At 27.8% G+C, this 288,358-nt stretch overlaps 28 protein-coding genes and 3 long non-coding RNA genes across 36 annotated transcripts in view; 14 read left to right on the top strand and 17 right to left on the bottom strand.

Moving 5' to 3' along the window:
• LOC113793310 (uncharacterized) overlaps positions 1-1,274 on the bottom strand; it is a 4,126-nt gene extending 2,852 nt beyond the window's left edge. Inside the window, exon 1 of the mRNA XM_027343325.2 lies at positions 1-1,274. This exon is cut by the window's left edge and continues 202 nt beyond it. Coding sequence (XP_027199126.2) covers positions 1-431 — 431 coding nt within the window. The 5' untranslated portion in view covers positions 432-1,274.
• An 8,486-nt stretch (positions 1,275-9,760) lies between these two features.
• LOC142646284 (uncharacterized) lies at positions 9,761-16,860 on the bottom strand. The gene is made up of 4 exons (XR_012847244.1): positions 15,526-16,860; positions 15,342-15,435; positions 14,430-15,276; positions 9,761-10,176 (listed from the first exon to the last, which is right to left on the bottom strand). It is a non-coding gene; the product is annotated as an uncharacterized LOC142646284 (long non-coding RNA).
• A 15,989-nt stretch (positions 16,861-32,849) lies between these two features.
• Positions 32,850-34,427, bottom strand: Fuca (alpha-L-fucosidase). The gene has a single exon (XM_027343274.2). It carries the CDS (start codon positions 34,313-34,315, stop codon positions 32,966-32,968), a length of 1,350 nt encoding a protein of 449 aa, XP_027199075.2. The 5' UTR covers positions 34,316-34,427; the 3' UTR covers positions 32,850-32,965.
• Positions 34,428-76,847: 42,420 nt separating this feature from the next.
• Positions 76,848-92,417, bottom strand: mirr (iroquois-class homeodomain protein mirror). Of its 2 annotated transcripts, none has more exons than XM_027343128.2 (5): positions 90,585-92,417; positions 86,345-87,103; positions 85,475-85,584; positions 80,379-80,653; positions 76,848-78,674 (listed from the first exon to the last, which is right to left on the bottom strand). In XM_027343128.2, the coding sequence occupies exons 1-5, from the start codon at positions 90,909-90,911 to the stop codon at positions 77,746-77,748; spliced, it is 2,400 nt and encodes a 799-aa protein (XP_027198929.2). In that variant the 5' UTR covers positions 90,912-92,417; the 3' UTR covers positions 76,848-77,745. The 2 variants fall into 2 exon arrangements, with proteins under 2 accessions (XP_027198929.2, XP_027198930.1); XM_027343129.2 differs by having other exon boundaries at positions 90,581-90,719.
• A 6,037-nt stretch (positions 92,418-98,454) lies between these two features.
• On the bottom strand, positions 98,455-101,089 carry Tat (Tyrosine aminotransferase). The gene is made up of 5 exons (XM_075820909.1): positions 100,472-101,089; positions 100,238-100,410; positions 99,141-99,644; positions 98,955-99,083; positions 98,455-98,895 (listed from the first exon to the last, which is right to left on the bottom strand). Exons 1-5 carry the CDS (start codon positions 100,734-100,736, stop codon positions 98,557-98,559), a joined length of 1,410 nt encoding a protein of 469 aa, XP_075677024.1. The 5' UTR covers positions 100,737-101,089; the 3' UTR covers positions 98,455-98,556.
• Positions 101,090-101,377: 288 nt separating this feature from the next.
• On the bottom strand, positions 101,378-102,921 carry LOC142645199 (DNA polymerase beta-like). The gene is made up of 2 exons (XM_075820923.1): positions 102,768-102,921; positions 101,378-102,675 (listed from the first exon to the last, which is right to left on the bottom strand). Exon 2 carries the CDS (start codon positions 102,656-102,658, stop codon positions 101,567-101,569), a length of 1,092 nt encoding a protein of 363 aa, XP_075677038.1. The 5' UTR covers positions 102,659-102,675; positions 102,768-102,921; the 3' UTR covers positions 101,378-101,566.
• A 92-nt stretch (positions 102,922-103,013) lies between these two features.
• On the top strand, positions 103,014-106,309 carry sowah (ankyrin repeat domain family member sosondowah). Of its 2 annotated transcripts, none has more exons than XM_027343133.2 (6): positions 103,014-103,158; positions 103,952-104,115; positions 104,176-104,237; positions 104,302-105,165; positions 105,253-105,775; positions 105,836-106,309. In XM_027343133.2, the coding sequence occupies exons 2-6, from the start codon at positions 103,995-103,997 to the stop codon at positions 106,195-106,197; spliced, it is 1,932 nt and encodes a 643-aa protein (XP_027198934.1). In that variant the 5' UTR covers positions 103,014-103,158; positions 103,952-103,994; the 3' UTR covers positions 106,198-106,309. The 2 variants fall into 2 exon arrangements, with proteins under 2 accessions (XP_027198934.1, XP_075677020.1); XM_075820905.1 differs by having other exon boundaries at positions 103,460-104,115.
• Positions 106,310-106,340: 31 nt separating this feature from the next.
• Positions 106,341-108,076, top strand: PIG-U (phosphatidylinositol glycan anchor biosynthesis class U). The gene is made up of 4 exons (XM_027343135.2): positions 106,341-106,570; positions 106,623-107,582; positions 107,636-107,778; positions 107,835-108,076. The coding sequence occupies exons 1-4, from the start codon at positions 106,429-106,431 to the stop codon at positions 107,958-107,960; spliced, it is 1,371 nt and encodes a 456-aa protein (XP_027198936.2). The 5' UTR covers positions 106,341-106,428; the 3' UTR covers positions 107,961-108,076.
• A 119-nt stretch (positions 108,077-108,195) lies between these two features.
• Positions 108,196-110,533, top strand: Prosbeta7 (proteasome subunit beta type-4). Its single transcript, XM_027343138.2, has one exon. The coding sequence runs from the start codon at positions 108,292-108,294 to the stop codon at positions 109,009-109,011; it is 720 nt and encodes a 239-aa protein (XP_027198939.2). The 5' UTR covers positions 108,196-108,291; the 3' UTR covers positions 109,012-110,533.
• Positions 110,534-111,506: 973 nt separating this feature from the next.
• Positions 111,507-115,219, top strand: LOC113793148 (ribosome biogenesis protein bop1-A). The gene is made up of 3 exons (XM_027343131.2): positions 111,507-111,812; positions 111,866-112,090; positions 112,148-115,219. Exons 1-3 carry the CDS (start codon positions 111,627-111,629, stop codon positions 114,053-114,055), a joined length of 2,319 nt encoding a protein of 772 aa, XP_027198932.2. The 5' UTR covers positions 111,507-111,626; the 3' UTR covers positions 114,056-115,219.
• Mcm7 (minichromosome maintenance 7) lies at positions 114,112-116,558 on the bottom strand. The gene is made up of 3 exons (XM_027343132.2): positions 115,277-116,558; positions 114,554-115,218; positions 114,112-114,488 (listed from the first exon to the last, which is right to left on the bottom strand). Exons 1-3 carry the CDS (start codon positions 116,439-116,441, stop codon positions 114,183-114,185), a joined length of 2,136 nt encoding a protein of 711 aa, XP_027198933.1. The 5' UTR covers positions 116,442-116,558; the 3' UTR covers positions 114,112-114,182.
• A 343-nt stretch (positions 116,559-116,901) lies between these two features.
• Positions 116,902-118,430, top strand: LOC113793153 (haloacid dehalogenase-like hydrolase domain-containing protein 2). The gene is made up of 3 exons (XM_027343137.2): positions 116,902-117,569; positions 117,630-118,170; positions 118,234-118,430. The coding sequence occupies exons 1-3, from the start codon at positions 117,475-117,477 to the stop codon at positions 118,402-118,404; spliced, it is 807 nt and encodes a 268-aa protein (XP_027198938.1). The 5' UTR covers positions 116,902-117,474; the 3' UTR covers positions 118,405-118,430.
• Positions 118,431-130,292: 11,862 nt separating this feature from the next.
• LOC113793254 (uncharacterized) lies at positions 130,293-144,624 on the top strand. 2 transcript variants are annotated; one of them, XM_027343249.2, is made up of 5 exons: positions 130,293-130,494; positions 139,935-140,833; positions 140,893-141,649; positions 141,714-142,904; positions 143,234-144,623. In XM_027343249.2, exons 1-4 carry the CDS (start codon positions 130,434-130,436, stop codon positions 142,490-142,492), a joined length of 2,496 nt encoding a protein of 831 aa, XP_027199050.2. In that variant the 5' UTR covers positions 130,293-130,433; the 3' UTR covers positions 142,493-142,904; positions 143,234-144,623. The 2 variants fall into 2 exon arrangements, with proteins under 2 accessions (XP_027199050.2, XP_027199051.2); XM_027343250.2 differs by lacking the exon at positions 130,293-130,494 and adding an exon at positions 139,736-139,778 and having other exon boundaries at positions 143,234-144,624.
• A 4,595-nt stretch (positions 144,625-149,219) lies between these two features.
• On the bottom strand, positions 149,220-169,376 carry LOC113793241 (uncharacterized). 2 transcript variants are annotated; one of them, XM_027343234.2, is made up of 5 exons: positions 168,830-169,376; positions 155,068-155,880; positions 150,078-150,112; positions 149,886-149,995; positions 149,220-149,802 (listed from the first exon to the last, which is right to left on the bottom strand). In XM_027343234.2, exons 2-5 carry the CDS (start codon positions 155,679-155,681, stop codon positions 149,671-149,673), a joined length of 891 nt encoding a protein of 296 aa, XP_027199035.2. In that variant the 5' UTR covers positions 155,682-155,880; positions 168,830-169,376; the 3' UTR covers positions 149,220-149,670. The 2 variants fall into 2 exon arrangements, with proteins under 2 accessions (XP_027199035.2, XP_027199036.2); XM_027343235.2 differs by lacking the exon at positions 168,830-169,376 and adding an exon at positions 157,652-157,820.
• Positions 169,377-174,364: 4,988 nt separating this feature from the next.
• On the bottom strand, positions 174,365-206,797 carry LOC113793185 (metabotropic glutamate receptor 3-like). The gene is made up of 10 exons (XM_027343171.2): positions 203,246-206,797; positions 195,716-195,867; positions 195,089-195,259; positions 193,959-194,103; positions 192,317-192,641; positions 191,762-191,982; positions 186,141-186,509; positions 185,462-186,004; positions 177,612-178,202; positions 174,365-175,076 (listed from the first exon to the last, which is right to left on the bottom strand). Exons 1-10 carry the CDS (start codon positions 205,014-205,016, stop codon positions 174,856-174,858), a joined length of 4,509 nt encoding a protein of 1,502 aa, XP_027198972.2. The 5' UTR covers positions 205,017-206,797; the 3' UTR covers positions 174,365-174,855.
• Positions 206,798-209,154: 2,357 nt separating this feature from the next.
• On the top strand, positions 209,155-214,518 carry LOC113793530 (sodium/hydrogen exchanger 1-like). The gene is given in 13 exon segments (XM_075824439.1): positions 209,155-209,305; positions 209,504-209,545; positions 211,081-211,162; positions 211,233-211,373; positions 212,249-212,272; positions 212,274-212,325; positions 212,445-212,654; positions 212,769-212,869; positions 213,000-213,076; positions 213,332-213,453; positions 213,581-213,681; positions 213,911-214,273; positions 214,336-214,518. Coding segments are annotated over 12 exon segments (1,476 nt in total). The 5' UTR covers positions 209,155-209,305; positions 209,504-209,525.
• A 402-nt stretch (positions 214,519-214,920) lies between these two features.
• Positions 214,921-218,064, top strand: LOC142646195 (uncharacterized). Of its 2 annotated transcripts, none has more exons than XM_075824438.1 (5): positions 214,921-214,983; positions 215,203-215,289; positions 216,741-216,940; positions 217,043-217,532; positions 217,594-218,064. In XM_075824438.1, the coding sequence occupies exons 2-4, from the start codon at positions 215,242-215,244 to the stop codon at positions 217,443-217,445; spliced, it is 651 nt and encodes a 216-aa protein (XP_075680553.1). In that variant the 5' UTR covers positions 214,921-214,983; positions 215,203-215,241; the 3' UTR covers positions 217,446-217,532; positions 217,594-218,064. The 2 variants fall into 2 exon arrangements, with proteins under 2 accessions (XP_075680553.1, XP_075680552.1); XM_075824437.1 differs by having other exon boundaries at positions 216,992-217,532.
• Positions 218,065-223,131: 5,067 nt separating this feature from the next.
• Mcr (macroglobulin complement-related) lies at positions 223,132-238,471 on the bottom strand. Its single transcript, XM_075819996.1, has 11 exons — positions 238,290-238,471; positions 230,746-231,196; positions 228,762-229,234; positions 228,308-228,424; positions 228,108-228,192; positions 227,865-228,027; positions 226,668-227,801; positions 226,440-226,602; positions 224,167-226,382; positions 224,003-224,108; positions 223,132-223,949 (listed from the first exon to the last, which is right to left on the bottom strand). The coding sequence occupies exons 2-11, from the start codon at positions 231,093-231,095 to the stop codon at positions 223,720-223,722; spliced, it is 5,037 nt and encodes a 1,678-aa protein (XP_075676111.1). The 5' UTR covers positions 231,096-231,196; positions 238,290-238,471; the 3' UTR covers positions 223,132-223,719.
• Positions 238,472-240,128: 1,657 nt separating this feature from the next.
• mRpL20 (mitochondrial ribosomal protein L20) lies at positions 240,129-240,949 on the bottom strand. Its single transcript, XM_027343542.2, has 4 exons — positions 240,754-240,949; positions 240,505-240,693; positions 240,389-240,454; positions 240,129-240,326 (listed from the first exon to the last, which is right to left on the bottom strand). Exons 1-4 carry the CDS (start codon positions 240,859-240,861, stop codon positions 240,210-240,212), a joined length of 480 nt encoding a protein of 159 aa, XP_027199343.2. The 5' UTR covers positions 240,862-240,949; the 3' UTR covers positions 240,129-240,209.
• A 60-nt stretch (positions 240,950-241,009) lies between these two features.
• Positions 241,010-241,739, bottom strand: Nedd8 (Nedd8 ubiquitin like modifier). Its single transcript, XM_027343544.2, has 4 exons — positions 241,602-241,739; positions 241,504-241,521; positions 241,331-241,443; positions 241,010-241,274 (listed from the first exon to the last, which is right to left on the bottom strand). The coding sequence occupies exons 1-4, from the start codon at positions 241,617-241,619 to the stop codon at positions 241,175-241,177; spliced, it is 249 nt and encodes an 82-aa protein (XP_027199345.1). The 5' UTR covers positions 241,620-241,739; the 3' UTR covers positions 241,010-241,174.
• Positions 241,740-241,832: 93 nt separating this feature from the next.
• On the bottom strand, positions 241,833-242,528 carry LOC113793496 (uncharacterized). The gene has a single exon (XM_027343543.2). The coding sequence runs from the start codon at positions 242,388-242,390 to the stop codon at positions 242,013-242,015; it is 378 nt and encodes a 125-aa protein (XP_027199344.1). The 5' UTR covers positions 242,391-242,528; the 3' UTR covers positions 241,833-242,012.
• A 116-nt stretch (positions 242,529-242,644) lies between these two features.
• Positions 242,645-244,577, bottom strand: LOC113793493 (sulfotransferase 1B1-like). The gene is made up of 2 exons (XM_027343538.2): positions 243,583-244,577; positions 242,645-243,522 (listed from the first exon to the last, which is right to left on the bottom strand). The coding sequence occupies exons 1-2, from the start codon at positions 244,348-244,350 to the stop codon at positions 242,878-242,880; spliced, it is 1,413 nt and encodes a 470-aa protein (XP_027199339.1). The 5' UTR covers positions 244,351-244,577; the 3' UTR covers positions 242,645-242,877.
• A 28-nt stretch (positions 244,578-244,605) lies between these two features.
• LOC113793492 (uncharacterized) lies at positions 244,606-246,604 on the top strand. The gene is made up of 2 exons (XM_027343537.2): positions 244,606-246,183; positions 246,259-246,604. The coding sequence occupies exons 1-2, from the start codon at positions 244,686-244,688 to the stop codon at positions 246,546-246,548; spliced, it is 1,788 nt and encodes a 595-aa protein (XP_027199338.1). The 5' UTR covers positions 244,606-244,685; the 3' UTR covers positions 246,549-246,604.
• Positions 246,605-249,996: 3,392 nt separating this feature from the next.
• Positions 249,997-259,344, bottom strand: LOC113793494 (uncharacterized). Its single transcript, XM_027343540.2, has 7 exons — positions 258,359-259,344; positions 256,653-256,956; positions 256,527-256,587; positions 256,318-256,453; positions 253,486-253,619; positions 253,113-253,386; positions 249,997-250,547 (listed from the first exon to the last, which is right to left on the bottom strand). The coding sequence occupies exons 1-7, from the start codon at positions 258,477-258,479 to the stop codon at positions 250,405-250,407; spliced, it is 1,173 nt and encodes a 390-aa protein (XP_027199341.2). The 5' UTR covers positions 258,480-259,344; the 3' UTR covers positions 249,997-250,404.
• LOC142645480 (uncharacterized) lies at positions 251,642-253,103 on the bottom strand. Its single transcript, XR_012846615.1, has 2 exons — positions 252,395-253,103; positions 251,642-252,319 (listed from the first exon to the last, which is right to left on the bottom strand). It is a non-coding gene; the product is annotated as an uncharacterized LOC142645480 (long non-coding RNA).
• Positions 259,345-261,044: 1,700 nt separating the features above from the next.
• LOC113793311 (uncharacterized) lies at positions 261,045-262,397 on the top strand. The gene is made up of 2 exons (XM_075821681.1): positions 261,045-262,073; positions 262,152-262,397. Exon 1 carries the CDS (start codon positions 261,144-261,146, stop codon positions 261,780-261,782), a length of 639 nt encoding a protein of 212 aa, XP_075677796.1. The 5' UTR covers positions 261,045-261,143; the 3' UTR covers positions 261,783-262,073; positions 262,152-262,397.
• A 48-nt stretch (positions 262,398-262,445) lies between these two features.
• On the bottom strand, positions 262,446-263,391 carry LOC142645471 (uncharacterized). The gene is made up of 3 exons (XR_012846609.1): positions 263,201-263,391; positions 262,876-262,970; positions 262,446-262,803 (listed from the first exon to the last, which is right to left on the bottom strand). It is a non-coding gene; the product is annotated as an uncharacterized LOC142645471 (long non-coding RNA).
• Positions 263,392-270,675: 7,284 nt separating this feature from the next.
• Positions 270,676-271,955, top strand: LOC113793469 (uncharacterized). Its single transcript, XM_027343513.2, has 2 exons — positions 270,676-271,622; positions 271,683-271,955. The coding sequence occupies exons 1-2, from the start codon at positions 271,175-271,177 to the stop codon at positions 271,898-271,900; spliced, it is 666 nt and encodes a 221-aa protein (XP_027199314.2). The 5' UTR covers positions 270,676-271,174; the 3' UTR covers positions 271,901-271,955.
• A 1,669-nt stretch (positions 271,956-273,624) lies between these two features.
• On the top strand, positions 273,625-275,224 carry LOC113793466 (uncharacterized). The gene has a single exon (XM_027343510.2). The coding sequence runs from the start codon at positions 273,865-273,867 to the stop codon at positions 274,588-274,590; it is 726 nt and encodes a 241-aa protein (XP_027199311.1). The 5' UTR covers positions 273,625-273,864; the 3' UTR covers positions 274,591-275,224.
• A 43-nt stretch (positions 275,225-275,267) lies between these two features.
• Aprt (adenine phosphoribosyltransferase) lies at positions 275,268-276,113 on the top strand. Its single transcript, XM_027343511.2, has 2 exons — positions 275,268-275,535; positions 275,603-276,113. Exons 1-2 carry the CDS (start codon positions 275,417-275,419, stop codon positions 276,054-276,056), a joined length of 573 nt encoding a protein of 190 aa, XP_027199312.1. The 5' UTR covers positions 275,268-275,416; the 3' UTR covers positions 276,057-276,113.
• Positions 276,114-276,185: 72 nt separating this feature from the next.
• On the top strand, positions 276,186-284,870 carry LOC113793465 (uncharacterized). The gene is made up of 7 exons (XM_027343507.2): positions 276,186-276,441; positions 277,001-277,194; positions 277,273-277,403; positions 277,470-277,556; positions 277,614-281,492; positions 281,546-283,478; positions 283,534-284,870. The coding sequence occupies exons 2-7, from the start codon at positions 277,072-277,074 to the stop codon at positions 284,479-284,481; spliced, it is 7,101 nt and encodes a 2,366-aa protein (XP_027199308.1). The 5' UTR covers positions 276,186-276,441; positions 277,001-277,071; the 3' UTR covers positions 284,482-284,870.
• Positions 284,871-288,358: the final 3,488 nt, after the last annotated feature.

Raw genomic sequence — 288,358 nt, 5'->3', positions numbered from 1 at the left:
TTCGATGATGATGCGGCTACGCTTGTCGATAATGTTGTTGATGATGATGATGATGATGATGATATTGGTTGCTGTGATCGTGATGATGATGATGGCGGTATTGATGGTGGGCTAGAATTATTTCGATTTGATACTAAAGTTGTTTCTGTCAATGAGTTTGAAACAGCCACCGATCGTTGTCCAGTACTATTTGATGATCCAGTATTCATGATGATAGATGATGTTGTCGTTGGCTCTAATTTCATTGATGATGATGAACTGGAACTTCTTACACTGCTATTACTACTATTACTATTACTACCATTCGTTGATGATGATGATGACAATTGATGTCCAACATTATTGATTGGTGTTCTGTTCAATTGATTTTGATCATCATTATTACCCACCAATAATGATGAAGCAAAACTTAATCCAAATGTCGTTGACATTTCTTCAACAATATGAATTTTAAACTAATGATTTTTGTGTTATAATAATTGTAAAACAAAAAAAAACAAGAATTCTTGATTGATTTTTAATTGAATGGAAATACCACATTACAATGATCAATGATTTTTATGTCCCAACAATTATGACAATGTTGAAACATGGAAATTGAACATTTTTTTCGTATTGAAAATTAATTGTAAACAATTGCCAAAATCGATGTTGAACATCTATGTTAAACAAGTTGTTCGACACAGACAATAAAATTGTCTTTGACGTTGTTGGTCTATCGTTTCGTTGATGGTGGTTTGTTGATACAGAATTTTTTTTAAAACAAGAATTACAAGTCTTGTTGTCGTTGTCGATGTTCTTGTATGTTGTCTTTATATGTTTTATATATTCGAGACTTTGTTCCTTGTTTATTGGACCAAGTAATAATAATAATAGGTAAATCGGGCTTCTTGTTTCAACACTTGTTCAATTTCTTGTTCTTTTTGTTGTTGAATGGATCATAAGCTTGTTGTCGTTGTCGATGTTTATGTCATTGGGCACAATGTTAAAGTATGTTATGTATGTATGTACATTTGTGTATGTCATCAATATCATATATGATTGTATCGGATGTTTGAATGAATCGAATACATGTATATCATACCATCAGTAACAACATCCGATAAATGATGCAACAAATTCGAATGTTACCATATAAAGAACATTGTAAAATCGTGAATGAATGAGGTATGAATTGAAGCAGCAATTTTTATGTACGACAAGATTCAAATGAAAAAAAAAAAAAAGAAAATAAAACCGATCGAATCAATAGAAAACCAAGAGGAGGATGGGCCCAAAAAAAACAAACAAACCATAACAACAAGAACGAAAACCAAAAGTGAGAGGTGCTAAAATATTTTGTATATATGTTTGAATAGAATCAGATAAAGATTATAAAAGACGTGGACATGTACAACATTGCCATGTATCATACACATACACTTGTAAAAGGTTCCAAAAAATGAGAAAGAAAATAGATGGTTAAAAGCAAAAAAAAACTGAATGATAACTACCCCAGAACCTGAGCGCTTTTTATCTGAACATTTGTAAAATATTCTATTCATTTTTTATCCTGGAAAACCAGTATAAAATTTCAACTCCATTTCTAATTTTTTTCATTTTTGCTTAGATAACGAAAAAAATATGAACCACAGAATCTTTATCCTGCGGTCATATTGACCAGGCTAAAAAAGTAAAAGAAAAAAAATTCTACAATCCTCCCCATTTAGATTCTATCATTGAAACTTGTATTCAAATTTGTACATTCCTACAAGCTATTATGTTTGTATATTTCTGTTATTCATTTAATATGTTTGATGATTGTTGTTTTTTTTGTCCAATCTTCTACGTTTACATGTTTATATATGTGTGTGTAAGTTTGGACAAACCCGAAATCCGCCCATTATGACCGGTACCAATGATGCTATATACCGAATAAACTATTTTCGGGTATTGCATTTTTTAACTTAATGTTTGTTGTTTTTCGTTTTAGATTGTTTGTTATGCGCTCGCTCGCTATCCTATTGAATTTGAATGAAAAACAATGTCTTTTAGTTTCGATTAAAAAAATGAACAAAAAAAGATTATTTGATTCGATTCGTGTTTTTTCTAATTGGAATTTTAATTTTTTTGCTGTTTGATTAAGTTGTCAATTTTTTTATTTTATCATCAACCTATTGAAAGCTTTATTAGAAGATATTCAATTCTTAGGATTTTTTTCACGAATGATTGAAAGAATCGTGTAAATATTAAAGGATTTTCTTTTTGCCGATCATGTTTTCAATCAAATTAACCTTTTTTTTATTTTGTTTTTATCTGATTGCTGAAATAATGATGATAATCATCATTATTATTTGGTTAAATTAGAAATCACTGTTATTAATGTTATTGGAACATGTTATAATATAATGATCAAAAATGATTTGTGATCATAGAATGTGAGGAAGGTAGGAAATTAGATAAATGCAACTAAAAAAAAATCTGATTATCAACACCATCTATAATCGAAAAAAGACAATGATGAATTAATTGTTTTTAACAAGTATGGATGGCGCTACTATGTTATCATTGTTGATTTGTCAGTAAGGAATATTTTGAAACAACTTTCTGATCCGATTGATAGATGGCACCTTTTGAATATTTTTCAAGGAATTGAAATAAGTTATTTACTACCGATAGATGACGGGAGTTGCACCGTTCGTGATTTTGAAAATTCACTTCGAATAGTTCGGTTTTTGTTAGAATTTGCTATGGATAAATAATAAATAAAGTTTACCGTTTATTGCATGATTTAATTGATTTATCTAAAGAATGCTTATTTGAAAAGATTGGAAATAAAAACACCGATTTATATAACAAAAGGAAACAGGTCCTTGAAGAACTGTATAACCAAGTCAATAACAAAGTTGACATTTCCAAGCCATTAATTTTGAACAAAAAACAATCGTTCACCGTCACCTTGCTGAGCTATGATCCCTGGTCCCGCAAGGTTTTACCACAAATCGAAATCATTCGTGTGTAATTATATTGTTGAAAATGTTTCTAACAATAATAATGATGATGAAACATTGTTCGACCAACGAAAATAGAAAAAAAAACTTTTATTCATTCGATGATGACAGTTTTGTTTTGTGTAACAAATTTTTTCTTGTGTCTACATACATTTCAAACACGTATTTTTACAAGATTTATGATTCATTATAACAACAACAACAAAAACACAACGTCAAAAAAAAAGATCAAATCCAAAGAAATCCCATTCGGGAAGCATTAGCGTACATTAGAAATTTGTTTATTCTTATGTTTATCGTATACGAAATGATAATCATTCTTGTTGGAAATGATTAGTTTATGCTAGAATGAAGCCTTCGTTTTTGATCAGATTCAGTGAACCTAAAAAACATCCATATATAAACATTGTCCTAATATTTGGCTTTTGGGTCGAACACATTTCATAAATCAATCCGAATCGCTTATTATTATGACTGCCGATTTAATTTAAATTGACTTTTTGACAAAAAAAATTATACGAATGTAAGGTTAGATTTTCTACTTTTTTTCTGGTTAAAATTCTATTCAATTTAATGTCATTTTTCCATGTTTGTTGGCATTTTCTTTTCTTTTTTTTTCTCTTACTTTCTTCGAGTATTATGCATGAATAAACTAGTTAAATCCAACGATCAAAATGAAAAAAATTTTAAATTTTTTTTTTTAAATTCTCATTTATTCATTCGTTATTCAAGCATACATTTTATTCGATTCCATGCATAAATTTTCTTTTTTATTTCAAATTTCTAGAATTTAGATAAAAATTTAGAGATTATTTGGCATCATCATTGAAATTTTCAAATTGAAAATTTAAATCTTTCCAATGTTTTATAAATGATTATTATTATTTGAAATCAAATAATTCTGTTATATATGTGTGTGTGTATGTGTTTGCATATCGAATAGTAATGATTTCTAATAATTCAAGTGAAAAATGATTTTGAAAATAATGATATTTGGGAGATTTTTTTTTGAAAATATCAGGAACAAACAAAGCGGATTTATAATGATTATGATGATTGTTGATAGTCGATATTAAAGAAAAAAGTGACGAAAAAAAAATCGAAAATTTTCATTTAGAGAGATTGTATTTTAGTTGAATCGATATGTAATGATAGAGTAGTACTTTGGTCAGTCGATCGGTCAATATCCGCTTTTGGATCAATGTCGGCATTTTTGTTTCTATCGTTTTTGTTGTCATCATCGTTATTATTGTTATTGCCAGGTCAATATAAAATGACGACAACAAAACATTGTGATTTACTTGTTTGTAATTGCGTTGTCTGATAATAATGATGACCATTTACGATATTTTTTTTGAAGATCCTGTATGATGTTGTATTCAAATATTGTATTAGCGGTCAAGCAGCATACACAGATACACATATATTTATTTGACACGAGATAGACACGAGTATGGCATCAATTTTCTTTTACAATAATCATACTATTTATCATGTGTTTGGGTCACCTAACACCGATTTGTAATTTTATTTTGATTATTTATTAAACTCGTAAAATTTTCTTGTATGGCACACGAGTTTTACATCAGTCTTCAATTATCAAATTTTGCATCTTTTGAATTTTCTTTTAAGCCTACAATTTTGTTTTTTTTTCTATTTCTTGAGCAGAAGAAAAAAATTTCCAACCGAGACAAAGTGAAAAGCAAGAAAAAATGATTTATTCTACTAGATGACAAATGATGTTACCAACAGGCTATCGGATTTATTAAATTTCATGTTTATTAGTTTTTTTTATGTATAATAACCATTTGTATGAATTTAACCATACATGACCATGGAATTTTAAATTTATTTTTTTCACTTTTCGTTATTCGGTGTGTTTATTTTCAATTATAACAAAAGTAAATGTGACCAAAACATTACATTGAAAAATAAGTGTTTGTTTGTTTGTTTGTATGTTTCTATATTAGCCATCATTATCCAAATGTTCCAGGATCTTATTATTATTTTTGAGATGTGTGTCCATTCATGCGTGTACTTGACTTTTATTGTGTATCTATGTGTTGAAAAAACATACATACATTTATTTTGTTTGTTATTGTTTGTCTTGGTTTGTTATTTGTATCAACAAAAAAAATCATAGAATATAAAGAAATGAAGAAAAAAAATGAATGAAAATAGTTTGTTTTCATTTTCATTCTTTTTCCCCTTATCTAGTTTTTTTGGTTTTTGGTAGCTCGGTATTGGTTATTTGTGGCCTGATTGTCATTTTTTTTGCTTGTTTTTGTTGTTGTTGTTGTTGTTCATTGTGGCCATTAATATTAATAGTTTTTGGTGACAATATTATTATCAACAATAACCAAGAAAAAAAAGTGTCACCAACAGCAACATGGTAACAACGGCAGGAACCAGTAGCCAGAACAAAAACGAAGAGAATATAAGATCAAAAACCAAAAATTCATTAATGACAATAATAATAATAATAATAGAAATCACAATGGTTATATTGGACCGCAACGGGATTGTCCAAAACCAGAAAATAATGTAAATATTGAAAATAAAAAATTGTTACCATCACAATCATCACCAATAATAATATTGTTCCATATTGTCACACGAGATATATTCATTCTGTTGTTGTCGTTGTTGTTGTTGTTGCAGTTGTAATCAACCAAATGGTGAAAAACTAAAAATCAAAAATCATTCAATCGAATAGAATTTTATTTCAATGGATAAAACTTTGAAAAAACACGAATAATTGTTTCATGTGTGTGTGTGTGTGTTTATGTTTTAAACGTATTTTGTTTTCCCAATCAAATCAAAGCTGTTTCAATAATGTTTAGGGTTCAATTGTTCTTTTGAATTTCTATATTTTATCATTTATTTTGATTTTATTTATTCAATTTCAGGATAAAAATTGTACACAATTGAGGGTGACATATTTTGGCATTTAAACAGATATATATCACACATATATCATTAGTGGCCGACTTATAAAATTAGAATCAATTTTAATCTCCAATTTTGTAATGATGGATCATATGGCATTTTGATTGATCTCAACACTTTACCAAAGCATATAATCAATCATGTCGATGATAGCCGAATATATCGGTTGTTTAAAAGCCACAAACATATATACAACTTGATTGGTTTTTGTTCCCGATCGTAATTAGAATGTATGAGTTTTACATTTCAACAACAACAAAAAAGTTTTTTCAATGAATGAAATCAAACATGGAAAGAAAACCAATCGTGATAACATAAATGATCAGTATGAAAATTAAACAAGCCGACTAGGTCGACCCATCGATGACAATTATCTATTCGGCACTTTGAATGTTTATTTTTGTTCTAATTGAATTAAATTTGTTTGCAACACACACAATAATAATGAAGGATTTAGTTGAAAATCATCGATCGGTCATCGTGATTAATGACCACCATCACACAGACACACATTTTTACACGATTCTGTCAATTTATTTCGAGCAATCGATTTCGTTGGTGTCGATTTCTGGATCACTCTTTCCATCCACCAATTTGTCCATCATGACACATTCGGCAAAATTGACAATAATGATAGACTAATGAATCAGAATCAACACCACACGTTATGGATAACAATTATACAATGTTCATCATGATTATGATTATTTCAATGTTTATTTAGCTATAATGTTCAATGACCTTTTATACAGTGAAAAAGTGCAAAAATATTCCAAAAATATCCCAATACAAATCGATTTTGAGACTATGAGTGTAGAGAAAATGTTTCATTAAGTCAAAAATCGAATACAAAAAAAAATAACTGTCAACAAAATCGAATTATATTCATATTTCATCATCATCAACAACAAAAACACAATTACCATTATTGATCTTGTCAAAAATAAATGATTTTAAATCGCAAACATTGCAACTTATTTTGGTGAACAATATTGAATTTTTTTTTACCATTCTATTAGTGATTTGTGTGAATAGGTCAATCAATTCATTCATTGAATGAAAAACGGTAATGAATACATATGAGAGAAAAAACATGAAACGAAATCTTGCAAATCCAAAGTCAAATACATTACGATCAAAAATATTCGAAATATCAATGGGTATTATATATTTTAGGCTACTTTAAATAAAGATTTGGCTTGTCACTATATTTATTGTTGTTGACAACGTTTTTAAATAGATTTTTTTATGAAAAAATTTGTGTAACAACATAACAACAAACAGAAAATTGGGTTGGAACTGAAAAAAATGACCAAATGGTTTTTCATTCATCTGTATGTAAATGTGAATGACAGTTGATAATAATTTTTTGGTATGACCATTCTTTTGATCAATTTTATGCTCGTCATTGGCCCGTTATGTATCTTTGTCACCATTTTTTTCCTTACTAAAATAAAGTTCAATGAAAATACCAACAATAAGGAATGACAGCTATTGGCACAACAACTTGAAGTGACAAAATGAAAAATTGTGAATATTCAGAAAAAAAAGTGACAAAGTAATCAGGTGACAAGGAGTGTGTATATATGTAAGAATGTTTTGCGCTTGTTTTTTCGTCTCTGGTGGTCTTTAGAAATTCGGAGCAACAAGCAAAAAAATGCATGTTACGAATTGAATTGATACCCGAATCAATAACTTTAACAAAACTATAGTGGACGTCACTTTTTTCAAAAAAAAATCTATTGAATATTATACCTTGAAATTTATTGTAATAAGAAGAGATTCCAACTATACCAATCCTAAATCCGCTATTGTACCTGTTTTGACATTTATGTTCAATAGAATCATCAAAAATTTTTCAAATTATTGGATTTTTTTTTGAGAAAAATTTTAAGGGTCAAAATTGATGGTCAAGATAGGATATTTATAAAGATTGGGATAAGGTTCAAGTGGTTGCTTTTAAATTTTTCACATATTTGATCAATTCATAATATGTTGAAATATTTTTCGAAAAAAAAACATTCTAAAAACATGATTAGATGATTGGCATATAAACATTGAACAGAACAAAACAAAACATCATCCAAATATTTTTTTTGACAAATTTCAAAAAACGAATGTCAAACTACGATTGATTTAACAATAACAATGATAATAATAATAATCTTGACAAATGATTGAACAAGAAAGTTGATTTTTCTTCATTTAGCTAAACACTATACCTGTACAGTAGCAAACATCCATTAGTGATAGACAATATTGAAGAAAAAATATTGAAAAAAAACAAACAAACAGAAATTCGAGGTCAAAAATAATTCCTATGTTTCATGGAAACAAAACAAAAAAATATCAACCTTTATACTATTAATCCTGTATATTATTAATTTCAATCATACAAACATCAACAACATGATTCAAATATACTGGATATCCAACAAAAAAAAAATCCAATCAAAATAATGATAAAATAGTCTATGGTATCATTAATGTTTTGAAGAAAAAAAAATGCAAACATAAAACTTTGATTTTAATGCGGCATCGATTGTGAATATATATGTGAAAAGATGAAGAAAATTTTAATGTCAATAATTTATTTTTTTTTTTCTTTTTGCTGCTGCTGTCTTTTGCCATTCGTTTGCACATATCGAAAAAAATTATCATTCCGAATTCATTCAAATGATTTGATGGTTATTATTATCGACTATCATTATTATTATTATCATTGTGAAGGAGAGAGAAAAAAATATTGATTCCAAAATGTCCACCTACTAAACGAACGAACCAATGTTTGTTTGTTTGTTCGTCAATTTCATTTCTGTTGTTGTTGTTGTTGTTTCGGATCTATTTGTTTTACATAATACATTTATTTTGATTTATTCTCCACAAATATTATTTCATTCACAATGGTCAATGTTTGTGTGTTCACCATTGAACTTGTTGCTTTATATTTATTTATTATTATTATTATTTTTAATGATTATTCTCTCTCATCCATCCATTACGATTTTTTTTCTTTCATGTTGAATGTATCCAAAATTATAAGTTTTGAAATCTTGAATTTTTTTTATATAGTGGCATTCAAACAAGAAAAAATATTGAAAAAAATGATCATAGAGACTATAGATTAGTGAAGATGATTATTTGTTGCTTCTTTCTGTTCTTTTTTTTTGTCCATTTGACAACATAGTTGTTGTTCAATGATTCTTTTTTCCTTTCGTTTGGCCGAACACACACACACATCAAAATGACATAGTCAACAATGACGACAAGTAATTCAAAATTGTAAGTGACCATTATTATTTTGATCATCACAAAATTTGGATCAGGTTCACAAAATAAACAAACAAACATACAGACAGACAAACAAAAATGATGATGATGATTGTAAATAATAATAATAATTACACAATAAACAAACAGATACAGACAGGTAGAAATGTGGGTGGATGGAATGTTTGTTCATCCAGAAATTCATACACATGTCTAGAACTACCAATAGGTTGTTGTTGTCATCGTTTATATGTCCAATAATTAATGTCGTTTTTATCTGGTCAGAAAATTTCTTTTCTTCATATCCAATATATATTGATACGCAAGATTTAACACTCCTTTTATACGGTAAGAATTTATTTTTCATCAATTCTTCATTGGTAGTCAAAGTGAGAGAGCGATAAAAGTTTTTTTTTGTGTAAAGATAATAACCTATTTGGCGTTCGACGGACAAAGATCAACCTGGACCAAAAAAATGAATACAACGAATAGAATCGAGCCAATAAAGCAAAAAAAAAGAAAAAGAAATTATAGATTTGGGCATCCAAAATTTTTTTCCACCTGTTTATTTTGAATGGAGACATGCAAATATAATATTTGTAACATATATCATATACAAATATTTATTCCTTGCTGCTGGTAATGGTTATTACAATTGTACATTAAAATCAACATAAAATAGTCATAATCATCATCACAGGATAATGAAATCTTTGCTAATGTAATCTGATGCTGTTAGAGATGGTCGTCTATCGTCCAAGTTTTCATTCGGTGTTTCATTGTCCGATCAATTGATGATGATGAAACAGGCCATACATAAAGCCATCCTAATTATTTGCCTGATGCCATGTTTCGGGAGCTACTACATCATTATCATCATTATATTGAATGAGAAAAATATCATCAACGCTGTTTTCATCTTTGTTGTCATCATCATCATCATCAGCAGCAGCAGCTAATGTCCATCCTAAAACGAATACAATCAAACAAATAGAAAAAACAGCAAAAAAAATTAGTCCATATATATTGTATGTTTGTAAATATTCTATAATAATGATGATCATATCCATAGACCAAACTAATGGACATGGACAGGTCGGGCATTCAATGTTGATGATGATGATCCATGTCCAATAAGTAAACAACAATTGTACAATCGCCAATAAGAAAATATTATCATCAAACATAATATATAGTGATGTTTAAAAATGATAATAATCACTTGCCATCATCATCAACATTTTTCAGTCCACCTTTTTTTCCTACTCTTATATTTTATTTTCATTCATATTGTTGGTTGTATTAACAGAGCAAATGTTTATTTGTGTTATTTTGTGTTGTTCATATGTGAATTCTAGCAAGGAGAACAAAGAAAATAAAATGAAATTGCTAATGATACAATGTCCAGTATCGAATAATAATAATAATAACAATATCAATGGAATGAGATAGAGATTGAGAAAAAAAAATACAAGTTGAATATGCTTGTCTGTTTGTTCAATATATTTTCATATGTATTCATCATTCTTTGACTTGTTCAAACTGATGATAATGATTTGAGAATATTAAAAAATGATTTCTTTTTTTTGTTTATTTCATCTGTATAGCATCAATAATTTACAATGAAAAAAGATGAAGTTTTGTTGGACAAACAAAAAATAAATGATAAAACTACAATGATGATTCATTTCTTGTTTGATCTATAAACATGAATAACAATAAACATTTTATCAGTGGGGGACAACATTGCTATTGGATCACAAATGTTCAATATACACACACACAGGAAATGTAGAAATTAGACAATCGATGTGGATGTTTGATTGTTCGTGGGAATATATTCAACATAATACAATCATTATTTTAATGTGAAAAAAATGCATTAAGCCCATCATTTGATCAGAAAAAAACTGGAAATTTCTTTTACTTTTCAATTCACAACAACGATGACATTTTATCAATGGTCACTTGTGTAGGAAAAAAATTCTTTTTTTCTTGACAAATTCACACAACAACCAGTGTCTTTTTTTTTGATGATGATAATGATTTTTTTCTTGCTATCTATCTATCCATTCATTATCATTATAATAGCTTTAACACACAATAACACATCATCGAAAAATAGCAAAATAAATGTACAATATTGAGTTTCGGAATCTGTTTTTATTGACTTCTCATATTTGGTTCATCAAATTATTGAGGGATTCAAAAACTCTTTAGAAAGAAACCGCTTTGAACAAACTGAAAGCATTTTAATGAAAAAGAGAAAAAAAATTCTCCAATTATCATTGATCAAAATATCAATCAAAACAACATTGCCAATGTTATCTTGCTATATTTTTCGCTAATTATTATTACTATTACCTTTTTTTTCTTTTTAAAAATGCCGAACAGCCAAACTAATGACCGATACAAGGATTCAAAGAAACAAATATTAACACTTATTTGATTTAGAAAATGTCACGATAATAAGATGAATCTTGAATTTTTTTTTGATACTTAGATAAAAGATAATCTTGATCATGACATTAAAGTTTATTAAACACTGAATAGTTATCAAGGTATCGGAAATATTTTATTAAAAACCATTTTATTTCAACAAGTAAATGTTTATTCTAAAAAATACGATAGATGGCGTATTGAAGACATTTGTAGATTTAAAAAAAAATTGTAATTTATCAATAACAACTCAAGCCGAGAATCCTTATTTCGATAAAGATGATAAAGTGACGGATTTGAAAGAAAAAGAAAAGATTTCATTGATATTTTTTTTCTTTGATTTCTATACATTTGGATATGATTGATTTGAAATGAATTGAATATCGAATTTTCTTTTCGATCACTGATCGGTTGTTACTGCTGTGTGTTCACTATGATGATATTTTTATAGAATAAATGAATCAATCGAAAGAAAAATAAATTGTCACCAGTTTTTTTTTCATCGTTGGTGTTTGGGGTGACAATTCATTTCATTTCATTTTTTATTTTGCAATGATGAAGAAAAAATGAATTTTTTTTCCATAATGCTTTTTGCATTCGATCTTTTCATCGCTTCCATTTTTACTATGCACTATTTGTGTGTATAAGTTCGATAATAATTTATTAGGTGATCAATCATATCAATTGAAAAAAGAAGAAGAAAAATGGAAAGAAAGAAGGAAACTTTTCATAAATTCAACATAATTGCGATTCATTTTTTTTGTTGTTGAAAGGGGGTAAGAATGGAGGGACTGTTGTTGGACTTGACTTAATTTTATTATTATTCCTGAGGAAATTATTTTGTTATAATAACAATATTTTTTTAAATAATTTTCTACTCATCTAATGATAACGATTTTTTTAATATTTACTCGATATAATAATATCACTGGTATCATATATCTGCCGCTGCTGTAACGATAGAAAATCAAAATAGACAATATGATTGATTAGTTTGTGTGTAAGTCAGTTGAAACGTTAAAAGAATAGCTAAATTTTTTTTAAAATAAAATGAATCGTATTCTTGTTGATGTAACAGAATTCTACATCTCGTAGCAACAAATTTTCATCATTCAAATATGGAGAAAATTATAATTCTTTTTTCTTATATGATATTGGTATTTTCTGCTCTGAAAAACAAAGAATTCATCAACCATAACCAGGATTTAGTGATGTAATATCATATAATCATGAAAAAGAAACGCTATTCTAAGATCAATTAGTCATATAAAGAATCATTACATTTTTTAATGAAATTGTCATGTGTTTATAATGATTGGAATACAGAATGAAAATAGTATCGTAAATTGATGATGAATCATTATTTATGGAAAATGGGCAAACTTAATTAAATGTCAATCATCGTTGCCATAATAAATAGAGGCTTAACTTTGCGAATAAAAAAAAATATTGACTGTTCCCGCTGAATGAATCGAATTTTATGATTTTGTCATTGTTGTTGTGTGTATGATACTTGGCTTTTTTTAAATTCTGATATACTTCATAAACATTGTTTATTTGACCCTTCAAGTTTCGCGATGAATAACCATTTAATTTGTAGCCTAAAATAGTTTGAAAATGGATGGATTTATCATTGCAAATATGATCATGAAACTGCTGCTACATAGACGACAAAAATATATTGTGTCTATATTCCGTCTCTATGTATTAAAAACCGTTGAATTATTTGGACCATATAAATATTTATTCATTCATCATAATCATATCAAACAATGATTTTTGTTGGATTTCTATTTCATTTATTTATTTATTCATTCGTGTTTGTATATTGTTATGACGAAAATTTATATATTGGCCATATTTATAACAAATGTTAGTAAACTTTTATATAAGTAACCATCCGATAGGCTGTCAACATGGTGGTGACAAAGTTTTAATTTATTGTCAACAATCATCATCTGATCCGCCAATCATTTGTTGTATTATCCTTCATTCATTCATCCATACAATTCATGGATTCATATTTATTTCATCATCATTTATAGATTTAAGTTACAGAAAAAATAATATCATTTCGATTATATTCAGATGAATAAATGAGAGTGTGATTGAAGCGTGAATTTTTCTTTTTTTTCTGATTTGTTTTTATGATTTAAAGTATAAAAATCCAATCTAATCATAAATGTTGGTGCGATATCAGATATTTATTTGTCATAGCTAATAACAAGAATATGATTAGTTTAGTTTTACGATTTTTTTTTTTTTTTTTGAAATCCGTTGTTGAATGATTATTGGATTGTTATGTTGACTTTAATAAAAAAAATCTAAGATATGTCATTGATGTTGACAATAGTGGCAATGAACAAATAAAATTTTCAAATAACCTTAGGCAATTCTTCATGTTCAATATAATAATTTTCTTATTATTTATATCTTATTTTTCTCTATAGATAAACATACCACTAGAGCATCATGTTTGATGTTTGTGTCCACCAACAACAATATTTTATATTCAAATAAATTAAACTTAATTGAATTGAGAACCAAACGAAAACAAAAACAGAATGAATCTTCTGAACTCGTGCCTACGTCAAAAACAGAATCACAAAAAAACAACCCAAATGATTGCCGAATTCATTGTGTGTGTGGTGGAAATCTGATCCAAAATGAATGAAATCATGAAAAAAAATTTATATATAATTTATTATGACTTTTTCACTTTGTGTTTTTACAATATGGAAAAACAAAATAATAATAATAAAAAATCAAGAATAATCATACAACACAAAAACATATATAGTCTGTTGATGATTGATGCTTCTGAATTGAAAATCCATTGGAACATCAAAAACATGCCATAGATGAATGTATGTGTGAAAAGAATGAAATGTGAGAAATTCAGCGGGATTTTTTTTTTTTTTTTTTGAATTTTAGATATGAAATGATTCAAGTTAGTGTTATGTAATTATATTGTACTGTACGAAGAATAATAATTATCAATGACAATATTATTCGACTAGTGTAGTCATTGCAAATCCACGAATCTAGTTTTTTTTATATTCGTGAATCGTTGGCTAAACACATACACACACACCACGTTCAAGCGACGTTTGTTGGATTTTTTCGATTCTACAGTTCTAAAAATGGCAGTTGCCCGACCAAACACGTGTCGATGAAATATTGAGACATCGATGACGCTTATATATTCTTTTCTTTTTTCGTTGTTTTTATCGATTGTATTTATAATATGGTGATGATTTGGTTAGCCATTTGAGACGTGAGCGTCGTGACGTAATAATCAGCTATTACAATGAAACTTGTTGTGTTTGTGTTTTATATTTATTTAGTAAAAGAAATTGATATCGGAGGCTTGATGATGATAATGATGATGGTTGTTATAATGTTGATCCAATTGACACTTTTTTTTTGTTAAATATCTTGATGTTGGAACGTCTGTCAATGACATTTTGCTAGCACTGTTACCATCTTTATAAATTTTTGTATTCGTGATAAAATTGAATTCGAGAACGATTGAGCACGTTATTACCATAAATTTTTTTAAATTTTTATTTTGTAAACATTGTTGTTGATTTTGCTAGGATGATAATCATTAATAAAAATAAAAATCCTACATTTATATATGATTTAATTGAAAAAAACAAATAGAAATTTCTTTTTTTTCTGAATACATACGATGTTCATTTATATTTATATTGGCTATATATGATCATACTACCATCCGATTCTTAAGTATCCTGATCCAAAATCAATTGACCAAATAACCATACTGATTTTTTAATGAAAAATAGAGGCAAATAAAATGACTACGGTTATTTTTTTTCCTCTATAATCAGATTTTACACTCGAACACACGTACCAAGTAATAGAGAGTTTGAATATTGTGGCGTTGATATTGTTGCAATCTATATATCCAGATCAGGGTATATACACACACCATACTTACCCACACTATCTCTTCACTAATATTCTATCTGTCACTTTTCATTATTTATACAATTTCAACGTTTCGTTAGTTTTAGTTTTTTTCTTCTCATTCAATTTCATCATTGATATAATAATGAGATTAATACTTTAGCTCATTCTCAAATAAGCTTTAGGTAAAATCTCTCCATTCATTCATTCATTTTTTTCTTCTCCTTCTTTTTTTCTTTCTTTTCACTATTTCTTCATCATCATCATTGTCAAAATATATACAATAGAATATGAACCGGGAATATAAGATCCTTTTTTCAAAAAAAACAAACTAAAAAGAATGCTCTGTATATTTAAAAACTAATGGTTTACAGTAGCAGTAGCAGCTGTCGACACATACACAATTGGATCACTTTGACTTTTTTCCACATACACACACACTTTTGTTGAGTGAATTATTATTGAGTGGAATAAAGTTTATTGAAAAGCTTTGGTTCCTTTATTTTATTTTTTGTTTCTTTTTGAAAAAAAAATGAAACGAGAACAAAAAAAAGGAAGATCCAAATTCATCAGTAGTAGTATCGGTAATAGCAGAAAATTTTCCAGTTTCCATATTGTCTAGAGGTCAAATATACATCATACTCGGAATGATGATGATGGGAAGATTATACAAACGATTTTTTTCACCGAAATACTAATCAAAATCAATATCATTATAAACATTCTGGCTGTAGTTGTTGTTATACGTATCCAATAATGGTTAGATGTGATTAGTTAGTTAGTTAGTTTTTTTTTGTTGCTGTCCCTTCTCTATTTTGTCGACGAGGTGTTGTATTGTGTGGATAGTAGTCAATTTATATTGGATATTTCTAATGTTGAATAATAATAAAAATAATAATAAATTGAAAATAATCCCATTTAAATAGCGAAATGGTAAGATTTAGAATAATTTGATCACATACAAACAAACACAAACGCATATACATTTTTTCTCAAATATTAAATCATTCATTTTGATTGTTGTTGTTGTTGAAAAATTTGGAAAAAACCTCTTTGAAATATATTTTAAATTTCCATTTCGAAGCTAAAAAGTTTGTACTATTCAAACCCATGATGATCATTATAAAATGAAATGATTTGATTTTTAAATTGAATTTTTTTTTAATTTTCTATTTTTTTTCTATTTATTGATGCTCGACCTGATCACACACAAAGTGACCAATCGTGACCAATATATTTTCTAAAATAAATTGAAAAAAAACTTTAAAAATCAATTTGACCGATTTTTTTTAAAAATTCAGTCGTTGATTAGATTTTACAATGGTTTTGTTTTTTTCAAAGATCTATTCTTATTACTCTAAAAGTATCGGCCAAGTTTTTTTTTCAAATCCATACATGATTATGATTGAAAGTTTTTTTTTCACTTTAAATGATGATGGTTTATAACGGAAAAAAATTTGAAAATTAAATAAAAAATTTCAATAATGAAAAATTTTCTGTTTGGGTCGATTCAATATTTGTAAGTGTTTTTCTTTACTCTGTTTGTTTAATTCACAATCTAAATATCATTTTGTTGTTGTTGATTGTTTAAACATCCTGTTTATGTATCCAATCTACCTATCAATATTGGTCAACAAATATTTATTTATTTTTTTTAATTCTGTTACATTTTATAATAAATTTTCTATTTATATTTGGCCAGAAAAGTATACAATTTTTTTCAAATCAGTTGAAAATGCGAGGAAATTTCTATCGGCCACTGGTCTTGAATTTTTTTTTATTTGTAAAATATTGCCAATTGTTACACACAAGTTATATATACCTAAAATAGTATGACCTGTCAGCTAATTGAGCTATATCAATTACCGGGTGTCGATCATGACCGTATGTGTGTGTGTGTGTTTATCTTCGTTTGTTTGGATATAACCGATCATATTCAAATAAAAATAAAACGGATAGCAAACAAAACAAAGCAACAAAAAAAATAGATCTCACCAAAGAATGAGCAAAACAAAAAAAAAATAGAAAATCAATCTCTGTATTTTTATTCCAACAACTGCAGTTTTTTTCAATTGTGTTTTTAAAATTTAGCTCGTATTATGATCAAATACAAAAGATTTGTTTGGAAAAAAAAAGAAAAAAGACCACCATACACATATTGCAAGGCAAACCAAATCCCCATTATATATTTGACTTAATGTGGTTATATCGTATTGTATAGAATGAATTTTTATTTTTATTTTTATTTCTTATTGACAGCTATTGGATCTACCAGGTCCATCAATTATGGAACACATCAATTGTATGCATGTGTGTGTGTGTGTGTGTGTGTGTCAAAGTCACTCTCTTGATCGTTCGATTTATGATGATGGTTTATGATCTTCAATGTAGGTAAAATAATAATAGAAAGTAATAAGTAGCTTTAACCTATAGGTATGAAATTTTTTTTTCCTCTAAATTATTTAATTGAATTGGATCAATCAATCTTATTTTATTTTTGTCTAAATCATAAATTTGTGTTTGAGAAGGTTTTTTTTCTCTAAAAAGAGAAGGAAAATTTTTTTTCCTATTCTTAATCTAACCACCTCTAGAGGTTAACCTTTATAACCATGGCATTGAAAATATTGAGGTGTAATGAAAAGAGGCGTTTTTTGCAATCATTTTTTTAAGCACTCTTAATGGTTTTAGATGGTACTATAAGAAGAAATTAATTTTGATAATCTAAATCAATTTCTACTATATAATAGGTACAAATAAAAAATTAGAACAATTCATTTTTTACAAATTCTGTATGCAATCTTCGCAATCTAATTAATTTCCAATAGTTTTTTTCTATCAATGATAAAAACGATTTCAAAATTTTCAAAATTGTTGGAAAAGTGGTTGAAAACTTCTGTCAATTTTTTTTCAATATTTTGACAGTATTATGATTGTATATGCACTTAACTAAAGCATTTTGGTTTGTTCCATATTTTTTGGATTTCATTTATTTTTCTGTTTCTGTTTCTTGTTTTGACAAATTTGTCATTTTAGGATTTGAATATTTCATACAATGTTTTCATTGACAACTAACATAACGAAAACAACAACAACAACAACAAGAATAATAACAACAACAACGATAATAAACACACCCACTTTTGAGAACACTTGAAACAAAACAAAAATTTTTGACAGTTAGAACAACCGATAACTATTGAACAATTTGAAAACCAACAAAATGAGCAAAACGAACTATTCGGGTGAATGATGATAATGATGATGATAGACAAGTAGTTTTTTTCACACTCTCTTCCTTTCTTGTCATCTGTCGATCATTTTTTGGTATTTGATATATGTTTTGTTTGTAGTTAAACAATTTTTTTTACGATTTGTTTCAGATATGGAAAGGAAAAATCTTTTCGAAATGATGAATTTGAAAGCCACCACCACCACTTGAATTAAATACAGAAGGAATATAAGCATACATAACAACAACAACAACAACAAAAATTTGACACTTGAAATTCAATTCATCATGGATCAAACACACATATATAACTATCATCGTTAACAACAACAAAAAAACAACTATCCCACAATCTGGCTAATCAAAGTTTGATTTTTTTTAAAAAGTGTGGAAAAAAATTTCCAAATCGTAATCCAATGTGCTGACCATTTACATTTACGGAAATTAGCAGCTAATTTTTTTAGGTTGGAAATAAAAAAAAATACAAAACAAAATTCAATCGAAATTTTTCAGTAAATGGTATTCGTCTTTTTGGCTAGGTACTCACAAATTGTAATGGAAAAAATTTAAATTTATATTTTTTGAATATTATTCACGATCATCATGAAAAAAAGTGAGAAAGAAAGTGAAAAATTCCATTACCAAGAATAACGATGTGGCTGCTTGGTGACAGTTTTTCTGGATAATAAATTGTCTTTTATTAGTGTTTATGTGTAGCAACGTTTTTGAATGTATTGTTTGATGAAACCAGCAAAAAAAAACGTGCAAAAGATGGAAATTCGGATATTTCTCGAATCACAATTTTCACCATTGCCAAACACAAACCTCCTACTTTCATTCGTCTGTTCGTGAATCAGATATTTGATGTTCATACATCTGTTTCATAATGATGATGGATAAAAAAAAGACAAGGAGCTAGATTTGAACGATACCCTTAACATTAAAGACGAATGACCAATTTTTTTTCCTTTTTTGTACGGTCATTTTTCATCATCATCATCATCATCAAAAAAGGCAAAAAGACATCAGCGAGATCAAGATAGTGATCAAAATTTTTCATAGCAAAGGAAATATTTATGGACAATAGATGTGTGCATATGGAACCAATGTGTGTTTGCCAACTGGAACTCTTTTTTTTTCTTTTGGTTTCTTGGATTTTTGCTTTTTTTCATTCTGTGAGTGTGTGTAGCCACGAATTGAATTGTATCGTATTGAATTCGATTAAATAAAAGAATGATGATGATGATGATGATGAGAAAAAACCATTCCCTCATTTTATTTCTTTCTTTATTTTGATTTTTTCTTTTCTTCATTCATTTTTTCTTTTTATGGCAAATTTTTTTTCATCAAAATCTGTGAGAAATATATAATAGATATATTGTATTGGGCCACAATCTTTTAGATGTCATTATTTTATTATTATTATATTACGATTATACTATAGTAGCCACTAAATGTTGGCCAACACACGTTGACATTTTTGTTTTGTTTTGTTTGTTGAAATTTCTTTTTTTTTGCATAAACATTGAAGAGAGTTTGTTTGTATGCATTTGATTGTGTGTTTATATATTGATATAATAAATATTGAATCTGAAAGGTGATAGATCGTTTTCAATTTCCTAGTCACTCCATTTTTTCAAAAATTGAATAGAAACCTATTTCCTACCTATCAAATATTTGTGGATGGCTATGAAAAAAATTCAAGCTCAATTTTTTCCATCTTCAGTCACAATAGAGTTTTTTTTATTTTGTAGTGACAGAGTACCAAAGACCAAGAGTCAATCCGTGGATCATTCATTCATTCATTCAAATGAACGTTTATTGAATTAAATTGAATGAATGAAAAAAAAATCATAATAAAAACTTAAATAATGAAATGGTTAATGCTAATAAATGTCTTTTAGTTTCTTTCTTTCTCCCTCTAAATATCTGTGTGTGTCCATATAATCAATGAATATATCAATTCAATAAAGTTCATCTAATATAAAAATGTAATGGTATTTTTTCTGCAATATTTGGAATTAATCAAATAAGAAAAAAATCAGTAGCAAAAAGTAAAAAAAAGATTCATTTCTTCTTTAGTGATTCCATTTTATTATTATCTTGGTCATTTTTTTAAAATAAAATATTTGCATAAATAAATTTGTTTTTTTGGATTTGTTACATGAAAAATATGGAAAAGGAAACTAACGTAAAAAAATTGATTGTATGTGATTAGCGTTATTGATTCATTCTGAATATATAGTTCAATTTTTTTTCAATATTCATACCTGAATAATGTTACAAGGTGTTCAAACAAATCTCAATGTCATTTTGTTTTGTCTGGTGTGTGTGTGGCTAATAATGAACGGCGTTCTTTTTCATAACCTTCATTATTATAATCGAAACAAAAGCTCTACTTACCTGTCTACCAATTTCTTTTTTCTCTTTCGCATTCATTTCATTTATTTTGGTTCATATGAAAATGAAAAGACAATAACCCAAACCAAACCAATGTATAGGTTAAGAGAATATAGGTTTGTATGAAATTATTTTATATTATTACATGTATTACCTATGTTTTAATTTGTAAAAAAACGAGTTAATGTATTACAGTTCATTCATCTATGTATCTCATAGATTCAACTTATGCTCAATGGTTACTAATCAATAAAATGATAATGATTTACAAAACAATGTGTTGATGATGTTCATAATAACATGAATCATGAGAAAGTTTTATAAAGTTTTATATTCGAAACTTTTCAAACATAAATTGAATAATGCCGAGGTCAAAAAAATAGTACTTGACATAATTCAATCACTGATATTATAACTACACATTGTGATTCAATTACACATGAAATTTTGAGGCATAAAAAAACAATAGCCTGAGCATCGAAAACTTTTTTTTTCATTTTCGTTCATAATTCGTGAGCTGAAATCTCAATTCTGATTCTTTTTTTTGTGAGCATAAAAACACCAACACCGTTGAATTTTGAATAATTTTTGTCTTTTTTCTCCATTTACTTCTCTGAACAATCCTAAAAAAAGGAAAAAAATGTGGTTTATATTTATTGGTTTTATAGTTTACATTGTTCTTGAAAATTCATTGGAACTGAAGTTCAACATAACAAAAAAAAGACATTATAATTCTGATTTGAGATTAATGTCGAGCCCAGAAAAAAAATTGAAAAAAATTTCATCTAGTAAATTTTTCGTTTCGCATCGTTTCTTTCAATTCAAATCCATGAAAGCATGATGTATTTCGATTTTAGAATACCGAATAAATGATTAAATCGATTCAGACATTAAATAATCGGAATTTTTTGGAAGGAATGAAAATTCTTGGTCAAGGGATTATTTTCATATTGTTCGATCAATCTGAATCAATGCAAATTATTTTCATAAACATTCATGCATGCATTTTTCAAACATAATATTCAATTCGATTATTGGATAAAACTATAGCAATGAACAAAAAAAAACTTATCACAATCACCCCAAAAAAATAGAAAATTATAATAAAATTTAATTCTGATTCCATTCACACAAAGATATTTACATTTATACTATTATTATAATGGAACATTATTTTTATTTTATATTTTTGTATAGTTTTTCGAAGATCTAATTGATGACATTGGAAATCGACTTTGATTGTCATCATTATTTTGCCAGTATGTGTGTATGTTTATGATATTGCTTTGGATGAAATTACAAACAATAACCATGGTATTAACTGGTGCATTGGTGAAGAAAATTAATTCAACGTTTTTTTTTCGGGTGAATTTTTTCCTTCTTTTTCTCTCTTCATCATGATGATGATTTGGTGAATCTCCCAATCTCTAACCACACTTGCACCAACATTAAATTTCAGGCCAGTTATTATTGTATACCACCAACTGCTATAATGATATCATTGCACACAAAAAAATTCATCTTTGATAACCAGCATCAAAGATCGAATTATAAATTGCATTTTCATATTTTCATAGTTTTTCAAATGGTAGTCCAAATTTATATTTGAATTTGTATGTTTTTATTTCTTTTTCTTTTCATTATTGTTATCTAGTTTTATTTTTCGGAGCAAAAAAAGAAAAAATTCTTATTTTGTATTGATTATGAATATAGACAATCATCTTCATCATCAGGCTATCAAGTCTGAGTTATCTTTTCTTTCGTTTTTTTTGGCTTTCTGGCGAAAAGAAGAATTGTCATTTTTTCCAAACGCTAATTAGCAACGTCCATTGGTATTTTTTTAAAAGGAAAGAAAGAAAAAAATTGTCGCCAAAAAGACTAATTTAGAATTATCGTACATTTGTTTGTCAATTTTTTTTATAATGATGATGATATTTGTGGCCACTAGAATTCATCAATATCATGTTCCCTATTACCCGAATACATACTGAAAAAAATATTACAACATACAAACAAGATATCTTATCAAATAATCAATGATAAACGACAACAACAATTTTTAAATTGAAGTATTTTTTATCAAAATTTTAAATCAAAAAAAAGATGCTCAACAACATTGCTTGGTATTTTCAATAATACAACAAGATGATAAAGTGCCGACCATGACATTAGACGACAACGATGATGATGATGATGATGATGATTAGGATGCGGCAGTCCATCTGACCATTTGCAATCATCACTTTACTTATTATGATTATATTTTCCATTTGTTTGTTTCCATCATCATCTTTCATCATTGATGAAAGTTTTATTATCGGAATTATTTTATCATGTTTGTTCAATATTTTTCAAAAATACTAAACAAAATGGTGTGAATTCTATATTTATATCATTCTATCTATCATATGTAGTTTCGGTTTCTTTTTAACTTTACTTTGAAAGTTTTTTTTCCAACCTGAAATGAATACTTTTTTTTTCTTGTCACTTGTCCATGTAATATTTTGTCGGCATGAAACATTTGCAATCCTATTGCCTAAAGCTTGCATAAACACACACACACTTGAAAAAATGACCAATTTATCAATGATAATGACAAACAATAAAGTATTATTATTGATAAACAATGAATCGCTTCTGTATATTTGTTTTTTTTTGTTTTCATTATTTTTCATTTATCATATAATCGATAATAATCGATGAAACCTTCAATAATTTATTTGCCAATCGTTTTTATTATTTTTATTTATTTATTTTTTTAGTGGTTAGATTTTATTTACAATAATTTGAAATTTTTTTCAAATATTAATGCACATTTGTCGTTACATTCATTTTGTGTACACTACAATATAATGTTATGTGTTGAGATGTGTTCATCATGTTCATTCAAAAACCGGGCAAAACAAAAATAAACACACCAAAAAAAAAAATTGAATAGAATATGAAAAAACCATTTTATATTAGATGATTATTCTTGTGTGTTTGTAAACAGTAGCTATCATTCTCATTTTAAAAAGCTAGGATCATTAGCATCTCATTTAAATAAACATGCATGTCCAAAATGTTCTTTTATATACGATGATGATGCTCGTTTTGTCATTGATTTTTTTTCTTTCCATTTCTCTGTATGTTCATTTCATACCAATTCCACAGGATAAATAAATATCCGCCGTTAGTTTTCCAAATGATCTCCAAAACTATGAACACTGATGTTTGATTATCATCATCTTGTATGCCTTTTCTCAATGTTCAAATGCAAATGAGCTATATATTACTAAAAGTAAATGAAATTGATGCAAGTCCTTACAATTGCCAATGGATCAAATGGAAATAAGTATGTGTGCAAGTGTCGTTTTGTTTGCCAAACGTGATGCATCTATGATAACTCTGATGATGATGATGATGAATGATTGGAAGCTAAAAAAAATCTAATTTTTTCTACTTTACAACGGAAACGGAAATGAAAGAGTAATGTAATGTTTGTATATGTTGTTGAAAAGGATATTTAAAATACACATTCCTACATTTATAATGCATAGATGTGTATGTTGACATTGAAAAAAAAATCCCTCATCTTCAGATGTATATTACAATTCCAATGAATTGTAATATTGATGATGATGATGACGACAATGGAGTGCTTAAAATGGCTTTGGAACCTTTTTTTTAGTTCCATTTTCTTGTTCAAATTCAAATATGCAAATATGATCAGAAAAGCTAAAATAAAATAAAACTAAAAAAAATAATAGTTTCTGAAACATTAATTTGATTTGATCATGATGATCATGAGTACTATTTATTTATTATTTTTATTGTAACATTGATGATGAAAATAAAATCCAATGTTTGTATAACGATTTGATGAAAAAAAAACAATAACAACAACAAAAACAAATTCGAATAGTTTGCAAAACAAACCATTGATTCTAATACAACGCCCATTCATTCAAATGATTCGTTTTGTGTCTGTATCATTTAAAAATCGATCGCAATATCATCGTACACATGATTGAATTTTAAGATTATAGGCTATTTCGATCATATTTTGATTTGATTTTGAAAGGAAAAAAACAAAACAAATGTCACTTATTATCCATCATTTAAATAATTGTATGTTAGGTCAATTTATTAGAATTCTTTGATTTTATGCTGCCATTATGGATTGTTTTATGTTGTGTAATGATATTAGATTTTATAATTTGTGTAGTTTTGTGCTGTCAGTGTTTATTGTCGAGATTCAAAATGGAAATGCACATAAAATTCTGATTTTGAAAAAAAGACAAAAGATGTCGCTTTTCAACCATTATAATAAATTGTTGTTTCATTTATTCAATAATTCGAATCAATTTTTTTTCGAATGTCAAAGACATCGATGATGTGAAAGAAAAAAAAATGATAAAGTTGGATCTAACAAATCTTGTTAGTGATCTTGAAAGTCATCAAGTGAGAACATTATCGCCTGATGTAGCTAAAAAAATCTTTGAAGTTATTATAAGAGTCTATGTTTGAATTTTTTTATTTTATTTTGCCATTTAAAAATGGAATTGAAAGTGCTATGAAACTAACATGAGATGATTTTTATATCATTTTCCATTATCATATGGCGCGACATATTGGACATTATCGACTACGATCAAACTTTCATATACACTGAAACAAATATCAGGTATCGGAAAAAATTTTTAGTTTCCATCAACAAAATGGTGACAAATATAACCGCGGTCGACAATGACGAAGACACTATGTTTGTTGATAACAACATCTAGTTCAATTAACTTTTTTTTTGGAAATCGGCCAGCAGATTTACCCTCAGAGACCACACACCGATTATTGATAATCATGCATCGGTCAATAAGTCTGGTAACCAACATGAGTGACAACACATTTAGAAATGATATCAAAAAAGATTTTCAATAAAAAAATAATAAACAATTATCCATTTTGTTATTATCATAGAATTTTGTTCCAATTATCAAAAAAAACTAATCTTCAGATTTTAATTTGATAAGTTATTTTCATGAAATTGAAAAAAATTACATTTTAGTTGTTTGAAAAATAATTTGGATTACGTACGATTAATTGATTGACATGAAATCTTTAACATATGTCACGTATTCAAAACAATTCGTGATTATTTTTGTTCCTTGATCTGCATAAATTGAAATTTGAAACAATTACAATCGATCAATCAATTACAATCCTATCAAATCAAACAAATCCTGGCATGATGTCTGCGGAATAAAGTTAAAAAAAATATCAATATAGTATGAAAATCAATCTATTCATTCACTGTATTTATTCATTCAATATCGATAATCATAGACTATGTATGCTAATTATTTGTATTTATCATTATTTGTTTTTCATAAATATAAAAAAAAGACAAAACTTTTTACTATTTCAACTACAACAACGATCTCCAATGGTGTTCACATATCATGTCAGATCAAGATTTGATGACTAGACACCATCTGAATCATCATCATCATCATCATTATCATTGTAATATTCTATTGTCATAATGATATTGTCTCTAAACACATGGGTCATTATTCATAATCAAATGGCTCTAATCGATGGTTATTATTCACACATACATTTGTTCAAAATGAGAATAATGATTTCAAAGCAGAAAAAGAAAAATAGTAAATTCCAAGTGATTCAAATTTGGAATAGAAAATATTTGATATCCATGGTGTTTTTTTTCACTATATACCACTTGTTGTGATTGTAAGCATCATTTATTTTCAATTTCATTTGCAAATATTTATGATCGGTTGTTTTATTCAACAAGACTGACAAATGTAATGAATTATTGGATCATATACTCACATACACAAATACATCAACAACAACAAAAAAACATCATGAATAAGAATTTAACAGAACAGAAAATCCAATAAGTAAAACAAGCATGCAAGAAGGAAAAAAATTCATCTAATGATCTACTGTTTATAATGATACATCATGATGATCATGGCACATCAGTTCGATTTGTTCATATCGATACACATATCATTTTCAAATGGTTCCTGTCGATTTCGATAGCTCAGCAGGTGAATGTATGCATGTATATGTTGACTGTAATAGATATGATATCGATGACATTGATAATAAAAGGAAACCATTCAGCCAGTTTGACTGTGCACCTTTGATGAAGTAAATCGATGGTTTTTTTCTTCGTATAGATTTTTTTGTCGTTTATACTTTGTTTGACGATTATTTTTGTCTCTTTCGATAGATTGATAGATGGTCATATCAACAATGACAACGACGACAAAATTGTTTTACCTCATTTCAACGTCATATCATCCGTATAAAAAAAAGAGAGAAATAGATAAATTGTATCAATTTTTCTTCGATTACGGTGGTGATAACAAGAACAAGTAACAAGAAGCAGTAAAGACAAAAAAAACGATAAAAACTGACGACAAAAAAAACAGATCAATATCGATTAGATTGACTGTCCGACAAACGAACAGTTTGCCATAGGTAAATTACATTAAGAAGGTGTGTGTTGAGCTATTTTTTCATTTTTAAAAATTTATTTTGAAGACGATTAAAGAAACAAAAACGATAAAAGAGTTGTTTTCGGGCAATTACATGAAAAACAATAATCTAAAATCTAAGATTTATATCATGGTATTGTGTAATGATTACAATTGTAATTAGTACGAACAAGTTTTTTTTCAGATTTTTGTTTGAGAATTAAGGTAAAATGATGATGATGATGATGATAGTGATGGTTGAGCTGTTGTGTGTATGTTAGAACAGGGATAATAATCCTAATTATAAAACATAAAATTAAATTTTTTTTGCTATTAAATTTCTCTCTATATTGATTCTATCATCAGCTAGATTGATGAATCATTCGCAATAAAATCCCAATAAAAATAAATTCACCACAAGATTTTTTTTTCTCCACACAATTGTCGTTGTTAATGTTTCTATCTGAATGTTTGTACGCCGGTTGTTAATTGAACAATCAGACATTAAACATTTAACTTTTATGGTGGCAATATATTTTAAAATGAAAAAATAATCTATTCTTGTTGTTTGATTGATAAAATTTATCCATTATTTTCTTTCAGATTGTTGCAAGAATTTCTATCATAACTAAGAAAACGTATTGAATGTTTTAACATAACATTTTTGTAATGATTCCAGCATCATTTATCATGAATAAAAATTTTTCTATTTTTTCCATCCTCAAATCAATATAATGGTGTGTGTGGAATTGATCAAGATAAAATCCACAAAAAAAAACATTTGAATGGTAGCAATAATTAATAACTCCATAGTTTGATCACCTGAATGTAAACCAAGTTGAATAAAATCATCAATCTAATTTATCACTCTTCGTTCAGGTAAATGTTTGATTTAGTAATATTTTTTTTTCATCATTCAATTCTTATTCATCTGAGATTTACCTATCGTTCATCATGTTCAGGATATATAAATAGCTATATGATTTTTTTTTCTTGGTTACATATTCTGCTTGTTTAGGTAAACGAACAAATATCCTACAATGTTGATAATGGTAAATGATAGCAAATTTACAAACGTAACACGAAAAATGATGTGAATTTTTGTTTTAAAATTCTATTTTCTATGTGTTACTGATCATCTTTATTTTTTTGATTGTGAAGATGATAGTGATATAAGATTTAAATAACAACTACACTCGACACGAGGCTAATGACCAAAATATTTACATTTTAGACATTTTGGGCCGCTTGCTGTGCCATAAATGATTTCACAAAAAAAACCCAACTTGTTATAAAGATCTGGCCAATATTAGTACAGCTGACCGGATTGAAATGAATCAAATGATGCCCAAAATATAAGGTGTAACATTCATTATTAGAAATTTCGATTTCAGATGAACAAAAACAACAACAACGACAGAAAAAAACATCAAAATAATCACCATAATTATTAACAGAGATATGCAATGTTCAATGACCATATGAATAGAAATTCATATTTCAATTTATCACTTTAAAATGTCATTTACAATTATTATTGAAAATTTCACTTTTCAAACAAATCTTTTTTTCAATCAATCATTCGCAAATCCATGAATTGTGAATTGAATCAAACACAATTCTATGATAAATTTTCAAAGATCGCCAGAAACACAAAAAACAAAAATTTTCATTTTCATCAAAAAATCAAAAACTCTTTTTCATTTATACATCTCATTTGCTTCTGTGTATGTGTGAGCCAAAAAAAATTAATTTGTTTCAATTAATCCTCTTTTCCTCACGAGGTTCTTTTTTTTGATTTGTTTTATTTTTGTTGTTGTCTCATTTATCATTGAACACATGATCCATCACAACATTTGATTTGTATTTGAAATCAGAAATTTTATTTTTCGTTTTTTTTTATTTTGTCAAATCTAAAACATGTATCTGCTAAATAGGAAACTACACGAAAAAAAACTAGTAGTAAATATATAAATTGAAATTAATTAATTTGTGTTTTAGAATAAATACATAGATGTGGATGTGAATGTTTTTTCTTTCTCTCATGTCATAACATTTACGATTCCAAAATGAGATAAGAAAAAAAACTCCACTGTGTAATGACATTCACACTTTTTTTCCAAAAGATTCTTAAATAAACTTTTTAAAAAAATTTTACCGTAGATGAATGACAAGAAAAAAAACAAGATTTATAACCAAACAAACGAAAATTAAAAAATTGTCACACATAGACCTACACACGACAACAAAAACTATAGTTCAACTTGATTCGAAATTCTGTCCAATGAGAATCAAAGTTACATAAACAAAATTGAAAAAAATAACATTTTGAAACATCACATTTGTACGTCTAATGTTGTTGATGATGATAATGATTAAGAATAAAAGCACAATTTATATAGAAAATATTCATTCACGAATGAAAACTATTAACGATAAGGAAATGAAAATCAATAAATTGCAATGACACATGTGTTTATGGATTCTATTATCATAAATGATAACATCGTATATTTTTTGTTATATCTGTCCTGTGATATATTGTCATTGTTTGATGTTATTAACGTTGTATAACTGACAAACACACACACACACATGAGCATAAACAAAATAAAAATAAAATATTCTCAACAACATCGAAAACATTGATGATCTATATATTACAATATTGGTCAATTTCAATCAGATTGTCACTGATCTCATCTCATCAATGAATCATTCACTATGGGTGTGTGTGTATGTCTGTGTATTGAAATAAATTATACAGACTGGCTTATTGACTGATATGGTTTTATAGAAGGATGATTGACCGATAAGAGAATCACTATGAACCAAATGTTAATGTTGTGTGTTTGTTTGGGACAAAAAACAACAACAACAACAACCACGTCAAACATTGAATTCTATATGCGAATGACAATGAGAATGATAATGATGATGATGATCATCATCATTAGATTGGTCCAGAACTTGAAACAACAACTATCATCATAATGAAACACCCCAGACATTGTCGACAACGAAATACGACAAAAAAATATTGTTCACTTAATTAATATGACCAAACAAAACAAAAAAAACAGTAAATGTGATAACACAAGATCAATGTGTCTATGTTTTTTTTTCTATTTGTCATTATTATCATCATCTTTGTAGATTTTTATGACCAGAAAAAAAAACAAAATTATTGCCTAGTTTTGATCAGTTGTAGGTCCAGTTGTGTTTGTTGTTGGCTGTACGCTAAGAAGCCATATTGATTTTGATCATCTATACTTCTAGATCAAATGTCCAAAAAGGTTTTTCTTATCTAATTGAACAAATCTATGTCCCTATTAACATTCAAAAAAAACATGGTCCTGTTATTTATCGCCTGTTTGATAATTTCAATTCGAGACAGACAAGCTAAATAATTTGAAAGACTATTTTTACTACTTCTCAAATAAAATAAAGATCTCACTAAAACAAATCAATTCGAATCTCAAATGTTTTTTTGCTGTTTGTGCGTTATAAGATGTATATTGTTGTAGTTGTTGTCGTTACTGTTGGTATCTGATTCGATTGATTAGGATCCAACAATCCACCATTTTCATCATCACTAGATAATAATAACTGTATAGATCAAATTCCATTGATAAATGAAAAAAACAAATTAGCGGTTTTATAATTTGTAGTGTCCAGATATCATTGAAATTTGGTCTGAAATTTGTGACTTTAGGGAATTACTGGCCACCAACTACTCCAAATAGCCGGTTTTTCTAGAATTGAATTCTTCTAAAAATTAAGTGCTAATTTGCATCATATTTATCTTAATATCATATTGGTTTTGGTCATCATCTCAACGGTATCATTATTGAAAGAATTTATATATATAAATAAAAATAGCTATACTAATCATGATCAACTATGTAATCAAGATTATTATTTTGATAGTAAGAAAGAAAAAGAGATAAAAAACCATCGCTATAATAGCATCCAAATATTATTATTATTATTATGGTTATTATATGGTGTGAAATGGAACCTAAATGTAATAATGAAGTGTAGATTAAATAGCTTCAGTTAACAATAATAACAACAGAATTTTTTCACTTAAATTATACATTGAATTGTATAATGATCCTGACAACCAGATCACCACCGATGAAGACAAATTTAATTTAATTGTCTCATATTGCATCACCACTGAATACATTTATGTGTATGTGTGTAAATGATAACTGCATTTTAGATGGTTAGAAATGAGTCAATATAAATATAATATAAGCAATATCACCAAGAGAATAATAAGTGAATGGAATGAAAAAGATGTTCAAACGAATTTAATCTAATCTTTTTTAATTCAATAATAAAAATGATGACACATTATACGTATAAAGAAATATACACGCGTACATTCCGGTTGATTGTTGCTAATAAATGCTCATTATTATTACCATTCTGAAACCATAATATTCCATATACAGACATTTCACTTATTTTGGGTCATCATCATCATCATATATTAGTGCAATCAAGAGCTTTTTTACTTTCATGCTCGATAATACCAAGTAATGATCATAATCATCATCATCATAATCATAACAATAAATTCAGGAGATTCACCATAATATCCACATAGGATTCCATAGTAAGTGAAAGTGGTTACCATACACAAACACAAATATTTAAGTACTTGAAATGACTTTGGGGTTGTCATCATGTTGATCAGTGGTTTTCAACTTTTTTGCTTTTTTTTGTTTGATAAAAAAATTGGTCCCATGATATGTTCAAGACTTAAAATCAATCCTGCTGACTTGTAGTTGAAAATCACTGATTTATATAACAAACTGACTGAGCGTTTCATCTTTTTTTGCATCTTCATTCTAAATGTTGTTACCATTTACGTTCATTTCATTACAGAATTATTATGCAGAGGATTTTTTTGCTTTTTCTTTAGAATCTGTACTGTTTTCATTTTAAATGATAATCGACTCAACACAGAAAAGGGGTTTACATTCTGATAGATAGATGAATGACCGAATGTATACAACATAAAGAAAACAATTTGCAAAAACTAATGATGATTTACAGGGAACAAATGGAAAAATTGCTAAGATTTGAATTATAATTGAAATGTGATGATTCTATAGATCAATCAATACGTCAAATATATTAGGTTTCAAATCAATTATTGAAAACTTTATCATTATTAGGAACATACGGAAAATAATTAGAATAAATTTCAAATATAAAATGTGTCTGTTTTTGGAACTTAAACATCATTGTTATTATTGTTTATAATGAATTTTAAATGTAAATGCGTAACGAGCTTTATCATTAGGATTCAGATCAGGAAATTTAATCATTGTTCCATCTTGAATAGCTGGCAATATTTGCACCAGTTTATTAGCACCCAATAATTGAATAGACTTGATGTTATTATAATATACATCGCCAAGAACGATGGTGTCGTTTGTTGGATACCCAAGTGTAATAGCATAAATAGTATGATAATCGCGTTGTGTATACCAAACATTCGATGATATGCTATCATTTTGTCTAATCCATGGCTTTGTTTCATAGATTGCCTCACCATTTATATGAAGCCACGATCCCAGTTGTTCAAGTCGTTCTTCGAAAATTGGCACCAATTTCCCATATTTAGTCGGTCCAACATTGATGAGAATATTTCCACCACAACTTACAGTTTTGACCAATGTATAAATTAACTCTTCGATTGTTAGATAATCTTCTAATTTTGCTTCCCGTCTAAATCCCCATGATTCTTTGTCCAAAGTCATTGCATTTTCCCATTTTCTGGTTTGCAACACTCCAGGATTATATCGATCCTGGCATGTGAAATAACCACCATGTTTACATGTGGTATCCTTTCCCCAACGATCATTGACCACAATTCGATCTTTGACAGGACTGTCATTGTAAAGCCAGGCAAGAAAATCCGTACTGTTCCAATATGTATCCGGTGCTTCCCAATCACCATCGGACCATAATACATCTGGACGATAAGCATTCACTAATTCTTCCATTTCAGGTCTAATTTTTGATTTTACAAAATCGTCTGTACGAAAATTATTTTTTTTATCACGTAAATACAAAGGGTTATACCATTCGTAAAGTGAATGATAAAGACCAAAACGTATGCCAACTTTTCTCACGGCTTCAGCCAATTCACCAACCAAATCTTTATTTGGACCAACATCTTTAGCATTCCAATTAAATGAATAGTTTGATGGCCAAAGTGTATATCCTTCATGATGTTTACTGGTCAATACAACATAACGTGCACCGGATTTATTGAATATACTTGCCCATTCTGTTGGATCAAATAATTCGGTTGTAAAATCTTTGGCAAAATCAGCATAGGTAAAATCTGGTCGATAATTTTTATTCATAAATTCATCATACGATTTACCATGTGATGCCCATGAATGCCAAAACCATTCACTACCAAATGAAGGTACAGAAAATACTCCCCAATGAATAAAGATACCAACTTTAGCATTATCGTACCATTCTGGTAACGGACGTTTGTCGATTGATTTCCAATCAGCTACATAATGAGCAGCTGAAACGATTGATAAACAATAAATTAGCAGAATTTTAAATTTTCCAATCATTTTGCCAAATAATTGCTACAATAACAATGATGACAGTTTTGTTCAAAATACTGCTCAATGATAAGACGATAAAACGATAGAAATCATATCACTTGGAAATGATGATAAAAACCACTTGACTCTATTATACACTCAATACGTTTGGTTAAAGTTCGATTAATAATACCACCAGTATATCTGGATCAAGTACCAAATAAACAAAATATGCCAAAAGTAAAAATTAATAATGATAAAACTAAATAATAATAATGTAATTTAAAAAAAAATTTAGATCAAAATTTTGAATATCTCAAAAATGAATAAAGAATTGATGAATGAATGAATAGTAAAAACAAAACAAAAACTACAATGTATGAAACAAAAAACAAAAATGAAATTAAACAAAGGTTTCAATTGTTTAAATGCATAGATAGCTAGTTATCCGAAACAACACCACAATGATAAAAACAATGACAAAAAAACACCCAACAACAAGTTGTTTGCATCCTTTTTTTCGTATCCTTGTTTGTATCTATGTATAATTAAGATATCGTACAAAGCATCCAACAACAATAATGAAACAAAAAACAAAAAATGACAAAATAATAAAATACTGTTCGTGCATCGTTATTCAACAAAAAAAAACACAACAACAACGAGACAACATAGATAACTTTTTCAAATTGTTCATTGCATGTTGGATTCCAAAAACGAAATCAGTTTAATGATTTTTATTTAATTTCATTTTTTTATCATCACCATGATCATCATATTCGTTGTACGCAGATAATAACTGCATGTTTTTGTTTTTTTAGAAGTTTGTATTTTATTCGAAACAAAAACAAGAGAAAAAAAATTTGAAAAGATTATGTTGATGACAATGATGATTATCTATGGTCATCATACAATTCTTTTTTCTTTTGATTGTTATTTTGTATAAGATTTTCAACAAAACTAGCCACAAAAAAACAGCATTTAGATTGGATTCATCACTACAGTTTAATAGACAATGATATTATTCAACAATTTTCTTTTTTGTTTTGTATGTTTGTTCATCCTGTCTAAATTAATTAGCTGGCATATTCAATGCATGCACACAGATAAACATGAACAAAATGTAGAAGAATGTTTGTATTCATAAAATGAGTGAAATGATCATAGGAAAAAATTGTATACTCATATCAGTAACAAATGATGAATCAAACTAGCCAGAACATATCATTGATGAAAACAAGACAAACACACACAAAAAAACAAATTCCAGGTAGTATTCATATTTGAAACGTGTGTTCTCCATACTTGACTGATTAAATATATGAATAAATGTATGCATGTTTGTAACAAGCTATGGGTTATGAAATCTTATCAACTTTTTAATCTGAATTAGAAACAAAAAAATGATGAAATGCATACAAATAAATACAAGTAGATACCGATAAATGAACAAAACAAACAAACAAAAAATAACAACCGGACCAACCAATACTTATTATTATTGTTAATTTCAAGAATTGTTTATTCAGATCATGACATCATTGTTCATGTGATTCATTGGTTGTTGTTGTTGTTGTTGTTGAATGGAAAGAACAAAAAAAAATCTAAAATTAGCTCATAATAGTGATCCATGGTTGTTATCAGAAATCGGTGGTGAGGAAAGTTGAGATGAGTGAAAAACAGAAACAAATATGAAGAAAATCCTACCTATGTTCAATTTTGTTGATTATTATTGTTGTATCTTATAATAAACAACAATAACAATGATGTTGATGATAATAATGACAAATAATAATGATAATAATGATAAACAGAAACAAAACATACATTGAATAAAACAATGTTGTTTTAATATCCAATATTAACATGTTTTTTTTCTTTTTATATTTGTCATTCTCATTCATATTGTGTCATATTATGTAATTGCGAACCTAGGAAACACCAGAAATTTTATTATTATTTTTTCTGTCCGTTAAAATCTCTTACATTTTATCTATCTACATAGATGATTGAATCGTAACTAACTTATACATCTGTATAAGCCATAGTCACAGTAAATTTGCAACACATTAACTACTAACTGATAAGACAGAAATTAAAATCGAGGACGAGAAAAAAATTATTTTTTTTTTTCAAATTATGTTTCTCTTGTTTAATTTTTGTTTTGTTTTTTGAAATTGATTTTTTTTACGTTTGACGTTTTGTTCAGTATCAGTGTTTGTTGATTGACGATGTGGATTGTTATTCCTTTATCTTTATCTCTTTTGAATATTATTATCATCATTTAATACAAGCAGATCAAATGATTCTTACTAAATTGCATGACAAAAACATTAAGAAGATGAAGAAAAAAAATAAAAGATAAAAAATGTTCACATTCTCAAGTAAAGACATTGTAGCCAAAATTTTTTTTAAATATCATTAGTTGTCATTTTTTTATGTTGTTGTTACCATTTAGTATATGTGAGTGTTTGTATTAGTTATTTTTAATTACAGGTAACATTTTAATTTATATGTGACCATTAACAACAAAAAAAACAATAATAATAATAATAATAATAATAATGCTTGGCCTTTGTCCCAGGATTTTTGTTGTTGTTGTTATCATATCCTGATATAAGTTTGATCTTGCTTTTTCATTCACAAACAGACAGTTATAAATCTTGTCTTGCTTGTTTTGTTTTGTTTTAGAAATAAATGTTATCATTGCTGTTTGACATTGATGATCACAAATCCTAATGTTTCAAACATAATCATGATAATTCTTTTTCGTTTATGTGTAGGCAAATTAGCCATCAAATTAGCTTATTCGATTCAAATGTTTATTTTCTTGTTTTAACATTGCAAAACTGAAAATAAGATTTTTTTTTCAATATCAAAAAACAAAAAATCGTCATTTTCGTTGTCACAACCATCGTTGGTGTAATCTTATCTCATAAATAATAAACATATTTTTTCCGATTCATGTATTCATCACATTTATACCTTGTTTGTTTTTTGTTTTAAAATATCTCTAGAATCTATTTTTTCCATGATTAACATACATCTGTATCTATTGGAAATTGTCATCAAAATGATAATTGATGGATATACGCGAATGGAATGATCATATGTTCCTAGGGACCATTTTTTTACCTGAAAATTGGATGGATGAATGATGATGATGATGATTTTACCGTGTAATGTCTAGACATTGTGTTCATCCTGACCTAGCTAGTATCGTTCGTCTTCTTCTTCCTGATCGTTATCAAAAACAAAAAACAAAAACAATTCATTTGTCGATCATGTTGGACAAATGTTCCTCATCAACATCATCATCATCATCAGCGTTGCCAACAAGCAAACATTTGAAGAAAAAAATGAAAAAGATAATATCGTTCGGCAATCAAACGACAAAAAAAAACAATTGACAATTGAAGTTCATTCACTTGTATATATAAAGATATCCGTGGAAAGAACTGAGTTCATATATCAAAAAAATGTGATCAGTAATAATGATAATCTTGTAGCTTTTTCTCGCTGTTATTGTTATTGTTGTTGATTTGGTTCAAGATTTATGTTTGTGTAGATTTATTTTCAGATTCCTACATCCAGATTATTTTGCACTCTTATAATTGATATTTTTTTTTGTCGACGTACATTTCATGATTATCACAATTTTTAGGTAGATAGGTGAGAGAAAAGTTATTGTTGACATTTTTTTAAAATAACTTATTGTTAATGATAATTTGGTTGTCGTCGTATGCAGTTGTAGAGTGGACAAACGAAAAAAAAACAAGAAAATGTTACATGATGTATACAACGACAAAAACATGACTACGATTTGTACATTTGTTTCTTTCTTTTTTTTTGAATTTATATTTGGTTGACTGGTTAGTTAGTTAATTGTCGACTGGCCAATTAAATTTAATTTGGGAAACTTTGGACCAAAGTTTAAATTGTTTTGAAGCATATTCAAGTTCGTGATAATCATAATCCATCAATCCAGTCAAGGTATGAAAATTCTCTACCATTGTCCGTTTTTTTTCGTTCAATGAAAATTTATGTTCAATTACATAAACCATTGAATCGTGTTCACATAGTGTATGAACAAATATTCTTTTTTTTCAGTTTTTTTCATATTCAACATCGTTTTCATACTCATTATAATTGAATTTCATCATAAATCTTGTCGATGATGGTTATTATGAAAATGATAATGATAATAAATAATAATGATGTTGATGTTGGTCTTCCTAACCAATTATCAATGTATTTGTTTGTCTCATGAATTTTAATTTTCCAAAATATCAAATGTATGTATGTGTGTAATACATGGCTGTTAAAAACAATTTGTTCATTGTTTCATTCACTTTTTTATTTGGCCACTATGATTGAAATGTTATGTGTTAAACAGTCGAGAAAATCTTTGATGATGATAATGATGATTATTATAAAACACTAAACATTTAATTTATACTAGCCATTTTTTCGAAAATGTTATAATAAACAAATGTATCTGTTTATTATATGAGGAAAACAAATTGTCAAAATTAATTCATTTTGTGATGAATCATTATAATTATTATTTTCATTTTCATTTTCTTTTTTGGAAAATAGCTTCATTGTAAAAGAATAATCAGTGGATGTATTGTTAATCCATGAATGGCAATTTTTGTCACAATTTTAATTTACCTTTATCGACGAACTGACCATGATGTTTTTTCCCTCATTTAAAGTGTTCAAAAATAAATTGGCGCCATAATCAACAAAAAAAATTGATCGTAAATAAGTGATGGACATTTTCCTATCAATGATCATGTTATACTGTTCTATGTTTTGTCGATTCTGTCACTGTTATTTTTGCTTCAAGCACGAAACTGATATCTCAACGGAAACTCAATAAAAATTATTATTACTGGTTTATTATTGTCTGTTTTGTCTGTCATTTAATAATATTTTATTTGTTTGTTTTGTTAAAAAATAAATTGTGGGAAAGTATAAAAATAAAATGAAAATAAATTTTAAAAAAATCATATGCATCCGCAATAAATTTCAATAATTTTTTTCTACTAATACTGTCCCGGCATACAAAACAAAGAAACAATAAGGACCCAAGAAATCAATCGGATGGCCTAAGTGGTCGTGTCATGAAGTTTAAAATAAACAGAGTAATTTGAGATGATGTTGAAATGATGAGATTTACATACATCATATACAAAATCACAGACATACACACAAACAAATATAAACTTACATCATCGAATTCAGAATTTGGCCAGATTTTGTTGCTAAATGAATAAACAGTTGTATTGATTTGAATGAAACAACAACGATATAAATATTTTTATTATTATTATTATTACCATTTTAAAATATGCCGCTTGTCATCATCATCATTGTGATGATCAATTTGGTTCATCGTTCGTTCGGTTGCAGATCATCGTCTCGCTTTGACACTTTTTGTTTGTTTTCATATTGAAAATGGATTTAATTACTTAAGATTTATTAACACATCGTCGTCATCAACGTCGTCGTCTGGTCTTGTTGATGCGAACAACGAATAAATGAATGAATGGTTGGATGATGAGACAGCAAATATGGCCATAGACTTCACTGATGTTCCATCCATAATATTGAATTCTAAGTCTGGCGCCAATAAGACTAGCCACCAAGACCACCACCTCCTACATTGTCCTTTTTCGGACACATGCATCACCAGATATATATAAAAATATACTTACCAATGTACATTCTATATATATTTTAAACAAATCGTAAAAAATTTCATTTTCAATTCATATGTCTGTGTGACAGTTGTTAAAATCATTAACAAGGCAACCAGATATGAATGAATAAAGATGATGACGATGATTGAAGATTAAGCTCATCAATTTAACCTTATTCTATGGTCATATTTATATAAACAGAATATAGTATGTGTATGTTTATATTTGACCCTCATTGTAGCCATTGACCAGAAAAATATCATCATTGTGTTTGCTAATCAAGCAAGCTGTTATTGTGCTGATCCATATATCGATAATGTTAGATACATCTTTTACGATATAATATTTTTCCACTCAAGCCCGTTATTGGACCTAGTCTATTCTAATTATAGATCAAAGGCGAAATAATTTAATTTCATTCAGCCATATATTTGGAAAATTTATTTTTTTATGTGTTTATGATTCTGTTTTTATTTAATGTTTCTGTTTATGTGTGATTGTTGATGATGATGATGGTTATGATATTTTCCAATATCACTATGAAGTAATAATTGATCCAAAATGAAAATGAAAAAAAGGCAAACTTTATATAACACAGATACATATGCAAGTTAACGATAAACAATTGATGAGATTGTGAGATTTGAATGAATGCGCGTGTCAGATTTTTTTTATTATTACGATTATCAAAATCAGTGTCAAATACATAATAGGAACCCTTATTGTGTGTGTGATCCAACTGTTCCATCGTATTCAATGTTCGATATTTTTTGACCTGGTCTTTTAGCTGAGCTTTATTTCAAATGAATCACTGCTTTTGATACGTACGTTTAAACAACATTGAAATAAACGAATTCAATAACTGAAATATCGACCGACCAACCAACCGGCCTGTACGATAACAATTCAAGCAAATGTTTTGACAGTAAAACGCACACACACACACACACTTTGGATGAATAATATGACAGTTTCAGATAAAAGTGTTAGTAATATTCGAGGTCAGTTTTTTTCCCATTTCCTTTCTGTTTTGTTTGTTCGATATACAGTTTGGAATGGTTAACCACTTTGGCCTTTTTTACAATACCATTCAATCCAATAATAATAAAAATAATGTGTAATATAATATAAATTATGAGCTAATTTGCCATCGGATCAATCTCTATAATAATATATAATGGATAGAATAAAAATCAAGAAAGATTTTGGAAAATATCATTGACATTATGGGAAAAAAATACAGTTTTTATTCATATGTGTTTAACAACATGATATGACATAAAATATTGATCCATAATAAAAGTGGCTAGTTTGATAGAATCTCTATGACGAATCGATTTTCTCGCCTCACATAATTTGTAAAGTGTTATGGCATAACATTCGATTGGATCATTATAATTGGATACACAATGATGGATACTTCAAATGTTTGACAGTTTTTTTGTATTGTTGAACAATATTATGAATGGGAATAAGACACATTTTATAATATTTATCAGTTTATATCCAAATAATATTTGGCTTGTTCTATTCTTTATCATTTTCAACATTATAATCATACAACAACAACAACAACAAAAAATGTGAATAAACAAAAAAAAGTGAACAAATTGTTTATTTTAAAATGGAAACGTAGGTGTTAACATCATCATCATCAAACAAAAACAAAATCTAATTCAAAATACTTGAAAATCTACTGTTTTTTTCTTAGTTTTTGGAAATACATACATACATACGATTGTCCTTATTTTGGATAATAACAATCATCATTCACATCGAGGTAATACACATCAACACTGACAACAACAACAACAACAATCATCTCATCACATCTATCCGTTAGAATAAAAATAAATGAATCTTGAAACAATGATCATCAAAGGATCGTCCATCGACCGAAATACTCAAGTATATCAGCTAAAGTCTAAACTATGATGATAATGATGATAAAGCAAGATTGTATTTGAAACAAATGTATTTATTATGTCCTGTTCAATTCTTTTGTTTGCCCAGCGATGATGAACACTGTTGTTTTTGTTGTTGTTGTTGTTGTTATCGTTTCTTTGATAATGATGTTTATGCTAAATAAATAGAAAAAACGCATAAACAAACCAATCCATCTATTCCATTCATTCATTTTTAGGAATACATTATAAATTCAATTGTAATGGCAAACATTAACTACTTTTCATTACACATTTATGTATAAAATGAAAAACTAAACTTTTCAATACCTTGTCAGGAGAAAAACAAAAATTGTTACATATAAGTGGAACAAACCTGGAAGAAAGAAAGATAAAATTATAAGTAATGTTTTTTGTTTGTTTGTATACATTTTGTATAAATGTACTTGGTTGTTATTGCAAATAATTTTCAACTAAAATGACAAACAAACAAAATTCATGATGTAAGTATGTTTTTATGAAATTTAAAATAAAATTCTGGTTCACCAGAAAATTAAAAAAAAAGTTGTTTCAAATATTTTTTTCAATAATGTTTTCCGTGTGTCAATGTTTAGGTACTGATAAGACAATAAGTATATAGAATAAATACATTACATAACAAACAAACAAACATACACACAAACATCAAACAATCAAAACATGTACAAGTTTTTTTTTGGTGGACATTTTCTTTTTTGTTGTTGTTATTTTGTCAATTTGAAAAAAAAGATTGGAAAATGAAATTTTCAAATAACAAACATTCATTGAAAAATAATGATAATAATTGTATAAGTTGTCGAGCCCTCGAAACAAGAACAACATCAACACTAACATCGAAATCCGATTAAAAAAATTTTCCTTTTGTTGTTATTGTTTTTACTTATTGTGGATGCTACTGTGTTGTCATTAAATATTATATCATGAACATATTTGCTTGTTGTTTCTATATCCTATGAACAAAACAACAAAAAAGATGTTGGAAAAAATTATGAAATGAAAAATTTTCAGCCACTTATTTCATTTCGATATTATCATTAGAAAAAACAAAGCGTGATTTTTCTTGTGAAGATTATAAATGTTGCTACAAGATAATAATACAAACATTTTTTTTTGAATAAAATCCACATAGATAAAATTCCAAATGAAGGACAACAATCTTTCCAACATTAATAATGATATTGTAAAATTTTAGATAAAATTATTTAAAAGTTTTTTTTTCGAAATAAAAAAACCACTAATCAAGATGGATTATCTTAAATGAAATGATTTATTATTATTATCATTATTATTTCACTTTTCATGACAAAAAAAATTCTCCAGAGTGATACATTACACAAATAAAACAGTGATGGTAACCACAAATGAATTCCTGTCAATCAAACATTCCATTATTCAATGATGATTTTTCATTGATTCTATAGTTGAAATTTTTTTTTCGGGAAAAACTTTTACTTTGATCCAATAATTAAATGTTTTTCTCTGTTTGAAATCAACTTTCATTTTTTTACTAATAATGAAAAAGTATAAACTTTTTCCATTTACTTGTCTTTTTGATAATTTACAATGTATCAAAATGAGACAGAAATACTATACTCAAAATGTACAACGAACATAGAAATTTTTTTTCTGGGTATAAAATCAATGATCAACTTGAAGAATAAAAATGAAAATGAAAAAAAAATTTAAGTGACAAATCGTGTTATAAAACACACACACATACACACGCGCATCCAAAATACGATACCTTGTGGATGTTAATGTTTTGAAATAGAAGTAGAAATTCTTATTGCTCTCTGCTGTTTTTTTTCATCATCAAAATTGTATATTATACACTGATTTTGACAGATTCTCTAGTGCAAAGAATATTTATTTTTTTCCTCTTTGGTCGCGTTCATTATCATTCGATGAGCGAAATGATTTGACGGACGGATATTGTGTGATTGCGGTTTGATGTATACATTGTAAATACATGAATATAATTGATTCCGTTGTGTGTGTGTGTGTTGAAAATAATAATATAAAAATCAATCAAATAACTGACTCGATGAATGGCTGACTGGTCAAGATGTTTAGAATTTCACATTTTGATTCATCATCATCATCTATTGAAAAACATGAATCAAAATGTACGAACCATGTTAGTATAGAACTTCCAATTTTTTGTAAACAGTATTTTTTTATATTTCTCTTGTTATTTTGTGATCGACAGGATATCAATGTTTTTTTTCATCAAAAACTTATATACACGAACCACTCTGTTCATGTGACATGACAAGTATATACCGAATAATCTTAGAATAGATCTTTTTTGTTCATACGACATGAATATATTCATACATTTTATTTCTTATATGATATTCTATGTATGTTTGTTTGATGGATAAATTGTTTTTCAATGTAATTTATATCAAACATCGAAACACACAATTATTCAGACAAACTAACAAGGCGTGAGAGTGATAGTTGCATACATATCTTTTTCATATAATAAAACCGACAATCAGCAATCACATAGTTGACAATTCGGTAGCAATGATCATGGAAAAAATCAAATGTGTATATGTGTGTGTGTGTGGATAATGAAAAAAAAGGTTGAAGCATGCACGCACCAAAACGGAAATGGCTCATCATGGAGTGTTGAATTGATGGATTCCTGAATTTTTTTTTAGTTTCATGATGGAATGACGAGTAGTCGCGTGTTCGCTTTTGGTGGTCGTTGTTTTTATTATTATTGTTGAAACAGTAAACCTATCCCCTCAACCAAAATGAAAACCGATCAATGTTGAGAAATGACTAAGCGATCCCAATATCTATGATTCTATTGTATCCGATGTTTTCATAGTTATCGTTATCTGTGTGTTTGTGTGTGTTTCAAAGCAAAAGCACGTGTCGGTTGTATATCGTATCAATTGTTTTGATGGGCAATGGATGAATCAACCATTGACATCTAAACAATCATTTTTTTATTTCAGTATACTTGTTTGAATTTTTTTTTCATTCATTTCATTTTTTTGACTATGGTGGTGATATAATGGCCGTGGTTCATCCCATATCATCATTATCATCATCTGTATATGAGCAGCCCATATTGTCATCACAAACAAACACGACAGCACACGTTTTTTGTACACGTGTTCAAATTTCCCCATTTTTTTCTCAAACATCAGTTTCTTCAGTTTTTTTTAATTAGTTCAATTTCAATCGTACCGAAAAATGATCATTATTATTATTATTATTCTTTTTTTTTGCTGTTCATCACAATAGATTTGATGGGTGATGATAAATTTATGGTTTATGGAAAATATTATTTTTTTTATATCGCTTCTCATTTCATCAAATAACACGTGTAATCGTTTTATCAAATTGAAAGGCGTGAATGTATTTATTTATCTGCGAGCTTTAGTTATGATGATGATAGGACACACGACAACCAAGACCATCATCATCACCACCACCACAACGAAACAGATTATCATATCGATTTTATCATTATCAACAACAACAACAATCGGATGGACCAAAAGATCATGATAATGGTCGTGTCATTGTCATGTCATAATTTTTTCTATCTGTTATCTGTCTGCGTTGTGTGTTTGACAAGTAAACATAACCGATGAGATCGGATCAAAATTCTTTTAATGCATAACGCGTGTAAATAAAATCAAAAAGTCACAAATGTTTGTATGAAAACCCTGTTTTTTCATCATCTTCTTTCTATAGAACCAGATTTCCTGTAATTATTCTGAAATGAATTTTTTTTTGTTCATATGCGAATTTTATTAACGATGGAGAGAAATTTTAGTTGAAAACAAACTCGAAAATGATCAGAATCAATTATTTTGTTATCAAATATTTTAATTATTATTATTGTCATAGGAAAAAAAACTGGAATTAAACTTTGATATTTAGCGACATTAGCCAAGCCAATGAATTCTTCGTTGACTGTTTTTTACTTTTGATTCAATAAAATGGATGGCTACATATAAAGTAATGTGTGACATGTTTTTTATTAACGTTATCCTTATCCAAATCAGATCTAAAGATATATACACCTTATTCATTCTAAATGGACTGCATATTCGGAAGAATTCATTATCATTACCATTGATCATCATCATCATTTTCTAAAATAAATGTACACACTTGAAAAAAAAATCAATAAGAATGGATTGAATATATCTCTCATTAGTCGGTATATTCATATGAAAATGTCGGCATCTCTTATTTGTTCAACAAAAAAAAATTGAAATTGTCTTCTAATTTAATTCGATTTGATCGGTCATCGTTTGTCGGCACATCTTTGAATGTCGTCCAGAAAAAAAATTAAAAATCAAAACAAACACTTTTTGCATGAGAAGTAAAAGTGAGAGAGAGAGAGAGTATCTAATTTTCATCTTCTCCATAAACAAACAAATTATTCGATCTAATGAGATGAATCAAAAATTGAATTGATAGTCACACCATATCAGTTCTATAATTTTGTCTATCAAAACACTTGTGAAATAAAAGCCGCAATCTTTTTAATTTACTTATTTTTCATCATTTCCATTTTAACTAACTAACTAGCAGAATCATCTATTTTAAAATGATGATTATTATGATGACTATATTCACAATGCATCTTTCGATATAATCATAATTGTCATGAATGAAAATAAAAATGAAACAAATTACTTGATAGCTTAGTTTTTTCTTATAGAAAAATTAACTACCAAAGTAACCTTTATTGAATATTGAAGTTTTGTTGATCCCTTAAAAAACAGAAACAAGAGATTGATGGAAATGGTTCAATAATTTGCCAGCAATTTTTCATTTTGTTTACCAAACCGTTCTACAACGGATGTATAGTGCTTTAAATATATTCAACCATAGTTTTATGGCTAAGCTTATGTTAATCTTAATTTTATTTTGGTTTTTTCTCGTAAAAAGGCCATTTTTCATTTAAATTTCACTCAGTTACTGCTGTTGCTTACTTTAAATCTCTGGTGTGTGCGTATGTGTTCTGAAACTCTAACACACAGTTCACAAGTCAATCACTTTGACCAAAAGAAAAAAGTGTCAAAATAAAATTCTCATTGAATGTACAAGTAATCTATTAAAGCAAAATAACTATTTACGACTCATTAAAGTATCGCACACAAAAATACACTCACAATGATTAATAACTAAACAAACACTTGAAAAGGATATATTCTGAAAAATAACACCAGCAGCAGTAGCAGCTAATAGACCTAAATATTCTACACTATTCATTGTTGCAAAAAAATTGGTTAGTTTCAATGAAAATCCTATCGTCGATGTCCATCGATATATCAATGTCAACACACTACACTTCATACACACAGAATCAACAAAACCGACCAATGTATTGAGAGCTTTTGCTGACAACAATTCTATATATAAACTATAGAAATCAAACCAATATTGATTCTTTTTTTGAAATTAATTCCAGATAAATATTTTCGTACAAATACCACCAGAAACTAATACTAACAACTACATTTCATTACATTCGAGAATTTAATCAAAATAGATTAAAATATAAATTATTGACAACATTATTAAGTCATTTGATGATGATGATAATGGTCGTCGTACATTTCGTTTATTTAATTTTATAGATTGGTATCAAATATAATTGATAAAATAACTTTTTACCAAAATAAACAAATTGCTAAAATCAAAGTTTGTTCCATTGCTTGTTAAATGTAATCTATAGGAAATATTACTTTACTTTGATTTACAGTGAAAAAATAAGGATTTATCATTCCATTGTTCAAAGAATATTCTATTGATATTGGTATTGTTGATCACTAACCAGTGAAGCATATTGTCAAATATACAAAACTTGTATAACACAACAACAACAACAACAAATACGCTTATCTCTATCAGTCCAATACGTGTGTGTGTATGTTCTCCAAAAATATAATACTTTTTTCTTGCAATTTAATTCATTCTTCCGAATAAAATCTTTTCATCGAAACAACAACAAAAAACGACGAACAAATGTAAACGAATTGTATTATGATCTGTACAAGTTTTGATAAAAATTACCATAAGGATATATTCGGTTTTTTTTGGTTAGGAATGATCATTTAAATACTGATAGAAAATGAAGAATGAAAAAATTCTCCCAATATTCAATATTATATGATTGTATAAAAGGAGAAGCAGAAGAATTTGTTTAGTGTGAAAAAAATATATTTATATTATAAAAATATTGAAAACATTCCTCATTACATTTCATCGAGTATTCTCCGGAGTCAGAAAAATAGATATATCGAAGAATATCGATCTGGTTTTGGGTATTATAAATAAAATAACACTGTTGAGAGGGGTGTTGATAAATATTTATTAGCATTGGCACAACACTATTGATGAGTATGATGATGATTAGTGTCCATCACATTCAATAAATGGCCATAGATATTATTATTATTATTCGGTATAATAATATTGGTTATTATATATCTGGAAATCAAAAAATCTGCTACCATTCACCTAATAAGCCTAAACGACGACAAGTCTGACGTTTTTCATATTCTCATTCGATCTTTTTAACATTGAAAATCTCTTGGGCATTTTGAAAATTGTAGATTATGTTGAAAACTATATTTGGCAAATAGCAGCGGGTATTATTACCAATCATATCAAGTCAATACCGAAAAGTTAATAGCTTTGATCATCATCATCATCATAGATGCTTATATTTATCAGAATGAATGGGAGGATATACGAAAGCAAGTGAATAATAATAAATTTGTTTGTGCCAAAAAATTAATCAAACTCTTCTGTCATTCGTTTACTAAAGATGTAACAAACAAACGAAAAAATTGAATCCAAGTTACGCCAAATGATTTTTTCTGTTCTCATTCGACCAACAAAACAAGTATTCATTTGATTTACAAATGCCAAAAAAAATTTGTTAACTGCTAAGCAGTTCTACAACACAATAATACAAATGAATAGTATAAGTAAGAATTTCTTTCCATTTTGTTGTTGTCATATGTTTGATGATGTTTTTTTTTCGAAAACATCAACATGAAACAGATTTTTTCGCTATTTATTCTTGTTCACTTATTGTGTTTGGCATCATATTTTTTCCATCCAAAATTAAATTGAAATGCTAATCTTTGAGCTTGTAATCATCATACTATTGTATGAGATTTATCTATCTTTAAAAAATATATTTTGGACAACTAAAAGAAAAAAAAATACAAAGGATTTGGAACATGGTTGCAAAAAAAACTACAAACCATTGACAACAACTACAATAACAACCAGACAAGACAAGCCTGTCAACAACAAATCTCTGATTTTAGCTACAATGATCTTATGATACTTTTATGTGATTCATATTATCATTAACAGTATTAAGGTTTAAGTTAGTTTTTTCAATAGTTTTCATTGTGAAAACCCGAGAGAAATGTAAACAATAATAGTGATAGTGAGAATTTGTTTTTTGATCCAATTTTATTTCATTCATTTTTTGTCATACTACTCTTTTATTGTTAGATTTTGTTTTTTCATCATCAATGTTAATAATGAGTATATATCAAGCATATCTCAAAATTAAATGACATTTGTCAGGTCTACATCATATGGTCTGTTTCTCTTTTTTTTCTAAATGTCATCCATTTCATCTATTATTATGAAACTAAATAAAAAACCTAATATGGCCAACAATTTTCATTCAACCTAAAAGATCCCGTTATTTTCATTTTCTTTCATTAAAACGTTTATTTCATTTAAGAAATGTAATAAAACACAACACAAATGGCTTGGTGTAACCCGTAACAAAACAAAACAAAAAACATTTAGCAAACATTGTTCATTTAATAGAAGCTCATAAAGCAAAGTGTGATTTCATAGATATTTTAAAATGAAATACAAAAAAAAATTTCTGAAACTCTGTTTTAAACAGACAACAACTTATAACTCTAGATTAAAATGAATTGTTACTTAAAACGATGAAGCGATTAACGAGCGATTGTTTTTTTTGAAAAAATTTCCTTTGATTTTTATCTTGTGATCGAAATGAAAAAAAGAACTCGATCAAATGTCAAATCATTTACAATGGAAAACGTAAATTATTTGGCCCATATAAATCATCATTGATCAGAAATGCATGTGATTGAATCAACATTTGAACAGTACCAGAAACAAACAAGAAAAACATGCTTGTTCATATATATAATGGTAATAATAATCATCTTCAAACAACCAGATCATCAGATACAAAAACTAGCATGGTTCCCAAATGAGCTATTTTTTGACCACCAAAAAAAAACTAATGGATGTTTATAATGAACCTTATTAAATATAATTATTGTTACATTTACGAACAAAAATAATTTTCCATAACGACCAAATACAATTTGAAACATAAATTTATGGCTTGAAAATATTGAGAATTTTTTTCTCATTCTCTCTCTTTTTTGGACCAGGGTTTTTGTTTTTTTTTGTTTTGTTTGTCATTCGGGTGAGTCATTCATGTTATCCAAAAGAAAAAAAATGAGAAACCAGATCAAAAATTGTAAAACCAGCGTTTTGTTGTCGTTATTCTCATACGGTCATGTTGGCAATAACTTTCAACAACAACAACAACAAAAAATCGATTTATATAAATATTATGTTTTGAATCAGTCAAATTTTTTTTGGAAAAGTTTACATTCACAACCATCTATCCTGTTCATTTTTATGGAACAAAAATATATTTGCTAAAAGGAAAATTTTCTTCGTTCTCACAATAGACAACCGCAAAAAAATATATAAGGAAAAAATATGCTCCAATATAGACAAAATTTAGCACGAAAACCTAATTATACATCAATTAATAATTGATTAATTACTTTGAATTTTTTTCATATTACATTACTTTTGTGAATAATTTCGTTTGGTGTGTAATACTACATCTGGAAATCCATAAAATATGAAAAAATTATTTGAAATACTTTGTTACTTTAGTGATTCGATCGACTTGATCGATCAATTATTTTTTTTGAAGAAAAGTATAAAAATTAAAAAAAATTGTCAAAATCATATGTTTAAGTTAGAATCGACCGATTTATCATTAGCTCAACAAATATAATTCATATATACAACAACAACAACAACAACAAAAAAAAACATTACATTACATTTGCCTTGTCTGGTTTCAGAATTTTATATCGATTGGATACAATAACAAACATATAACATTTATAAGATTTTTCTTCTGGTTTAAAAAAATTAGCCCATATATTAGATAGACAATCAAGTATATTTAAAAAAGAAAATTCATCTTTCATTATGATCAATAATGGACACGATCATTATTACGACAAAGACGACAATGGTAAAAGGGAAAAAATACATAAATTTATAAATAGTAGACGATGAAAATAAAAAAAAATCAACGATCATCATCTTCATTACCATAATAATATTGTCATTCTTTCCCATACATTTTTGATTACCACATTCTATTCACTAAATTATCTGAATTTCATATCATCAATTATTCTTTATAATAATGATGATTATGTATTGAAATATACTATAACATTTTTGTTTCCTGTTTTTGTTATTTATGTGAATAGATGATTTTTGACACTTTAAACCAATATTTCTTTTGCCTATCGACTTTTAGATGTTTAAATAATAATACAATCTGATTTTGGTATCTATCTACATAAACGTATTTCTATCGATCAAAGATTTAAGATGCAATTTAATTAATGATTGTGAATAGTAATCGATCGTTTTTGATCAAGTAAACATTGAATTAAATTCGAAAAAAAGACAAACAAGAATCAAAAACTTGAACAAAAAAAAGTTCGTGAAATGAGAAAGATTCAAAAGTATAAAAGTAGTATATCATTTACAACTTTTGTTTGTGTTACCATGTTAGTGTATTACATGAAATACAACCATTCTGATCGTCATCATCATCATTAAAATAGTGTGGATAAAGACAATTTTTCTTTTAAATTGATAGTTGATACCGATGTGTCTCACCATCATAATGGTATAAATGAAACTGCTAAAATGACAGACGTATAGAATTAGAGAGAAAAAAATTTAAATAAATTGAATTCAAAATCTAAAATAAAAGAAAATTTCGAAGCAAACACACGTGACAAAGCATTTTTTCAAATGCAAAAAATAAACTTATTGCGGTTATCAGTGTCAAGAATCATCAATTTTTTCTGACAATGTTTGTATTACCCGGCCAAAAATAATCGTTGACTATTCGGATGTATTAATAATGAATTTTTTCCTTTTCTTTTTTTTAAATATTTGAGTTTGACAAAGTGAAATGAAAACTTTTTCCTTGAACTTGCCTGCATTGATGATAACGGTTTTTTTCGTTACCATCATCATCATCATCATTTACCAGAAAAATGAATTAGTTTTCATAATGATGAAGAATGATGATCTCGTCATAATTTTTTCCCGAATGATGAATAATATATTTGATATATCGTATTTTTATGTTTGTGTGTGTTTATCCAATATGACGGCGATTTTTAGCTAGTTTGTCAAGAGTCAATAATCAATGATTTTTCATAATAAACATCATCATCATCATTATGTGTGCGTGTGACTTTCGTAGCAAAGAGAAATTTTTCTTTTTTTAGTTAAATCCGAGTAAAGAAAATTTGAGTTGAAAAATTATTTTCACTCATTTATTTTATGAATTTTTTTCTGCGTTCGCAAAAAGCAAATATTTACATGAAATGGATATTTTAAACATTCGTTCAGGTCGGTAATTTGAGAAACTTTACACTCAAACTCTATGCTAATCCTAAATACGATATAATATAGTATAGTCGAAGAGAATGGATGTGTTGTTGACAAGAAACTATACGAATGGATTTATTTGATCGATGGGTAAATATTACAGCAGCAGCAAAAGAGAAAATTTGCGGATACTATTTCAATTATCAATTACTGTATGTTGGAAATCATTTCAATTTTGAAGAGTACATTTATCATTTGGCAAAAAATTTGTTTTCTCAGTATTACTATAGAAGATAATAGTATACTGTCCGATTTCGGAATTATCGATTAATTTTTGATTGTTATTCCGGATAATTTGAATCAAAAAAAAAATGAAACTCAATATTATTTTCAAAGAAAACAAGTAAAAAATAATTTTGGTGAAGTATATTTTTCATTTTGCTCGATCGATAGCCTAGATATGAAAAAATTTGAATATGAATGGAAATTTTTTCCATCAATCTGAAAACAAACAAAAAAATTAATGACATAAACAAATCCATCTATTCGAATAGGTTTAAATCCTTACGATAATAGCCTAAAATATTGATGATGAACGATATACAATACAATCGATCAAAAATCGATTATAGCAGATACCAAACCTGAAAAATGATCAATAAAAATAATTCAATTCAATATTAATGTGAATGGAAAGAAAAACTTTTTGGTTAAATGAATCGTTTGTGTGTGTGATGAATCGAAATTGTTTCATTATCTTTTCTATAGAAAATTGTGTCTATTTATGGAGTGGTTTCATGATCGAATGATTATGATCAATTGGAAAAATATTGTTTTTTTTTGTTATTCTGGTTCGATTCGCAATTGTTCTACTAATGGATAACAACATTGTATCTATAAATTCGTTAATGATGATTGTAACATGTATATGAAGAAACTTCGTTGCAAGAAATTTTTTTTCATCATAATAGTCATACTATCAACCTTAGGTAATTTCCTCTAATGATTATTTTTCCTAATTTACTTTTTCGCAAATGTGCATGCATACAATTCATTTTCTGGTCACTAATCATCGTAACATTGTCATGACAATCATCATTCTGATGATGATGATGACATTTTAATAATAAAAAAAGGAAAATTCAACTAAAAAATTCATTCTTACCAAATGTTCAAGTTATGATGATGACGCTAACATTTTAGCCTAACAATATGTTTGCGGCCATAGTTTAGCACCAATCATAATAATAATCATCATCATTATCATCATCATGTTGTTTGGTTTCTATTATTGTTCACTAATGATATTATCCATTTAGTTTAAATCACTAATTATTTCCCCTCATCATCTTAATCGTGAGTGTTTCTTTGATTGTAACTGTTAACGCTACTTTTTTGTTTTTTGTTTTTGCAAAATATATTCATCAAATCGATCATTATGGAACCAGAAATATACAGAGCAAATATATAGACACGCGTACGGATAACTGTTGGATCTTTGATTGAATCATCGATCAATCAATCATTAAATTTACAATGGCTAATGTAGAGTAACCGAATACCGAATTCAATCTTTTTTATTAACATTAATAGAACAGGTGCTTTCAACAACAAAAAACGAATAGCTTGAAACAAACTAGCAAATAAAATCGATTCTATTGAAATTCAAAAGAAAAAGAAGAAAAAAATTGATTTTTTTTTACAAGTTGACACTGTTAAAACTCAAGATCTTGAACTAAAATTCTTGGTATGGTTATCGATAATACAATTTTTTTTTGGCGACAACTAGAATTTGGTTGTTGTAACTGGATCCATAAGTGCAGAATCTAGAAAACAAAAACTTTGATTCTATAGTCGAATATTTCTTGAGACTTTTTGTCTGAAAGTTGTATTCTCAATAATTAATCATTTGTTTTATTCCCGAAAAAAAGAAAGACAATGAAAAATAAGTTTTTTACCATTTCGAACGAAAAAAATAGATACAATGACAAAACGATTAATATTTTGCAACTTTTTTCCCCATTTTTCCACTAATTATAAAACAGTTTTTTTTGTGAAGAATATTCATAAATTTATTCTTACAACAGAAAACTTTTCGAATTTTTTTTCTTTGTTTGAAAAAATTTTCCACACAAATGAATATTATTGATCTAGCAAAAAGTTACTAAGAGAAAGAGAAAAAAACAAAATAACTACTAAATTGCAAAAAAAATTAATCATTAAAAACGCAGACAAACAAAAAAAAACAATAATGTCGAAATTGATAAAACCACCGCAAAAAAATAGCTTGTGTTTGCGCATTTAATTTTTCATTATTGTCCATTCTTATTGTTTTTGATTCGATAAATTTTATTTTTTTTGAACAATAAATGATAAACAATTTTAGATGTGCGTGTGTTTTTTGGGCGTGAATATGAATTTGGTAAATATCTGTAAAACCGATGGCGAAGCAAGTCAACTAAACAATAAAAAAAATCATAATCACCATCATTTTCTTCATGTTTCTTTTCATTCGATGTTCATCTTCAATGTTTATGTTCATGTCAAACGCACATCAATGAAGAAAAAAAACATCATATTAAAATGAAGCTAGACAAAAAGAAACAAGCAACATGTATATGCATAATAGAAGAGGAGGAGAAAGGCAGTAACAAAAGCAAAACAAAACAAAAAAAATATTCAGCAAAAAAAAAATTAATATTCGTATCACGACCGATTTGATGATGCTATAATATTGCTATAGTTTTGATCATTGCTTTTTTTTTGTTTTGGTAGAATTTTGGAAAAATTATTTTCTTTTGCCTATCATTTTTATTTCTTGACTTGCTTGTCATTGAATTTAAGATTTTAGTTGTTTTTTTTTGTTCTGTCAATAATGATGAACATCAAGTATGATGCGATGAGATCATTTTTCATTGATTTAAAATTTTTTTTTTTGAAATTCAATAAAAAAACAACAATAACAAAAATGCTTATAGAAATGGCCAATAATGATGAATGATGAGCATTATAAATGTCCCACATGAACTCGATCAACTTTACATTTGCACGAATCAAAAATGATTATTACCTATTGCAATGCGTGATTCAATTTAATCAACCTGATTATATGACAAATAACATGTTTTTTTCTAGCTGAAATCCAAAAGAAAATAAAAATAATAACATTCTTGTATTAACTTATCCTTACAACATTCTAAACATCTGGATAAGATTTTAATTAAATAATTACTCTATACTCAATCTAGTGTTTTTTTTTATTCTAATGATATGATCATTATCATCATCATCGTAATTTTCATTTTGGCAGAACTAAATATTATTATTATTCAGTTTAGTTTGTCGTGTCGAATCTAGACAACAAAGAGGTAATATGTTTGTTTTTTTTCATCATCATCAGATAAACATCGACATGACAACGACGATTTTACGCATGTAGTTGGTTTGTTGATGTGTTGTTTTTTGTTATTGCTTCCGATAATTTATGACCGGATATATTCGAATATATTCCATTGAATACAAAAAAAAACGCATTCGAATTCAAATGTTCAACAGCATTTTTTTTTGTCAAATATAATTATCATTCAAATTTCTGTTGTTCTATACTTGTTTGTTTGTTTCGAATGATTCGTTTTATTTTTTAGGGTTTTGGATTTTGATTTTTTTTTACTTTTGATGTTCATTTGATCGTTTGTCGTTATGGTCTAGTGGTTATCATCATATACCCATCATCATGATCATAATCTTTCTCCTTGTCTTTCTCTTTGGAACATCAAAAAAAAAATCCGTTTGTTTTTTTTTGCCTGTTGTTTTATTATTGCAAACATTTTTCGTTTTTTGTTTTTCTGCTGTCACTGTATTTTCATTATGTTGGATAGATAATGTAATGAATAAATAAAAAAATTTGTTTAGATACAAAAAGAACAAAAAAAAATTCTCATTTTCGCATGAAAATAGTGATAAGATAAAGTTGCAAAAAACAATAATACAAAAAAATTGGCTTGAAAAAAACGATATTTCATTGAAATTCATTGCAGATGATTTAACAGAGAAAAAGATGATCATTCATTCTAAATAGCCAAAAAAATAAAAATAAAAATGTTTGAAAACAAATTGGATCATCAGGATTTATTATTATTATTATTATTATTTGTTTACCTGTCGCATGAATGAATCAAAGATCTGAATGGCAAAACGCAAATGAAGATCTTCATCAAGATTGATGATTGTTGTTGTTGTTGTTGTTCATGTCATACTTGTTTGTTTGTTTGTTCATTTGTTAGTTCGTTCAATTTGGTTGTCTTAATCATCACTATTTTATTATTTATTTATTTATTCCTGCCATTTCATTCTGAAATACAAGCTAATAAATTATTTACAGATCCGAAAAAAAACCAAATAAAAATTTTCAAAAAAAATTCATCAACAGCAAGTATGTATTAAAAAAAACTATACATCTTAGACCCGGCCCATGGATTGTTCATAATATTGTTTATATGGAAAATTTATATTACCATACATTTCACTCAAAAAAAAGATGGATAAAAAATGGCTAAAATCGGTGTGGCCCAAATCAAGAAAAAAAACTGATGGCATATTTGTCAATCCAGATGACCGAATAAAGATCAATGATGTTTATTTTCGATATCTTAAAAGTGATAAATTATATCTAACATTTAATATGAATCACTATTTAAATCTTACCATTGAGGGAAAGCTAGAGAGAGAAAATTTAAAATGAAATTTATTTGAATTCAGTGTTGAAGTTTTTTTCAAACAAATATGAAACAATTTGTTCCCAGTATGATCAAAAAAAAGTTACTTTAGATTCATTTTTTTTCAAAAATTCTTTCACTCGATTTTATATCTTGGCGGTGAATAAATCCTACAAATATACACACACAAACAAGTTAGTCAAGAATCGATTTGTCAAAATCATTTTATCCATTCAGCTAAGGTATTTTTCTCTATTTCCATGTTTGTTTGTGTTGTGCATTTGTGAAAGCATGATAATTATCAATAACTTCATGATAGCTTCGTATGTTTTTTATTTTTGTTTGATTAAAAAAATCATTCCAGATGGTATTCGCTTTTATTTTTTTTTACATCTTCACCAGTTCAATTTAAAATCATTGATTTTTTTTCGATTAGAAATAAGAGAAAATCCATCTTCAATGTACAATATTATTCTTGTTATGATCATCATCATCATCATTATCAGACATAAAAAGAAAGAGAGGTGCAAAACGAAATACAAACAAAAAATTGTTATATGTCGCCATTATCATCATCATCATCATCATACCTTCAAGTTGAATCAGAAAAGAAAACTCAAATTATTATTATCATCATCATTATCAATATGTGTACAAATAAAAAACATACAGATACTAGTATTTTCGGTATACATTGAACGAAAAGAAAGATTTTCATTCATTTGATTTCATTCAGAGAAAAAATTTACTTCAACTATCTAACTGAAGAAAAGAAAAAAAAATTCAAGGTGTGGATTCATTCCACCAAATGAATGAATGAATAATAGTTTTATTCTTTCTGATTCCATTTATTTGTATATGTCTATGAAGACATGATGTTTAATCTTGTCTCTGTCAATGTTGTTGTTTTTTTTCTCCACTTTGGAATGTGATTTTACACTTAAATACAATAAATGAAGATTTGATCATAATTCGGCCGTTGATGATAAAAAAAAACCACACCGGCAACCTACACTTGTCGTCGACATTTACATTCAAATCAAACATCGTTATCGAAATAATAATAATTCAAGCGGACAATTCTGTGGTTTGGTTTCCTATTTGACAATTTTCATTGAATTATTTTCTTTTTGAAAACATAATCTTCAATACTGATATTCATGAAATGTCATTTTAAATTTGAAAAACAATAATGATATCGATAATGACAATATTAATAACAATGAAAATCAACTTGTTACATTGCAATCTGATATTGTTTTTAAGATAACGTGAGACAAGACAACAAAAGTGAAACTATTTGTTTCATTGTTTTTTTTTGTATTTTTATTTAAATTTCTGACATTTAAATGAATATCAATACATGTCGAATCGAATAAATTGAAATCAACATCATTCATGATCGATCTACTATATTCAAACAGAATGAAAGAATGAATAAAATTGTGGTAAAGATATTTTAATGAATGGGTCCAGATTTTTTTCGCATAAAAAACGAATGATGTTGATTTTTTTTCATTTCAAACTACGATATATTATACACCTTAAACTTAGGAGATTATGATTATATATGTACGAAGGTAAATTTTAAAACCAATACTGTTCACCCTCATCATCATCATCATGATGATTGTGTTGTCGATCAGTAAATTGTCTGTCTGGATCAAGAGCACCAATTGTAGAACGAATAAAAGAAACAATTTCTTTCGTTTTGCCATCATGATCACACACATATCATTATATCGGTTGTCACTTTCTTCTTGGTAGACCGACAATTTTATTTTTCTTGGCAAAAAAAAAAAAAAAGAAAAATAACGTAAAATAACAACAACAACAACAAAAATAAGAAACATTCATTTTCAAATCAATAATATAGTGACGATAAATTGGAATCACCCATGAAAAAATAAACATTTTACCTGTATTTTTATCCGGAACAAATATATTCAGTCAATAATAAATGCCATTCATAAATTTTTTTCTGTTCTTTACTCTTGTTCTGAAATAATTATTTTTTCTTCACATAATCTTACCAAATGAAAATGATTACCCCCCAAAAGAAGAATAGTGTTTGTTTTTATATTCATTTTCATGGTTTGCATACTTGGAAAAAAAATCTGTATAATTGATTAATATACTGTTTCTGTTTTTTTGTACAATGAATTTTAACTAAGATAATAATAATATTCAAATTGTCATTATGGTCAGAATGTCTTTATTATCAATTTTCAAACATCTCAGATTCTTGTCTAATAATGAACAACAAAGGTGAATAATTTATTATGGTTATCATCATTATTATCAAACAGAAAAAAAACAAACTATTTTTGATTGTCGTTTGAGAGGAAATATTTTTTATTTTATACCAACAATAATAATGACAATGTTTTTATTTATTTATTTTTTTTTGAACAATGACCAAAAGGACATTGACCACGAAGAAATTAAACAAATCACAATAATATAATGATCATATACAAACTTGAAACCAATTAAATTTTTTTGTTTGTTTGTTTGTTGGATACAAATTCTTTATAAATGAATGAAAAAAGAATTTTTTTTCAATAATTTAATTGCTACAAACAGAATGATCATGTAATATAGATTGTTGCTGTTTTTGTTGTTGTTGTTTAGATGATGTTTTTGATATCAATGTTAATTGCTAAAGATATTCGTTGTTTTGTAGGTGATCATAAAAAATCAACAACGACAACAACAACAACAAAAACAACCTTAAACAAAAAAAGTAATTGTCTCGTTTGGTATCATTTTATCAGTCGATCATTGATTCTTCTATTTTTTTGATTGTTGACCGAATTTTAAAAAAGCAAATATAAATTGAGCATCATAAAATTTGTAACAATTTTCTTTATATTTAGATGTCGATCACTTTCGAATAATTTGGATGATGGTAAAAATAAATACAAACAAATGAAAAGACAAAACAACAACCATTTCACATTAAAATTTTGATTTAAATTTGATTCCATCAACGGTAGGAAAATAAACGAACATCAACAACAAGGGAGAATAAATCAAATCAGCTATTAATAGTAGGAGAGCAGCTAACAAAATAAAAAAAATATCGCCAATGTTTAATTTGTTTAGGATGGTAAATGATAAAATGATATCAAATCATCTCGAATCATCATCAAATAACGTAAAAAAAGAATAATCAAACCAATCAATTCATTTATGATTCAGACTATTTTTTCCCTACCATTCAAATAAGGTGTCACGAACTTTACCTGATCATATAATATTCATTTCGTACAGCAAACAATAATCTGATCCGGTCATTCACTGAATGATTACATTAGATGTGTACAAAAAAAAAGAAGAAAAAATTGTGATTACCACTACTCTTCAATGTATTATCTTTGAAAAGTAATTCGAAACGGAAACCATAATGTTTGCAAACAAAATCCAATGTTTACCTAAGATTATCATTACTAATAAATACAATTTATGTGTGTGATAGTGGTTGGTTGGTCGATCGCCTTCATCATCATCATCATCGGTTTAAATCAATGACATTGCCCCACATCATCATCATTATTGACTGCATTCAAAACAGACACTGCATGAGATCAGAATGCGCAATGTGTGCTATCCACCCGAAAAAAAAAGTAAAAAAATTAAACACTAAACATAAAGCCTGTTAAAATGATGAATGAGCAACGATGAATGAAATTATTCCACAAAAAAAACGATACGATTGGCCTGATCATAATGATCAATGAAGATGATCATCATCATCCTCATCATAGTCATTTGAATTGAAATTGGAAAAAATTGAATTCCTTTTCGCCAATAAATTCAATTTTAAATAGACATCCATATCAGTGAAATGTATTTTTTGTGTGAATGTGATGAATTTTAAAATGAGTGGAAAAAAAACGATAATGTCAATTGGTTAACCAGTGACCAGATCATTGATGGTGGCAAACCGACCACGCATTTTTATTATTTTTATTTGGTCGGCATATATAAGGAATATAATAATTTCACTTGTTGACAATTATAGTATTTTTTTCTATTTATTTTAGATAGAATATAAAAAACATATGTTGTTAATTCGTTAAATTGTAGATTTATACCTTATTGGGATACGTAAATAATTCAACGATTTTTTTTTTTTGTTGACTGGCATAAAATTCATCAATTGATCAATCATCAATGAATGATGATTATGATTTTCTCAATTTTTTGTTTTTCAACATAATGGCCATAATGTTTTCATTTTCGTTTCAATTTTTTTCGAGTTTTTTTCCATCCCATCATTATTGAATTCATTAAATTTAGTGTAACTAATTCAAATTATAGTCTACCACCATCAATGTCTGCCAATTATTAATTTTAGAATATTTTTTTGACCATCTTCATTAACAAACAAATAGAAAAAAAAACGAAAAACCGGCATTTTGAAAATCATTAACGCCATTTTGACGTTGTACAAAAAAAACAATTATTAAACAAATCAATTCAATTTCCTCCTAATCATCATCAAGCCTGATGAGCCTGAAGTTTATCTGTTTGTGTTTAAGTCAGTTCATCATCATAGACAATTTTAAGTTATAAACGTTTATAATGCTCGCGAGCCACCGAACAACCGTACCAAATGAGCTGCTAACCGACAATCAATACAGAACCATCCATGACCGTCTAAAGAAGAAAAAAAATATAAATAATAAAAAAGACCAAAACCGAAACGAAATGAAATTGGGTGGCTGCTGTTTGTAGTTAAATGTTCATAAGGACCAAGTCACGCGTGCGATTCTCACGTTACCACACACACACTTTACCAGCATGGACACGGTCAAAGCAAAGAGAAGAAAAAGAAAAAACAATCATCAATTCTGAATATGATGTTGATGTCCTTGATGTGCTGTGGTAAATAGGCAAGGGCTGCCACCCGAAAAAAAAATATTTATTAATGAAAACAATTGAAAACAACAGTGTAGATTGGAAACATAAACAAAATTTGATATTCAAGCTTGAATCAATGGAATCACAACAACAACAACAACAAAAGAGAAAAAAGCGTGATTGCTCATTTCGTGGCTCGTTAGATTCGTAATTGATGTTCACATCACATTATTTGAATTCAGTATTCTCTCTAACCATTATTTTCAATACGATTCGGTCTTTTCACGCAATTCGTATGTTTTTTTTTGCAAATAAAAAAATTTCAGAATTTTCATGGTCAAATCCTTTTCGATGGGAACCCAAATTATTCAAATCAACAAGATAGATAGTGAGAATGTAAAATTTTTTGAAATCAACTTCAAATTCAAACTATTTTAATCATCATTTTCTTATCTTATTTACCCAACCGATCTCAAAGGTCTTCATTATCCATTCAAAAAAATATAATAATTTAAATGATTCTAGATGCAATATGACCATAACATCCTTTCTTTCAAATAGGATTTCACAAAGAAAACAAACACAATATTATTATACAATAAACTGACATGTTGAAAAAATGTGACTAAAAATGAATAAATAATAATAAAAAAATGAAATAAATTCTTTCAACAACAACATACAAAAACAACCTGCAACCAAAACTGAAAAAAACGAGACAATCCAAACCTTTGAAAAAACAATGGTTGACAAACATCTCACAACACAAGAAACGAAATGATAAAAGATTTTATCACTTGTTTTTTTCTGGTAGTTTACAGTTTTGTTCAATTTCATTTCACTAACACATTACATTATATGAAAAAAGTTATTTTTAAAAAGCTATTCATACATGGGTGTGTGGGTGGATGTGTATGTTTTGTATAGGAATAAAGCACCAGTAGCCCAAATAAAGATGGTTTTTTATCTATTTTTTTCTCGCTTTTATATTATAAAAAATGGAAAATCAAGAGATAGAAAATGATGATTTTATCGTTTATACTATTAATACTATACTTGTGTGTGTATATCTGTATATCTTAAGCAGTGATGTTTGCCAAATAATAAGTTTTATCTTTCTGTTTCTCATAAACAAAAAGATGTCAACATAAAATGTAAATGTAATCAACAAATTTCATTTACATAATAATAACAACTATATACACACACACACACATCACACAAACAACATTATATTAATGTGTTAATTCTAATCTTTCAGTTGATGAAGACAATGCAAAAAAAAACATAATGAACAATACCGAAAAAAAAATAAAACAACAGTAATTCACACAACAGGAACAAACGAAAAAAAACACTTCAATCTCGATTGTATATTGTTTCATATTTTTTGGTTTTTTTGAGTTGAATGATAATGATGATGATATCGGGAAAAAATCTCAAATATAGCTTTTCATCATTATCAACATTGATAATGATGATGATGAAGAATGAAAAAAATGACAACAACTGCAACAATATTTTTATTATATGCTAAAATAATATTAAAGAAATTTATATTGAATCAAAAAAAAAAAACAGAAAAAAATTCTGATTATTAATGCAAATAAAAGAATGAAAATCATTATCATATACGATTAGTTGCGAGCAATATTGATCAACAATATATATTGGCACAACGAGACATATTTTGAAAATCGTAAAAAAAAATCTTCAACAACAACAATACATAAAATATTGGCAACTATTTCTAATCGATATACACATCATCATCATCATCATCATTTTCAGAATCATATAGATATGAATTTGAAATTGTTTGTAAGTATAGCAAATATAATATAATATATTTGAACAAACAAACTATGTGTGTAACCAAGAAGAATCAAGAATAATAATAATCATCATCACTGTAATAATAATAAAAACTATTGAACAATAACAATATCAAATAATAACCGACTGATAGACAGGATCACACAGAATATTCTATACACAAACCAAACAAAAAAAATAAAGAATCCTTAATTTATGCCCATTTATTATCATATTAATAATATCTAATGGCACATTCACTTATACCACATTTTATGTGTTTAATATAAATAAATGCTTTATTTTGGCACCCACATCATTGCAATTTTTTTCATTTAAAACATACAGAAACATTAGATTCTGGAATATATAATATTTACATTCACTTATATTAGAAATGGATAACAAACTATGACTCCTTCGAGTATAAAGCAAGTGAAAATTCAGAAGAAGAAAAAGAATCCGTATGTTAGTGTCATTGGTGTATGTAACTTTATAGTAGATGTGTGTGTTAAACAACAATAACAACAATGAAATCGATGAATGGTAATGTATACCATTAGAGTGAGTTTCAATTCGGTTTTTTTTTCATTCAACATTTGAGTAAATTGAGCATTTTAGCTTGATCGCCATGGAATTGGGCAACCAAGAATGCGAATGGGAAAGCGATATCGAAACGAATTCTCATAGTTACTGGTTTTTCTTTCTTTTTTTACTCTCGTTGCTTACAGCTAAAGTATATATTTACCAAACAAATCAAGTATCATCGAAATTGAACCGACCTAAACCAAATATAAGGGGAAAAATATATTTGAAGTGTCGATAGTTCCATTTAATATACACTATCATTCCATTTATGTGTGTGTGTGTACTGAATATACATTCACACATCAAGCAAAAAATCAAACTGTTTGTTTTTTTTGGAACTTTTTGATTATTCTCGTTCTGGAACTTTGAATGAAGTGAAAAAAAAGTCAATGAAGAAATTCAATACAATCTTATTCTCATCAACAACATATACATTTATACGAAAGAAAAAGAGGGAAAAAAAGGAAACAATGTGTAACCAACATATTTATTTTTTTTCTATTGGACCTTGGGACCAAATACACACAAACATTTAATAAAAACAGTGTTTATTTTATTGGTTTGGGTTCAGGATCTGATCCCATAGAAAAAAAATGTTTACTTATTACACATATTAGTTGGAAAAAAAGTTTTATTTCCACAATATCAACATCATAACAATCATAGAATCAGATCATCATCAAAACCAATAATAATAATAATCGATATACGATTGATGATTGTAAATGTTTAATTACATCAGAAAAATAATCGAAAAAAACTTTGCTCAAATCATTTAGATTCGTATGAAATGAGTGAATAAATGAATATTTTATTTATGGAAACAAACATCCACATAAAATGAATGAAAAAAATCGGGCGTCTTCAAAATAATCGATCATTCGCATGGGCGCAATTCAATTTCTTTATTAATTTGAATTTTTCAATCCCTTCAAACAAACATGATCATATTGAATCTATTATATGAAAGCAAGAAGTTCTCATCAGAATAGCATTACAATTAATCGCATTAAATAAATGATTATCATTCATGATGATCATATTTATATAGATAATGTTAATCACAAAGGTCATCTCAATGATCAATTTCCGCCAATGTATTAACATCATAAAAAATATTTGTAATCGAAATCGGATTGGATGTTTTTCCTTAAATTCTTTAAAGTTATTTTCATATGCAACCGGAAATTCTATAAAACAAGTGATTGAATGATCGGAAGCTTGATTTTCGCTTATTTTATTTAAGGATATTTTTTGATGATGACGTTCAAAAAAAAACTGATGATGATGAATAAATGAATTGCATTTCAATTATGGTATTAACAGATTACAAAATTATTACTTTGGAAATGGCATTGAGAGGCATACATTTTGTTTTTAATGAAAAATGATTTGAATTGGAAAAACAACATTTTTGTTTTGTTTTGTAGACAGAATCTAACTATTTTTATCCTTTATGTTTGAATTGTGGATTTTTTTTCTCGGCTGAAAAAAACAACGAAATAATATTAATGAAAAGTAGGAAAGCTGATACGAGACGTGTGCATTAACACAGACAGTAAAAGAAAAGGAAAAAAAACTAATGCAAATGTTAATCTAAATGAGATTTGTTGTCATTATTTCAATGGGCTCAAAATTGAATCCATTTTACATTGATAGAATTTTCGCATCAATAGTTAATAGAATCTGGATCAAACATAAAAAAATGATAAAAGGGTTTTTTCCAATCATTCTTTTTTTTTCTTACGATTAATATAATTTTCTCGGTCTAGCTGCCGAAAATAGTGTTGTACAATCTGAGCTGATAATCGGATCTTATTCGTATTCAACATTTATCCAATAAATTTGGCTGCCTTTAGGTTTCAACAAAAGTTAATCAAATCATTTCTTTTATTAAATGAAAACAACAACAAAAAACAAAATAGGAATAGAAAATTACATTTTCACTGTCCGCGTGTTCGAAACCGAAATTGGTTACATAACATAAGCTAAAGAATTTTCTTCTCACATGAAATGAACTTTATTCTTCAATTTGTCATCATAACATTTTGATAAGTGTATGACATGGAGAAACTTTTTCAAAACTTTGCACATTTATGTATGAATTATACTCAGTATTTCATGTGAAAATTATCAATATTGAATGTTTCGTATGACGATGTTATTATTACAGTTTGAAAACCCTTTTTTTCAGATAGAAAAAAATGTCAACAAACTAAGTAAACTAAACTCAACAATGTGTCACCTTTTTTCTAGCTTTATTAAGAGAATATAAGAGCAAAGAATTTGTACGATTACATTACAATTCAATTTCAACTGCTTCAAAGTGACTTTTGTCTTCATATTATAAGTGTGTGAATGAATGGATCAATTTTTGGGAAAATCACAGCAACAAAAATGAAAAAAAAATAAATGAACAAACAAAGAATATATATAGAAAAGCTTATATAAATTCTCGACTTGTGCACTTGTATAATGATAATAATGTAACTAAAGGACTATGGATAATAATAATTGAAAAAATAACATCTATACACACACAAAAGGGTTTTTTCACAAAACAAAGAAAATGTCAAACTGTAACCATATTAACTATATATATTGTATTGTGAATTGTTCAATTGGATAATATTCTTGATGTTTATGCTATGCTTCACACATACGCAAACACACAAAATGAATGGCAGCTGAAACGTTTTATTATTATGATTTTGAAACACGTTTTTGTCATCCTCTCATATACATTTATTTAATATATGTGTGTGTGTTTAGAAATTGAATTTAGATTTGTAGTAATACCCTCAAATAAGCACACATTTTTTCTTGTGTATAAAGATGAAAATGGAAAAAAAGTTGAATCCGTCAGCAAATTTTTTCTTTCATTTCAGTCGGATTTGAATTCAACCATTGGTGATAGTAATATTTATGAGAGAGATTAATATTACAATTTGGCTGTCGCCAAATGGTCAATGAAGCAATAAATGGCAATCATCTAAAATAAGAATGGCAAACGAATGAATTTCATTTTCAATTTGATAGTAAAATGTAGTTTCTTTGCAAAAAAATCATTTCATTTTTTCTATTATTACAAATTCTGATGCATAATTCAAGAATATTCATATTCAAATACGTGATAATAAATGATTTTTGTAATATAAAAATTTAAATTGATGATAATTTTTTCTGAAATGAAAATTCAGGAATATTCTGCTAAATAAGCATTGGATTAAATAATTAGTGTTAAATTTTTGTAACTAAAAAATTTCGATAATGTTGATAATGATGTGATGATTAAAAACATTATGGATCGATTCACTAACAAAAAAAAAGTTTTACTTTCTTTTTAGTGTCAAATACTTTAATTCTTATCGATTTAAGTTTCAATTTGTCATGACAATGAAATCGTTAACCAGAAACGTTTTCTGACACACACACACTCACGCAAAAAAACATTCTGTAAAACAAGATTTTTTCTTCAAACAACAGATGTCTTGAGCCAAAAAAAATTGTCAATTTTTTATCGGCTCCTTTCCAATATTAAAAAACAAAAACAATACCGGATTGACGTAAATGAGTATCTCAACATATCGACAAAAACACTAAAAACAACAACTGTTATAAAATAAAATGAAATGAAATAAATCGAAAAATCGAAATGAAAAAACCAAAAAAGTGTACAGAAAATAAAAGATATTTGGTCACACAAACACAGACCAAATATTTGTATTAAATAAGATCATACATGTCAGGATACAAAAACTAAAATGAACAATCAAAACAATTTCAATAGATCGATCAATTTTATTATTTTAAAATTTAAAAATCTAAAGATATCTGTTTTATTTTTGTGTTGCCGGTCGTTTGTTTGTTTGTTTTTTTTCACTTGGACAATGTTGTTTTAGTAAAGGAAAAGAGAAAGAAAGAAAGTTATACAGAATAACGAATGTCGAAACAAACAAAACAAAACAAAAAACGATGCGGTCATCATCAATTTTATTGGGAAATCCGGTCAAACGTTAGAATAGCTGTGATATATAAAAACAAACATCAACAACAATTGCAATGGACATGAGTGAAAAAAATTGTGCTGACTTTTTCAAAATGAAAAAAAATTTTAAATGAGAAAATCATTCCCTAAAATGAAGGAACAAAAAAAAACGCGAAACAATCAACACACGATAATCGAAATCATTCGTTTGACATAAATAAAGTTGGAATTTTTTTCTATTTCACTCAAAATTAGATTTTGAAAGAATCGTTATAGAATGGAATAAAGTCATCATGATCATGATGACGATAAAATTGTTTACTGAAGCAAAAAAAAAGTGAATGAACCGAACGGTGATTTTAATTAAAAAATAATAATTTTAATAACTTGACCATCACAATTGTAAAAAAAACCATGAAAATTGTTGTAAATAAATCTAAATCAAAGCCAAATCAAATGAATTTTTTTTTCGGAGACGTTTGGAACGAAATTTTTTTTTTATTATGAACATAGTGGTTGAAAGGGTGAAATAAAAATCTTTCTTTTAGAATGATGAATCAAAGAAGATATAATAAATTTTTTGATTCTCATCATCATGGCAGAATCTGTAACTATAGTTCATATTTGATAGACACACACACACACACACGATGAATATGATGAATTTCAAAATGGTCATTTTGGATCACTTGGTAGAGCAGTAAAAGAAGTTTTTTTTAATTGAAAAATCGCCATAAATTTTCAATTATAACCGGTCTTCATTATCATCATCATAATCATTATGTGAAATATACATTAAAAAAAGTAATTACATAAGATGACGGTCGTTCGTGTATAATTTACGTTTTTGTTTGTTTTTTTTGTGTTTAAATATAATTCTCATAAAATTTCTAGTTCCCGTTTCAACTAGAAATTTATTATCCATCAAAATTCATTTTGGTTGGACATTTTGTCATAAACTACATTGATCTTTTATTAATGTTTGTGTGATGTCGTGATTGTCAATGAAAAAAAAAGTTAAACAAAATTAACGAGAAAAAAATTTAAAGTGAATGATAGAATTGTGACCTGACTTTTGTTTCTCCATTCACATTTTTTTTTCATTGATTCAAGATGGGGAGGAGGGTGGGAGAAAATGACTGGACTTTAATTTCAAATAATCTTCATCGCCATTGTCCATAAAAATCATCATCATCATCATCCTTTCATTCCACGTTTCAAAATACAATTCATTTCATTATATGACAATGAACATTGGAAATGACCTTTTTTTTTATTTCTTTTTAATGATGCTAAATATGACCAGAATATAGTTAGTATTAGAAAATCGGTGGGTTTTTTTTATTCGTTAATGTTTGTTCGTTGTTCCCTTCTAGACTTCAATCGGTTGGTCGATCTTGGTGGTCATTGTTGTTGTGGCCAAATAAAGTATCCAAATATTCGATTTGATTTTTTTTTTTGAAAACTTGTTATTGTAAAGAATAGAGAAAATGACAATAATAATCATGATGATCATCATTTAATTCAAGTTGTATTTCATTACTTTTTTCTTTTTGATTGCCAAGAATGAAAGAAAAAAAGGTTACAGATCAATAAATGAATGAATGAAATTAAAAAACGGACAACACAATCGATGAATCAACCCCAATCAATGTTGATTGTGTAATATATAGTATTCCTCGTCATAAGAAGGCTGTTTTTTTATCACCATAATTCTTTAAGTTGTTGATCTTAAGTATCATTTTATTTAGTTTCAAAAAAAACGTTTCATGTTTATCGACAAAAATACTAATGTAACCGAGAAAAAAGAACGGACAATATTGTTATTATCGAAATTGGCCACGCTATTTACGTCATTCTTTTATTATATAATGATTATGTTTGATCATCGACAATAAAATAAAACACTAGAAAAGGAAACAAAAACAACGGTACACTTTCGTGTTGCTTTGCTGTCTATTAATTTATTAATTTTACATTATTGTAATTAAAGATTTTCAATCAATTTATTGATATAAATTCGTTGGACAATATTGACCTCGTTGCATATATGAGAGCAAAATGTATTTTTCACTGCTTTTCTACTTTCATTGAACAAATCATATAATTATTGAATTATCAATTTTATAGTTTTTTTTCGTTAATTATGTTCACAGTTGGCAATACAAAAATCATATATTTTTCTCAAAAAAAAATCATTCACTCATCAAATATATGAAAATTAAAAATCAATGATGATAAAAATATAAAACAAACGAAGAAAAGAATTTGCTAAACGAACAAAACAAATTGAATAGATAGAAAAAAATCATTAATGATGATGAAAACGGTAGATGAAATAAAAATTCAAATAATAATGATAATAATGAAGAAAAGAGTCAACTGTGTCGATTAGAATGTTCACTTCATAGTGATCATAAAAATTAGACAAATAACAATCATCATCAAACATCAATGATGAATGAAAATTATCGATCCATTTTGTTGTTTGAATTTTAATAATCATTGCCAGATTCTTTATGAACATGTTTTCTTTTTATTTTCATTGTATTTGTTCAATCATCCTTTATCATTCAAAATATATTTACTAATTCTACTCGAGGCTATTAGTTTGTTTTTAGTATTGATCAAATGGCTACATAAACCATTTTCAATGATTCCAATCAATTTCAATTGTCAATAATGAATAAAAATTTATTCATTTCAAATGAATAAACACTAAATTTTTTTACACTTCATTCATTGTCATGAAATTTTGAAAAAAAAACAATAAAATATTGCTGCCATCATAATTATCATATTTTTGTCATTGTTAAATCAACAACCGACCAAATCATTGTGTTTTCATTGTGTCCGATAAATCATCAACAATGAAAAGAATTTCATTTTATTCGATTTAAAAAAAAGAACCTAAAACTAGAAAGAATTGAATGACAAAAATTTTTTGATTCATCAAATAGACATTTTTGCATAATCGTAGCAAAATCAGGGAAAAAATTGTTCAACGCCTCATCACAATCACCGATTGACAAAATAAAAAATTGATTGTCATTTTTCTTGAACAAAAAAAACAATGGTTACAATCAAAGTAATTAGCATCATGCACGCAATATTTCTATCCCCATCACAAGAAAATGAGAAAGATAGTTCTACAAACAAACCAACCAACCAACCAAACAATCATCAACATGCTTTTCGTCATTTATTTGAGGCTTTATTCATTCTGTTTTTTTTTCGCAATTTTTTTCACTTGTTTCATTTTCTTTTCAGTAAATTGTAACTAAAGATAAAAGTTGATTTTTTTCTGTCAAAACAAAAAAAAATTACAATTACAGTTGTCATTGCAGTAGGATTTTTCTCGTAATAATCATTTTTTTTTCTTCTTTCTTCATTTTTAATTGTATATTTGTCTAACATGTTGTTTGTGAACGTTGCCAACCAACAACAACAACAGCCATTTTGTGTTTGTGTGTATGTATGTTTTAGCCGGTTTAATGATTAATCAGTAGTTTTTTTGCTGAAAGTAAATTATTGACTAGTATTTTTTTTCGTTAGAACCATTGGTTTTATCTTTTTTTAGGTGTTTGAATGAGTTTGTGTGTCTTTGTCGTTGTATATTTACCATAATATACAACGATTATGTCTTTTGGGCTGAACTTTTAACTGGATTTAGCTTAAGTAATAATATTAAATTTTTATCATTGCGTGTTTTGCTTTTATCGTTTTAACCATCAAATTTTTCTTGTGGTGAATTAGGTCCCCATAACATTCGTTTATTTTATTGATTTTAATTAATTTTTTTCCTGTTCCAACTCTAAAATAACGAAGATTTGTCATTTTTTTCTCATACAAAAAAAGGAAAAAGATAAAAATAAAAATACAAAAAGGAACTAACAGAATCATTGTCATCATCGTGTCATTGAGTAATATATTTTCATGTTCGGGTAATCAAATTTTTGACTAACTTCAATCTTATGTCTAAAAGAAAATTTGTACAACCGTATTATTGAAAAATCAAAGGTTTCATACGTGACGTTAACAAAAAGAAAAATGAAAATCTTCTGAATTTATGGCTGATCAAATTCATCCATAATGATCGATCGGCCTAATATTTCATTTGTTTCATAAACGAATGAATCATACATAACATTAGAGATAAAAGAAAGTCATATTCGACGCCATTACCGCAAATGTATGTAATGTGTTTTTTTTAATTACCCACTTCATCTTTGAAAAAGTATGAAAAAAAAATCTGAATTTAGATTCACTATTCATCATTCAATGCCGTTGTGGATACTGATGTTATTGTTTATTCTTTAAACTTCTACATTAAGCTATTTAGACAAACTTTTATTACAGCAAGGAAAAAATTTGGCCACTTCGTGTTGATTAAAAGCCAGAAGCAGCAAACAACAATAACAACAAAATTCCTTTTTAGTTCCTTGATAACTTCAGAGGATATGCTTCTATGCAACAACAACAACAACAACAACAAAAAGCATAACAACCATATGTGTTTGTGTGAATTTGCCATTTTTTTATTATCATTTTTTGTGTGAATTATTCTGGAATTTAGAATGGAATAAAGATGGATTCGCTTCATAGAATATTGAATATTGTATAATGATGTATTATTATCATAATACAAGATCGTAAAAAAAACTATTATTTCTAGTACAAGAAACGTTTGTTTTAACCAATTTTGTTTATTCTTTAAATTGTGTTTGTGTTCATTACCACAATTTTGTTGTTGTTGTGCAAATATACGAACAGTAAAAGAAAAGAAAGAAAACGGAAATAAAATTTTGTTGTTATCATCTCCTAGGACAGAAAAAAACCCTTTATCACAATCACATTATTATTAAATTAAATTCAAAGCTGATAACAATAATAAGAATTTTTATCATTCAAAACAAAGTTTTCATGCCAATTGTTTTCAATGTCCATTGGTTTCGCATCACTGAATACAAATTAACATTAACAATAAAGATTTCAATTTCATTATCAGCAATACATTATCATGATTTACATAAAAATAGCAACAGTATTAAATAACGGAGATTAGCATAGCAAATTTTCAAAAAAAAATCTAAAATCAAATGCAATGATATTTAATTAAATATTTCCATATAGCAATATGATCTATCAATAAAAATTTATAATTATTTAGCCAGCCTGACTAATTCAATGCATTGACAAAAAACTAGATGGATGATGATGAGATGCATTCGTTTCAGATCATTTCTATCTGTTCATTTTATTCGGTTTTGGATAATTGTCGATAATAATCTAATCTTAATGCATGTTTGTTTGTGTATTTACTTTGATCCATGTCGAATTTGTCATCAAACTTATTGATAAATTTTGATTCAATGTCGCATGGATACACAGGTCAGATTAGTTTTTTTTTATATTCAATCACGATTAATTCGTGTGCATTTCATCCATTTCACTCCGTACATACATACAAAATGAATTTTAATTTGAAAGCTTTATTTGGATTCAATTTAATTTGTTAATTACTTCAAGTTAATCAGTCATTCATTCAACCAGTTAGTCAGTCAGTCAGTATGATGGTGTATTTAATGAATCAAATCTTTTTCCCTTCTTCATAAACTTGATTTGTTTGTCGATTGATGATGTTGAGCTTTGTTTTCGAACAAAATGTTCATTGAAAATTAACTTTCATACACTACTGTTCTTATAATATATGACGAAAACTAATCTTGTTAGCATCGATGTTTGATGATGACGATCCTGTTCAAATCATCAAGATCGCTTGCCATTACCACCACAGGATAGCTTCTTTTTTTCTATTCATTGAAAAAAATATCCTGTATACAAAAAAACTGGACATTGACTTGTATCGATCTTAGGATCTTGATCATCCGTGTATGTCTGAACTCGATGGTTAATTTTTGGCAAGTTGTTGTTTACTTTAGGCGATAAAAATTTTTCATACAAAATATTCAGAATAGAATGCAATGAAATCACTTCGATCATAGTAAAGGCGCTAGTTATGTAGTTACATCTGTCATTCGATTCACTTACTTGAATATCAAAAAATTACATCAATAACATAAACAAAATTTCTAATAAATTTTAATCTTTTATTCAATCAATCTGTGATGCGATGATTATTTACCATCATGAATATTTTTTTAAAAAATGGACAAGAGAACCAATTACTCGAGCATGATGCAAAAAAAGTTAAAACGATGATAATATGGCCACACACATAGGTTACCATAAATTTTCATTCATGATCTTGATGATAGTAACCTGGTTAGTTTTTTTCCCGAAGATTTTTTCTGATCCAATTTTATGCATTATCTTCACATACAGATGTATAGAGTTGAGATATAATGTCAACATTAACATGTCGATGTCGTTGATGGCGGCGACCACACAGATGATAGGTCACCAAGAAAAAAAACAAGATTTAAATTGCATCAAAATCTCATATATCACACATACGATATGTACTTTATTCTTGTTTGTACAAGTTTGATGTTTGTCAATTTTCATCAAAGGAAATCGATTCATCGATAGAAATTGTGTGTGAGTGCTTGAGTGTCTTTTTTTTGTATCAAATTTTATCGATATTACAGCATGTTATGGATCAACATGAACACATTCGGCAAATTGTTCATTGATATTCATTGTATCTTTTTCTATGATATAAATTATCAAATCTAACCATATTGCATAAATGAATGCGAAAAAAACTTCATTCATTTTGTAAACAATTATCAAAATATGTGTTTATTTTTTTCTTATTTCACAGATTCTATCGATTTGTGAAAAAAACAACTTATATTTTTCCGAATGACAATATAATGGATAAAAAATTATTATGGACTAAGTTATTGTTGATCATACAAATATTGTTTCATGACGGTTGTATATTTTAATTGATATGAATATACATTGAACAAATTTGTTTGACTATACATCTTCATCAACATATCATAGATTTAGAGAGAATCAATAAAAGGAAGAAAAAAAATTTTCGGCTTTCTCGGCTACCACAAAAGTCAAGTATGTGATTTTTTTTACGGGTAAAGGTGCGTCAAGTGGACGACATACAAAAATATTTATCGATATATATACAAAATGCATTTTCGAGAAAAAAAAATAATATTGTGTTTCCCATCTGATATGATTATCAATTTTTTGTGTAAATGTTTGTATTGAAAAAACCGACATTGATTATTAAAATTTTTTTTAGTAAAAAGACTTCCGAAACTTTGAAGATAGAATAAGAAAAATGAGGAGACAGATTTGTTTTATTTTTCCATCGATTTGGATTTAATTTTTGTCTTCTTTTGACTAGAAAACCGGCCATGCAAATATAACGACACAATACATACACACAGTTGGATTCCACCCAAAGGCAATCTAACATTTTAGGTAATCATTTTTGTTCTTTGTCATCATTTAATCATATAATTCTTACGTTTGGTTCAAAATCGATGGAAACGATTTGAAGTCGAAAAAAATTTCCCATTGTTTTTTTGTTTTTGTTTTGTCATGAATGTTTAGAAAATTTGATTACCGGCACGCATATTGATTGTTAACGTATCGACAATATATTTTTTTCCAACAATTTCAACAATAACAACAACAACAAAAAACAGACAACGATGTATAATTAGTCAAAATGAAATGGATTTTATCCTTTTTGTCAGACGATTTGGTTTGAAATTTTCTGGCCAAATAACAAATCAACAAACCACTATTGATCAATGGAACACCCATCCGAAAATCCATTGTTCTAATCGAGAAATATAAAAAAGTTTTTACTTTAGGCGATAGATTATTTTCATTTATTCATAAATGTTTTTTTCTTTCAAATCTTTCATCCTTGTTGGTTTTTTGCTGTGAGCCAAAATTCAACCAACGTTGACGTCTGACCTTTTGTGGTTGATAATTATCACAACATTGCCATTAATTATTATTCATTATCACAATTGTTGATAATATATTGGTGATAATATATGTTGTCATAAAAATCAAAAAACATCCTATGATAATTATTATCTAACATATTTTTTTCCAATTCTGTTTGACAATAATAATTCAACTAGAACAAAGAAATTTTTTATATTATGAGATTAAGCTTCTGGATTCGATTCTTGTTCAAATGAATGATTAAATTTGTCATTATTTGATAGAAAAATCATCAAAATTTATAACTCGAAATAAAAATGAGGAAAAAATTGATTTATTCATTTATATGAAGTAACAAGAACAATGAATTGGGGAGAAAAAAAGCTATATATTGAAGAATTTTTTCTTATTATCATTCAAATAGATAGATTAGATGTATTAGTTGTTACAGATAGATATATCAAGTAATAATAGTGATGATAAGTATTATTCATAAGATAGCTGAATTGAGTTGAATGAATGAATGAATGAATAAATGAGTATGAGTGTTTGTTTGGAAATTTTTTTTTGATTTTGACAAGAATTTTTTTTTTGAAAATAATAATAATAATAATAATAAGGAAGATAAATGGTCAATTTATACAACAGATATCAAAATAACAAACAGAGTGAAGTGAAAAAAAATTAACTAAATGAGATGTAGATATATAATATATTCACAACAGGATGAATTAGTATTTTGCTTGTGTTTGTTTGTGTGTTCAGGTATGTTTGTTGTTATGCAATCATAGATCGAAATGATTTATCAAATATTTCGATTTTTTTTTCATTTTGATACAAGTAACATTTTGTTTGCCCATTTTTTCGAAGGTTGAAGATCTGATTGAAGATTTGTATAGTGACAGTTGAAATGGATTGATGCAAATGAATGGAATTAGAGAGAAAGAGAGAGAAAAAAAAATAGCAAGAAGTTTTCATTCATCTACACTAAAACAATTAATCATCTGTAAATGTGTTTTTTTAATGTTTTTGTTGTTGTTGTTTATGATCATGATAAAATCATTTAGTCTTATTGAAAATATTAATTAAAAAGATTGAAGAATCGAAACGAAGTAAATAAATCAATAAAAATCGATTCATTCAGTTCATTTTTTAAATAATAATTTTCGTTTCTTTTGATAAATCAGATTATGAATGTAGCCCAAAATCATTATTTTGCTCCTGGATTGGATGATGCAGCTGCAGCAGCTGCAACTGCTGCTGCACTTCGTAATGCGACTAAATGGGATGGCAAATTATGAAGATTAAGTGGTCCGGCAGCAGTATTTGATGGTGAAGAATTTGGACCGGTTTGACCGGATGCGGCTGCTGCAGCGGCTGCCGCAGCAGCATTTGCTGCCATCAAATGACTCATCAAAGCTGGTGGACAAGAATATAAGGATCCTGGAAACGGTGACGATGCACCTGAACCAGAATGACCAAAAGCTGCTGGTGGATACCAACTTGGTGGTAAAGCTGCAGCCGCAGCAGCAGCGGCAACTGCTGCTGCAGCATTTGCACCATTACCTGCGGCTGTATTTGTACCAGGTTTCAGATATGGAGCAGTTAAATAATCGAGACGAGCTGCACGATTGGCAGCGATTGGTGAGATCGGGCCGATACTACCACCAGAAGCCGACGATTTTGCTCCCGGCGATAGTGATGATGATGATGATGAATTATGATGATTATTATTGTTGTTTGTATGATGATTTGATGATGAATGATGAAGATTATTGGGATTATTGGTAGTTGCCGTGTCTACAATTGACCAGATTCGAGGTTTAATATCACCACCACCAGTTCCACCATCACTAGCAGCTGCTGCTGCTGCAGCTGCAGCTGCAGCTAACTGATGATGTAAGGCGTGTAATCGACTATTTGGTCCTAGATGAGGATGAGAATGATGATGAAGATGGGGCGATATTCCTTTGTGCTGTCCTAGTAAAACATCAGAATCGGATAATGAACCAATGTCGGATAATGGCGAACATTCCCGTTTAGTATTATGATGGTTTGTTTGATGATGATGATGATGATTATTATTATTGTGTGGTTTTGATTCCGAATCATCTTCAATGTCGACAATATCACTATCATCTGTTAAAATCGAATGAGAAAAAAAATAATAAAAATGAATGAAACAAGATGAATTATTATAAATGAAAATGATAGTGTTTGTTGGATTAATTAATCACATACAACAAAAACAAAAAACAAAACAACTGAGCGACCTAAGAATTTTTTGTTTTTGTACACATTTCGAAAAAAAAGTCACAAGAGACCAAAAGAGAAAATAGTACAGAGAGACAATTTCTAAGAGATCGTGGTATGGATGCCATGACCATGTGATTGTGATGGAGACAAATGAATTTTCATACAAATTATACGTAAACAAAAAAAAATTATTTAGAAAGTTAGCTAATTTTATACGACAGACAGAATTCCAATTGGGAATATCAATACATTGTTGAATGAGATGGTCTAAATTGAAAAAAATGCCAAACAACAATACATATAAAATATACATTGAATCGCTAGAGCATTGAGTGAATAACAAAAAAACAAATGTATCATAAGAATTAATAGTTGACGAAAATGTCAATTCAATTCATTTTCGCCTATCATATACCATTCGATTCGATTCGTTCGTCAAGTTGTCATCGATCTCTTCAACATTCTATTCTATAGTTAGCTTGAAATTTTTTTCATCTTTTTTCATTAATCTAAAACAAGTATTAATCATCATCATCATCAACAACAACAACAACAAGATTTAAATCTAGAAGCAAAAAAAAATTGGATATTTATCCAACTATATACATCACATTCATTCATTTTCTATCACTCAATATTATTTTTTTTCGATAGAAAAAAATCAGATCACAAAAAAACTGATTCTGTATTAACACCAAACAAGGCGTTAATCTCAATGACTCACTAAATCATTATCCTTATATAAATTATAGACCAAAAGGAAAAGAAAAAATCCCAAACATTCATTACACGCATGAACAATTTCTGACCAATCTTCTTTCTAGTATTTTTTTTTGTTAGTGGTTATCAGGCTCATATGGTGACTTATTATCATTATCATCATCATTCAATCTGAAAAATAAGGTGATCATTTGATGTATACTATTCATTTGTTTGTTTGTTTTTGTTAGTGACTGAGTGTAAATGTGATGATATTTATACTTTATTCAAGATGCCATTATAATAATAATACGGCTAGGCCTACATAAGAATAAGTTTGACCACAAACTCCTCTCTTTTTCGAGTTTTTGTGTGTGTGTGTGTGTGGGCGTTCTGTGACATATGTTAAATGATAAATTTCTAATTTAAGGCCAAAATCTAGTTTATAATCTAATGAATATCTGATATATTTTTTTCAATTTTATGTTTATACGGAAAAAAAATTCTAAAGTCTGCTGTTAGTAACAAACAAAAAAGGTGCCAAATTCAACACCGTCATCGAATGATGATTATTATATATTGCTTGAGCAAAGTTATTAGTTTCCGTTTGTATTATAATTTGACGCGAACGAATTATCATCATTATAATATTGAACTAAAAATAATGTAACGTTTGTAAATTGTAAAGGTCAACACGTTGTCGGTATTTTTTAACCACTAATTTTATTACCACACATTTATTTTATTCAACGTAATGAAAGTTTTTTTTCAATACTATAATCGTTGTGTGTAATTCTCTCTCTCAAACCGGTAATGATCATAAAATTATTATCATTGTATGTGAAGTATTTACATGTGTGTGTGTATTCAAAATCTAAACACACTTACCATCTTTAACATCATCCGGATCATCATCATCATCATCATCACAACGGTTTCTTGGTGACCATGTCATTTTATTTTCTTTTTTTAGCCGTCGTCTTGCATTTGCAAACCATGTAGATACCTGTGTTAATGTCATTTTCGTTATAATAGCTAACATGATTTTTTCGCCTTTAGTTGGATAGGGATTTTTTCGATGTTCATTAAGCCATGCTTTCAATGTACTTGTCGTCTCTCTGGTTGCATTTTTTCGTCGTGCTCCATTGAGATCCATACCATATCTGGAATTGAAAGAGAAAAATAAAATGGATAAACAAGAAGAAAAAAAAACATTAAAAGATAAATAAACAAGCTAAGACATAATTAATAAAGATCGAAATTTGAGATTGACAACAAATTCTTTTTTTCCTATCCATATATAATATTAGCCAAATGTTAGCTAAACTTACGTCGAATAAGATTTATTTCATTTTAGGATTTTTTTTCCTTCAAACATTTGCTTTCTATTAAAGATATATGTGTATAAATCAATAACCGCACACATCGAACAAATTTTTTCAACAAAAAAAAAGCTAAATAAATATCTAGTCACACACCGAAAATATTATCAAGATGACAACAGAGAACAAAATTTTCATCATTCATTCGATTTATGTTATGATTGCAATCATCATTTTCATGATGATATAAATTATCAGAATTATTTTACTATATGGATATATGTTGTTGTTGTTGTTGTTGTTTTTTCTTGTCACCATACAAGATGGTGGTGGGAGGTCAATTGCTACACACACATCAAATTTTATTTGAGTAATCATTTTTCAATTCAAATTCAAGAATATGTTTTTGCTTTGTATGTATAAAAGTTTATGATTTTTGAAAAATTCTTCATTGGCCATGACATTGGCCGACAAATTGATATTTATTCATCTGAATAGTGAAAGATTTTTTTGATTATTATTGATCTTTAAATCTCAACGAAAACAGAAAAAAAAACGAAAAGTATGAATTCAAAATTTTGAAGAAAAAAAAAGAAAAAGAAAATAGAAAGTGAATGAACATCTTTTTTCCATCAAATTCCTATTCAAAAAACTTATGATTGGCTTTCTATTCAGTTTGTTTTTTCGTGGTGTTTGGGTAAAAGTGAAAATTTATTGCCTCAATTCACACCATTATCAACATCATCATACGCATACATTAGAGGAAAATCCGTCCTTTTCTTCATTTTATTTTCATCCATTCAAACATTCAAAATAGCATCTGAAAATATGCTTCTGGAAAGAAAAAAAAATTCGTTTGAAAAAAAACATTTGTTAGATTATTAAAATTTATTAGCCTGCTTATAAAGCTATGTGTTATCATAGAATTTAAAAATAAGAAAAAATTTCGTTGAGTCTATTCATAAATTGAGTGTGTTTGTGTAAATTTTATATGTAAATGGTCCGTGTAGGCTTCCATTTTTTTAGATATCCAATTTCGTTGTTATTAAAGTTGTTGGATTATTTTGTTGGTGTATCGATGTCATTGTCATTTATCGTCATACAATTCTTTCTATTTAGTTTCCAAAATGATGAAAATATTCGTTTTCAATTTTTATTTTAGAAGAATATAACGCCAAAACAACAACAACAATTTCCAATATATTGGGAAAAAATGCCGAAAATTTATTGCAATGATGATTATCGTGATAATGTCTCAATTGAACTCTCTCGTTCTCTCTCTCTCTCATTCACTTTAAAGCTCAATTATGTAATGTTTTTTTGCATTTATCGAATATATACAAGAGATTGTTGTTGTATATGAACTGTGTAAAAGAAAAAAATTCTAAATGATGATTTGTGTATGGTTGTTCAGTGATAGAAAAGAGGGAAATTATAGTTGAAACAGATTCAATGAACAACAACGGTACAGGATTCTACATGAAAGCTATCATAATATAAAAAAAATAAATTTAGAATCTTGAAACTAATATTTATTAAGGTGTTTGGTGAAAAGAGAGAGAGAGAAAAAAAATGCATAACACTTTAAAACACTTGTCGAATGATAAAATATGTTGATGTTGTTTAAAATTTGTTTTGTTTGTATGTTTCAAATTCAAAACATTATGAACAAACTAATGGAATTGGTCTAATAAATTATGATCACTTCGATTACAAAAAATATACGATAAAAAGAAATCACAAGAACGAATAAGTGATATCAATATCAATTGCTCCAATAGGACCTATTCATAACAATTATCGTAACATTTTCCTCTGTTGTTTGGAAAAAAATCAAAGTTTTTTAAATTCTTAGATTTCATTTTCATTTTCCATGTAGATAGTGAGATTTCAAATTAAAAAAATGATAATAGTTGCAACAGAACCAAATAACATAGATTGTTTCTATAATATGATTATCATCATACTACAAACAAATGTTAAAAACATTATCATTATGAAGACAAAAATATCTAAAATGTTCATTATGATTACTGTTTAATCAACTAAATGTAAATTAAATGATTTCATAATAATAATAACCATAAACAATAATCAAAGCAAGTTTAGACAAGTATTTGCTGAAAATATTTGTCTATCGATCATCTGATCAGTAAAGAGAATTTGTTTTCGATAAATATAAGAAAATCTGCATTATACGAATATTTTGTGTTATGAAAACTAGAAATTTTTTTTGTTGGTTATCGTGTTTTTATTATCATAGTTATCCGAATGACGAGAATGACAAAAAACGACCACACACACAAATTACTTTTTTTTCTCATCACAATAATCGTAATCTTATCTAAATATCGTGCAAAAAAATGAAGAATTTCCATCGACAAAAATTAGTTAGCAAAATAGAAAATAAAAGATTTTTTTTCGAAATTAAACTAAACTTTCATTTTGTTCAACAACATTGTTACAAAAAAAAAGAACTTTGCTAGTATGATAACGATGAATGCCATCTTTTCGTTTCAATAATTATGATGAGATATTTAAAGTGACAAGTGAAATAATCCATGACAGAAAACAAAATTCTTTACATACATATGTCTTTTTTGAGTTGTCCTATCAGTAATATCAAAACCAATTTAAGACAATAACAACGACAACAACAACAACCGGGACTAATTAACGCCGATATTCGACACTAACAATAGCTTGTATATGGCAAACTAACTTGTGTTGGATCGTGGTTCAGGTTCATGGACAATAATTTTCTTAGTTTAATCATCATTCATTTGATGTTGTTCATATGATGGTTCAATGATTTTCAGACTTGATGACATTAATCATTCGACATACAATAATGTTTGCTGTACAACAATGTTTTTTTTTGTTAAATCTTGAATTAAAATTTTGCTATATTGATTGGGGAATAATAATTCGTCGTTTAATTTTTCTGTCCTTTCCAATATTTAAATTGTAAATTTTTTCTTTCTTGCAAAAATTGAATGAAATGTCTAGCTATTTATCAATAATATTCATTAGATCACTTGATTATACTAATTATACAATGCCAACCTTATCGTTTTTTTCTTCTTTCACATTGTCGGATAATTGTTCCTTTTCAATTCAAGTAATCTTTAAGGGATATGAAATTTATTGGCCTCTCGTACCAGACTTTTGATGATAATTGTGTGGTGTTTAATTCAACAATAAGATCCATTCATTCTTAAATAGATAAATAGCTTGTTTATTATCTTGTTCAAAAGCCAATCATGGTAATAATAATCATTTGAATTTTGATGGTTAATATGTTGTCATTGTGTTTGTTTGTTTGTTTGTTTGTCACAATCGTCATAATATTTATTTACATAATAATAACCAATCATTTTTGTAAAAAAATAAAAATATTTTGATTACTATTCAACCTGATAATTATTGTTCAGAAAAAAATTATATTCACCATTTATGGGGATGAATGATGGATTAGTAGTCGTATTTTGTATTCAAGTGAATTAATCATTCGTGGATGATAATCACGACACACACACACACACACACATATACAGAGAAATTATTCTCAATTTTGTTTACCGACAAGAAAAATTCTCAAACATAATAATGACAATCATCATTATCCTCATCATTTACGGATTACAATAATTATAAAGCACCAAACAAGATTGTCATCATTATTTATGAGATTGATGAAATTTATATGCATCAATCAACCCCCTTCGTTTTTTCATACTAAAACATAACATGATTGGTACCACCCAATTTCATCATAATAATATTTATTTTGGAAATATATGGTGACGATGAACTTCTAAACTCATTTTTTTGAAAAATCTCAACCACACACACACACACGTTATACAAATAAACATCGAATTTCATACTCTTCTTTGGGAACACATACACAGACGCCCACACAAAGTTCAGCATAGGGGAAAAAATTGAAATGAAAAAAATCGCATGCACTCATCGTTGATGATCATCTTCAGTTCATATGGCACCACCAACCTCATCATCATCATCAACATCATCAACAAGAGTCAAGTATGTTTATGTGTGGATGGTGTTTATATGAATTGAAGTGACATTTGGGCTCAACGCTATTTGGTGGTTGTCATCATCATCATCATCATCATCAGGCTCTTCATCATCAATACAATTTCAAAACAAAAACAAAAAGTTTTGCATAAAAATTGAGTTTCGATTCTTGTGACTCTCTTTCTATCTTCAATGGTACTTTTCAATAGATTGAATAAGCGCACATCTGGCGCCTATTTTTTCGTTTTTTTCTATCATCATCATCATCTCATCATTTGGTTATCACATCGACTTATGCAAATGACATGTGTGTTTGTGCATACAGTGTAGGAATAATGTTCAAGTCTTTTTTGGCAGGTTTTTGGATGTTTGTTTTTTGTTTCGTTAGTATGCTTGCTTGCTTGTACAATGATATAAAAAACAGATATATAGCTCCCACATAAAGACTCATTTTGAATGATTATCATCATAATCGATAATTATTCCAAGAAAAAAAAAGAGATTTAAGTAAATGCAGTTGAAAAAAACATCTAGAGTAATGATGCTCATCATCATTCGGCGTTAATACGATATATTGATAATCTATCAACAAATAAACATAAACAAACGCGCACTTACCCGTTGGCAAATGGATATCCGGTCAAACCGGAATTATCATATGGATAATACATTGAATACGGTAGATTACGCCACATATCTAAATTTTCTTTTAAATCAAATCCAGCTGCCTGTTTTTTATAAATAAAATAGAATGAAAAAGGAAAATTAGATTTCAAAAATTTTAAAAAAAAATGAATTATGAAAAACAAAAAGAGTCATGTGATAATTGTGAATTTTAATCATCATCATTATAATCATTATGTCTTAATTGCAATCGAATGATTATTGATAATGAGATTATTATTATTATTATTATCGAAAAGATTATGTATGCAAGATAAACAGTGAAAACAACAACAACAGCTAACATCATTGATCATTATCTTAATGTCATTGCTATGAAACATTTCCTCGTCTTAAATATTGAAATATGATGGATTTTGATTTTGTTGTAAACAGAACAAAACAAACAAATAAAAAAATCTTACGAATAATGATTGTAAATAAGATAACACGTAATTTTCTGTTTTTTTTTCATTTCAAGTTCAGTTCATTAGCAAAAGCAACATCAACAAAGATAATCTTTATGTGAATAATTTTTTGAGCATAAAAACTATCATTTCAATATCAAAAATGTCCTTCCATTTTCAGATAGATTAGTAATTACTGGGTTTCAAAACAAAAAAAAATTGATACAGGCAAAACCAAAAAACAAACATGAAGAACACTTGCCCAGCTGCGTATACATTTGAATATGTTTATTCGTCAAGCTGATAATGTAACTTAATATATTCATCATGAATCAATTTTGAATTTCGAAGGAAAAATCTTATGTTTTTTCAAAAACTATTTTGTCTGCTTTTTTTAATAAACAAATTTTGTGCATACCGTTGGTGGTGGAAAAAACGATGCCGCTGATTGTAATTGTTCAGGTGAAAGAGGTAAAAATGAATCATTACCGGTCGAACCCGGTGGTGGTGGTGGTGCAACCGAACCAGGTGGTCCTGCTGATGGAATCGATGGTGTTGTAGTTGTCGGTGTATTACTATTGGTGGTATTCGTTGATGTTATTGTTCCGTTTGGTGTTATATCAGATCCTAAATTGATACCTCCACTACCAGGCGTTGATGATGATGAAGATGATGACGAGGATGATGATGATGATGAACTATATGCTGCTGCTGCAGCAGCAGCAGCAGCTGCGGCCGCTGCTGGATTATACATTAAACCTGCTGAAGCTGCTAAACGTTGATAATTTGAAAGATGTGCATCATATTGACATGAACAAATGGATTGGCCTGTAAATGGATCAGTGAGTATTGGACGACCAGTTTCACAACAAGCAGTTGTTGTCGTTGATGATGGGGCTGATGTGGAACCGGATGAAGTATGTGGTGGCATTATTGTTGTTGAAGATGATGAGGATGATGATTGCGGTGGTTGTGAATGTGTTGTCAATGTATTTATCGCTGTTGTCGTTGTCGCACTAACTACTAAATCCGGCTGATTTGGTGAACTAGTACATTTTTGACTTTGAACCATTGATAATGAGGATGATGATGATGATGAAGTTGATGATAAAGGAGCTGTAGCACTAATAGCTGATGCTGTTGAGGAAGTAGGTGTTGATGCACTAGGCATGTTGAGCTAATTAGTGAAAAAAATGTGAAAAAAAATTTTTATTAAAAAATCATGAAATCATCAAACAAGAATTACAAATTCAATTCGAAGTAAAATCTAAAATTATTAAATGAAAAATATTAATGCTACTGAAAACTTTTTTTCCACAATCTCTTTCATTTTGTATCAATTTGATGAAAATTCAAAATGAAAGCTTTCATCATCATCATCATCACCAAATTGAATCGAATCAAAGAACTATCAAGATGTTTATTGTAAAGACTGCGGTAGGTCAAAATTTATATGTGGTTGGTTGATTCATCATCGTCATTATCATTATCAAGAGAAGTTAACATGTGTAGGTGTCATCATACATAAACACAAGCATATTTATATTTTGAAAAATAACTTCGGAATTTTTCTTCGATTCATGAAGAAAAATGCCGGCATTTTGATGTATGCTTACCTTAGTCTTCGAAGGAAATGCAAAAAAAAACTTTCGATTGCTTCTGTGTTTGTGTGTGTGTGTGTTGCATGAATGAAAAAAAGCTAAGAAGATTAGAAGTTTGTTTTCTTGTTATGAACAAACAAGCAAAGACAAACACAGAAAAGATACATATGAATCATATATGATCAGTCAGCCATAGCAAAATTTATCTAGTTTGTTTCTGATTTTTAAATCAATGACAACGTAAAAAACAACAACAACGGCATCATATTGAAAAAAATCAAACATTATAATCGATCAGATTAACATTTGTCGGCAATATTCTGTCAAAAACTATTCTTCAGATATAAGCAAGCCTTGTTGATCATTGATTGAATTTGCTATGCTTTGACAAGCTTTAAATTTGTGTCTTTCAATTATCATTCACATTTGGTGTACGTATGTGCTTGTGGCCGAATAATTCGTCAACAATCAACAAACAATAAACCACCAACAACCTCAACAAACCAAAGAAAAAAAATCAAGAGGACATTACCCCTTTAGGCTATGTTTTTTCAAAAGTTTGACCAATCAACATTACATTACATATCAATTATCATCAACAAATAATAATTGAACAAATATGGTAGACAATTATATTATCGTTGAATAACACACCATAACCACTATGTTAGAAAAAAAAACCACAAACAAATGGTAATTACAATAAATGAGAAATAATTGAAACAATATCAAACAAACAGAGATTATTCATTATTATTATGAATCGTTCACATTCAACAACTAAACGATAGATAAATATTCCCTACCGAGAATCAGAATAGAAAAAAGGGATATTTTTTCAAACAACAATCGTAATTGCCGCTATTCTTAAAAAAATTTTTATTCTTTGTTTTTTTTCCAAAAAATGCAATTTCTATTCTAACCAAATTTAATGCCAGAAATGAAATAATGCTTACAAAGAAAAAAAAACACCGAACGACATGTAACATGCAACAATAACAACAACAACAACAACTAAAGAAAAAAATATTCAAATTCATTCCAACACAAATCATCTTCGTGTATGAGAAGAAAAAAAGAACACGAATTTGAAAATTAATCAGACAGCAGCAGAATAAATGGTGACAACAAAAATATCATCATCAAAAGGAAATTTATGACGACAATCATCATCATTTCATTTGACTTGTCTTCGAAAAAAAAATCACGAGTTGTTCAAGATTTTCTGTCTCAGATCATCATCATACGCATTACGTTTTTTCTAATTAGACAAATTTCTTTTCCTAGTACAAATGTGAACATAAATTCTTGTAAGCAAACATTTAAGTTTATGAATGCCAAAATTCTATTGAAAATTTTCACTTTTTTTTTCAATGTAACATGAAAGTATTTGTACCACTATAAATATTTTTATCATATTGAATAGATTTTTTACATATTTGTAGCATTCATATAAATAACCGTTTATTTACTTAAATATTACGATACAATTTTGCTGATAAATATGAATGTTCATATTATTTAAGAATGATAGACTTTGTTTGAACAAAATCATTCGAACAAATCTTATGTTGTCATACACTATTGATTTGGTGAATAGAAATATCTTTTCATAACAAAAAATACATAGTTGATAACAAATATTATCAATTATTTAGCTCTATGTTTACAATAATGGTCAAAAAGAGAAAAAATAAATTTCATACAAGTTTACATTCCAAAACACATATTGTATTTGGTTCCTGTTCATCAAAAAAATTGAACTTGTCAACAACAATATTTTGAATTTTTTTTAAGGAGAAAAAATTTTCCATCAATCATTCACATTCATCACACGTATAATGAATAAATCGATTGATTCAACATGTTCTACTTTAGTTATGCTAATCGAATTGAATAACATAGACACAAATACAACAATAATAATAATAATAAAACTTTTTCTTGGATCCCAATAATGAGATGGACAACACATTGGAAACGATTCAACATAGACATTTCGTATACGATCTATTTTAAATGATGATGATCTGAATTTATTTCTTATTTATTTAATGTTTGTTTTGTTGTCGAATAGCTTGTTGCCATGTTTATGCAAATGTATTCAAAAAAGATCTAGTTGTAAATTGTTTTATTGGTTGTTTGTTTGCTTGTTTTTTTTGTTGACCATTTTATTATTATTATTATTATTCTTGTTGTTTATCATCAATAAGTAGCCAAACCTGTGCTATTTGAAAAATCAACGTTCAACAACAACTAAAAGAAACATATCCCAATCAAGTCATCAAATAGTATTCATCATCATGCACACAAATGGTTTGTGTTCAGGTCATTGGCGATGATGATGATCTCGGGCTATTCCTATTGACTAGTTAACTTTATATGGTGCTATTTTGCAAAGAAAAACAAAAAAAAAAAAAAAAAGAAAAGAAAAGACAGCTATCAATTTAATGAAACGAGGGTATTATATTTGAGCAATAAAAACCAAAAAATAACATACATTAACAGATATGATAAAAAAAACAACACCATATGTGCGTATGTGTGGATCTAATGAATCATTCCGGATTTGAGAAACTTGTGGCCAAAAAAAATAGAAAATTTCTTTTTTTTCTGGTACATCCAAATACAAATTTATTACTTTATTACCGATTGGGCAATCGAAACATAACAAAAAAAAAAAACGATGAGTACATACAATAATAATGACAAGAGAAAATCAACAACAATCACAATTGCATCACATCATAATGTTGATGACGATGATGATGATAACATTTTTCAATTGGAATCCAATTAAAAACGCATCCAATTTGTTGCGCAGTTAAAACATATATCGATTCTTAACATCGAACAACAATAAAACAAGAAACAGCACAAAATTTGTTGTTTTTTTTCACCTGTTTTTCAATCAAATTAAGTTCGATACTAATTCTATTTATTCATGTACTTAATTTTTTTTCTGTTGTTCGTACAAAATTCAAGGCTTAATTTAAAATTTGTTTTGAAGGTAACAAAACAAAACAAAAAAATCGATAGAATTATTTGCTTACTTACCAATAAAGATGATTTTTTATTATTTTCACTTTTTGATTCTTTTGATCGATTTTTATGTATGTTTGATGATGATGATGATGATGATGATGAAGAGTGTGAATCACAACCAATAGGCAATTGTTGTTTTATGTTTTTATTTGATTTATTATTAACTAATGATGAAGCATATGATTCAGATGATGATGATGATGATGATGATGATGAGGATGAAGATCGACGTTTAGATGTTTTATTCAACGTGGCACTTTTTATGGATAACTTTGAATTAGAATGATGATGATGATGGTGATCAGAATGATTTTGTTTCGAATGCTCTGTACATGACATGACTTGATTCGATCATTGAATTTAAAATGTGATTTGTTGTTGTTGTTTTAGATCAAGACATACAGAATTTAATTTAATTATTTAAAAAAAATATGTATGTCAGTAATGATAATAATGATTTCAATTATGATGTGACAAATTAATGACTTTTCCAGCAAAAAAAATGATGTTGAAATGTAACAGTAATTAGAAATAGAAAAATAACAAGTAAGTTTTTTAATTAACCATAAATCAAACCGATGATAAGGTTACCAAAAAAAAAAATAGTTTGTTTTTTGTTTGTTACAAAACATACACACAAATAGACACATAGACGTAGATAGCGACACAGATATATTGGAAATATATGTAAAAATGATAATTGAAATTACATTAAACCAAAAGATAATGATGATATTGATGATTACTAATTGTTCATTAATAGATGATTGTTTTGTAAAGATAGAATAGGTATGCAACACCTGATAATGATAATGATGATTATGATGAAAAAAGGAAAAAAACAAAACAAAATTAACAACAGTAACAATGGATGAATCAAAGGTGAGATCAATTATATTTATATCGAAATCAAATTGATCAATAATTAAGATCAATTTGAAATTGACTTGACATACAAAAAACACAATGAAAAAAATAAATGATGGAGATAATCAAGACCGGATTAGCCGTGTACAGGATTGTTGATAATGTTGACAATGATGTTTGTTATCATTGATATGTTTGTTTTATACTGTCCGTTTTTAATTAATTAATTGATTGTAAAATTAATTAATAATTTGTGACAGTCGATCGATATTTGATTTGAATATAACATTAAAAGATGAAATAAAATTGGAATTCAATTGTTGATTGGATATTGTACTTTAAATCAAATTTGATATAGATTCAAATTGTTAAAAAAAAATTTCAATAATAAGATAGATTGGTAAATGGAACATCGGTAACTGTGTGACATTAAATGGATATGATGATGAGATTGATCAACAACGGAACATATAAAAGTTACAAGTCGACATGAATTCACACATGATGGCATTAAATAAAGATTGAAACAAATTTGTTCGGTAAGTCTTGTCATCTATTTATGAATGACTTACACAAATGATGATCATCTTCATACTGAATTTGAAACGAACAAAACTTATAATAATGATAATAATGAAAAAAAACTTGCAACTACAAGGGATTCGAATTGATGATGATGATGACGACACAAACATACAAACAACTACAACACTAAAACCATGGAACGAATTTGCTCTTGTCTTTCTTGTAAGTATTTGTCTGTGTGTGGTAGTTTAGTAGTTTTTAGGTTGTCGTGTTGTGTTATGCTTCTTGTTGTTGTTTTCGTGTTCAAAATTTTGGATGATGATGATGATAGGTGTGTTTTGTTACATGTAGTACGCACATGTTCCGCAGCTCTTTACTTATTTGTGTGGGTATTTTGTGTGTGTGGGTCTAACGGGAATACTTGCCTGTATGTGTGTGTAACATGATGTTCACAACATCAAAAATCCTCCTCTTTTGCTTTCTCTTCTTGTTACAAATATACATTGATAAAATACAAGTTAATACAAGAGCGCGAAATAAAAGAACGAAAAAGAGTGAGAGAGAGAGGAAAGAAAAAAAATGAAAAGAGCCAACGAAATGAAAGATATGGATTGAAATTGTGTAAAAGAAGGCTGGACTTGTTATTTCGTTGTCGGTTGTGTTGTTGTGGTGTTGTCGAACATAACTGCTACATCATGTACTTGTTGTTGTTGTTGTTGTTGTTGTTGTATTCTTTTTATTCCAGACAGAGCAAAATGAGCAGCAGCAATAACAGTAGTACCATTTTGTACCTACAACATAATCGACATATGCTCTCGTGGATACATATGTAGCACATATTATTGTTTCGTGTTATTATCGTTGTAGCCAAATGAAACTACTAACAACAAAACACATGCTGCTACAAATCTGCCGCTACATATTCTGGAATCGTTTTTTTTTCTCTTTTTGGAATTCACATATAAAAATTGAATGAGAGAGATAACCGTGTCATAATACAAACAACAACACAATGTTTGTTCGACAACTGGCATTAACACAACATGAACAAAACTTGTAGCAATCAGTCGTTACACACAATAATACAATATACATGACATGGTTAGTACAGTGTATCCCTCTCTTGTTGTTGTTGTTATCATTATCATCATCTTTCATACATGAAAAGCTCGTATATTAATTCCATTGGTGAATATCCATTTAGCTCCACCCTATTGTGGTCATGATCGACCAATCAAATATCATGATTATTACTAGCGACAACCTTGTTAGGCGTGTGTTGTGTTTCATTACTTGTATTACAAAGATGCGAATCGCATGTTTTTTTCATGCTTTTGCTATGACATGTTTGTAACTATCAACATCATCACATCATGTCATTTGATGTTATTTTGTCCGTATCACTCTTTCTATCCTTTTTTTTAAATCTGTTAAATTTAGTGTTCTGGTATATTACAAATTAACAGGCGTGTTGTATACCAATCTTGTCGTTGTTTTCGAAAATGCTGTTATCAAATATATTTTTTTTTGTTATTATTCAGAGTCTACATCGTTTTGAACATTTTTAGATGTTAGACCACGGACATTATTGTTCAACAATGTCTTACGTAAATAATAATCTTAAGAATAATGGAACCATAGTGAATTTCTAAGTCAAATCAATTCATTCATTCGATCGATCGATAAGTTCCAATTTTTTTTTCGTCGACGGCGCTATGATATTTAAATATATTTAAATGAAGTATTCTATATGCTGAAAATAGGAGAAAAAATAACAATTCAAGTATATTCCCAAATGTTATTTGCAAAAAACAGATGCAGATACATAAGATATTTTTTTTTCATTCGATTGAAGGGCGTTCATTTCATCTTTGACATTAATCGGTTGCAGGAAAAAAAACTTGTGTAATTTTTTGAAAATTATTCAATTGTTAAATATCAAGCTTTGTGCTGCCATCTATAGTCTATTACAGGTATAATTAATTTTGTTAAAATGAATCTGAACTTTTTTAGACAATGTCAATTTGGATTTCATTTCCGAACAAATGTATCAAAAGAAAAAACTGGCAACATATTGATCGTTTATTTACAGAAAAATTGTCAATAACAATTTACCACTACACCAGAAATTAAAATCAATATAATCGCACACCTGTGCATATTTCAAGTGTTTCAATGTTTGGATGAGATAGATTCCAATTTCTGTACGATGCAAGTGTCAATATAAAAAAAAACGAAAAATTGTCAAACACTCGTTACCTATGGTTCACTATTTTTTCACACAATGTTTTTTTTCATTTTTTTTCTTGGCACCATGGAAATGACGAAGAAAAATTTGTTCAAATCAGTTGGTGGTTGATGGTTGTTTTTGAGGCCTCACCCTGAATCTTTTCAAATAAATAAATAAGAAAAAAAGAATCATGAAAATGACAGCCGGAAAATTTTGACCACAACAACAACAACAACAACTTAATTAGGTGTTTTATCCAAGTGCCAACAAAAAAAAATGTTCAAATCACATTTTTTTAACCGCAAATTTAATTCATTTCAAATAAACTGTATGCGCCTACACTATCTACAGTGGGAAAAAATTTGCTTGTTCAAATATAATGACATTTTTCTAGATTTCCAAAGACTATGTGTCCATATGTGGGTGTAAATGATGATGATGATCTAAATCCTTAAATCCTTATTCAATGTTTAATTTGTACATCAAAGATAATAGCTGTTGATGATGGCCATCAAGATTTATAATTTGGGCAAAAAAAAATATCAATCAAAGTCCAAAATGATAGTGATGATATCTTTTTTTTTCGTTGTTGTTGTTGCACTTTTCAATTGATGACTTTTGAATTCAAAGAAATCAAACAAGTAATTCGATACATTTATTGATAAAAACAAAAAAAAAAATTCTGGATTTTTTTTTTACTTTGATCAAAATCAACAGTGGAACAAAAATTGAAACATTATACTCATAAAAATCATTTGTAAATGAAAAATCGATTAAATTTTTGATTAAATTTGTGTTGATGATAATTGAAAATCGAAAAGGGCAAAACAAAAAATTGTTTTCGATTTTTGTCAAATGGGCATTTATGATTAAACGGATCCAATTGCATTGATGATATGATTTTTTGTTTAACTTGTCATCATTGGATTCATGTCATGTCATCATTAAGTTGAAATATCTAGTCATAATATTAAAATTATCTGACTATTCAGAACATTTTTTTCTAATGAATATTTACTCTTTTAGAGGTTTATTGCTCAACACATTTTGTTTTGTTTTTTTTGGTCATTCATTTTCTTCTCCTATTCATATAAAGTTTTGAATTTCAAATTTGAACGACAAGTTGTTTTTCTCTCTCTCTAGTTTTCTTAGTTTGGCTATCATATACGAGGAGAAAAATTCTTGAGAACGAAAATTCATTTGAAATTTAAAACCAAACATTTTTCTGAAAAAATACATGAATGAAAATTAAGATAATAGGAGAAAAAAAAGTTGTTGAAAGTCAAGTCATTCTATCGATCAAATGTATCGATTTAATATCTGTATGTCAACGTGTACAATATAAACGAATTTACACTTTCAACTGCCGAACAAACAAACAAACAAACAAAAAATTTCTTGTCAATTCTTTGGAATTAACAACAAATTTTTTTCCCGGTTGTATCCAATTTCCATTTGGTTAATCTAAACGAAGTTCAAGTGTTTGAATTTGACGTTGTTGTTGTTGCATGCTTCTGATTTTGTTCCTGTAAATCAATTCCTCTGTACACATATCCAGGTATACTGCATACATCCTCTATTTATAGATGAATTAAAAAAAAGATTGGATATTCTTCACTCAAAAAAATTAGATATAATTTTCTTACATTAATCCCATGTTAATCTCAGATATTCAGTCCTTCTTTTCCTTTCCATTCAGGAAAAAAAAATCAATTTTCTATTTGTTTTTTTTTTGTCAAACAAAGTTATTGATTTTCAAATTGCCTGAATATTTCCAATCTAATATTTTTCCTTCTCAAAAATAAAATCAATGTATCAACAAAGCTAAAAGAATAATCGTACTCATGTAATCATAAAAATATTGATTTATCCTCAAATATAAATAAACTTCAAAAAATACAAGAAAAAACACTAAGAATGTATCAAATTACATACATTCGATTATCAATTCACTCAATGAATGAATGTTTAAGATTTTCGATAAAGATAAATTTTACAGTTATAAATTTCATTACTTTATCATATTGATGGCCATTAAACAAAATAAAAAAACATTATTTCAATTCATAATGATAACATAGACAATTATTACCTTAATATCACTTTTTATATCGAATTTTTGACACTTCATCAAAAAAAACTGTTAACAGTTTTCAAACAAAATAATCGATTTAACGTTGGAGAAATGAAAAAAAAACAAAATTATTTACATTTTTTCTGACACTTTTTTTTTGTGCAAAACCAAAGGTATACGATCGATTTCGGATAACATACAATTGACAAACAGAATTTGAAATCGTTATGAATGAATACTGTTTTCAACTTATCGACCGTCAGTTTTTTTTTCAAAGTGTCAACAGCAAGAAACAACACAATAACAAATACATAAAATTGTTTGCTTTGCCATTCCAGAAAAAAAGACAGTTTATTATAATTTAGTTATAATATAAAGTTGTTATTGTCTTTTTTTCTTCTTTTTTTTTATTTTTCTTGTTGTATATTTCAATCACAATAAAGTTAACAAGTCTAAATTGTCAATTCCGAGAATTTGATTTTGTTTCTTTTAATTTCAAATCATATTAAAGAATAGGTGGTTGTCTCAATGGTAACAACGACAACAACAACAACAAACTTCAATGAAAAATTAGTATAAAAAACAAAATAAAAAATCGATTTGAATACCATTAATTATATGATGATGATGGTAGTCTTTATATGTTTAATGATAAGAAAAATGTTTTGGAAATATCAAATGACTTGATCATGAGAATGAAATCGTTATAATTTTTTTTATGGGCATCAAATAATCAATTGAAATTTGCATTTTTGTGTCTCATTTTTTTTATCCGAGTATGACGAAAAAGTGAAAAAAAAGATTTTCGAATCATTCATCATTCGACGAATGGATTATCAACCATCAATCAATTATTTCACTTTAATTTTTTTTTTTTTGGTTTAGTTTGGTTTTATGTTTTGAATTCAGATAAATTATGGTTACAAACTAATATTTTGCATCGTTTGCTATCTTTAGATTGGTTCATAATATCAAAAAAAAAGTTGTAATTCAATATATCATATATTTGGTCATTAGATTAGTTTCAATCAATCGAATCAAATCTTAAAATAAAAATTAAACGATTGAACATCATTGAAGATAAAAGTCGAAAAAGGAAAAGATTAAAAACATAGAATTTTTATTTTGATGTAAATAAAATTAGATTTCAGATTCATTGCTTTTGATTCAAAAACAACATTAATGTCAGAACTGGAATACATTTTTTTACATTAAAATTGCACACTCTTTCTGAAAATTTTATCGAAGGATTTTGAATTCATTCAAAAAAATTTTTTGTGTCAAAATGGAAACCAATTTTCAATGACTGACAGACACTGACAAATGTAGTGACATTTATTTCTTTAAAACAAAAACAACAACAAAAATTAAAATCTTTGCCATGTCATCTAAATTGTGTTCAAATTACAAGTGTCATACAGTAAATTATGGAAAAAAAGAAATTCTCAAACTTTGTAAATTTTTCATTATCTTAAAAAAATGATAACTAAGAGAAAATCAGTTCGGATATGGGTTACGGTCATTGTCCGCTGAGAATTTTTTTTAGTTTCATGTTTACATTCATTAAGATTTGGTTGTTTTTCGTTGTTATTCTTGTCTTTTTTGGTTGTCGTTAATGTTTTGGCAATTAATTAATAATATTTAAAATCTAACCAGACTAACTAACTATCAACCAGTTTAGCAGTTTTTGTTAGTTGATTTTTTTTTGACCAGATTGCTATCTTTCTGTCTATAGAATCAAAATAATCATCAACATATAGAACGTAAAATGACGAATGAAAACATATGATCATGAATATATGACATATTTGCACATTCATTTAGCAGTTTGACATTAGATACTAATGAATGAAACAAAAGCAATCAGACAAAATGACGCCAATAGGATCCGTTTCGGTCGCCGGTTGTCATCATCAAAACGGTTAGTCAGGTCATTCATCACCATCATATCAAATGACTATTAGAATTATTGTCAAACCAATATGAATAGTAACAATATGACATATACAAGCCAACCACATCATTTGTAATTACATTTGAGAATTATAAGACAATTAAAATTTTCAAATTTTTTTTATTACAATGAACTATCGCCATCTATCGACTTAAGTTGCAAATAAAATATTCGTAAAACCTTGTTTTTACGAAAAACCAACACTATCATTTTCAAAAACAAAGAAAAAAAATTAAATCAGAATAAAATTTATTGTATATTACAACCAAAAACAATAATTGATTTGAAAAAATGAAAAAATAATCTTTAACAAAAAACGGAATGATTGAAAATTTCAATTCATTTGAATGTCTAAATCATTCGATTCATCTGTGATTTGATCATTAACAAAATATCTATTCGTAAATGATTCAATTCTATCCATAGCTTCATCCAACATTTCATAATCAATAGCCAATACAAGTCGCACATAACCGGGATATTCGAAACAAGCACCAGGTAAACAGAAAACTGATTCTTCAGAAACTAACGTTTCGACCAAATGTAAATCATGATGAAATGCTGGAAAATTTTTCATTTCGATATGAACCATAATATAGAATGCACCTGCGGGTTGAATTGGTTTCAGTCCTTTCATTGTTCGTAATCGATTGAATGCATGATCAGCATTACGCTGTTAGAGGATAGTAAAAAAAAATTAGGAATTTTTCTCAAATCAACAATCAAAATTACATGAACATTGGTGATAATTTCATCGAAAAATGATTTTGGCGTTTTAGTTAAAATTCGACCGATAGCACCTTGTATTAAAGAATTTGGACCGATTATTCTTTGTGATAAAGAATTAAGTCCCGTACGAATCTATGAGAAAAAAAAATTACAAAGCAAATTCTTTTTTTTGGAATTAAATCTACTCACATCTATTCCGAATCGATCTTTTTTATCATTGATTGCAATCCATCCTAAACGCCATCCTGGTATAAGAAATTTTTTTGTTGTTCCACTACAATGAAAAACCGGTACTTCATCGGTTAATGATGCTATAGCATGAAATTCATGGCCTGGAAATACTATGTTTTCATATATCTCATCGGCAATTATCGGAATGTGATGTCGTTCAGCTACATTCAATAGTTGTCGGATATGATTTTCCGGAAAAACTGAACCACACGGATTCGAAGGATTATTATAGATGATTGCTGCTGTATTTTCATCGATTTTTGATTCTAAGTCATCGATATCAATTTGCCAATTACGTTCTGGCAAAAGATTATAATATTTAATCTGTACACCAATCGTGGCTGATAATGTTTTATAAAGTGGAAAACCAGGTCTTGGTACCAACATATTACAACCAGGTGTAGCTAATATAGCCATAGCCATATCTAATGCATGTGAACAACCGGATGATAGAACAATATCCTGTAGAAAAAAATAACAGATTTGAAATTAAAATTCAATAAATTCATTATCAAAAAACATTCGATTGATTGGTATAGTAATGAAAAATTATATAAAATGATTTGATGCAATCATTCAAATTAAATCAGTATTGAAAAACGACACTCATTTAACGAATGATTAAATCTTATTAACATTTTGATTTTGAACAAGAAAAAAAAATGTTGAAATCCTTCATCATTGATTTATCAAAATCATTTTTTTGGTTGATTAAATGAAAACATTCATCTTGTTGACCTTCGATTTAGAGAAAAGCCGAACGAAATTCTTTTGCTCACTTGCTGTTATTAAACTTGGGGAAATTTATGCATATTTACGTTCGTTTCAATCACATGTACCTGTACCTATTGCTTGTTTTTTTCTTTTTCTTACTGATTGAATTTGATTATCATAATCATCATGAGATGACAATATGATATTTAAGAAAAAAATAAAAATAAAAATATATTGACCATAATTGTTTTTTAAAAAAAGAGAATAAGATAGAGATAACTTTGAAATCTATAGCTAAGCACGAAGCTTTTAAAACATTAATTGATAAGAGTTTTCCCGACCTTGGCTTCAACATTCATTCCATATGATGAACAATATTCAGCAACAGCTTTGCGAGCTTCTTCATTGCCAGATGCTGGTTGATATCCATTAAATTTCGAGGAATTGACCGTAGTTAACATTGCATCAAGTATCTCGTCACATGGTTTAAAATTTCCGAACAATGTTGGATCACCTATAAGTAATTTGGAAATGAAAATAAATTTCGAATAAGTGGAAAAAATGTTATTCATTACCAATTGATAGCGGAATAAATGGTTTTTCGCGATTAGGAGTCAAGTTCATTGTTTCTACAATCTTTCGTATTGGATTGATTGTAGCTAATGCTTTTGGTGAAGCACGAATCGACCATTCTCTTGATTCAGTAATCTTCAAAGATTCACTGATTGAATCATTATTGTATTCAGTCGATATTGGTGGCGAAGGCGATGACGAAAAACCATTTGTCATTGAAAATGGAATTGATGACGCCTTAGTTACTGTGGATTCCATTATGGTCATTATTTTTAATGAGACGATAAAAATGACACAAGTTTAAAAACAAGCAATGTATTAAGAGGAGACAATTGAAAATTCCGAAATCGTTGTTACTAATTGGCATTCAATTTTTTTATTTAGGTGAAAATTTTCACAATATTCGAAATTAACTTTTTTATGGATTCACTGACAAAAATTATTTTCAAAGTAAATTAGGAGTCGATTTAATTTGATCAGATTTCGATCACCAAGAATTGCCAAATAATTATGCAGCAATAGTTTAATACACAAGCTAATAATTTGTTTAAACATTCGATTTTTTTTAACGGATAGTAAAAGTGGTCTGACTTTTTGATTGGAGAAAATAAACCTTAATGATAAAAGATGGATTCGAAAACAAGATTCAGATTCTACATTTCAGTTAATTACATTATGATGTTCATTTGTATTGATGGATGCATTGAAAACAACATTTTTAAAAAATGATGATCAAAACTAAAAGAAGAAGATGACGACAACGAAGAAGGTGTCCATAATACAAAAAATAATATCAAAAAAATTTGTTTAAATTCGTATGACACATAGTTGCTATCATCAAGTATCATCCATCGTTGTCAAACCGGTCTGAATGAAGTTTCAAGAGAAATTGAAGAAATGATCAATGATTATCAGAGAAAATAAATTAATATTTTTATTTTGTACTTTTTTTCTAAAGACATAATATTCTTGTTAAAAACAATAACTGGATGCATTCTCCCCATTCATTTCAAAATAAAATAATAATAAAAATTGTTTGAGGTAATAATTATTTCGTAAGAAATTAAAAATTAGTAAATATAATAATACGAATCATTTCATTGTCGATCTTTTGGTTCAACATATAAATGTTCAATATAATCAAATAATTCTTCTTCACTTTTGATTTTGATAGGAAATCCAGGTACTAATGCTTGGCCAATACGACGAAGTGTACGCGATGATAAAATGAATCGATCAATGCAATGTAAATGTATCCGTTCCAGGAATTGGTCACTTCCAGTTAGATGAAATAGAGCACAAATGTATTGATCTTTTGGAACAAAATGCAAATTTATTAGCCGATAAGGTCTTGATTGTTCTAATTTTCCAATACCGACAAAATGACAACCATCTAAGTCTAGACGTTTCAGGAGGATTTGTTCAGCAAAAAGAGCTTTATGTATAATTTTCATGTTTTTTTTCAATTTATGTTCAGCATCAGAATCTGTTGATTTGGTTTTCAAATCAATAACCAATAAATCAATTTTATCACATTCTTCAATCCTTCTTCTGAATTCACCACAAATTTCAATCACTACATCTACGTTTGATAATTTATTCAATGTTTTCGAAATCAATTTTTCAAATTTTATAATTTCTTTACGCGATATCTTTAAACGTAGATCATCATAATGTTCCAAGCATATTTGTTGCGCTTCATTCAATTCAGCTATATTAATATTATTCCTTAGATCACCAATCGTTTTAATACCTTTGATTTTCAAACGCATAATATCAATTTTTGTCATTCCATAGATTTTATCAAATTTCTCTTCTATAAGGTCATCCGTAGTAGAACTGGCTTCTTCACTCTTAGAATGATTGGATGTAGTATTTTGAACTTCTTTTTTAGATTTGCTTTTCAATTTTGGCGATGTTGCTTGATCTATTTCTTTTGATGATGAATCTTGAACAATGTCATCACAACCATTCTGAAGAAAATCATTAATTTTGGCGGCAATCTTTGGTCCGATACCGGAAAGTTTTTGAGCTTCAGCACCAGATTTCACTCGTTTGCCATATGTTTCCAAAGCTTTTGCCGCTTTTCTATAGGCATGATATTTATAAATGATACCATTGACATCGCGTTCATGTTCACCTAATTTGATCAACATATCACAAATGTCTTTATTCGGATTGTCCGACATATTGTATTCGTTAACCTCTATGTTAAAAGAAAAAACAGAAAAGATTGATACTCATTGATGATAATGACAAATATATAGAATAAACCGAATTTATTTTGAAATAAATTACCGAATCAGAATTTGTTTTGATCATGTTAAATTTCAATCGTAAATATTCAACACATGTTGGAACATTTTATTATTCTGGTGCCATCTATTATTGAAAATCATGATCATGATAGACAAACGTAATCAGAGAAGAAATCCAGTTTGACAGGATTTTTTCATCCATAGAAAAACCCGCAGAAAAAAAGATTTTTTTCATTGATATTACATAATTTATCGATATCATAAGTGAATGAAAAATCTAAAGAATGTCTATGTCAAATGGCGAAATTTGAAGAATTTGTTACATATTTTTAGTTTAAATTATTCAACTATACACATGAACGAATTTTCCCTTTTCAATTTTTTTTTTGGTAGCCGATACAGACCAATTGGATAAATATTGAAACGCTCAGGTAAGTTTAAGGTTGTAGTGCTACATAGGTGTAAACGTTGCAACTAATAATTGAAATTGGCCAGGACCAGTTTGTATTAGGCTTTCTAAAAAAAAACGTTGCAAAAACCATTGAAAGAATGTGGCCATTTATATTGGCCGCGAAAGTATCTGTGCGTACACTCAGGTTATATGAATGAGCAACAAGTTCAGCAAGCTTGAGCCATAAGCTTGATGATTGTTTATGATTTTTGTCGTCATCACATCGTTTATTATCATAATTTTATAATCTCGATGCATTTGTTGTTGTTTTTATATTATAGAAAATCCGGAAACTAAACTTTGCTTTCAAATATCTGACAATAATAACAACAAGTTTTCATTATTGTTTTGTTAATTTTTTTCTGTATAAAATTTCATATAAACATCCACATCAGTATTGATACATTAGTACAAGTTTGGATAAGAAGCAACATGAAAAGAGAGTGATTGCAACTTGTTCACTTGTTACTCGCAAATCTGTCAAATTATTGTAGGTGTGAAAAATCTTGAAACATCCTATCCACGATACTGTTTTATTGTCGTTGCTAATTGTCATCATAATGATAATCACTATTAGAATCCACAGTATCATCATGGCTACTTACTGATCAATTGTTATTATCATCTTCTATTGACAATACAATCATTTAAGTTGGAAAAGAAAAATTCAATTAATGATTAGTCATTGCAGTCGTTTTGTTATTGTTGTTGTGCAACATCAAAATAAATCTCAAAAGATAGTGCTTATTCATCCACCTAATATTCTCCATTAGGATATCTTTCTTTCTTTTTTATTATTGACAACATCAGCCAAAAATGGACATCGAATTTTCATTGAACGATATACTAGGTTATTTTCAACAAAAAGGTGGTAAAGTAATCTATACTGATTTGGTTACACATTTCAAAGCTGCGTTGTCCAATCCGAATACATTAGGTATGCGATGATGAGAAAAAAATTTGACTGAATTTCATTAAAATTACAATTCTTTTACAGCAAATGCACGGGTTATATTTAAAAACTATGTAAATACATTAGCAACAGTGATTAATGAAGACGTATGTAATATATTTTCCCTCATATTATTTGTTATTAGTTAAACATTTTTTTCGAAACAAATAGGGGATGAAATATCTAATTTTACGCCCGAAATATATGAAAACTTTGTCACAAATAAATCTGACATCAAATTCAATTTCATCATCCTCATCATCTTCAGCATCATCATCATCAAGCTCTCCACCGACATCGCCATTACAGACAAAGGCTATCATATCATCAACGACCAATTATCGCTATTCGAACGAAAACGGTAATTGTAAAAATGGCAATGGCCTTAAACATTTAAACGATCTCAATCATGCAAATCCATATGTTGATGATATTTCAATAAGCTCATCCATTAATTCTAAACTTAATCGACCATCATCATTGCTTATAACGGACGATTTAAATGATTTAAATCTTTCAACATCAACGTACAACAACAACAACAGCAGCCAACAAAATGACGATAAAACAAATGTTATCAACAATCCGAAACATTTGTTGGCCAACAGTTGTGTCTCCAATGATGATTCGAAACCGAGACAGCTGCCATATTATTCAAATCACAATAGAACGACAAGATATATGATGAATAATGGTGCTAGCAATGCCAGTATCAAAAATGTCCTTCCAACAATCAACGAAATTAATATTAATTCAACTAAAACGTCGTCGTCTATTGTTAACAATAATTGCAATGAAAATGAAAATGATCCATTATTGTTAACTGCCACAATAGCTGATGATTCACCACCGCCAAGACCACCACCAAGAAAAAAGAACAGTTTCAGCCAATCATCATTATCGCCATCATCATCATTAACGAATGTCCTGGTTGCATCCGCTGCTGGTTCGACATCCGCCCCTAATAATGAGCCTTTTTTACGTAATAATGCCCACCATCATCACCACAATCATCGACAACAACAATCCAATGATGTATGTTTGAAATTTATACTTTTTTTTCATTTTCAACATGCAATAATTTCATTGTTACATTTTTTGTTCATTTTTAAAATTGTTCAGACTTTGATTGAAACATTTGAAACAGTGAATACGGTGAAAAAAGAAATCCAGGAATTATCTCGTACTCCCGGACGTGTTAAAGAACATGCACAAATATTAAATAAATTGGTTCAGGATACGAAATTGCCCATGCCTACGACAACTACTAATTCTATATCACAAGTGGTGAACAATAAAATTCGTTATAATCCTAGCTCACAGCAATCGGATACTGATTCCGGTTCTGTACATCTAACTGATCCGCTTAAGAAAAGATGGATCATAGCATCATCGAACTGTGATTATCAGGAACTTGTTTCATTACTCAAACAAGACCCTGAATTATGTCGTTACTGTGATTGTATAATGGGTTATAGTGCTTTGCATTGGGCAGCCAAATTCAATAAACCCGAAATAGTCAAATTGATGGCTGGTACTTTCAAAGCCGATCCGAATGTAAAATCATTCAGTGGTAGTACACCACTTCATATTGCAGCTCAATTCAAAAATGACAACATCATGAAAATGCTTATCTATCATTATGGTTGGTTTTATATTTTTTGATTGTTTTGAATATTCATGAATATATTTATTTTTTCATTAGATGCTAACCCAGATATTCGAGATAATTATGGCAAAAAAGCCCACCAATACTTGCCCAAAAAGACGAATGAATTCAATGTTCAATCATTGTCTAACAGACAATTATCCGATGCGAGCAATTCAATTGGAAATTCACCGGTGAATATTTGTAATACTGGTGGTTCGGCTGCTAGCACAACAGCATTATCAGCAACAGAAAATCTCAAAAATAATCTTCGAAATAAAATTTCTCATCAATCGATGCTTGTTCGGAATACATTACGAAATACAAAAGCATTCAAACGGCGGAAAAGCATGAATGAGAAATCTAAACAAAAACATCAACAAAAGCAGCAAAATGCCGTTGGCAACAAACATTCCTGAAATTTCGTTCCTGTTTAACTTATATACTAATTTTTGTTAAGAATTTTAAAATCGGTATTAAAAGTATTGTATTTTCATCAACTTAATTAAATCAATTTCAAAAAATTTAAAATCCGTATACATTGTATATGAGTGCTACTTTTGTTGTTGATGCATGCATGTGGCCGGCTCATTAAATACGTTAATCATTTCTTCGATGTTCATTGTATAATTCAATGATTTATTGATTTTATGATGGCATTCGGGAATTGGAAATTAATATTTGTCATTGCTTTGGGAGTATTTCTTCGTTTTTCATTTCGTTATAGTTCCTATTATGGCGAGATATCGAAACGCGTTGAAGTATCATCGCCAGTATCTGCTTGGATCAGAGGTACGATCAGTATTATGAAATTTTAATTTTTATTAAAATTATTTATTTTTAGTGGTTGAAGGTGTCAAACTGAAACAACTAAACATTCAACCATATGATGGAAATACATTTCATGAATCGCCAATATTTCTTAATTTTTATCAATTTATAGTCAATAATTTAAGTGAATTTCAAATTGTCATCTTTTTCATTCTAATCGACATGATGACAGCCTTCATTCTATCAAATGTATCAATCATGCAGTTAAATTCAATGAAAATAATCGAGAAGAATCGATTGAAGATATATTTGAAAGATAATGATGATAAGAAATCATGTGAAAAACTGTTCATCAACCCAGCTACTATTTATGATTGTGCTGAATGGATAATCTGGATATACGCCTTGTCACCTTATTCTATTCTTCCATGTGTCGCTCAGTCCACACAAGTGTTACAGAATTTTTTAATCTCATTAATCATGTTAACGGCTTCTAATGGACAAAGATTTTTGTCATTTTCACTTCTGGCCCTATCAGTTGTCAACACATTTTATTCACTTTTATTTTTGTCGCCTGTCATTTTAATTCTCGAAAATTCGGCGAAAAATACCGATGATTCCAAACCACAACAATTGACCATTCGATTGAAATCACTTGTTTATTCCCTGTTCATTTTTATGGCCATATTAATTTCATTTTTATTGCTTTGTTTATGGATCGAAAATGGATCTATTCAATTTATTCATTCTACTTATGTTTTTATGTGGACCGTATCAGATTTAACACCAAACATTGGTCTTTTCTGGTATTTTTTTGCCGAAATGTTTGATCATTTTCGAACGTTTTTCATTTGGGTTTTTCAAATCAATTATTTCCTTTATCTAATACCATTGACATTGAAATTGAATGAAAATCCATATTTTTTATTCATGATTACTTTGATAAATCATTCAATTTTCAAGCCATATCCTACCGTTTCAGATTTCGCTCTATACTTATGTATGCTGCCACAATGGAGTCATTTGTTTGAATGTAATATAATCTTTTGAAATTTTTAAGATTCTAACTTTTTGTTTCTTGAATAGATATGAAAAGCACATTAGTGGTTTCTGGTACAATAGCAACAACCAGCGTATTAGCTCCTATTCTCTGGTATCTATGGATCGTATTAGGTACTGCAAATTCAAATTTTTACTTTGGTATAACACTTGCCTTCAATATTGGACAGGTATGAAAAATGAATCTTGATTAAGATCGAAAATAATTATTTTGAAATTTTCTTAGATTTTTCTCCTCACCGATTTGATATTCGCTTACATTAAAAGGGAATTTTATTTCAACAATATTGAACTTTATAAAATTTATAAAAAGACCGGAAAATCTCTGCCTGTTGAATTAAGATATAATTGATCATTGTCATTCATCTCACAATCAAGGAGGACAGAAAATTGATTTTCTGTAAATAAATCTTTATTATAAAATCATCGAATAAAAATGAACGTTCGAATATTCGAATGATTTTTATATTTTTTTTCAATTTTTTATTGCCGCAAAGTTTTTAGAAGCTGATTATCAATGCCATCTATTGATAGAGAAATATTTTAGTGAAAACATTGTTTTTGAAAGGTTTGCTTTGTGAACGCTGGAAAAATTTGCTTGTCATGACTGCATTAAATGCAAACTAATTTGTTGATTTCATTTGATATTTTTGCTTTGAAACTGCAATTGATTTATCGAAAGAATGGCTACCAATTTCAAATTCCAATATAATGATTCGATTGAAACACAACGTAGTCAACAACCGATTTGCACTGGTACATCGGTTTTGGGACTTGTATTCGATAAAGGTGTTGTAATCGCGGCCGATCAATTGGCCAGTTATGGTTCATTAGCTCGATTTCGTAATGTTCAACGAGTGAATTGTGTTAATGATCGTACAATTCTTGGTTGCGGTGGTGATTATGCTGATTATCAACATATTGCTAAATTGATTGAACAAAAAGTGATTGATGAATCGTCTTATGAAGATGAGCAACAGATTGGACCTAAAGCTCTTCATAATTGGATTACAAGAGTTCAGTATAATAAACGTTCCAAAATGGATCCCTTATGGTGCAGCTGGGTGGTCGGTGGCATCGATGAGGATGGTAAACCATATCTTGGACTATCCGATCGGCTTGGCACATCATATTGTTCGCCACATATTGCTTCTGGTTTCGGAAACTATCTTGCAATACCGTTAATGCGTCAAGAATATGAAGCTAAAAATGGCAAATTCACTGAAGCTGAAGCTATCGAACTATTAAAGAAATGTTTGCATGTTCTCTTCTATCGGGATGCCCGATCGCTGAATAAATATCAATTGGCAATTGTCACTGCAGACCGTGGTTCTCGTATCGAAGGTCCCTTTAGTTTCACTGGTGAATGGGAATTTGCTAAAACAATTTCAGGATATGAATAATTTTTTAATCAATACTTTATTTTAAAAAATAAAAAAATAAAATGATAAATTCAAACAATTAATAATTAATAATCAATTCAATAAGCGAGATGGGAATGAACGTATTATTGTTTTTTCTTCGTCCTCATAATTATCCAACGGAGAAATATTATCGATACATTTAAAAGCAGTAGCTAGATCAAAGTTGATTGTCGAATTGTACCATGGATGATTTAGATAGCTTATGTCGATGTAACCAGTATTTGGACTGTAGAAACGATTTATGTTGACAAATAATTCGTTCACATGCCGATCAAGACATTCCATGTCTTCATTGTTTTTACATTCATCACCTTCCATACGAATTGATCGTTGACAGTTGATTATCAAATGATCCGAAGTAATGACCAAAGGTAGAATAATGATGATGATGATGGTAATACGAGCCATAATCTGGGATACAATAAAATATTTTACTTAGTTGTTAAAACCAATCAATCAAAAGACTTTTTGGATGTTATAAAAAAAATGTGCCTTTATTTTGATGATTTCAAAAAAAAATTTTTTAGACATCTCATGGGTTGAAAAATATAACGTCGTTGATATTTTAACATTATGACTCGATTCATTCGATTGAAGATGGGTAAATTGTTCTATATAAGTTGTTTTGAAATTTTCTGACTTGCATTTATCGCGATACCGCGGTTGTTTTTCCTTCAACTTGATTATCATCATGATTTCATCAAAATTTTTTTTAATTTTTCTTTTTTCTTGTAATTTGATGAATTTATCTTCAGCACTCGATGATGGTTTCGGTAATGCTACTGCCAACAAAGACGTTGACAACGATGGTGTATTCAACAAGAATGAATACCTTGATGCATTCTTTGAATCATTCAATTTGGGTAACAACTCTACTGTTGAAACAAAAGATATCAAACCGATTGTTCAAAGTTTAGTCCAAACTACCACTCCAAGCTATTACAATGAAGAACTATATACAACATATATCATCTTCAAGTCTGATGAACAGGAAGCTAATCCTTCTACTAATATAACTATGAAACAAAATGTAACTTCACCTCCATCAAATCATTCTCGAATAGATAAAATTCGATTACATGATTTTACGACCACAAAATTGCCAACCACAGAAAAATTGGTCACGACAACGGAAAGTATTCAATCCGATCATAAAATGGAAAATATTTTCAATCGATCGGGCACAATTGTTTCCACCAAATCCTTGCCACCGTTTTCAACTACTAGCACCACGATGATTACTACGACCCATTCAACTACATCATCGCCGAATCAAACAAGAACAACAACGGTAAAGCCTGATATGAATGGCGATAATTTTGCCCATACAAATTTTGGCAATATTTTTCTCATCGCCATAATTATTCTTGTTCAAATTGTATTTTTAAAATTTTAATTTAGTTAGCGAATATTTTTATTTATTGAATTTACATTATTGTTTATTGTGTGTGATAACAGGAATAAATAAATGTTTCATGAATTTTATAATTCAGTAATCAAATAGTCAAAGAATGTATGTTAATTTATTGATTTTCATTATTATTGCTTTTGGCAAGAACTCCATCGCTGATAATATGTCGTGTCTAGAGATGATTGAAAATAAATTTCAATTTGGCGAAGATTTTAGTGAAAACATTCAAAATCTTATTACAGAAAATTTAAATGATAATCTTTCTTGCCGTTCTTTTATTGAATATCTAAATCTAAAAATACTTGAATCAACTCATTCACGTTGGAAAGAATTGGATGGGCAAGATAGACGAAATATAGCATCACGTTTGTTGCCTTTACTTAAATATCAGATTTTGAATGAAACGAATGAACCCATAAAATCTATAATTAATGCTATCAGATTTGAAAATATTTTCGGGTCAACCGAAATGGATTGCGCACAACGATTCGTAAAAACATTTGGTCTATCACATTCATTATCAAAGAATTTTATTGATCATCTTAATCTATCGAATTATAAAGAATGTCAGAATTTAATCAAAATGACTAATAAATTTCTGTTCAATCTTTTACGTTTGATTAACAAGTCCGAATGGTTTGAGCTATCGAATGATAACAAAGAATGGATTCTTCAATCCATATATCCGATTGCATACGCTGGATTTCAAAGATCAGTAAGCCAGATTCCTTTATCATCGATGTTTGACAATATTCGAAATTTGACACTTTTCGATGATAATATATCACTTAATGGAACTGATAAATCGCTATCAAACAAAACAACCGAAAACTTAGAGATATCAAGCAAAAACTCATCAATGAATTATGTCTATTTTCTGTTTGTCATATCCGTCACTATAGGTTTATTCTACTTGATAAGATATATAGGTTTGATCCCACACTATGAAAGATATTAAATTAATTTACCGAAGTTAAAAAATTGTTGAATACTTTCTTTTTTTACTGTCAAATCCATAAGATAATAAAATTTTGAAAGTAATGATTTGCACATTGCGAGACGTATATTATGACCGGCACTTTATTCATCAATTCATGTGATCCACGTGCGGTCTCGATTTTCGCTTTTTTGAACCTCGAGTATTTTTCGCGATTTGATATTAATATTGTCCAACCAACATTGAATGATGAAAAAATCAACTAAACGTAAAATTCCCGAAGATGAAGTTGTCAAAACAAGTTCGGAAGAAGAAGAAGAAGACGACCACGATGAAGAATATGAAACCGATGAAGACGAAGAAGACGATAGCGATGATAATACTGACGATGATGAATCGTTATCAGGTGAAATTGAAGACGTAAAAAATAATGTAAGTCGTTTTTAACTATAGATTATGATCCTTATTTTTTATTTTAAATTTAGATAACCCTTCAGGATATTAGTGATGATGAGGGGGTTGAATTCTCCAGTTCTGATGAGAAAGAAGACATATTTACTAAAATATCGCCAGAAAATGATGAAGAAGCTGATCCTGCTTTGAAAAATAAGCATGATGTAAAAAGTATTCGAAACGATACCGAACCAATGTTTACCGGACAAAATAAGGCCGAAATTGATGAATATGAATACGATTCATCTGATGAAGAGGTTTTGAAATGAAATGATTGTTTGAATTCAATCAATTCTAACTAAATTTATTTATAGGATGTTCTCAATACTATCGGAAATATTCCGTACGAATGGTATAAAGATTATGTTCATATTGGCTATGATGTTGATGGACGTAAGATTATCAAACCTAAAAATGATGATAAAGTTCAGGAATTTTTGAATCAAATTGATGATCCGAATTATTGGCGTACCGTTAAAGATAATCTTACTGGACAAAAAGTAGTGCTCAGTGATCAGGATGTTAATCTTGTTAAACGAATTCGAAATGCTAAATGTCCCGATCCGACATATAACCCATATGAATCGTTTATAGATTTTTTCACGTATGAAAAACAGATTCATCCCGTTACAAATCGTCCAGAGCCAAAAGCAGCTTTTATTCCATCATTATCAGAAAAAAGATTGGTCAGCAAATTAGTATCAGCCATTAAAAAAGCTCGATTCAAACCAAAACCGATTATTAAGAAACCGAAACCATTCGAATTTAATTATGATCTTTGGGAAAAAGAAGGCAAAAACCCAAGATTAGATCGATATATCCCAGCACCTAAGCCAAAACCACCTGGTCACGAAGAATCTTACAATCCTCCCCCTGAATATTTATTCACTGAAGAAGAAGAAAAAGATTGGCTAGAACAAGATCCTGAAGATCGTAAAATTAATTTTATACCTCGCAATTATAATTCATTGCGTCAAGTACCAGCTTATCCTGATTTTATCAAAGAAAGATTTGAACGATCACTAGATCTTTATCTTTGTCCTCGTGTGCGAAAGAACCGTATTCGAGTTAATCCAGAAGATCTTATACCAGAATTGCCTAAGCCATCAGATTTGCAACCTTTTCCATCCATACAATCAATGGTATATAATGGACATGAGGCAAATATCGTTTGCATTACTGTCGAGCAATCAAGCCAATATATGGCTTCTGGTGATAAAGCTGGTGTCGTTAAAATATGGGAAATACTAACTGGTCGATGCTTCAAGACACTCGATTTTCCCGGACCTATCAGCAATATATCGTGGTTTCCGATTGCAAACAAATCGATTGTGACCATTGTCGTGGAAAATATTGTTTACATTATCAATATTGGTTTAGGTCAACGACAAATAGTACAACAAACCGATCAATATTTTGAAAATTTAAATCCAGAAACTAATGATGATGACGATGGGCCAATTGTTGAAGAAGAATCACAGACACCGAAAAAGAAAGAAAATCCAGTCTGCCATTGGAAACGCATTCACCCAGAAAATGATGCTGAAGATTGGCGTAAAGGCATACGTTTAATGATTGTACATGATTTCGAAATTAAACAATTGACATGGCATGCAGCAGGCGAATATTTTTCTACAATAATGCCTCAAGCTGCCAATAGGTCGATTGTAATTCATCATCTTTCTCGAATGAAATCACAGGTTCCATTCAAGAAAATAAAAGATATTATTCAATATGTGAAATTCCATCCCACCAAAGCATACTTTTTCGTCGCAACTAAACGAACTATTCGAATCTATGATCTGATCAAGCAACAAATGACAAAGAAATTATTAGCCAATTGTAATGAAATATCTAGCATGGCTATTCATCCTGGCGGTGATAATATTATCATTAGCAGTATGGATCCACGTGTTCAATGGTTCGATTTGGATCTTTCGGATAAACCATATAAAACAATGCGTTATCACAAAAAAGCTGTTCGATGTGTTGATTTCCATCGTAAATATCCATTGTTTGCATCATCTTCGGATGATGGAACAGTTGTAATATGTCATGGAATGGTTTATAATGATCTTTTACAGAACGCTCTAATTGTTCCTGTGAAAGTATTGAAAGCTCAAAATGTCAAAAAACACACAGAAATATTGCAATGTTTATTTCATCCAAATCGACCATGGTTATTTGCCATCTCATCCAATACAGTACGTTTATTCACATAATAGACCTTAATCCTTTGTGAGAATATATCATGAATAAAAAGAATTCAAAGTGTAAATTTTCAATAATTGAAATCCATTTATTTTTATCGAGTAAAAAATTAAAATACAAATTTTAAATCATTAAAGGTTAGACAAAAAGAATACGAGAACCGTCTTTGCTAACACTCCACATGTTGTTGTTTTCAAATTCTTCGATGGCTTCTTCGATATCATCATTAGTATATCCAAGAATCGTACAACGTTCAATGGCATCGGCCATATTTACTACACGATCTTCAGCCATATCATGAATGATTTGATAGATTTTAGTATTTTTCGATACAGTGGGTTTATCTTCCTGGTTAGGTTGTATTGAAGCTTTGGATGCGGCAATCAATCGCATAGCTTCACAAATATCGACGCGATCAACGGTATCAGCAAGTCGAATCCTTGCCTTTTTAATGGGAAAAAATTAGAAAGTATAAAATTAGTTGTATTGTTAAAAATTTAATAACAAACCAAAGCAGTCGATAGACGTAAAATGGCCAATAATGTTCGAGGCGAAGTAAAAGTCATATTCTGATTATTTCGGGCATCATTTCGCATATTAATGTATGCAGCAACAATATCTTCAGTTAGATGTGGAGGTATCACTGGATTATGACGACGAGCAATCTGAATAAATCGACGCATTACTTTGATTGATAATGGTTCAAATTGAAGTTTTGGCTCCGCACAATTTTGATGCACATAAGCAATATGCTGGGCCAATTTAAAATCATTATCTTTGTTCGGTTGATCAGTAATCAGCCATAAAAGATCGAAACGAGACAATAAAGCTGCTGGAAGTTGAATATTATGTTCAATTGATTTTTTAGTATTATAACGCCCATATACTGGATTGGCAGCAGCCAAAATAGATACTCTAGCATTCAAGGTGGTCATAATACCAGCTTTAGCAATCGAAATTGTTTGCTGTTCCATGACTTCGTGTATGGCTGTACGATCTCCTTCAAGCATTTTATCAAATTCATCAATACAACAAATGCCCTGGTCGGCTAATACTAAGGCACCACCTTCAAGGACAAATTCTCCCGTTATCGTATCCTTTATGACAGCTGCAGTCAAACCAACACCCGAGGAACCTCTCCCATTGGTATAAACACTTCGCGTGGCAACTCGATCTTGGTTATTCGAAGTAAAATTAAACGAATGATCAAATTTTAGTAAAAAAATACTCACCAATAAATCCAAGCAATTGAGATTTTGCGACACCAGGATCACCCATCAAACAAATGTTGATAGCTCCACGAATTTTCATACCTGCACTGTTCTGATCTACACCACCGACTAATAATAGAAGTAAAGCTTTTTTGAGATCCAAATGGCCATAAATTTCCGGAGCAATGCTGCTTGCCAATCGATTGATATTGATGTTTTCATTTTCAATCATTCGGATAAATTCTTCATCAGTCATATCGTATTCCTCTTCTTCCAATGTTTTATTCGTGACTGAAATACAATGCGTTTCGATGTATGTATCAGCTAGCAAACCAGCGACCATTTGTCGAAATCCAGTTCGATTAATTGGTAAGAATACGCCGGATATATTCACGTGATCACCAGGTGCACATTGTCGAGTCATTTCACCACGACAAATGCAGCTAATACTACGAGGTATATTACCGACAGGGACATCGCGGCTATGTTCTTGAACGCGTATTTCCTGAAATTTAACAAATTTCGAACCACGAGATTGAAGACTTAATCGGCCGGAGGTTTTATTGGATTTACATTCTTGGCTAGTGCAACGTTCCAAAGGCATGAATGATTGTGAACCGATTGGTTGATAAGTTTCCGAGCCACATGAATCGCAAGTATAGGTAGCAACTACCATCAATGGTTTCACTTCGGCACAACGAGTAACAACACCAGTTATTGAAACCAATTTACCGATATCTTTGCCTCGTACCTGGCGAACAGGAATCGGTTTCTGTGTTGTTGGTGGTTTGAAATAAAGCTCATATCGACGCATTAATTCTGGTGGATATTTAGTGGTAATGTTCTGTGCAGTTGAATCAGCTTGATTTTCTTCTTGACGATTACGCATCTCGGCTAGAATACGATGTTCAATAAATACATCCAATTTATCTTTGGAAACAGTTTCTCGCACACGGAAATCTGGCAAAACTTCATCAATAACTTGACAAAATAATTGTAAATATCGTTTCGTATTGCTAACGATAGCAGTACAAAAATCTGGATCAGCTTTTTCAACATCATCCAAATCGATAGACAAAATAATTTCTTCTCGATCAGCGATCTTGATTAATTTGTCTGTATAGTTGGGGCCAAGAATCACTTTACGAATAATTTCTTTATCTTTTTCATAATCTCTGATCAACATTTTTGAAAAAAAACTTATTAAAAGGTTATAAAAAAATGGAATTTAAAATTTAAAAGTACACGGTTGCGTGTGTCTGCTTTTTCTTTGTTTGAATGTATTGATATTTTTGGCGCCAACAACACTGCAATGAGCGCGTAGTAAGAAGTACCATTCATAAACAATTGTATTCCATTCGTATGTTGATACCTATTTTTAATTTTAACACATGAGTGCTCGCGTGGGGTATATTTCTACCCCAGATTATACAAAAAAATTTTCTAAGTTCGAAATCGCTTAATGTTAAATCAATGGTGGGGTGAAAAATACCCCACGCGAGCACTGGCGTTAGGATTTGATGCGCGAGCACTGATGTGTTAACAAGTGTGTGTTGCCGGCCTTCGGCCAGCAGCACACACACTTACTTCAGCCCGTAGATTCTGGCAGATGAGCGGCTACGCCGCCCATCGCCCAAATCTTGGCTGAAGTTTTGTTCTTTTAGGATTCGATCCAATTATTTATTGGTTTTCTATCCATTTGTTTCGGGTCTCACCGAAAATCGGTCCAAGAAAAATAGTGGAGAAAATCGCCAAAAACAGCCAAAAATATTGGCGCTTTAGTTAGTTCCTCCCGGAAAACCTAATTGCACAAACCTAACCTAACCTGCTTAAACCAAATTTAAATTATATTTGAATATTTCCATTTTTTGGCTATTTTTTCCTATTGAGATTTTTTGCAAGCCACAATTTTCTCTAAGGCCGCGGTCCCATAACAATGAGACCGGGGCCTAAGCGTTAACAATTGTTTCTATCCCGAGGCAATTCATGTTGCGCAAGCTGCTGCGCACATTGACTTTTTCTGCAGACCCTTTCTATCACATTTGTGTATTAAAAATTTCCTAACACATTTCTCTTGCCCTTCATTTTTTTGTGCACGACACTCTCGAGAAGCTTCGCTTCTCGTGTTTATTATATAGATTTTACCCTTGAATTTCTTTGAAAATAAATTATTCAAGTCCATAACAACCAGTTGTAAGTTAAACTGTGAGTGATCGGAAATGTTTTGCAAATTAAAAGCAGTTCTTATTGATCTAAGCGGCACGATTCATATTGAATCGAATGAAATTGTCGGATCAATTGATGCATTGATAAGGTTAAATTGAATTCAAATTTTTATTAATTGAGATGCTTTATTAATGTTTCGATTATGTAGATTACGTAGATCTGGTCTTCGTTATAAGTTTGTTACAAATACGACAAAAGAGAGCCAAAATTTTCTCTATGAACGCTTGAAATCCATTGGATTTGATATTGAAAAAAATGAAATATTCACATCATTAATCGCGGCTAGAGATTTTATACGGAATGAAAAACTTCGACCGCATTTATTGCTTGAAGATAGCGCCATGGAAGATTTTCAGGATGTAACTAAAGAATTAGTTGATAATAATAAGGGTGAAGCAGTAGTTGTTGGACTGGCACCATCAAAATTTAATTATGATACGTTAAACGATTCATTTGATAAATTATTAAACGGTGCCCGATTAGTGGCTATACATCAAGGTCGATATTATAGAACGACTAAAGGTTTAGCACTTGGTCCAGGTCCTTTTGTCAAAGCTTTAGCTTATGGTGCCGACATTAAACCTGAAGACATTAAAGTGGTGGGTAAACCTGATCGTAATTTTTTCCTTTCCGCTCTCCAATCGTTGAATGCAAATATTCAACCTGATGAAACTGTTATGATCGGTGATGTAAGTTTTTTAATCAAATTGATCGACTTACAAATTTTTTATTGATTATATTGAATCATGTAGGATGTTCGCGATGATATTGAAGGAGCCATGGCCTTAGGTATGAAAGGTATATTGGTTCGAACAGGAAAATATCGACCAGGTGATGAAAACAAAATCAATCAATCACCAACACTAATTGCTGCAACGTTTGCCGAAGCCATTGAAACTATTTTGAGTGATCTTTGTAATTAAAATCTGCTTTTTTGTTTGTTGAAAAATTTATTCATGTATTTCGCCATATATGATCTGCACCTTTTCTAGCTAAGTAGCCAAATGGGTGTGTGTGTGTGTGCTATTTCAAACTTTGATTCTCTCCTTGAATCGATCGATTTATCATCATAATTGTCGATGATGCGATACATTCATGTACAATATTCATCAATGTGAATTTGATGAATGATGATTGAATGCGGAACAAACAAATCCATAGATGATCATTTATATTTCGATTCGCATATCATAGACAAAATAAACAAACGATCCGGTTATTGCATAATAAATGGCATTCATCTTTCACAATGACTGACCATGTCAATCGATCAGTTATGATCGAAATAACATTTGAAAAACTATTAAGGGAAATAACTCCAATATTTTCGACTTTCGCTCATTCTTGTTACTAAAATTATCATTTTTTTCTGTTTAATTTGTGACTCGAACTGATTCAAATAAAATTCATTCTCAATGGATGCCTGAAAAATGTGATATATTCGGTAACGCCAATATTCAATTCAATATGATTTGTGATGCTGACCATTGTATATTCAACGATTTGTTTCAGGTGAAATTTTACTTTTTTGCCAAATCATAATAAAAAAACTCAAAAAATTCAGTTTCAACGGGAAAAATACCGAATTAAAAAATTCGAATACGATCTGAATGTCTAATAATAATCATCTGTACATTGATTGAAGTAACGATTTTAATGATTATTTGTGTTGTACGTAATGAATGAACGTTTTATGCATTCTAAACATCATTATGCAATAATGTAATGTTAACACTGATTCAATGTTAACATCACAACAGGATATAACAGAAACAAAAACAAAAATTAAGATGCATGAAAACAATTTGAACACATTTGGCTGATACATTAGGAAATAATAATAACATCACTGATGTTAAATAGATGCATCGAAGACACACAATCATGCTATATTGAGAATAGTATAGAAATTGATTCAACTGTTTGTATCGATCCAAATTTTTTCGAAGATATATGTGTGTATGTGTATGAATGTTTAATTCACATCCGATTATTTCTATTGCTAGATTTTGTTGTTGTGTAATCAAAATTGAATCATAATATAATTGCATTATATTGTACTATTATTATTATTATTATTATTGTGATGCTATTTCAAGTAAAGTCGAATTGTTGTTTTTGTTCTATTCGATTAAAATTACGATTCATCTCATCAACAATGGAAAAAATGGACATTAGATCGTTAATTTCGATCAATTACAGCCATTGGGCAAATTCAATTAGGAAACATTGTATACAAATAATAAATATTGAATGGGGAATGATTTGGATCGATTCTAAGATCTTATTGGTGGTATACAATACAAGCTAGGAAGTTGAAAAGGATCTAATTCATATAAGATGAAAAAATAATAATTTTTGATTAAATTGTATACCATCATTATCAAATGGATAAATGATCAAACAAAAAAACTAATCATAGTTATCAAAAGAAAAAATCGATCGAAATAACATTTTGAATATTATTTTTAGAATTCAATGATAAACAATTTTTACGTCATAAAAATAAAACAATGTATTCGAAATAACTATGCACGTGCTTACCATATTGAAAATTATTACGTGCAAATTTTATGATACAATGTTGATTCAATTTACGTAATTGTTCACCTTTACTATCTTTCATAGTTTCATTGATTATTATTATTATTCAAGCTTTTCATTTTATTTTGCTCATATATGTTTACAGTATGAAAAAAAATCCTTGTTGTCATGTTTGCTTATAAGAAAATAATAATACTAATAATAATTATTGTTATTATGATCAACTGTTGAATAAAATGTTTGTCGCCATTGTTTATATCATTGTAGATATTTATTTGAATAAATATATTAAAACACTATAGTTTCATATCGTTCTTAATGATGGTAAGAATCAATTTCTTATTTTGGACAAAAGTGAAAAAATAAATAAATAAATTCTGTCCCTGAGAATTAATTTCTGTATGTACGTCTAATAATTACAATTGAAAAAAAATCCTTTTTCTTAAAAAAAATTGAAATCACATTGAAACAAAATGAAAATTTTTAAAAACATTAATGATTGAGAAACCGATTTTTTTACGATTATCATCGAATTTGAATTAATTCAAAAAAAAAAATTTAGTTTCATCATTCACCGGAATCATATTTTTAAATTCGAATTTATTCGTATGAAAAAATCATTGAGGATGTGAATCGTCCAGAAAAGTTAATTTAAATCAGATTTTTTTCCCCATTCAAGGCCAATCAATCCAAAGCCAGAAATTCAATTTCGTGATCAAAAGATTCAAATAAAGAGAAAATACTGATTTCAATTTCCGAATTTCATAATAATAATCATCTAAATAAACATTAGTTTTAGATGATTAACTTTGTTTCTCACGAATTAGTATGGTGATGAAATTTTTGGAAGCATCACAAACAAAATAATAATAATTTAAATCATTGGAAATTGAAAAAAAATTCAACAAAAGATGAGATATCCAATTACATTTGAATAAAATATTGAATTGCATACGCATTTTGTTGTTGTTGTTGTTGTTTTGTTTTTGTGGATCCGATTACCGTGTTAGATGATTAAAATGAAATACAGTACATTACTGGATTATCGTATAATTATTTTTTTTGTTCTAAAATCCATCTTTCACCATCATATACATAATGCCAATGTCAAACATTAGATTAATTAATTTCACACAGACACACGATCACCAAAATAGAAAAAAATGAAAACATCCCACATATAATAATGATTTGGACGCCTATTTTCGGATGATACATTGAAAATTGTGATGATGATGACGCACACCAAAAAGTAACAATACAATTTGCATATAATATTTATGTTTCAAAATATGAATCTGTTTGTGTAGGTACGAAGCAAGTTGACCTTAGCCAATTTAAGTTATTTTAAATATTTTTTTCCTAACTACTTTTTTTCATTATAATCAAATGTATAATTTTTGTTTGAGAATAAAATTACTCATCTAAAATAACGAAAGTGTTTGATTTTAGCCTAATAGAACATTCGAAAAAGATAAATTCAAATGTGTATGTACAATACTCTCAATTACGAATACGAATATAATATGTATGAAAGAAAAAAAATCGATTTATCATTCAATTTTTTCTTCTTTTCCATTCAGTTGTGTGTGTGTTTCTTACATTCAACTAACAGGAAAAAAAGTTATGAACATTTTTGGTATCGTTATCTTGGTTCTTTTTTGTTTTTTTTTCTTGAAGAATTTTTCTCTAAGTTTTATAGAATGATTCCAACAGTGCTATCATCGTTAAATTCAATAGACAAAAATTATCTACTTTTCTTTCAAGAGTCATTGGCCGCCAAATATCAAATCTTGATCATACTGTGTGAAAATGGTCGAAGATCGTTTTTTTGTACAAACTTTAGAAAATGGAAATCTTTTCTTCTTAACCATCATTATTGTCGATGAATTGTCAATTGACAATGAATGAATGAATGAATTCGATGAAAAAACGATCAACTATTTCATTTGATCGGGTATTTGAGTTGTTCTTATCATATCATGATGATGATAAAAAAAATTGATGTTAATGTAGGAAACAAAAATATAATGAGATGCACGTGTGCTTCTTATGTCGGACGCAGATTTCACTATTGGATCGAATTTTCAAATGTAATAAATAAATATGAAAAAAATTGACGGACACAATGACGATGAACATTGAATTTTTTCTGTGAAAGTATGTGTGTTCCATGTTTGGTTGGCCGGTTTGAACAGACAAAACATTGATGAATGGATATTCAATGAATTGAATGTATTTGAACATTTTAGGCATTTTTCATTCTTAACTTTTTTTTTATGATTCTTATTGTTATAAACACTAACCATATATAAATGATATATCCATTGACAAATGAAATGTCCATTTTAAATAAATGATGATTCTGAAGATGATTTTCGTATTGTTGTATTAATGTTTTTTCTCAATTTATAGTTTCGTATACCGAATATCGATATTAAAAGAAATCCTAAAAATTTAATAGTAAAAACATTGGCATCTTGTTATAAAAATCGGTAGTCAATATCGATTATCAGAATAATATGATTTGAATCATGATCACAATAAATGATAATGATGATCATGACAACAGAACCAATTTCTTTTGAGGTTTTATAATTCACATTAGATTTGACAGGCTGAATGCTTTTTCCCCACACAACTTGTTCAAACAAACAATTGTAATGACGTGCGCGTGCCATCATCATTTTAATATAAAATTTAAACATGAACTTATCATCATCGACTAATTGGATTCAAAAAAAAAAATGATGTAACTATAAACCGGAGATTGTCAGACCCAGAATTGACATATACAAACTTCGAATATAGAATACAATCATATCATCATCGCTTCAGTGATTGCATTTTTCGAATCGGTTATTTGTTATCAAGATCGGGAAAAAATGACGACTATGGATGCAAATGGATCGATCGATCAGGATAAAAAGTGGATCGATATTTTGAATGATGGACAGTTAATTACTAATACTGAATTTTTTCTTCTGTATCCAAGGCACACACGCACACATTTGATGATAGACAGATGAAGAAAGAAAAATATCTGAAAACACACAAAATGCCGAATTTTGGAGTTTTGTTGACAATAATTATTCGTTCGAATTTGAAAAATATCTAAAGATTGTAATCACATGATGAAAAAAAAAGAATGGAACTAAAAGAATAGCTTGATCATATTAAAGCTAACTGAATCAATTTAAAACAAATATTGAATACTTTTAAATTATATATTCCAATACTAATATAAGAAAAAAAAATCTTTAGGTCTTTTTCATTGGATCAGATCACACCCATTCAAATTGAACAATTATCAGCTAGTTTTCAAGAATTTTTTATTTATTGCTGCAAGTTAATAATTTTTTATTATTGAAAATTGTGCAACATATTTATGTAATTTCAATCGCCCAATGATTTAATATTTGCTACGTATGAAAAAAAAACTGTAGCAAGCATTAGATTTATCAATTGATTATTGATAATAATAATAATAATAATGATATTGTCGTGATTGAATAAATTTCAATAATTCAAATCTTCAAGAATACAAATATATTTAGATGAAATCTTATTGGAATCAATATGTTAGTAATTGTATCAATTAGATAAAAATTTACTTTTACAATATCACGATCGATAGCAATGTGTGAATGACACAACATGTGAAATCAAACAATCATCAATTGACCTATCGAACAGAAAGAAAAACAAAACCAAATAAACAATTGAATTGTTTGTTTTTTGTTTGCCTGAATCAAGAAAAATTGTTTGTGATTTTTCACAAAGAAAATTTTTCATTCTTAAAAAAATCGCAAATTGTTTGTGGTATCAAGTGAAAAAAAAATGAAAAAACAAAACATTGTTTTATCACTTCCTTAACGAAATAAAAACAAAATTTATAAACAATGTTCATAAACAACAATAACAAAACATATCTTGGAAAAAATACGATTTATGTTTTAAAGAAAAATCGGCTAAAGTGATTTTTTTTCATCAAATAAAAAAAATGAAAACAAATTTTAAAATTTAAATCACGAGGCCAATCACAAATAGGTATAATAGTGTGAAAATGAATTTGTAAATGGAAAAAATTGATTTTCTTTTCTCATAGCATATTTGTTCTGGAGCACATAGTTTATTTGATTTTTGTTTTGTGAAGGTTTTCTGCATAGACAAAATTGAAGATTCATCCGCCAACTGTTTATGAATAAATAAATAGATTCAGTGGATTCCGAATCGAAACAGAAAAAAAACACCGATTTAACATTCATAATTATGAACACCCCGAATAAGATTGAACCCTGAGAATCAGATGTCTGGACTAAATTGGCTATTTGTTGTTGTTGTTGTTTTTTGGCTTCTTCGATATTGTTTGTTCATAGTCTTAGTTTTATCCACTGCAAGGACGATGTTTCTTTTCTTTTCCACATTTATTTAAATCTAATTTACTAATAATAATGGAGATAGTATTGTTGTTTGCCATTTGTTAATCGTTCTATGAATATAGTTTTGAAAAAAACAATCAAAACTTGTCTAAAATGATTATAAATGAATGAAACAAAAAACAAAACAAAAAAAACAGATTAAATTGAATTTGAAAATTCATAAATTTAGCAATTATGAACATCAAGCTGCCAGTAATGTACATCAAATAATCATGATGCATATTTCCATTTTAATTCATTCAAGTATATATTGAAAATGGATTCCGCAAATACTGGAAATAAAAATTTCAAAATAGTTTAATTTGTCAGAATAGAATGTTTTGATTGATTTTTTTTGGCCAATATTCATGTTTCAATATTATGATGGGAGTGAAATTAAAAATAAAAACTTCCGATAACTCTAAATAATTAATTCAATCCATTTTCATTAGCTGATTTGTCAGTGATCTAACCACCGCCTTTCGAATAATTTTTTTTTGCCAAATTCAGGGACACATTAACTTCAATCAATCATTGATATATCCAAAAAAAACAACACAAAATGAATATCATGATATCGAAAAATTTTGGATGGTGAAAACATAAAATCAATTATTGTGACTGAATCTATTGTTTAATTAAAATCATTATGCGATCTGGTTTCGTCATCATCAAACATTTAATCGAATTTGGTCAGCCAAAAAAAAAGTTTCAATTCAACAAATTGGTGAAAAAATTGAATTGTGAATATACACAAAAAAAACCTTGAATACACATTTTGATTGTATTCGAAAAGTTTTGTTCTTTTTTTTCTTATTTCAAGTGAATGAGATTTTACACATTCAAGAAAAAAAACGAGGATGGTTTCAATTGTGAAAAAGAAACAAATTGAATATGCACTAAATATTCGAATAATTTCAACAATTAATTGTCCTTCATTCTCGGTGGTCTTTTGTTGGTGGTCCATTTTTGTTCAGTGAAAAGCATTTATCGTTTTTGTTTTGTTTTGACAGATTGGATTGAAAAAAAAATTGGCAATCCAATAATAATTGATCGACAAATGAAAAACAACAAAAATCATTAATTATGGATATGTTAATTCAATTTTCATATTTGAAAATTATTATATTTCGATTTAACATCAAAGAAACCAAAAAAAAACATCATCATAATAAAATAGAATTGCATTAATGCAGAAAAACTACTAACAATTTAAACATAGGGTTTGAACATGTTGATTTGGAATAAAAAAGAAAAGAAATTCAATTGAATATCATCAAAAAGAATGTCTATTAAAATTTGAACTAAAATGGTTATGAAAATTATGATTTTTGAAATGAAAAAGAATCATTATTATTCTTATTATTATGATTAGATTATAATAATAACCGTCCAAATTTATTCATCGAAAAAATGTGTTTGTTTCTTTCTTTCTTTTCGACAACCACTTCTGAATTGAATTCAATAAGTGTTTAGTCATTTTTTTTGATGCAATTAGTGTGATACAATACATACTCTCGGATTATTAAAATTTTCACCCGGATTTATAGTGTTCAAATTATTGTATATGAATAATATTTTTGGAATGTTAATGCAAATAAAAAAGAAATAGACGATCGATCAATCAGTAACAAATCTACTAATGGAAGAAATATTTCACAAGGACAATAAACAGAAAAAAAATTTCTTCACATCCAGCTACAGGGTGTAGGATGTTGAATAGATGGATTTATGGACTTATATTCTCAAACTGAATATCTATTGTCCAGTGCGAATGGAAAAAAGTTTAGAATAGACAAAAAACTAGAACTTTTATTTTTAGGAAAAAAACATTGAATTGAATTTTTTTTCTTTGTTCACCACACTGTCCATATTTTCGATTTGTATGAAAAAGTAAGTGAATATAAAAAAAGACCAAGAACTTTTATTTGGATGAAAATATAAAAAAAGAAAATATGTACAGATTAGATCATGGATGTTGACTTTTTTTTAAATATGAACCGATTGTTGTGCAAATAAATAAGAATTAATAAATTGGAAAAAAATGGTGAGAAAATATAAGAGTATATGACAAAGAAAAAAAGAGAGAAAGAAAATCACCACTTTCCGGAAGGCTTGCCATCAATTTTCTTTTAAAAAAATGAATGCTTGACATTTTGACCATTTCTTTCAATTTATTTATTTATTTTTTACTAAGAAAAAACGATTCAATGAAAAAAATAAGCATTTTTTTTGATGGCAAATAAATGGACTGAGAGCGAAAAAAAATATTGATGCGACTAGGAAATTATTATTATTTCATTTTTCTTTTTTGTTCATCTTCAAATTAAGTTTCACCGATATAATTCTAAATTATGGTGACAAATTTTTTCCCATCATTATTATCATTAGGAAAAAAAATAATGATGTCATGATGAAAATTACATCACCTCATATGTGTTGATCGATGATCATGAGGATTTTTGTTTTGATACTATTCATTTGAATGGATGAATAGGAAAAAAAGGACAAATTAATTTGAATGAAAATCAATCATTAAAATATCTGAACAATATTCGAATCAAAGTGAGAACATGAAATATTTTCAACACGATAGCGTGAATATTAGATTTATATTTTATATTTCTGAAATCCTTTTGTAGTTTATTCACGTTTTTTATTATTAATAATGTTTGTTATTATTGATTGATGTTGTCGACAACATCAGCAAGGATAATCGAAGAAAAAAAATCAACAAACAACAACAACAACAAAAGTCACAAATCAATGAGAAAAATAAAACAGAAGAAAATCGATTAAAATTCTGATTAAATCAAATGAAATGATAATCGTTAATCGTAATTGATACAGAATAATTTCATTTTAATTAAAGATTCTCTAGATTAAAGGTTTATTTTTAAATTAGAAAAGAATAATCAAACAAAGTTAGAAAAAAATGATCATTAACCTTGAATAATAAATTTCGAGACATGAATTTGTTTTTTTTCGGAAGGGATACCGCCAATATTATTGACAATATGTATTTCAAAATCATTATTGTTTCTGACTTTTTGGATATCAAATGTTCCAGGATGGCCAAACCTTTTTATTTATTTCAGATATGAATTTTTGTTTATACTTTTCATTCAACCGAAACGAAAAATTCGTAGTTCCATTATTGAAAAATAACAATATTGAAAATGCACGAAAAGCAAAATCGATGAACCGCCTTTTTCAAGGTAACAAGGTCGTAGTCGCCATTACCATTATCGATGATTGTTCATCGATTCGTACATCAAACATGAATTTTTATATACGATGTGTCACAAAAAAAATTCAACAAAAAAAGTCAAATTCAATTAATCAAAAAAAATGCTTTCTTGATTGTCGAACATTGATAAAATGAAAATTCATTATGTCAATTTTGATGAATTTTTTTTCAATACAAAGGTCAATTGTCATGTTAATGACAAGTGAAAACATTTTATTTGTTTGTTTTTTTCTTCATTTATGAGAATATAATAACAATAATTATCTGAAGTTTTAACAAATTCAAAATTCGGATTCACTGACGTTAAAATGAGAAAATTGAATTTCCTTTCTTTTTTGAATCAATCATTTCGTCACTCTAGCATCATCATCATATCAGTAGGTCTTAGCACCTGCTGTTCATACTAAAAACCATTTCCATGTCAATTTTTGTTTTTGCATTTAAAATTCAGTCAGTTTTGTTTATTTTATTATGATTATTATTCATATAGTAATATGATTCTGGAACACCAAGCGAGTATGCTTGTTAACCCGCATCTCTTCTGTATTCATTCTTTTTTCTTTGTTTGTCAGCATTGAATATTTATTTTTCTTTCCAAATAATTGATTAATTGATTTGATTTCAATTTTTGTTTTGTTTCACAGAAAAAAAGGATCACACAATGGATTTTTTTTTATTTGGAGTAGAAATAAACATTTGCTTTGATTATAAATATTAATGTATGTGTGTGTTTTATTTATATATTTGGACAACAATAAATGATAATTTAGAAACAATGTCCAATGGACTAAACAATTTTTTTGTTTTATTTACAAGATGATATTGCGAAACTCTGTGTTCCTGGAACATGATTGATTGCCAAAGAAAAAAAATGATTCATAAGATAGATCTGAATTTCTATTGTTTGAATAGCTTTTATACAACAACAAAAATGTTATCAAAATCTAAATGAAATTAATTGGCTCAAATAGGCTGTTTTTTTTGGTGAAATGTTGGAATCTTTTGATAGTAACGAAATAAAAAATGAAAACCTTTGATTTTGATGATAATTAGTATATGATATGATGATGATGAGCATTGATTAAATGAAATAGAATAGAAAACTTTTACAGCCGACAAAGACAATAATAATAATATGATGATAATAATCGTGACCATGTGAAAATGTGAAATGGAATGAACAAAATACATTTCATTGTTACCATTAGTGGATTCAGTTTTCCACATCATCATGGATCATCTATTAAGAAATGACCACAAAGTGCCAGTCACAATATGAACAATAGATATTTGAAGTGGCTAAATTTGAAGTGATGATGATGATGATGATGATTTTCATCAACACATCACATTCATCTGGATGATGGCCAAACATGATGTTCAAATATAAAAAAGAGTTTGATTGTTCCAACATCATGACTCCTTTTTTTATTTGTTCATTTCCATTCATTAGGTTCAAGGTTTATACCGTGGAAGTTATTCTTCAAAAAAATTCTTATGTATAATTTAAACTTTGATAGCTGTAAAATTTAAAATCGATAACTTTCATGAAAATGAATTGTTTTCAAAATGTAAGATATTTATTCGTTGTATGGCATAAAGCATGTAATGAAAAAAACCGCCTTGTATTGTTTTTTTTTCAAAACAATTTCATATTCTCTTTTTTTGGTTTGAGATTGTTGTGAAGCCAAATTTAAGAGAGAGTGAGAGAAAGTCTCTCTCTTAAATTTCTGAATGTCTCTCTAAAAAAAACATCTATTCAACCATACAGGCCGTAGATAGATGATACAAGCTGCCATAGTTATTGTCATCGACATACAAACACACAGAAAGTTTGTCGATTTACCTGTTTATTTTCACTCATCATTACTAATCATCTTGGAGTGTTCCAGAAAAAAAATTCTCATTCATTCCTATTTTGTGTTTAGTGAAAAGAGAAGTGAACACTTTTGCTATTATCTATAATCATATCGGGTTATCTATCATTATCAATCGATATTTGTGTATGGATTATTTCTATCTCTCTCTCTCTCTCTCTTGTTCATCTTTTCTCTGTCAAACGAAAATACAAAAAAGAAAAATACAACCATCTTCTTAAAGATCATCAATTTTCTTCAGCTATTGATAAAGAAAAAAATCATAGGATCCATCATACCAAAATAACAAAATCAAAATATCCGGAGACTATCGGTCATTTTTTAAAACAGTGATCGTTCTGGTGAAACAAGTTTTTCTGTTGTTGTTAATGTTTGTTTAGCTAATTTTAGCTATATTCGTCTTTTTCTCTTTTGCTTTCAATTTTGTCTATAACCGGTACCACCAATCAATTATTGAATTGTTGCTGGCAGATTTCTTTTTTTCTTCTTTCTCATTTTGAAAATTTTTCTGTTGTTGTCGAACTACTTGGGATGAAATTAGTCTTTGTTGCTGTTGTTAATGAATCGATATTATCTTAAAACTAAAATCCACAACGTACAACAGAATATTCATGTGAATTTACTGATAATCAACAATTTGTCAACATTCTGTTGCTCTGTTCATAATAAACCAATTGTGTTCATATTAAATATTGATTGCATAATATCAATGCTTTCAATGAGTTTTTATAAAGTGTGTGCTAAAAAATCACATGAATGCATGTGCTATTGTTTTCATGTTAGATTCTTATGTGTTTAGTTGATCGATTTGTCATATTATTTCAAATACTGTACAATCAAATAAAATTTTATTCATCAAAATGTTTTCACAATCATCATTAATCTTTTCAACATTATTTGGATCATTATTATTGTTGCTTGGTAAGTAAAGCTAGAACCAAACAAAGAAAATCCGAACGAAATTGAATACAACCTAGTTCAAGTTTCTTGTTTGACAATGAAAACATTGTAATGTTATATAATCATGTATTTCAATATTGTTTGAATATCAACGAATTTCAAAGGTTAACCCTGTAATTATACAGTTATTTTAAGTGCAACATAATTTCTGTGAACATATATGATACAAGTTTGTTTACATGGCCATAACTTTCAAAAGAGAAATTGACATTTTGATATTGATATTTTTTATGGAGATCATTTTACTTATATAAGATTTTTTTCACATGTATAATTCATTTCAGATATAAATAGATATTGGATTCAGGCTTTTGATTCAGGTTGTTGATGATGATGATATTCAGATCATTGTATTGAAACTTCTAATTTTTTCATTGGTCTCTTTTATTCAATGTCAATAATTTTTAAAATAAAAAGTAACAATAAATTTTTTACATTCAGTGAAATTTAAAGAAAAAAAAACACGATCGCCAATATGAATCATAATTTATGAATGTTTTCAATTGTAATCATTATCATTATCATTAACATCATCATCATCATCGAATCAATATCCGATCATTATTTTATGCTAATAACAATAATGTACTATCTTTATTTGAAGGATTCTATAGAGAGGGATAGTGTGTGTGGTGGACCTTCGACTTTTTTTTTTCTTGCACTCCAATCACCTATCTTTCTATTGTTTTATTTTTTTCTCGCTACTTATTATTATTATTATTATTATGAACGTTGTTAATAAATTGATGATGATGATGAATTTCACACTGAAATAATATTCATCAAGATTCATTTATTCATTCAAGCTGAACACATGCATGCATGAAGAGTAAGAAGAAAAAGAAAGATTAATTATCATTACTGCTTGTTTTTTCCTTTTTGATGATGATGATGATGATCAGATTTATTGGTCGTTAGTATTCCATATAGATTAGCGAAATGATTTTTTGACGCGACAGAATAGAATATTTGTGAGTGTGTGCATTTTTGTCAATTTTTATTCGAGGACATGATTTTTTTTCTCTTTTTCTCATTGTCATTGTCAATCTAATCACGTAAAAGTTAAAAATTCTCGCATCATCGTAAAGATGCCAAAAAAAAATCATGAATTCTTGTCTTAAAATACCAACAAAAAAATAACAACAACAAACAAACTTCTGTGTTATTATATTTATAAATGATGAAATTATAATTGTTCATCATCATAATCATCATATATCGTATAATAAACATTTTCAATGACAATAATTATATTTTGTTTGCATGCAATGATATTTATACAAACCTGGAATATAATTCTTTTTGGTTGAATACAAAGCAAAACACAAAAAAAATGATTGTGAATTGAAACTCTATAGAAATTATAAAAACAGGATAAATTTTGATAAATAACGTGAAAATTATATTTTTTCGAATGTGAAAAAATTAAAAGGAAATCTGTTTGTTTGGAAAACAATGTAATGATTCATGATAGCACGGTAAAAAGCAATAATTTTCAATTTCAATGCAAGCAAAAAACACGATATAATCACGAATATTTTTTTTTGTCTATCATCACTATCGTTTTATTAAATATTAAGTATACTTGCACGTGCAAAATCTTCATCATTTATCGATGTATTGTTTTTCATTATAATGTTATTACTATAGGCCATTTTTTAGAATCTATGAATGGAAAAAAAATTGTCATTTATTAATCTATTTAATTAATCAATCATCGAAATTATTGAAAAAAAGAATAAAAGATCGTGGCAGGTGATTAACACCATGTAATTATCATCATCATCATTGTTCTGCCCTTTAGGTATAAAAAAAAATTTTGCATGCGACTTTAATTCACTATTAATGATTGATTGAATTTATCAAAGCAATCAATCAATCTATCAAGAGCTGTCAAACAAAAAAGAAAATATTTATTTGTGACATAATCTTAATGTAATGGCATTTGTTTAAATCACATTATTTCTATTCGAAATGAAATTTATTTCTTGCCATTCAAAACAAATATATGAAATTATCTTAAACTCAGTAATCACCGTCATTATTAAAATGAATTGAATTGAATAAATGTTGAATGAACAAAAGTGTCCAGGTGTAAATCATTTTGATCGTTGTACCGATGATGATGGAGATGTCAATAGTGAAAACAAACAATGAAAAAAAGGGCAAAAGATTGTTTTGATTCACAAATGGATCACGGAAAAAATAATGGCGTAGGCAGAATAAACACAAACATTCCTTTGTGTATTTAAGTTTATTGTTTGTGTTGATTTAGATTTTAAGATTTGTTTGTCGCGTGATTGTTTATATGAATCATTCGACCATCCATTCCGATTCAGAAACAATCATTTTCATTTCATTTAATACATCTTGTTTGAACTAAAAATAATCCACAAATCTTAATAGAGTGAATAAGAAAAACAAAATCTTTTCGATTTGGTTTGTAAGATAAAAATCTATCAAATCAAAAAGATTTGCGGTCGAATAAATTTTGATAACGATATCGAGATTTTTGGATATTTTGCAAAACAGGAAGCAATCCGATCATTCAAACAACGATGATGATGATGATGATGATGATGGTAAAATGAAAACTGAAAATCTAATCAAAATCGAATTCGATTTGTATCTATCGTTCCAATTATATATAAGCCAAGTGGAAAGAAAATTCATTTGTATCAATTCCATGAAACTGATAATGTCAAAATTAAACAGACAAAAATTTCACATTTCAATAATCTATGGATATTGTCGTTTAATTATTGATTTACATTCAACATCAAATTGGAATTTGTTGTCATATTAATTAAAAATTTTTTTTAACAATCTGATAAATCATGATTTTCAAAAAAATTCAATTAATAAATTGCAATTGGTGACAGTAATTATCATATAATTTGTATTCAATGTAGACGATCATCAAATCCAGTAAACAAATGTAAATTTTGAAATAACGAATAATGAAAAACAAATTGTACAAAGTAAATGCATGATATCATCTTAAGATTTTTTTTGTTTCAAGTTTCAACAAACAAACAACACGTGTCGACATTTATGACTATGATGATATCTGTTTCTTTTTCACAAATTGATTAATTATCAAATGCATACAGTCAAGGTAACAAAAAATCCAATTAATTCAACACTAATAATTTAGAAATAAATGATGAGCAATTTTTCATTCTGTTGTTTTCATGTCAACAAATTCATCAAATTCATCAAATGTATCAAATTGTTTCATTTTGTCAACGATTTGTTTTCAATATTTTGTCATTACAAGTGTCCTAAATGTAATTTATTTAATATTTTAGTTCAATTTCATTTCAATCATGACTGAATCATCACAATTTTTAATGAAAATAAAGATTAGTGCAAAGCGAAATATTCTTGTCCCAAATTCAAATATTTTACAAGAAAATTTCTCATTATTATGCAAATATATTTTTTTTCTATTGCGAAGCAAAAAGTTTAAATCCAATTAAAAAAAATAAATAAATAAGGAAGTCATCATTTGTGTGTGCATGTGCATGAAGAATATGTCACTCTCTTTTTTGTTTAGATTTATATTACAATTTAATAGTGACAACAAAATGGTGTTCCACTTGTTATTTTGTTCATGTCAAAGATTTTCTTTTTTCAAACAAAACAATATAATTATCTTTGATGAGATAGGAAGAGAAAAATTTTTATAGTGACCACATCTTGAATGACATTTATCCGAATTATCATAATCTGATAATAATCTTTATTGTGATGGACGCACATGCATAATCTAGATCAGTGCTTCTAAAATTGTTGATCGGTGAAATTTGACAGAAAAAGCTCAGGTTCTATGATAGGACCAACAAATATTCAACATGCTAATACTTGTTTTATAATTAATAATGATTCATGAAATTGATCGAATTCTTTGTTCGACCATCAATAAAGGAAACAAAAAAAAATGTTTAGTCAGTTAATGAAATTAAACAACAACAACACTGAAAGATTTGAATGAATATAAGACCTTAGTTTTGAAAATTGAATAAAAAAACTGATCAATAAAAATATATGAAGAGTAAATCCAAATCGAATTGAAAAAAATTTTGGATTAACCTTATTAACTTTCAACAATCATTATTATGTAAGTTTGCTTTCAAGATGGATCTCTCTGTGCTAAAAGAAATGAAAAAAAACGACAAAAACTCATCATTTCTTTCGTTTTGCATAACTTGACAACGATTGATGGAATGAAATATTGAAAAAAATAAATTGAAAATCCACGTGTGGTCAAAACAAAATTAAAAAAACATTCACTAGTTTTTGATTCGATTATATTGAAGATGCCATTCAAAAAAAATTTTTGATTCAAACTATTTGAAATTTGCATGTGGATGATAAAGTACTTTTCATCACTCACTCATAATCATTATCGAACAGACATAAATCAACCTGATTTACTATTAACATTAATCATTATCGAAAAAAAAATATCAATCAGTTTCTCAAAAATTGATATAATCAATTCAAATCATCTAGTATTTTAGTTGATCTATTAAAGAACAACATTTGAAATATGATTGATAGACGTTTTTTTCAGGAATGAATCCAAAATTTTGTCAAATTTTTGTTTTTTTCCATAATATTCGATTATGCTGACAAATTATGCAAAATTTTCTTTTTTTTACATTGATATAAAACATCTGACTGTTATTGTTAATCATAACAATAAGAAAAATGATTAATCAAATGCTACTAATAAATCATCAAATCAATGTGGTAAAGTCATTTCCTCAAGACAATCAACATTAAATATGAAAAAAATAATAATTTAAAAGCCATCATCAACATGTGGAATGTCCATGAATGATTACGAATGTTTACCTGCGTGACAATTAGCCCTGATTACAATGGTGGGGAGGAGATTCATGTTATATAACATTTCTAGTTATCATTTTTGTTTGTTGTGTTTCATCATCATTTAGTAGAAAAGATGATCTTGACAGACAAAAGAACTTTGTCTTTATGCTTGAATGCTTTGATCTTTTTTTGTTGATGTTGCAAGCAATAAAAAAAATCAAAATATAGAATAAAACAAGTTTATAAACAGAAAAAATGATGATTTTTGATTTAAAAATGAGAAAATTATGAAAAATTATAAATATTTTTGCAAAACTAAATCATTTAACACAGGTAGTTTTTTTCTCTCAGTTTGTAAATGCGTGTGTATAAATTAGGTCTCAATGATCGATCCAATAGGTCGATTAAATTTTACTAGATAAAATGCCAACAACAATAGTTGACAAACTTTTATGGAAATACTTTTTATCACAATTCCATACGATAATGTGTATGGTGCAGCACTTGAATCTAGTTCAAACACACGAGATATCACTTTGTTTTTAGTGTCATTCATTCGGAAATTTTCGTTGTTTTTTCTTCGCCATTGTATTATTGATTAATTGATTTTTTTTTTCTTTATTAAAGGTGGGAAAAATGATCAGTTTCGATTGATAAAAAAAATTGAAAATCAAAATGTTTTAGTTTTTTGATTGTTTGTTTGTGTTTTCCGATATAAGATCAGTAATCATGGAATTGGAAAAACAAAATGAAAGTTTTCTTTTTTCTTTTCATTGAATTTTAATGATGGATTTTGAATCTATCTTGTTTTGTCCAACTTTATATCAAAGAAAAAAATCAATTTTTTTCCCAAATGCACGAATTTGACTTGTTTTAGAAAACCAGACAAGAAAATTTTTCAACATTGATTGACAATGATCAATGTAGACAATGTTAAATTCGTTTGATCAGTAACATTAAGTTCATTCAATCGATGATCATTTTTTTTTCTTTCATTTATCATATTACATTAGAAAAGTTCGTTTCGATCATTTCATTCTATTTGAAATCCGACATAAGAAATCTCTTCGATAACCAACACATATGAACATCAGTGTCAGGAATTTCAAAAACAATTTTTTATATACGCTAACAAACATTTGAATGACTAAATGTAATAATGTTCATCATAAGAACAAAGCTTAGGGATTAAATCACTGTTTGTGATCTAGTGAAAACCGAAAAAAACCTATTAACTGGTATGGATCGACATTATAAAAAAAAATTCAACTATAGAACTGTACTGAACAAGATTCCGAAAAAAAAGAATCACAAAAATTGTTTGTGTTCATATGGGTAGGGATGTGAAAAAAAGAGAATTTTAAATTGGTTTTTGTATTTTTGAAAATCAAAAACAAAAACAAAAAAAAACGAAAACTGGAAATGATTGAATTGAGAAAAGGAATGAATTGGATTACAATGAAACAAATGGATTTTCATGCAGGGATTTTTTCAAATTCAAATTTTATACATTGTTCCTCCTAAAAACATTTATTCATTTATGCTGTGCATTACGAATGAATGAGACAATATTTTCAGGAACAGCTGTATCGTTTCATCGTATGTTGACAATGAAAATATTGTTCATCATCATTTTCCTTTTTTTCCACGATTTAGTTGATTTTTTTGTGTTGTTGCTGTTATAAGAATTCGAAGAATAAAAAGCAAAAAAATGAAAAACTTAACTAAAAATAGTTGCATAGATGATCATTTCACAATTTTCATTTTCATCATTAATTAAATTAATAATCAATCAACTTATGAATCGTTTATCGTTTTGTTCATTCATCGATCAAATTATTTTGAATGCATGACTTGCTGCTAATAATTGTTTCTTTTCTTTTCTTTTATTATGAATTGTGTTAGTGAGATCTATAGTTGATTTTCTAGTTTATAACATCGACATTGTCGAAACTTTCTAATTGATTTGAATTTTTGTCTGAAAAAAAAGAATAATAATATTTGCCAATAGACAATGTCTGTAGTTGTCATAGATATGATTATTATTTCCCAATTAAATCTGATTATTAACACTTTTTGTTCTCATTCTCATTTTATTTAATTATCATTATCAGCATCATCAAGTAATACAGCAGAAAAAACTTTCATAATTTATAAATGATTGCAAATTGAGCTGATTCTTATTAGTTGAGAAAATGAAATCTAATAATTTTAAACAGCCTTGAAAACTTTTGATTCTCGACAAAAGTTTATTGTATGATTGTAAGAGATTCTGATGAAAAAGATGAAAAAAATTGTCATTTTGACAATTGAAAATCTACCATTGTCAGATTTCCAATTAGGAAGGGTTTTCTTTCGAGTCGAATGTCAAATCATCAACACTTTTATTTCCATTCATATAAATTACACACAATGTTTCATTTATTTCAATTATTTTTATACGATTTTTGATTTCCATCATGAAAAAATTGGCTGTCATTTTGTGGCTGTTTCAATTCACAAAAAGAAAAATGATTCAAATATAGTCCAAGTGTCATCACATTAAAATAGAATGATATCTTTGGAATGTTTTTTCTCATAACCTCGATTGAAATCAATGATACAATACCTTGTAGAGAAAATCGTTAATATAAAATGTGACAAAGTGACAATTATAAAAAAAGAATTTAATGAAAAATAACCTCTTTATTTCAATCAAATTATTATTAATTAGATTTTCAAACTAATTTTTGTAGGCAGAAATCCGATTGTGGTCAATATTTTTTTTATTGATCACTAAAATGATTAGAACGTGGTTAATCAATTTCAACATTATAATCATTATGATCAAATGTAATAAATTAATTTATGATTTAAAAAATCGAATGATGATTTGAAGTTATAGGAAATCATTTGATTGAATAATAAATTATAGATATTAAAAACATCGACCAACATTGATACTCGAAATTCATATGGGAAAAAAGGTTTGATTACATAGGACAGACTAGAATCATCAATACTATCAATGATTATATAGATATTCACAATCTTTCCATCAAATATATTCATTTTTATGATTCAAATGTTTGATTGTCAATATTGTATTGATAAAATAGATTCAAATTAAAAAATGATTCAATTCTAAAATTTTGACTTAAAAAAATCCTAATCATTTATATAATTAATGAATTTGTTTAAGCAAAACAAAAAAAACAACACCAACAATAATCATATACAAATGTTGATCAATCATTTCGGTATACAAGATTTTTTAGTAACACAATAAACACAAAGTTTTATCTTTTATAACTTCCCAAACACATTAATCATTTGGGTAAAATTTGAACAAGAGAAAAAAACGTTAACCATGTTAACAAAATAATCAGTTATCATCGATTTCATGAGTAGTATGATAAAGTTGAACATAAATTTTCCAATATCACAATAATTGACGCTATCATAAATTGTTTGGATGTTCGATAATGAAAAAATTTTGACATAATAAACACAGATGTGTGTTCCACAAACCAAACTATAAATCGTTTTTTCCGGACACGATACATCTGGCCAAAAAAAGAGTTGAAAGGAATAAAAATTGATATTTATGATGCTGATGATTACAACAACAGGATAACAGAGTAAATTAACAACTAATTATTATATGTTGTTGTTTTTTTTTGCTTTCATCTTTTGGATATCATCATCAAAATTATCATGTTTTTTTCACCTTGTTGAAAATACGTATCATAGCGTATCATCCGTTTAAATGCACGCATATAATGATTTAAGGTGGAATAGATTTTGTAATCATTACAACATCGTTCAACACGCGGAAAAAGTCCATCATTTCCTTAACATCATGTAGCCAATGATGTAGATTTTTTTTTAATAAAAAAAATTAAAATAAATAAAAATTCAGAATTCATTAATAATTTGATTAGAAAATTATCTTCATCATTATTTTAGTAAGATTAATCAATTTTTGTCATACTAATCAAACCATTGTTTATATTTTCATTCATTTGAAAAAAATGGCTAAAATTGGCATACACCTATCTGTCTACATAATGAAAATTTCTCATGTATTTTTGTTTTGTTTTTGATGATATGATCAATTTGGGACAATGCATTTTTTTTGTCATGGTTCGTTCCAAAGAAAAAAATTGTAATCAGCTGACCAAGTTATTTTGTTTCTTTTGTTATCATGATGGATAATAGTGTTTATAAAATGAATAGAAAATATAAAGAAAAAGAACAAATTGACAATGACAAGTAGTGAAGAAACACGAAACAATAATGTGCCTTGAAACGAATGAATGAATGAATGGCCATTTTATTGGAGCAGACACAATGTTGAGGTAATATATTTTGGGATTGTTAGCACGAATGAATCAACATGGCTCATCAAGGATGTCGATCGATGTGTAATATAGTATTTTTTTTGTATTTTGACTTGAAATTCTCAAATATATAATATGGTTGTGTAATCAACACTTTTTTAGAATTTTCAGCATGATTTTTATTTATTCAAACATATTTATTCATTTTGTTGTTTTGTCTATTTATTTTCAAAAATATAGGTTTAATTGCCGATAGCCAACAACAACAATATTATGGATCACCACAATTACAGAGTAGTATTGAAGTTGCAACAGCAATGCCAACGGTTACTGTACGAGGATTTTTAAATTTTCGTACAACTGTTGATGGTACCGTGATTGTATTTACTCCATCACCAAATTCGAATACTCGTGAATCATCCGCAGCAACATTTACGACCACACAACCACCATCGATTAGATCAACACGTGTACCAATTGTCGAAGAGATTAAACCGACAAAACCTAGTGCTATTCCCACTTATCCTACCGGTTTGGTTACAGTACTTGGCGGTACTGTCGTCAATGAAGGTTCCACAACTGTTTACGAAACAAAAGTAATTGGTACCTATATTAGTGGTAAATATGCTCAAATCTTATCCAGTACCACAAAAGTTAAACCAAATGAAGATGTATCAAGCCCAACTGTACGACCAACTCAAACTTATAGCCATCACTCAAATGTTCGACCAACTCGAATGGCGCAACAACATCATCATAATTATCATGGATATCATAAACAACAACAACAACAATATTCAGGTCCTTCGCCAAGAGTTGATGAAGATCATCGAAATGAAGAAGAACATACAACTAATGCTATTACCGGAACGGCTAAAAAAATGCATCCACTTCGTGCTAAATCGATAAAATTGGTCGAAAGTTCCAAGGCTAGACATTTAAATGCTCGTCTTCAATTGAATCCATTGAAATCACGATGGGCAAAAATGAAAGACAATGCTGAAAATAATGGCAATAATAATAACAATGATGGCGAAGATAATTCGGAAAATCATAGCAACAATCCTAACACAAAAATACGACGATTAAAGATACTTGGATCGAAACGATTCACCTTGCCTGCAAGACAATCACCAAGAGTAAGTAAAAGTCAAAACTTGATCGATGAGAATCAATTACATTTTTCTTTTGTATCTAGGTTAAAATGAATCGATTCAAATCAAAATTACCGGCCACTCAAGCTGAAGAGATGCATCATTATCATAATTCGAAAGAACAGGAACTCAAGGATGAAGCAGCAGCAGCGGCAATATCCACCAATAATAATACTAATATCGAATCTGCAAAACAATCAATCGATGATGAAATTAAAGAAAAAATACTAGAAAATTTGTCATCAACCACGGATGTTTCTGCCAATGAAGATAATCATAATGAAAAAATAATAATCGATCCGTCAAAAGTTGTCAAAGAAGTTCAAACAATTACAAGTGAAGTGACACAACACGTTGAAGGTGATCATCTTCAAGTGAAAACTTTAACATTGACCACCACAATCGAACGAACTTTACATCCGACTGAATCGGAATTCGACACTCATCTAATCGCGCCAACATTAGATATTGTTGGCAATAATATTGAAGCTACATCCGTTCCTGAAACACCTGCCTTAGTCATTTCGCGTACTTATTCGGTAACCGAAAGAACAATGCGTACAACTGTTGTTCCAGTATTTGATGGAACATCAACACAAAGTCATACAGTTACCGAAAGTTTTTTCATTCGTAAATTAATCACTGCTTATCGAACATTGCCTCCCGGTGATATGATATTGATTGATAGTACCTCAACTTCGGCATTTAATCCACGGATGAACACTGAATTGATCAATGGTACCGATGTGGATGATTTATCAATGGCCGAACAACAAACTATTCAACCGACTTCAGTTGACTGTAAGTATATACAAATTATTATAATATTTCCAATGAATCATTAATTTTTTTATCCAATTTTCAGCAAACATTCTGCCCACTGAAATGCCTACGATTTTAGATGATAATATATTGAATGATGGTAATTTACAACAACAAATATCTGAATCATCAGATCAAATTGAACCAAGTTTATCGTTTGGTAATGTTGGACAAATGCCACAAATGATGGCATTTCCACAGCAACCAAATCAATTGGCCCAGCAATTTGATTTGAACAATCCTCTATTGTTAGCAGCTGTTCTTCAAAATCCACAATTAGCCGCACTTTATATCGGTTTACAACAACAACAACAAATGAAACAACCCACTCAATACAGTACAATCACAAAACCCACTAAAGTAATGCAAACGGAAACATTGTATAATACAAAATTGGTTAGCTATTATGATGGCCGACAAACACGATCAAGAACAATTTTGGAACCAACTGGAACAACCGAAAAACTTGTAAACACTTATACAACTGAAGTGATTCCGATCATCCCAAATAATAATCAATATGGAATGATGCAACAAGCACAATTTCAAAATATGTTTGCCACACAATTCGGCATGATGCCACAATTTCAAGTGACACCAACTTTACAAAGTTCAACCATATTGAAAACAATGACTACCGTCACTGAAACAACTATGACCAAATCAAAAGTCTACACATTAGTTTATAATGCATTCAGTACCAGATATCGTACGATAACAAGTACGAGTGTAATTCCAACAACTGTTACAACCGTATTGACTGAAACGATTCCACTCACGCCAAGTTCGAGTATCATTCCACAAATGAATTTCTTCGGTTAAATTTAATCGAATGAAATAAATTTTTTTAAATTATTGATAAAAAAGAGGAAAATTTCAAAAAAAACTTAAAACAAACAATTTTTCTCGATGTATTTGTTTCAGTATTGATTTTTTTAATCCTTTGTTTTTGTTGTAAATATTATCTGATTTAAATTTTACAAAAAAAAATTCATTGAAAAACTTCATTCATTTTCGATAATTCTGGGTCGATTATTGATTTATTAAAATACATAATTTTTTCATCTACTTTTTGCTCATCCACTCAATATATTATCACATCATTAACAGATTGGCATTCATTTTCTTTCTTTCTACAGCCTCCTTAAATATTCATCGCTAATTATACAGAAATTTTTTTCCAATTTTCTATGTAATGAAATTTTCATTTCCATTTTTTTCCACCAAAAAAAAGGTAATAATCATTATGGCAATGATCATCATAAAACACAAACATTTGGCATCCATATGAAATATTAGATTAATTTGAATATAAAATAATAATAAGTGAAAACAGAAAGATGAAAAATAAATAATTCTCCTTTTTTTAAAAAAAAAGAATTGTTTATTCTCAAGAAATCATGGAATATAATCTTTTTTTAATTCAAGAATCAAAATTCCATTAAGTCACGCACACACACATATATTTATGGACATTTCAAAGAATCATAATAGCATTACTATGATAAATTATATTAACAAAAAATTTTTTTCTTTTTTTCGTATTTGAAAAAAAATAAATAGGCATCCTTCATACGACATTTACTTATCATCATATTTGAAATTCAAGAATCAGAAAAAAAACATCAAGCTTTATTTTCACTGACACTACAAATGCCTTGAATAATTCCATTCTCATTGCGAAATATCAAACCAAGTGAGACAATCCAAAAGCTGTTTTTTTCCCGTGGTTCCACCACCATCATCATCATCATCATCATCACCACTCACACATTCGATCGATTATTCTACCAAAACACTATCTAAACATTGAGCTTTGATTTTTTTCATCGTCAATTTCATCGTTACTTTACAACAACTTTTAACATCCATCTGTTAAACGAAAAAAAATCTCGAGATAGTACTACTTGAAAATAAATTTGATTAAAAATCGTTTGGTTGTACCAATACATACCCTTCCATGGTGTTTGTTTTTACCAGCTTTAAGTTTTTTTTTGTTCGTTTGTTCCAAGATGATCAGATGATGAAGCTGAAAATAATCAATCAATGACTAAATCAATGCTGATGATGCCGACAACAGCGACTGTTATGTTAGAATCGTATCCAGATAGTTTTTTTTCATTTTTGGATCTAAAAATCTTCAAAAGTTTTTCTGTTTCACACTTTCTTTCGATATTTTTTTCGGGTTTGATAGTAGTCATCTGAAAATGAAAACTATGGAATCTTATTCAACAACATTGAAGTTTGAATTTCTTGCTTTTTGTTTTTCTTCTCATTTTGTTTCATATACATTACGATTCTTTTTTTTTATTTAACCAAAACAGAAAACCAATTCCTTTTATCAACATTTCATTCACATTTTTCCAAAAAAATAACATCCAAACACATCAAAATCTGTATGGTGTTGGTGATCATTTACGATTGTCTTCCTATTATTTTTTTCCTATTCTTGTTTGATTTCATCTAACGTTTGTCAAAAATGGATAATGGTAAACAAAAAAAAAAAAAAAAATAAGGACAACACACACAAACACATCAAATATTGCAAATGCTCAAATATATTACATTTTAAATCATATATGAAATTTCATTCTGGTTTTATCTTTTCAATGCCATTCAACACTTGAATTATAACACAACAAAAATACACATTATAAACAATTGAATTCATTCTGTATTATAAATGAAAAACATTATTATTATGTAGGTAAAAACTGTTACCTGAAAAAAACCAGAATAAAATACACTGTTTGGCATTCGATTATTTTGAATATTATTCTGTTATTGTTGTTGTTGTTTTTTTTTTTTGTTTTGTTTTTGACTCTTCTAAATGCCAAACACCTATATTTAATGTCAATAATACCTACACACAAACATTACTATATTTGACAATTTCAAAACACCATTCATTCATTCATTCAGGACAATTATTATTATTATCATTATTCTGTTATCAATTCTACATTATAATCAATGGGAAGTTTTTTCATTTTAAAAACGATAAAATAATAAAATTTAAATTGTGTATATAAAGATATTATTGATTAAGAATTTTATATATGTTGATATTATTTTTTTCGTATTTTATTTGAGAAACCATATGGCCAACATTTTTATTTTTGTTTGGTCCGGAAGCCAAAAGAATAATAACAACAACATAAAATACCGGAACATAATTTTGAAAATGAATGTTTCCGGCCTTTTTATCATATATGAAAGAATGTTTTTTTTTCAATATTGGTAACTAAAGCAAATTTGAAACAAAATTTCGAGCTAAACATAGCAAAAATGTTTTATGACTCATCATAATGATAATTATTTCAACAGTTTATGGGAAAGAAAGGGGAATGATGATAATTATTGAATTGTTTGTGTTTTTGTTCATCATCATCATCATCATTCTGGATCATGACGACAACGACAACAACAACAATGACAACAATCATCATCAGCATAATGTTCATAATAAGATTGATGCACAGCCATTTATTAAATGAAACTGTAAAAAAAAGAGTACATCATTTTGATGTTATGTAATCGTATATAAAAACTGAATCGCTGATTTAAATAAACAAAGCAATGTTTTGTTCCATGATGTTTATAATGATGATGACGATGATGATGATAAGGATGATTATAGCATTGTTTCATATCTTTTGGCCATGTATGAAGAATATTATTATTATCATCGTATTGGATAGGTTTTTCATGAAAATAGACTAGCTGAAAAAAGGCATATGATTGAAGCGAAAAGATTAAAAACATTCTATGGATGATGAGTTTTTTTTTATATTCATCTTTACCGTTATCATGATGAGAAAAAAATATTCATTAATTATATTTCGGTTGGACTAACTTTTAATGACTGACATTCTTTTGCCATAATATTTTTAAGAATATAATAATGGTAATGATAATGATGTGAATATTATTCGATTATTAGTTGCTTTCACGCAATATTAATTTCCAATAATGAAAAAAAAAATTATTCTATGGCCATAATCTTGCAATAATGATGGCGATGACATGCATACACATATGACTAGTGAATAAATAATGACGATAAAAAATTGATGACAAATTTTTTTGGCGTTCCAAAATTTTGTTTGAGTAATCGTGTTGTATTTTTTTTCTTTTCATTATATCATGCACATGTGTATTGATTCTATTTGAAGGTCAGCCAGCAACCTTTGACCGTTTATGATTGATCATTCTATCACTTATAATTGAGAAATTCATCGACTTTTGGTTAGCATTATAGATATAAAGAGCAATTTTTATTGTATGAGTGTTCTATTCATTGAATGAAAATCCATATCCTATCGAATAAAAGCGATCATAATTAAATTGAATCATCATTTTGGTCTATATTGAAATAATAATGTGATCAGTGTTCGAGGTCGATGAATCGAACCAAATGTTAATTTCAAGTGTATGTACATAATGATGATTTGAAAACGATGAAAAAAGTCTTTTTGATTAAATGATTTGATTGTAATCTTTTTTGATAGGCGAAAATATTTTCTTTTGCCAACGAATATTATTCTTGTTACAATTTACACAAACAACTTTTTGGCTGAGAGAGAGAAAAGAATCCATTCATCCTTTCATTTGAAATCAACATTTATTTTTGTGAAGATGCTTTTGATGTGCAATTTGATGATAAAAATCGACAACTACCATAAGTAATGTGTACTCAACATTTATCGAACGAAAAATAAAAATTTATGTAAACACAATATACAAACATTTTTTCAGATAAAACGTTTGTTTTTTTCTGTTGTATTTCATGAAGCAAATCATTATCCCGAACAACAACATGCTGAGTGATGATTCTGTTTTAGAATCAGACCATTGTTTCTTGATTTTTTAGATTCAAGTTTTTTTTTGTGTTTTCTATTTTATCAACAATTTCTTCGGTCTGTTTGGCTAATGAGACGTGCCATGTGTATGTATATGTATGCTCATTGAAGCATTCATCATTCAAATACATCAACAATGATCTAGCCAGAAGCTATTATGTTTTCCAATTCTTGATTGTTGTTGGCATTTATTTATATTATAGATGATTGGTTTGAAGAAGTACCGTGTTTTTTCTTTTGGTCTATCACCATATAATTCATCATCATCATCATAAACACTAAAGTTGTAACCGGAATTCATTTTTGTTTTTTGCCGAAAATACTGAATTTTGAATGGTCAATTTGAGAAATGATGAAAACCTTTTTCATCGAAAACAAAAACTTTGATAAATATTTCAATGGCAATCATTAACGGGTAATTTGTTATGAAGTATTATTAAAACATCAAACAAAATTGAGTACAGTTTGCACATTATTGATTCATCGACTAGTTGTTTAGGTTGTCTGAATAAAATTCTCTTTCAGTAAAATTCTAATGATCAATTTTTTCTTGGTTATGATGATGATGATAATGATGGGCTTTAATGTGCCTAATGCGTGAGTCAGTTAATTTATTTATTCATTCCTTGTTTGATGATATAAGAAAATCGAAAAAAATTCATAATATAAATGATAATGATAGGAACAACAAGAAGAAGACAAAAAATTGTGTGGTTTTTTTTCACTCAATAATGCGAGGTTTTATTGTGATGTTTCAAAACGAGAAGTTCATTACTGTTTCATATACGATATAAACCAAGAGTTTTAGCAACGTATAATAAAGACCTTAGATTGCTAAGGCTTGGTTATTTTTGAAAAAAATATATATTAAAGTTCCTGCTTTTTTCACTAAAGTTCTTAGTTTTTCAGGAAAAAAAATGAAAAATACATTTTCAGTTTCAATAAAAGCATTCATCTTGCGTTGATAATAATAATAATGGAATAATGTGGACTGCTTAGGAATTGGATACATTTTTTATTTTGTGTGGCTGATTTATGCACTTTATTCAGAGAGTTTAAAAAAAAAATTTACGATGAACAAAATATTCGAAGTATAAATTGATGCGGCCATTTGTTCATCTTCATTGTTTTTTCTCTTTATTGTTTTTGGCCTCATCATCATCATCATCATCATGATTGTTGATGGTAAAGGAACAAAATGTATGCACCGAACTAGGTTCGTGTTTTATGTTCATTATTTATTCGTTGAATTTTTTTTGTGGATAAAAGCCAAAAACAGTTAGTGTATAAATTGGTTAGAAAGTTCAAAATTTCACTATACGTACAACGGAAGAAGAATTCGTTTATGAATTTGTTCGTTCTTTTTTTTATTATATAACCGAATAAATGTGTATTTGACGTTGTGTATTTATAAATGTTGTTAAGGCACAAAAGCAAGCCAAAAATGAAAATAAAAAATAAAGACGTCCAACCGCGTGACCACGGTAAATTCTTGCAACTGATCATCCATATGGTGTGTGAAAATGACATCACACTATATCATTGCAACAACAACAAAAAAAAATTGAAAAAACCAATCATTTATCAAGTCGAAATTTATCACCCGAAAAAAAGGAAAGAATTTATTTCATAAAAGAATTTTCTATGTCGCACACCATCCTAACAGTGTTTCATAGAAAAAAACTTGAAAATTTTCAACAAAAAAAATGATATCTCGATCATCATTTAGATCATTAATCACATTTTTTTTTCAATAAAGTTGAGTGGATTTTTGGGGTTGTTGTTGCTTAAGGTAGATAAAAGAATTCCTTAAAATTCAGAATGTCAACATTTATTATTTGTTTTGGTCAAATTTTTTCTGATTGTTTAAGAAAATATAATTGAAATAAGTGTTACCAAAGTTTTAAATATTGAAACCGAATCAGTACAACCTATGCACAATTGAATAAACAAATTTTGAATAAATCTTTTCAGTTGATTCTAAGAATTGAAAAAAATATTTGAAACTCGAATAATCAAACCAAAATAAAAATGAAAAAAATGAATCTAAAAAATCAAAATTGGTCTTACACCGACGCACCTAACCAGAATAAAATGACAAATCCTACACGGAAGGATTTACAAACAAAAAAATGGAAAAGCTTCGAAAATCTAGGTTCATATTACCCGCCTAAACACATACCGTCAAGCCAACAAAACAAAAAAACAAAACAAAAATTTGCCCTTTTTTCCAACATACATCGTCATCAAACATAAGGCGCTTAATCTAGTCTATTTGTTTTTTCTAGAATATTTCCAAAAAATAAAATGACTATAGATGCTAAAAAAAAGTAACTTTATGACAAACATTGTGAAGAAAAAGCATTTCAAGAAGAAAAAAAAATCATAACAAAGCGTATTTTGCAAAGGAAGAAAATCCAAAATAATGATTATGAAGAATGGAATCATATGTTTGGTACGAAATAAGAAAAATGTCAACTTTATTTAGCTCTAAAAATATTTGCTTGTTCAAATGTCAAAATGATGTTACAATTGTAAAGCGATTTTTTCCCTCGAAAAAAATAAATAAAGACGATTTACTCTATCAAATGGAATTTGATTGATCTGATTGACATTAAGAATTGTGAACATGAAAGAAAATGACCAATTATCTTGAAATTGATTTAAAAATAAACAACAATAGTTGATTGAATTGAATAAAATGAAAATTTTATTTTTAAAGAAATAATAATTTTTTTCAATCATCATAATTTATTAACAAAACTTTTCTGTTTTTAAATCAAAATTATTTGATTGAAACAAACAATAATAATGTAATGAAAATTCATCGGGAATGAGGAATGATAATAAAAAAGGAAAAAGGAAATTATATCTCTGTATATATTGGATATATTTTTGTTTTTGTATTCATAAGATATTCATTATATGATTGACAATTGGTTTACAGATTTGATTCGCTGAATTGTTACAGTAGATTTTAGATTAATAATAGAATTTCTCGAAGTAAGGTTAGTAGAAATAATTTTCGAGAAATAGATACAATTTAACAATGAATATTGGATGTAATTATGACATGAATGCTTCAATGTATTTAGTAAGTGAATCCAGCAATAGAAAATGATGAGATAATGTTGATGTTCAAGCACCAATACAAAGACGAGTATCGGATAAAAGTTTAGCGATACGTTTTTTGGTTTGACTATAACGTTTCTTTTTACACGGCTTTTTCGGTTGTTTACGTGCTGATGCTTTGATGCAATTGAAGAAAATCTGTACAAAAATAATTAATAAAAAGAAAATTAATACAAAAATTGAGTTTCAATAATAAAATTTTGATTAAAATGATCACTTACATCTCGAAGTACACATTCAAATTGTGTTAAGTGTTGATTTTTCTGTGCATATAATCGTAGAAAACGTTCAAAATTGGCCACTTTACGGAAGCATTCTTTTGATGGACAATCTAAACAATTTAATAATAACATTGACATAATTGATTGACAATAATAATCAAATAATTGTGAAACGATTTAAAATTAACTTACATTCATCAATGGTTTGATTTATCCCTTGATTTTCCCTGGTACATCATATATAGAAAATAGAAAAATGGTGAAAAAAATTTGAGATTAATCATTTTTGAGCATTTTGTATGCAGTAAAACGGTTAAAAATGTATAATTATGGACAAAAAAAATTTCATTCCATTATTATTTCAATGAAATAATAATTCCACTTTGGTTTACTCATCCATAATAATAATAATAATAATGAAATAATGGAATCATCGTCACAATCATTATCATTTGGAACAATTTTTTTTCATATATTTTCCGGACCCAATTGTAATGAAAGGAAAGGAAGAAAAATAAACGATCCAAAATTGGTATCAAAAATTTTTCGTCAATAGAAGAATAGAAAAAAAAGAGGAAAAGGAAATTTTTCCATTTTCGATTCTTTTGTATTTAGAATCATTGTAAAAGCGTTAATAACAAAAAAAAATATAATGTGATAAAATCGAATATTTATTTCATATTTCTATTTTTTAAATATTTAGTTCATTGTGTGTATGTGTTTTTATGTGTATTTTTCTTTGTATTGTTATTCCACAAAATTCATTTGAATGAGAAATAACAAAAACAAAACAAAACAAAACGAAAAAACCAATGGAAATGTATTCGAAATGAAAAAACTATGTCGGTTGATTACACAACAATTCCATCATCAAATATCATATAAATTTATATCGGCAAAGTTATTGCTCATTTCAACCCTTTTTTTCTCATTATTACCATAGCTGAATGGTAAAAAAAGGATCTCGGTATCATTGATGAATCCCTGCTGTTCTCGAAGGCACCGTTGAAACTTTTATTTTTTTCTTTCAATTTTGATGAAAAAAAATTTCATCATAATCATCATATACAATTGCAATGATCATAGAATCTCTCTATGTCAATAGTCAACATAGACATGGAACTTTTTTTCCACTCATTTTACTATTTCGAATCGTTTATTTCTTTTTCATTTTCATATCATTCTCAATATGATTGTTTGTTCAATGTGAATTTGAACAGGAAAATGAAACTACTTTAAATACGAGCCAACCAAATGCAATTGAAGATGAACTGAAGCGAATGAATAAAATTAAAAGAATTCCAGGAAATAGTTTTTTTTGCTCTTTCAAAATAAAATAAAAACACACAACGAAATGGTAATTCATGCATTTGGATTCAAGAACCTTATGCTTAGAATTACATGAAGATAGCTGATTCGATGAACTTGAATAACATAACCAATGTGGCAAGAAAAAAAACGACATGAAATCAGCAAAAGTCAAAACGACTAATCACATGAGATTTGGACATTGGAGCAAACGAAAGCAACAAAAAAAACATCAACGACACTTTTTATTTCGAATAATTTGCAAACATTGCTAGTATTTATTCAGTATCATAGTGATCCAGAAACATAACATAACCAAATGTGAACGAAGAAAAAAAAAGATTTCATGGCAAGGATAAAATTCGATTAATTCGCAAGAATCGTTAAAGAAAAAAATCTCAGCAATATTTGTATTATCAGTGATGTATATACGTTAAAAATAAAAACCAGAAAATTTTCGAATCACTTTTATACTGTTATATTTATATAAATTGTATATGGTATCAAAATACGATAATAGTTATTATCTATTGTAAAAGTCTAACAAGAAAACAAAACTGATGACAACAAATAAACGAATTTGATAAGAGAATGAAAAAAAAATCTCAACAAAATAGAAAATAAAAAGAAAAAAGAATCAAAGAAATGAAGATTCATGTAATGAGCTAGGATCAAATCATCATCATTATCACCGTCGTATTAAAAAGTTATATATGTGTGTATGTTTGTGTGTGGGTAAATAAAATAACATTATCTTTATTGAATAGAAATGGAATTCAAATAATCATTTTCTTTTTCATTCATGTCCATGTCTATGTTTTGTTATTTTCATGAAATTTCATATTCTGTGGTAAAGTTTTTGTCACATTAGAGATAATCACATCGTTAAGATTTTTGTTGAATTCGATTCTAACCAAAAAAAAATTGGTCACTCGCCGTATTGACATTGACATTGATATGATTATAATCATCATTTAGCGAGGAAATATTTTGTCGGTATATCAGCTATCAGCAGATTGTCATCAAAAAAAAAATCGCAAAATCATGATTATTTGATATTCGATAAAATGTCACGTTCGATCGAATTTTTTGTTCCATCCATATGAACGTATGTCATCATCATCATAATCATCATGATTGTGGAAGAATCCATGTTGGTTGTGGGAAAAAAGTAGCAGAAAAAACTTTTTTTCTCCATATGAATATTGGCCATTGGCAAAATTGATGTGATGAGCGAATTTCATATTTGAATTGAGAAAAAATAAATGCAGTATTCGAAAATATTCTATCTAGAAATCTTTATCCTTGAAAACTGAAAACTGAATGAATGAATATTGATTTGAATTCGAACGTACGATAAATCCTAAAGCTATCGAAATCGAATTGAACATCAAGTCATAGCAATAGTTTCATTTTTGTAATGAGAATTGAAAATGAAATTCAAATAACAAAAAATGTTTCAATATTTTCGATTTTATTTAAACTTTTTTCTTTCATGATATATAAATATGGTTAATAAATAAATAATGAATCGAAAAAATTTTTATGGAAAAAGATGGAAAAAATCCGGTTCATTTTCTACCCAAAAAAAGAGAAAGCTATTTTTTCATCGATTCTCAATATACATTGAGAATTCATAATGAATCGATAAAAAAACAGTATTGTCTATTTATCGATATGATTACAATAGGAATCTGAAAACATTTTCAATACATTTTCATTCTTAATGATTGTTTGTTTAACTATAGTGCAAACTTATAATAATGGAGCTAAAATCACAAATACGAACACTGTTAAGGATAAAAAATGGAAATAAAAATCGTTGAATGATGAAGAATAATGGAGAAAAAATGGAAAAAACTACAACAACAACAACAATCTATGAAACCGGAAAACCAAAAAAAACCACATATAAAATTGCGAAGAAAAAATGTATGAAAAAATGCAGATTGTATTTGAAATGTAACATACAACACAGAATAAATCTTTTAGTTTTTCATCTCAGAAAAAAAATAAATATTATTTCTCGTTACGATGAGACCTATTTTGATTTTCTTTTCTTTTATTTTTATTTTGGTAAAGCCAAAATTCTTTGACAAACCACCGAATCATACCATATAATAATAATAATAATATAGAATGTATTGCATTAAAATGAAATTAAATCTCATCTGCAGACATCAACTGACAAAAAAAACGACCATATCTAAATCATTCTACCGCGACATTCTTTAATAATATTGGCATTCTATAATGGTAAAAAAATGGTTCCATTTGGATTGAAGTGAGGGAAAAAAAATGTCAACTACATTTTTTTCATTTGTTTCATTTCCTGATACAAATATCTTCATAGAACCTTGGATGTGTCATGTCAATCTTTGACATATAAAGGCCGTACATAAACCTGATGCTTTGCATCAAAGAAAATTGATTACGTTTGCTATTTTTTTCTCTTCTTTTCCTTATTCTTGTCTTTCATCATCGTCATTAGAGTTCATAAACTTTCATTATTAAAAACACACTTTGACACATTACCCACACACACACACGTGGCCAGAGGGTTTAGAAAATTTGACCGTTTGCCGAGAAAAAAACCGGACAATTGAACAGTGAAAGAGAAAAATGTAAACATAAAAAATAAAGATAAATAAACATTAGAAATAGCAATCTATTTTAATAAAATTTGAAAAAAAATTTAATTCACTACAATTGAATGTGTTCAGTTATGATCGAGAGAAGAAAATTTTACTTTTTTTTCATAAATAAAATAATCATCTCGTTCCCCGAAAAAACACATATATTCTTTAGGAATGTGAATGTGGTAAGAAAAAAAATTGAAAAATTAATTTGCCTCTGGTCGTCTGTGGTAGTGGCGTGGTTCGGTATCTCAATCGATCAAGATACATTATATAAACACATGAAATTCTATTTACGAATGAATGAATGTAATAAACATTGTCTGGAAAAAAATTTTCAATATTAAAAGAATTTAATTTTGAAAAAAAGGCTAACAGGAATTTATTTTTGGGCCAAAACACACAACAGGCAAACAATGATGATAAATATGTACGAGGAAAAGAAATTCCGGAAATACAAACAACAACAAAAAATAAATGTACAAAAAATTTTCATTTCAAAATGTATTTATAATCCAAACTATTGAAAAATTGAATGGAAAAAACATGACAATAAATTGTTCATAGAATAAAATTGATTTATTTTAGAGATGATGAAACCTACTTCCTCTTCATTGGTACATTTGAATCGATTATGTTTCGGAATTCATACAATTAAGTTTATGTTTTTCTTTCATTTTCATTCGTAAAATGTAGCTGCATTATTCATATTCTAACATTACATAGAAGAAAAAATGACATCAAGGATTCTTAATGATAATATCAGAAATCCAAAACAATCAAAAACTTAATGAGAATGGAGAGTTAAAAATAAATGAATTCGAAAGAAATAGAATCTCTTATCTGTACTATTTTCAAGTTTTTCATTTTCTAATGTTTATATTGTAAACCACCAACAAAACAGAGCAAAACAAAAAAGACAAAAACTCATCATCATTATATCACATTCTTTCATTGTCATTTTCATCACCAGATCTTTTATCAACATCGTGCCGCATCGTTTCATATCAAAAAAAATGAATTCTATTTATATTTTATTCAGGTAAATTGCATGGAATTTCGGAATTTCCGCAAGATACAAAAAAGTAAATCTTAGGGAAATATGTAATCATGGCTCTAAAAAAAGAATAATGTTGATGATCATCATCATTATCATGTTCTTTCAACTGTATTCGAAATTCATGAAAATATACAATTATGGCTTTATAATAAATATTAAAAAAAATAAAAACACTTACCGTCGCTTGTTATTTGAACTAATACTACTTTTAACATTATCATTATTATTGACGACAACATTTTCATTTTCAGGCAATATGAATAATTCTCGTTTTGATCGTCGATTTACGATTTTATTATCAACAACAATAACATCACGATTAAATTGATTATAATTTTGATCATCATGTTGAATATTCTGCCAACCGATTGTAACAGATTGATCATTTTTATCATGATTATAATAATTTGGTTGAATTTTGTTGATATTGAAATGCGAATTTTTATTTTCAGGAAAACAAAAGGCAACTTCGGATATGGAAAGATATGCAAAACATACAATCATAAAGATGTTCATGATGATTGATAAATGTCGTTTCTGATAATGATTATGATGATGATATTTGAATAAAAATGTCGTTGATAATGATGATGATGATGATGATATATTCTGGTCAGCTGTACGAAATTTTCTACAAGATCGTAATAATCGATATTTTTGTTGTTGAGTACCATTATCATCACCATTGTTTAGATGATGATTACATAGACATTTACTGCTTGAAACATTATTATATGAAAATTCTTTTTGACAAGACATTTTTTCAATAGTTGAGCAGTTCGTTGTTGCCATCGATTATGATCGTAGCCCAAGTGAATGATAATAATATCGATCGTTTTTAACAATATAGGCGTATGATTCACTTAAATCAATTCAATCGATTAACGAAACAGAATATACAAAAAGAAGAACAAAGAAAAAAAGAAAATACGATGTCAAGATGGAAGAAAAGAAAAGAATCTGGTTATATGATCGTAGTGTGTTTAAGCGTCTACAAAAGAATAATAAAATAAAACAAAATAGAACGTTAGTTTAGTGGAACATTTCTAAGTCAATTCTATAAATTGAATTGAAAATAATGATCATCATGTCATAGTTTGCCATAATAATAAAATATAAAAAACAAACAAACAATTGAAATGATTCACTACAAGGTTACAAAACAGAATTCTCATTTAACTACTAAATAAACCTGAACAACAACAACAATAATAATTGACTAGAATTTTTATGTAGCTTTTTTTCGACAAAAAAAAAGAGAAAAAAAATTCAAGTTTTGTATAGTGATTAAAAAAGAAAAGAAAATCATTTTAAATGTTTTTTTTAACGAAAATGATACAAACAAATTAGAAGAAACGAGCTAAGCAAATTCGTCTCTAATTTATGAGTATACGGAAAAAAATTCATTGCTACCCTGTATTTAGGTGGAATACAGGAAAGAAGCAACTGAAACCATAAAAAGCTGTCAGTTTGAAAAAAAATCTGAACTAAAGAAAAATGTCTGGTTGGATTTTGAATATAAGCTTTGTATTTTATGATAATAATAATTGTTATTATATATAAGCAAGACAAAAAAGTGTCGTAAAGAATTGATCATATATAGAATAAAGTTTCAAAACAAAGTAACGGAAACACACACACACACACTTACACAAGAATACTTGGAAGACAAGATGCATTTTTTGTTTGGAAAATACAATGTATAGATCATCAATTATTGTGTGAATGGTTAGCAAAGAATTCACATGAACATACGCGCGAACATCTATTTGACCTCAAGCAAAAAGAAAGAAAAAAATATATTATTTACCAAGAAATTCGAACCAGAATACTTTCTTTTTTTTGCACTCTATCTCTCTTTTCCACGAATACAACGAATGAAATAATCAAGTGAAAAAAATAGGGAAATTGTATTTTCACTTGAATCTGTACTTCAATCTAAGCTAGTTAAATATTGAGTTTCCGCATCTCATAATAATAATATTCTCAGCTGAATATTATATCAATTAAATAAATGGATTTGACTTGTATGGAAAGTAGCAATAAGTAGCCGTCTTGTTTTTTTTCTGTCTCAACAATCAACGTTTGGATTCAACAAAAACAAAATCGATTTTCATCATTAAAGGCAACAAAAATTATGGCCGGAAATGAAGTTGCATGGATAAAATATTAATAATGAATGTTTCACTGCTATTATTTTTCATTTTTTTTTGTTCAATAATTAATAATTTAAAAAAATAATTTCCATAAAGATTCAAATGAGTTCGTCGTCGTCGTATTAATTAACATGATCATTTTTTTTTGTTTGTTTGTTATGGATCTATCTTCTAATCGTTATATAGAATCAAAGATTAATGAATATAAACAACGCGCGTATTGCAAATAAACAAAACACATTGTGAAAAAAAAAGAAAACAATAGAAAAATCCATTTTGATTCGCATGTTAAATTAGGCATGTTGTTGACTTTTCCAGTGAACATCGAAAAAAAACGATATCTGTATTGTTGTGGATGCCATTATTTTATTAAATACGCTAACTTTGCAAACACCAGAGACGAAAATAAATAAACGAAAAACGGGAAATCAAGTTCCTGAATGAATGAAATGAGAATCGAAAAAAATTGAACATAAACTATAGTGATACCCTTAGTGAAAAAAATGGACAGAATCAAACCAAAAAAAAAGGAAAAAAACAAAGCAGCTGGTTCAGCAAAATAATACGAGGGAAAAAAAGTTCAATTTGAACCCGATTTTTAGTTACTTGGTTTCATTCTCATTGGATTTTCAGCACTAAAAAAACGTGTATCTTCAATATATGATGATGATGGAATATAAATGGGTCGGCGAAATGCTCACATTTTTTTCAAACATAGCAATGATATGAATCAAATATTGAAAATCAAATGGAAAACAATCTATAAAGAAATTTTGTCAAATAAAACCGATGATAAAAGACATCACATCAGTGTGAGCAAACAGATCAGTCAAAAAAAATCGTACAATTATTTAAGAATTATATTAATCGATAGTTGCAGTAACGAAACTATCGATTTCGAACGATCATTCAATATTAATTGATTCAATCAATTAATAGATTTAAGTTTTATTTTTTTGGGGATATTTTTCAAGCTAAACTTTTTGAGGATAATATTATCGATTTCCAAAAAAAAGACTAATGTCCTAAAAATAATCGTAATTGAAATATTGTAGTTTCGAATTTCAACCAGAAAAGAATTCAAAAATAGAAAACAAAATTCACATAAATACAATAATAGTTTTTGGTCATCGTTGTGTTGTAATTCAATCTTACAATAAATATACATTCTTTGTTGGTTACACACAAAAATAATAATAATTTGGTGTCAAAAGAATATTTCATTGAAAAGAAAAAAAAATTCTACAATCAAAATAAAGAAAAATTGTTCAAAATGTTTTGAAGCAATTCGAGATTTGGTCCAGAATTTTTTTATTTTTGTGTTGGTTTATGACAATTGAAAATTGATATTTTCTATTCACCAATATATTTTTGGATCCATAAACATAAACACATCTCATAACGATATGATCGAACGGCTACATTCAGCTACACACTTTATCTATAACCATAAAAATTCAATTCATCGATTTTTTTTTCACTACTACTGTTGACAATATTGTTCTAAGAAACTTTGCCGTTTTTTTTTGTTGTTATTGCTTGCTTCTCACCACTGGATCAATAGAAATGGGTCCCAATGGTTGAAAAATATGAAATTCATATTATTATGATATAAATGTGATATACGTAAGAAAATCAAATGTTTGTTGACAATATGACGTAAAAGGAAGTGATTAATATCAATGAACAAACGATATAATTTTTTTTTTTTGAAAGATAGAGAAGAAAATAAGTATTTTTGATTCGTATTAATACAACAACAACAACAAAATTGTGATGATTGTAACGATCATTTTTTTCTGGATCATAAGATAAAGGAAAGCTTTATTCAAATAGAAAATAATGTTTATAGAATCTTATATAACACGCATATATAAAATGTATAGTTGAATCAGATTCAAAACAAAAAAAAAGAAAAAAAAGTTTGATTAAGATAATGGTGGAAGCTTTTCGATCAGGCTTTTATTTCAATGAATGAAAATAACATTCAACATAGACATGTACATTATAAGACAATGACTTTCATCATCATCATCATGGAAAAGATAAGTGCATTGTACTGGACACTTTTTTTCTGAAAATAATCAGACTATCCCAAACTTTAATGGTTGAGTTTGTATATATGTGTGTTTGTGTATTTTATTTTATAGTTGAGATTCAATGTCCATCTAGGGAATCATTGTTTAAATTCAGTTGATTTAGCCATATCCACCCAAAAAAAATATATTTCGACAAAAATATTTAGAATGATATCCGTTAAGGAAACGATCATAAATTGACCGATTTGATCATCATCATCAAGTTTGAATTTTTATTTTTCAAGTGTTCTAAAAAAAGTATATGCACAAAAATAATAAACAAGAATAAAATTCATTGCACCCATCACGCAATCAATGGAAAATACGAATAACGATAATGATTATGATCTTTTTTTTTGCTTGCTTGATGACCAAATAGTTTTACATTTCATTTTTATTCATTTTCCATATATTTATCAGAAGTTAAATCGATGTGAATTAAATATAAATCATCATTGATCAAACAAGTAGCCAAATATTTTTGATCAAAATGAAAATCATTTAAATTCCATTCCATGTATGTTTGTTTAATAAACATGTAGATTAATGTGTTCAACTCAAAATCATTATAGACGACCTGAGTATATAAATATAAAAATATTTCATTTACAAATAGGAAAAAAAACACTAAAAGAATAAATAAAAATGATGATTATAGTTTGTGAAAATAGCTTTCATTGAAATGGATACTATTGGTATAGCAATGAAAAAATGGAATAAAAAAGTTTCAAGAATTTCTTTATTGAAAGAATAGACAAACTTTAACTATAACTACTATATCCTTTATTATCTATTGCATCAATGAACACATCTTCATATCTCATGGTTGTTTCTAATGAAAAGATTAATTGAAGCGAAAGATATCCACATCATATCAACAACAAAAAATACAATAACCTAGAATGGGTCATCATCAGCCATCATTATAGTTGCTAAAATGTCCATGATGGGTGATAGAGACAATACAATATCCATTGGCCATCAACATCTAACGATTTTGTCCAACGACAAAAAACAACAATAATAATGAAATAAAAAATTAGAAAGAAAAACGGAGTGGAAAATCATTGAATCGTATGTATCATCAAATCATATGTATTTGTATGTATGTGTCGGTGATGATTCAGTCAACACTAATTTTTTTTACAGTTCCACTTTTCAGTTCATGTTACAAATTCGGTTAGATTCGTAATGAATGATTAGTTCCAAGAGACCATCTGATAATACTAATAATAATGATGATGATGATAATGGCCATACACATTGAAAATTAGATATAATATTTGTGAAACTGTTTTGTTTTGAAGAAAAAAAAACAAGAAACAATCTTCGGCACCAAAACCAATTGGACACTATACTATTAGAACAATGACAACAGTTTCATAAGTAAATAAATTTTTATATCTCGTTATCGACTCGAACAAATGAGAATATTTAACCATTTTCTATTCAATAAACATTGTTGTTTTCGAAACAAATACAAATCGTTTTCGGATCATCATTATTTAGAATGATATTTACAGATCGGTTTTGAAAATTCCAGTGTTTTCAATTGATTTATTTTCGAATATCAATTGGCTAGATTCGTTTTTTTTCATTATTTGAATCAAGAATAAAAGATCATTTGTATTGTTGCAATCAACTCAATTAAGGTTCTAACATTGTATATTATATTCGACAACCATATGGTAGACAAAAGACTGATGATCATAATAAACTATTGAAAATTTAAAATTCTAAAGAAGAATAGATTTTCGGTAACACGTTGGATGATAATAATAAAAAATACAATGATGTCATCAGTAAATTGATGGCATAAAATTGGAAAAAAGAAACATACAAATTACACGATACTATCGATACAATCGAAATTATAATTCTAGAATCCGAACTCGTATACGAAAAAAAACATGAATTTGACCTGTCAAAACGTCATATGTCAACGGTTACAAAGATCGGAATCTATTGCGGGTATAGAAACGCCCAACTATTATGGTGTATTTGTTCGCTTGTCTTCGTGTAAGCAATATCAAAACCTTACACTAATTGACATCATCAAATTGTATAGTAACAGAATTGGTATATATTCTTTTATGGATGATCAAATCTTATTGACCAGATCATTGTGGACATCTTTGCCAAACATTGATTGTATGTGACAACCAAACGATAAAAAACACTTTTACTTCGCCATAGGAAAAAATAATGAATGTCAAAAATTGACAGTAAATGATTATGAATGTATATACAATGATAAACCTACGGATATTTCATTCATATTTATTCTTTTTTTATTTATTTTGTTGTTGTTGCTGTCCTAGTTATTAGATCAGTTTTTAAAGTTTACACAGTTTGTTCTTTCTTTTCTTTGTATTTTGTATTGGTCATTTTCAATCTAGTTTAACTATTTTATATGTTGTTGTTATTTAATCTTTTACCAAAGTCATTCAATCAAGTGTAGTATATTTGAATTCATAAAATGTTAGTGTTGAGCCTGTGTGATATTCTGTAGACGAATTTTAATCAATGGAAATAGGTCAACATGAATGTGTATATATATAGAATTGCCTATAGGGTGGCATTCTATCATCTTTAGACAATCAATCTTTCTCACATTCATTCTTGTTTTTTTTTCGGTATAAATGTATGTGTGCTTAATAAAATTATCACTAAAACAAACATTCGACGAATAAACAAAATAGTTGGACATAGAAACAAGTCGATTGCTAACGATAAATCATTTGTTTGATCCAAGCTATTCACTATTGTAAATATTAGCTTATAACTGTTGACGAACATTGAAGAATGATGATGGACTATTTGTCATAACGATTGAAGCCTTTTTTTCACTCATTCAATCTAAGGCCCAAGATTTGGTGCTCAGAATCATTCCTCGAATTCACATTAGCATAACAAAGCAATTCATTTGTTTATTCTTGGATATATTTTCGGTTATATAATAAATTTATTTGCATAACGGTAGACAATAATGTATCCGTATCGTATATTTTATTATTATAAAACAAGAGATTATTTTGACAACAATTATGTTGAGAAAAAAAAATTTCAAATTAGCTGCCATAAAAATCAAAAATAGACTAATGTCGGAAATGTTTCGGTCATACTGAATCCAATTGAAAAAAGATTTTAACAAAAATCTAAACCAATCTCATGCAAACAAAAATATTTCAACAGCAACAAAAAATAAACAATATGATTGTGAATCAATGATTTGAATAAATTGAAAACAACAAACTTTAAAGATTTAAGAAAAAGATCTAGTCTATCTATCAACATAAAATCTATAAAAACAGTTAGACAATTCGATGATTTGGATTCGACAAAAAAAAGAGAATGCAAGCAATGGTAAGCATACAGATTAGGTTAAAGGATTAATTTACATAAAAGCTAACTGTGCATACTATGTTTATTATGATTTTATCATTATTGTGAATGACAGAAGAAATTATTGTCAAACTGAACGGAGAAAAAAATGAAGCAAAAAAACTGATGTTCATGTTTGGATGCTCACTCAATAATATAAAAGTTAAAAGTGTCAAGTGTTTTTTTCTGAATATATATTCTGGGCAACAAAATCTGATCTAGATAGATGAGTCTAGTTTTATATATTTTTATATGTTTGAATTGTGGATTCTGTTTGTGCAAAGAAAACGACTACAGTATAAAAAATGATAATAAAAAATAAACATAGAAATAGAGACATTAAATTGTAAATGTTTTTGTCACTGATTTTCTGGAAACAACATATCCTATCAGGATAGACGAAAAAAAGATGAATGAAATGGAATTTTTGTTGGAGTGTGTTATATCGAATTATAGAAATTCATTCATTCTTTAACCATTATAAAATACAATGACATGAGATGAAGAACTATTGAAAAGAAAAAAAAATAGAGAGAGAATTTGCATTTGTACATTTGGAATGAAGAAGAAAAAAAAATCTAAATCTCTGTAAAAAAAATGTTAACAAGAATTAGAATTCAATATAAAAATAGAATCATAACATGAATGTATGGAAAAAACCGATACTTGAATATTATAAAAAAAGAAGTCAAGATTTGGATTATTTGATTGAATTGAATTGGCTGATTTTGTTGAACAAACAAACATAGCAAGGCAGAAAAATGAATCAAACTGTAGCGTATACCACATACGAAAGAAAATATTAGTTTGTAAGTCTAACTATTTTCCAATTCTGTTCCATAGCTTGGTTAATTTTAAAGTTACATTCGTTTTTGTATGTTTTTTTTCTCTTTCTTTTTTTGGATAACAAACAAAACACCAATCAGACTAATGTTTTTTCATGCTCATTTTTACTCGTTCGAAAAAAAATCATCCGAACAACATTAGTGAATCGAATACCAGGAACAGGACATGAAAGAAAAAAAATTAGCGAAACAAACAGAATTGAAACTCAATGAAGGGGATGCTAAGAAAGTGAGAATCTAAGAAGTAAGTTTTTGTTTCACGTCGGCAAATAAAATTGAAAAGTTTTTCTATACAATTTTCTTTACTTGTTTTCACAGACTAGAACATTCATTTATCAATTTGTTACGCAACACGTTCGTTACAGAATTTTTTTTTCATTGAAAAAAAAATTCGAATCTTTCAAAGTGAAAATAACAAAAAAAAACAAACCAATGAAAAAATTGAATTAATTTTTCTATATTTTTTCATTTTTTTGTCGCTTCTTTTTCTACCATCATCATCAATGAACATATTTTTTGTGAATCACGTAATAAAAGAATTTGATTTCCATCACGATATTTTATTAGTTGAAAACAGATCATAATATTTTTTTCTTAGTTTATTTATGGTAATGACAATTGTGTGTGTGTGTGTGCGTGAAAAAAACAAATGCTACCAAATCTAACCCCTTATTTAGTTGATCGATCAGGTTTGGTTATATAATTTGCTGGCAATAATATTATCTAGAATGTTATGGATTCAAAAATTTATTGAATCATACATAGAAAATATATTGAGAATGATAATAATGTATGCAAATTACATGAGTAATAATAGAAGAAAAGTGCTTGCCTTCCGTTTTTTTTAACGAAAATAAACTTCATCATCATTACTATTGGACATTAATATTATCGTACATTGGTGAGAAAACGAAAAGAAATAATTTCAAATTTGAAATTCATAAAATTAATTTTTCTTTTTTCATTATAACTACAAAATAAAGTTTACCAAGATGCCAGAAAAAAAACATACGGAAAATTTGGTGAAAATTAATTTTCAAAAGTAGTAATGAAAAAAAAGAATCTTATTTTCAAGAATAGATAATCAAGCGGTAAAAAGAGAAAATTATTTTTTTCTTTCTTTGTACTATTTCTATGGGTGAATTCTCTTGTTACTCGGAATTTTTTTTCAATCAATTGATATGCAGTATAGTTTACAATAGTCAAGTTATACATTCCGTTCTCTCATGGAAAATTAATTTGTTTGAATTTGATGTTTGCATTTGTTATGCTAGGGTTTTTTTGGCAACACAACAATACTGAAACAAAAAACAAATTATCCTTGTGGGTCAAGAGTGTCCAAAAGCTAAAACTAAATTAAAGCAGCTGGTTTATATGTGAACCAAAACAAAATGTTTAACTCTCTCTCTCTCTTTCACTTTCTCTTGAAACTCTAAACAATTTTTGCTCAAAATTCTTTTCTTTCCTTCTCGGTGAATAATTAGTGTTTCGTGTCAGAAGAAGAGAGAAAGGGAAAACTTCATGGTTTCATATAATATTGAGGCAATGTTTGATATGAATTTAATAAAGATTTATTCCTGACCAGTATACTGTTGTTATTAAATAGAGAAACTGGAGAGAGAAAGAAATGTCATCATTTGTCATTCCACACCATGTGTATAACTTTTTTTTTGTTTTACTTGTATCCTCGAACAAAATGAAACATTGAAATTACAACGTTGCTATGAAACATAGACAATGATAAATGGCCATAAATCGAATCTAGTTATGTTTTGATTGTGAAAATCAAAAAGTAATAATCAAAAAACAAACAAACAATTTTATTTTGTTCGTTTTTTCAAATCTTTCGATGATGGTGATGATGAAATGATTACCATTGTTGTCGTCGACTTATATTCCATCTAAAATCGATCAAGATGAATCGATTTACAAAAAAAAAAAAAGAAAGAAATTGTTTTAACGAATTGTAAAATTAAAATTCAATTCATCACCAGCATCTAATCAAATCTACGGGATAATGGTTGAATGGTTTTGATTTGTTTGCTCATTGTTTGCATGATAAAATTGTGAATCTAAACAAAGAAATCACAAACAAACATTGAACATCTATCTCTTTCATTCTCTTTCTATCTATTCACATTGGTTTATAATAAAAAGTGACCTTTTATACTCTTGAATTAATTATCGTGTTGGACAGTAATTTTTTCAATAAAAAAAACTATCAAACAATGAAAAATTTTAAATGACACAAAAATGAGAGAAACCGCCAACAACACAAGAGAAATGAAATTCCACATTGAAAAGAAGAAATTAAAAAAAATCACCCACAATGTCTGTTTTTGTTGTCTCTTTTCAAACATTTAATTAAATTTATTTTTTTACGATAATAACATGATCATGAAAACATCATACATCAAACAATTAACTTTGGCTTGAAATACAAAACAGTCAAAGTATATCGGATGCATCAAAAAAAATTTGGAAATGGAAATATTTTCTCATAAAATGATAATAAAATCCATATTTCCGGCAAAGTTTGAAAAATAGAAAAAAGTACAGTAAACAAAAATCTATAATAAATGTCTTGACAATCGCAGATGGTGGCCAAATGTCTGATTGATTATCATTATTTGTTATCATTATAAATAGGTATGATGAATAATCATAACAAAATCAAGTCCCTTCAATGATTAGCTGGAATTACCTTTGATCAAACATATTATGAGATTGATTAGGCAAATCATTTTTGGCAATATTGTAACAAAACAAAATCAATGATAATCAAACCAAAATAGAATTAACTTAATTTTTTCAAGAAAATTATAACAATTATGTTTATCATGACTGTTTTATATAATTTATATCAATCAATCAAAAAATATTGATAACATATGGAAAAAAACATTGAAACTAATTGCAACACGTATAAACAATGTTGGATGTTTTTGATTAAGATTGTGTTGTACAAATTTTAATGAACATAACTAATTATAGTAATAAAGAAATGATCTGTAAAATTGCTAATTAGAATAGTAGTAAAACAAACAAATAAAGATAAAACCCGAAAAAAGAGTGATAAACTTTGTGGATGAAAAAAATAGGCAGTTTCCGTGAGAAGCCGAAAATTCTCATCGATAAAATACAAAGAAACGAAGGGAGGGTGAGACGAGAACAAGGAGAGATTAATTTGAAACTTTAACGAACATTTCAATAAAGGAATTTTAGGGTGCGATACTTCTCAACAGAGAACAAATAAAAAAAGAACCATACAAACGATAATAAAAAGTAATAATAATAAATATGTGGGATCGAGAATGAATCTCATTTCGAGTTTTTTTTTTTTTTTTTTGGTTAATTAAAAACAACACAACATTATATAAAATAAATATCAATTTTTTTCATCATCATCTCATTGATATAATGATAATAATAATAGACCAGGCGTGAAAAAGAATAAATAACAAGCAAACTAAATATTATTATATTTGATTTGGATTGCTAATAATGTGTATAACATAAAATGTAAGTAATAATAATAAAGAGATAAAAATCCAGATATAGAACAGAACATTTTATCTGACCATATTTGACATTCTTGATGTGAATACATTTGATGATTATCATCACTTTGTTCGATTCGAAACATGTCTAATTCAATTTATATGAAATAATCAAAAGAGAAAAAGAAAATTGTACGTGTTGTTAATGTTTTCCATCAAAGTTTGTCGAAAATTTGGACGTGTCCAAATTATTATTCGTTCATACAAAATTCTATACGGATTCTACTTTTTGATGTTTGAATTACATTACAACAATCGAAATTTTGAGCTAGTCTGATTTACGAATGTGGATTGAGATATACCGACACATACACACACACACACACACCCAAGAAACATGTATTCGATTTGATTAGTATTTTTCATCAAAAAATATATATATCTGCCATTCATTTGAAGAATAATAACATTATAGAAAATAATAATCGATATGGTTGAGTTTATTCGACATTGATATTGAATTATATTATATTCTAGCGAATTGTACAATAATATTTTTGACCATTTTATTATACAGATGTCCTCCTCTTTCAAATGAACATATCTAATCTAATGCCATGATGATGATTATTATTTTGATGATGACTAGATGATCAAAAACATTTTCTTCCTCCTCAATGATTCAAAAATATATGAACGGAATTCTTTGCTTGGTAAACATTATCATCATCATCGTGATCCAGGATTCAGTATCGTCATCATCGTTAAATCCCTAGCGAACTTGCTAATGTAACGCATTCATGTACACACACACACATCGTTGTACGGTACACATGGAAACCATGAATGAAAACAATGAGAATTTCCAGCTAAAAATATTCCGTACGAAAGCTGATCTCACTATCAAGTAAAGGATCATAAAATGAAAAAAAAATGAAAAGTTCCAAAACAAAAGCTGAGCTCAAATGTACACATGGGGTGTCCAATAGAAAAAACAAAACAAAAATACTACAACAGCTAAAACAGTAACAGAAGCATTTATTTATTCATCTTTTTAAATGATGATGAGAATTTTGGCCAGATTTTTGTTTTCTTTTTGGAAACAGCCGGGTTCATTTCAAAACAAAAGCAGTTAGAAAAGAATTTATTGGAATGGTTCCAATATATATGCAATTATACGATAAGATAATCTTTTTGAATATTCCTTTTTCAAAAACACTACCACCACCATCATTTTTGAAAAAAAGATTGTAGATTATAACGAAATAAAACGCGTGTCTGGAAGCGAATTTATTTTCTTGTTCATTCACAACACCATATAACACAAAAATGATCGTTCTATTCTATCAAATCTGACAAAACAGATTTGTGAAACAATTTTTTTTTCTCCATTTTCAATCATTCTTATTCACTTCATTTTCGGCTTTTAGCTTATTAGGTTATATTTTATGAATTTTACAATACATTGCATAGCAGGATATTGAGGAACTTTTTTTTATTTTCTTTCCTACTGGAACTTGCCAATGATATATATGTAAATATATTGTTTGTAATATTTTGGTACCAAAGCACGCAATTTACATCATTATCAAATATGAATGTTTGTTAAATGCGAAGGGTTCGACATTCAAATTCTAGTCGATAAATTATGAATATTTTTTTTTCTTTTTCTTTTCTTTCTATCTTGCATTTAGTTTTCTTCTTTTTATGAATTCAAGTATCCCGGAGAATCAGAACACGAAACAAAAAATATGGAATCGATCGAATTCGACACATGTTCTAGATTTACAAACAAAACACACACAAGCACAAACTATGATAGTGTCTATGTGTTTATGAATAAGTGTTTCATGTAAGTTATCGGTTTTATCAAACTAAAAAAAAAGAATATTATAGTCAGGAATAAAAAATCAAATAAAATACCAAAAAGTCTACTAAAAAATAAGTGATTCGAATCTTATAAAAATTATCACATACCTTAATTGAAATGGATAGATTTTAAATAAAAACCGGAAATTAATGATGATATGATTTTAATCGAAATCGTTATTTGCTTTTTATTGAATTTAGTTAATATTGACAATTTTGTCAAAAAAAACAAATGTCAAATTTTTAATTTTCAACAAAAAAATGAATAACACTTATGAAACTAATGAATGACGAATGACTGTAATGGTCGAGAACCAAATCAAAAATGATAGAAAATTCTGTGAATATTGGATTTTGTGTTTGTAGCATTAAATTAGAACAACAATCCATGCCCATGTCTTATTCCATGTTTGCAGTCGTCGTCGTCGTCGTCGTCCGCACACACATTTTTTGTGTTGGGTAGAAACCAAAAGATTCAAATGGTATGTTTTTGTTGTAGCGGTAAAACAATATCATTGTTATATATAATCTATACAGCGAAGGGTATACCGTCAATTATTTATGACTCAACTTCCGATGGTGAATGTGGTACATGTTTTTTAGCTTTAAACAATTGATAATTTCTATTCGCTTATTTTTGGGTATTCATAATGAACAATCCAACAGGCGCTAGAAAAGAAAATCTTCATCTTTATCTGATTTATTAACAATCATAGAATCAAAGAATATCAATCTACTAAAAATGCTGTTTGATGAATTTCATCTTTAATTGGAAAAAATTCGGTTTTTAACAAAATTATTTAACTTTTGCCAAAATTGTAATATAACATTAAGTCCAGCCTATTATATCTAGCAAAACTTTATTGTTATTATCGTTACCACGAGTAACCAGAAAATGTTTTTTTCTTTTGACAATGATATGGCCCTTGAGCAATATAAAATACAAACATATATGATCATCATTTATTGCTTGGTAGGGGAGAGAGAGTAAGAAAGCGAGAGAAAAATGTAGATTTCCAAAGAATTGTCCTTGCATTTACACAACAATTATACACAGACATCATAGTCACTGTAAACAGTTTATGACTATCTGAATGAATGAATCAAAATAAATTTTCCATGGAAAATTAAGAATAGCGAATGAGGCCAAAATAACCTAAACTGAAAAGTAAAGAAGATTAATTTCATCTTATTTGTGGTGTGTTGTTTTTCCTGGAAAATCTCAATGTGGTCAAATGCTAACCGTTGCAGGTAAAGAAAATAAATATACAATTTACAATAAATGAACATCATTGTAGTGAATTTTTTTTCAGTCAAGTAAAAAAAATCAATTCCATTGATTTCTTGGATCTTTTTTTTCTTTCCTTTTCAAGCTTTCTTTTTTTTCACTGATTGATTAGTCAGATTTTAGTTTTTTTATATTTTGCAGATGTTTAACAATAGTGAAACATTCCGTTTCTTTGAAAAAAATGAAAAGTTTTAAAAGACTCAATGAAAAACTACCAAAATATTTATTTCGTTAAATTAAAATAAAAAATTGATTTATATTTTAATGATGTTTTTTCAATTCTTTTCAAAATGAAAATTTAGACAAAAAAATGACGATCGATATTCGCTTTCGGGGAAAAATTTCATATTCGCCAATGACAATCAATAATGAAAGAATATTTTAAAATATGAATTTTTTAAGTCTCAATTCGAGGCTCTTCTTTTTTCTCGCGGTTCTGAAGTTTGAATTTCTAATTAGCTAACATTGGCACACAACCGATGGGAGAAATTGAAAATATAACAATAAAGTAGTGTCACCTTTTGGTGAAATAATAAAACTCTCAAAATTATGTTTCAAATCTCAACACTAGATAACGCTACATTTACATTTCATTTTCAAAAATTATATTTTTCAGTTTGTCTTGTTTGAAATTAGGATATAAGAAAAAATCCAATACAAAAGAATCAAACATTTAAATAACAATGATCAACTCAAACAATTGTTAATCATAAATTTTACAATAGATTCGATGATTTATTCCATTATTTTTTCTTTACATTTTTACTTTTCAATTTATTCAATTCATTGTTATGACAATCCATCTTTTTTCACTAATATTGTTGTTTTTTATATATTCCTTAGGATCAGAATGTACCTTTTTTTCTTCTGGACGCTTTTATCATTCAAACAAAAAAGATGAATTCAACTATGTCAAACAAGCTGTGTTTCGACAAACATCAAATATATATTCTTGTAATGTTATTATTAAATCAACTTGACATGATTTATAGCTACTTTATTTACAAAAAAACACCATCACAATAGTTTCAACATTTCGACATCGAATTCATTAAAATAAAATTGCCATATACAAAACTTTTTGTTCACAAATTAATTTAAAAAAAAATCTATGGTAAAGATGTGAGAATCAAATAAAACTAGTGCTCATTTAAATATAATATGAAGTCTTTTTTTAAACAAAAATAGTTTATTAAAAAAATAGAATGATGACAATGATAATTAAAACTTGACATCAAACTATTCGAAACTATAGCCAAAAGGAAAAAATTTAATTCTAGTCTTTTCGTATATATTTTAAATGTCAACATCGATTCTTGTTTGACACTAAATAGTCAAATGAAAATTTATTTTCAATCCAGAATTCAATTGCTCAAACAAATTTGAAAACATTGTTTTTTCTTTAGTCACTCTTTTATTTTCATATCTGTCAAATTCAGAAATTTTTTGTTTGTTTGCTTAAGCAAATCAAGTGATCTAATTTTAATTGATTGAAATGAATCAAATTATCAAGCCAAAGGCAAATCAATGTTATGAAAGTGACAATAGGGAGTGGTCGTAGAAAAAAAAATGAACAAACAAATTTGTCACCAAATTTTTTTTGCGAAGATAATTGTAATTTTATTTTAAGCACGATTTAAGCTTGAACTATAGTATCGTATCAACTACGTGAATGGTAGATAAGTACAATGTTTTTGTATTTTATGATTTATCGTTGAATATAAAAACAATATCAGAATATTTTTCTTTTTTTGAAGAATAAAATTTCTATTATTTTCCATAATTTATTTCGTATTTACAATCTACGGATGTTCATGACGTTTTTGTATTGGCATTAATCTTTAAACATTGAAATTCAATCGATGGTTTTATAAAGGTATGAAAATCATTGAAACGAAATGAAATATAATGAGGAAAAATGTATGTCAACACGATTGATCAACTTATTCACAAGACCCTACACACTTACTCCTAAACTGCACACACTACACAAACATCAAATACGATCTTCATCTACACAATGTTAATACATTAGAACAATTTATACAGAACAAAAACACATACAATAATTTCAAACACTTATGCACACACATTTACAAACACCTAAAAATATTATTTTAATTTTTAATTTAATTTAATTTTAAATTGTAATTGCTACTTAATCTTTTCTTTATTTCAAACATTGTATATCTTTCAATATTGTACCTAGGCTATCTTTATATTGAATAATTGTAATTGATATTTCATTTTAATCTTTATTTTAGCGTAAATATCCATCGGATAAACGCTTTTAATAAAATTATTATTATTATTATTGATCAACTTATTACTATAGCATTTTTTTTGCCCATATAATCATGAATGGAATTTTCAATGTTCAGAATTCATGTTTGATACATTGACTATATTTGCCAGTAACATTCCTGGTTACATATTATTTCCAATTTTTTATTTTGAGTATTGCAGTAATATTTCATTTTAAGATATTCGGATCCATCTGGTTTGTATAGAATGCATAAATGTTGCATGTAATTCGGTTTTACACTCATATGATACATATGTCAAAATCAACTACATTAGATTGGATATGATATATATTTTTTCATTATTAATAACAAATAAATGTATTCAAGAATTGGGTTCATTTTGTTGTTGTTGTTGTTGTTCATGTTGTTTTCAATGTGTAACATATTGATGGAAAAAAATAACACCATTTAATTAACTGTTCACTTATATTATAATATCAAAAGAAAGAATTAGATGGATATAGCTTCATGTCGACCATAATAAAATGCACAAATCGATCTTATACATTAAATAAATGTAAGAATTTTTCTTAATCAACTAAAAAATAGAGAAATTCATCAAAATCAGATTCATATATAGTTTCTAAAAAAAATTCTTTCTCATTAATTTCTATATTGATTGCTTTTTTTGCTGTTCCCAAATTGTCATTAACGTTATTGGCTAAATCATTAAGAAAAAAAATTAATTATATCAAAATAATGATGTTTGATACAGGACAAAGGAACAGAATATGTATTTTTTTCGGTAGCTAAAAAATTTTAAACAAAACAATTTTTTTTTTGTTTCCAGTTGACTGAATCCGGATAATTATAATTTATGTTGGCAAACTATTTGTTTTGTTTTTATTGTCTTTATTTATTTTTTGGTTTTTTTTAATAATGATGGTCATTGCTTATTTTTGGGGATTTTATTTACCGACAATAATTTTTTTTTTTGGTTGGTTTCGATAAATAAAATTGATCGATCAACCGAAAGAAAATTGTGGAAAAAATTGGCCATTTTTCTGTAATTTTTTCTGATATCCACTAACTCCATAACTAATGAAAATTTGGATTTTTACCAGGTATATATCTTGTTCTGTTTGTTTGTCTTGCATGACTTATATTTGCATGAAATTAAAATCATTCAATTCGATACTTGCTTTGAATAGGTTATCAATATTGACGATCAATAATTTACATTTATAGTGATTATATTCATAATAAGATTTTTTGTAAAGCGCATTATTACATTTGATGACCGCTTGAATTCGTAAATAAATCTTCATTCATTATGAACATCACTGTAAATCATAATGATCATCAAAACTTTTTACAGTTAAATAATCATTCAAATCAGTAAATAGCCATTGATTTGAAGATTGGAATATAAGAATCTAGAAATGATGATCATTAAGATCACTTCAAAAAAAAATGATGCTGTCCCAAAAACAGCTTATTTAAATGGTTGCAGATGAGATTTTTGACAGAATTTTTTTCACTTCTACAATCTACAATAGAACGATTTTTAGGTTGGTCATTTTCTTTTCTTTTGAAATGTTTTTTTTACAGAATTATCACTTTTTGTTCTTCATTCCGGTTGATGGTCATTGTTGTCGATAATCCTTATTGAATACGATATTGTCATAACTCATTATTACAGTCATCTGCAGTTTACTACATCTTAACGCCAAACTGAAAAGCAAAATAAGAAGAAAAAAGATAAAAAAATTAATGACCAACAAAACTTTATGACAACAAATATTCTTGCTTATAAAATTGAACAACAATTGATGTTTGTATACAATGGTAGTGTTCAATTTTTTTTTGTATGCATATTGTCTACTGATCATTGGTCGGCAAATTGATTTACGGTGTTTGATTTTGATCAACATTATTTTCAATATCTCTCAAGTCCAGAACAAAATTCCAAAACATCAGAAACAAATGACAAAAATTCAATAAAATAAAAACGATGTATTTAATAGATTTTTTATAAAAAACAACAACATCAACAACAACAAGGAAATAATTAAATTCCAAATCATTTATTACCATAAATTCATAACTGCTATAGTTGAAAACAATTGTTCTTTTTATATATAAACAAAAATTATAATCATATTTTTATATACAACAACAACAAAATCATTATACATAGTGATGATAACATAAAAAACAGAGTTGTCATCATTCAATTTACATTTATTAATATTTAACATGAAAAAATGGATTAGGACCGGAAAAACAATTTTCGGAAACAAAAGTACAACAACAAAATAAACTCATATTTATTTTTGAGAATAGAAAACGATCGAATGATATCCAGATGTTGGAACAATAATGATTCACCTGAATTTCTTGATCCATAAAGGTAAGCGATGTGTCATTAGGGTTAGTATTATTTCAGGAGCATTAGATACTATCTCACTTATTTTAATATTGACATGACTACCGTGAATAAATGCCAGGGATTAAATAATTTAAACTTTTTTTTTACATCATACTTAAAACAGTTTGTGTACATTTATAAATGATTAACCGGAACTTTTATGGTTGTTTCAAAGGCAGATTGTGATAACGATGATAATGTTGATGAAAATATTTGCCGATTTGGTAAATGTGTTGTTATTTTTATTACTATTACAGCAATTATGATGATGAGGAATAATATCATCATTATTGGTCATAGTTGATGCTGTTGCATAGCGAACATCCGTCGAAATTTTTGCATGCTGACCATCAGAATTAGTAACAATCATAATTTCGGACGTTCCATATTCTGTAATGAAGAAAAAAAATACATGTTAATAAGAAATCGATAAGCAAAAAATTATAAAAAATGATTAAGCGTTCGAAAAAATATAGGTTGGAAAAAATTTTCTATGAGAATTTAGAATCTTTGTTTCTTTATGGTTAAAATTTTTTTAATCAAATTTTTAAAATAATGAGTCTTCATTTTTGTATACAAAACAATAACAAATGAATTTTCATTCACAAACATTTTGATTCAAAACATGTCCGAATTCGTAGATTATTCAAATCAAAACGTGATACAAAAAAAAACTATACTTTTCATAATATTATCATCGTTTTTCTTCATTTTGAAACATTTGATTTAGAAAAAATTTCGTGACGAATAAATCGATTTACAATTTTTATCAAAACAATAATAAACAAAGAATGAAAAATATTAAATTGTTTTTCTATTTTTTAGAATTCTTATTCCATAAATTCTTACAACAAATGCAAGGATTATAGTAGAAAAAACGCACATTAAATTTGTTTTTGGAAAAAAATAAATGATAATTGATAAATGAGAAGAACCAGAAAAAAACCTAAATTAAAATAAAAAAATGGGGGAAAAACTTTTTCTTGAATACACAAATATATGGCGAAATTTTATAAATCAAGTAATGTCTGCTATAATTTAAATGTTTTCATGAAAAAAAAACTATTCTATTCTCCAATGTATTATTAAGAATCATTTCAATGATTTTTATTTTATAAAGATCAATTAATTGACAGAAACCAAAATAGAATACTTACAAAATAAAATAAACTTTTGAAAAATCTTAATGAATTAAGGCAGTGAAGCAAACTGTCAAAGGGTCTTATTAATTAAATTGTATGAGCATAGGATTATTGTTCAATATTTATGATTTTAAAATTTGAAAGATTAATTGAAATTAAATCACAAAATTGAAATAAATTTTTTCATAAATTTAAAAAATAATTGTAAATAGTTGTTTCTGTTAAATACATTATTATATACTAGTCATTTATCGATTCTTATCTGAACAATTGACAAAAAGTTATTGAAATAAAAATATTTGCCTTAAGTCTTTTCAAGTAAATTGGCAATTATCATCTTCATATTTATCCAACTAAAACTAAGTTCCAAATTAGGATGAAAAATTTCTAATGAATGAGGAGAATGAGAGCAAATTCAAATGGAAGAAAACATATTGAAATGGTGGATAGCTAACAAAAATGTCCTTCGGGACATTCTAATCAATGGTTTTGTAGAAAAAAAACATAAAAATACACATAGAAAGCAGGATAGTCATTTTTTCTTATATGTATTATGGTTATTATTATCAAACCACAAAATTAAGATTACCAAAGCCATTTCGATTCAATATCATGAATGTTTTGATTGCATTGAATTTAATCATGATTTTGATTAGTATTTTTTTGAAGAATTTCAAAGTTCTAGCTAAATATTTTGATAAAAAAGATTATTCTACAATCGACATTAATCAACAGCATCGTCATCATCACCATAAACATTAATGATGAAAACAAAAACATTAAACGATAATCATAACAATAATAATAATGAAAACAGTGAAAAAGAAAATAGAAAAAAAACAGAATTTTAAGCAATCTAATTAAAAGTAATTGCTATGGTAAATGCATTCAGTTTGCATTTAAGTTATGATCATCATCATCACGGTGATGATATCGGCGGCCTCAATATATTAATATATAAATATAAATCTACAAACAGAAAAAAAAGCACAAATGTTATTCATACTCTAATAGGAACAGTACACACGTAAATATAAGTTTTTTTTTGTCTTTGGGTAATCATCCATTCATGTAATAAATGAACGTGCATACAAGAATTTTACTATAGATTCATGTTGTATATATGTGTATTTAAGAGTATTCTATGTGTTCAAAAGAATTTTGGAACAAGATGCGTTGCGTTATTTTTTTCTGTTAAATGTTTGCATTTATGCTTATTATATAAATTGCCGACATATTTTTGTTGTTTTATTATTTGTTCATCTATTTTTTTTTGCTAGTGATGTTGGTTTCATCATAGCCATAATCATGGCCATATATTTGTTGCTGATCGTTGTTTGTAATGTTATTATTATTATTATTATTATTATTATTGTTGATGGAAGCAAGATCTTAATATTCAGCAAAATTATATATGTGTTTGGGATATTCTCAAGGCTCAATCATTTCGGTATGCATTACTAGTAATTAGTTTTTTTTTGTATTCTTGTTCCATATTTTTTATTTTGATTAGAACATACATCAATTCTTGAACGAATACATAGACACAGCATATTGAATAGATTTGACTGAAGGTACATTTATAAACAAAAAGAAAAATTAAATAAATTTTCATGAATACAGCTCAATGATAGTTTAATTAGCATTTGATAAACTACATATACATATTATTAAGACAAGAATAACAGTTCTGAATATATTTTTACTAAAATAAACTTTTCGAAAATGTTCATGAAAAAAAGCTAACTAATATGATGAAATTGTACACAAAAACAAAACTTACCATCTGATTGTGTAGATGAATCAACTCGATTAACTGATTGTTGATGTTGTTTTTCGATACAACCGTTGTTAAAATCTTCATTTTGAATATTGAATGTTTTCATTTTGAGTACGGCATTCTGTCCACCCGAACCACCAACAATGGATGATGTCGATAATGGATCTGGTTGTACTGTTGGTTTAGCTGCCATTATCGTATTTGATGATGATGAGGACGGCGGTGCTGTTGGTGTTATGCTCACAGCTTTTTGATTAGATTGTTGTTGCTGTGTATTTTGAAGATGTAATGTTGTCGAATATTTATGTTGAGGCATTGTAACTGATTGGCGAATATTCTTTTCCGGATGTAAAAGAATAATGTATAATTTTGGTGAAAATAGGCACAATAATGTAACCGTTGCACTAAGTGATATTGAAACAGATAATGTTGTCAAATTGAGCGCTATATGATTACTTTGTGATGATGTAAAATATATTGGCACAAATGCAAGCCATATAATACAAGTTGTATACATAGTAAAACCGATGAATTTTGATTCATTGAATGCTTCTGGTATATTACGTGTTATCACAGCGTAAACAGTACAGACCACTATTTCATATCAATCAATGATAAAAAAAAGAAACAAAACAAGAAAATTGAATTTATTCTTAGATGTAAATAAAACATAACTTAAATAAAAGAAGTTCCCGATAATTTGTCATGAAATTTTTTATCATAACCACTCAAAAAAAGATTAATAAAAAGATAAATGCCCTGATTTATAATGTAAATAAAGAGATTCCTATGTTTCTATAAGAGAACAAAATATCAGTCTCCTATTTCGAACATCATCGAACTGATTTATGCCATACTTGTTAATTCTATGGAAAATAAACATTACAAATATGAAAATGATTTAAAAATTCCAGAAAAAACGAACGAAAAACCAAATATAATGATTATTATAAACAAGATGATTTGTATTTTTTTCAAAGAAAAAGATCTTAATGAAAATGAAGATATAGAGTGAAGCTTTTAATGCAACCAAAAATATAAGTATCACTCATCTTCATACACACAAACACACTTGCAAAGAAAAAAAGAAAGAGAATACAAATAATGTCTATCAAATGGAATATAAGTCCAGCAAATTAAAAAAGTTTGAATCATATACTTTTCAAGAGTAATATGAATCGAGTCATAAAATGAAATGATTAAGTTAACGATATTTTTAAACAGAATGACAACACATGGAATTAGGATGAACAACAAAAAAAATGAAAAATATAGTCCAAATTTTATATTATCCGTTGTGGTAAATCATTTTTTCTGAAAATAGAGCAAAGATAAAAAACTTTTTCAAGTTAAATGAATGACATTTTAAGAGAAATAGCAAGAAAAAGAAGAAATTTACAATCATATAAACGACATACAAACTTTTCACTTTGTATTATTAGTATCATCATAGATAATAGGTATACGATCAAAGATTTGTCGTTTGTTTTTATTTATTTTTTTTCTCGTATACTTTTTTTCTGCCGAAATGAAAGTGAGAGTTAAAAAAAAAGATTATACTGGTTTCGATAACAAAAACAAAAAACAATGAAAAATCTCTATCATTAATGATAACTTTCAAAGCAAAGAATAAAGGAACTTTATATAAATCAAAGGTTATATATATGAATTTAGTGGTTTTTAAATGAATGAAATATAAAAAACAAAAATATGTGGAAAAGGAAACGTGAAAAATTTGCCTGATAAGAACAAAATTGTCTAATGGATCTATTGAATATTAGTCGATTCAATAAATTTAAAAAAAAATTTAACTAAATGCATCATTATCATCAATTCTAATTAGAATGTAAGTGAAACATTGCATACACATACATAGAGTGAGAAACATTAAAAAAAATCATTTATTCTTTCATCGGTTACAATTATTATTACGCTATTATTGTATGAATTCTATAGCTAATTATATCTAATTCTTTGATATATTTCCGTTGTGAATTTTTTTTTCATTTTGACAATTAAGAATTAGACGAAAAGAATGGCAGTGAAAAAAATGCAAAATACGTCTTCTGTACATTTTCTCACGAAACAAAATTCTTTTTTCATCTCGTTTGAAATTTTGGCAAATTATTCTAGATACTTTAAAAGGCCTAATGATACAAGAACGATTCTTCATTCCGTTTTTAGCATATTCATTATTATTATTAAACATTCTAACTATATGGTTCTGCTAGGCAATGTCTGAATGATTGAATTTTCCCCTACATTCATACACATAGAAAGGTCATAGCAAACGAAAACACATTGCTTGCTTGTCATCATAATGTTTTGACATCATTTAATATATGCTGATTTGATAGGAATAATTTTTTTCGTTTATTATTAAAAAATTCCGAAAATAAAAACTTTTAAAGATGAAATGTTTCACTATCATTATTTAAAATTCATTTCTTAAGCATGAAAAAAATTGGAAAAAAATAAAATTTTTATCGTGATTGAAAAAAATGGAAATTTTTATGATCACATCAAATCAATGTAATGAGAATGTAAAATATCATTTCTAAATGAAAATGAGAATTTTTCTTTTTTTTTGATTACTTTTTCTCGACATTAACTGATTTATTTGGCCCATATAAGGTATCAGTGACGAAAATTTGGACAAAATTTTATTTGAAATTTTTCCCATATAAAAGCAATAGAAACATTGGTATAATTTAGGGTTTTTTCAGAATTCAATTTTATTAATAGGCAAATTTTCCGCTAGATAAAACATGGTCAAACATTTCATTTTTGTTTTTTGTAAATATTTTAGCATAGCATCTTTTTTGTTGGTGAGACCAAAAAATTAGAAAATGCCCATCAAGTAATCATATAAAAAATTAGGTAGCGTTTGTCGGAGCATGAAATGTAAAAAAAACAAAATGATCACGAAATGTTTTAGTCGAATATGATTTAGATGTTTTCAAAAAACGATTTCAAAATAAAAGCATTGTTATTTTAGAGCTCAAATAATCATAATAACATCATAATTAACATTCAAAAAAATATGTAATGATCATTATTACCAGATAATATATACAAAAATGTATGTTGAATCCACGAAACACAAGATTAGAATCATAAATGACAAATTAATCATACAAAATCACCTCTGAATATTTATGAATTAATGAATAATTTAGAATTTTTATGCATTTTGTTTCATCTGGTTTTTTTCATTCACTTGAGAAGTTTACTAAGGTATAATAATCAGAACATTGACAATATGATAAATGATAAAATCAAGCTCTTGTTCAATTACACCTAATCGACAAAGATTCGACATAGTGTATATAAAATTCTGGAATGGAAAATTTCTAAAAACAATAAACTAATAAATAAACCATTAACTAACTTGAAAACATTTTTCGATCAAAAACAGAATAAAAAATTGTTTCAAATTTATGTTTATGAATAAACTTGAAAAAATATCAGAATTTATTATTTTTCTAACAAAGTTTACTTATTATAAACTAAGTTTATATTCAACATTGTTATTCAAACCATGAAAATTATAATTATATACAAGTAAACATCATCATTCATGCTAAAGGATTAGAATTTTTTTTGTATTTAAAATTATACTAAATTCAAATAAGTACATTGAAGCTTGAAACGACTAATGGAATAACTTATTCCAATTCATCGCAAATGTAGTCTTACATGATGATAATGAATACGGATTTACAATCGTATTGTATTCACATCCTTTTAATATTAATGTTTAAAAAATAAATTGAAAAAAAAGAAAGTCTCTGTTAAAACGAAAATGATAAAGTAACATTAAAAAAATTGATATCTCAGCATCATTATCATCATATCTAATATCATTTTTATATTGATTCAGTACCGTATAATCCTTTCATAGTTGAACTTTTTATAATGAAAAAAGCTCATATTTGGGAAATCTGATGAACAGTTAAATCTCCTGAAAGAAAAACAATATTTGAATATTTGTGATATTAAAAAAAAATATTCAATGGCCTGAAATATTTCTATTGTTTTGTTCTATTTTCTATTTATTCATTAATACTAGATGCATATTTATCATCAAAAAACCTATTTTCTAAATGAACCCGAATTCGTATGATAAAAGCATTCATTGTTGTGATAAACAATGAAAATAATTCAACAATTTCAATGAATAAATTTCAATGATGTCTTTATTTTCAAACAAAAATAAAATCAACATGATTGACAAAGATAAAAATACAATTTTGAAATTCATACATATATGATTTGAATAGAATATTTTTTATTTTGATCTGTTATAGAATATGATGAATAATAAAATAGAAAAAAGTCGTTATATTGATTGCAACAAGTTACGAGTCACTTTTTCTGGTTAAACATTTTATTCTTCAACGTAATATATTTTGCTTTCATATTTTGTAATTTTAGAAATTCAAAACATAGCACGAATAGACAATGATTGATTGCGTCACATTTATTCTTGAAACTATGGGTAAAGATCAGTCATATTTTTTGAAAAAAATATGACTGATCTTTAGTCTAATAAAACTGGCTTCCTATGGCAGAATTTTTTCGAAACCAAAAACAGGAATGATGCATGTGTGCCGATTTGATTTCATCAATGATAAGAAAAAGTTGATTTTCTTAACACACGAAAAAATGTTCAATTTTTTTTGAATTCTTAAATATTTTGCATTTTACAATCCGTATTTTTTCTCATTCCAAAATCGGTCATTTATTTATTTTTATATATTTATGATGAAATAGAATAAAACTTTTATGATAATATATGAAATATACAAGTGAAAAAATGCAAATAAAAACGAGTTGGCAAAAGAAAAAAAATCAAAAATCCATTTTTCAATGACAAAAATTTTCGGAGAAAAAGAGAATAAAAAAAAGAAGAAATAACCAGAAGCTGAGATGCCCATTTAGTTAAAGCATTTTAAAATGGAGTTCAGGGAAAAAACCTTATTCCCATTGCAAAACAAAAAAAAACAAACGTAAGGAAATTTTGACATGATGATGAAAAATGTGAAAAGGAAAAGTCAACTTTTTTTTTGTTGTTTTGAATCTGCAATAGGAAAGAAAAGATGAAAGAGAATCGAAATTTAGAAACAACATGAAAGAATGAACAGTCAAAATTGTAAGCCACCGTTAACGTTTATTTTTTGTTCACATTAGGTTACTATTGTTTATTTGAAATAATTGTGTGATGGCCCAATGTGTGAAATAGTTAAAAAAAATCAAAATTAATGGAATGACAACAACAAAATTCGCAGACAGTTGATTTTGTTTCGACATTTTTTTTATTCATGAAATCGGAAACATAAAAAAATTTTGTATATCAAACAGGGAAATAGGCTTAAAAGTATCTAGATTCGATGTGAAAAATTCTGAAAAAATAAATAAATTGACTATAGTCTCAGTGTTAATCCAAAAAGAAAACTAAAATGTGGAATTCAACATAAAACAATTGCATTCAATGCATTTACCAGGTATTCAGAGTGTATTGAAAACTTATCGTAATATCTAATGGAAAGAATGAAACTGAATCTGCAATCTGTATCCAAAGGGTGATTTTGTAAGATGAAAAAATAGAACAAATAATCAAATGTTAGAGCTAAAATTCGAGTTGTTGAATTTTACCGCAAACAAAAACATCTTTATTGGCATCATTTTGAATGACTATACAAAATTTTACTGGATTCTTTTGTCAAGAATAGAAATTGATGATGTAGAGAAAACACAAACATACAATACATAGTGTGTACACATTCTTACGAATCGATACAAACTGTTCATTCATTTCATGTTTATTCAATTCAAATAAACATGATTTTTTTTAGATTATTTGCATAAAATGTTTAGTTTGTCAAACAAGAAATATAAAAAAAATCTTACAAAAAAAAATTAACTGTTTAAAATATCAACGGAATATAAAATGAAATGAAATAAGAATGTCTGATGTTTTGTGGTGACACAAATTATACACTAATAATAGTCTTTACCTGTTTCACAATGGATAATAATATATGTTGTTATAATATTTTTTGATTTCATTTTCTGTTGATTCATATATGACAACACGAAACTTTAATTTTTATTTTTACCTAATTTGATCATGATGAAATTTTGTAACAAACACACAAGGGAAAAGAACAAAAGATAATATGATATGATCATTATGTTATCAATGGCAAAAAGAATAATAATATTATCAAAAGCCTTTTTCCATTCAATATGTTTGTTCCATTTTTTTCTAGAGATTTTAAACATGACAAAATAGATGATATTGAGACAAGAGATTAGTTATGAAATCAATTTATTTTATTATTATTTTTTTTACATCATTATTTGACATGTTTTTTTTTATTAATATGAAGACCTACCAAATATCATACTCATAATATTTATCCAGATATTCGTTAGGTCATTAATATTATTATATTTCTTATTTCTTGATTTGATAATATTGAACAAATACAAATACTCATAAAAACTTTCTATAATCAACTTTTGTTTACTCAATAATTCTTTCTAATAATAATAGTATGATAGTTGAAGAAAAAAAAATAGTACAGATAAAATTAAGATGAGATCAAAAATGGAATCAAGTCACCAAAATAAATAATATGATGAAACGAAATATAAAAAGAGGAAAAAATAAGCAGAAAAAACTGATTGTTTCCGTTCTTAACGGCTATAAATACATGTTTGGTTATTATCAAAAATTAGAAATGGATTTGTTTTTCTTTACATCCGTATACATTATTATTCGTATATATGGTGTTGGAAGAATTACTATCTATTTTTCCATTATAGTTAGTGACTTTTCAATCATCATAATCATATATAGCAAAACAATATTTAGCCGATTTTAATCGAACCCTACGTGACTCAATTAGTATCTTCTTTATTATTATTATTATCATCGTCATCGTCGTCCAAACACCCTGAACACACATACACAAAACCAAAAAGAAAAGTAATTGAATAAAATAAAACAAAAAAAAGTTGCCATTACATCTTCATTGAATTAAAGTTCTTGGTAGAATTCGAAAAGAGAGAAAAAGAGAATAAGAAAAATGGTGAAAAGTTGATTATGTTTTTCTCTTCGATCACCAAACAAAACATATGTAATTGTTGTTTGTTTTTCTATGAGAGAAAAAAAATCATCATAAGGAATTTATATTTGAAATGTATGTCCTTGAATCATAATGCCAAATTTTTTATTTATTTATTCTATTGCTATTCTATCGCTATAGGTTTCTGTTTTCACGAAACTTGAAAGCATGAATGAATAATTCAAATGGAAAAAAAAGTTATAGTCGATCATCAATTTTTGAACTTTGTATTTTTTTCATGCATGGCTTAATGCAAAATATTATGACCGATAGTTAGATTTTTGTCATCTATTTTTATCATCATATTAATAGTATACATCCGGTAAATGTTGTGTGATGGCCGAAATAATTGAAACAAAACAAAAAAAAATATTAATAATAATAAATAAAAACACTCGCTAAAAATTAAAATCGTCATCATGGTATATCAAGGCAAAAAAAACGATAATTAAATCGGCAAAATCGTTATTTTTTTCCCAATGGGAACAGTCATCATACTTTTTTACGATTCAATCAACTGAATCATTCATTTCAAAAAAAATTAGTTTATTAAATAGAAATGTAAAGAAAAAAAATCATTTAGCCTGGTCATTTTTTTCAGACGAGAATGTTGTTATTCTGTTTTTATTATGTTTTTTTTATCAGTCTAGTTTTAATGCATTTGTCATGTTTCAGTTTTTCAATATATTCGTGGTGAAAAAAATGATCAATACGAACCGATTAGAAATATAGGATACATAAATGCAACAAAATATCCAGCATTAATGGACGCTTGACAGATAAGCTTATTGTCTTCACGCGTTGGATAAAAATGAATCACTTTTGGGGGTGTAAATGCAAACCAGATGGCAATGATAAAGCACTGAATCATGATGAGACCACCACAGATTAATAACTGTGATTTTGGACTTATAAATGAAGGGCGACGTGCTGAACGTTTTCCGGCTTTAAATATACGTGAAATACGATTCGTTTTGATTAATATGGCAGAATATACGACGGAAAAGCAAAGGCCAATACCAGCCTTTTGTACACCACAGATAAAAATGGTTGGTTTTTGCACCAAAAACAATGTCATACTATAGCACATAAGAATGCCGATTAAAAGCACATAACATAATTCACGACCAGAAGCACGGACCACAGGTGTATCATTATGACGAATAAAAATGATGATGACAAAAATTGTGAAAACAATACCGATGGATGCAAATATTAGCGCTCCAATAGACCAGGAACTATCTGGTCGCATATATTCCTCTGATAATGATTGAACGTTTTTTCCAATTGTTAGATGTCGTCCATCAAAATGTAGGTATGAAAAAAATAACAAATTCGATGTATGATTATCATAAAATAAGTGGAAAAATCAAAATTTAACAATAACCAAACTTACCGGGTATTTCAATACATTCGATTTGTTCGGAATCGGGAAGAAAACCTGATGGACAATCAATACATTGTGTTTCCGATACTAATATTTGATATTTTGTACAATTGATACAATGAAAACAGCATTTTTCTCCTTCAAGAAATGATTTTGCTTGACCTTTTTCGCATGGTTGACTACAAACTGATATTGGTGGATCAGGATCCAATAGACGAAATTGTACTTTACTTAAATTTATATTCAAATTTCCATAAACATATTCGCCCACTTGTATCCAATCGAATTTATTTTCTTCAACTTGTTTAAAATGAATTATACGATAACGTGAAGGGCCATCACCATTTTCAGCAAAATGAAATTCATGACCATTCATTCCTAAATAATAATATTATTTTTGAAATAATAAACGAGAAGAAAAAAATTGATGTTATTTATTTTCAAATTATTATTTGCAAATGTAAATTTTCATAATAAATCGAAAATATCATTTAAAAAATGAACAACTGCCATACGATCATTACACTATTATCATCATAATAAAATGATTTGTTCATGTCATCCATGAAATTCCGTGAAATTGCGTTGTTCCATCACAACGCTTTATATTTAACCGAAAAAAAATGAAATCGACCAAATCAAACGAACAACAGCAACAAAACAACAACAACAAACAGACATTAAAATAAATTTCATCTTGAAACAAAACAAAAAAGAATTGATTGAAAAGAAAAAAAATTATTATTATTATTATCGATCGATAAATAAATGATGTTCGATTTGAAATGGTAAAAACAACAACAAAAAAAAAAGAACCAAAACGTGAGATTTAATATTGTGATTTTTTTTTCATTTGACTTCATCCTTTTTTTTGTATACAAGGATCCAATTAAAAAAAATCATATAAAAAAACATTGAAAAATACTAACAATAAAAAAAATATATATATTAATGGCATGGAATATAAGCCTTAAAAATATATTTACAAATGTATTGTATACATACATTTACAATCGGGATGGTATGATAAGTGGTGGGTGGTTGTAGTGTGTTTGTGTGTGTTTTTTTTCTAATATTTTTCTTCATTTCTATATATAAACAAATATTTGATAACCGTGATTTAACAAATAAATAACCAGATAATGAATACTATACTGAAACAGATTCTGCATTTTGAATGAGAATAAGTGAAAATGCCATACAAGGCATTATAAAAATGGATGAACAAAAAAAAAAACAGAAAAAGAAAAAACCACTCACTTACACATCTAATCAAATAGAACGTGACTTGTGATCGTTGGAAAGAATGTTTTTTTTTCTCCTTCCGGATAGTTATTCTTACAACATTACACACACACATATACAAACACTTGATGGTTTTGACTATGATGATGATGATGATTGTTGAAAAAACGAATGGATTGAGAAAAAAATAAAATGTCCAGAAAGAGAGAGAAAATATGGTATACAAACAGAAATATAATCCAAAAAAAACCAAAGTAACCGAAAAAAATGGACAAAAATAAACAGATTTTGAATGAAAAAAAAATTCCATATTGTCAACAGATGACTCTGTAATTTTTGTTTGAGATAAAATGAATTCTCGAAAATAATTTTGCATTTTGCAATTTAAATGATTTCGAAACAACTAAGCCATTTTGAAAAATCTAAATTTTTTTAGTATACCCTTGACAACGAATAAATTTTTTTCGTTTTCAATCAAACTGATTCAAAAGAGATTGAAATTCCTACAAACAACAACAACAACAAAAAACAGCAACGAATTACCAATCAAAGTGCGAAAAAAAAATTCTGATAAAAATTCCGAAAATTGGAGAAAAACAAACCACAGAAATAAATACGACACTAAGTTTGAATATATTAGAATAACTGATGAAAAGAATTTATTGGATTTAAGATCAGCAAATAAAAGTTGACATGTTTTTTTTTCTTTTTTTCATTCAAAAGATCAAATTGATTCGATGAAAAATTTTCTTTATTTTTAATTTTCATGGTTTTTTTTCTCGACATTCAGTGGTCTTGTCATGTATACCATACCAGTCGACAAAATGAAAATTGATAATTGATTAGATCGATTAATGTGATGAAATTTTTTTTATATATCGAGCTTAAGTTAAAATCATTGAATAACATTATTCGGATCACTGGGTTTACTTTTTTTCTTTTTTCTTTTTTTTTTTTGTTGGTTTTATCATCACTTACGATGACGAAATACACATGGATTCTATTTTGTATTGTTTGTGAGTTTAATGAATGAATAAAAAAAAATCTCAAAAACAAAACCAACTTTTTGTAATTCTTTTTTCTTTTGCTCACAAAAACGACATATATGAACAGAATCGAAAATTGGAATTCGAATTCCCGATGAGACAAATGTCAACAAAGCACAAGCGAGTTTCCTAGCCTAGGCCCAACCTGTATAAAATAACTCACAAAAAAAAACATTCGATCAGTTCAATCCGGAAGAAAACCGATAGAAAATTACATTTTTTTCAAAGATCAAGATAGAAAAAACAACAAGAACAAAATTTTCGTTGATTAATGATCTTGTTGATTATTTTTTTTGTGGCGTTAAATCAATTTAACCACAACCAAATAGTAACACGCAACAACTTGAACCTTGAAAGAAAAATGGGAAAATATTTAAGCGGACCAGAAAATAAATTCAACGGATAAAGTTATTTTCACGCTTATATAAAAGTAGCAGATTGATGATGGAATATTGATTACTTCGTATATGCTGGCAACACCATAAACGAAAATGAAAGAAAAGAATCGTGAATCGTTTTATGTTTGGAAGCAACAACAAAAAATCAAGCATTTAATGATTCTACAAACGACAGACAAACAAAATGATTATTATGGTTTTCTCTATGCTTATAATGATGATGATGAAACATTTTGACAATGATAAAAACAAGTTTCATTTAATCAATAACAATAGCCTAAATATTAAAGAAATGGAAATGAATTGATCCAACAATATAAAAAATTGGCAAAATCTTTTCTTTAACAATGAAAATCATTTCATGGAAATGAAAAACCTAACAAACAAACAAACAAACAAAAAATGAAAACGAAAAAAACGTTTTGTCAATAATAATCCTGATTGCATTATATGTTTTTTTGTGAATGTTTGTGTTATATATAAATTCTGAATAAACGAATGAATGAATGGATGGATCAACATCATCAACATAATTTTGATATTCTTGATGAAAGTTGCGAGGAGAAAAAAAAACATTTTCCATCCAATCAGTTCTTTTTTTTCTTTCTTTCATCATAATCATCATGAACATCATCTTTATTTGAAAATTTAAAAAGAGAATCCATCAAAATGATATGTTAGCACAGCAAGAAAATGTCAACAAAAAAAAAGAAAGAGAAAATTTTCTTGTATGTTTGATTGTGCACGTCATTCACTTGAATTTTTAAACATTTCTTATATATTGAATGAATGAATAAAATAAATGAACAAAGGAATGATTGAATTAGAATGAGAGGGAGTGAAAAAAAAAGATTAAGGACTTCATTGATTGAAATGGCGAATGAATGATACAAAAGAAGTGTGAGCTGAACAATCTTTCTATATGTTTCGACAGTGAAATATTTATATTTTTTTTCTATTTCAACTCGAAAGAAAAAAAAACTCATCATCATTCAGTCCGATACAATCTAATTCTTCTAATGCTACAAAAGTATTGTCAAACAAAAAAAAATTCTTGATTACTTAGTGTCCGATAGTGTGGCAATATCATAAGTTTTATCACAATGAACAAGCAACATCAATATATTGTCGTTAAAAATTACAGAATTTCGACAAAAAAAATGTTCAAAAAAAAATTTCACAACCAGAAAAAAAATCGATGAAATGATTTAAAGAAAAATGAAGATAAAATCTCGATTAAAGTAACTGAAAAAAAGTTGTTAGTTGTTGGTTGAACAGCTCTTCACTTTCGTAAAAGAAACAATCAAACGAACGAACAAAAAAAAATTGAAAAAAACCCTCAGATCTAATACCCAAGATTAATATTTATTCATTCATTTATCTTCAGTGGTTGAATGAATGTTGTTCAACAAACTGATACGATGAAAATCGATCAAGTCTTAGTCTCAATCTGATCGTTGTGAAAAGAAAACAAATACATTACACAATCGAATCCAATTTAAAATATTTGGAATCGATAGCCATTGAGACTAGCCAACAAACATAATAACAACAGAAAACAACAAAATTCGTTAGAATGAATAAAGAATTCTTCGAACCAAAATTCTCATTTTTTTTGTTTTGGAAATCAAATACAAAAAAAAATTCCATTCAATAAATTCACTATCGGATTTCAATATCATCATTATCATATATACCCGATGGGTATTATTTTTCATCAATCCAAATGAAACGGATATATTTTTTTTTTTGAATGTTATCATAATAATAATATTGTTCGACAAATAAATAATCATAACTAGCAAGATAAATCATGATGATGATGAAAAAATCTTTTCGAATTCATTTTTTTCATATTTCCGTTTTTTGAAATATACAACAAATAAAACAAATAAAGGAAGTTTCCACTTTGAATTTGGTTTGATTTTATTTTTATTTTTGACTATCATTACATTTCAGTTACAAAAATAGAAAAAAATGTCGATTTTTTTTAGATTTAAATCAAATACAAATTTCTATGTGTATGTGATGAATTTTTTTTTCATTTGATGTCCTAAAATTTCACTATTTAGAGGAGATTTTAAATGAAATGGAAAATTGTATTGTCGAATTGTGAAAAAAATGTGCAAAAAAATAAAAATACTCAATTACATAACAATTGACAAGTCAACATTAAATTTTATCATCAAACGAGATCAATGTATGTCAACAACAAAACAAAACAAAAATGATAATAAAAGCGTCTTTGTTTCATATTTGTCAACGAGTTTTTTGTTTTGTTTTGTTTGCATATATCAGAATATATTAAAAATTCTTATTATTCAATATTCAAACAATAGAAAAGCAAAATATTTCCGTTGAAAACAAAGCTAAAAAAGAATTTAAGCCATTGAAAGTAAGTATTATTATTATATGTTTTTAGAGGCAATGAACATTTTTCCTAATCATAAGAATGGAATACTTTTGAAAGTGATGTTTATAGAATGACTATGATAGATGGTAAATAGCTTTAAAAAGAAAAAAATCTTAATGTTATTGTTAATGGTTTTATTTGTGAAGCCATTATGATAATAATACTTAATAATAACGACATGTATGATATGGTACAAATAAGAAATAAACATGTCGTGTTGAAATAAATCTCTCAAAGCGATTTAGAATCGATTTTCATCAAAACATCTAGATTTATTTTAATAAGAAAAAGTCGTTTAATTCAACAATCGTTATTATTTCATACTAGAAAATAATCATTTTTATGTCATTTACATGTTGACTAGAAAATTTTTCCAAGAAAAAAATCTCATTTTAATTTGCAAAATAAAGAAAATCGGCAGTTTTTTCATAGGTCTAATAATGATGAATTATATGTGAGAAAAAGTAAATCTAATAGAAAAAAATGTTCCTTCTCGAAATCTGAATAACAGAAATTCTATTCACTTACCTTTGAATTGAACAGTGCGTAAATGTTGTAATAATTGGCTACCATCAGCGGCCAACATTCGTGGACAAACACCATGAGTACCGGAACATAATTCACGTTGCATCGATTGTATAGCATAAGCGAATGCTAGTACAGCATCACTGACAAATTGTAATTGCATTTCAACATCATCATCGCTTTCATTTTCAGCTATCATTGTTCGTTCATAACCAGTACAATTTCTATTTCCATTGTTCCATTTTTTTTATTAAAATAATGTTATTGATGTGAACAAAATGAAATAGATGGAAAATTAAATGTATGTGTATGTTTTGATAATTTGATTACACTTATCATTATAAAAACAAAATAGAAAAATGCTAATTTTTGGCAAAACAAAGCAAAAAATTGTTTTGATAACAAAAAATAAACGGAGGAGGTGAAAACAAAATTATTTGGAAAAATAAACAAAAAATAAAATAATTTTGAAAAAAAACTAATTAAAAATGGAATTCAAAACATGCATAAAGCATTTGTGGTTCTATTGAAGTAAATAAAACAGAATAGACAACTTACTTTTTAAATTCCAAATTATATGGTGTATAATCACTATTGGGCCATTTACATTTGAACGTATGTTCCCAATATTCAATGAACCATGGATTTCGAATATTATTATGTGGTGTCAATGAGAAAAAATAATCATAAAAACCTGGTACAGGACTTGCCATTGGTTGTACCGAAATTGTTCCTTCAACTTGATGTTCATTACCATCGTATACTAGTTTTCTTGCACTCCAGCCATCCGAACCGATCCAATAAAATTGACCAGTAGCATTGTTACGTTTAACTGCTTGCATTAATAATGCTACCTCTTGATCAGATCCGAATACGATCACTCCTGATATGGTTGAATGGTTAAATGAATGAATAAATAAATAATAAATAAATGAACATAAAGAAATTAAATGCATTGCAATAATATATTATATGGTTAGCAAACCGATTCAAAGTATTAAGAAATACGTTTTAAAGAAAAGAATCGGTCCACCAAAAAAAATGACACATTACAACAGAAAATTAATCAAATTGATTTTATGGGCCATTTATCACTTATAATAAAAGCATTATTCAATATTAACACCATCGAAAATGGATGTTTCTTGTCTTGTATCGTACATTGTTTGCATTCATACATTAATCAACCAACCAAATCAGTGATGATAAAATGTTTTATTAATTGATCCAAAAATCCCTGATGTCTTAAAATCAAATTAGATTGATGAAAAAATTGACATCGTACATCATATTAATTGGACATATCAAATTACGAAGAATAACAGAACAAGAAAAAAAATTTCTTATATAATAAAAGATTCTTGGTCGATGTCATTGATTTCTAGTGAAATCAAAATATAAACAAGACAAGACCAAAAGAAATCTAATAACTAATAAAAAAATGTACAAATATTTGCACTTAGACTCTATTTTTTCATTTTACCATGGTATTCAAATAAAATGACTTGAAACTTTGAAAGTATTTTCGAAACTAAAATTTTATTATGATTATGGAAATAAAGAATTTGATAAGTTTATTTTTATCATCAAAAAAAAAATAAATAAAAAAAATAAAAAAGTTTCGCATTTCTCTTCTTTTTTTTGGCGATATGTTCAATGAACAGAAAAAATGCAACTAAAGTTGATTGAAACAAATGCGAATAAAATGCAGAATTTCCTTGGGCAACCAATTAGCAATTTTTCTCCTGTTTTTTGTTGTTGATAATATATTGCACAAATTTTTCTAGCAACTAAAAAACCATATATAATTCGTTCGATATTTGTAGCATCATCAATATTACAAGGGAAAAAACATCATCGACAAACAAATGAAAAAAAAACAAAAACGGGAAATTCAATTCAAATTCGAGTTTTCAATATTATTCCATACATTGTTCAAATTTGTGGAAATGAAAATTATTTTTAGAAATTAATTTTTTTCAAATTGAAAAAAAAATTTCAAATTACAGTCGCTTTTATTAATTCATATAATCACTATGTAGATAATAGGATCATGTGGTTTCAACGATTTTTTCTATGGAATGTATATGAACAAAAAATTAATAGGGAAAAAATCATAATGAAAACCGTTTTGATTATGATTTTCGATAAAAATAAGCTCAAATTTCCTGATAAACATTGAATAAGATAATTAGCTTACCTTTTGAATTTGGTTTAGTTGCCAATTTACGAACAATATTATCATAAGAACTATTTGCTGCAATGCCAGAATCTTTGGTCAAACGTTCTTTAATAGCAATACAAATATCAGTCTCTTCAAGAAGCTCTTCAAGATCATTAAATGCCTGTATTTGAAAAGAAATAATGATTAAAATGATTTTATAAAATAATTTCTATCATGAATCACAAAAACTAAAATTCATGTAACAAAAAAAAATTAAAAAAATAATTTCAATTTTGAAAACGAACAATTTCTGTTATCTGATGTAAAATAACAACTTTGTATGTTGACAACCATTTTTTCCCATTCATTTATTCAATTCTATTTACCTCAATATAATTAGGTTTTTTTTTGTTATCTGTAAATTGAAATTTTTTCATTCTTTTCTACTATACTTTTTTTGATGGAGAGAAAAAAAATAACGTTGATTATCATTTGATTAGTAGATTGTGATCATTTTGATGTTCAATGTTTTGTATGCTGAATAAGCAAAAATTCAATTCTACCATCACAATGAATTCGAAAAAAACATCCATTTGTTTTTTTTATAACTGTAACAGCAAAAATGAAAAAACATTCTTCCTTACGCACAGACAGAAATACAGAGAAAATAATGTTCATTATCGTGCCAATAGATTTGATAGCTAATGAAATTTTTACATTTAAAAAAGCGAACAAAACTATTTAATGGATCAATATGTGTGAAGTTGGTAATTTTAACAAAATAATAATAATCAGTTTTTGTCTTTATTGGTCAAAAACTAATTAATGAGATTTTTTTCAATTAAAATCGTATTACAAGGTTTAAATTTAAAAAAATAATAAAACAGCAGACAATTCTTTTACTAACAAAGCGAATGCATCATATTAAGAAAATTTTCTTTTTTTTTGTTTGTTTGTAATAGAGATTTTTTATTTATTTAATAAAAATAAAAAATTTTGGAAACGATTTAAAAAAAGTGACATTAATTTTTCTGAGAAAAAAAACGAATGCAAGATGTATTAAATACGACCAACATTAAAGGAAAATGGATGTTTATCATCAATTTATTAGATTTTGGGCCTTATTTACATCAATATCAACAAAGAATATAAAATAATAAACTTACCCTTATACCATAAATTGACTCTTCATAAATAATAGAAACATATGACCAGTTAAGCCTTTTGACTATCTCAACAATAACCATTGCTTGACTTTTATCGCTTGGTACTGTACGTAGAAAATATTCAAAACGTTGTTTATTGCTTAGTTCGGAGCTTGTCGAAAAAAAGCTCACCTAGATTTATGTTTCAAATAAAGAAAACAGTAAAAATGAGAAAGTGGAAAAAATTGAATGAAAAGAATAAAAAATAACATGGTTCGTTGAGTAAACAGAATATTTGGGTTTTATTTTATTAGTGTAGAGCAGTGATTCTCAACCAGTGTGCCGCGGCACTTTGGTGTGCCGCGAAATTCCGAAAATGCAACTGTTATATATTTAAAAATTCTAAAATTGTGCCGCGACAACAAAAGGTTGAGAATCACTGGTGTAGAGTTTTTTTTTGTTTTTTTAATGAAACGAAAAATCTCGGCTCGTTTATAAAAGAAAAATCGCGCCGTAAAAAAAAGAAAAAGAAAACAGAATTAAGTGGATTGAGTATACTTAAAATTTGTTTGTTGCATTTTTTTGCACATGAATGATTCAAAGAATTTTCATTATTATAAAAAAAAATAAAGTTAGCCATTCACTTACTTGTGGGATACGAAACAATCGTAGTAGATTGGCAACTTGAATCGATGTTGCACTTGATGCAGCTCCCAATACACCCCAAATTCGTTTCTGTTTCTGTAAACGTGTTGAACCATCTGAACAGCTATAGCTATCATCCAGATTGGTGATGGAACCTTTCAATATGAATGCATGTGTCATAGGAAGTGTCATATAATGAAAGTGATGATGCAAAAAAAGAGAGAAAAAGATAACAATCAGGAAATTAGAACAATGAAAGTAAAAAGTTTATTTTTCGGTTGTCGTTTTGATCATCTATGAATTTGAATGATATGCTTAGTTTATATTTGTTGTTATGATTTTTGATGATTGAACAAACACTCAAAGTTTCTTTCTTTCTTTTTATTTCCTATAAATGATTTTCTTTCCTTCTTTCTTTTGATTTGATTGATACGGTAATATACGAATAAACGATTGTTTCATAACATCTCATTATAATCATCATCATCATCATTTGTGATAGTAGATGAAAAAGGAGAAAGACAATCTTTACTTTTTTCATTATCTCATTACAATTATTTGAATCAAAAAAGTTTTTATTCTTCTTTTGACTACAGGAACATAATCATGTCAAAACGTGAGTTCCTGTATAATTACAAAAATATTTAAGAAGATGCCCCATAGGCAATAATAAGAACTTTTTTTTAATGAAAAATAAAAGGAAAATGAATTATCTGCCATAGTGTAATCACGAAAAAGCATTAGTTGAAGAATATCTTTGAAATAACCATATAAACACACACACAAACATTGCTATTAAATAATAATCATTTCAGCTAACTTCTTTGTCATCATTTTATTTAATCCGTATTGAAAAATTGTTTTCAAAATCATCAATTTGCAATAATGATTTGCAAAATAATGAGCTGTGAAAATAACCACCATGCCATATTAGAAGAATAATAATGTTTGATTTTTATCAATAGATTAGGAAAAAAACAGATGCTTTTTGTTGAACAAAATATACATCCCCTGACTTGATATGCTCAAATTCTTATAATGAATTTGAAAATCTGATTTTTATTGACAAGTGAATAAAAAAACTTTTATCAATTTGTTTGATTCATTATTTGTTTATTTTTATCAAAATGCTAAGCATTCTGATTAATGATGGATTGATGGAATAACTTGGAAAGTCATTCAGTCATTCTTCTTCTTAAAATAAGAAAAAAAAACAGTGAAATCGATTAAAAATGAATAGTGCTTACAACCTGAAACAATTTATCAAATAATTAATCTAATGTCAATTTAGAAATCATTAAAAGTAGCGGAATGTTTTTAACAAAAAAAAAATTTGTTTTCATCATGCTTTTTATTTCTTGAATCCAAAACAACAAAAATGTAAAAAATGTAGACAAAAAAAAGCATCAATAAGTAATCGATTTTTTGATTAAAAATCGCTTTTCATCAATCACACATAAATGAAATATAAAAAAAAACTTTACTTTTTGTAACTTTTTATCGTTTTTAGATACAAAATGTAACAATATTTCTCATTGAATACTATCTATGAAAAAATCAAAGATTTTAACATAGAAATGATCCATGACAACCTCTATATCATAAAAGATAGAAAGTATCCACAAATACGAAGAATTTGGCAATGAAATAATCATATGAATTGGACGTTGCTTTTTTCACAAGAAATAAAAGCACTTAAACAAAATACTAAAAACATGGAAATTGATATGATGAAAAAAAGTTGAAAAACAAATTCGCACTTCAATGGACACAATAAGAATCATGTTTTTTTTTGGAGAAATAAAAAAGAATAAATGAAAAAGTCGAAACAACAAAAAAAATTGATGTATAGAATGAAAAAAACAAAATATCAATTTTTTCTTTTTATTCGTTAGCCATATCGCAGCAATTGAAAGAAATTTATTCCATTGATTTTGTTTTTTTTTCTACACTTTCAAATTGAATTAGATTTTTTTTTGCTTTCATCCTTTGGCCCAACAACAAACATCATCAAATTTGATGATGATGATTATTTGTAATTCAAAAGTTAAAAGTTGAAACAAACAAAACAAAAAATTTGTCTTAGAATTGAGCTATAAAATATAATCTAAAAATCTTCATTCACAACTATTATTATATACTTTAACAAGATGATTAAATCGATGCAATTTAAACAATTCTATCGAAATGTTTTATGTAACATTCAAAAGTGTTCAACGTAAATGTGATTGTGGATAGCCTTTTGAAATGAATGAAATTTTTTTTCTCTTTTGATACTAAAACTATTGTCATTGACAGTCATTAATTGTTTGAATGAAAGTTCAGTGAATTTTTACTAAGATTTTATTACACTTTCATATAAATCGTTTTTTTTTCTTTCTTGGCATTTAATGGAATCAAATTAAATTAAGTCCGAATTTCTTTTTATTCAAACATTTAATGATAATGATTATGATGATGATGTTTATCGAATAATGTTCCATCAACATTAACATTAAATCGAAATGACTTAGGATTTCGATTACATTCACATTAAAACAGATATAATGCTTGTCTATTATTATTCTTATTAACAATAATAATCACTAAATATCAATACAATCGACCTTTTGATTTTGATTACAAAATCAATTGAATTCATCATATTGAAAACAAAAATGGTAGCCATTCTTTATCATCATCAAAAAAGAAAATTATGATAATGTAAATACAATAAAACCTTATTATCACCCCATAATACAATATTGATAATCATAAATTTTATTGTTTACTTCGGTTCCATGACAAAATAAATAAACAAAAATGATGATAATAATTCTATTTATTAATTTTTATGATATCTGAATTAGTTTATTGTGTTAGAAGAATTTTTTTTTGATGAATATCATTTGTTGAATTTTTCGTATGATTCGTTCAAGAAATGTAGAATCATATTTTTATTTTATTATCATTTTAATTATTTATTTTATCAAATTCATACTGATATTAATAATAATCATATAATTTGAAAGGCATGAATTTGTTGACATCTGGAAATAATTAATTTGTTGTTTACTGCTTTTTGATGAAAGCAATGAAAAGAATTATCAATCATTTGTTGTTAATGATTCTTGGATGTTTATTTTATTATTATTATTTTTTTTTGTTCTAATGTAAAAACCAAAATGTAAAAATAACAAAAAACTCTCATAGTCAAGGAATGCTTTGATTATACATTGACGAATGCATTCTTCATCAATGTGTGTGCGTGCGTGTAAATGAAACAACAACGTTTTTATTGACTTAACACACACACACACACACACAAAAAAGAATTTAATTAAATCAAACAACAACAACAACAAAAAAGTCACTACATAAGAAATGCCAGCAACAACAAAAAAAACATTCCATCAAGAATGAATCCAAAATGATAAGATTAAAATGAATGAAAGAAGGAAAAAAAACATGAGTATACACAATGAGTGATTAAAGATCATTATGGCTAACTAAATGACGATCTTTTCAGATTCTTTTTTTTTTTTTGTTCATACGCTATATTCTGGTGTAATTGAATGGATGAATTGAACAAAGAAAGGGAGGAGAATGAAAATGAAATGAATTTCTTTGAGTAGGAATTAAATCATTGGTTTTTTCACAACAACACCATCGACCAATATTGTAATCAGCGGTTTTTTTTCATTATTGTAATTATCGATCAATGTTACATTGTTATTGTTGGTAGTCTATTTTTTTTGACAATGTTATTTCAGAAAAAAATAATTCCTATCACATCGATAATTTTACTTATATTTTATTTTGGGCAAAAATTTGTTTGATCATCATGTTTGTGAATGTATGCTAGTTTTGCTGTTGGTAGTGATAATTTGATTAAATAATTAAAAAGTCAATGAAATGAAATGAAATAAAATCGAAAAAATTTCAAATAAATTTAACGAGAAAAGAATACAACACTGGGACAAAAGATGATGACGATTGAATTCATTCAATATAAGCTATGAAATTATTCATGCAAGTTATTCATAGAATCGGTTTTTTCTAAAGTTATTTTTCTCATTTTAATGCGTATAATTTTGAAAAATTGGAAAAAAATTTTGTCAAACAATTCAATGCAGCAAACATTAACATAAGAAAAAATTCCGTTTGAAAAAATGATATTATCGATCAGGGAATTCAAATGTATTTTTGAAATGAATTTCAATAGGTTTGTTTCGTTGTGCAGCAAAAAAAAAAAAATAATAATAATTATTCAAAAAATGACGTAATTATTTTGGATTTTTTTTTTTGTTATCACTAAATTCTTCCAAACAACGTAGGTTTGTTTATAAAATGAAAGAAGGCAAAAAAACAGGCAAATTCCTTTATAGTCGTCAAGATGCAATCATTTTTTTCGTAATAAAGAAATAAAAATGTGAAAATGTGTTATATAATATCGTAATTGTAGTAGTAGCTTGATAATGAAACGATAGTATTATGGTAGTTTAGAAGGTGTTGTAGCAGCAGCAACAAAATAACCGCCAACCGTAATAAGTTATCTTATAATTTATGATGATATGTCGTTATTATAATTAAAATATAAGATAAGATATTACGATTAGCAGTTATCAGTATAATTGTGAACAATAATCAAATATTTGTTTCTTTACATTTGCTTGTTTTCCCGTTCTTCATATTGTTGAATAATGATTATTATTTGCAACATGCAATCATTACATAATGAGTTGAACTACATTCAAAAGAAAAATATTTTTCAAATTCATGCAAAATTTATTTTAAAATGAATTCTTGTGAACTTTGGTTTTAGTTGAATGAAACCTGGACAACCAACTACTACTGTTATTCATTTATCATGTGAATTTTTGTTAAACTTTAATTTTTATTTTCATTTTTTAAGTATTGGTAGAAAGAAAAAGAATAAAGCTTGATTCCCAAATGATTATTATTATTATTATCATTTTTTTTTTCTCCATTAAACATGGCCATTTTAATAAAAAGAGAGATAAAAGATAAAAAGTAAACAAGTGAATGATACAGAAAAAAATGATAGAAAGGAAAATTTAAAAATTGAAAAGCTTCCTGATCATCAAATTATTCGGATGATGATGATGATGATGATTCGACCATCAGATATATTAATATAGTAGTCAGATGAATGAAATGGAAACCAAACAATATTTTTCCTGATGGTTTGATTCAGGAAAAAGAAAGACGACTGGAATCCCAACGGATCAACTCAATATGTTGTTGTTGTTGATGTTTGTTCAAGAATGTATTTATTGTCAAATTTTGTCAGATAAAGAATTTTCGTTTTCAACTTTTTTTCGTTTGTTCACATACATACACGAATACTGACCTCACGTATAATCAGATAATATATCCTGATGATAATATTGGTGATAGTGGCATACAACTTATTTGAACAAAAATTTTATTGTTATTTTTTTAGTAAACATTATACAACAGATTCGATATCTGCTGATATAGATGAAGAGTTTTCAATTTTTTTTTATAAATATCAACTTTTATTTTTCATGAACCATTTTTTCAATGTTGTATGTTTGATATATCCAAAACAAATAACATTGAAATCATCAAGGTTAAAAAAGATGGATTTGATAAATGAATTCTAGAGAAAAAAAATGGACAAAACTTATGTGTTCATGTTTGTGATGGGTATTTTTGTTGTTGTTGTTGCTATCCTTGCTCTATTTTGGTATTGGATAAATGAAATTCTCTAATTATCTTTTTTAATATTGCCACATAGATGGACATGATGATTACCAGATCTGATAATTTTTTTGTTGCAAATTTTGGCCAGCATGAGTGTGCGGATTCATAACAAATTGAGATTTGTTTTCAAGTTTTTTGTTTCAAAATATATGTAGAGAGAGGTAAATAAACATTTAAAATTATGATCATCGACAATGTTTAACCAGAATAAAAAACAACATTACAGAAAAAAATGATCAATTACTCACAATTAATGTGGAAACACCATCTCTCATGGAATGAAAAAGAACACATCTTTTACATTTTGATTTCATATACATTAGTGTTAGTTTTTTTATGTAATTTTCTTTTTTTGTTGTTGATCAGAACCCGAATGATGTTAATGAATTTAGACTCCGGACATTCATCGTATGAATGGAATTGTATTTGCCGACTGATCAAATATTTATTGAATTGATATTTTTTTTCATTATTCATTCTTTATTCTCTCTCTCTTTTACACTTCATATCACTTTCTTTTTCGACCAATAAACGAAAGAAAAAAATTTTTCTTATTCATCTGTTATTATCGTTTGTTGACAGACATTAGTTGTAAGAAAATATCCATTATCACCATCATTAATGAATTATGTGTGTATTCGAATTAGATAAATCTGTATCAAGGCATTTTGTTTTGAAACAATATTTTATCATTCTATTTATTATCATTTAAATATGAAAATTTCATGATGACCAATGTTTCAAAATACACATAAAATTAATGAACTATTCTTACAGTAAAAAACCATAACTTTGAGATTCATTCAAAAGAACATTTTCATTGAAATATCAGAAAATGTTCCGCTAAAATGAACACCTTGATCATGTTCATTGGTATTTTATATTTGAATAAAAAAAATGATCATTTGTTTTCTTCATCAATGATGAAGAACCAAAAGTCCGTAAGGAAGAAAGAAAAAAAAATTTATTCGATTCACGTACTATAGAAATGAAAATGTTTATATGTGAGATGAACAAATCTAATTTTATTCAAAAAGCAACTATATAAATGAGGAAATTATATTGAAATATATGCAATTGTGTAATATGATTATTTATGATGCAAAGGTTTTTTATCAATTTTTTTTTGTTACAACAATGGCTTCATTTAATAAACCCATACGTACATTGTGTATGGATGAATAATTTTTGAGTTTTGTTTTTTTGGAATTTTGAAAATGTCAAAAAAAATCGAAACAATGAAAAACGACAAACGAACATGAAAAAAGTTTCAAATTTTACACATGATAACGAAAAGAAAAATTCATTCATTCGTTATATGTTTGTTTCAACAAAAAAGAAATATCGAAAACACAGTTCAAACACTCAATCTCAAAATGAGTTCGGAAAAAAATATTGCCTGATGTAAATGAAAATTCCATTTCCATTGAATAATTGATATTAGTTAATTCTAATGAATGAATGAGAATATTCGTTTATTTTGAACAAAATAATGAACTGATTTTAACAATTAATTAATCAACCTTTTTCATTTTTTTGTACTTAGAAACCACCATTCATTAGTACAAATGCAAATGAATGATTCATCAAATAAATGTAATAACTCTAATGATTTCTTTTTCATTTGGTTGGAAAACCCTTTTTTCATGATTATTTTTTTTTTCTTTTTATTTACAGTGACTCGAATTGAAGGTGATATTCTGTTTTTTTGTGTAAATATGGCTTCCACTAAAGAATGGAATTATAAATCTGTCTCGTAATGATGTAATGAGATTAAAATGAAAAAATGGTGATTATATTTACCTTTAATGAAATCGATCGATTGCTCAAGACCATAGGTGTCTTTATCACAATCATCAAGTATGTAGGCACCCAATGTAATACCAGGTAAAATATTTGGCTGTGAATTGACATAATCGATTGTATGTAACATAGCTTCTAATGCTTGTATACCACCTTGTGGCATGATTGGTCCACAAATTTTTTGATCTTCACGTTCATGTACCATCATTAGACCACCTAATGTAATATTACCATGTACTTCGGCGACTTTTTTCACTGGCCATGTTATGTTTGGATGATGATCCGATGATGCATAACGTAATGGACGTATATTTTTTTTCATTGTAAATGCATAATTATTATGATCATTCCATTGATCATGATCATCAATATAAAAATGAGATTTTGAGTTCCGGTTTAATAGATCAACTTCATTATTGTTAATAACATCAAACAGATGATTTTTGGTCCATGATGATGATGATGATAATGGTAGTGAAAATGAATGTTGAAATTCGATCTCTTCACTACTTAAACTATTACTGCTGCTGCCAATGCTCTCGTCGGATATATCATTGCTATCCATAGAAAATAGATCACTTTGTTTTTTCATTGAATCATCATTTTCATCAATTTGATATGATTTAAACGATGATAACTCTGAAGATGGCAATGTTTTAGGAAAATTTTGTTCAATTTCAACATCTGAACTATCAAATGAATTGTCACTAAAATGATCATGTGAATTTATGCTAACCAACACACTACTAAATGGAATTGGACTTGGTATTGGTTTATCATTATTAATTAGGCGAAAATTTTTTATTGTTTCTAGAAATTTTTCATCATCATTTGCAGTCATATTGGTGAATGTTTGTTGATGTTGAATTTTATGATGATTATGATGTGAATGAATACGATGATGATTATGAATTTGTGCATGTTTGATTTGATTTCGATTAATTTTATTTAATGAATGATGATCATCTTGATTGTCATTATTATTATTATTATTAACATTATCATCAATATTATTTGGTTGTTGTTGTTGTTGTTTCGAGAATTTGAAACGTTGTGGTTGATAATCATCATAAATGAATGTCGGACCAATGGTAATCGATTTATGAGATGATGAATGATGATGATGATTATTATTATTATCATTAATTTGTTCACTAACAAAATCATTATTTTCTTCAAAATTAACATCATCATAATTGAATGTTGTTATCGAAATGATTTCAGTCACGGCATCTGATGGTTTTTGATGATTAATTTTATCTACCAAAACTGATGATACACCATTGTTATATGCATGAAACAGAATTGTAGTCAACACTGTTGTAGTTTTTGTAGCCATTCTGGTTGATTTAAATGGCAATGATGGTGATGATAAACAAAACATTATAATCAAAAATGTAAACAAAATACGAAAATTTAAAATGGCAGCAAAATTTCGATAACAATAATAATGATCACTAATGATGGTAGTAGGCGGTTTAGTTGAAAATTTTTTTCTCATTCGAAAAACGTGACGATTCAATAATGTAATCATGTTATTTATCTTATTTTTTATTTCTTGACTATTGAATTTTGACCATATTCGATATATCTTCGGAAAATTATGTTGTTGTTGTTGTAGCCAATTACTTTTGAGATCGAATAAAAAATGCAAAAGTTTTCCACTCCAAGTTATCGACAATAGTTTGTGAAAAAGCAACAATAATAACAATGAAGCGAATAAAATGATCATTAAAATATTTAAATTGTAAATGATCACCATTATTATCATTATTCTGGTCAAGTATTTTATTTTGTGTTGGTTTGGAAAAATTTGCAAATTCAATCTTTTCTGAACAGTTTTTTTGTTTCAAATTTTGTTTCTCACATATTTTATAATGATTATTACAACGATGACCATTACTATAATAATACCTATTGGTTTTTATCATTAATTTTTTGTTTTTAAGATCATTATAAAAATATTTTTTATTTATTGATTTTTTTCTTCTTCGTTTTTTCCTTCTAAAACTAATATCATTAATAGTAATGGCTGAAGTAGTAGAATCCGTATCATATAAATTCCGATCATTATCATCATTGTTTGCACTCATTGTATTGGTTAAGATGACAAAACCATACATCGATGATGATGATGTTGGTAATTTATTCAAAATTGGCGATCGATTTTTAGATTTCATTTTTTGAGCAACAAAAAAAATTTGATGTTTTTTTTTGATTTCTAAAAAATCCCTCAATAATAATTTTGAATACGGATTATGAGCTAAATCTATAACTAACTGTGTATGTGTGTTTTGAAACGAACAAAGTGAAAATAAAATAAAATTTTATTATTACTTTGCTGACAATGATACATATAATGATTATGTGAAGAAAAGTGCCATCATTATTAGGATCATCATATATATTCATTCAAATTTATTTGTCGTTTCAAATTGATATAAGAAAAAGATTTTTTTTCTGGTTATCAATCGTTTTTTAATGATTGTCAAAATATCGATCATCATCATCATCATAAGGTTGCTGTTAAAACACTATAGTAGAACAATTGTGAAAATATTATTTTTTTTATTTGAAGAATGAAGAAAGGAAAAGAGGAAGAAACAAATATAATGATGACTTATAAACGATTCTGTTCCTCTTCAAAATCAATAAATGAAAAAAAATCGTTGTTTGAACAAAATATGAACAAAACAATGCTGAAATTGCACATATATAGATAATAAAAAATGAAAAATAAAACGACGATGATGTTCATTCGCAAACAAATGATAAAAAAATGAAAGCAAATAAAAAAAATGGTGATTCATTCTATTTGACAAATTCGATCAGTGACCATTGGAACCATCATCACCATGATATTGATGATCGATGATTTTTCATAATAATAATTCCTCGAATCATAATAATGTTTAATGTTCATCATGAACACAACAATTTTAATGATAATGATAATGATCGCATATATATTCACTGATAGGTGGTGATTCAAATTGATTTTGGATGAATGAAATTATTGAATATCAGGAAACGAAAAAAACACGTATTTAAATGTGTCAACAAACAAAAAATTGTACATTTATAAACGAACACACACGCAAACACAAAAGAATTTGATTAACTTTATTATTGCTTTGGAATGAAATTTCTCTTTTTTTTTTTTGTGTGTGTGAGTCTTTGTTGAATTTTTCTTTTGAAAGTTTTTGTTGTTGTTGTCATCGTACGTGAATCTAATTTTAAAAATTGATCACACACACATATACACCCACAGGAAAAGTTCCAAAACTGGATAAAGATTTGGATATTGGATTTCTGTATACAATAATTTATGTTTACAATGTCCGAAAAAAATAATAATAATTTTTCATATTGTGATCGATACATATTCTACTTTTTTTATGTTGAAAATAGGTTGCGGTTGAATTCTTTTTTTTCACCATGATACAAGCAAAAAGAGAAAAATTCTTCATTTGAATGAAGAAAAATTCCATTATGAACATTGTAGGACGACGTTCAACATTCGAATGAATGTGTAGAACTATTTTCATTTTATCATTGATGGAATTTCACACATATACGCACAAACCGAAACCAGACCAAATCTGTTTCAATTAGAGCAAACGCAGAACAAATGAAAAACGGCGCCAATTTTTTTTTTTGATAGAATTTAGTGTGATTCACATATCTAGAAATGCGCGCACATAAGTTGATTGAATCCTGTATGCACAAAAATCCTGTCGATTTTCAAGATAAAAATAATCAAATTTTTTGGAAACAATTGCCGACGTTTAGCATCAAATCATTTTTTTCAGTATTTAATTAATGGATAGTAGACAAAATTGCCGGGAGTATATTAAGTCCACAAAAAATACTGATTGAATATTCAATATAAAAATCAATATTATGGACATTATTGAACGGAAATAAAAACGATTATGAAAAATAATATCTAAAAACCAAAAATAAAAATTAAACGTTCAGGATTTAGAGTTGCTATTGTGATTGTGCCCGAAAAATTCAATAGTTTTCTATATTATAAAATGTATATGCTGCATATATTTCATGTCATTCATACAATTCACTTGAATCGACCATTTTAGGCAGACAATTATTATTATTATTATTATTATTAGTAGAAAATAAATTAGTATGCAAAAAAAACTTTCCTAATACTTTCCAGCTATTTATGGTTTTGTTTCCGTCAAAAATGATCAAAAATGTGAACGAAATATTTTTTCTGTTGAAAAATTATTCCTTCATAATAAATGAAATATTGAAAATAATACTGCCTAACCTGAATGAATTTCTTTCTGTAATATGATAAATGGTTTTTTAAATGAGGTGAATCATTAGCGTAGATATTATTTTACCAGAACTCTGTTTGATTATTTTTAAAAAATGATAATTTCTATGTCATTATTCTGTATTTGTTACAATTTTAAAGAAATTTGAATTAATTAATCCTATTGAGAAAAAAAAATGAAAAACAGTCATGCATTGCCGTCATTTATCAATTCCGAGAATTGAATCTACTTCAATTTCAATGCATAAATGTTTCCGTTATAGCTATTTTAAATTTATTCCAACAAAATTATGAAAAAAAATTTGAATTCAAATCTTCTTAAATTGTTTGCGCTTGGATGACAAAATACAGAAACTGATTCCAATCAACAGCCGAAAGGCAATGGACAGAAAAAAAGTTGGCTTCACTGCCATAATTCAAAACAAACAACTTTAGTAGCAATAAAAGAATTTTTTTTCATTAATAAAAAGATAATCAGATCAATATTACATTGAAAGAAAAAAGGAAATGTATTCTTGAAAAAAAGAATGAAAACCATGAATGAAAGTTCTAAATCGTGTCTAATCAATAAACTTTTCTGAATCGATTATATACAACATGTATCAGAATGAATAAATGAATAATCAACCAATATAATGCTTTCATAAACTAAATCCATATCGATATAATGGCTACACAAACGATATTTACAAAATGAATAGAAAGGAAATTGCACATAGCGATAAATAATCGTTTCATATAGCGAAAGCAAAAAAAAGAAACATCAAAACCGCTGATAAGAATATTGATGAATGAATGTGTTTCATCATAAATCAAATCAAATCATCTTTAAGAATAGAAAAAATATGACTGAAATATTAAATGAAAAAAAATGAGCAGCTAAACATATATAAAATATAATGACTCCTCATAATTATTTTCATGATAAAAAAAAGAGATTCAAACTAAATACATAAATGGTTTTTGTTTACTATTTTTGATTTTTTCACATTTTTTCAAAATATTTCATTTCAAATAATGTAACATTAATTTAGACAAAATGTCAAAATGTATAATAGATGAAAATCAATTACATAAATTATTTGGATCCTGGCCAGTAGAATATAACTATAATTGTATTATTTAATCTGAAATCGAATCTTTGTTTATTTTTCTTCGGTTCAAATATATATATTTTTTTCCATAAATCAATCGTCAGCAATAAACAAATAGTAATCATCATCAATGTTGAATAATATTTTATCGAAAATATATTGGAAGAATAGAAAGAAAAGTAAATAATACAAAGCAAAGAAAAAATCGGGTCACATTAGTATTTTCTATTTACATTCAATTACCTTATATTAGCATTCTTGATAAATAATTTCAATATGGACATTCTCATTGATTTATTTGATTATTTGTTTTATAATATTATTGAACTTATTACTTTTATGCTAAAGTGTATTTTTTTAGCTATAAATTCTGGTATATTTCTTGGAAAATTTTTCAGTGCATTTTCAGTTCAGTGTCTAAACACAGGATTCTTTCTTATGTGTTGTTTCAAATTATGTTTTAATTCTAGCTGCAAGTAAATCTTTATTATTACTTTATTAATAGAACAAAATGGGAAACAAACAACTATATGATGAATCAGCTATACATAACAATCATTTGTTTATCAGTTACATAATTTTGATAACATTGGCCTGTATAATTCAAATTACATTTCAAAAAATTAAAATCAATCGTTATATTCACTGGATTCCAGAACCTTGGTATGAATGAATGATTTTTTCTTACATTATTTTTCGATTTGTGTAACATGAAACTTTAGATAAAATAAAACTTTTTTGCTCAGTTTTCATATCTTTGAAAGCAATAATGATAATATCTCATAGAACTAGCAAATCAAACCTTATCATTGAAGTGGAAAATCTAACTTGAACTTATTTTTTTTACTTCTTAATTTGTAGTGTTTTTATCGTTGCAGGCTGTATGATGGAACAATTTTTAAGGTAAATTGAATAATTTTTCCAATGAAAAATACATTACAAAAAAAAGTAGCAAAGAAGTGCACATTATTATTGATGAATTTGATTTCAAATTGAATTATTTGTAAAATTTGATTCTTTTTTTCAATTAGTTTTTTCATTTGAATGAAGGAATGGATAGAAAAATAATAACTAAACCTCATGATTTTTATAACAAATAGAGTGAATTTTGGAATTGAAAATTTCATCATCATTCTATATTGATATTTTGGAATGTAAATGTTTTACTTTTATTTATGTTTTATATTTTTCAAATTAACTTTGATGAATCTAATAGAATTTTTGATGATGAATTTCTCTTCAATATCTATAACTAAGATTGAATTCCTCAGAAAAATGATCATTCTAATTTTATGTATTGTAATGTCAATTGAATTTAAAAGCAAAAAAAACGAGAAAAGCATTGATACCTTAAATAACTATGACAGTTTTTTTAAAAAGAAGAATGCTATCGATACAGTTCAATAATTGAAATTATTAATGGAATTTGAAGCCGATTCTTTTGAAGAGAATGACATGCCTGTCAAGGTGAATTTTTTTTTGACAACAATCAAATTTTTATGATCAAATGATTTTAAAAGATTTTAGATGTTGCTTATGTGTATAGGAAAAATTTTTAATGAATTCGAATTTTCATATATGATGTTTATCAGAAAAATTTTCCTGAATAATATTATGTATATGAGGCATACAATCATTTTATAGCATCAATAAAATCAATTTCATCTATCTTACCTCTTTCACCAGATGTTTTTCCTTGAATTTTTTTTTTCATTTCTTACATCCCATAGAACATAAATCTATTCTATTCTATTCTATCCCATTGAACATTTATCTATTACAATGATATATAAGATTTCATTTTTCCAATCATTTCTTTTTTTTTTGTTTGCTTGATACCTGCATATTTGAACAGTTCAACGAATTTTCAACATTGGAAGCCTATTTTTACTGCTGAATTATTCTTCAATGTATTATTACCACCGTATGTAAAATAAAATACATCAAACATCTTTATCAGGAATCAGTAAATGAAAAGAATTTGAGAATAATAGAAAAAAGAAAATAACACAATAAGAAATTGAAGGAAGTGTAGCATAACGAAGAATGAATGAATTCAAAACAACAACAAAAAAAATTGGAAAATGTGATTGATAATTTTTGAAAGTTTACAAATTTTATTCACATATTTTCTGGGAAAAAAATAAATTTCCTTTATATTACAGGCAAAAGTTGATAGAAAGAAAGAAGAAGAAAGGAGATAAATATCAATCAAAAAGATAGAAAAATCGTCAAATGATTTGGCAGAATTTTCTATATAGGATTCTATTAAAACAGTTAATACATCAACATATCATGATATTTTTGGGTAAAATATAATTAAATTTTCGTTCAATGTGCAAGAATAATTGCAAAATTTTATAATAAGCAACATAATTTTTATCATCATAGATAATGATTCAAAATTCAACAACAATTTTTTTTCATCATTAATCAAGAATCATTTTAGAATCTGCATTTTCACTAAAGCATCCACAATTCTATCGAAATTTATTGCCTATTTTACTGTATGCAATCATTGTAAGTATTTTTAATTATTTTTACATTCAAAAAAGAAAACAATTTTAATCCTGATATAATTCTTTAAAAGGGTACTTTGATCAATATCATATTGATTGGCATGTCATTATATGCTGTCATGAACATCAATAACGATTCAACATTATCGTCGATTTCTGTGTTAGAAATGATGATCTTCTCAACATCGATCAGTGCCATCGATCCTGTTTGCGTATGTTATCAGTGTAATTTTCAATAATAATTTTTAGTATGCAAAATGTAAATAAAATCGAAAACAAAAATTTTTCATCGATTGATGAATAATAGTAATTGCTAATTGATTCAAAACAATTCGTCAGTTATCTCATTATTCGATAACTAATACTATTTTCTTTCGTATGCACTTGTACACGAAAACAATAGCTTTATATTTTTAGAATTGAAAACTGAATTATATGCTTACGTTGTTATTATTCTTACTATTTTTTAGTATCTGTATTGAATAAAATAAAATTTACATTCAGGAAAAAAATTCGCATATTGCCAGAATTCAATTCAATTTTTTTGGCATTCGATACGAGTAAGCTATACTTAGTTCAATATTTAAACATTCTCTAAGAACAAAAAAAAAAAGATAGTGTTGATAAAAATATGTCAAAAACACCCACACACACAGGCTCAATTAATCATCATCATCATCATCATCATCATAAGAAGACAGAATGATTGCCCATCGAAACAAAAATGAGAAAAGGCTTCAAAGAAATTAAAAAAAACAAAAACTTTTTTATCATATCATCTTTAATTCTCTATTATGAATGTTGAATTTGATGTAAATAGATATAATTCAATAAAATTAAACGGCTAGATTTATAATTTCTCAACTTGAAATCACAAATAAGTGAATCATGATGTAAAAATTAATTGTTTTTATAATTTTTATCAATGTAATTAGAAAAATCTAGAATACTGATAGAAATTCAATATGATTATACGCATTGCAATTTATTATTAATCAAAATTAATAGGATATTGGTTTATGATTTTGTTCACGAATCTTTCCAGTATTAATTAGTCATATTTTTATTTATATTTTTTTTCTATTAGGTGTTGGCTTTGTTCAAAGATTTCCAAAGTGAAAAAATCGCTCTATTATTTGGTTTTTGGTGAATCATTACTTAATGGTATGTATTTTATAATCAACGTTCGTGTGTATGCGTAATTTTCAACAATAAAGTTTCAAATTCCTTTTTTCTTGCTAATCATTTTGCTAAATTTGTATGTTATTATCAATTATGATTAGATGCAGTCGTTATAGTCGTACATGGAATTCTAATTGAAACATTTCGTTCAACTACATCAAGATCATTTTCGACCATCACATTATTTTTAAATGGTTTTATTAAGTTTGTTGTTGTCAGTTTCGGTAGCCTTTTTATTGGTCTATTTCATGGAATTTTTTCGACAATATTAACAATTATTGCCAGTAAAAACAGAAATGGCCATTATCAAGGTTTGCAAAGACATTTTGTCATGATGCTCTTGACAACAACAACAAAAAAAGTTAACTTTCGAATAACCACTTGATATTTTTCGAAATTTTTTTGACCTTTCTCGCATACAACAGAAATTGAACCGATCTTGATGATCATATTGTCCTATGGTTCCTATATGATTGCCGAACTAATCGGATGGTCAGGTGTCTTAAGCATTATTGCATGTGGTCTGGTATATGAAGTTTTTCCGTTGACATTATATAAACTTTTTTCAATTGATTTTTTTTCTTTTTTTTTGTTTTCAAATGTTGACAATGTAATTTCATGTCATTCATATTCTGGGCGTTTGAAATGAAAAAAAGTTTCAAACAGAATTTGCTCTGGCTAATGTATCAATACGGTCTCGAATAACAGTAAAAAGTTCAATCGAAACTTTAAGGTAACATGAATAGATGAGAATTGTTATTTTTTGTCTATTATTTTTTCTTTGTAATATTTATTTACTGTGTGTGAAGCAACTCCGGCCAGAAGCAGTAATAAAGTTATTATTTTTCAATGGATGTATGGATTTATTCGAACAAAATGGAAAATAAATGTTGTCATTCATGCAGAATGAATATTAAACTAAAAGAAACCATCTCATTTCATCTTTTCTTTTCTTTTTTTCTGTTTATCTCATTTATTCATACACTAGTTCCATTTGTGATAAAATGATATTCATATTTCTTGGAATGATTTTCATCCGAAATGAACATAATTGGAATTTTATATTTATTTTATATACAATAATATTCTGCATCCTTTATAGATTTATTGGTAAATTATTTATATATTTATTGATTTCAAATGAATGTTTATTGCATTCATAATTATTCATTATGATTATCAATCAAAATAAAAAATAAATGATATTCTATTGATTCGTTTTCATCATACCCATCAGCAATCATTATATTGACTTTTTTCGTCAATCATTATTGGATTAGTCGGTGGTCAAAATTAATGGTTACTCGTTGGATAAAATTTGCCGAACAAATTCTTCTGGTGTGTATAGAAATATTCTTTTTAATTGCAATATATATGAAATACTACAAAATAAAAAATATAACTATTCAAACATGGTAAAATATTCATGTATCAAAGCAAATATATTATTGAAGTTTAGGATAAATCATTTCACATTGACTTTATGACCAATGATAAATTATCATCATTAGAACATAGAATACATTTTATAGCGCTATTTCAATATGTATCATTTAAAAAAATCTAGGTTCATGTTGGACTTCGTGGTGCGATTGCATTCGCTTTGATTTCTTTATCATACCAAAAACAACCAATGAATTATCATAATCAAAGTGAATCCGAGCCGATTTTTTTCTGGCAACACAATCGACATTTATTGGCATTCCAATTAATTGATAAATTGATTTTCATGAGAAAAAATCAACTTTGTAGAAATAATGAAAATATTTTATCTAGAATTTCAATAATTTGGAATAATTATTATCAAAAAATTAATAATGATAGTGATTGTAATGATTTTCAATCCAATACATCATCGATGAACATGTCAACGTATCAGCTATTTCAGACAACAACATTATTCATCATAATATTCACCGTATTCATTATGGTATGAAGAAAAAATGTATGAACGTTTCCTAAGTTATTTAAATAAATTGTAATAAAAAATAGGGTTCTACCACACAACCTTTATTAGCATATTTGAAAATTGTCATCGATAACAAACATAATCGACAGGCTAAATTATCAAAAAAACCATCTTGTTGTTGTCGATTTCAATGTCTACCAAGACAATCAAATGAAAAGTTGTTTGATAGACTTAACCCTCGGCTATCCATGTGGGGTCAAATTTGACCCCAACGACATTTAAAACTTCGCCATTCGAAAATCTATCGACAAAAATCAAAATTCTCTTGAATGATCGAAGCTCTATGTTTATTGAACATGATAGGCAATTTTCACCTTTTTCCGACTAAAAATAGTGGAGAAATCATCGATTTTCGGGATGAAGTCTAAATGTGCATAACGTAAGTGCTGTAGGATCCCTACCAGTCATCACTTACGTTATGCACGACCCAAAATTCAATAGGAAAATCAAAATTTGTTTGCCGCTTTGTATCATTAATGAAATGCATTTAAGACAAAATTTTTTGATGAAATTTTAAAATTGATAATATTTTCTAAGAGTTGAGCACAAAATTTTAGATTATTTTAACTTTCAAACATAATTTAAAAGCGATCAAAGTTGGGGTCAAAAATGACCCCACATGGATAACGACGCGAGAAATGCTGCGTGAATAGCGGAGGGTTAATAATCAGGTATGTTTATCTTGATGTTTTGCAAAAAAGGTTGTAAATAAAATTATTGTCAATTTTATGCAAACAAATGAAAAAAAAACTTTCGATACGAATATTTACACAAAATCAATTGTAAACAAAACAAAACAAATTGACAACGAATGAACAAACGAAAACAAAACTTTTTTTTCGTTAAATTGGTTGTTTAAAATAATCATATTCTGATGTTACAATTGAAAGCTATTTGATGATACAAGTAAGTCAATATTAAGCCTGATAATGACATCAACAACAATTCAAAGTGGCAAAATATCAAAAGGATTTCAAGTAAGTAGGCTTAATTCAGTTATGCATTTTCCAAATATTTTATTGGCATTATTTTCATCGATTTCTATCATCATAGAGTAATATTTGAAAAAAAAGGATTCATGTTTGTGTCGTTCACACTTTTATGAAAAAAGCGAATACAAAAATATTAATAGAAATTCTCTCTTCTGGAAAAAAATACATTTTATTAAATATATTTTCACTTTACAATAAAAATCAATAATAATAATTTTAGCAAAGAAATGGTACCTTATAAAGAAATTTATCGCAAATGAAAGACGACATGACTCAATCATCTTTTCTCTGTAAAGGTTTTTAGTACATCGTTTGGAATAATTTGAAAAAAGACCTGTTTTTTCTTCATAGCTTCTAGCCAGAATTACATTATAATTTATTTTCTTAGCTATTCAGTTTACCGAATTTCGAAATTATATTAAACATTATGTTCGTGAGTGAGTGTCGTAAGATATTACATAGCCTGGAAGAATTCTAATCCCATCAAACAAATATTTTTTTTTTCATCGTTTACGATTGCAAGTAAAAATTAATTTTCATATTTATCTATTTTTGTTATGTAACTTATTGCTCGTTGATATATAATGCTCAAAATAGCAAGCATTTTGTAAATTTTTTGATACATAACTTGTGATCATAAAAGGTGAAATAATCAAATGTTCATTACGATAAAAGAATCTAATAGTATTCATCTAAGTCGGAGAATTTCGCAAGAATTTTGCGATGATGGTTCCGGTTTCAAAAAAAAAGATTTTTTCCAAGAAAAGATCATTCCGTTGATTTTTGGTATACATCAATGACACGAAAAGAAATGGCAAAAAAATCAGGGTATTCATTGAAGAGAAGTTTTAATTTACACTTAGAATAAGCAGAATTATATATTAAATGAATGATGGATGTGATTATTTATAGTCAAAATGGTATTGTTATTACATAATGTTTGGTCATAAATTCTCTGATACTAGATAATAAAAACAAAAACAAAATATTTGGAATTGAAATTTTCTTATACATTCAACATTCTAATATCATGAATTATTCAATGTTCAAGCACATTTCAATCTAAATTTTAATGTGTAATTTATTAAAGATGAAACAAACAAAAAAAGAGTTGAAAATGTAGCATGATTCAGATGAAACTGTACATGTAACTTGTTAGACTAGGATTCTAATCTTTTATTTATGAACTTATCATATTTAAAGATAATTTCAGTTATTATTTTTATATATAAAGTTTTATTTAATTGTGTTGTCATTACAGCAAATATTCGAAATGAGACTAAAGAAAAAAAGTTATTTGGTCTGTGTGTGAATAAATAATGAAAAGAATTCTTTGAATTTATGGTCTAGATTTCTATGTACAAAACACGTACAAATTTCATGAAATGATAGAAAATTTAATAATTTGATTTTATTGTATGTTATGTAATTTATAGATTTCTAAATGGTTACAATCAGGATGTCAAAAAATCAAAATTGCTCGTCAACGACAAATCGATTTTTTTGATGATTATGATGATGATGATAATGATGCTGAAAAAATTTCTGATTATTCAGATGAATTCTGCAATGAATTTGATTTCCATCATCCATATACTATGATTATTATCAGTAATGGATATGTTCCATCTAGCAGGTAAGAAAATTTCCCATTTCAATTCATAATTTTATTTCATTTTCAATTTAGAATGATTAATTTATTCTCAAATTTTGAAATCATCAATTTTAATGATAATAGTAATGCTTTGTTGAAAACTGCATCAACAAAACATCTATCTACAAGATTCAAGACAATTTATAAAAAATTATTTTTTAAAAAGGAAAATGAACAAAACTTGTCAACTAGAGAAAATTTATGGTCGTTCAAAGCATTTTTTCTACAGAATGTATCACACTTTCGACAGATGATAGCAAATTTTGGAACAAAAATTGTTCAATTTTTTTTAATTATTAATGAAAAGATAAAAGAAATGGTCAATAATTGTAACTTAAGATCATCATCATCGATTGTTTATCCAGTGACAATCAACATTCGTTCGGAATCAAATGATGGAATTCAGTCTAATGGAAACGGAAATGTTGTTCGAAATGAACGAGAAAAAGTATCAATAATAGAAATTGATTCCATTCCAACATTATGACCATCTGGTCGATATTTAAGAAAAAAATTATTTGATAAAAAAAACCATAATTCACTCGATTCAGCAAGAAAAAAACAACAGCCAAAGGTAAAGAAATGAAAAGAATTGATGCTTCATAGGGTAATAATATTAATTTGATTTTATGTAGAACATGTTCATATTGACAAAACATATTAAATTGGAAGACGATAAAAGCAATTTTCTTTGACGTTCGAATTGAAAAATTAGCCTCATCTTTTTATTTTACGAATGATATACGCACACACACAAATAAGAACATTCAAACGGATGGAAAACATTGTGGTGAACAGATTTCATTGTACATTAATGATTTTCTAAGAATTCAGCCAAAAAATTCACCAAGAATATAAGCAATTTGAGAATCGATAGTAGTAATAGATATCGATTGAAATTAGTCACAAGAAAATATGACTGAGAAAAGCTACAAACCATACATGTATCACATAGTTTCATATACGAAAAAAAATCACCGGATAACCTTTATTTCTTTTCCTCGCTTACACAATAGTAGAAATTTTCGTCCCAAGTAACCAACGTCTAATGATTATTCTTATTGATTTTTGATGAAAATGGTAGTGACAGAATTTTAAATTCAAAAAATGTAGCTTAAAATCATCATAAAATGGATAGAGAAAATGGAATTTTTATCAGCAATAAATTTTTTATTTTTCTAAAACTGAAACACTTATATAATTTGATCTAAATGTACAAGAAATAAATCAATTTGAAAAGATGTTTTTTAAAAAAATGTTAGAAATGATTTTTTTTTGAAAAATGTATTGAAATTTAAATTTTGTTTTTCTTTTTCATAACATTGAAAACAATAACGAATTAAAAATCATCTTGGAATACTTATTTTCTTGAAAAGTGAAACAAAAATGATAATGACTTTCTCTAGTACATCATTTGTTCAACATAATGTTTGTATGTGATGAAATTTCGATTACAATTCAATATTGTGATGATGAAAAAAAAGTTCACATCATTTCGTTTCTCATGATTTCGAAAAGTTTGTTTTTGGCTTTTCAAATTTGATGCTAAATCTGGCCAACCAAATCAGTCCAGCCAATTCATACGAGATAAAAAGAAAAGCCATTGACATAATGGTTCTTTTCTTTTTCTTCTTTTTTTTCATCTTACATACATTTAAAGAATCCAAAAAATCAACATCATCAGCAACCGAATTCAGCGTAAAGCAATAAAAAAAAGTGACATGAATTGGCACAAAATAACACACACATATGTATAAAAGGAAACGTTTCCATTAATGTTCTAGTATAAAAAAAAGAAAAGAAAAAACGAAATCGACATACAAATCACCGTTATAAGAATTAGAACAAACATTGTCACACAATTTTTTTCAACTTCTTTATGGCTAAGAATTTCTATCTTTTTTTTGTGTAAGAAACGTGCATTTCTTATTATCATCAACCAAATCAGCTACACATATACTTGAACACGATTGGCCAAAATGGACGATGGATTTTTGTTGTTTCATACATTTTAATATATATCAAATATTCTCATATGTTTGTGACGTCATGCATTTATCAAATTGTCGAACATAACAAAAAAAAATAAAATAAAAAAAAATAAAATCCAGACACGACAATGAAAAAATACATCGATATACTTCATAAATAACTAGTCAAAATGTATGAAAAATTCATGTTAGTAAATAAGCAAAATGTTAACGTGAACAAAACCAAAGCATAAATATATAGCATTTGATGGTGAAATACGGACAAGGATGGAAGAATTTTATGCTGATAAAAAATGAAATGAAATATTTTTTGAGATGGTAAAAATCGAATTCGGTCATGTCAAACATCATATCATCAGCAAGGAAGTGATTACAATTTTTTTCGATTATTGATCGATGATGAAATGATTGAAAAAATACGATGCCCAAAATCGGAAGGTAATATTAGAAAAAAGAATTTTATCCAATATCTCATTTTTTCTGCATTATAGTATCATAAAAAACTTTTCGTGCGAATCAAGGAAGATGTTCGTTTAGATTTTCAAAAAAAAAGTTTCGCTAACATTGACATCTTCCTGATAGTTTATCCGTTTCAAACAAATTTAAGAAGGATCATATGACCTTTTTTCAATGCAATACGAATGAACCATTAGTTGAATTTATTTGAAACATATAATTTTTTTATATAAACTTTTATGTCTAATCAATAAGAGACATATTTAGGGATTTTTGCTAAATATAAAATAAAGCTAATATCTATTTCCAGTGGCCATTTCCTTATTTATTCACACCCATTTTTGTTTTCTTTATCCAACAAATTAAACGGTTGCAAACTTTTTTTTCATATCAAATATTGGTTCGATTGTCGACATTCAGAATGTTGGTTACAAATTTTAGGATTCCATTATACCTAATAATGTAACCAAAGTTGATGATGTGAAATCAATATTTCATTCATATAGAAATCGAATTCGTGTCGAAATAATGGCCACTATCTTTGGTACCAAAGAGATTAAATAAAAACCTCAGATGACAATGGATAATGGAACAATGGAGAAAAATGTTTAGAAAATAATCGATAAAAACAAATGGTTTATTGAACCGGAATAAATTCTAACATCAATATCGATAATATTTTCGTTAAAGTATTAGTACAAAAATATCCGATGGGAAATCAATGAAATTATTGTAAAATTATTACAAGAAACAAAAAGAAAAAAGAATGAAATCGATTGAATTTCGATTATTGGTTTTTCTCAAATTTCCTTCTATTTGACTTTTCTGATACTGATTATTTTTGAAAACTCATTGAAACAAATTCATTCAAACTTGTGTGTTTTTGTTGGTTTTAATTGTGTATTCACTATGTTCTCAAATGGTCATTCTGATAAATTAGCACAACCGTCTCAGCAACAACAATCCTAAAACAAAAACAAAAAATCATTAGATAAAATAGAATAAAAAAATGAAGGAAAAAGAAATAAAAATAATCAATGAACCATAATAATTAACGATGGCAATATTTTAGCAACGTTGTTACTATGGAATCCATTCTATTTTAATGGTTCAGTTTTTTTCTGGGTGTATTTTTTTATCCCCTTTAAACGAAACAAAAAAAAATCGACGAATTAACGTAACTGACCATCAAAAAAAAACGTATTATTTTTTTCAATAATGTGATTATATTAGTGTTACATAATTTAATGACTAAAATCATAATATCATAACAATAATTAGATTGTGCGTGTACGGGCTATAGCAATTCATCTTTTCACATTTATTACATTATTATTCTTTTCATTTCGTTTTTGTGTTCATTCTGTGAATCATTAATGTGAATATCACGATGGCCTAGTATGTTGTTCTATTTGTGGAAAAAATGGCATTTTATCAAATGTTACCGAATTATGGTAGGAATTCCTCATGACCAAAAAAAAAATTGAAAAATGAACCTATTCAATCATCATATTGGAAAATGCCGAAAAAAAGAACTAAACAAAATATATCCGGATTTTGAAATTCATGTAATAATTTGTTTCATTAAAAAAAATCGCCCTGAAACAATAATGATGGCCTCAATAATGATAGAAAAAGCACTATTAAAAAAATTCATTATAATCATTAAAAAACATGATGAACATTTTAACCAATTAGAATGGATGATGATGTTCGAAAAAAAAACAAAAAAACAAGAAAACTTTTTGATAGCAACATTAACCGTTTTTTTGTGATAAAGAGCAAAAGAATTTTTGAGATTTTTGAAAAAAAATTTTCCCAGATGTTGGAATTTTTTTCTGCTGACGATTTCAAAAGAAAAAACAATGACAAATGTCATTTTAAAGCAAAACAAAAATCATAAATCAAAAAAGCAGAAAATTCCTATAGTGTTACTAATGTTTTTTTTTAGTTTTTTTTCAAAATTTACTATCTTTCATTCACACGAAATAAATGTCGATCATTCGTAAGAATATATAATTGAAAATAAATTTTTCACGCATCATTTATTATATGCAAAATTTGAATTCGACTTAAAAATGTGATTTGGGTGAGATGATATTGATTTTGAAAATTACAATCTCTATGAAGCCGAATATTTTTCTGAATAAAGTAAAAGAAAAGACACGTACTCGATATACAAATAATGTTTTAGATAATCGAATATTATGGAATTTGATATCTTTTTTTCCATATCATCAAACTATTACTTCATTATTGGATGTTCTGCTGCATCAAATTAAATTTTCTCCTTTTTTTTCTTACGCTTTTTTCGATATGAGTTGTGAAAATTCTATTCCTGTTTAAGTGTTTGTATTCATTTATTTTTGTCATTATCATCTTCATTTTGAATTGGACTTGTTAATTTATTCCGTAATATTATTAATAAGTGTCTGATATGTTTAATCTCAATGTCAGAATCATCACCAACATTGACATTATTGAAAACGAATGAATATAAGTGGGTAATTTTTTCCTACTTCTTTACATTCAATTTTGTTCATTCTTTTTGTTGAAATTTTAATCTAGTTATTTATTTAAATGATATTTTCGAATGTATATGATACATGACCGAATTCTTTTGGGACTAAATTAATTGAATGGCTTTTTTTTATTCAATTCAATTCAAAGAAATTTTTTTTTCCTTCTATGAAAAGAATGTTTATGTTTGCCATTTCACCTTGTTCAACTATGACAATTTTTTTCTTGCTCAATCTTTCTTCATCTATATTTTCGTAAAAATAACAATAATAATAATAATAATGATGATGATGATGATGATGATAATAATGGAGAAAAAAAAGAAAAAATAGACTACCATAGATGTATTGTGAATGAAATGAATGAAGGACAAACAGCAAAAATTAAAATGCATTAAAATTCTGTTCAAAAACAATTTTCAATTTAGATGTCCTCATATAAAAAAAAAAGTTCATTACATGTATATTGTATTATTTAGCTCTATAGGAATTCTCTATGTATATTTCGTTTCTGTTTATTCATCGCTTTATTAAACATATATGTGAACATTGAACAAAAAAAATGTAGAAATAAAATGAAAATTCTACAATTCTTTTATTATTCCCGAAGAGACATTGAGCATCGAAGTACAATGAACACGATACACAAACAAGAAATGACATAATCTGAAGCAAATAGAACCTAGAGAAAGAAAGAAAAAAAAAGAATAAATGAATTCATTTTATATTAAATCACCATCATTATATTATCATTTTCATTTGTGTGAATGAAAAAAAAATATAAAAAATAAAGTTAATTAAATTAAGCATTTGTATGATCATTAAATGAACCATCACTTTGGATTGATATTCTTCATTTACATACGAAATACAGTCGTACAACATTGATTGTGAGATTTTCTAATTGACCTTTCAAATTGTGTTGTTATTAATCGAAAAGAATATTTTCTTTTTCTAAATTATTAAATTCAGTGAAGAAATTTGAAAATTAAATTAAACATATGCTTTCATACTGTAATTTGTTTATAATCGATTTGAATAAATTCAAAAAAGAATTGATTGGCTTTTATAAACGGAAACCTTAATTGACTATAACGGCCATCTTGTGGCTCAACACGAAAACGAAACGCAAAGTTACAGCCGCAGAATTTTGGAATAAACAAACAAAATTTTGTTGAATTTTTGGATCTCATTTTCTTTGAAAAAAGAATTGATAAAATTATTTATTTTTTTCAATTAGAATCAAAATGATTATAAATACATTTATATACAGACACAGAATAGACATTTTTTTTAGCTGAAATTTCATTACATAAATTTTTTTAAGCAGAATGTCCATTAATTTTACATGATAATTGAAAATTCAACCAGAAATTTGATAAGCGAGAGAAAAAAATACAAAAAAAAATGTACAAGGTAATTTCCGAAAAATGAAAAAACATGACAATGTGATGTCTATAATGATAAAATCCATGAAATGAGATATTGCATTTGACATAAATCGAAGTCTTCCGCTTGGTAACTAAAAAAAATTTCATTTTCATTATCATGAATAAAAATCAAATTACAAAAAAAAAAAATCAGATGAAAATGCTTTTTAGTTATAAAGCCGATTTGTGAAATTTTCTTCGGCAAAATGGTCAGTTAAATAAACAAATTGAATGAATGAATAAATATTATGATTGACTAATGTTTGACGTAATACACACGTACATAACATACATTCAACAATAGTAACAATGAGATACAGACAATTATAAGCAATAATTCAATTTATATAACGAAATTATTTTCATTATAATGGTGAAGTTTTACTTCGAATAATGACAATGTCTAATGATGATGAATAAAACATTGTGATTATTGCCATCATTATAGATATGAATAATATAATTTGATTCGGTAATGAACGATAGGGTGAAGAGCTAAATATCGGACAATATGGACATTGATAAGAACCACAGACATGACAGACACTCAAATAATATAGATTCTGTGTACTGAACATTGTTTCGTTGAAACGTTCTGTAAAGAAAAAAAATAATAAGAACATGTTCAGAATATTAATAATTATTTACCTGGAGCATAATAATCATATACACGAATCGGAATGTAACGTGTAAGATTTGCAACTGGATACCATCGTTGTACGGTGAATGAAACGCAGGTAAAACTTGTATCAAGCTAGAAAAAAATTAAATTAAAATGAGTCTGGCCAGAAAAATTTCTCCAGAATACTTACAGAATTAAAATAAAAGACAACTTTTCGTTCAAAATATCGGGCTTCTTTCAACTTGTTCTGAATATTAGCACGAACCATTCGATCCAGATCTTGCTGTTGTATAAAATAGCCGGTAGGTACGGTTACTTCTAAAACGGCCATTCCAGATGTTAGACTTTCTTGTGTAAGTATCCATCGTTGACAAGATTTGAATGTAATATGTGAACTATTACGGCCAGTGAATGTAGCTGATACATCTAGATCAAATGATCGTATCGGTGGTTGAATTTGGAATTGTGGCCAATCCACACAATATTCTACGTTCAATTGTACGATAGCTACACCAGATCCTTGAGCTTTGATTGTGACGGCACCGAATGCATTCGGTATGTCAATCGATTGCATTCTTGAAATATTATCTTCGCTTATATGAATCATTGACGAAAAATTATGAGATGTTGGAGCTTCGATAGTTATAGTTATATCGGTAACATCACGTAAACGATCTTTGTTTGAATAATCGATCAATGCTTGAAGTGCGACAATTGTGTCTTCGGTTGTGGACCATCCTGAATCATATAAACGTTGGAAATTGAGCCATTCAACAATCTCTTTCTGTATGAAAGCTTGCCGCTTGATATGGATTAATAATCCATAAGCAGTTGTAGCGACATTTGAGGAATCATATCGATTGGGAAGACGAGGTAGTATAAATGGTCGATTACTTTCGACCTGTGTACGAATAGGAGCTACAGGTTCTTTGCCCCAATAACGCATGCCGCTAACTTCACGCATTCGTAAGTAAAGATGATTAAACCCTTCAACAGCTTCGACTGATTCGACCAATGTTAAGGCATAGGTTACAACGGCAAGTTCATACGGATCTTCATAATCTTTTACCATGTGTAAAGCTCTTTCAAGAAATCGTTGTGCTGAAGTTCGTGCACTTGTAGCTTTTGAATCAACTTCACCACTTAAATCACGAACTTCGGCCAACGTGATTAAAACATGAGCTGTCAACGATATGCTTGAAGTCATATTGGTCCGACGATTTAACGGACTTTGCATTGGATATTCAACAAATGATCCATCAACTTGTTGTTGTTTTAACAACCAAACGATAGCATTCTGTATGACTTTTGGATCGATATAAAGAAAATTTTCCCATTCTTGAAACGTTGAAAGATGTAAAATCCGAGCAGAGAATGCAGTCATCCACACTGACGGTGTTTGATGCCATCTAAAAGCTCGAAATGAGCCATCGGAATTCTGGTAACTTAATTGACGTTGATAATCAATATTCAAATATCGAAAAACTTCTTTCTCAATGTCTGGCTTCCTTTGGCCGGTGTAACGAAGATAAAGCAATGTGTATACGTTAACAGCAAAGCTAAACATTGAAGGTTCTGATGCGTCGAATGGTTTTCGTAACATAGAGGTAGCATTCATAGGAATCGTTGGAAAAGAAGGACCAATGACATCACCTACAACGGTGACTTTTGCACGATTCGAACCAAAAACATAACGTCGTTCTTTTCGATAAGGGATAATTGGACTTTCCGTGACATTCGTTTCGAGATATTTAATCAAGTAGGCACCTTGTGATAAATCAAGAACGACTGATGTATGTATCATTTGTGGTATCCCATCAGGTTCAACATGAATTGTTTTAGTAACAATATCTTTGGCTACTTGAGTTTTGGCCATGACAGTAACATTGATATCTCCGATTCTTGTGGCGACAATAGGCATGTAAACAACTTTGGTTCGACTAGGATAAATCATGATCAAATGTTGGTGTTGTCCAAACGAAGTGCGTGGATTATATGATTGAACTCTACCAAGCGATTCGACGTGAACGAATTTGTAATCGGGAGATCGAGCTAGAATAACAACTACTTCAATTTCATAAGGAAGATAATTGAAAATGCTGATACGAATCCCAATTTGTTCTCCAAGTAAACAAGTCGAAGGCATTTCGACATTCATGTAAAATGGACGAACACTTGAATACTTTAGTTTGGAACGTTGAATACCAAATCCATGGGATTTGCTCATTCCGAAAGCTGATATGATCCAATTGACCGGAGCGTTTGGTACAGGAACTTTGAATATATGATAGCCAAGTGGACCAATAAAAACATCTTTCCATAACCAGCTATTGTCATATAATCGTTGTAAACGATTTGTTCTCGTCATACGGAAATGAGCAAAGTTATATTGATCGTTATCATGACCTTTTTTTAAAAAAATGATTACAATCACAGAATACTACAAAGATAAATCAAACGTACAGAGGCCTTCGTCACTACCATCACGACAATCAGAACGACCATCGCATTTTTTAGAAAAATGATAACATCCACCATCCATACAAGTGAGCAATCCACGAGTTCGATTACATGTTTCTGGTCGACGAACTAGATTGGCATCGGTAAAGACAACAAGACCGGCATGCTGTTATGAAAAACATTAGTAGAAAGTTAGTTTTTAAAATAATCAATCATTTACTCATGATATACCTCAAATGTTCGATTAGTATCGATACCAAGTGTGGGTGATGGAAAATAGAAAAATCGATCGAGAATTCCATAACGTGAATACCAGCTAAAGCTAAGAGATGCATTATTCAATGGTAAAATATCATCAAAGCTGATCATTTTTTGTTGAACGTGTGCATAACTAAGTTGATTGTCGGCATCGATACCAAAAAGATCTTTATCCAACGCCGATAGACCAATATATGAGCCAGGTTGTGCAAAAACCACCACCTCAATCGTATCACCAGTTTTGTCTTTTCGATTATTCAATACAACAGTAAAGTTGTTTCGAGAAATGCCATCAACAGGAAATGTCAATGAATCAGCAATAACTTCACCGCCGGGTGCAACATCATATACAACAATTGTAGCACTTGGAGCCATTTCCGATGAAACAGTAAAGGTAAATGTTTTTAGCATTGAGTTCATCTCTTCACGACCAGCAACTAGAATGATTCCTTTTGAAATGACTAAATAATTGAACAGGTTCACATAGTAATTTGTTCGAACATGAAAAATTATATATTGGCCCACACTAGGTTTTATTGTGCTTGTTGATATCTGAATTAATCGATTATTTGGAGCATAATTAGCATATACACGCAATTCAGATGATTTAACTGTTGAACCATAAACATCTTTGAAAAATGCTTGTAACGATAATGAATCGACATTATTAATGGCCGTCATATCATTGTTTAGAAGATTTCGCAAATTGACTTTTATTTCCCATAAACCGTATTCATTTTTTGACATAGGAACTTCTTCTTTGAAAGATCCTAGTATTCCGCCTCTTGAATGTACACGTGTATGAACTTCAATTCGATCAGTATAAAGATAATCGCGATGTATGGGAGAACCATCCGAATGCGATAATACGGCATATGTTTTAAAAGGCATTGGAGGTTTAAAAGTTTGTGGACTTGGTCCCAAAAATTTCAGACGAATTTTCGAATTAAATATATAGGCTTTTGCATAACCAGAATGAATAAGATTAAGGAAGCGTTCACCGACATAGGCAGTAACAGTAAGCATAGCGCCATCAACGGGTGCACCTTTTGATAACTGAGTGACAATTTCTGACATTGGCAAACGAAATTCATAATATCCATCAAACTATTAAAATTATTTGAAAAAAGTTTCAGTTATGAAAAAAATTATAAACAATAATAAGCATACATATCGCTCGGTTGTTTCAATAGCAGGTCGATCAAAATAATTTATATTGGCTCGATTATTATTATATGTAGTTGATGGAGACAATGAAGAAAAGGAAGTAGATGCTAATTGCAATGTATATACAATGGTCAAATTACCGATAACTGGTACACCGCTAGTAAAACTAAGTGAATAATAATAAAAAACAGTTTAATTATGCCGACATGATTGTGGTCAATGAACAATGATTCGAATAATACTTACTTGGCCATTACTGAACCACGGATGTAGGCGTCAGTATCCTGAAAGAAAGCAGACATGGAAACATTTACTTCGAAACGAGTTTGATCTGTCATCAATTAAAATCATGTAGGTAAAAAAAAACGCATCGAATCGATTAGAAAGAAGAATAGAAAAAGACCAATTGGTCATTTCATAATCACAATCAATATTAATGTACATACAGAATTCTTCGACAGCAAAATGTTTTGTTTCCACCTGTCCTTGAGCGACAACTTTAATCGTCCAATTTTTTCCATAGACCGGCTGTTGTGATAGTGGATATTCAAGACTGACAGCACCTGATTATATGAAAATGATTGGCCGTGATGATAATGATGATCGATTAGTAACATTGTTTTCAGATGAAAAATTAAAAAAAAATGTTGGAAAAAATTCAAAAGAAAACTGATTAAAAAGCAAACTCTGGTCTGATTAAAATGATTCTTTAGAAAACTAAAATTCGCCGCGAGCTGATCTGAGAAAAGAAAATTCAAAACAAAGTTCTGAATTTTATTTCCCAGTAGTATTTTTCTTTCAATTAATTAGTTGATGCTATGGATTGTTTGATCAGGAAAAAAGGTGTAAACTAAGCAAAATTTCCACTAAAATAAATTTATTCTAAACACGAATACATACCAAGATTTGTTTGCCTAGAAAGCCAACGTCGCATGATCGTGCCTCGAGGATCAAGCATATAAATATCGATTGCATCGGAAAATGATTTTAGATCCGTTGTTACGGGCATTGCACGGAATCGTACTGTCTGTCCTTGCATATAGACTGGTTTGTCTGTTGTTATAAATATGGTCATAAAACGTTGTTCAAATTGCAGTTTTGTTTCATTATGAAATACATTGCCACCAAAATATTCATTAACATTGCCTTCAATCCATAGTTTATATGTACCGGGTAAAGAATTTGTTGGCATACGTAATAGCAATGTTTCCGGTATACTTTCTTTACATAATTGCAAAGCTGATGATAATTCAATACCATTGCGTTTTAATGAAGCTCGTACATTGATTGTTGCAGTACTACGATAAATGGTCACTAATACTCGATATACTTGTCCAGGACGTACAATACGAGATGCTACAATAAAATAAGATCTAAAATGAAACGAAATAAAAAACAATTATTATTATTTTGATCAATCCTAAATATTATTTAAAATTCCAAACACACACACACCACACATCGTATAATATGGCCACGGTTTAAGGTTATTAATTTTTTTTTTTGACAAAAGAATTGAAATTTTTTTTTTTGTTATACCCAACAGAAAAGGTCGTACGGACCATTGCCCATATTGAATGAAATTTTTGTTTTTCGAACAATTCGATCAAGTCCATTGATTCTTTTTTCAAAACTGAAACTCATATGTATCGACAACATTAGGAATTGATTTCATTCGTTTTTTTTGTTGTTTAGATGAAAAAATTGTTGAATTTGAGATGGAAGAATTATTAGAATAATTTTGGTTTGAGATAATAATGAATGAAAAACTGAAATAGGATAATTCGGAAACAAAATCCAGTCATCATCACATTGGCATCCTCAACCAACAAAACCAAAAAAATAGATATAATTAATATTAATTTTGTTATTATTAGGATTCTTTTTTTTCAATTTTGAATGTTCGATTCTTTAAAACAAAATTATTCTCACTATCGTCATAAAAAAATTGTTACAATATCTATGTAGGCAAATCACGCACTCAGCTTTGCCCGCCAAAAAAAAATAATTGTTTCTGGATCACATGGCCCAGCTGTATTTGTTAAAAAGAATGAACATGAATTATGCACGCGACAATGGTTCAATGACATGGCTGAAAAAAAATTGTTTTTTCTTTGGATTATTTTAGTCTAGAATTGTGATTCTTTTAAATGTGTGGCAATGGCATTGAAATTCATTTCGAGACAATTTCGTTTTGTTTCCTTACAACAAACCTACACAATCGTGGTTATGGAGAGTGTTCAAGCAAATCGCTTTATTATTATGATTTCAATTCGTAATAAAAATAATGATAATAACAATAGTACTTTTCTATTTTCAGGATTGTCATATGGATGAATCATAGATGTTTTACCCACAAATGTCAAACAACATTGAAAATGGGCCAATTAAAGTGGAAAGAAAAGAACAAAAAATAGAGAAGGAATGAATGTTAGAATATATTACGTGAAACTTTGAACATCATCACTACATCGTGAATAGAAGCGAAAAAAGCATACAAATCACAGTGAAGCAATGAAATGGAAAGAAAATTTTTGACTGATTGACACATTCACCATAAGACAAAACACGTGCCTTTTTTCTGTAGTTTTATTAGCGTTTACTTTGATGATGACAAGAATGATTGAATAGAATCAACGTGAATGTTTTCAATAATGAGCAAAACAGGTCGATAGTTTCAATAACTACAGTTTCAAGCAAAAAACCTTTCAATTAGATGAGAAGAATTCAAACTTTTTTTTCACTACAATACATTTAGCATAACAAGAATTTTTAATAATAAAATAATTTGCTAGTAGGCATAAAACGAATCAATAAAATTGAAAAAAATTTCATTTTTTGGATTTAAAATTTTTTAATATTATAAAAAAAAGAAAAAACTTACGGTTCGGTTAAAATGAGATCACTGTTAATATCGTTGATGTTTGGATTGTTATTGGTCAGGATGTTTATATCCGAAGGGTATTGTGATGATGATACCGATGGTTGTTGTGAATTTGTTGTTTCGATAGGAGTATATTGTTGTGATCTAATTCCTTCAGTGAGGAAAAATAACAATATAAGTATGTGATGTAATTTTCGGTAGCATTGACCATGAATCGATGTTGAATATTTGTACATTTCCATGAAGGTGTTTGGTACCAAGAATGATTGTTGTTCTTGTTGTTGTCGTCGTCGTCTTCTTCGTCCTCGTTGATGACATTCAATCATTGAATCATCATCCATTATAATCATTATTATTATTATTATTATAGTTGCATTGCATTATATTTGAATAAAAATTTTCAATTTGATTTAATAAATTTTTCAACGAACGATAAAAGATGCGTAAAAATCTATAATTTAAAAAAATTGAATCATAAAATCATTACATGAATTTCAATAATTTTTCAAGTATTATGCAACAGTTTCATCATTTTTCATTCATCTATTCATCTCATTTTTTTTGGTTCAGAAAAGTAAGCCTGTGGTATGAATGATTGAATTAAATTGTGAAAAAAAAACTTCAATTTTCAAGTGGTGTATTTGAATAACAACAACAACAACAAAACCTCAAACAAAATATGAACCAACCAATGTGAATGATATTGAATAGAAAGTCTGATCGGTAAGGTGAGAATATCCGATTCAAAAAAAACGGAGAACAAAATGAACTGGTACCATCATCTTAACAATGACCAAAAAAAAATGAATGAATGAAAAACCAATCTTAACTATAGTGAATGGAACAAACAAATAAAAAAAGCCAGTACCGGGTGCTGTAAAAAAAATTGAATAGAGTAGTTGAGCTTTTGTCTGTATGAAAGTCAATAAGACCTTCGTTGCCTGAATGCATGCACACACAAAAACAAACTCACTGTCCAAAAAGACACACGAGCCCACATGGTCTTAAAACCAATCAACCAAACCAGCCAAATTCGGAAATGAAGCCAAAACAAAATGAAAATAAAAATTTGTACCAAATGGAACACCTGAACATACAAAAAAAAATGATCTCTATTGTTATCATTCAGCTTCTTTTTTATTCATTCATCACAATCATAGGTGTTTTCCCAGCAAAATTCTAACTGCACTAGTTTTCTAAAAACGATAAATTAATGTGGAAAAAATCAATGATTATTGTGAATAAGACCAACACTAAATGAATTTGTACGGATGTGTGGAGCGCTCGTGGTTTATACCATATTACCAACCAAAAGAGATTAGCCATCATTCAAACATCTTTTTGTACAGGCTATTCAAAATTCATAAACAATATGATTCATTCATTCATTCATTCATTTTTTTGGTGTCATCCTGATGATGGTGATGATTATTATGACCCTCATTCGATCCATAGTAATGTTGACAATCCAAAATGAAAAGATATTCATTCATTTGGACTTTGAATGCCAATCTAAAAATAATCTTTCATCATCAAACAAACCGTATAAAGTGTCCAACTTTGGTGTGAATGTTATGAAAAGGAAAAAAAATTTGGTCGTTTGTGATTTATCGTAAGCGTTAAATCTTTTTAACTAAAAGAAAAATAAAATTCTGGTGACATTTGAACGACAATCATTTGGGCACCATATTTAAAAACAGCTCAAAATTACAAACACAAAAAGATATAACAACCATATCCAATAATAGTTGTCTAGGATGTGACAATAATGTTCTCAGTTTGTCTCTATACTGATCTACCGCTCTATTTTTTCTAACAACTAAAACTCTTTCTGTATTTGATAGGGATGGATCAATTGTCGGTTGTGCATGATTCTAAACTTTGGCCCTTTTCGGATATCTATGTTGATTCTAAGTAAGAAAGATCATTTGTCGTCAACAAAATAAAAGAAATGAATGTGACATGACAAAAAAAAATCGGGGGTAAAATTATTCGCTTGAATTATTTAGCTTTGAACAAAAATAAAGTGTTGAATTGAAGATTCGAAGAAAAAACCAAAAACATAACAAAACAATACAACAAAGCTACCGGTTTTCCAAATTCCCAAATAACAAATATCATCAGCCTTATATGTTTGCGAATTGAAAACAATAAAACACAGCCGCATCAATTCTCCGATGAATCGATATGACATCATAAAAAACAAACACAAATTCATTAACAAGCAAACAAAAAACTGAAAAATAATTCGATAGTAAAAAGAAATTATTGGTGAGTCATTGGATCAATAGCCCAAAATATCGGCAAATAACAAACGAAACAAAAAATACTGAATATCAGAGTGTCGAGATTGATAATCGATAGAAATTTCACCAAAAAAAAAAAAAAAACGAAGAAGCGCCCAAAAAAAATTGGTCCTTATCATCCTAAATAGGAAAAATTATTATGCATGTGTTTTTAGTATGATGATGTCTGACATCCGTAATCGTATAATTTTTGAAGCAAATACATGAATTATATAAACTCAAATGTGCACCTGCCGTCTGTATAGGTCGGTGACCATTAATCATACTGAATATATCTAAAAAAATGTGTTTGTGTGTGTGTTGTTCGATGGTTCATGGTATCCAAACAAAACGAATATCAGGTATATCAAACATTGGAGAGAAACACTGGAAAAATTCTCCATATTCGGTAGATATTTTTTATGATACGAGGCTGTAAAACACAAACACATCAACATTAAATAGATTCGAATGTTAACTAATTAGACAATGCCAGAGATTTTCTTTTTTTCAATCTGTATGTTTGTTTGTAGAGAGATAGAAATACACAGTAAAAACCATTAAGAGAAATTATGATGTATTGCGATCATTTTAACAATCAAAAAATATTTTTTTCAACTTCAAAACAATTTCCTGTTCAATTTTCAGAATAAATTCAAAGTAAACCACACATAGTGAATTCTATGTTTTTATAATTTATGATCGTGATCAATAATAATGCTAATCATCATCATCATCATCACTGGTAAAATCATTGCTATAATTAGATATAATCATCTCAATTCTTTACCATTCATTTTAGAAAAAAAAATTAGTTCAATGCATTAGCTAAAAATATTGAGCTTTCGAGAAAATTATTTCTTCACTTTCATTTCAATATGGTTTTACAACAATAAAATTATTACAAATGTTATAGATTCGTGATCTTCGCAAATCTTTTATTGATGTTAGATTCAATCATTTTTTTTCCTGCTTATAGAATAGAGAGTTAGTCTCTGTAAAGTCATCAATGATGATGATGAACAAAATTTCATATTTCATCAACATTCGATTTCAATGTAAAATTATTTTCAAAATAATCAAAAAAACAGGCACCGATTTTCTTGGCCAACATTTTTGGATGAAGCTTGAAATGAAAACCTCTAACGAAGATATCGATAACAAGGAAGCCAAACAACAACAACAACAAAACTATGATGCTGATGAAATGATGTCAAACACCTGCTATTTTTTTTCTTATTCATAAAGCGAAGCATCAATAAAGTTTTTCGAAAGATTTTTTAACTTGATTGTTCAACAACGATAATGTTGATGATGTCTATTCGGTGTTGTTTGTTAATTTTAATGTTATTCAACTTTTTTTTCTGCAACAAGCTAACGAAAATGTGATATAAGAAAAACGGAAAAAAAACGGAAGCCTTAAAAATATCTTCGAAAACAAATCACGAATCTGAGACATCTGAATTCAACAGTAGCATCAATTCAAAGAGGTCAAAGAGTTTTTTATTTGAAGTATATTTTGTCAATGTCATATGATGAAACAAACAAACAAAATCTAATTAAAATGGAAGAAATTAAGGCGTAACTTCTCGGCAGATGATAATAATAATAATGATGATAGTCATAATAAATGATGATGGCAATGGCCATAAAAATTAATCAACTTGTTGTCATCATCAGTATAGTTTTTCCTTCAAATTCATAAAATCTAGCATTGGATTCATTACTAAATAACTTGAAAAAAAGTGTGAAAAAAGTTTATAGACCATCCCAAGTTAAAATTAAAATTAAAAAAAAAAACACTGTTTTATTCCAAATTCAAATTTGAAAAATAGATATTTACATAAAATTCATAAGGAAAAACTTGAAATGAACGATAGTGACATTCGATATGTTGTTTTTTTTCTGTATAAATTGATCATTATCTAATATGTCAATCAATGAATCAATCAATTCTCAAATTAATTAATTAATTGAAGAAGACAATGATTGCTACTGGATAGGGAAAAAAAAGTGATAGAATAAAAATTGACTTGTCAGTCGATATAAATTAATGATCATCATCATCATTATACAGCAATAAACTATTCATCAGAAACGTCAGAATGTCAAAAAAATAAATAAATAAACAAAAAACAAAACAAAAAATGATGGCAACAAGCGGCAAACCAAATTTAGATATTTTTATTTTTGAATTCATTCCGGCATTTCAAGTTGAAAAATTCAAGAAAAAAAATTCTTATTTTCACAAGTTGTAAACATCATCATCATCATCATAATCATCGTCAACTTCTGAATAAAGAATAGACAAATAAACATTGGTGATGAGCTAAAGCTGGCTATAGTTTCCTTTCATTGGATATTCGAGTAAAAATGAAAGAAATATTTTTCGATTATTGACAAGAGATGCGGGTGAAAAATGTGATTTTAGTTACTATTATTATGGATCATAATGGATCCTCATTTTTACATGATGTTCATCATCATTTAGAATCCCAAAAAAACATAAATAGAATCAGGATAAAATATAATAAATGATCCAATCATTAAATGCAGAATACATGCATCAAAGAAATGAATGGATGACTGAATAGTATCTTTCATATAAACATTTTTCTTTTATTCGTTGTAGTTGTTGTTGTTACATTGTTGTTAGGATTATGATCGAAACGTATACCCAACCAACCAACAACAAAAAAAAAGTAAGATAGAACACAGGAATCAATGTTGCGGTTCTGTGATAGTGAAACAAATATTTTCATTTTTATTTTTGCAGCTTGATGATTCATCAGGAATCAGTTTCTTTGGCTATAGAATATATATTTTTTTCTGTTATGAAGTGTTGTTGCGTGATGATAGAGGTGTTTGTTGAAAATATTGAAGCGCGCGCTCTTCACAAATATCAAATGCAAACAACACATTAATAACTGAAAAAAAAGATGGATTCTGACACATCTGTGGCCGACACATGTTTAACACTGTTCCATTTATTCTTGTAGATTTTGATACCCAAAAAAATAATATGTTTGTAAGAGAAAATATGTGCAGAAAATTTTTGTTACAAAAACAATCGAATGAAAGAAAAAAATTTCAAGCCAATCAAATTATTATTATGATTAATATATCAAGTATTAGTGGTAAATACTATCAATCGATTACAAATGTATCGAAAAGTGGATCAATCGAAACAATCGGATTATATAATAATAATAATCATCATCATCATGTGTACATATCATAAATTCTAAATCATTTTTGGTTACATTAAATGGTAACCAAAAATGAACAAGAAAAAGAAAAAAAAACGATGAAAACAATCCCATTTACAGCCGTTACATTTCCCGAAAGAATTTGTAGTGTGAGTCGGGATATTTTAACATAAATTCGAACAGAGATATTAGACACACCACACATAAACATTAAAATCATTGATGATCAGAAAAATAAATCATCAATGAAAAATAAAATCGAACAAGATTTGAACAACATTGATTTTGTTGTTATGGAAAATTTTGAAAATTAAATAATTTTGTAGTTGATGCTTCGTCATTCATTCATTGAATGACGAATCGATAAGTCAATGACTTTTATACATTCTTTTCTATGCAGGCCATAGAGTTCATTATGTTAATCAGAAAAGCCTTTTAGAAAACTAATCTTGATCAATTTATTATTATTATTATATGTAGAAGAAATAAAATTAAACAAATTGAAACTTGATGACCATGATAACATAATTATGTCAAAATCATCTGCTACTAAACTCTTTTGGTCACTGAATTCACAACAATAAAAATCTATTCAACAGAACATTTTGTATTCGATTAAAATCAAACAAAATCAGAAAAATTTGGTCCGAGTGACCGGACAAAAACAAGATTGAAAAAAAACACGTGACATGCACATGACCAGATTGTGATTAGAAATCAAATTTTTGAATCGCCGACAAAATTCATGATTTTCGAAAAAAAAGGTGTACAAAATATCGACGACTAGCCCAGCGATTCACAATTCTTATGATGCCATAGCCACACACGAAGCAAAATAAAGCAAATTGAATGTCATGCATAGCCAAATATTGGAATATAGCAAGATAATTAAACATGAAAAAGGATCGGCATCATTTTTAAAATGATATTTAAAAAAAACAAAATCTAAACAATTATCAATTGTCGGTTGTCAACAATTGTTTGGTGATCATTTTCATCGAGATATATAAGATCAAATTTTCTAAAAAACAAACATGTCATAAATACTTGAAATAAAATGAAGGAATTTTGAATTTATGCAAATGAATTATTGATCCATACAAACATAAACTGAATGTTTAGTAATGTTGTTTTTTTCAAGATGATTATATGACCATTATGATCTATTTTATTTTTTTTTGAAGTAGATCAAATGATCAAGATGACCTTTGGGGTAAAACCTCGTTTAGTGACTGTTTAGTTCCTATTCATTTTTTTGGCTCCTGTTACAGCTGTTGTCATTTTTTTTGGTTGTTGTCTGGACTACCACACATATAATATTCATCAAAAAGATTGTTATCAGGATAGCCACCAACAAACATCATTATTGTTTATCATTATATTATATTGCATCATCTATACACACCCAAATGAATAAGACAAATGACATTCAGTCATCCGTTCTATTCAATTGAATTCAAAAAAAATCAACAACCAATGAAACAACAAGTGAAGATTCAGATGAAACGACGTGGTTCACTTGCAACCTAACCTAACTAATATTATCATGTGTTAGTGGCCAGGGTGCATGACATGCAACGATCATTGCACTACAATTGATATAATCACGCTATTATCATATAGAATTTATCAAACTACTCATGGAAAATTCATTTGGTGGCCAAATTGTGGCAGTTTGTTCGACAATCAATGTACCTTCATAAGCAACTTTTTCTTTTGGGCAAACTAGTTTTTTTTTCGTTATATCAAAATATTTGGCGTGGTATATAGTGGAAAGAAGAAAAAAAAACAGAAAAGTCAGAAACAACAGGTAAATACACAACGAAATAAGCAACAACAACGACAATGAAAAAAAAATCCAATGGAATGTCTGCGTGTTCGAAACAAGTGGTTAATTCATGTGGTACTGTAATTATTAATGATGATGATGATAATAATGATGATTATTTTCATTGATTGAAAAAACACACCTGCCACACAATATTTTTGGCAACATCAGTGATATAACTAGACTAATATTTAGATCCAAAAAAAAAAGAAAAAAACATACCGTTTGTTTTGAGATGATTTTTTTGTTGTTGTTGATTTAAATTGATTTCAAATTGATCAAAATAAATCCGGATGAAAATTTAAAAATTTTTTCTATTGACATTCTATTTTGCTGATTTGTTTTATAATTTCGATTGTTTATGTGCTCTGTGAAGAGCAAACAAGTGATAACAAGATTCTTGGTCAAGTTAAAATATGATTGTATTAGATAAATGAATAAATAAATCAGAAAACATGTACAAACAAAATCAAATCCAAATCATCATTATTGATTGAACAAATTGAATGATGAGATAAATATTTGTTTTTCGCTTTCAAACGTTGTAATTCAAATTAGTAGTTTAGTTGAAAAAAAACAAAACTGAGATTGTTTTCAATTGTTTACCAAATGATAGATTTTTAAATGATCCAGAAACATGAAATACAATTTGAAAAAAAAATTATGATGAGAAACAAACACCGGTGTTGATGGAAACGGTAACCATAGAGATTAATGAACCAAAACAATATAAATAAAAAACTGTTAGCCAACAAACCGACCAACAAACAATAAATAAATAAATAAATATTCGAGCTTGTTGAATTCACACATTTACACATTTACAATCGGCATTTATATATGAACCGGGTCATATTGTTTATTTTATTTTTATCTAGTCGGTTAAAACAAGATATTCGATACGAATTATTCGAGGTCGATGTGTTCACTGATGTTATTCAATTTGAAAAAAAACAACATTCTGCCAATAATCACATATCATCACAATTTCAAAACAATCAGCGAAAAAAAGGATTATTCATCAATATGAGCTGAACAATTCTTATTCGTTGAAAGTTTTAATTCGTTGACAAGATAAAAATCATGACACAACAAATATTCAACATACACACACCTTATTGAAGAAGTAGCATCGTGAATCAATAGAGAGAAAAAGCCGCATCATCTCAATGGTTTAATTTATAACGAACAAAACAAACGACATCCACAGGTAGATACGAGTTTCACCAATAATGAAAGAATATTTTTAGCTAAGCTAAAAACTTTTAGATTGCACGCAACCTTACCAACACAAACACTACATCGAACAAGTTTTTTCTTAGCTTTTCGACCAGATTTCATAAAACCATCAATGACGAAATGTTTGTCGATAAAAATTCAATAAGGAGTGAATTTGTTCGAATAGCTTGAGCGGCCAGCTTTTCAAAATGCTGATCATCAATTCATTTGCTCTTTCATTTCGTTTTTTTTCAATTCAATTCAATTGTAATGAACTGCCGCGCGGCAATGCTATTGTGGCATTTTCATTCATTTTGTATGTGAACCGTTTGGAAGTGTAGTCATAGCATTTCAGAAAAAAGGAGGTCCTTCTCAACATGGATCTAGTGGTTAAAAGAGAATATAACGATGCCATATTACGAAACGAACAAACAAGACGAATACTCTTTAAAATTGGTGAATTTTCTCGTCATTAATGTTAGCTATCTTTTGAGTGGATTTAAGCGGATGCTCGCCAATATCGGAAAAAGATAATCTATGATTTCGAATTATTTGATTCTACGGATTGTTCTTTCAATCTCCAACTGGCTCCATTTTACATTCGAATTTCATAAATATCGAAAGGCAAATGTTAAATGCATTCATTTATTTAATTAAAATTATCCTATATGGATGGCTCATACAAGTAATTTCAAAATCAAAAATTATCTATCAACATAGAGATGATTGTTCAGAGTTCAATTTTTCGAATTTGTCAATTTTGACAAACGTTCGAATTTTGCAGAATATAATATTCCACAAGATAATAGCGACATCTGTTATTCATCAAACAAATCAGAGGAATTCAATTTAAAAAAATTTTATTTAATGTTTTTATCATGATTAACTACAAAAAATTATAATACAGAAAATGATTTTCAAATATTAAATATCTTCTTTGAGCATTCCACGTGTAATTACTGCATCGCATGGTTTAGAATGACAACTTACTTCTGTATTACCGTATTCGTAGAAAACTGTTTTGGTCAAATCGACCAATGACTAAAATGGCAGAAAAAAATAAAATGGATTATCTTAACAGTAACAAAAGTTAATTGCATTACCTTAAATGTACGTGGTTCATAAGTAGCCAATAATGAAAGAACTTCCGTATCCAATTCGACGTCGCACTATTGCAAAAAAAATTAGAATCGTTTGCATCATGCAATCAATTGCTTACTTTGTTTAATGTGGAGAAAAAATATTCGGCTTTGAAATCGTGTTCTTCCACAGCAGCCAACAATCGTTGTTTATATAGATCGGTCATATGTGTATTTCGACGTCTACGAAATTCTTGAAGATAAACCATTTTTTTGACCCATCGATTTACAGCAATACGCCAAATATTGCGCGTTCGGCCATAATAACTCTAAACAAATACGAGAAGAAAAATTTACTAAAATTAAACTTTCAATATAGCGAATCTTACACCGGTCAGACGGAAGATAGCTTGTCGTCGAAAAAAAACACTACGGTTTTCTGGTTTTCGATAATAAAAAGGCATATATTTACAGCAAATCTGTGTTAAATTCACCATTTTATCTTGTTTAGTCTGGAATCTTCAAATCGAAATTTTCAAAAAATAATAAACATGTGACTTAAATCACGTGATTTGTGATTCTATTTCAACACAGAAGAATCAACCATTCAAATTAGATCTTTTACAACAAAAAATAATAAAATAATTTTGGATTGAAATTAAATTTCATTTTTATTCATTTTTTACATTGAATAATGAATTATTAATTTTTAAAAGATGACAATAACAACACATTTTGGTGTGACATGGTTTAATGAGAACCTTTTCTTATTATAGCAAGATGATTGATGATTTTTCTAACATTGAATTATCATGATGCAAAAAATTGACAGCCACCACGAAGTGCAAGAACTAAATGCAATACAGAACCACCGGTTACTTTATAATCACTTGCAGTTCGATCATCATTCCTGAAATTTAAAAAAAATAAATAAAATTCAATTCAATTCTTCAATAACACACTGACATTTGTTTTCCACTGAAAATAAGCCGCTGTTGAGCCGGCGGTATTCCCTCTTTTTCTTCAACACGTTCTTTAATTCGTTCAACTTTATCCGTCGGTTCGATATCGATTTCGATCTTTACACAAAAAAATGAAAATATTAACATTTAAAAAAATATGTCAAAAATTTTAGTTACCTCTTTACCGGTCAAAGTCTACAAAAAAAAAGACAGAAAAAATGTTTAAATTTTAGTCAAATTTAAAATCATAATTTATCTATTAACAGAATAAATACCTTAACTTTGATAAGCATTTTTATCAATATAAATATAATTTAAACGAGAAAAAATTCGAAATAGAAATTGATTCTTTTTTCAATTATAAACAGAATAAAAACAACAAGAAAAAATTTCTGCTTTCTCACGTCTTTTGTTTGCTTTTAACCGATTAACGTGCTATTCATAAACATCAGTACGAGATTTTCTAATTTTTTTTTCGATTTTTTTTATTCAATTCAACAATAATATTAAATTAATAGCCAATAAATTAGCCAATTTTATTGAACAGAATGAGGAGATTATTATAACATCAAAATTTTGAAATAATTTAATTCCAAGTTAAAATCAGTTTATATTTTTGCTCGAACATGAAAATAGATAAAATTCCAAATAAAACACCGGTATGATTTGATTCCATTGATAATGTATTAAAGTAATTTATTATTTTTCGGTTTTGCTTTTAATTCACCAAGTTCACTTTCGATATCATCAATAGGTATTGTCGTTTTTGAACCACCTCCTCCACCACCGCCAATACCAAATACACTGACATTAATGTTGGGTTTTTCGCCGGGTTTCCGGTCATAATTAACTTTAACCATACCGCTTAAGACTTCAATATCCAACACCAATCCGCGTGGTTCACGTGCTAAATGCATACGAAAAAATGGCCATACATCCACATCGACACCTTTGTCGGTTTTTGTAACAAACGGCATTGCTTGACATGATCCTATCGTCATGAATAGGACGGCAGCGACCATTGTTGTGATGAGTAAAAAATTGTATTTATTTTGATGATTCATTTTAAAATATTTAGGTTTATTTTTTAAAAAAGTTTTCAATCGTTGAGAAAAGAATCAATAATTCAAATCAGTTAAACTTGTTGATTTTAAATGATCGACTCAAGTTCTTTTCTCCTGAATAATATTTTTTATTTGTTATGGGCATTTGATTTACTATTTTTATTGTATATTTTTGACAATAAACAACTAAAAAACGTCACAAGGATGCAATCCACATGATTAAATCATGAAATTTGAAAAAATAACGATAATAATTAATAAAAAACATAGGTTTATTCGAAAAAGATTCATCAAACCTGCTCATTAAATACTTTTAACATCAAGGTTCATCATAAATTTATGATTGCTACAACAAAAAGAAAATTTAATTTGATTTGTTGTTAAGCAATCATGCGAGAATTTTTCCAATTCAAAAATCAATTATATATCCAGCATAAATCATTTTGAAGTAATTATGCACGATAGATAATCATTTCATTTTCGATTTTTAAAGTTGATTATATGAACGACGCTTAAATGGATTCGAATTGTTACAACAATAGCAAAAAATTCTTGAAAACCAATTGGATTGTTCTTTATCATTTTGATTTGAATCTGTTGCATCATCGGTGTTTTCAATGATGATAACCTTATCTTTTTTACGTATAAATCGTGCTTCATCTTTTGTCAGAATAAGTTTTTTATAACATGTAGATTTTGGTTTTCTTGTCGGTGTCAATGTTAGCATAGCATCATTTATTCCTATTCCATTGAAAAGACGAGATTTGGGCTTATGATCTGGTTTATTGCATAAAATTCTGCTGAATTTGTCCACATTATTCAATGCTGTTTCAACATCATCTGTTAGATATAAACGTTGTGATTCGAATTTCATACGAATCATTTCATCCACACGACGACATTGATCGATATTAAGATAATTATCCCAGTCACCGAGAATATTGTAGAATTTATTTACCTTATGTGCATTTTGTCGATCCGAATCTTCTTGTTGTCGCTGTAAATTATCACCATTCATGGTATTTTGTGTATTTCGAATAAATTGTTTATCCACAATAAGCATTTCGATTTCTTGTTCATCCAGATTCAATTCGAGAAATTCAACAATTAATTTAACAATTTTCAAGGTTATCTAGAAACAAATCGGTTATTTTTTATGTTTAGCTTATCCAACAAAAAAACAAGTTCTTACTATTTTAAGCTCCTCGTAGCATATAAAAAGTACATTATTCTGATAAAGTTGTGATAATTGCCAATACGAAACAATATGATCAAAATAATTTCCGTATATAAGATTTCCATTCAGATAAAGGTCGATGAAATCATCCAATGAGATTTGTATACCTTTCAAACGATGATGATAATAATAGGCGACAATATGATCTTTGCTATTACGTCCCATATAGATAATTTTTGCCGTTGGTATTTGTAATTGTTGTGGCAATAGGTCATATGGTAAACTTGTCGAAATCAATCGTGGTGATCGTAAGCTATTTAGCCATCTAATATGGCCGTACAAATTCGATGCTTCCAAACGGGCCACAGTTATTTGTGGTGTCTGTTGATCATCATTATGATTTTGATTATCATCACTTTTTTTAGTTTCATTCGTTTCTTTTTGGTTTTGTTGAAGATTTTTCTTTTCGAAATGTTTTTGCAACAATGCTTGAACAATATCTTCGAGAAGATGAGTACCGTTAGCTGGATATGCAATAAGATATATATCATCATCACGGACATCAAAATCTTCAATATTTTCTAATACACGTTTATTTACAGCATTACCTGGAAATTTATAACCTTTATAAATGACCATGTTCGGAATCATTTGTTCATATAGACGTTGTTTTGTTTCGATATTATCATCATTATCACTTTCATTATTATTATTAGATTGAATTGATTCACGAAACGCCCATGATGCTCGTAATTTTTTGATCGAATTTTTAATGTTTTTCATTTTATTTTGAATGAATCAATGTCAATGTTATTGTGATTCATGATGAGTAAAGAAAAAAAACAAAAACATTTTCTACTACATTGTTGCCATAAATTTCGAGGATTTCCTTTCGGATGAAATGTTTTTGTCATTTAGTATATGCAACAATAGATGTTGATGATAATCCAGAAAAGGGAGGTCTTTTCATGATTGCTTAAATTTTAAAATTCTAAAATCACAGGAAACGGCAATAATTGAATTGTTGAAAAAATTCGATTCATTTAACAATAAATGTACGATAACTTTTCAAAAGACTATAAAATTTGTTATTTTTTTCATTTGTTTTGATGTGAATAATGACAGATTCTCAACGATCGCAGCAATTACTTTTTGCAAATTCAATAGTTTCATCGATTATCAATGTGTCGGTAGATTATTCCGAATCAATTGATAAGAAATTTCAAACAATTTTCACTCTAGTCAATTATAATTATTTGGTTAACGATTCAATCAATGATATTATTTTATTAGATGAAAAGCTATGGATCATTTATCAAGTTAAAAATTGTTTGATTGATAGACCAATCGGATGGATTGAAGGAGCAATTAAAATAGAACCATTGAACGATGATGATAATATTGAAAAGAATCGTTCGAATTCTTTGATTATATTACGACTAAATCCACAAAATGGACAACAAATGAGTGATTTTAGACGAATGAGAACAAATGCTAACAAAGTTTTTCAGTTTAGTGTGGATTCTTACCATCAAAATGAGAATGGACAAAAATTGATCATAAATAGTATGTTGAATCCAAACAAAAATTTTATTTTGGATACAGATGGAAAAATGTTTGTACATTTGAAGACATTTAAGATTATTGAAAATGATGATAATGCTCTAACCATAAATAAACCGGTAACAATCGAAATTCAAACAGGATGTATCGATTTATTTTTTTCTCCTGATGATTCATTTTATATTTGTCGGCCATTATCTGATCAAGAATTACGATTCAAGATAATTTCCACTAATTATCAGATAGATTATGTAAATAATAACAAAGAAGAGCCTTATGATCGTAACGAAAGTCATGTGTTGTCTATAGAAAAGAAGATAAGTTCGAAGCCTTGCATTTCTTTACCCGAAAGGATAAAACGAAAAAACCTCATTCAATTGGCCGAAATTAAACGAACGTTGTTATCATCATCATCACCATCATCATCATCATTTATGGCAAATTTACAATCTAAAACAACAAACAATGAATTTAACGATAATAAAGAAAATGAAGTTATAAAAAGTGAATCCAAGTCATTCGAAACGGTGAAAGATTTTTCAGTTTCGAATAATGAAACTGAAAAATCTTTAAACTGTGATGTTCAACAACAACCATCTGATCAAAAAATGGAGACAATGATCCAAACAAAAAAATCACCTGAAATTCGTCCCGAAGATAAAGAAGAACAGCAACCAAAAACTGAAATTTTGGATTCTACTAAACCTCAGTCACAAATAACAAAAGTTTTTTCTAATTTTGAAAAGACAAAAGTAAAATCTCTTGATGAAATTGGAAAAATTATGAAATTAGATTCAGTTTTGATTGTTAACAAAATCAATCTCAACAAATTGGCCGCTTCTCCTGTTGTAATTTCACCAGAACCATCCACTATTACAGATCAAAGTTTACGATCTTTATCAAAGTCCGCTACCGAACCAAGAAAAACATTAACATCAATAAAAGATAGAAAAATATTGCGAAAAGCAGCTTTGCATGACATTCAAAAAACTGTACGATATCTGGAATATGTGAATGCTTTTGTAGCAAATAATGAAGATAATTTCAAAGATGGTATGTTCTTTTTTATAACTTTTTTTATATTAGAAATTTGACCAACCTGATTTTGCTTTTTTTTTGTTTAAACAGAAGCAATCAAATGTAAATTCGATAGTTATCGAGATCGATTAGCTCGACAACTAATGCATACTATTGATCGCATTGATGAGTATGTTCGACCATTGATTGTGGGTGATGACGACAACAGCATCGAGAGTGAATCGACCACTTTCACTAAACAAAATGATCAGTATTTTTTCTACAATATCATCAAAAGAATGATGAAATTAATGGCATCTATGGAGCATAAAATGTTTCGAATAATTTCTAAAGAGATCATGGATTGTTTGGCGGAAATTAGCAACAAATATTTCAATTGAAATTCACATTCAACTGATGTATATTATCAAATAATAAATGTTACATTTTTATTTTTTTTCATAACCATGTTCAATCAACACACCACGTACAAGCACGCAGACCGATTCAAAAAAAAATCCTTCGACCTTTTTTTCAAAGGAATTTATCGAGTGGAATTTGATTTTTGAAAAATGTAATAAAATGAATAGAAATGAAATTACACGCATTGTGTAAGGCAATATAATTTGCAAAATATGAACCAAAAAAAACTATAAAAAAAAATTAAATGACTTTTTCCATAAATCTAATCACAATGAATGAATGTTAATGTAAATGAATTTGATCCAGGATTTGTTATGGTGAAAAAAAAGTAGAATAATATAAGAAAATATTGAATTCCAACAAAATACCTGGAATTCGCGATGAAATTCTTTGCTTTTTTAAAAATGAATAAAGATTCCAAATTGTAAATATCAAAATTTAATGATGATGACGACAATAATCTTATCATCTATTTTCAAAAAAATATGAAATCCATTTTGATTTGAATCTAATTAGTTTGGTTTTTACTTTAGATTTGTATTCCATAATAAATTTATTTTCATTTTTTTATAATCAAAGAGAAAGAATAAAAAAATTGAAATTTTTTCATATCTTCTACCACTATAGCACACTCGATTCATTATATGAAAAAAGAAAACAGATTCTTCCTTGAAGATTCCCAACCACAAAATCTAAATAGATAAATTAATCATTCGTCTTTCTTTCCCATCTCTCTATCTTTCTCTTACACCAAAAATTTCACTTCATCTTATTCATATGAATTGTATAAATCTATTGAATTTTTCATTTATTTCTTATGCTTCTAATTCATATTTTATATGGTCATATAACCTTTTCATTATCTAAGTATGCAAAAGAGATAAATGGAATGTAATGTTTATGTAAGTGTTTTTTTTTGTATACACTCTTTTGTTGTTGTTCTTGTTGTTGATCAAATTGAATGATGGTTTTTATAAAATAATGTTCAACTAGAATAAATGGAATGAAGAAAAAAAATTGTTGATTAAAAATGATTATTCTTTATTTTTTTCTTCTCCCAACCTCTTACAATATTCATTGAAACTTATTGTCGATGATGATAATGATGATGATGATGACGGTAGTGTTTGAAGAATAGAACAAGTGAACCATAATGTGTTTAAACATGCGGTATACATACGATTCATTCAACTAAAGTTTTTTTTGTCGACAAACGAAAAAAAAAGCAAATTTTGATTCAAAATTTGTTCCAGAATAAAACGACAACAACAACAATAATAATAATGTTGATGATGCGAATAATTATGATCATAGTTTTGCTATTCATTTCAATTATTATTACTTTTATACTCATCGGACATAGATATCCTTTGTAACTTATGATCTGTAACAAAAAAAAAAAAAAATTATTTGGCCATTGCTTAAGGACAATTTAGCCGATCATTTTACTTTATTGATAAGAAAATTGAAAAAAAACATCAACTATCAACCGGATCAGGTATCTTATTGAAGAAATGAATGGACCAAAATATCGTTACAAATAACAACAAAAAATGATGATCATGATGATGATAACGATAATGATGACAACTGTTTTTTACATTTATTTAGTATGACGATCAATTCTGTGCCTAAGGTCTCATTATTATCTTGACTTGTCAGACTTATGTTTACCTATTCATTTTCGAATCTGGTTGTTTGAAACTTTTTTTTTCAATTTGTTATTCTATTTTTTTTACTCAATGAAAAATAAAACTCAAACAATTAGGAAAAAAGGAGCAAAATATTATTTTTTTATTGTTAAAAATAAAATTGAATGAAATTTTACTTTTCAAGTTTAGAAAAATATTCTCAAGTACGTAATTCATCGAAACAAAAAAAAACATAACGTTGAAAGAAATGATGAAGAGCAAAGTCATCAAATTAATTTTCAAGATGATAAAATGAGAAAATGGTTCCAACAACTCAAATGTCGACCATAGACATGTCCTACAGATCTGTAGCAAAAAGATGAGAATTTCCGATGTGATGAATAAGTTTCTAGTCAAGATAATAATTGCATTTTAATGTATGATGCATGTTTGGAATTTGTTTTAATGCCAAAATTCACTTTACCAAATATGATATTTTATTTGTGTTTCACACATGTGTATTTCATTCAATAAAGATGCTAACAAATTTCGAATTGAACCACAAACCAGAATCATAAAATACCCAGAGGCTATTTATTTGCTCTATTTGATTTTTCTTTGGTCATCGATTCCTATTCGATTTTGGTGGACATCAGTAACATTTATTCATTTTTTTCTGGTTATATGAATTTTCATTTACCGAAAAAAATATATTATAAATATAAAAAGATAAGTCAATCAAATTATTGTGCAAACATTAACTTGTCAAGTATCTTCAGTGAGTTTATATAAGTGTTATGTAAAAAAAACTTTATTTCCTGAAACATTTAGAGTCTGTATCTAAAGCTTTTGCCATCATTTACGAATGATTATTACATTATTGGCCTGCATTTCCCTACCAGTTTTTGGTGGTAAATATTTGAATAATACAAAACCTAAATATTACAATTTGGATTGAGATTGTATTTTATCATAAGCAATGATGATTTGTTACCCAAGTAACGTCGTTTTTTTTCATTTTCGTCGATTAATATATATTAGCTGAATTTTAAGTCTTTCTCCTTCTCTTTCTTGCTTGACAATAATAAAAATGTTTTTCATATTGGATAATAATGCAAACACAGAGAGTATGACAATTTGTCAATTTAAAATTTTATTTTTGCTTCTTTCGACATTGTAAAAATCCCTTTTTTTCCGTCAAAGTTTTCATGTTTCACTGATTTTTTTTCATAAATAAAGTTTCTTAATTAAAAATGAAGTACATTTATGCGATGACGATGATTTTGGATCTGGGATTATCAATTAAAATTGGATCAACTTTATTTCATTTTCGTTAATGCTATTACAAAATCAAATACAAACAAATGTGTTACATATTTCATTGTATACAACAAAACACTTTTTTTTACCAAACATACTAAGATTTTCAATTGTAAATTGGATGTAATGAAAAATGATTCCATTTTCATAAAAAAATATAAATTGTATAAAAGAAAAAAATCAATGAAAGGATGTGGTTGAAAAAAAAGTAAAATGAAAATTTTTTTTATTACCCGAAGGGAACCATTCTTTTTTATTGTTGGCCAACGTTATCAACAACCTAAATTGAATTACTTTAGTTGAAAAAAATGGAGGAAAAAACGGATACACCAATGTTGAACATTGTAAACCTAGGATGAAAAAAAAATCCGGCGATTTCTGTCAAACATAAATTATTAATATTGAAATTATTATTATTATTTGTTCGACCATAATTCAATGAAATTGATATTTTTGAAAGTAAAAAAAAAATCTATTGTTTTTTTCAAAATTATTTATTTTACAATTTTTAATTATCAGTTATTGATATTATAACAAAAAAAGAAATTGATTAACAAAATGAAAAATAATAGCTAAAAATTATTCGAAATGATTGAAAAAAGAAGAGAATTCTTGTTTGGTAATTGTCTATTATACAACTCAAATCAATGTTTACACATCAACAAAAAAAACGATCATTAAAGAAAGAATTGCTGAATTTTTTTTTTACTTTGGTATGATTGAAGGTTTTTTTTGTATTCTACAATATTTTTTTTTTGTTTTGCTTCGTTCTGTCATATTAGTGATTGCTTGATTTTGTTCTACAAGATTTGTACAGTTTTTTTTGTGTAGATGTTTGAATAATTTGTGTTTGATTGATCGACAAGAAAAAAAATCATCATTATTATTGGAATAAATTTTGAAATTGCCAATGTATCAATGTTGTAAATAGAACATATATACATTTGACCATGTTCATTTCGGTTAGATGACCATAATGACCAATATGATGTATACGTCCAGTATTTAATACTTTTGATCGTGCCGCTATATATTTAAATGAATGGGCAAAAGAAAAAAATATATGAATTATCCATAACGTTTTTTTTGCTGTTCAAATATATACAATCAATAACAAATATTATTGGATTATATTCAAAAATGCAATCAACACCTGATTATGATTGAATCATCATAGAAAATGAAATGAAAATATTCTTAATTCTATCTAACATTTCACACTGCTATTCGTTATATTAAAAGATACTATGATTATTATGTTTTATTCATTATCATTGTGGTTGTTTCCATGTTGAAAACCGCACACACAATGATGTTTTTGGCCGGCAAGTTTTTTGTTTGTCATCATTATGAACATTAATATCCATCAATTCATCTACCCATCCATTCATTCATGTATTTATGTGTATTATAGAATTGTTTCAGAACAAATAATAATTTGTTCAATACATAAATCCATTAAATGACTAGACAAACTGAAACATGTATAAACTATGGCCAGTTATAACTTAGACCACACCAATATTGCATCAATTATTAATTATTATTACCATGTTCATATATATTTTTTTTTGTCTCTAATAATAAGTATTATTCTTAACCAAAGGCATTGAACATGGAGCATATGAACCGAAACAAAAGTCTCACTATATTGGAATTGTATGGATCAAATGACCAAATGAACAAATTCATTTAGATTTGTAAACAAAACAAAACAAAAAACAGGTGAAAATTCAAAGAATGTTCATGATTTTTCATATTTGAAGGTTCATATATTTTGATTGAATTGAACAGTTAACTTTTCTTCATATCGATGACATCTACTTTTTCATGATCATTATCAAAGATCACATATATATTGATAACATTTCAACATATGATATTAGCAATGATATAGATAAATGGAATCAAAATAATTATAATCATTCAATATTTATGATTAAAAATAGAACAACAATAACAATAAAAATAAAATTCTATGAAAAAATATAAAAGAATTGAGAATCATGAAAAACATGGTCAGAAGAAAATGGGAAATATTATTTTTTTTTGTTTCTTGTCAATAGCCATAATCATCATCATATCATAGCTATAAATATGAAGGGGGAGAAAAAGAGAGAGAGAGTTGAAAAATAAATGTATTATCATCATTATCAATATAATAAATTAAATTAAAATATCTATTCTATCCATTATGATGATATTATTATTACGATTATTTGATGATGATGATGACGAAAACGGCAGTCATCATCAGTAGGGTCCATCATCATGAATTCTGTATGTTGAAGGGGATGGAATTGATATTTATACTAAATAAAAATGTATGAATGAATGAACTGGCTGGCTGGCTGGCTTGCTCAACAATGATGATGATATGGTGGGTAACAATTATGTTCAACTTCATGAAAAGATATAATAATTTGATGGGCTCAATTTTTTTTTCTCTTTTTTTTTTCATTACTTTCGAATGGTCCATTGGGTTGGCCACCATTATCATCATCAATAGGCTTTTATGGTCTTGACTATATATTTGTGTTAGTGTGTGCGACATTTGTGATCTTAATATGTTCACGCCAACCATTCGTTTATAATTCATTTGGATCGTTATGGAATTTATATATCGAAATGGTCAAATTTCATTGTCACTAATTATTGCACGACCAATGAGTTGTATATCGGATATAAATTTATTTAGTGATGAACCACATAGAAAACTAGTAACAAAAAAAAATTCATTTGAAAATATCCAATGGTCGAATTTTTTTTAAAAGCAATGTCTATATGAATCTGGCTATCTATCGATAATTCAACAATGAGGATCATGAAAACTATGGATATTAAATTTTTATTATCGATTTTTATTCCCTTACCCATTCGTTTACCATTTTTCCTTCTCAATTTGAGCACATTAATGAATGAAAATTTCCTTTTTACAGATTTTGGTAGTTAAAGCGAAACAAATAAACAAACATTGGAAAAAAATTTTTGTTCACCCATCATGGAACCGATCAAGAGAATGCAACAAGAATATATGGCTCCAAGGCCTTCTTCATTCGGCCAGGAAAAAGAAAAAAAGAACGAGAGAAAGAGAAAAAGAAAAAAAAGTAAATCTGCAATCGTTTAGCAGACGATGATGAATAGAAATGCTTTTGGCTTAGTGATGAAACTCAATTGGATTGTCGTTCACAAGTCAATGACAAATACACACACACGCATTCAAAATTCAAAAAAAGATTCATTCTAACTGTTTGCCTGAAAAATTGAACAAAAAAAATGAAAAGAACATGGAACCAAAATCAATTTTCATTTCATCTCCTAAAGAAAAAGATTTGATGATTTTGAAAAGAGCATTTTGTTTGGCTTTACTTTTTATTTTTGTTCATTGGTCGTATGGATGGATGGATGAATGAATGAATGCATATGGATGGGTACACTTATGAAGCCATATAAAAAAAATACGATTCAATTCAAATTGAATTGTACAAATTTTATGCCAATATAACAAACAATAATGTATAAATATAGGGGGTTGAAAAAAATGATGGAAAGAATATTCTTTCCATCATCTGTCCTTGTAAATGTACAGACCTTGACTTTCACTTGCAGATGACGATGCTGATGATGATGATGATGATGCGAAATATTGTAACAATTCATGTCGATATTGATAATCTTTGACAATTTTGTTTGCTTCATTCTGTATATTATATAATGGTACAGATGCAATACATTTGAGCTTTAATTTTCCTTGATGAAAATGTTTATCATTTAATAAAAATCGTAATGATAAACCGGATGTTTTCAATGAATCCGAATGTAATTGTGTTGAATATTTTACTTCATAATCAATGCTATTTGTTATCTAAATGAATTTTCAAAGATTAGTTTAAAGAAACAAAAAATTTTAATAAGAATTTGCCAGCAACAAAAAAAGAGAAAATCAAACCATAATAATACATACTGGTTCACCATTGATTGTAAAATTGAGTATAATATCCAAATTTGAACGATCTGATGTACAATTGGCCTGTATTTCATCACCGACCGTATATTCATTTTGATCGGTCGTTATTTTTGGGCCACTAGTTGGTAAAACTGTTGTACATGTGTAGAAAACATAATCAGTTAGTTTGTTGAATTGGGAATTTTTTTTATTATCATTTTGAATTCCAATATATTTTTTTAACTTTCTGAATTCGATTAGAAATTGAAAATTTTTTTTCTTTTCTTTCATTTTTTTTCGATACTGATGATGATATAAAATGATCGAAATTCTTTAAAATTGAATCATGTAAGCGTAAACAACTGAAAATCGTCAAAAATGATCATCACAAAATTGACTTGGCTTTTTGTTTGTTTGTTTGTTTGTTTGGTTTTTTCATAGATTTGCTTTCGAAAGAAAAATATCAACTTTTGAATTTCATTCTTTGTTGTTGTTGTTTATTTCACTGGAAACAAAGTAGAAATTCCAATCATATGGATTCAATATGATATAAACTCTGTCATTTTGTTTGTTGTTAGTGTATTGTGCGAATGAAAAATCTTCATTTCATTTCAAAGCATTTTTCACAAATGATCCGTGTAAATCTTTTATACATTTGGCTATATTTATCTTCGATTTTATTCCTGATCAAATTTAATGTATAAAATGGATGTTCATGTATTTCACCTAAGAATTCATTTTGAAAGAGAAAACCATGAAAAATGTAACGAAACTACTCTTGGGACTCATTACATTATACTTCAAACACAGGCATTTGACCTTTTTTTCCTGTCGAAAAGTTATTTTATTCATTGAATAATTGACAAATTAGATTCTTGAAAATATAACAAAATGAATGAATGAATAATAATAATAATAAAAACATCAACAAGGTTACTACTGTCATTGTCCTATGAATGAATGAACTAATAATAAATTTCGTTATATATTCATACAAAGATAACCATAGTTGAAACCGGAAAAGTTAAACAAAAAAAAATTGAATTTGTATTTCATTTTTTTCCGAGAAAAAAATTGAATTGAATTTCGATGTTTTTATTTTTATCTTAACATTATTATTGTTTGACACATTCTTGTTGGTCATATTATTAAATTTTGTCATCATCATCATCATCTGTTCAACATGAACATAATAAATATAATAATCGACTTTTAATGTTTTTTCTTTTTTTATTTTTATTTTTATTTTTTTTTGTTTTGTTTGTTGCTTTCAATTTTATAATTTGATTAAACTTCAATTCACCATCTACCATACGAATTCAATCACTGGTTTTTTTTTGTTGAAATTCAATTCTATAGTTTTACTATTTTTTGTACTTTATTTTAGATCATAAGGAAAAATTCTATTCAATTCCTCAGCAGTAGTAACATCTTTGATTTGATTTTTCTTTCATTCATTTGGCAGATCAAAAATAAAAAATTGAATTGAACTTTTTTTTTGTTTTGATTCTAATTGTTGTTTGAATTATTTGATTGATTTTGTTTTGTTTAAAATGATTTAGCAAATCAATCAATTATTGAGTGGCCTTTTTGCCTAATAGGGGTTTCACACTAGCAGCAATGTGAATGAAATATTTCAAATGCAATATTTCACTACATTTCAGCCTTATGGACTGAAATATTTCAATGAAATATTTCACAGCAATATTGCTGTAGTGTGAAACCCCTATAAGTGAAATCCTTTCCTGTAAGATTGATTCATAAATTAATGTCAATGTAACACAGATGTTTACCTGTCATTGAATTTGGAATCTTTAAACTTTTTTTACTGGAAAAAAACAAACAAATAAAATTGAAGGAAATAAAATTCTTTTACTATCACAAGAATAATGAGAAATGATTCAACATTGGAAAAATTGCAAAAAAAAACAACAACAACAAAAAACTTTTTTGAACTTGGTCCATTAAAAAACAAAATAACTTTAATTTCCAGGCCAACAAACCGACCGATTGTACTAAACAGATAAAATAAGATCAAAGATTAAGTTAGAATAGTTTCGATTTTTGTTTTTGTTGAAAATTTTTTCAACAATCTTTGTCCGTACGTATGGCGTTATGATTAATCGGCGATTCGACCAGTTTTTTTTCTATTTCTAAATGTTGTTATGTGCAATGTCGATTAATCGAAATTAAAATCTAGATCTATACAATCGTTGTTGATATTTTGTTTGTATACCCCCCAAACGAATGAAAAAGAAGAGAAAAAAACAACACAACTGAAACATATGAGGTTAATTTTTATTTTCATTTTTTTCCATTGTTTCTTTTTTTTCAATCTTGGATCTGAAAAATATATCATCTAAATTATCCTTACACTTTAACTCTCCAGTTCTTTAATATTGTTCGTTGTTTTATTCCCTTCACTATTTCCCTTCAACTTAGATCGACTTTTTAGAATTTTTTTTCTATTTTCAAGTGTTTTGATGTTAACGTAAAAGACAAAGCACTAAAGTGAAAATAACAACAAAAACAACAACAGTGTACGAATAAATGTCATAATGTCCTTTTTCGATCAAAATTTCACTTGAAATTATTATTATTATTATTATTATTGGGACATTTTGTAATTTAAAATAAATGATAAAATGTCTATATAGATTTTTCTATTCATTGTATATGGTTTCGAGGTTTCTTTGGAAACAAAATTATAGCCATGTCACAAGTGTCATTTATTAGCCGCTCAGGAAAATACACACACAAAGAATGTTTTTTTGATGATGTGCTTTCCACTTTCCCTTTCTTGAATTTGATTTAGATTTTTTTTTTATATTTCGTCATCATAAAACTTACCATTGATTTCTAAACTTCCTTCTTTGGCCGCAGTAACAAAACTTGGTGCTTCGGCCGATATTTCACAACGATATTTACCCCTTGTACTAAGATTTACATTATGTAGGAACACTGATTTTTTACTTGATTTACGAATCTATTTTTTGAGGATAAAAAACCAAATGATTAAAAAAACCAAAAAATAGAATTTTGAAAATCAATTTAATTACATCAACATTGATGCCGGACATTTTTAGATATTGTGTTGGTGGATAATCACGTGGTACATATCTGATTATTGAGAAAATGAAATTGTCAAAAATTATAGAATAAAAATTGTTATAAATAATACGAACCTATAGAATTCGATACCATCTTTATACCATTTAAATGAATAAAGAACATTATCTTCCAAATCATAGTTACAGGTGAGTTCGGCTGATTCACCCACTACTAATGGTGATGGTATATCTAATAATGTAATTTTTAAACAATCACTTATTGGTATGGATGAAATGACTATTATAGTTATGATCAATAGATTATATTGATGAATTAATGTAAACATTGATGATAAAAATAGTAACGATGATGTTGGAAATAATTTTCGATTATGAAAATATTCATATGACCATGAATGCAAATTCATCGATTCGATTTCTGAATGAAATGAGATAATAAGAACACCAAAGTTAATTCGTAGAAAACTTAAATATTTTGTTTACGTTTTTTTTCTGAAATAAACTTTTTCCTATCACACAAACAAATGCCAGAACAATGTTGATTTTTTTTAATTCAATCCTTTATAAATATCCTGGAGACCGATCAAAAATACTCCAGCAACCAAATAGATTTGATGAAAATATCTAGATGCATTATCATATTGGTATTATAAATATTGTCGAAACAAAAAACAAAATTTTGCAATCAAATTATTAAAATGATAATAATCATGAGTCATTGAAACTTGATTGTAATCAACCAATGTTCTCATTTCTGATGCTCAACTACGACTATGATTTCATCACACATTCCTATCATTACAAAATTCTTGATATCAACAAATTTGACTGTAATTATACCTAAAATATCATTTGATGATGAAAAAAATTTCTCCCACTAATTTTTATTGTTGTGGTTGTTATTCGTCATTGTTTTTTTTTCTCATTCGATCTTATTATTTTTGTCAGAACATCATCAAAAATTACAACAAAAATAAAAATAAAAGACATTTCCTATCAATGAAAGAATCCGGACACCGAGAGCGTCAATGAATATGTGTAAAAGGAAGAAAAAATAAAAAACGGTACTTTCAATCATGATGTTGGAATAAAAAAAAAGGAAAAGCGAATTATTTTAGTTGACAGGCAATGATGAATCGGAATCGAATCATCTTACACATTTGTAAACACAAAAATATAGACATGAAAATGTTCATTGTGGTCTCACATTGCATGATGGAAATCAACATTTGATGTTTTGGATGATGGGATGTTTTCAGTTTTTTTAAACATGACAAATATACGCAAGGGAATTTTCGAAATAATTGGCCCATACAACGATGACCAATCACTCATTTATTTACTAACCAACACTTTTTTTTCTCGGTTCCGTCTATGACTACATTTCATGATGATGATGAATGAACATTGGTTGAATCGTAAAATACAAATAGAATATTTTCATTTTATTTTATTTGCCGTGACCAATTCTTATTCACTTAATGGATCGGACATGACATTATTGGGTGACAACTTGATGTTGTTGTTGTTGTTGTTTTTGTTTTCTTCTTTTTTTTCCTCAATCATTTTCAAATAATAATCGGTAATCATCATGTCAATAATCATAATGTGTACAAATAATATGATTCAAAACCAATAATGTTTGAGTATTTATTTATTTATTATTTTGAAGATTAAGAAAATGATCGGTAATTTCGTTTGTCTTTGCAAATCGATGTCGAGAAACAATGGTATTTCGAAAAAAAAGAATTCACTATCACTTTACATACTTTTAGATCAATGTAGATTTAAAAAATGAATAAATAAATATTTATACATACCACAAATCGGATAATAATTTAGTTTCCTAAATTCATCATCTTCTTGTTGATTATCCATTTCTTTTACATATTTATAATTCTGTGTTGTTGATAATTTTGAATAAAATTTTATATTTTTCATTTATGATGAAAAAATGATCAATATTTGATCGATAATAACTGCCCAATAGATTGAGATCATTCCAGAAATTAATTTGTCCATGGAAGTAATATACACACAGACATTTTAACAATAATAATGTTCTCAAAAAAACCAAGGTTAATTTTCTGTCAAATATGTGTAGATTTAAAATAAAAACTGATGATAGATGAGGATGATTGACAATAAATGGCATCGAATGCTTATCATTGTTGTATTAATGATTGGATCAATCCCACTTTCAATTCATACATGTTGTTTTTTCTTTTTTTTGATTAACAAATGCGCTCGTATTATATATTTTAAATTGAAATGTAAAAAATCATTAAAATTTTCCATCTCAACAAAATACATATTTTTTATTGTTGATATTAGCAACTATCATTTGGATGTAGCACCGATGTATATCGTTGGAATTATAAATCAATAAATAAATTGCACTATCTGATAACTAGTGTCAAAAATGTAAAAAAAAATAACAAAATTTAATTTTGTGTTGTTAGCCACACATACATAAACAAACAAAAACAAAAATTTTTTCAATAATCAATTTTTAATCAGTCAGAAATCAACAATTCACATACATTCAACACACAAGAACAAGTGGTCGTCAAGAATAGTGATAGATGATGATAATAGAAGAGATGAAAAAGAACATAGTGCATTTATAAGCAACAGAATAAGACCCAATTGGACCCGAAATCAGTACATGGTGTGTGTTTCTTTCAATGTGCGAGAATGAGAAATGAGAATCAGCGGGAGTGAATGAATGAAAAAAAGCTCCCGATAATTATGGGCTTTAATCAAGTATGTCTCTTTGTGTGTGTGTTCATAATATATATGAACAACGGAAAAAATAGAATCTTCTCAATGATTTTGAAAAAAACGACAAGGTCCAATAGAAGAATATCGTTGGTTCTGGTTTGCCGCCATATAATATGACGCCGCCGCCATTCGAATGAATCCAAAACAAATTCTTTTTCTTCTAATATAATGGGCTTATTCATTTGATCCAGAAAGGCGGAGCATATTTCAAACTATTACTTGATCATATTCTTTGATTCGGTTTCAAGAATTTTTCTTTTTTTTCCTACTGGTAAAGAAAAAAACAATGATAATGATGTTTTCTACCAACAAAAGAATTCAATTTTTTTTCGTTTGGTTCCTGTTTTGTTCTTTTCCATTTTGTTTATTCTCATTCATTCATCCATTTAAATACGATTTTTTTTCATTCAATATTATGTGAAGTATCATCATTCAAATTTTATGGTGGTAGCAGTAGCAATAAATTTTCTTTTCTTTTCTCCTTCATCGCAAAATAGACAATACCTATGATCTTTTTTTTGCGATAATGATTTGGTGGTTTGAGCAATTAGTCATCTTATTTTTGGTTTATCGGGATTGTTTTAGTGCAAATTGTTCTTTTTATTTCTTTTTGGTTTATAAATCTATTTGATTTACAAAATCAAAAGAGTAATATGTTTCATTGTCTATGATTGTGGATTTTTTTAGCTAATTTTTTGTTCTTTCGATTTGTGATGATAATCACTATGAATACATTAACATTTCATATCATCATATTTTATAATCTTTTTGTTGATTATATAAGAAAAATATGCATGTTTTCCAACTGAACACTGTAGGTTTAAAAGTATGATCAAAAGATGTGGATACCTGGAAAATGAAACCTATGACAAGTCACCATTAACAAATGAACAAAATCAATAAGTGTGTTTGTTTCCCAAATGAAATGAAACAACATCGGAAAGCAATTTAGTAAATCAAACATATCAAAAATGTATATGCATGTTTCATATGTGTATGTTTTTTTTTCGATTGATGTTGTCACTCCAGTTAGTTAGTCAATCAATATTGTATGAATGATCCGATCCAAAAAAAAACCTCAATACTATCATTAATCAAGATATATAGATGATGATAGTGGTAGTAATCATTTTTTTGGCTAGTTACACGAGATCTCGATTCATTCCATATGTTGATTGCCATCATCATCATTATCAAATTTGTATTTGCACATTTGTCAATCGTAAAAACTCATATCAGTCAATCGCATCACATTCTTTTATTGGATGCACTTTGTAGATTGGTTCGATGTTATAGAAGATGTTTTAGTTATTTTCGTTATTAAATAAAAAAAATGATCTAGGTATTAACAATCGTTTTTAATAAGTAAAAAAAGTGTGTATGAATTTTAAAAAAATATCCCAGTTGTCATCGATTAACGACAATCATAATAGCGAACAATGTTATCAAGCAACACTTGGTGAATTTCCCTTTCAAACGACTGGATGAATGAATAAACAGAAAAACAAAAACAAAAAACAAACGATAACGATAACGATAGTAGGAAAAATCATACGATTATGTTTAACAGATACATCGGTTCATGTATTTATGTAATTATGACGTCCAATGTAGTGAATAATGATGACTAATTTGTACCCAAAACGAAGTTATTGTATCCTGTATATTAAAAATATTTTCCCTTCTCTAACAATTTTCCTTCTTTTTTTGTTGAGTTTGCTATGGATATATAAGAACAAACTTGAATTTGCTCGCTCGATCACATCGATTGCTTGTTTGTTTGTTTGTTACTTTTTTTTGTATTAATCAAAGTGAATATCAATGGATCAATCAATGGATAAAAAATCTTCATCATCAATAAACTCTATTGATTATCCCGAATTACCGGCTAAAATGATTATCGAACCGTTACCACAATCAGCTAATCAATCGATTGAAGATTACCTTCGCTATTATGATTCCGTTTGTTCGGCTAATGTTTGGGATGATACAATGGCCGCAATATATCTACCACAATTTATAACTAACCAACGTTTACGATATTTTATTAATGAAATACCACCTGAACAACGTAAATCATATAGGTGGTTACGACAAACATTAATCGATGTTGGAAAATATTGTCCATCACATTCAAATACGGATAATAGCCTTTGTGATCGATATTGGTCAAAGATAAATGATCTTCGTTCACATGTACGAGAAGATTTTTGTCAATTTGGAAAAGAAATTCATGAATTAGCCGGTGAAACTTATCAACATTTAACCAAACAATATGTCACACCTACTGATCGTATGATTAAAAATGTTGTACCCGGTGTATCAAAAACTGTAGTCGATGTATTGAATCGAGTTACATCAGTTGTAGCTGCTACGGCCAATTCTAATGTTCCAACACCAAAACCACCACCACCACAAGAGCCACCTTCGTATGATGATATTTGTAGCCAAACACAATAAATATAGAATGTGATTCTTCTGAACGAACATTCTGTTTTTTCCCCAACATAAAAACAAAAACACAGATATTTTAAGTATCACATTTTCATTTTGTTTGCATGTGAATTCTTTTTCTTTATCATCTTTCAGGTTTAAATGAAAGTTAGTTCAACAGTCATTCACAATGTTTTGACTATTTTACCGAAAAAGAGCGAATGTTTCAATTTTCCAACCTAAGTCATTTATTTGATGTTATAATTACAATTATTAACGTCTTGTTAAAACATGTGAACACAACGATCCGAGAATATGGTAATTGTAGAGAACCAATGTCGCCCTTTATTGTTACATTTTTTTTCCTATTATTTATTTTTTTTTGTTGGTTACCAGCAAGCAGCCATCAATCTCTTTCACTAAAATTGGTTGATAATGGATTCAGAATTCAGGACACTCTATGTCTGTCTGTTACAGCATCTGTCTCATTTGTATAACAATCACTTTTTTTTGGTTTGTCGTTCCACTATTATTCCGTACATACCATAATTTGACAATGTTCGTTATTTTGCAAATGTGAGCTACACTACTAAACGAAAACCATATATGATATTAAACTTAAAAAACGATATTTAAACAATACTTTTTCCATCATGACCAGCGTTGCCTTTATTATCGCGGCCGTAACAATTATCATTTAAGCGTAATAATTAATAATTTTTACACTGAATTTAATTTCATTTAATTTTTTTTTCGTTGGTCTATCATTTTGAATCCAAACGAAATAAACAGAAAGTATGGATTGAATTATGTAATAATTCGTTAAACAAGATAATGATTGTCGCATTTTTTTTTGGAACAGACGATCGTTATTTAAAGCTTTGAATGTAAAGTTTTCGATCCGATTTTTTCTTCACATCCGTTTATAATTTGATTGTGAGGTCATTTGTCACCGAGTCTTTATTGAGATAATTTCACCATATCGAAACAAAATTTTAAATGGATCCAAATATCGGTTGACATTTTAACCGAAAACTTTTCGCTATACCTAAATACGATAAAAAAACATTCATTATTTTTAATTAAAAGTTTTCTGCTTAATGCATCCACACACACACACATTTGCATACAATACCACAGAATACGAGTTCGGTTGGTCCATTGATTTTTTTCTTCCTTCTGCATATATCGACCTCTTTACACGATGATGGTCTCCTGAAATACCAATGATGGATATGGATAAACATGAAAATCAATCATTGATTTAATAAAATTTCAGATTTCATTGAATAGATTAATCGGTTATGGATATCAACAATGTGATCAACAAAATGGACAAGAATTGAGAAAAAAAAATGAGAGCCCGAAACGGTCGCCACCGCCTTTTTTTCACAGTACATTAATCTTATTTTGTTGTTGTTGTTGTTGTTATTATTAATATTCACCTGGAAAATGTTTTCTTTTTGTTTTCAACATAATACCATGATACAAAATTAAATCCAGGTTTATGTTTTGATTAATTTTTTTGTTGTTGTTCAAGTGAAGCTGACCACAATGAATCGATTTCTATTCAATGATCGAATAATGGTTTTTTTTCTTGGCAATAATATTAATTGAATTTTATTTCTGCAAAGTCATCATCATTATCGTCATTGTATTGATTGATTCAAGGGGAAAAAAATCTTCCAGTTAAAACTTTGTTTCACTATTTGTATCTAAGGATCTAAATTTAAAATTTTATCATTTTTTGGGAAAATGCAAATAAATTAAAGATTTTTTAGTTCTCCTGATGAATCACCACCACCACCATTATGGAATCGAATTTTGACCATAATACTAAAAAATTGACATGTATGAACATTGTTTTTGTATGTGATACGAATAATAAGGGTTCTAAAATTGACATTATATTTTTTTTTGGATAGAGAATTTTGAAACAGCCGAAATGGAAAAATATGATTTTTGGTTCATATTGTATTATACAGTGAAAAAAAACATATTCGGTCGAATAGAAACAATTTGTTTTGTTTCATTTATTCAGTATTTTATTCTATGAAAGGGGATGGGAGTGTTTTGAAAATGTTAGTTTTATTATAACCAAGTATTAATGATAATCTAGATGTTGGCATTCATGTGTGTGTGTGTGAGTGTGGAGATTAATTAGATTCCAGAAATAATGATAATAATAATAAAAGGAAGAATCAAATAACAAACACAGTCAATCTTTATGTTCGCATTGTGAACATTATACAATTTGTTTTCAACAAAAACAAAAATTGTGGTTGTTTTGCGATTTTTTTTCTCATATATTAAAATTATGATTAAAGATGGAATAGATTCATTTTTGTTTTGTTCTAGTTTCAAAACTAAAGAATTGAAAAACCGATGAAAGTCGATTTGAATAAAGAAGGAAAAATTTCATTTCGAAACAATTACACACAACCAACATAATTGATGTGATCTAATTGAAAGAAAAATGTAGAATTTCCCAAAAAAAACGAAAAATCATTATCATCATCAGATTCTTGCCACAATGAATTTGAATTATATGGAAAAAATATGATATACAAAATGATCATGTTATGTAAAAATGAAAAACAAAAACAAAAAATTTAACCAATGTTATGGATTTTTTTTAATTCTTTTCAGTTTAGAACCAGAAAAAAATAATAAAAAACCCAACGACATTCATACATACATATGGCCCTTATCTCATTGTATTTGTTGTCGTCGACAAACCGACATATGAATTTAACATACATAAACAATACGGCGGCGGATAATAAGCGTCAATTTAGATAAGAACGAAAATAAAATGAAAATGATTCAATATCATCATCAGCTATAAATGCTGCCATTGTTATTGTGTTGATAATCATAATTCTATGATGGTGACAATTAATATTATATATATACTACTACTGTACAAGACGATTATAATTTGCATATAGCTTACAATAATATACCGTATTCATTTTGAACATTGACATGACAATAATCATAAACAATCATGACAAACCGTTTGTTTTTTCTTTGTTAAAGGAATACATAGACATTATCGGATCCATTCTTGTATTTTCTGGTCATACTGTAACGGAATATTCATTATTAGGGAATATATACAGCAACAACTAAGCAAATGAAAAAAATGGAGCTATTGTTTTTTTTGCAAAAATAATCCATGCTTTTAATTTTTCTAAACGATTTCTGAAATGAAAAAAAAATGAAATATGTCTGTGTGTTTGTTTAAACATAAATTCATTGGTCGATTGATGAGATTTTTTTTTATTCTATTCCAAAATGATTACGATAATTTAAATTTTGATTGAAAACAAAGCTTTTCAAACTGGTTGACTGGTTGGTTGTTCGGGTAATCATTCATTATTTATACAGTAACGGATTTCACTTTTTCCCTTCGTTTTTTTTCTTCATTGTGGCCATGATATAATTGTCACATATTGAAGTAATTATTTTCTGGACAACCATTTCAAGATGTTGTGCAAATTTAAACAATCTTTTGCCAAAAATCATCGATCTACATTGGTCGTTGACAATAATAAATTTTCGTAATTGTTTGTTACGAAAATCTTCAACCATGTTTGAATTGAGACGCTGTAATTTTTTTTTGTCTTTCTCTCTTTTTTTTTGATTACTGTCTATGCCATCCGATGTATTCATTGAATATTTCAGTCACGTTGACTTTCTCTCTTGAAAAGTCGTATGTGTAACAACAAAAAACAAAAATCGCTCAAAATGTCCATAATCCACCATCAAACGACCAATGAACATATGATGACAACCTCTTTTTTTCCTCGTTCCAAACAGTTATGTAACCATTTCACATTTTATTCCTATTTTTTTTACTCAGGAAAAAAACATTGTCCGGTTAAAGCTGGTCCCAAGAAACCCATAGTTTGACTGTAAAACAGTTGTTTTGGAGTGCAGCGAGCCCGAAAATAGGAAAATTTCGTTGAGTGAATTATGATGACCTGCAAAGTGGATATGTTTGTATCTGTGTATGTTCATGGATTTGAACAACGTAGGAAAAAAATGATGATCATTAACTATGGATGGCTGAAATGGAAATTTTTGTTATATTTCAGCAGAATCATTCAATTGAAACAAAGCAAAATACAAAATGACCAAACGTGTAATAATCATTTTAATTTCTTATCTGGTCAGATAGTTAGATCACTAATAATAAAAATAATAATGATAATGATTAGATAACGATGACGAATATTAATAACCAACCAGCTATTATGATACCTTTGATGAATATCAATATGTTTATCAATAGGGTTTTTTATTTTCTTTTTTAGATTTTAAAAATAAAATTCAACTTATATAATTTTATATAAAACGAAAAAAGTTTGTAAATAATTTTCAATGTTTCAAAAAATGATTATCAATCAAGGTGTTAATTAGATTGACACTAATCGATTATACCGTTATGCGTGTGTGTGTGTGTGTGTGTGTGTGTGTGTGTTCGCTATCTTAATTTCATTTTGATCATTATTATCCAGGTACTATCTCTTATGTTTTTTTATTTTCTCATTTATTCGTATTAATGTTAAAAATAATAATAAAAATTACATTTCATTTATTCTTTTTTTTTGTCTCTCTAAAAATACAAAAAACAAAAATGATAATGATGATGGCGATGAAATTCACTTTATGATTATATTCTATTCATTTTATTCTGAATTAGATGAACTTGTAGTATGTCAATGTACATGGTATATGGTGAAGAATCCATAATCATTGTGGTGGTTTTATTCCATTCGCGGCAAAAAAATATTATTATTATTATTATTTTAACAATTAATTCATGTGTCCGTCATGTTGTTGTCATTGATATCCGTGTTAGTTCATTGTACACTATCCATATTTCACTTTTCTTTTCTCGTTATTTTTTTCTCTCGTTGGAACAAGGTGAATATAATTAAAGTGATTAAAACACAACCACACACACACACACACAGAATTTAATGTGTTCAGTTATCGAAATAACACAGACAACTCCACTACCACCACAACTATTAACAACAGCAACAACAATGATAAATTCTCTATCTCATTTCTTCTGATTCATTATCATGAATCGTTGTTGTTGTTGAATTTTGTTAAAGCTAAATTAATGAACATGCCCAAAATGAAAATTACTCTTGAATATACCGAATCATTATCATCATCATCATCATCGTATACCTATTAGTCATAGTATCAAGCATTAATTATTATCACTTTGTCTTTGTATGTAAAAAAAAATTCTTTTATTCATTCTTTTCCTATTCTTCATTCATTCATTTATTGTGTTGTCACGTGAAAGAAAAAAAAGGTAAGGCAAGGAAAAAAACCCGATGACAATGGAATTTGTGAAGAAAAAAAAGAACAAAAAAAAATACTGAATGAACTTTTCATTTTTTTTCAACAAGCTTGATGATAGAGTTTTTTCTCGTATTAGTTGTGTGTGTGTGTGTTGAATAAATATATCCATAATGACATATGGCTGGAAAAAGATCAAGAATAATAAAAGTCGATTCTATAGAATACTTTATACGAATATTATCCATTATTATTTGATTTAAACAATTTTTATTATCTATCTATCTAGACTTTGAAATAAATAATTTACATTTCATCACTCGTCAACGATGATTCGTTATTTGAACAATACAATATGTGTGTGTGTGTGTATTTATCATCTTGTCTTGTGTTTTTATAATAGGAAAAAAAACAAACAATGTCCATTCAATGATCATCATTCAGTCTGGTCACACAAATTTATCCATACGAGATATAGGTGTTAACCAGATTACATAACCAAACTAACAACAAACCAGAATCATTTGTTTGTTGTTTTTTTTTTCGTAAATCTATTGTTTGTATTTTTGTTTTGTATACAAAATACATTCTTTTTTTTGGATCAAGAAAATCTCTATTTACAACATAATTGTTATTATTAATATGATCATTATGTTTAAATCATTTAGCTTTAATGGATTCTGGTTTTGGTTGGAATTTTTGTTTGGTTGCTTTCATATGATGAGGTGGGTGAGGTTCGAATTTGGATTGAATCTAGACAACAAACAAAAAAAGATGAAAACAAAACAAAATTGTTTATGCGATGTTTTTTGTTGACAAAGATAATATTTTCGATATTGTACCATAATTATGTCTTCATTTTCATTTAAAAGTAAAAGTATAAAAACATTAACAAACCTTTTAATTTCATCGTTTCTATCATTCAGAATTATTCAAAACTGTTGATGGCAAGTATTTTTTGGCTGTTTTCTAAATGTTGTTAGCCATAAGAATATGTAATTGTTTAAATGAAAGTTTTATTTCTATTCTATTTATGATATTGTTTTTTTTGTTTTTTCTGTTTGTCCGGTAGATTTTAATTAAATTTTCAAATGTTTATAGATAATGATAATGTGTTTGTGTGTGTGTAAATACTTGAAACATGACAATAAACACATTTTGTACAAAAGAATCCCATTAACACACAGTCACTATCCGATATTTTTACTTGAAAAAAAAATTCGGGTCGCCATTCTCATCGAGAAAAAAAATTTCCCATGTGAATTACTAAACATTTTTTTTCCTTTTCTACCGGATAAAAAGAAGAATGAATGAATTCAATTCCATATTCTTACCAAACAACAACAACAGCAGATAAAATAATCATCGATAGAATCTTGAACAAAAATTAATTCATATTTTAAAAATTGAGACCTTTTACTTTGACTGTTTGATAATTTGTAATAAATATCTATATTTTCAATGTAGATAATGAGTGAAAAAAAGGTCAATATTATGAATTATTCATATTGATACTGTGTTTACACTTTTTTTCTGTATAACTGTTGTTGTTTTTTTAATGGGATTCTAATTTTTCCGAATAAATTATAAGAAAATAGATAAGCAAAACAAAAGTATCGACAAAAATACATGATTGTAATCATGATCTATCAATGGATTATGTTCATACGGTTTTCATATTGAAAAATATACAAATGAACAAAACAGAATATAAAACTTTAGATGTCCGAATAAACGGAGTGAGAAAAGAAAAAATAACTTTTATCAAATATAAAGACAAAAGAAAACTTTTACGGTAAAATACATTCCTGGTTTTGTAATATTTTTGATCTTCATCCCATATGGTTTTTAATATTTATTTAAATTTTTTTTCTATTCTTTTTTTCATTCATAAGACAATCAGCTTATGTTTAGCTGCTAATATTAATGCGTAATATATACTTCGGATCATACATTGTCTGAATATATATGTTTTGTTCCATTTTCAATTTTATTATTTTATTTTATTTTGATTACTAAACAACAACGGTTCAATTCGAAATGATGATGTTATATATAATCCTTATGTATCTTTAGTGATTATTATGTATTCATGGATAATAATATTTTAGTCAAGTCCTGATGTATTACGTGAATACATTACATTAGATAGAGATTTGATCATAGGCTATTTATATTTTATATTTTTTTTTTATAGAAAAAAGTATTCAATTTTTTTTTGTTTGTTGGGAAAATCCCGGTCATCATCATTTAAATTGAAGTCTATTCTTTTACGCTTTATGAACAAATGTTTTTTTTTCATTCAAAGAATTGAAAATGAAATTTGTCATTGAATAAGATGGATAAGAAATGTTAAATTTTTTATTCTGTAATCATAGAAAACATTTTTTTTTCAAATGAAATTTATTTGTATTTTGGATAAATTTCTATTATTTATAAACAAACATTTCAAAACAAAAAAAAAATTATCAAATGGAATTGATATCGATGCTAATAATAATGGTCAGTTGTTGTTACAATCAGGCTTGCAACTTTTAATGGTAACTTTTATTCATGTTGAAAACAACAAAAAAAACAATAAAAACTAATTTAGGTAATAAAATGTAACAAAAAAAAAATTGTCACAAATGTTTTATTCTACTGCATTTATTTTCCACCATTATTATTATTATTATATGGTATTTATAGATTCCAAAAACGTTTATTTTCTTTGTAAATTTTGAATTGCAATTAATTTGTTGTAAACATAAGATCAAATCTTTTTCGACAAGTCAAGTGTAGTCTTTTTATTTCATTCATGAAATTGCTCTGTTGTAAACAACGAAAAAAAATGATGAACAAAAAACAAATTGGATTGTCTTTGCGATTCTTTGCTTTACGATCTGAAAATTATCAGAATGATGAAAAATAAACAAAGAAAAATAATTCTTTTACGATTTATTGTTTCAGTTTAATTCAAAATCTCTGTAAAAAATCATTTAACTAGATATTTTCATAGTAAAAAAAAGTGATAAGCTCAAACGAATGAATAGAACAGAAATGAACGAAGGAAATAATTTTGTTTGAGGAAAAACTCTAATTACCGATAAATGATGAAATTCAACAGGTTGATACTCCGAGATAATTTTTTTGTTTATTCATTTTATGATGAAAAAAGCCCTCGAAGGGTTTTTTTCATTTCTCAATTTTACTTCCCATAAAATTTAGTTTTTTTATTATAATATTACTACCGGTTTTCCAGTCATATTAGCAAATCAAAAACTGGAAACATTACATTTCTCCCTCTATTCACATTTAGGATCTAGCGACAAGATTTAGATGAAATTTAGAGCACATTAATAAGAGTATAGAGTGTGTGATTGAACATCATCATTATTCAACATTAAGATGTAATAGCAAGTAATATTTCAATTTTTCATTGATGGTCATCAATAGTTTCCTTCAGATATCGACTGTCATTGTTTTTTTGTTTTATTTTCTATTCGAATAAAATCCTAAAAGTAAATATTGTTCACAAAAAATTCATCAAACCGAAACGAACAAACAAATTTCTTGCTCTCTTACCTTCATGAAAATTAGTCTACCTTTTTTTTCTACATTTAGGTCGAACAATTTGACTTCAATAGTGATAATTAGACACATTTTTTTCTTATTATTTGTATTATTAACATCCAATCTGAACGTTTCCTTTTCAAAATTGTCAATTTTTTTCCACTTTTGTCAACATTGTTAGATAAATGAGCCATAGATTTAAATGTTAATGAGCAGTGAAAAAAGATCAACAAACACGTATGGTATTTATTCATTTCATATGAATCGAATATTCTCGTTCAACACATCGTTTTGATCGCACATCAAACACAAACAACACGCTTCGTCATCATTCTAAGTATTTATTAAGATTCTATACTACGGACTAAATATAGAAATGTTTTTTCATAAATTCATCAAATGATGAGTCGCATTTATTTTCCCTTTACAATGTGGAAGAAAAATTGAACATCATTCACACATTTTGCCAGATGTAATCATAACAAGAACAACAGAATTTCGTATAAACAATCTTCAGAAAACAAGTGATTCATTTAATAATGACGACAACGAATACTGAAATAATAAGCTTGCCCAACAACAATTCAATCGATATGGCTTCTTCTGAAACACAAGCAAAAACGGTGAACTACAATGAAATCATGAATTGCGGAAATAGTGATGATTATGATGAAGGATATTCATCGAAATATAATCTAGATTTGGTCGATTTCATATCAAATGATCATATGTCATCATTAAATCATCCATTACATCCACAAGCGATAGACAAAGACAAAACATCATCATCAACACATCAATCGATAAACTATTCATCACCGATGAATTCTTTCAATCCACAATATTCAATGTTAAGCTTATCAAAAAGTCAGATTAGACCAGAATTATATCAATTAGCATTTGATGTTCAAACTGATCATGATGGCCAGGATGATGATGATGATCAACAGCAGAGCAGTAGCGATTGGTCGACAGTCATCATTGATGGTAAGTAAAATTTATTCTTCATATAACAATTTCATTAAAGTAATAAACGAATTTTTGTAGAATCGCCCATTACAAGTTATCCACAACCAACAAAATTATCGAAATCACGGAATACGGAACCAAAAACCTTATTGGTAACACATGATCAAAAAATTGACCAAAATCGTACAGGAATATGGATGACAAAAGCAGCACAACTTAATCCAACCGCTTCATCATTCTTACGTGGTACAAATATGATTACATCACAGCCAGTTTGTTGCTGTTGTATTATGTGAAATGATGATAGCTCATCTGTGATTATATTAAAATTCATGTTTTCAACATTTATCATTTGAAATATTTGTTAAATTTTTTAATTGGGAAATCATTATTTAATTGAATTAGTTGATAAATTGATTTTAAAACAAAATTTCACTATAATGCCATCTATTGTTAAAGATTTAAAACTAAGAATAAATGGCGCGTTCCATTCATTCATAATTATTCGAAGAAAACAAAATTTTTATTCAGAAGCCATTGATGATGATGATGATACGGGATCAATCTGAGTGATGTCCTCAATTATCATACATTTGCCCATTGCATCAGGATAGATTGGTTTAGGCATCAAACATCGATAACCAGGACAGCATTGAAGTCCGGCAATTCCACCACAATTTTCTTGATTACATTTGAGACCCATTGCTAAAACTATGTATGAATAATTTTATCATTTAATGAATTTAAAACAAAATGAATCTTTGATGTTACCAATGAAAGTTGATAGGATTATAATGTTTAACACAAGTTTATTCATGATGATTAAATTAATACTGTTTTTACAAATACGAATAGTCTCTTTATATAGTTTTTGTTGTTGTTGTTTTCAGGATTGTTTTTTTTCGACCACATAGCCAGAATTTATTGCATGAAATTTATTCAATTCAATCAAGGACAAGTCACGTATCAAAACAAATTATTGGCTATATAATAATAATTAATATTTGGTTAAGATATCGAAAAAAATGAATTTATTGCAAGACAAAAAAAAATCAAAAAATTTAATAACAATTTGACAGTAACATAATTAATGATGTCGTCTGATTTCAAACGGAATTTTTTCAAGATTTGAATTGAAAGATTGATTTCGAAATTTTAATAATTCTAATCGGTCATAATATAAACGTCTATAATGATGATGATTTTTATTGTGATTCATAGTAGCCATCGTAGTTTGATCGTCCAGTTTATTCGAACATATTTGAACATAATTTAATAACTGATCTATTTGTGATCTTTTTTCCAATGTTTGGGCAATTAAATTTTTCAAATATGGAAAATGTTTTGATGATTGAGCATTATTATGGATAGAATTCAATATATGAGCAATTTCATTCATTTTCAAATTGATTTCATTTTGAATTTGTTTAATTTTATTCACGTTATTTTTTATATTCTCACGTATGACATCTGCATCCATTTTTTATAATTCAAATGTTTCATTGATATCTAACGACAAAAAAAAAGAATTAATGTAATCAATAAAAAAATGGACAAAACTGAATTGATAAATATTAAAAAGAAAATTAATAATAAAAATCAAGGCCAGAAATGAAATAAAATTTTTAGAAAAAAAACTCTTGCATGTCCTTTATGAACAGCATATCGAATCAGAGAATATTGGGAGAGAGAGAGAGAGAAAAAAAATAAATCAAACGAAACAGAGAAAGAGATGAATTCATTCGATTTATAAAATTTTGAGTGTAAACAACGATATTTTGTGTGGTTGGCTTGTCCATTTGAAGAAGCAAAAAAAAAGAAGAAGAAAAAGCTAAGAGCGCGTGCGTGTTATGTGTGTGGCAAATTTGGCACCGAATGAGAGAATGCTGTGTGTGTTTGTGTGTTCGTGTGTGGAAGCAAAGGCAAGTGTGCTCGATGTTAAAAATGCTGACAATTGATCTGAACTCTAAAATATTTTTTGTTGCTACTCAATGTAAAAAAATAAAAACAATCTTATAATCTTTATTGAAGTTATTCATCATTAATTCATATGATTGATTCATTTTCATTTGTTGATAATTTTTTTTTATCTTAATTATTTCATATTTGGTCGAATCAATTTGTGAATCAAGAATTAAGAAATTATAATCAAAATTATCGGAAACGAATAATCGTCCTCATCAAATGTATTGATTCGATAAAACAAAGACGAATAGTATTATTCTCTTATATATAACAAATATTAATAAGACGAAACAGAATGGGTGACAATCATTATAATAAGTATAGCAATGAATTTCAACATCCATCACATTATCAAGTAAAAGCAAATGTTACATCGAACAATGGTTCGAATCAACAATTTGGCTATGATGTTAATGCAGCCAATCATTATCATCATTCAATGGTTGGAGCAATCGGAACGCCCGGTTTCGAATCAAATACACATTTAAGTTCCTTGTCAAATTGTGTGAAACGTTTACAAACACAATTGAATCAATATTTGACAAAGATTATTGATGAAGGATCAGATGGACCCACTAATTATAATCTTGGTTCAGGTGAAGTACTGAACAGTCATCTGATGGAACAGTATTCATCATCTGGAATGGGTGGAGGAACAGGAACGACGACATCATCAGGGACAACATCACCGATTTCTGGTATAGTTACCGCACCACCTATGCCAATAAATCCATCCGGTCATAGTTCATATGGTCATCAGACGGTTCCGAATATAGCCGCTGATCAAGCTGCAGTCAATAATGGCTATAGCTATTATAGTAACTATCCCACAAATTATCCGGCTTATCCAACCGGACCAAATCCTTATCATCCTCATACACATCATCATCCAGCAATGACATCGGCTGTCGATTATTATAATCAACAATCACATCATCTTTTACAGCAACAACACCCACCACCATCCTCATCATATGCAAATTTTCAAGAACCAAAGAGCAAAAAACAAAAAAATAAATAAAAGTGAATAATCTACATCCTGTTGGTAGGGGATTGCATCTTATTCTTTTTGTTTGCTTCATGAATTTTGCATTCTGAACTTAAATAAGGATCGCTGTCCGGATGACCGACACACTGAATCTTTGAACAATTTTTTCCCTTAATTTTTCTACTGTATATTATTATGAACGATTATTATAAAAATCGTTGATCATCGATTACAATGTATTACTATCAATTATAATTACTATATTATTAACTCTGATATGGTTTTATTATGATTCAATTTGTCTGCTTCGATCTTAATATTTTTTTCCTTCGTTTTTTTTTGTATTATTCTTAATTTTGTCCCAACATGATATTTTTCATTTTATATGTTCAACACATGCACATACACACACCAAAAAAAATGGGAAAACTTTTCATAAAATTATTAATTAATTATTATGGATATAATTTAACTCATTATAATTCAGGCAGCAACAAAAACAATGATAAAAAAACCAGTAATACTGTTTAAAGTAAACAAAATTCGAAACAAAACAAAAAACAACAATATGCCACTCCTAGCCTAAATATTATATAATTAAATTATAAAATTTTCGAATGTCGAATGAAGACAAACTTGAATAAAAAAACAAGTAATCAAAAATGAACTTTTATTTATGGTTGTGGATTTTTTCGTTATATTTTCTTATCAATTTGAAATGATAGTCATCGACTTGGTGATGATGATTTGACGAATGATGCACTCTATCGAATGATCAATTTATGGGTTTTTAGTAGTGAGCTTAACTGTTGAGAGTATTTTGTGTATTATTAAATATTTCGACATTAACTTGACAATCATGGATGTCCAAAAACAGAATCAATCAAATGATGATGAAAATATTCAAAAACGTTTGGATCGAATTAAAATTAATGTGAAAAGTTATCCCGATTTTCCAAAATCGGGTATTATATTTCGGTAAGTAAATTGACAACAATATCAAAATAACAATCAATAAATTGAAAATTATTTATCGAATTTTCAGAGATATTTTCCCTTTATTTCAGGATCCCAATCTTATTGACGATGTATTATACATTCTTAAACATCATATTAAAAACAATGTCAAAAATTATGACACTATTATTGGACTTGAATCTCGTGGATTTCTTTTTGGTCCATTATTAGCCTATGAACTTCGGGTACCTTTTGTACCGATACGAAAAGCGGGAAAACTGCCAGGTAAAGTGGAATCGATAGCCTATAATTTGGAATATGGTTCGGATAAATTTGAAATACAGATTGATTCGGTGAAACCGAATTCAAATTGTATCATTATCGATGATTTACTTGCAACCGGTGGTTCAGCAAATTCGGCCGTCAAATTAATTAAAAAATGTGGTGCAAACGTTGTCAATGTTATTGTTTTGATTGAATTGATCGATCTAAAAGGTCGGCTACAATATCCAGAGCCAACATTTTCGTTGGTAAAATTTTGAATATTTTTTTGAATCTCAATTAAAATGAATTTTTCTAAAAATTTTTATTCGAACGAATTTTCGCCTGTTATTTCATTTATGAATGATAGAATTAAAATTCTTTTTTTAGTATGATCATAGCGACATTCTGCGGTGATGAGCGAAAATAAAATCGGCGAGCAGCTCCAAAACGCGGACAACTACGACGACGACGACGGTTTACCATTGCAATGTGGAATGAGATTCGATTGATGTCCAAAAAAATCCTTAGTTTTTTTACACTCAAACATATTCCACTACTGTTTCGTATGCTATGTGTTGAGATACATGGTTCTTTTCCAATATATCCAAAAATCTTGATGCGCTAGCTTCACGTAACAATCCAGTTCTTTTATTTATTCTTTTGGTAAGATTGTCGGTATTTCGCTTTGCTTACCACAAATTCACGTTCTTGTTTTTTCATCATGAAGTGATCATCGTGAATAAATATATTCAATGTAAAAAAAGAAAGAAAATTCTTGTCGCTTTTGTGTATTTTTGTTTGTGTGTCTGTTTTTTTTGTTTTTTTAATTTGTCGTATCGTTATTCAGGTTTTTCTTTGATTCTATTTGGGATGGTTAATAAAATACCACAGAATCAAGAGAAAAAACAATTATTGAACCTTTTATAGATCAATACATTGTGTAGTGCGTACATATTTCATAATAATTGAATAGAAATAAAATTTAAGTCAACCGTTTTTGTCCATCCAACAATAATCTGAGCATAGAATCAAAACAAGTGATTTCTCAGTGATTGTCATCGACGACGACAACACAACAATACAGCGTTGTCATAATCATTGGTTTCGCTTTATAAGTTCCAAGTTTTTATTTAATTGTGCTCCCAATTAAGAAAACATCAATTTGCCATTACATCGAATCAACATAACCATTTTTTCAATTTAAAATCTTTATCCTAAATAGTTTGGTTAAAACAAAACTATTATTTTTTTTTCTGCGAAACAAAACTCGAATCTCTATATCAATTGAATATCATGAACATTGAACAAAGCAGCGGCAGCAACATTGATTACGGCAACATCAATACCAATGATCCTGCATCAAAGATTCTTTTTCTGGACACATTTTCTTCGGCGAACCTTGATAATGATTTTGAAGTCAGTAGCAAATAATCATCATTTTTCCTGTGATGAATGTTTTCATTGGTTTTGTTTTTGTTTCTAAATCGCCAATAGGATATAAATAACAAAAAGGAACCGAACGTTGGTCTTGTACAATTCATTTGTCCTGTTATCATTCATGAGATAAGAATAATTCCTTTATCAACATTAGTTTCAGCCGAAAGTCTTCGCAGAGTTCATCTTGGGTATGGCCATTATGTTTTCGTTGATTAAAACCAAAATTTTCTTTTCTTTTTCCATTCATTTATCAGAGCAACTATACCCTCTTCATTTGATATACATTTTTATGTGAACGAGCTAACAGCAAAAGAATCTTCCACCTTTTTGGACATTGGATGGTGCGTTTTTGATTTTGATTCATTCTTTTATTACATTTTTTCACATTTTTTTTAAAGTTTTTCTTACAAGGAACATGAAAACCATATATTCAAACCGAATGTTTCTGTTGCTACGGATGGCCTATTTTTGCGTGGTCATTTTGAATCAGTCACATTAGTTGTTTTAGGTGAAGTGACTAATTTATCATCTTTAATAACTAAAGAATCAACCGCTTCTAGGATATCTAATGATATTAATATTGATAATGATGAAGATTCTAGAGCTAGCTATTTCGATGGTTGTATCGTCGATATCAAAGAGCCAGATGATACTCAAGATTATATAGAAACCGAAGTAGGCAAACTTATTGGCGATTCATTACCACCGAATAAAGATGATAGCGTTTCGTTGACCACATCAGCCAAATCTCAACATCCTGTACAGGATGTTCATTCATTGTCTCCTAGTCCTGAAAATGTAGCACGTATCCTATCGCCATCACCTTCGCGTCATCATTATGGTACCCACAATCGTGATCTTTCTGCTACACCACCGCAATCGTTGTCGTTTAAAAGTCATTCCAATTCATCACGAGAAAATCAATTGCGAATAACAATCGGAAAAAAATCTTTAAGCCACAAAGATTATGTTGACGATGAAGATGATGATGATGATGTGCACAGTGATGATCGAAAAAAATATCGTCCACCATCATCAAAATCATCTGCGAGTTCTATCTCACCAAGCAGTAATAGTTATTCCCTTAAAAGTCGCATCGCTTATTCATCATCATCGATAGCTAATAAAAATTCATATTCAAAAAGTGGATCAATATCTAATCGTAGATATCGATCAAGTGTTGAAAGAGAACGTAGTGATGAATTGAATTCCACGCCATCGTCTAGTCATCATCGTCATCATCATCATCATTATCGCAATGAACGTTATAATAATTCTCCCTCTACATATGGAAAATATTATTCCTCCCAACGAGATTTTCATCAGCATTCAAAAAGATCAAGAGAACACTCACCTTCAGCAACAAATGCCCTCTCAAGTCGACCATCAAAATATCGTTCCAGTGTTAATAAATATGCACATGATTCTTATCGTTCCCGAAGCAATAGTAAAGATGTTGATAGTGATCATGAACATCAACAGCATCGATTATCTCCTTATGGAACAAATATCAATCATTCAAGATCGAATCTTAACCGGCATCATGAAATAGACAATTATTACACTGATGATTATCGTAGACACCGACAACAACCTCGTCATCGAAGTATCAGTTTGGAAAAACAAGATCGTGGTAATAATTTAAACAGCCGCAGCAACTTACATCGTAATAGAGGTAATAGCCGTGATATGGATAAATGTTCCCACACAATTGACTCGTGTTTGACAAGAACGCGTAATAATGTTTCTGGTAGCTATAAAGATAGCTACAGTGATAATAATAGTCGTGATCTAATTTCGCCTAAATCATCTTCGAACAAATATCGCAGCTATCATCATTTATCCGATCGTGTGCGATCTCGATCAAAAGACCGTTCACGATCATTATCACCGTTGACAGTGTCAAGTAGTAAACGCAATAAACGTGATCATTCAGAACACTTAGGCAAATCTTCGCATTATCGTCGGGATTCCAATTCGTGTGATCGTAATGATTCTATAGATTCGCCAGATCTTAAAAAATCGCGATACAGTACTCCAAGAAGTGTGAATATTGCTTCACCTAGTTGTGATAGTGGTTCTTCACCGATTTCCGTTGCAAGTCAACACAATGAAGGCACACACTACAATAATGATAATGATCAGGATAATCGACCAACTTCTTCCAAAGCAGATATCGAAAGTATTGCTTCACCTGTATCACCAACCGATGATGATTCAACCATGAATCTGATAGGATTAAAAGATTCACAAACATCACCCTCACCTTTGGCGAACATATCTCCTCATTCATCAATATCAAATATATCATTGGATCAACTTGATTGTGATTCTAAAACAACAAATCCCGAAATTTCTAATGATAACATCGGCAATGATGTTGACAAAGATAGCGAAATTGGCTTGAAAAATGTTGATGGTGATAAAGAAATATGTAAAAATGAAAATAATTGCGATGACAAATCGAATGTACTCAAAAATGACGTTTCTAAAGAATTATTCGAACCGCTTTCCGGCTCCGATATGGATGATGATTTTGATGATAATTTTGAACAGATTAGTACATCTTCCGATGTTGACGCGGATAATTTGGAAGATGATCAAAACGGTGAAAAAACCTGTAATGCAAAAGCTGAACTGGAAATAATTAGTAGTGATGAAGAATATGATACAGATTTGAATGCGGCATTAGCTTCTGAAAAAGTGGAATATGCTAAAAACTATTTGGATACCACTGGTGTTGGTAGTAAATACGATGATGATATTGATAATGAATTGGATTTGAACAAAAATCTTTTCGATCCATTAGCTGCCAATCAATTAAGTGTGTTGAAATTCCCTTTCAATACTAATAAAATGACTACATATATTGATCTTAAATTGTTCAGATCTATCATTGAGTTTATGCACGAAAATTTTTCCATCCTTTATTCGTCACATGAAGAACAAAATCGTCGAATTCTTATTCAAGAAGAATGGGTGATAAATGTAGAAAAATTGGCTACCGACATAATGAAATTAACCTGTCCAATATATTATTCATTCAACGAGGATTTGGAAAACGTCTCGGGAACCTCAGAACAAGATTTTGAAAATCTGATTCCCATTTTAATTTCAATCGCCAAAGATGGACTCGATTTTGATCTGGCACTTGCACAAAAGAATACTTATAGAGTACGTCATATCAAAGCTGGAATCAAGCTTCTGATTGCTTTGTTTAGTTCATTTGACATACGTTCCTCATCATCTATAACTGAAAATGACAATGCGATATTATTCAAGCGATTATTAGAAGAAAATTTACCATACCATTTGCTTAAACTATATGAAAAGCCATTCATGACACTTCCGCTCAGGTTATTGATTCTGAACGGATTGATTGTTATCTGTGATCACGCTGAAGGCGTTGACTATTTGTGCCATCGAAAATTTCAATGGACTAATGATCTAGATCAAAACGTGAACGATGAAAACAACGACCAGAAAATGCCATCAATTGACGTGTTAAATTTGAAAGATGCTACGTGTTATCAATATATTTTATCATTGATTATTAAACGACAAAATTCACGTCTACCTTCGGTATTTGAAGAGTTATTGAACAAAATTCATCTATACGAATTGTTTGAAACATTTTCCGTGTTCAGTGAAAACGTGTTAGACATCAATGAAGGTGGTAATCATTCATGGTGCAATATGACGACCGACAAAATAGATTTATTGCCTGCAATGTTATCTCGAATGATCAACTATTTTGAAATCATCTCTAATCGCATACACCGACCATTACGTTTTCTGCCGTATATTTGCCAATATGAAATCAAAACTACTGTCAATGCATCGATTCCATTACTATTGCTTTCGACATCTAATTCTCGTCCACCAGATGTGCCCAATACTGATCAATTTGATTACATTCATGATCGTTTCCAATGTAAACAAACATATTGTTCGTCATCAAAAATTGGATTCAATGCACAAAAATCTTTTTATCGTTTTTTTAAACATTTTAATCTATTCGATTCTTTGATTCGATTATTGAAGTTCCTCAAAACAACGGATCATACCTGTAACGCCCATCAAAAGTTTATTTGTGATAAAATATTGACATTATTAGACATCATTACATCGCATCAACAGGGCTTAAAGTTTCTGCTGGAAGATTCATCAAATATCCATAAAGTAAACGCTATTCATTCAATTTTGACTGACTTTGCATCAACACATAATCAATGTAGTCAAAGATTTGTTGATTTTGGCATCAAATTCATTACGAGGTATTATTTTATTAGTCGAATCATTTTAAAATGTATTAATTCTTTATTTTCAGGTTGTATACATTCAATTTGGTTGACAAAATACTCTACAATATATATTTGTTTCAAAGGGAAAACTTGAAAAAATCGGTCACAAAAAACAAACTAGTTGATCCTTCTAAAAATAGTGATGTTATTGATTCGCTTCTGCGTTTGTTCATGATGATCCATTTCAAAAAAGCCATGTTTCGTGATATAGTCGTATCAATTCTTACATTGGAGCACAATTTCGATGCTGTTCATTCATTCATAATACCGATTACATCCCAATTTGATCCAAACAGCCCTCATTTTCTTAATGAAAAGAAATTAAATCTGGATTCAACATCATTCATCTATGCCACAAGAATTGCTATCGCGTGTGTTCAATATCTACCAGAGAAGAATTTATTACATTTCTATGAAACCTACGGTAAATCATTACTAAAAAACAGTGAAAATGTACAAAATTATGTGCAAAATTCATTGATCAAATTACATCGATCAGATATATTTCAAAGTCATGTTCTTAAATATTCAATGCTCATGAATTGGATATCGCCATTGAAAAATGATAATTTTAATTCTCATGATGAATTGACATTGCGAAAGTTTGTGACCATTTTGAAAAAACATCATGATGTTTTTCAAGAAAAAATTCAGACTATCGAAAATTTCTATGATAGAGTTTTCTTTATCGAACCTGAACTTGTAACTGCCATCAAAATATTGGTTGCACTATGCGATCCAAACGCCAACCATATGAAGAATAATGATCCTGACATGCAACTTAAATATAAACATGCTTTGGTCTCATGCTATTGCTTTGATTGTACTACCTATTTAATGACACTATTAGAAGCGGTAGTCGAAACATGTGAAAGACCATCACATCGTACATTTGCTAATACTTTCAGTGATTCATATATAAATTTGTTTGTGAAAAATTTAAAAATTAATCAAAGTAATCAGCCATCCCATCATCAACAGCACAAGACACATTCATTACAACAATTTAATAATTCTATCCTGAATCAAGGTTCACTAGTTATTGAATTTATTCGTCCAAGTGTAAGATTTTTGCAGCTGATTTTAAACTATTTAACCCAATCGTATGGCCATAATTTTAATGATTCAACTCCGATTCCAGTATTGCTAAAACTTTACAATATTTTGTCATATTTTTCATCTTATACGAATGATATAAAACTAGAATCCAATACAAAACAATCTGCTCAATTTATTCAGCAGCAAATAATCGACATAATCATATCAGTATATACGGCTGTTCATTTAGAACATTCTGAATCTGAAGAATCATTGCGAAAATCAGTATGGACAAAAATGTTGAAACATGTTTTTGAATTCATTTCACTTGCCCCGAAATATTTTGTTTCGGGCTTAGAAATATTGTCAAAAATACTACCCACACCATTGCCATTGATGATGAATAAAACGCTAAACGATGGTGACATATCGTTTATAATTAATTATCGTAAATTATGGTCAGCTCATCTTCATTGTTTAAATGATGATCTTGAAAATATGTTTAATTATCTAATATTATCAAATTGTTTGCCATTGCAAAAATTATTACGTGTGGTTTGTTATAAGATGTGCGATCTTTCTGCTCCAACCGTTTTGACCATTTCAAAAACTATTACCGAATTTCTCGTCCATACTCTGTGCGATATCATTGAATCGAAATCTCAATCGCCGATCGATGAATCATTGATTAAATATCATAGCGATAATTGTGGTAAAATTATCGATTTTATTCTGGATTTATTCAGTTCGAGCCTGTCATTTAGGATCGGAATCCTGAATGCCTTTTGTTGTTTTGCCACCAGTTCGGATGTGGCTCATAGAGATTCAAAATTTCTTAAGCTTTTCCATAGAATGTTTTTCTATCTCAATAGGAAAAAATTTGTAAGAAATTTTACCATTTCCAGCAAAGTCTTTGTTACGGTAAGTGTTTTATGTGCAAATTACTCTCAATAATAAGATTTATCTTTTACCCTAGGAAATCCTTTCCGATACAGAATCCCCAAATGATGATGATTTCCTATCATTATTCCGTTATTTTTTCGATACTGAAGACAATACTATTTTGACTTTGAAAACGTTCAAATTTTCCGATAAACTTTCATCGAAATTTTTCATGGCTTGCTCTCAATCTTTGAATAAATATTTTGCTGATCGAAAAGTTTATGTCATTGATAACAGACAGTCAGATAATCTAGAAGTCATCGATATAAGTAAGAAAGGACCGACAAACGAAGAAGATGAAATGGTTGATGGATGTAAATCTGTTCCATTGAATAATGAAATCATTTATGGTCATCAATTCAGTCAACTTTCAGTCGATTGTCGGATGCCTGAGCAATGGCAGTCACTAATTGAAAATCAAACGAATCACTTGTCAATTGCCGAATCAGGAATGAGAAAAATTGATTTCCTCGTTTTAGCTAAAAAATATCTGAAACTTGATTGCGACGGATTATTGAAAATTCTCAATAATTATCATTCACCGATTGTTGAATTACCTGAAGCACCCGAAAAATCTAGTGAAGATTCTGTAACAAAATTGATCGCAATTAATCCGCAACCAAAACGTACTACAATCAGAGGTCGTGTAAGACAATATGGACATCGTGGTGATCCCTTCCGATCGCGACCGCCAAACACATCGCGACCACCATCAATGCATGTTGATGATTTTGTAGCAATGGAACAACGATCAGACCCATTGGTGATTAGTAATAAGAATCGTTCGAACCATCTGATTTCACATCATAATTCGAATGTATTGCCAGCACATTCAAGCAACAGCAGTACAATATCATATTGTGGTAAACATTCAGATTATGTCCGTAAAAAAAATTTCAATAGCCATTCATCATCGCCCTATCATGCTAACTATTCGAATTCTATTAAAATGAATAATAATAACAATAATAATAATAATTAAAGTAATCGGGCAACTCTTCCAATCAAATTTTGGTCAATTCTACAACTTTTTCATTTGTATGATTGTATTTTTCATTAAAATATTATTTTGGTCTATCTTTGTATTTTCTCTATCTCATGAATTTTGTATCTATATTTTCAATCTTTTCTTTATGTGTTAAATAGCGATGTTTGGATACACACACAGACACACAAACACTTTATTTGTCTCCAAATGTTTATTTTTTATTTATTCTCAAGTATATAATGATGATATAACTCATTTTCAACTTTTCACACACACATAAACTTTCATTTCTTCATGATTTTTTGTTTTTTTCGCATTCATCAATTTTATCGATTCCTCAACTTTGAAAAGAAATTTTTATTAAAAAATCATTTCATTTATAATTCTTTCGGTAGTTAATTTAGAAAAGTTAAGAATCGCCAAAAGGAATCTAATGAAAATCGATTCAAATTAAATCAAACATTCTAAATAAGTAAAAAAAATGGTACTGCCATTTTTTCTATGTATAAAGTTCGTAATCATATAAGGTTATCGATGATCATATTTGCCTGTGGGAATCTTAGAGATAAAAATAAATTTCTAACATAAATCAATCAACAATCAAACTTATCCGATACTGTGTGGTATGATTATCATTGTACAAATGTTTCAAACAAAATTGAAAAACAATTTTAAAATGCGCTTTTTGTTATTTAGAAATTCATACTGTTATGATTTTTTTGTTTCGTTGAATTGGTTTTTGTTTGATTTCCGCAATGCCGATATTTCTGTATGTGATTGATGGTGATCGGGCGGCATTTTTCTAGTATTTCGATTTTTTTGTTGTTGTTTTTTTTCTGGCGTTGATCATTGATCTCGATTAATATTTTCCAATTTGTGATTCTGTTTGTTTCGGATATCTTTTATTTTTCTTATTTTTTTTAAATAGAGATGGGAAAAAAATTTCACACAAACTTTAAGTATATATAGTTAGCGATAGACAACAAAATTGTGGCCAACAAATTGAAATTTATTGATTATTATTAGTTTCTTTTTTGTTCTTTTCTTATTTTATAATATGGAATCGCTTGTTAGTTTGTTGGCAATAAGGAATATTTATTGCAAAATGTGCAGAGATATATTGGTATAGATTTTGACAGTCGATATGTGAAACTGATGGGTGTGAAACAATCTTTCTAGAAAAAAACATTTGAAATTTTTTGTTTTTTCGCTTTTCTATCGTCTTGCTTGTCAATATATACAAATCGGACGAAACGATCTTATGTATTGTAGTTGATAGCCAACTCATCCGTTGTTTTTTTTCATCGATGGAAAATGAAAAATGAAAACAAATATCTATGGATGAATGAATGGCAAACAAAAAAATAATAACAGAATAAAATCTATCTGGTCATGGAATTTTTTTCTTTCTATTTCGGCTTTTTTTTCATTCTAGTGTTTTTGATTTAGAATTGAATTTAAATCGTTCAAATTCCACCAACATTGGCTGGCTGGACGATCGACCGATCAATCTAGATTTTCGATGTTTATTTTTTTTCAAAGTATGGTGGGGTGGATGAAAAAAAACATAACAGAAGAGAACAAGAATCAAAATGATATTGGTTAGCCAGTAAGCAGGCAATTTTTTATTCCATTATTAATGACATTTCCATTCTTTTATTTTTATTCCATTTTCCTATTTCGATATCTTTTTCACTATTTGTTTTCGGTATGCAAATTTCAATTCCTATTTTTTTTGTATGAGGGGTTTTTTCTCGTTTCGATCGTTTTGCCAATTTATTGTTATTAAAATTGCCATAATCTAATATCATGTAGAGAAAAGAAGAAAATATGGACATTCGATTCAATACAATCCAGTAGATTGTAAATCTAAATTGAATAAAAATGACCATTTTTTTCCGTTACACAAATCGTTGTTGTTGTATGCATATTATAAATAAAATAAATTGAAAAACCAACATAAAAACAAACCGAACGGGATAAACCCATTTGTATCTAGAAAAAAAATCCAATTTCTTGATTTACTTTTCAATTGTTTATATGGAGTTATATATTTCAAAATAATAATATGAACGACGACATTTTAAAAGATAAAAAATATCGATCTATCTAATGAAAAAGATGGATGTTTTGATCCAAAGAACCTGTTGCTATTACATATTCATCTAATTCAATTTAATGAATGAACAAAACTATAGTAAAAAAAATAATTTTTTAACAAACAAATCAAAAACTTCAATGTATATAACAATATAAAATCCAGTTGTATATTTAAATGCAAAATTGAAAATTAAATTTATTTAAAACTTTATCATTAAAATTATATTTTCTTAAGGAAATCCAGAGTAAGTTGACAAAAAAAAATCTAAAATCAACAATCGTTGGGTTTCGTTTCTGCGGCAATTTTTTTTACTCATTATTAATGCAAATTAAATTTCTTATTATTCTTTCATCAAGTATTTATAGCCATCATCATTGTCGAAAAACTAAAATCACCAGAAATTCATTGAAATTTTCATTTTAATGATGATGAGGAGGATGGTATCCAATGATTATTTACTTTGTCTATAAATGAGAGAGTAAAAGCAAAGTTTCAAATTTAGTAAAATTTTAAATTCACATTGCAACTAATTTTTCTTTTTTTTCCTGTTTGTTTGTACGCAATATTTGAACTATCTTCAATTATATTCTCATTTTCTTTACTGGATTTTAGGTAATCATTTTGATTGAATTTTTTTTTCTTTAAATATTTAACAATTCTATTATGAATTCATTTCGATAATGAGCAATCATCATCTCAAATGATAAAGATGAGTTCAAAAGGAAATTTTTTCTTATCAACATATTGTTGTTGTTGTCGTAATATTATTGACGTCAACGAAAAAATCTAAGAATATTGAACTATAGAAAAAAAATAAATCTCATCAACCAAACTGATGACAACGACAACAATGCCACATCAACATCAACAAGAATGATTCAACAAAGACGATTCTGACGATCGACAACATCGACTATAAGAATGAATCATTTGAATTTATGTAAATTTTTCTTTTCCAACTATTCGAATTTATTAGGATATTTATTCCATTGAAAATTTTTCTACTTTTTCTGTTCGATTTCGATCGATATTTTAACCAACAAAAAAAATTCGAAATGATGATAATGATGAAGAAATGAAAAAAAATTCAAGCAAAAAAAAAACAAAACTAATTTACATAAATTGTGTCGTTCGCGTAACTTTTTTTATTTTTATTTCTATTTTTTTTTGTTCTCCGTTCGGTCGGTCGAAAGGTCGATATATATTTGGCATGTAACGTTTTTTGTTGTTGTTGTTGTTGTTCTCATTTTTTCATCTATTCATTCGATAGAAATTATTATTATTCATTGAATTATGTTTACGCGCTTTCAACGAATGACGGCATCCGCTTCATATTTTCTCTTCCTTCTTTTATTATTATTATCTCGAATTTCTATTTTAAAAATTGACTTGTAAATTAAATAGAAATAGAAAAAAAACGAAGACAAACTATAGTTTTTCTAAAATTATATATCTTCCGTTGCGTAAATTAAATCCATAGAAGCCGAACTTATGAGCAACATTATTATTAATCTACATAAGTGCTATGTATATTACATACACACACACACAGTTTGTGTGTAGGAAGGTTTCTTTTTTTCTTGTAATCTATAAATCCATATAAGATACCAAAATAAATGAATGAATCAAGACCCTATGAAACTAATTTACATTTGATTTTCACATTTTTTTCTGGTTTTCAATCGAATCCATCCATCTCGACTGGGTATATTTTGACTTCAATTTTATTATTATTATTCCCCATGCCAATGTTATATTATGTCATAATAT

Source organism: Dermatophagoides pteronyssinus, unplaced genomic scaffold (genome assembly GCF_027571235.1).
Source record: "Dermatophagoides pteronyssinus isolate colony J.1.1.1.1 unplaced genomic scaffold, Derpt_VIB-CSIC_2022.12 sq0001, whole genome shotgun sequence".
Lineage (NCBI taxonomy): Eukaryota > Metazoa > Arthropoda > Arachnida > Sarcoptiformes > Pyroglyphidae > Dermatophagoides > Dermatophagoides pteronyssinus.
This window is presented reverse-complemented; position numbering and strand designations above follow the sequence as displayed.

Coding starts and splice junctions, on each gene's coding strand:
- Prosbeta7 (XM_027343138.2), top strand. CDS start 108,292: ATGGCTACCAATTTCAAATTCCAATATAATGATTCGATTGAAACACAA.
- LOC113793494 (XM_027343540.2), bottom strand. CDS start 258,479: ATGAAAAATATAAAATTTTATTCAAAATTATCAACAACACAGAATTAT. Junction 256,588..256,652: donor GATGGTATCGAATTCTATAG/GTTCGTATTATT, acceptor CTCAATAATCAG/ATATGTACCACGTGATTATC. Junction 250,548..253,112: donor ATCTGCAAGTGAAAGTCAAG/GTCTGTACATTT, acceptor TTAAATATATAG/CGGCACGATCAAAAGTATTA.
- mRpL20 (XM_027343542.2), bottom strand. CDS start 240,861: ATGGTGAATTTAACACAGATTTGCTGTAAATATATGCCTTTTTATTAT. Junction 240,455..240,504: donor TTTTCTCCACATTAAACAAA/GTAAGCAATTGA, acceptor TTTTTGCAATAG/TGCGACGTCGAATTGGATAC. Junction 240,327..240,388: donor ATGAACCACGTACATTTAAG/GTAATGCAATTA, acceptor CTGCCATTTTAG/TCATTGGTCGATTTGACCAA.
- LOC113793185 (XM_027343171.2), bottom strand. CDS start 205,016: ATGATAATAATGGTGATCATTTACAATTTAAATATTTTAATGATCATT. Junction 195,260..195,715: donor GATTGTTTCGTATCCCACAA/GTAAGTGAATGG, acceptor ACATAAATCTAG/GTGAGCTTTTTTTCGACAAG. Junction 186,005..186,140: donor CGAATGTATTGAAATACCCG/GTAAGTTTGGTT, acceptor AATCATTATCAG/AGGAATATATGCGACCAGAT.
- Aprt (XM_027343511.2), top strand. CDS start 275,417: ATGGATGTCCAAAAACAGAATCAATCAAATGATGATGAAAATATTCAA. Junction 275,536..275,602: donor AAATCGGGTATTATATTTCG/GTAAGTAAATTG, acceptor TCGAATTTTCAG/AGATATTTTCCCTTTATTTC.
- Mcr (XM_075819996.1), bottom strand. CDS start 231,095: ATGATTATAATGGATGATGATTCAATGATTGAATGTCATCAACGAGGA. Junction 228,028..228,107: donor CGTGGTTCAGTAATGGCCAA/GTAAGTATTATT, acceptor TTATTCACTTAG/TTTTACTAGCGGTGTACCAG. Junction 226,603..226,667: donor ATACTAATCGAACATTTGAG/GTATATCATGAG, acceptor TTTTCATAACAG/CATGCCGGTCTTGTTGTCTT.
- LOC113793492 (XM_027343537.2), top strand. CDS start 244,686: ATGACAGATTCTCAACGATCGCAGCAATTACTTTTTGCAAATTCAATA. Junction 246,184..246,258: donor TGAAGATAATTTCAAAGATG/GTATGTTCTTTT, acceptor TTGTTTAAACAG/AAGCAATCAAATGTAAATTC.
- Mcm7 (XM_027343132.2), bottom strand. CDS start 116,441: ATGTTGATCAGAGATTATGAAAAAGATAAAGAAATTATTCGTAAAGTG. Junction 115,219..115,276: donor TCAATTGCTTGGATTTATTG/GTGAGTATTTTT, acceptor CGAATAACCAAG/ATCGAGTTGCCACGCGAAGT. Junction 114,489..114,553: donor TACGTCTATCGACTGCTTTG/GTTTGTTATTAA, acceptor CCCATTAAAAAG/GCAAGGATTCGACTTGCTGA.
- LOC113793466 (XM_027343510.2), top strand. CDS start 273,865: ATGGGTGACAATCATTATAATAAGTATAGCAATGAATTTCAACATCCA.
- LOC113793496 (XM_027343543.2), bottom strand. CDS start 242,390: ATGAATCATCAAAATAAATACAATTTTTTACTCATCACAACAATGGTC.
- Tat (XM_075820909.1), bottom strand. CDS start 100,736: ATGACCATAATGGAATCCACAGTAACTAAGGCGTCATCAATTCCATTT. Junction 100,411..100,471: donor ATTTATTCCGCTATCAATTG/GTAATGAATAAC, acceptor AATTACTTATAG/GTGATCCAACATTGTTCGGA. Junction 99,084..99,140: donor AAGATCGATTCGGAATAGAT/GTGAGTAGATTT, acceptor TTTTTCTCATAG/ATTCGTACGGGACTTAATTC.
- sowah (XM_027343133.2), top strand. CDS start 103,995: ATGGACATCGAATTTTCATTGAACGATATACTAGGTTATTTTCAACAA. Junction 104,116..104,175: donor GTCCAATCCGAATACATTAG/GTATGCGATGAT, acceptor ATTCTTTTACAG/CAAATGCACGGGTTATATTT. Junction 105,776..105,835: donor AATGCTTATCTATCATTATG/GTTGGTTTTATA, acceptor TTTTTTCATTAG/ATGCTAACCCAGATATTCGA.
- LOC142645199 (XM_075820923.1), bottom strand. CDS start 102,658: ATGTCGGACAATCCGAATAAAGACATTTGTGATATGTTGATCAAATTA.
- Fuca (XM_027343274.2), bottom strand. CDS start 34,315: ATGATTGGAAAATTTAAAATTCTGCTAATTTATTGTTTATCAATCGTT.
- PIG-U (XM_027343135.2), top strand. CDS start 106,429: ATGATGGCATTCGGGAATTGGAAATTAATATTTGTCATTGCTTTGGGA. Junction 107,583..107,635: donor ATGGAGTCATTTGTTTGAAT/GTAATATAATCT, acceptor TTTCTTGAATAG/ATATGAAAAGCACATTAGTG. Junction 107,779..107,834: donor TTGCCTTCAATATTGGACAG/GTATGAAAAATG, acceptor AAATTTTCTTAG/ATTTTTCTCCTCACCGATTT.
- LOC113793153 (XM_027343137.2), top strand. CDS start 117,475: ATGTTTTGCAAATTAAAAGCAGTTCTTATTGATCTAAGCGGCACGATT. Junction 117,570..117,629: donor TCAATTGATGCATTGATAAG/GTTAAATTGAAT, acceptor TCGATTATGTAG/ATTACGTAGATCTGGTCTTC. Junction 118,171..118,233: donor AAACTGTTATGATCGGTGAT/GTAAGTTTTTTA, acceptor TGAATCATGTAG/GATGTTCGCGATGATATTGA.
- LOC113793148 (XM_027343131.2), top strand. CDS start 111,627: ATGATGAAAAAATCAACTAAACGTAAAATTCCCGAAGATGAAGTTGTC. Junction 111,813..111,865: donor TTGAAGACGTAAAAAATAAT/GTAAGTCGTTTT, acceptor TTTTAAATTTAG/ATAACCCTTCAGGATATTAG. Junction 112,091..112,147: donor ACGATTCATCTGATGAAGAG/GTTTTGAAATGA, acceptor ATTTATTTATAG/GATGTTCTCAATACTATCGG.
- LOC113793311 (XM_075821681.1), top strand. CDS start 261,144: ATGGATCAATCAATGGATAAAAAATCTTCATCATCAATAAACTCTATT.
- LOC113793241 (XM_027343234.2), bottom strand. CDS start 155,681: ATGGCAACAACGAACTGCTCAACTATTGAAAAAATGTCTTGTCAAAAA. Junction 150,113..155,067: donor AGTTCAAATAACAAGCGACG/GTAAGTGTTTTT, acceptor ATGATGTACCAG/GGAAAATCAAGGGATAAATC. Junction 149,803..149,885: donor TTGAATGTGTACTTCGAGAT/GTAAGTGATCAT, acceptor ATTTTTGTACAG/ATTTTCTTCAATTGCATCAA.
- LOC113793465 (XM_027343507.2), top strand. CDS start 277,072: ATGAACATTGAACAAAGCAGCGGCAGCAACATTGATTACGGCAACATC. Junction 277,195..277,272: donor ACCTTGATAATGATTTTGAA/GTCAGTAGCAAA, acceptor AATCGCCAATAG/GATATAAATAACAAAAAGGA. Junction 281,493..281,545: donor GGCATCAAATTCATTACGAG/GTATTATTTTAT, acceptor CTTTATTTTCAG/GTTGTATACATTCAATTTGG.
- LOC142646195 (XM_075824437.1), top strand. CDS start 215,242: ATGACATCAACAACAATTCAAAGTGGCAAAATATCAAAAGGATTTCAA. Junction 215,290..216,740: donor AAATATCAAAAGGATTTCAA/GTAAGTAGGCTT, acceptor TGTAATTTATAG/ATTTCTAAATGGTTACAATC. Junction 216,941..216,991: donor GGATATGTTCCATCTAGCAG/GTAAGAAAATTT, acceptor TTTTCAATTTAG/AATGATTAATTTATTCTCAA.
- mirr (XM_027343128.2), bottom strand. CDS start 90,911: ATGTCATGTACAGAGCATTCGAAACAAAATCATTCTGATCACCATCAT. Junction 87,104..90,584: donor ATAAAAAATCATCTTTATTG/GTAAGTAAGCAA, acceptor TTCACTAATTAG/CTCAACATGCCTAGTGCATC. Junction 85,585..86,344: donor CGTTTTTTCCACCACCAACG/GTATGCACAAAA, acceptor TATAAAAAACAG/GCAGCTGGATTTGATTTAAA.
- LOC113793493 (XM_027343538.2), bottom strand. CDS start 244,350: ATGAAAAACATTAAAAATTCGATCAAAAAATTACGAGCATCATGGGCG. Junction 243,523..243,582: donor GCTACGAGGAGCTTAAAATA/GTAAGAACTTGT, acceptor ATTTGTTTCTAG/ATAACCTTGAAAATTGTTAA.
- LOC113793254 (XM_027343249.2), top strand. CDS start 130,434: ATGTTTTCACAATCATCATTAATCTTTTCAACATTATTTGGATCATTA. Junction 140,834..140,892: donor CTGCAAGACAATCACCAAGA/GTAAGTAAAAGT, acceptor TTTTGTATCTAG/GTTAAAATGAATCGATTCAA. Junction 141,650..141,713: donor TCAACCGACTTCAGTTGACT/GTAAGTATATAC, acceptor TCCAATTTTCAG/CAAACATTCTGCCCACTGAA.
- Nedd8 (XM_027343544.2), bottom strand. Junction 241,275..241,330: donor ATTTTCAGTGGAAAACAAAT/GTCAGTGTGTTA, acceptor TTTAAATTTCAG/GAATGATGATCGAACTGCAA.
- LOC113793469 (XM_027343513.2), top strand. CDS start 271,175: ATGACGACAACGAATACTGAAATAATAAGCTTGCCCAACAACAATTCA. Junction 271,623..271,682: donor GTCGACAGTCATCATTGATG/GTAAGTAAAATT, acceptor GAATTTTTGTAG/AATCGCCCATTACAAGTTAT.